This window comes from Thunnus albacares, chromosome 1 (assembly GCF_914725855.1).
Source record: "Thunnus albacares chromosome 1, fThuAlb1.1, whole genome shotgun sequence".
Classification (NCBI taxonomy): domain Eukaryota; kingdom Metazoa; phylum Chordata; class Actinopteri; order Scombriformes; family Scombridae; genus Thunnus; species Thunnus albacares.
Genome location: NC_058106.1, coordinates 24,665,086 through 24,953,443, shown reverse-complemented (window position 1 = coordinate 24,953,443; position 288,358 = coordinate 24,665,086). Strand labels below are relative to the sequence as shown.

At 40.4% G+C, this 288,358-nt stretch overlaps 6 protein-coding genes across 14 annotated transcripts; 4 read left to right on the top strand and 2 right to left on the bottom strand.

The window, feature by feature from the left end:
- The first annotated feature begins 55,678 nt into the window (after nt 1-55,678).
- acsf3 (acyl-CoA synthetase family member 3) lies at nt 55,679-92,278 on the top strand. 4 transcript variants are annotated; one of them, XM_044351497.1, is made up of 10 exons: nt 55,679-56,722; nt 58,600-59,414; nt 63,241-63,396; nt 67,266-67,420; nt 68,586-68,731; nt 73,762-73,859; nt 74,222-74,348; nt 87,162-87,296; nt 87,774-87,885; nt 90,638-92,278. In XM_044351497.1, the coding sequence occupies exons 2-10, from the start codon at nt 58,698-58,700 to the stop codon at nt 90,750-90,752; spliced, it is 1,761 nt and encodes a 586-aa protein (XP_044207432.1). In that variant the 5' UTR covers nt 55,679-56,722; nt 58,600-58,697; the 3' UTR covers nt 90,753-92,278. The 4 variants fall into 4 exon arrangements, with proteins under 4 accessions (XP_044207432.1, XP_044207440.1, XP_044207426.1 ...); XM_044351505.1 differs by having other exon boundaries at nt 55,679-56,770; XM_044351491.1 differs by lacking the exon at nt 55,679-56,722 and adding an exon at nt 57,175-57,233.
- Nucleotides 92,279-112,333: 20,055 nt separating this feature from the next.
- cdh15 (cadherin 15, type 1, M-cadherin (myotubule)) lies at nt 112,334-132,250 on the top strand. Its single transcript, XM_044351475.1, has 14 exons — nt 112,334-112,603; nt 122,400-122,567; nt 124,091-124,246; nt 124,736-124,880; nt 125,513-125,694; nt 126,259-126,387; nt 126,570-126,752; nt 127,763-128,007; nt 128,124-128,260; nt 128,817-129,047; nt 129,131-129,370; nt 129,662-129,810; nt 130,034-130,225; nt 131,357-132,250. Exons 1-14 carry the CDS (start codon nt 112,553-112,555, stop codon nt 131,555-131,557), a joined length of 2,409 nt encoding a protein of 802 aa, XP_044207410.1. The 5' UTR covers nt 112,334-112,552; the 3' UTR covers nt 131,558-132,250.
- Nucleotides 132,251-132,377: 127 nt separating this feature from the next.
- On the bottom strand, nt 132,378-141,595 carry spg7 (SPG7 matrix AAA peptidase subunit, paraplegin). The gene is made up of 17 exons (XM_044351464.1): nt 141,022-141,595; nt 140,156-140,258; nt 139,982-140,071; nt 139,633-139,874; nt 139,393-139,532; nt 139,093-139,195; nt 138,883-139,008; nt 138,533-138,695; nt 138,155-138,328; nt 137,937-138,061; nt 137,561-137,663; nt 137,261-137,371; nt 137,047-137,162; nt 136,725-136,881; nt 136,020-136,183; nt 134,206-134,283; nt 132,378-134,047 (listed from the first exon to the last, which is right to left on the bottom strand). The coding sequence occupies exons 1-17, from the start codon at nt 141,238-141,240 to the stop codon at nt 133,841-133,843; spliced, it is 2,421 nt and encodes an 806-aa protein (XP_044207399.1). The 5' UTR covers nt 141,241-141,595; the 3' UTR covers nt 132,378-133,840.
- Nucleotides 141,596-143,709: 2,114 nt separating this feature from the next.
- ankrd11 (ankyrin repeat domain 11) lies at nt 143,710-254,568 on the top strand. Of its 6 annotated transcripts, XM_044351440.1 has the most exons (17): nt 143,712-144,176; nt 172,825-172,905; nt 190,945-191,144; nt 192,726-192,823; nt 206,441-206,509; nt 226,865-227,010; nt 231,953-232,085; nt 239,122-239,295; nt 240,405-240,605; nt 240,712-240,854; nt 241,134-241,281; nt 241,431-245,880; nt 245,980-248,671; nt 248,980-249,078; nt 249,501-249,644; nt 249,758-249,850; nt 249,970-254,568. In XM_044351440.1, the coding sequence occupies exons 6-17, from the start codon at nt 226,924-226,926 to the stop codon at nt 250,153-250,155; spliced, it is 8,550 nt and encodes a 2,849-aa protein (XP_044207375.1). In that variant the 5' UTR covers nt 143,712-144,176; nt 172,825-172,905; nt 190,945-191,144; nt 192,726-192,823; nt 206,441-206,509; nt 226,865-226,923; the 3' UTR covers nt 250,156-254,568. The 6 variants fall into 6 exon arrangements, with proteins under 6 accessions (XP_044207389.1, XP_044207375.1, XP_044207370.1 ...); XM_044351435.1 differs by lacking the exon at nt 190,945-191,144; XM_044351425.1 differs by lacking the exons at nt 190,945-191,144; nt 192,726-192,823.
- Nucleotides 254,569-258,564: 3,996 nt separating this feature from the next.
- Nucleotides 258,565-279,334, top strand: slc22a31 (solute carrier family 22 member 31). The gene is made up of 9 exons (XM_044351407.1): nt 258,565-259,238; nt 265,096-265,199; nt 265,298-265,452; nt 270,444-270,612; nt 271,474-271,619; nt 273,910-274,018; nt 274,293-274,507; nt 276,028-276,139; nt 276,913-279,334. The coding sequence occupies exons 1-9, from the start codon at nt 258,798-258,800 to the stop codon at nt 277,355-277,357; spliced, it is 1,896 nt and encodes a 631-aa protein (XP_044207342.1). The 5' UTR covers nt 258,565-258,797; the 3' UTR covers nt 277,358-279,334.
- Nucleotides 279,335-279,705: 371 nt separating this feature from the next.
- dpep1 (dipeptidase 1) lies at nt 279,706-287,297 on the bottom strand. Its single transcript, XM_044351395.1, has 10 exons — nt 286,890-287,297; nt 286,515-286,641; nt 285,210-285,342; nt 284,970-285,120; nt 284,099-284,168; nt 283,005-283,181; nt 282,381-282,465; nt 282,182-282,257; nt 281,274-281,409; nt 279,706-279,957 (listed from the first exon to the last, which is right to left on the bottom strand). Exons 1-10 carry the CDS (start codon nt 287,015-287,017, stop codon nt 279,775-279,777), a joined length of 1,266 nt encoding a protein of 421 aa, XP_044207330.1. The 5' UTR covers nt 287,018-287,297; the 3' UTR covers nt 279,706-279,774.
- Nucleotides 287,298-288,358: the final 1,061 nt, after the last annotated feature.

Genomic DNA, 288,358 nt, shown 5'->3' with positions numbered 1-288,358 from the left:
GGAAACTGGCCAACAGGCCTGGCTCTCTGCTCCACACTCTGCCCATTCACACTCCTGGTAGCTAGCCCTCCGACTTCCTGCTCTTGCATTTCTCTCTCTCTCTCTCTTTGCTCCATTTCTCTTGCTCTTTTCCTGATGGGGGAAATAGTCTCAGCCTTTACTTAAGTGAAAGTACCAATGCATCCATGTAAACTTAAGCAGGTAAAAGTAAAGAAGTTATTATATTATTATAATCCTGCATTTAAAATTTTACTAACTTTATTAAACTTGGATCTTATTTTTGGGATCACAGCAACATCAGTGTGAACAGTGAGTGCACCTAAAATTTTGGTCATTATTTCTCATTGCACAGAAAAACTATGTTTGCACACCACTTCAATAGATAGTAGATGAAAGCTGAATCATTAAAGTTGATTACAACAGACATTCTGGGTTGTAACTGTCAGCAGGAAAAGGAATATAAACCTTTCCCTCTTTTTATGAATGAGAATACAGGAGATTTACAGAATACATTCACAGCCTTTGAAATGAGAGCATTACAGTCATCCTGTCATGATGAGCGATCATGACAGGATGACTGTAATAACACCTGAAATGAAACTAGGTACAGTAGTTCTAGTAGTGTGGTCACCTTAGCAGATCAAAATATTATTTAATTGCAAATAAGTATCATTAATGACTATTAAACCAAATAGCACTACTACTTGTTTGCTCTACATAACACTCGCTAAGCTGGAGGTTTGTTTGAGGCTTGTCTTAAACTGTTAATGTTTCTTGCTCTGGTGGACTTCTTCTTAGCAATGACCTTGTTTCCAAATGTCAGCACTTAACTCAGTGAGTGATGTCATTACAGCTGATAGAAATGGTGGCAAAAATAGGACCCAAGTTGTAATAAATTGGAATTATTCTCGATGCACGTGTTGTTGGCAAAATGTGAGTATCAATAGTATAATATTCATAGCAGAGTGTCAGAGTGTTAAAATATCACATTGTTGGAGTGTTATTACTGATACATTAATGTGTAAACAGCTTTTTAATGTTATCATGGTGCATCTGTTCATATGTTTTGTATGTAAAATATAAATCTGCAAAGCAATTAGCAACTATAGCTGCTGAATAAATTTAGTGGGGTAAAAAGTACTAAGAAAAGATTAATTCACTGCGATGATGTTTCTATTATTTATATTTATACATGCTATGGCACTATTGCATTGGCTAGACATATGCCCTTAACCTGTTTATGATATGCAGATATTACTCTAATAAGGACATAACATTAGATGCTGCACCCTATTAAATGATTGAACTATTTTAACGCATTGCTACGTTGAGCTTATGCGCTTAGATTCCCTCATCCTTTTCCATTTTTCTGAAATGTGAGGTAGTAGAAGTATAAATAACCATTAAATGGAAACACTTATACTACGCTTATACCACAATACAAGAGCCACAAATCTCGACCCATACACAGTACTTGAGTAAATATATTTTACCGTCTCTACCACCTTGGAAGACTTTTCTCTTAATTCCAATCACTTTCTCCCTCTCTCCCCTCCTTTATAACATTTCTTCTTCTCTCCGCACCACACATGCGCCAATTCACACATTCCCACACACAAACGCACACTCTTTATCTCTTGGCCCCCATTTTTAGAGAGCAGGGGAGAGAAAGGTGGGGACTGAGGGTTATTGAAAGGTGTCACATGTGCAGATGTGATAAGGGCGCCAGGTAGAGATAACCAAGCGCCCTTCATCACTATGTAACAACACATGGGCTGTCCTCTTGAGTTAAAACAGAACAGACACACACACACACAGACACACACACACACACACACACACACACACACACTCACACATGTATATAATGTACCAGGATGGGACAAGTTCATTATCCCTGTGTGTGGTGGCATGATAAGGCCTAGATCTCCTGAAATAGCTATGCTATTGAGCTAAGACCTTCCACTGCTAAATAAGAAATACAACCTGGGATAGAATATATATCACTATCCTCTCTGCTTTGTTATCTGTCACCTTCCATTACAGGAGAATAAGGCGCTTTCTTCCCAGAGGTAAACAGCTATCAGGAAATATGTTTTTTTTTTATAAAGTGAGGACACACTGTTATACCTCATGTCATAATGATGCTGTTGTCCCTGTTTACATGCACAAATGCTGTAATTCCTTAGGCGGCTGAGCTATCCCTTTGCCACTGTTGGCACTTTCTACATGTGGACCAGCCGTGGGGAATGTGTCAGGAGCACCAAAGCTGGGAACAGCACTGTCAACACAGCAGTCTCACTGCTGAGGATAGTAATGTGATATGAAAATTGCTCCTCTATCTTTAGATATGCATGATTCTCTCCTGTTTGTTTCAGTGTATTCTATATCACAGAATGGCCTTAGCGGGCTGAAAGAAAATGTGCAGAAACTTTTCTCCCCAGCCTTCTGCCGGACCACCTGCTGAGCACTGAGATGATTACAGTGCGAGATTGCTGTGCCAGATTACTGTGACCCCAAGGACCCCTCCAGATGGACACACACACACACACACACACACACACACACAAGCATACACTACACACACACACACAAACACCTGGCATCTCATTTTAGGACACTATCTTGCAACCATAGATGCTTGTATTGATTATACACACACATTGCAAACAATTCATACTTACAAGTTCTCAATCATCTGTCATAGCTGCATGAGCAGAGAGCAATGCAGGAAGTGGCCCTCACAGGAACTAATGCTGGTAGAACAACGAGGTAAAGGGAGGGATGAGGGAAGAATGTTTGTATCTGTGTGTGGGAGAAACTATTTCTAATAGGAGGAATAAGAGAAAGGAGAAAAAAGGTTTATTTTTGTAGTTTTGGACATGATTTCAATTAGTTATGATAACATTGTACTCAACAAGAAAAACAAGCAGTTGAACATTTTAGCCAAATTATTTAAAACTCAATATCTGGGTGTAAAAAAAACAGTTGTAATGTTGGTAATAATCCTTCTTTTCATTGGAAAAGGAAAACAGCTTGGTAACTAAAGAAAGTTTAATTAACATTTATGACATCTTCAGCTCTGTAGCTTCCCTCGGAGTCAGAGATGACTTTTCACCCCACTATTTATAGAATGAGCTAATTAGCACAGGTGAGATAATGCACACAGGTGCTCTCATTAACATGACCATAACAAAACCACTGGTCAATGAGGACAAGGTCTATAATCCTCATGTCACAGTACATAAGGAATATAGACCTTGTGTTGTGTATTTGTAGCTGTATTCACAACAAAATGATTGAATCCCACACATTTCATGGTATCTGCACTGCTTGTGTGTACCACTGGCACACATACTGTATAGATGATGGGCAGAGAACATCCACAGAATAATATCAAAATGGCCAAAGCCTGTAAAATGAAGAGAGGAAGAAGAAGAGTGAAACAGAGGAAGAGGTCTATGTTAACTGACATGACATGACATCACTTTGCATCATATGTGATGGACTGTCATTACACTTCACATCCAACTGCACATCTCTCTTTACCAGACTGTGAACGTCACATGATATCAGTGAAACTGAGAAGTTAACTTGAGGCTCTGTCCCCTTCCCTCCTCTTCATATATGCTGCCCCCTCCAACCAGTGCCTCCCCCAACCCCCACCCTCACCCAAACACCCTCACCCCCTCCTCTCTCCTCTCCTGCCATGTTTGCAAGAGCGAGGGCTTTGGAGGGTGGCACTCTGATGGCGTGAAGCCAGATGGCAGCCACAAGGCAGGCGACGTGGCGCAGAGCAACGAAGGGTGCACACATACACACACACACACACACACACACCCACACCCGTACACAATCACTCACTCACACTTTCTCTCCTTAATGAACAGCCATGAATTATTCATCACACACACTTGCACACACACAGACACACGCCTCTCGCAGGGCACATACACAGCTCCTGTCAGCAACAGAAGGCTCAGCGACTTCTCTCTATTTTATTATCATTTCTCTAGGCATTTTCCTTGGTTGTAAAGGAATACCAGGTGGTGCTCGACCCCTCAAACTATCAACTCCTCCTCCTTCCTCCCTCCCATTTCCTCCTCTGTGCACCCTCTCCCTCACTCTCCCTCTCTGTCTGAGTCCTTGTCATCCTTTCTGCAGCCTGTTTTTCACTTTCTCTCATTGCATCTTCCCTCCCTCTCTCTCTCTTGCACTTGCCTCCCCTTTCTTCAGCTCATCATGAGTAGGGTGCATTACAGGTCTATACACAGGAAGAAAGAAGGAAGGAAAGAAATCTTGGAGGACAGTCTTTCAAGAGGTTACAGTCTGAGGAGAATCCACATGAGGAAATGCCTGCCAGGATTTAGCCCACCTCTTCCCGCCCAGCCTCGGCAGCTCCCAGGTGGATCAATTGTCCCAGGTGACTCAGTTGACTATCTATGGGAATAAATTCAAGAGAATCAAGGTTGAAGATTGAGAAGTTTACTGTCAAATTGTTTGTTTAGTCTCAGTGTGAACAGCATAGACAAGTTTGACCTGATACACAAATGCATACAACACCACAACCACTACTTAAAGCTGCAATATGCAAGTTCCGGAAACAGCAACATATTCAATTTGTCAATATCTCAGTCTCTAATCACCACCTCTGTATGTTTGATATACCTTGCTCCAGGAGAGAAAAAAGCATAAATGAGAATCTCTTTTTGTACATTACTTATATCTTTTGTCCTGGTATAAATCTATTTTCACTAACAAAGACCACGGCAATAAAAAACTATGGATTTGGAATAGTTTATTGGATTATATGGAAGGAGGAGAGCCAGGATGATGTAGGAGGGATGGATTGAGGGTCTGGAGGGAGGGATGAGAGATGAAGGGATGAAGGGATGGGGGGTGAGGGTCAAGGGATGAAGGGATGAGGCTTGAGGGATGATGGGATGAGAATCGAGGGATGAAGTGATGGGGGATGAAGGGTGAGGGATGAAGGGATGAGGGAAAGAATCAGGGTCGAGGACGGATGAATGGAGGAGTATGTCGATGGACCAGCTGGTGGCGGGAAGATAGGAGGGGAACCAGGGGAGTCGAGACTCTGAGTGGGGGAACCGTCTCCTCATGCAATCTGATTAGATTGAGCCTCCAGTGGTTCCTGTAGTCAAACAATGGAAGGTAAAAAAGGGGGTTTAGGGGTGAGGGATGTTAAAGGGGAAAGGAACGGATAAGGTGTGCCTAAATACTTTTTGTGTAGAAATAGGATGTGTTCAAGGCGTGGTCTTTGTTCTTGAACTTAGATATAAAACTTTACATTAAATATATGCCAGAAGAAGTATATGTGAGAAGTAGGAACAGCGTTTTTCATAGAAATATTTGGTCATCCTTTTTTTGTTTGGTATTATTCAGAAGCTTATGAGGATAAACTATATATATCCTCCACTGAAATCATTTTGCTTTTCTTGGGAGACCAAAACTGTTTCAACCTTTACATAATTACTTAAAGGATAGGTTCACAAATTTCCAAGTCTTTCCTGATCTTAAAAACAATTATCAGGTGCCCAAATGAACATTGAAACAGGTTTTGCTTGAAAAAAATCATTTCTACAGTTCATACTGATTATTAAAAGATCCCTTCTTCATGCACTAATGGACAAAATCCATAGTCCTTTCTGTGCAAAAATGCATTTAAAAGTTTTTTAAAGCTAATATGAAGCTTCAGCAATCTGGTCAAATCAACTAGATGCCTTTCAAAGTTAATGTCTTTGTGCAAAATTCCCTCTTTTTGTTGTTATCCTTCCATAGCAGCTCACCATGGAAACACAAAGATTGATTTTTTTTACTAAAAAGACGGAAGATATCTACTTGCTTTGACTAATTAGGACAAGTGAAGCCTCATATTAGCTTCTGATAAACCTTTGAACACATTTTTGCACAAAACAAGGAGTGTGGATTTTGCAACATTATGAAGGGATCTCTTAATGTAACGAACAAGGGGAATGCTTATGGCAAGCAAAATCTGCTTCAATATTCATTCAATGAATATATTTTTCTTACCTCGCATGGCCGTCATTGGTTTCCCCTCATTTCAGTCTAAAAGTCATCTTGCATAGATTTCCTTGAACCAGGTAATTCATTAGCCTGTATACTGTATATCTTGTTTTATTTTTGTCCAAGTTGCATTAAATTATAAGTGCAAACTCATTTGAAAAGTCTACCACTGAGTTATGGTGTTTTCTGTGCACCTGCACACCAAAGATTTCATCCAATCACAAACATATACAGGCACACACAATATGAGCGAGATGGGGGTGTTCTACTACTGTAAGTACTACTGGACAGCATCCTGTTCTGCATGATGTTTTATCAACCAAAATTGCTCAAATCCACCACTGAACCTTTCCCATGTTACTATATTTTCTGCTCCAGAATTTGGTTTCCATCGGAAAAGACATTTTCAAAAGCTTTTTCCCTGTTGTCTTTGGTGGCTGTGCTATAGCTGCTTGAAATATACTATAGTACATAACACGCAAGATGGTTATTTGTTGTTCAGCTTCACCTTTTCTCAACACGGGGGGTAGTGGGTGTGAAGTGACTGTGACAGATATGACGGATGGATAGAAGAAAACTTGCCCTTGCTGTCAGAAGGGTTCGAGGTATAAAAAGGAGATGTGAAGGGGAAGGGGCGGGTTTGGTGGAACAGAGGAGGGAGCAGAAATCTCTGGGGAGAGAGAAGGATGAGGAAGTCTGATAAGGTGCGCGTGGATGAGAGGAGTGATGGAGGAAAAAGTGAAAAGGGGAGGGGGGAATGAGGGAAAGAGCTATAGAGTGACGGGAGGAGAGGGACAGGCTGTGCTGCTGTAGTAAAGGTCACCAGCCTCCCCTGTGAGGTTGAGTGGTATTTGAACCTCACTTCTGTGGTTACAATGTCTATTCACTGTCCTGTGTACGTATGAGTGTGTGTAGGAGGATCGCGCACTTCTGTGCAAGTGTGTGTGTTTGTCTGGCAGGGGACACAGACCAGAGCTGAGTTTAATTGTCTGTAACAAAAAGCTGACTCCTTTAGGATCCATTGCTGTGCTGAGCATCATCTGGGAGACCACAAAATAGATTGTACACACACACACAAACACACACACATGCACACACACATTCACACATACAGTGAAGCACAAAGGACACACACAAAGACACGGTTAAGGACAAAATGACAGTGGGGACGAGTGGGAGTGAAAAGGCTAAAGGATTCAGCTCCATGAATTCAAGAAAGGAGTTGCTGTGGAGTTGATGATCCAGGTTTGGTCAATAATGGCAGCACAGTAAGAAGAGTATCTTATGTGTCCTTATTCTCCAGCTTCTCCTGTGGGATCTTATGCACCTCAAGGCTGGAAATAATGTGGAATGCCTCTAGTGTGAACCGGGTCTGCCTTTAGGTCTCCTTCAAGTTAGACAAAGGAGACCCAGAAGCAGACTCTTGTTTATTCACCATAAAATCTTGTCATTCATTCAATCATAAAACTTTATTCAAAAGTTTTTACGTCATCATCAGCCTGAAGAGGTTATTCTTGCTCACATCAAAATTTAAATATTTTTCAATTAAAAGAGGAAGGAGAGTCCAGAGAGAGAACAAAGAGAACACATCAGTTCAACTTGTCTCTTGTCTCTTGCATGCAGTGACAGATACAAGCAAATGCTTTTCCCAGCAAAAGAAGGGTAACATAGGTGATGTCTGATGTAATGAACAATAGCCAAGGTGTTAATATTGATACTGTCTCTGGATGTGGGTTAATGTTTAAAGTAACTACAAGGAGTTTTTAACTGGTCATGAAACAGTCTGAATTTAATACAGATGCCTCTATATGACCCACATAAGTAAACGAGACCATCAGCAAGAAGACTGGCTATTTCTATATAGTTATTCTAAATTCTAAATCGAAATGATTTATGGCACACAGACCGGAAGAGCCCATGTTTACATTTCATGTAGCATTGAGGGAGTACAAAGTCATTACTAGGACGAGGGGAGGACATTTCTCTTTGTTTGATAACATTAAAAGTTAAATTTGTTATCAGCTTCCTCATTTTAAAAAAGACAAGAGAGAGAGACAGAGAGCATGAGCGAGGTGACGCACGAGTGAGAGAAAGAGAGAGCAGCGGTGGTCGAGTGAGTGAAGAGAGGGAGCAGCGGTAGCCACCAGTGAATCAGAGAAATAAAACATTATTTTCTGATTGTTTCATGGTGGTTATATTCTAAAACACAAATAAACATGCCCACACCTCTGCACAACCCTGCAGGAAGGTGCCACATTGGTCAATTCTTTATGTAACATTTGAAAGACATGAAAGCCAGTGTTATTTTAGTCTGTGGCTGTTAATTTGCACCTTTATTTCCTGTTTGAGATCATGATGTGATCAGAAAACACAGAGATCTGATTATAGAGCAGTAGAATGCTATTGTTCTTGGTGCTTTATTTCTGTGAAAATAAGTGTGACTAATTTTGAGAGACATGAAGAGTGTGGCTTATGCGTGCATGCATGTATGTGTATGAGAGTGCGTTTATTTTAAACCAAGAGAGGCAGAGTGGGAAAGCTGCAGGAGGCCTTGAGAAGATGTTTCAGGCCAGCGTGATCTTGAGGAAGTGAGACAAGGAGGGAGGGCAGAGGAGACCACAGTCATTATCACCTGGGCTTTGCTCCTGTGAGGCGTCCTTCTATACACGACTCACCACCAGTGACTCATTTTCTTACCTCGCTAATCAATAGATCCTTGGTCTGATTGGTTACGATTGAGTCTTCAAGAGGAGCGGGCAGCTGTGAAGAAGCTGATGACCGGCTCGTTTCATCAACTGACCTCACATCGATGCACTCACACACCCATGCACATGTATAAAGAACAAAAAGGGTTGAGTGAAAGATAAACATGAAGCAGATAGTTTGAGATGACAAATGCAATCTGTTCAACTTTAAATCTTCGTTCTTTTGATTATGTTGTGATCAATGATAACATGTTATTGTCAATGGTAACAGATCTCATAACACCTCATGAGTCACAACTACGATTAAGAGTCAGACATAATACTGGTTAACCAAGGCTAACAGTGATTTAACACCTCTGACCCGATGATTAATAATTGTCAGATATCTGACAACAGATATGGAAAAACATGTGCATGACTATACCTGAACTGTACAATATGTTATATTTAAGCACAAAATAAGCAAGTCTCTAAGTAGTCTTGAGGTGTAATAGGTGATGTTTGTAATATGTTAATCACATGACAGTCATACAGTCCGTCTGCACGATAATGTATAACATAAGAGAACTGGACACTTTATGGTGAGTTGACCCATTAACCAATTGTGGTAATATAACAAAAAAAATGCCCAAAAAGAATTTTCCCCATGGTTGGTCAGTCTGTTCCGCCTCATAGAAAACAAATTAAATTCTTACTTCTTGTTCAACCTTACTGCCAGACAAGAAAGTCAATATTGGAAAATTACATGCAGTGATAATGTTTGTGTTTTTTTTTACATCTAATGCCAATGTTTTTAAAATTCTACAGACTCTGTGCATGGTAACTACAGTCTGGTTAAGGTTAGGGAAAGACTGTGATTATGGCAAATAAATAAAAAGTAAAGTATGGTTAGGGTTAGGCAACCAAAACACTTGGTTAAGGTTAGGGAAATATCATAGTTACAGTTGATAAAAAGGGGGAACATTGATTGCAGGTCTGAAACAGACAAGACCAGGAAGACAAAAAGTGTATGAGCTAGAAGAGCAACTTTTATTGGAAAGAGCACACACTATCGCTATCCATTTACATTTGGCACTTGAAATTCTTTACAATTTTAAAGGTCACCTAACTCCTCCTCCTGCTTTCACAAGCTGCCCGGCAAACAGCTACAGTACAGACGACCCCTTCCTCGACGAAGGACAAATAAGTAGAGCCCGTACAGACCTGGGACGTGCCCTCTTTCTTGTCAAGTCAGCCAGCTCCACCTACTTAATTTGATGTTGAGAACTGATCACAGCACAGGGACAATTGAGATAACGAGGTTTAAATGCAAAGGCCCGTGATCAGATGTCATTTTCCAGATTACAAAGCTAGATACAGACCGCATGCTAATACCAGTATATAGTTCTAATAATACGTCCATGGTCTTGGTCTATGTCTCCTGTAAAATGTATGTATTTTTCAGAGAGCTTTAAAAAATCTCTGTTTTTCTGTGGTAGAAATGTGTGCTTTAGTTTTGCTCAAGCTTTCAGTTTGAAGGCTGAAACCAAAATCAAATGTATTTCAATTTATCAGCAATAGTTTGAACATGATCCAAGTAATCTATGTTCAACTAATGTGTTCTCAACAGAGCTTGGTTTAAGCTGTACGCTGTGCAGCTGAAGGCCCTGGTTTGAGAGCTTTAAGGGGGTTGGTGTCTCCCTCCCTCTGTGTCTGTTGTAAATGGCTATGTAATTGCAGGGCTGCTGGTCGTGGGGCCCTGCTGTGTGGAGATGAGAGCTTGACTGCTTCAATTCTGACCCCTTGAACCCATCTCTCATTCTGTCCTTTTTCACCCTCTCTCTCTTTCTTTTTCTGTCCATTCCCTCTTAACTTCTGTCCCTTTCTCTCTCCCCACTCTCTCTCTCATTCTCACACAAACAAAGTGAAACATGCAGACCGACTGCACAGATACATTTCCTTCTGTGGTAAATAGTCAAATGTCCGGCCCAGCAGGGAGGTGGACACATGCAGGGTTGCGGCTGGTCAGGCCAGGTTTGTTAATGCACAGGAGTGTGGGGGCCTAGCAGGTGCCATCTTTAAAGCCTTAACAATGACATGGAGATAAAGAGAGAACACTGAATCCTTTGTCACTGCATGGTGCTCCTCCATGATCTAATACAAGACTGCAGGCATTGTGAGTGATTCAATAGCTCTCACTGTAGAGACCATAAAAACAGCTAGGAATGGTTTTGATTTATTAAAGAGAAGATGATTTTGATTCATATATTTCTGTGTTCTCCTTTACCCTCCTTATCAACCATGGATATGACTTAGAGCTTATAAATCCTGTTATAAATACAAATATGGAATATGGAGCAAGAAAAAAGTCTGATAACATTGTAACATGGTATAATGTCTTAAACAAAATTCTTGTCTTTGTCCATTAGAAATTTAGTATTAAAGACACAAAGGCATCCGAAAAATGAAAATTATACTCTTAAGTTTCAATGTTCACCGTTTGACTGACAGATGGATGAACAGATGGATCAAGGGACCATTCTGTGGTTTTGTGAGACTGAAGCAGGGGATACTTAATGATCAATTTCTCCCTCCCATCCCCCAACACTAAATCCTTGCAAGCTTATAACAGAAATATTGCCATAATGTTGTGTTTTTCCCTCCAAAGTTCAGAGGGATTTAAAAGAAACTGCTATTAAAATTCATGTGTGCAGCTTGGTTTCACAGCAGCTGTTGACATAATTACAGAGAGAAAAAAGTGTGAAATTAATTTCAAATTTAATGTAAATTATAGTGATTGGCAGAGCCACGCTAATCGCCATTCATGTACAAAGAAAATATGCATGCCTCGAGCTTGTGCGAGTGCACAGGGAGCAGCACAGATAAATAGACCATCAGAAAATGGACTGATACAGACACGCACAAAGATGAATGTAAAATGCATGAACAAGCAAAGTCCTCAAGCAACAGAAAAAAGTGATGCTACATTAAAAATACTGTGGCAACAATGATAATTCTAATAATAAAATAGTAATAACATAAAGTTAATCACAACATGGCTCATTGTACCATGCAACTCATGCAATAGACATAGTGGCCTTAATTTTGTCATGTATTTTCACAGTTTAAATTCATTTTGATCATTTAGGGGTCCTCGATTTTTATATATTTTAAATGCCATGTGGTACTTAGATAAAAATATAACCAAATGATGGTACAGCACACTTTTCTGTGATAAAGATAGTATTTACCTCAGTTCCAGCACAAATTATATGGATCACATCAACATTTTTCATTAACCAACTAATTAATTATTAACTATTTTACAAAGCAAACCTGACACAGCAGATTTCTTGCTAGTGAATTGCATAAAGTTGACTTTTACTGACTTCTTGTTTCAGCCTATTTGTGTGCAATTTAAATGATAACTCAACATCGAAAACATTTTCAATGCCAATAACTTGACTAATGAACAAAGGCCTTTGAAATAGTTTCAAAATATCCGCAGTTACATTTTATGTTAACATCTGCTGCAACAGCAGTGAAACACCCACCAATTCACAGATTCCACCTTCTTGAGTAGGTCTGACTCATTGCACACAGCAAACAAAATCATCATGTTTAGATGATACCATTAAAAAGCATTTTTCACAACTGTTAATACAACTGTTGATCATATTCTGTTGTGAAAACATTCACAAAACGCTCTTGAAATACCATAGAAACTGACAAATGTAAATGCAGTCAGACAGCAATCAAGGCAACTTGATTCAGTCACGCTACTGGATCAAGTTCAAAAGGTCATGACAAAGGGGAATCACCTATGCCATATTCATGTACCTGTTTATTTCCAAGCCATTTCACTACCACACATTTGTTTGTCTAGTTTCATAACCTGTTATGTTAACCATGAATTCCACCTGATAGCACCAATACGCATTACTGTAGCATTATATTTAGTTGAGATTTCTATTGTCCTTAAACTTATGTTAACATAGTAATCACAGACAAATGCTGTTGTTATTGCAGTTTATTGCCGTTTTCATTACACAGCTTTCCTAAGTTATTGAGTTAAGAAAATTTCCTTTGTCTAAGTGTCTTACCAGTTGCAGGAAATCATTGCGTGCTGCCCGCAATTTCTGGCATGTTAAGTTTTCAGTGACGTCAGCGACGCTGTCAAGGGTGCTACCATGTCTGGGGGGGAAACTGCTGATATTATTAATATTAATATGATGTATTCAAGTATAGTGGGAAATTTGAGTTCCTGTAAGAAACGATTCTGTGTTTGTTATTTTCTGGGTCTGAGATATTCAGGGTTCCCCACCCTGTAGTGAGGATGGTGAGGGCCTAATACAGCACACTGGAAAGTATGTCAGTATATACTCAGTTGTCTTGGGGAAGGCACAGCAGATGCCAGGGTTTGTGCCATTATTTTGATTTTGTGCTGTTATAAGATGATTTATCCTCAGTTTCTTCAGTCAATATTTTTTTTTCGAGTTGTTTTGCTTTTGTATGTTTTCCAGTAACAACTGTAAATAAATGTCCACCTTTGAGACCTTCAACGAAACCTTTTGAATCTGCCTCCAACTTCACAATAGACCCTGTCATCATCAATAGTGACAACTATCTTACAAGTGGTGGCAGTGGTGACTCCAGGCCAGTAGGGGGCAGTGAAGATCATGACCAGAGGCAAAATGCCTCGATGATCCTGACCTGGCGGGGGCCCCAGGTGGTCAATCCAAAGATCCACAAAATAGCAGAGCTCTCCAGCCTTTAGCGTAGTCAGATGCACATCAAATGGGAGCAGGACCAGAAATGTCAAGAGGAGGACTGGAAGAGGGGCCAGCACCAGTTCTCTCAGCTCCAGCAACACGTTCGACAGGAACATCAGGACCGCCATCAGCTGACAGAGAGTGTAGCAGCGGACTCTGTACTGCTCTCTGCATCACCATCAGTGCAGTCTGAGGCTCAAATAGTGCAGATCAGGATCCTGATCCTGATACTGTTGAGGTGTCCTGGTGGGAGGCCATCCAACCTGGGGGCGTGATTTCCTGGGTTGAAAGGTCCAAAAATGCAACCGTACCATGAAGATGAGGACATTGAACAGTGCCTCTTAACATTTGAAAGAATTGCACATGCTTGTCAGTGGCCTAGAGAGGAGTGGGCACTGTACCTCGCACCACTCTTCACCAGCAAAGTTTGAGGCTCACAGTTCTTCAGCTAAACCATTCAATTCATTGGGCAAGGTCAACTGAAAACTTTTTCAAGAACGTTGTCCTGCTTTTATTGGCCACAACAAATTGCAAAGACAGTCCAGTATTGTAAAGCATGCCCACAGTGCAAGTTGACAGCTCCAGGCAGAAAGGGAGATAGAGCCCTGCTAGTCACTATGCCTATCATTGACATTCCCTTTTCCAGTATTGCCATGGACATCATTGGCCCATTGGAGATAAGTAGTGTTGGACACAAATACATACTGGTAGTGTATGATCATGCTACATGGTACCCAGAGGCGTTCCCACTCAAGGCACAGCATGTACGCAACTGTCTGATCCAGCTTTTTTCAAGGGTATGGATCCCAACAGAAATCATCACAGACTAGGGCATCAACTTTTTGATTTGAGGGGTAAAGACAAGCCTATAGACTGATGGCCTTGTTGAAAGATTTAATAAGACTCTACAATCCATGCTCAGGAAGTTTGTAGCGAACACAGAATCAGATTGGGATTAGTGGCTCCCCTTCCTTTTGTTTGCCAACAGAGAGGTACCACAAGCATCCACTGGCTTCTCTCCTTTTCAGCTCCTTCATAGCCATCCAGTACGGGATCTGTTGGATGTTCTCAGGGAGGCATGGGAGGAGCAACAACAGCAGCAGCAGCTCATACCATAATGTTTGAGATATCATTATTAAATGAATACAAGAAGAGATTGTGTACAAAGTGAGACCATAGAGGCTTGTCAGGGTGCAAATGTTTATGTGGAATCTGAGGATCAAAGTTTATTACAGACCGAAAGCATTTTTTGTCTAGATTCTTTTACAGCAGCCCTGTTTCACCCCTCTGGTCGACAAGCACCATGAGCAAGATCGTGAACTCATTTCTCCCTTTTCACTGTTCACACAGTGTTTGTGCCATAAACACTTGAGCTGAGTGTTTACTGTCTGTAAGTGATGATCAGGTCAAAGAGTAAGTGGCCAGAGGCAGTGTGTGTGTGTGTGTGTGTGTGTGTGTGTGTGTGTGTGTGTTCTTAAAGATGTGTAGGGACGAAGATAGAAAGAAGATGGGAAGAGAAAGAGAGAGAGGGTGAGGAGGTGGTTTTCTGTCTTTCTCAGTTGCGACTGTTTATGTGGATGGGCAGATGACAGAAACACCGCCCCAGAGTTTTAACTTGATTCACTTAATCCTGCTTCTGTCTGCTTTATGATGGACGTTATGCTCAGCAGCGACACAAACACACTCACACGTAGCCTGCAGATTTAAAATACATAACACTCTTCAACATTGAAATATGTTCATCCTGCTATAATGTGTAGCCAAATGCATATCAACTGTCACATGCATTTTTGAAGTATATACAATGCATTCACTTATAAAATTGCACATTTGTACAGTCAAACACACACACACACACACACACACACACACACACACAAATGCACACAGATATACTCCTCTGCTTTCCTCAAGGCCTGTCACTCAGCATGTCTCCCTGGCATCTGGAGTATACCCACCTCCACCCAAATTAAAACAAGGAGGGCAAAAAGATATTTTCCAATTCAGCAGATGTGAGTCATTTCATCTTGTGATTCAAATGAGTTTGGTGTTTTGTGTGAACAGATGTCCGTACCCCGCCTCCTTTATCAACATTGGCTGATTGGGTTTTAGCATGCAGCTTGCCGTGCCTCTGCCTCACAGGTACTAACACACTAATCTGCCTCTGCACAGCTGTGCAGCCCAGTGGAGGAGGGAGGAGTGGAAAAAGCAAGAGAGCAAGGGCAGAATGGAAAGATGGAGAAGGGCTGGGAGGGATGAAGAAAGAGATGGAGAGGGGAGATGGAGGGAAAGGAGGGTGAGAGGGAGAGCCAGAGGGTGGCCTGGAGACAGGATGTTGGTGAGACAAAGAGAAGATTGGAGAAAAAACAGATGCCAGCAGAGAGAAGAGAGGACAAAATGGGGAGTGAGAGGGAAACAAAGGAGAGGTGGAGAAAAAAAGTTAAATAAAAAAAATGAATGAAAGAGTTATAAAACCTTTCAGCCAGGGCATAAAGTTAGCATATGTGTGTGTGTGTGTGTGTGTGTGTGTGTGTGTGTGTGTGGTGAGGGCAGTGACTCTCAGATAATCCCTCAGCGGCTTCTTGGCCTGTAGCGGTTCAAACAGGGAGCACCTGCAGCACAGCAAGGGTCACACTGTGGTGACACACTTTCTGCTCTAATAGTGTATGTGCGGGCAGGTGTGTGTGTGTGTGTATAGTATATTTCTGTCACTTCATCATTGTAATACAGCTTTGTGTGCCCCCACAGCCATCTTAAACTCCATTCTGCACTGCCTACTCCTCTGAACTGAGATGTTAGATATCTGTGAGTGTGCATCTGATTAGTGAATCTGTATGTGTGTGTGTGTGTGTGTGTGTGTGTGTGTGCGCGTGCGACAATGTGGCATGGACCTCTGGTGCGTTTGTTTACCCAGCCGTCGTGCCACAACAACGGGGCTCTTTCTGTCTGCGCACCTGTTCAGCAGCCCTGACATCAGCAGCACTCGGTGCACAAAGACCACCTCTGCACCCCAGAGGGGAGCAGCAGGAGGGGAGAATGAATTAGGGCTTTGGGAGGAGCAGACTAGAGGGAGGGAAAGTGCATGCAATGATAAGAGAGGGATGTAAGAATGAGTGAGAGATGTTGAAAAGCAGGATGAGAGAGGAGAGTCATGTGGAGGATGGGAGAGGTGAGGAAGGAAAGAGAGATCGGTTGAGACATTAAGTTTTGTAAGGGTGGGGTGTAAAACAAAAATTTGGTTTTAAACAGAGTTAGAGTGGGGGGTTGTTAAATAGGGGAAAGACATTTGAAGGGTGGGTGGTGATGGCGAGGTAAGGTGGTTGGGTGCTGTGTCCCTTGCGTCATTCTCCTCCACCCCGGGAGTTGATCGGGTGCACTCAGCTTGTGAGCTCATTAAAAAGCACCCATTATCCCGACATTTGCACGCATCGCATGCAAAACTAATTTACTTGTAAGAAATTAAAAGTTCATTTTAATTGAGCTCGCGCTGCAGTATGCAAATTAGGAGTACATAATGTACATCGATGCGGAGCAGACAACACTGAAAATGGACTTAACCCTTTCGTAACAATATGTGTAATCCTTTAAAATTATAAACAAAGGAAACTCACTCTTGAGATAACGTGTGTATTTGTTTGTTAGGACACATGAAAGCAGGACTAAAAATTTGGTTGCATTAGATACACAAACACAGTAGTGACACCCCAGATATTATACTGTATTTATTTGTGTTAATGATATTGAATACATCTCCAATCTTGAGTGTGTGTTTGATTAAAACACCAAAACGTTATTACAGTCCATTCATATTGAATGTCACCAACATGGTCAAAAGTATGCTGTACTTTTATGTGTTGGAGCAAGACGCTAATATTTTAAAACATTTCTGATACACTTTTTCAAGCCTGACCCACTGTTTCTTTAAGCACAAGTCTGTATCATAGACCCGTGTGTGTGTGTGTGTGTGTGTGTGTGTGTGTGTGTGTGTGTGTGTGTGTGTGAATTATGCACACATAGGTGTGTGTGGGGGTTTATGGATATGTTAGTGTCCAGAATTTGGCAGTGTTCAATGTGCTCAATAAGTCAGTGAAGCAGTGAAGATCCATATGCATATTCCCCAAGTAGAGGTCAGGGGTGAGAGACAAAGATTGGGGTCAGGCAGTAAATAAGATGGAACTGAGCAATCATCTCCTGTATGTATGTGTTTGTCTCTCAAGAGTGCGTCAGCCCAATCTGAACCTTGTGCTCCAACCTTCCTGACCCAGCCCCCGGCCTGTCAATAGCCAATAACATGGCAATAAAACAATACAGTCACCTGGAGCGTTCCATTAGTGGATGGGGTTGGTGGATGGGTTGTTATGTGTGTGAGACTAAGAGCAAGTGTAAAAAAATTACGTTCTGAAACGTATATTTTCTCTTTGAAAGAGAAGCCTTTTAAAAACAGTCACCAGTGTGGGTAAATCGAGGGCCTCACATTTCAGTTTGGAAGACGAAAATGGAGCATTGGGAGACAATAACGTTTGCTTGCTCTGTCATGGTAAAGTTAAGAAAACAACTGTCTGTCACCTCTAACTTTCTCAGTGATCACTCGTTTATGCACAGTGTCATTGTTTGCCATCGGAAAAAAGAGCTAGACATTTAGGTGTTGGATGTTTAAGTGTGTTCATCAATCTTTATAAAATCTTAATGACCTCAAAGCACTAGTGTGGATGTAATGTTTGCATGTGAACAATGTTTTTAAATTTAGCCAGCTTTGGATTAAGTCATAAATCTGCACATAGTTGCACAAGAGTGTGGTTGCAAAAGGGATGAGCCATGATGGAAGTGGTTCAGTGAGGTTTGGGATGGGTGGGACTATGGTTGGTTAAGGATGGTTTGATGTGAAGGTTTTAAGGCTGTGTCTTGCATCACTTTCCTACAGTTTTCTTAGAATGCAGGAGTTAACGGCATCATTCATCATGTTCATAATAGCACCCACTGTAGTTGCCCTTCTGCATTTTTCCTACTATATTTTCCAACCTTCACACTTGCTTGTATTCATTTATACATTTTGTACATAATGGAAAAACAAACATCCTAGAGTAGATGATCCATTTTTGTGTAATTTTGTCTAATTATTTGTTTTATATTTATGTGTCATAATTTATACATTTTGTCCAAGTCTTTTGTGACACTGTTACTGTACGTTACTCTCTTGCAACTTTCAATTAACCAACACACACAGAAAGAAACCAATGTTGCCTTCCAAACAAACCACGTCTTTTTTACGTTTACAGTTAAGGTACTATTATACATCATAAAATAAAAAAAAGTACATCAGCAAATGGTCTGTAACTATTAATGACATCAGCCTTTTCTGGTAAAATTGATTTGCTGCATAAAACATAGAAACTTGTAGATAAATTGTATGATTTAAAGACTGTTGAGTCAGCGCTGACTCTGCAAAGTGTTTCCTCCGAACTGCTGTGTTCACCCAGTGACGACAGGTGAGTCTGGCACTCACAGGGCATGGCTGGTTGGCACAGAGGGTCGGCTACAGAGCGGCATGGAAGGCGGGCGCATTGTTAGCTGGCGTGTGCAGGCCCTTAATGAGCAAAGTGTTGATTTGGCGCTGATCCTAATAGGATCAAAGCTGTCATTTGGCTCCCCCAATCGCTGACAGGAGGCCAGGCCTGGCACACCACCAAGAAGGAAGAGAAACAACATCACTTTCACACACACACGTAAGTACACATAGTCAAACACGGCCTCCTTTCTTTTCGCTGTGTTTTTCTGTCTCGCTTTTTCTCTCTCTGGTGCTGCCTCTCCCTGCTTTGTTGCTTTTGATCTCCATTCTTCCTTTTCTGTCTCTCAGTCGATCCCTGTCTTTTTACAGACATATATACTCATGCAAGATAACTAATGGAGCTCCAGTTCATTATGGGAATGTAAGGAATATGATATAGGCCTGATGCATGTTCACTTATGTTTGTGTGTCTTCAGTCCATTGGAAAAGCCTCAAGGCCGTTATTTCTAGCAAACAGAAATCACCCACAGTGGGGGCAACAGGAGCGATGTTTATTGAATGTAGATGATTTTGTAATGCACTAAGGAGCGTCTCAGCTGGCTTCAGCTCATTGAGAAGAATGATTTATTGTGCAGGAGTAAGCAGGGTTTATTTTGGCTTGGGAGCGCTGCATGCCCTGAGGGCTGGTGATGGATTCACTCACACACGTATGCATTGTCATTTACACACACACACACACACACGAAGAACAACTTAAAGGCAAATGTAGTCATGTTAAAATACTGTGAAACAGCATAAAGAACAAAATGAACTTTAAAATCCTAAACACAGATATGATGGAGAGAGCAAGGGCAAAAGAAAGGAGACAAAGACACTGAAAAAAAATTCTGATTGAAAAAAAGTCCCCCCTCTGCTTCCAAATTAAAATGCAAATGTTTTTTTTTCTTTTTTGTTATCATTATTTGCCTCATCCTCTTCATCCCACATGCCACCCCCACCCTTTCACCCTCCACCCCCACCACCCACCCCTCTCGTCTCCTCCATCCTTTTGTCTCAAAATTAGTGAAGCAGAGTGCTCGGGCGGCTAATTATGTATTCAAATGAAAGAGGCTCGTTAATGTTGCACTGGGGAGAGGCAAGATGATTGGGAGAGGGTGATGGAATTGAAATGAGTGCTGGGGTGTCGTTCGCTCGCTCACTCGCTCGGGTGGCGGTGGCGGCGGCGGCAGCGGCAGTGGTGGAAGAAGCGGTGGTGCATCTGGAACCAGCCGAGCGCATCCCGGCAGATGTCACCTCCCGGGGGGTGATTGGAAGGCAGGATGGGAGAGAGAGTGTTGGTGTGTGCTTGGGGAGGAAGGGGGTTGGGTGGGGATGAGGTGGGGAGGCGATGGTTGGTGGTGGTGGTGGTGGTGGTGGTGGGGATTGCAGAGGGAGGTGTGAGGTGGGGGTAAGGACGGGAGGGGGGGGCATACGGTCAGACAGGAGACGCAACGCACACTTTACAATGACAGGATGGGTGGGGAGTAGGGAGGGGAAGCGAGGCAGCCAGGGAGGAAGGGGTGATGTGGAGGAGGGGTGTTGGGGGGCACATGGCTTTGTTTCTGCAGAGGACACACAAAGAAGAGAAATGGGATGGTTAATTTAGCTCAGCAGAGAAAGAGAGAAACAAGACTAGGTCAAAACCTAGTATATGGCTGGACTGTGTATGAAACGTCAGAGGACTTTTAATTTGAAATGATGGATACAGGAAGTGGCGACACACAGCCGATGCGAGTGATTTGGCTAACCAATGGTGTAACTTCATCACTCAGTCAGTGACAGACATTCATGTTTATAGGGCTGGTCCCTGCGATCCAGCAACAAAAAAAAAAGCAGAAATGAGCTAATGAGCATGTTGTTGTTGTTCTTGTTGTTGCTCTCACTCTGCTACGTGACCTGCTGCAGTTCATGTCTGTGAGGAAACATGAGAAGAAGATGACAATGATGCTAATTCTGTCTAATAGAGTTCTGACTATACACTTGCATTCAAACAGTAGAGAAAGTTGTTAACCAGGCTGCATCTGTGCTTTTTTTCAGGGCTATGTTGCTGCATTTTAAAGTGTAAATATTGAACTTAAAAGTCAACCTCGGGGTCCTGGAATTGTTATTGTTGTATAACAAAAAAATGCTCCATGTGAGCCTTTCCTGCAGGTTTCAAGGTTGTGTTGAACTGAGCAAGCAGTGAGGTATATTTAGTCATGCTGCAGAGGAAAAAGTCCAGGCTGAACGATGCACAGAGGCAGGGAGAGACGAGGTGAGGTGTTCATACAGCTCCGACCAGCCATCTGCTCTCTGTGTCCTTCATCTGACATACTTCTCACCCATATTGGCCTATACAGGCGCACACACATGCACAGACACACACTCGACCTGTACGTAACACACACACACACACACACACACACACATACTTTCCTCCACTCTTATCCTGTATTCATGAGGGCTGTCCTGCCAGCTCGGTACCCTGAGGCCCCTGGCCCTGTGGCCTGCAGCTATCATTAGAGAGAGCCTGTACTCTCATTATTGATCCCCTGCCTGATAATGCTATGCATGCTATGTCCCTAGGGGGCACCACTGGGACCGGTGGCCCCCGCCAGCCCTTCACTGCTGCTGTAAGGGTGTTCCATCAACGACACATCAGTACGCACATGCACACTCACACACACACACACACACACACACACACACGCACACACACATACATATACTCATTCCTACGGGCCAGCCAGGACAGAGGCATGTGATGAGCATACCTAAACAACACATAAGTGTGACTGTGGCATGATGGATATTATGCAGGTACAGTGTTACTTTGTGGGTAGACAAAGTGATGAAAGAGGATTAAAGGTTGCTTATGAGACCTATCAATCTTTGTATTGTATGCATGCATGCACAATATCTATCTATCTATCTGTCTATCTGTCTATCTATCTATCTATCTATCTATCTATCTATCTATCTATCTATCTATCTATCTATCTATCTTTCTATCTTTTATTCTATCTATCCTTTATGTTTATGTGTCTGTCTGTCTCTTTCTTTTCTTTCTCTTTCCCTCCATCCCCTCCCTATTTTCTGCGAATCTCTGACGGAGATGCATGGTGTTTCTAATTTGGCATGCAGACATTAATTCCAGCACAGCTGCTGCCTCCTCCTCCTTCTCCCTCCATCCTCTCCCCATCCTCCCTCCCCCACCCCCACCCACCCACCCCCTCAACCCCACGTCTCCTCCTCCCTGCCTCTCTCCCTGAAGGCTTCTCTCTAATGTGCAGCTTCAGAGAGGCGCGGCAAATTAACACCATTTGTTCTGCGGAGCATGCCTTCTTCTCAACACTACAAGCATATCTTATGAGGTTTGTCTAAATGTGAGAGAGAGCAGGAAAGCGAAATCCACAGAATTTCTTTTTCTGTTTAAATCCACAACAGATACAAGCCCAAAACACATCTCAGAGTGATTTTTTTTTCAATTTTTACACAAGAGATTGCAAACCTTGTTACTTTTTTTTTTTATCTCTGCAAAGTTGTGCCTTCAGCAACAGACAGTTTTTTGCCTCTACTCACCAGAACTGACAGAGATCAAAATGTGTAAATTGTCTCTGTTACAACAGCCAACATCTGTGCAACTGCTGAGATCTGTGTCGCCTTAGACAAAATGCTACGGTATACTATCTATCTATTAGCATACAGTGATTTCTCAAAACAAATGTTTTATTCAAACTTAAACCCCCATTAGAAACAAATATCTGTTTTGTCAGAGGACTAGCGGCTGAGACGGTGGGCCATATGTGTGAGGAGAATGGAGGGAGAAAACAGAGCAGAGGAGGTGGAGGAGGGAAAGGTGAGGGGAGGAAGGTGTGAAAAGGCAGGAGCATCTGTATACTCCCAGACAGGTTGTTTTGGTATTCTAAGTCCAGGCTGACAGGAGTATTGAATATGGCAGACCTTGCCTTAGCATACAGCACACAAAGAAACACACAGGCACACACACGGATACACACACAAACACATAAACACCCCCCCACCCCACCCTGCATAGACCCAGCAGGGTTCTCTCTCTGTGGGCACATCTCCTTTTGAACCATCAGCTAATTCCCTCTTGTTCCTCTTGTCCTCCCTCCGCTGTACCTCCCTCCCTCTCACCCCTTCTTCTTCTTCTTTTATTTACTTTTATTTTCTCTCTGCACCCTTCCCTCCCTCTATATCTTACCCCATATCTCCACTCTCCTTCCCTCCCTCCTTCCTCCACCTCCTTGCCTCCAAGATAACAGCATTATTAACTGGCCTAGTTGACCTACACTCCTGATAAACTCAACTCACCGAGGATCCCTGCTTTTCTTTCCCTGCTGCTGCGTAGGGGTTACTATCTTCTGGACCAGAGCAGAGGAGACCATAAACATCGAGTGATTGGAATAAAGTCTACCTGGAAAAAGATGGTAGATTCAGATACGCACACTTGCAGAGACAGAAAGAAATTGAAAGTAAGAAATGAGAGAAAGAGAGTATCCACATCAGCATGGAGCCAAATTTTTAAAATGAAATGTTTAGAGAAGCTAATAATTGAAGAATTATATTAGTTGCTAATTAGCTGGTGATGTAAAAGCAATTTGATTAGCTTGAGTGGAAATAGTGCCGGATGTGGGCCAGAGAGTAGTCAGCTGTGCCTCAGCTGGGAGAGAGCTGAATAACCTCTTTACCACAGGTGCATGCTGGGAGACAGCAGGGGGATCAGTCTCTGAAACTAAACAAGTGCTTGGCATCAGAAGAGTTTCTTTTTTAAACACGTGCCTTTTTCCAATCCAAAGGAAAGATTGCTAATCAGTCAAGAAGCAAACTGTTGAGTGAGACAGACAAGTGAGAGAGTAAGACAAAGACAAGCAGAGAGAGACAGGTAGAGAGATACATTGACAAAATAGACAGGCAGGCAGAACATCTACTTGGACGTAGAAAAGGGGAAGAAGAAGAAGAAGAAGAAGAAGAAGAAGAAGAAGAAGAAGAAGAAGAAGAAGAAGAGAGGAATAGAGAGAGAGAGAGGAGGGATGAAGTGTTGCTGCACTTGGAAAGCTGCCGCCACATCTGCTCGTCCATGATGTCTGTGCGGCAGCCGTCAGCTGTCATTTTGGACCGCAGTCAAGTGGAGCAGAGGTACCGCCTGGCTCCCTGCCTCCCTGCCTCCTTTTGTATCCAGAAAGCTGGTTCGTCTTTCCAGTGCTCTGCAAATATATTCTTCTCCTTCTCTCAGGCCTCCTTTCACTTTTTGCTCTTGACCCTGACTTCCTCAAGCATAGATTGTTTGGGTGTTTCGGGTTTAGAAGCACAATATGTCCACAAATTCTCCAGGTTCCTTCTTCCAGGGTTTCAAGTGTCATTACTTGGCCAGCAAAGCAAATCATAAATGTTACTTGGGCATCTGCTGGAAAGTAACAGCCTCCAAATCTCTGTCCAAACAACAAGCCAATCCATCAAGGAAAACATGCCACTAACAGCCCAACAGGATGCATTACTGTAGAGCATTTAGCCCAATTATCACCACCAAACAAAGAATTTAAGTGTCCCAATGCATTAGGCAGGGTTGTAAATGATGGCATTGTATTTAAGCACTACCATTAGGCTTCACAGACAAACATCAGTTATTCAACACTCCATTCACTTCCCACCCATCTGCCTAATAAAAGTGAGGGGAAGAGAGAAAGAAAGAGTGCAACAGAAAGATAGAGAGAAAAATCAAGAGTAGGGTGAAAGAAATTTAAAAAGGAGAAGCAGAACAGGGAAGGATCCATCAAAAATACCAACAGATATGGAAAAAGGCATGTTTATTTATTGAGGGGAACTGTGCCAATGAAAAGAAGCACTGGAAGGAAAAGGGATGTGGTGAGTGTTTCTGAGAGAAACAGGAAGGTGAGAAGATGCTTTTGTATGTTGAACTGTTGTTGTGCATTAGACAGCCAGGCAGCAGGGTGATGAAATAAATAAATAAGTGGTCTCTGGTCTGTGTGGCGCGGTGCTGTGCTGAGCTGCGGTGCCTGGTTGCCCATGAATATTCCATGAGGCAGAGAGTGGGGAAGTGTGCTGCCTGGAACATCTGGTCCGGTCCACAGGGACCCTCGTGGCGAGAAAGCTGCAAATTCAGGAGGAAAGGAGGGAAGGAGGAAAAAGATGCCAATAAAATGAAGGGGGGGAAAAAACAGCAGCAATCAGCAAGCCTGCGCATCATATGGTTGATTTGTTTTGCTAATTTGATTTTAAGACCAGCGGCCCCTGCCAGTGCAAAACAAACTGAATGAATGAATTCAGTGGGTAAAATAAATCCTGCACAACATCATAAGGGTCATCTTTTTTCAAGTTCGGCTTTGTGTGTGATCGAATATGTATTTCACACTGCATTGTATATGAGGCACTTGTTTGCATGCTGATAAATTGGCATTGAAATTAGCAAGGTTTCATGTAGTTCTATTGTAAAAGAGTTGTTGAAGTTGTATGACTATGTTGGTGCTCTCTGAGTTGTGGTCCATCTCTATTTTATATTACTATGTATGTGAAGGGAGAGTCCAACTGTATTGCTTGAGAGATGCAAAAACTCTGAGATATTGTCCTCACCAGAAATATTAACTCTATCTCCAGACAGGAATGTTGATATTGGACAATTCTGCAAAACCCAGAATGGCTTCAATGTGACTAATGGCAGCATTTTTATAAATCTTGCTTTCTACGCTATCTGTGGATGACAACTAGAAGTATGGTTATGTTGAGGGGAAGATTGTAGATATGGCAAATACACTATGCGTAAAGTATGGTTAGTATTTGGCCTCTGTGACACTTGGTTAAGCTCAGGGGGAAAAAATGTGGCAAATGTTTACCCAAAGGTACTGTGAGAAGTTTTAGGGAGGAGACTGGGTTGTCTTTATCAGAATCAACAGTAGATAGATGACAAGAAATGAGGGGAGAAAGAGTTGGGCAGTGACATGCAACAAAGATTCCCAGGCAGACTTTGGATGGCAATGACAAACAACCTATTTTGTTGTTTGAACTTGTTGGGAAGTGAATAATCAATATCAGTCATATACACACAGAGATACGGATTCATAGGCTCATATACACACGTGCACAAAGATATACACACACAGCCATTCACATTGTATGCACACACGTTATGCATGATAAAAAAGTTCCTGTTTTCTGCAGTAATTTCGATCTTTTCTGATTCAAAGAGAATATCCTGAAATGAATAAATACCAACTTTCTGAGTGGAAGAGAATGCTCAGAATGGTATAATGACTTTCCCTGCACTGAAAACACCTCAAGGTTGTCGGCTTTAGAAAGACATTTTTATTTAAGAACCAGAATAACAGGACTTTTTGCAATATAATAGTTGCAAGGTTAGTTATAAAACCTTGCACAAAATGTCTATGTGTTGAAAGCAACTGATAAAAAAGATAAGAGAAAAGAAATTCATTAATTTGCCTGACTCATTGTGACTCCTCCTGAGACTTTTAATGGAAGTAAAGAATATGTTTGTTTTCAGGTCTTGTAAATCTGCAGAGTTCATGTATGAGAACGTTTTCTGGTTTTGTTTTTTAATCACTCTTTTGTTACTTTAGTTTACCAGATAGGCTTTATGAGAGAAAAAAAACATTCATACAGAAACCTGAAGGACTTGATTTAAGGGAGGGTACAGAACACATACACATTCATTTACACATTTAACATGCTGTTCAGATGATCAATGCTTTAGAGTTATTGCATATTCGCTGTTGTTAAAATTATGAATTAGTTCATTATTTTTTACTGCGTGCTGGATGTAGGCTATTTATTAAGTTTGTGACCTGCATTTTTCATTATTTCTAAAACAACAACAATATGACATTGTCATTGTGAGAATGTTAGCATGCTGATGTTAGCATTTAGCTCACAGCCTCACAGAGCATGGCTGTAGACTCTTACACTGAGACTCTTTGTCTTGATTTAACATCAGTGAATGCATTTATCAGAAAACTCATCTGGACACCAAGAAATCATTTAAAACAGAAACTTTTACAAAATCGAACAATGGACATATGTGTCCTGAGATGGATGATATAGGTCGAGGTAGTTTAAAACTCAACTAAACAAGAAGGAATTGTTTTATTTTCTAGAAGTAAGAAAACAAGGCCTCATATAGCCAGCTACTTCGAATGAAAAAAACAACAACAAAGTAATAGTGTTTAAATCAATATAAAAATATATTTTCTCACTCTTAAGAGATTAGTTGAGGTAAGGTCAATATGATGTGACTTGCCATTTCATACATGAGAAACTGAGTGTGTGTCCTCCTTAATTCAGCCTGTACCAGTAAATCGTAATAGCAGCTGGAGCCCATATCTGGGAAGACTGGTGGATGAGGGTCAGGGTACCCTGTTCTGGATACTGGATCATGGAGATCCCCTCATTAGGCAGAGCCAACCCTGTGATGATTGGCCTTCACCACTGAGCACCTGAGCACTGCTCACCGGTCAGGCTCGCTCCTAACGACACTGCTGCAGCCTGCCATGCTCTCTCTCAGAAGGCTTCATTATCTTGGCAGTTGTACTCGCATGCTTGCTTGTTGCAGGTGGGCCCCACATGGGTATTACTAACAAAGACTCTGAAACTAAATTATAATGTATATACAGTGTCAAAACTAAAATCTAACTAAATAATGATCCCTATTAAAGTCTGCAGGGAATAATTATTACAGAACAATATTCAAAGTATCTTAGTTTATCATCTGTGATTTTAAGATATTTATTGTTCAAAAGGATAGAAAAGCTTTTGAAGGTTTTTTTTAAAATTCATTTATCTTGTTGTCTCGAAAGTGTGTTGCTGGAGATGCAATATCTTGTTTACTAGAGCGACCTGCCCAAGAATGGTACATAAAATCATTAAAAATAGACGTCTCACGCATGCACACGTACACACAGTTATGTGTCAGTGGAATGAAGTCTTGATCCCGAGAGTTACGCTGGTTTAACTCCGGAGGTGGTGCGTCATGTAACAATACCAACGTGCTTTTAGTCACGCTCTCTTTCACTTGTACTCAAATGCCTCATATTTTACCCATCTCACTGTCATGTTAAATCATAGCTTGGCCCATTCCTTTAAACCTCCCAGGATCTCCTTGTTAACAGAGGAGGCTGTGTGCATGTAAATTCCTGGGGCTAAATTCACAAAGTTTTTTTTTTTTATTTTACCACTTAGAGTTCTTCAAAATGCGAAAAGCGGCTGAGAGCAACTTTAACTAAGGATTTCAGAGAACCCAAAAGGATAGGATTGACCCCATTAATGTGAATGAATTTGTAATTTATGAATGTGTTTATGTACTGTGGCCACAGAGATCGACTGATGTTGGATCCAGTCCATGTTTGTGAAGTCATCCAATACTTTTGGTGTATTCGTAATTAAGGTGTTTGACTGACTACAACTTTAAAAAGGAAAGCAAATTGAATGTAATGATAACAACCAAACAGACAACATGCTGTAATCATACCACTGAGGTTTTTGTTATGGATGGATATTATGAGTGACAATCCACAGACTGCAAGGTTCAGCCAGTTTATGGCCAATGCAAGGTGTTAATGGGAGTCTCGTTGTAGACATCTACAGCATCTACAGATGGGTGTATCGTATGTGATCTGGTCGTATCATGCTTTAATTATATTCCACACATTAACTGTGTTTACATTCTTTCATTGACTCTGTGATATGAGCTACAGTGTGAAGGTCAGCTTTATTTCATTACTAAACATGAGGCTATTCCGTGCTGTTGGTGTATTTACATTCATTCATTTGCTGTCAACGAACGCTGATCGTGGTGAGCAGGTTTGTCGCGTGTGTCTTTGCTTGATGAGTGTAACTATGAGAAAATAACTGAGCATATTATCACCTTTATGTTATTGTCATTATTTATAATCTCTGCTGGCATCAGAAAATTGTAGGATAAAAAATCAGCCCATGCTGAGCAATTACAGTCTTGTGGTCCCCACGTATAATCCCTGTAGCTGCCGTAGTTTCAGAGCCTTTGGCTTAACTCCTTAGAAGTATAAATGAAACTTAAGCCATTGTCCACCATGATGACACTCCCACATGGTTGATAGCTTGTCCGCTGTGAAATAAATGAAAATAAATGATTAAATATTATGTGTTTGTGTCTGTTTGCTTACAAAAGCAAAGAGGAGTTCTTTTTTTGGTCTGACTTGATCTGACAGCTTTAAAATGTTGTTCAGGTGTTAAATACCCTTTACATACCATGATAATGATATGTTCCATTTCTCTCTAAGACATGATGATTCAAGGCTCACAAAGATATTTTGTTGCATCCTTTATTGAGGTTTTTGTCTTTGATCCTAGTAAAAGTCATTGTGTCTTAGATTTAACCTTGTTCTATGATGTTGTAACTTACTGCAACATTACTATAAGAACATCAGCTACGTAGCTATGGACATTTAAGCTAAATTATATGGGGTGTGTGTCTTGTAAAAGCATTTTACAACAGATTACAGTTTTTATCATTTTTAGAGTGTCTGGAGAGTGCACTACACATCTGCTCTGCACTGCACAGGACTGATGGGAGTGGTGGAATCCTCTGGTCCAATATGCACTGATGGATCGTCTGTTTGACCATAATATCTGTGGTGAGAGACCACATGAGCACACCTCATCCATCACCCACAGACACACCACGCCTCACACACACACACGCACGTACACTCAAATTCACCTTACCATCACTCCAACCCACATATTTCCTTTTCCACCTGAGACCTTCACATCCCACAAAAAAAAACACACACACTTACATACACATACATCTGTCCTTAACCCCTCCTCCACAACAGAGATGACCTCTCCATCTTCATCTCTAACCCTTTTAGATCCACACACAGCAGGGCAGAGAGAATAGATCTGCTCCCTGCCCCCATGGCTTTGCCAGTGTTTCATGAAATGTCTAAGCAGTATATGGCACTCCAGTGCAATTGGAGGTATGTAACCTTGAGCTATTCTAGCTGCACTAATTATTATGAGCTCACATAGTGAGGAAGACTGAATTTGAACAGAAAGGTGACAAAGCCAATTTCATTGAGCAGGGAAATTTGTAAGAAATGCTTCTGCTTTTAACATTGATGTTCATCTTGAATGTTACAGTACTTTTATTTGTAGAAGCTAAAATCTTTCAAACACACTCAGCATTTGGTGATTACATACTTTTCTGCTTACAGGAAATGTGGATGAATATTTATTCAGAGATGGATGCAGAGATACTCTCTGCACACCAAGCCCTCAGGAACAACATCGGGCTGTGTGGTGATTTTGGCCGCATTTAGCTACCAACCAATTGCATTACTACAGATGGAGAACCCGAAGAGTCACTGTGGGAATTTTTTTAAAACTGCTTTTGCATTCCCTCACAATATTTTTGTGTTACCTCAATACATTCCCTCTGATCCAAAGAGAAAGGCTGAGCTGTATTATGATATTGTGTTATGTATTATGTATCAGCAGCTGGTTGTAACCACAGCATGAGTTGGTGACCCTCAGCTGTGGCTCAGTCAGCTGAAAGTCTGTATCATTACATCCAATGTTAAGATAACTAGTGGAGGCTGGTTAAACAAGTTCTGTACACTGTGTTATGAATGGCTGCTGCCATGGCTGTGTTTCTGGCCAGCTGTGTTTATGACTATAAATATAAGATGGCTATGGCTTTGGCTGTTGCTGTGATTGTGGCTGTATCTATGGCCGTGGCTTTGATTATTATGATGACCAAGGCAGTAACATATTAGGTTTTAATGGGTGTAACTACATGTAGAGGTTGTGTGTGTGCAGTGGCAGCTTCCTGAACTCCTGTGGTGTATGATAACACCTCTGTCATATCTGATAGAAGCACCGGGTTCAAATCCTAAGTGCCTGTGTTTACGATGCTTTCTCGGCTAATGTTAATAGGAGCAGTAAAGAGTAGTTAATAATACAGCTACCATTTCCATACAACCACAACTGCGGCCATAGCCCTGGTAATGACCATGTCCAATGCCATAGCCACAGCCAGCTTCAACCATAGCTCAACCCACAACCAGGCAGAGCAACTACAGCTGTGACCAGTGGCTGTATGCTGTTGGAGTAAAGCAATAATTTTGAGAGTAATAAATGTATATAGTAATGTAAAGTGTCACATCAGTTCTCCTATCTGTAGCATCTGCAGAGCATTAGAGTTTTTGTGGTCTGCGGTATGTATAACTCTCCCAAGGACTAGCCCAACACACTAGCTAACTGTTCCTTTAGGAAAAAAGTATTGCAAGGAAACACAAAAGTAGTTCAGAAAAAATAATTCCCAATAATTCCCATGATCTTTCAGAGGCTCCATACATAACAGTCATGCAGTCCAATATGCTTTTGGTTGCAAAAGATAAATGATAAATTTGCCTTATTTCCTAATAAATGTCAGAATTTTCTTTCCTCTAAGTTTGTCTGTACAGTATGAGCATCTGTGCACTGGTGATTTAATGTGTGCAAACTCACACTTTCTCTTTACATGGCTTGCTGCATGCACTACATGTATTATAGATATCGTGTGTACAGTGCAGTGCTCTCCTCCATGTCTCTCTATATTCCCTCCATCAAATCAAGCAATTTAGATAGGATGTTGGTCTGTTTTCACAGCAGACGCAAGGAGTAAATTAAAAGCAGTGGCTGACAGAGAACCATATGGTACCACTCTCTGCAAGAGAAAAAACACAGCAAAGATTAATTGATAATAGCTTGCACTTCCACCACCTCCAACAGGGATATTTGTGTGTGTGTGTGTGTGTGTGTGTGTGTGTGTGTGTGTGTGTGTGTGTGTGTGTGTGTGTGTGTGTGTGAGCGTGCCTGTGTATTCGCATGCAATACATGTGTGTATGCAGGCAGATTTCAAACAGCATGCTTATATTGAAAGGCCCAGGAGGGGGACCTGTCAGACAAGATGGTTTGCATTGTCGCATCAACATGCCTACATTTTTAAACTTGCCATCTTGTAAGGGATGCTGAAGACTTAAACAAGCAACACATTACTCATGCATGAGAGCTCTCAGGGCACTGTTGGATTCTATTGTTAAATGTGGGTTTCTTTGACTGTGGCTGTTTTTCCATGTTTGTGTCTGTGTGTAGTCTACAATCCATTCATTGCACAACCTAGTGCTTTCTCTCACAGTTGCTGCTGCAGGAGGGAAAAGATGACATTAACATGACTAGTGAGCATGATTAAAGGGATTCAGCTGACAGGGTTGTGCAAACAACTCCCCACACTCTAAACATTATTATAAGAAAATCATGATCTCAATTGTATCTGCGTGTCTCTTTGTACAGTCCAATGGTCAGTGACCCCTCTCGTTCAAGATTGGCTGGAACTAAATCCTGATGTCAGATGGGTGAAGCACCCTGCAGGGATGGAAAGGGTTGGGGGGTTGTCTTTGATTGGATGGACTGATGCAGAGAAACAGGGAGAAAGAAAAAAGAGTTAGAGAGAGAGAAAGACCACTCAGGGGAAATCAGCTCTCTCCTCTCATAAACAAATTCATCATCAGCTCTGACAAACCACACGCCGCATAACGATGAGCTTAAGTGCACAGAGCAGGAGAAAGGGAGGGTGAGAGGAAGAAAGAGACAAGAACAGATATCAGGAAAAACAGGAGGTATATATATGTTTATATATATATATATATAAAGAGCAGAGGTCAATTCTGAGTACCATTGCAAAAAAGAGTTCAGGCATGTTGTCATGCAAAACGTTTATGCATGAATAAACTGGTTTGCAGATAATCTGTTCAGCTATGAATGGCTGGAACAGAAATTCTAATTAGTTATCTACTGTTCCATGTATTATAAGCAGGTGTGTAGGGTAATAGGGGCCAGATAGACAGCACTATTTGAATAAAAGTGTTGTAGCAGTTATCTACATTTATTTCTTGATTGCTCTAAAATTAGTCCCACTGACAAAGATTTTTTTGATTAGTCTAGCAGTGGAATAGGGATTGTGTTGGGGTAGGTAACTCAGATATATGTGATAAGTGATGATGGTAAGTGATGGCAGTCTGGGTGTGGTGCAGCAGTGGTGCAGCAGAGGGGAGGACATGGACCCTTGAGATGGAGGAGCAGAGGGGGCGCCAGGGGCTGGACTGACAGCCCATAATTACGGCTCATTTTCAGTCATTAAGCCATGGAGTGTGAGCAGCTCTCACACTAAGGGAAGGGCCCTGATTAATAATGAAGCCCCCCTCTCCTTCCCCTAATACACACACACACACATACACACAAATATGCAAATGTAGTACATGTGCGCACAAGTACACACCACGATGTACACGTGTGCTCATCTAACTCTAATGACTGGCATGAAGAATATTAAATGTTACTGCATTGTATTTCTCACTCCCTCAATTTGATAATTATTCATATGTATGAATAAAAATACATTTTGTCTCCGTTTAGAAGTTGGTTTTCAAATGTGTCAACAAAAACTACTTCTGGTTTTCAAATGTGCTGAAGACAGAGGGAGCTGTCCAGGAAATTGGTGGTGCTGAATTTAAACTGAGCACACAGCAGTGCCTCCCTCCCACCCTTACTCCCCTGCCCACCTCCTTTTTTTTCTCTTCCCCCACCTCCTGTCTTACCCAGTCTCTCCTCCTCCACTCTGTTCTGGCTGTCTGTCAGAGGACCCACTGTCTCCTTTGAACTCCAACACCGGCACCCTGCAACGATCAAACTTTGAGCTGCTCCCCGCTATGAAATATTTAGGGGACATATTCATTCAGTGTCGGTCGAGAGCCTGGTACAAAGGTGCAACATGAAAGAGAGAGAGAATATGAAAGGACTGAAGCCTAGGCTCTGTCTTTTCTACCGCGAAACTGCAAAGAAATATGACTACTCAGTTAGCATTTTATTGAATGATGTAATCATTTGGCAAAGGAGGATAAAAAATACATCTTATTCTCGAGGAGGAGGAGAATAAAGAAGACGAAATGAAACACAAAAGCATTCTCACTGTTATCTAAACAAGATCTGTACAGTCTTTCACACACACTGCCACTTCAATACACAATTTATACTACGCAAAGCTATAATATTTATTTAGTCCAACAACACAAAAAATGCCTTTGGTGCTGTGAATTTCCGCTGTTGTTGAATTCAAGCATCAAATATGGATGTAAAACTAATATATGATTCTTGATCTGGAGACTCCAACCCTGGATCTGTCAAAGTCGTGTCTCAGAAATAGAAATAAGAACAAAGTAACATCCGCTCACAAATCAGTTCTTTCCTATTCTCAGCTGAACTTTTTCAAAAGACTGAACAAAAACAGAAGATGTTGTGAAACAATGTTGAGTTTAGCAGTGAATCTCCACCTCTGCCATCTCATCACTGTTATTTGCAGGTGTCACCAGCTCCCTAGTGCCACCACCACAGACACACACACACGCCAACACCAGCAGCACCAGTACAGAGAGGGCCGGGACAGAGCCGGCTGGTCCCAGCTGGTCCCTGCTAACACATTCCACTGCACCCTAATGACAGCGGGCCCCCCAGCCTCTGTGACCCTGGCCCTAACACCCCTTCATGGGCCCCTAGGGATCCCGCAGGGCCAGGAGAGGTGAGGAGGAGGAAGGATGGGGGAGGAGGAGGGGGGAGGAGTGACACAGATGAGGGAGGACACTCCAGGTGGTGGGACAGCTCTGAGGGAATTGGAAGTCATGAATATATTAACTGACAGGAGGGGGAGTAATGAATTCAAATTAAATTATATGTGCTGAGCACCACACGAACACGAGCAAACACGCCAGGGATATTTCAAGGGGGCCGACATAATTACACCTTTCAGGAAATTTGATAAAAAGGAAATATGTGTAAGACAATCAAAGATGCAAAACACAGCTGCCAGGCTGGTGTTCACTCTTGGAAAGTTAGATACTATCAGAAAGAGAAGTTTTATGTTGTTTTGATTGTGTTCTTTTTTTTCTTTGCTCCCTCTTTCCCGGAAGTCTTTTGTCTTCTTTTTATAATCTCTCTGAACATTTAACACCTTATCTTGATAATGGCATGAAAATAATAACATTACTTTAATTATTTCATAATATATTTTTTCTGTTAATTAAGATATTTAATATTGTTTGCCTTTTTCACAACATTGTAAACAATAATATATTAATCTTTGTAGATAAACTACCTACAGGGCTTTTGTCCCAGGCTGTTTTCTGATCCACATTAATTGGGCTGTGGTTGTGGGGCTCTGTCCTGGCCAAATCCCAAAGACGCTGGTCATGTTGCAGGCCAAGGATTTGGTCCTTATGGCTGTGGTAACAGAACTGACCCCCACAAGCCAGGAGGTGAGAGGGAGTCCAGCTGGCTCCCATGGCTGGGACTGACTGAGGCGACCATACAAACCCCTCCTCCCCTTCTCCTCCTATCCCATCACCCACTTTGTCCCTCAGTCTGTCTTCGCCAGGGGCAACTGTCAGCCCAAAATCCCCTCTGCTGTGGTGTGGGACCAGGTGACCAGAGGGCAAACTGCACCGGAGGATTGGTCTACAACGACAACCAGGACAGCGGCCCATGAAATTGTCCCTGACTGCAGAGGAGAAGGGGACAGGTTGGAACGATGCAAGAGGACAGGGAAAGAGGGTGAAAGGCAAGAGGGAAGAGGTCAAGATGAGGAGAAGTGTTGGTTTTTATAGAAGGAAAGGGGGAGAAGTGGTTAGGGCAGTCTTCTACACTGCCTGAGGCAAATCAGAGATAGAGGGAGGAGAGGAAAGCTCCCCTGCCTATTGTTCAGCTGATCCTATAAACAATATCCCAATCCCTGTGATCTGCTGAGTATTAGCTTGTCCATACGGGCCTCCCCGCTTATAACAGCAAGACAAACCAGCCAAAGTAAACAGATCAGATTTATAAACCCTCTTTATTTCCTCATAACAGGGTCATCATTGATATTCTACCTCCAAACCTTTTTTGTTTTTGTGCCATCTATTAGGGTTCATGTCCTGACGCCACTACATTCATTTTTTTTTAATACTTCCTTTACTTTTATTTCTTCTCCATTTGGAAGAGGGGTACTGAGCCATTTATCTAATCAGACAAAGTGCAGAATGAATCATGCTTAAATCTTATGGGGAGTGGAATAAATCCAATATTTATAATTTCCGTCAATGTGAAGTGTTATGTGCGAAATGCGAGAGCAATCTGCGAGTAATGGCAGGCAGCGTGTTGTCTGCACGTTAAGACGCTGTGTTAATTACGGATTGTGAAGACCAATTAAAAACTACAGTCACACTGGGCTTTGTTTCAAGGTTTCTATTATTTTTGTGAGACTGAGAGATGGGGAAAGATACGATGGAAGGCAGACGAAGATAAACGTAGACTGAGATGATGCAGGGATAACCAGTTATCTCAGCTTTCACATGCCTTCATCTTTGTCCTTCCCTTACCTCCCTTCCTGCTCTCTCTATCTCTGCCTTTCTATCGCTTTAGATCTCTCACAAGTAGCCTAATCTATTTTTCCTGAAGCCCATGTCCTCTTGGTCGTCTTTCAATATAACATGCTTATTTTGGTATGTTGCATCTAATACCCATATCTCACCATCTCCTCACACCGCCTTTCTGTGCACTGTATGCATTCTGTAGCTTTCTTTTCTTCCTCCCCCTTGTCTTCCTCCATGCCTTCTGCATTTTCTCGTTATCTTGCTGAGCACAACCGTGGCCCTGCCTCTCACCTGGAAGAATTACAAGGATTTGGGCCATTAAGACTGCTCCTCCATGCACATGAATAAAAACGAAGACAAATCTCACACGCTTTTTATTCATCTTTATTGTCTACCTATACTTGACTGGTTATACACAAGGTAACAGCTGAAAAGGATATTGCTGGAGTAAATATATGTAGGACAGAATGGTGGCACCAGTAATGTCTTTGTGTGCGTGTGCGTGTGTGTGCGAGCGCACTATGTTGCAGATTAGGAGGTGCGAGACAGCAGATGGGTATGTCTAAAAAAGCCCCAAGCTCCCAACACCAATCAACGATTGCGGGCTGGGATTGACGTTGAGGTGGCAAATTATTTCATTAGTGCAGATGAAAACTGATTACAGGATATCAAAATCACGCCACAGTAGTGTCCATTTTAGATAAGTGAAAAAAATGATGAACTAAAAAACTGAAAACTGATTTAACTGCTCATGAAATTTTTTGAAAAAGAGGCTCATAATCAAGCAAATGATCTGAATCCCGTGACACGTTCGGTGCAGTGTGTGTATATGAAAATTAAGTGTTTGAGAAGAACATTTATATACGCTTCAACAAGACAGCTGCTCATCCAACCTCATCTTTCCCTCATAAATAAGTATACAGCCATATCTTGCTGTGTCAATCCTGTGTGTGTGTGTGTGTGTGTGACAGATGAGCATAGACTAGTGCATGAGCAGAGTGGCTGATGACAATGACAGGACTTGATGAGCAGATATAGCCCACTGCTGATGCCCTGACCATATGGACGGGTATTGTTGTGCCTCCCCCTCACTACCACAGATGGTGCCCGCAGCAACACAACACAACAAAACCTAAGCCATTGTTTTACCAGTAGCAATCATATTAAGGGGAAGGAGGGAGAAAGACAGGAAAAATAATTACTTCTGCAGCCAGGAAAAATCTGTCCTTCTTCGGAGCTGGTGTCCAGAAGGGCAGATTCCTGAGAGAAAGCAGCCAGAATGGTTGTTGGTAATTGACTGATATGGTAATGAGTGCCTAATTATACCCGGTACACGGGCGCAGAGGGCCGCCTACACAGTGACTGCCCCATGACCCGCTTTCTGACAAACTGTCACTTCATCTTGCCATATCACTCAAGGGCTTATCAAATATGACCCCAAAATAGACAGGCGATAATATACACACATAAAGGCAGAGTTGGACATATGCACGCACACACATACACACACAAATATGTACACTACACTTGCAGGCATAGTACACAGAGAGAAACATATGCTTGCACACTCTAACACTTAGATGCATGTGTGAGTGAATATTATGACAGACAGGCGTCCTCAGAAGCAGTGGGTACAGTGATAAACCTAAGAGTCATGGTAAAACTCAGCAGTGCCATTACAGGAATCCGTAATTGTTACCACTCATCCTGAGGGAGATCTAGTGCATGATAGTATTGTCTAACCAAAAAGACAAAGCAATTTTTCAACAATATTTTGTAACAGCAGGCCTGTCTTTCCTCGATCAGAATCTTTATTATAACTTTTACACATTGAATGTCCTACTATCATGCATCCAATGGGGGTGTGAGTTACTGGCTGTGGATAAATAGGGCATAAGATGATAACATTGTGCTTGTCACTTCTCCTATAATAAATCAAAATGTATGTGTATGTATTCCACATAATTACAAGCCTATCACATGATAAAGCCCTCTTTACATGTGTTTAATGGTCCACTCTTTAGCACCACTTCACGACTTTATAAAACATTCGCTGTTAAAAAAAAACAAAAAAAAAACAGAGTTACAGCAATTTTCTGGCACATTCATTCAAATCGCTTGCCATTGTTCATGTAGGTTAACATCTGGTTTTATTTTTGACAGTGATTGGAATGGTATTCAAACTTACTCTGCAGGGATGACAAATTAAAATCTCTCTTGACCAAATGGGATTTTAACTCAGTGGAGTCCTCAACAGTCTGGCTATGTTAGCTGACTTGATAAGTAAAACATTTCAGTGATCTCCACGAGGAAGTACTCCAAGGGGGAATACTATAAACATAAAAATATGATAGAAGAACAAATGTATTCATAACAATTTATTATAAAACAGAATGTATGAAATTGAGTATGTGCAGTTACTGGCATGTATGGTACTTATGAATCAAAAATATGGGGACAAATCTTTGAATTACAGCATCATTAGGGTTGGAAAAAGCATTATGGGATACAGAGATAAGTGAGAGGAGAGATACAGAAGTACATACAGTCACATTAAATATCAGTATGAGTAATAAATATAAATATGTTCCTAATCAAAATACTGTGTCTAAAAGCACTATACAAATACCATTATAGTGTGAATATGGGTGTCTGAGGAAAATGACATATAAGCCAACAAGGATGGGAAGTCCTAAATTGTTCAGACAAAAAAAGAAAATTTAAACATCAATTCCATGACAAACAGGTGCAGCTCCACCTCCTGATGAAGATCATATGATATGATCAAAAGCTCCAGAAGACCTACTAAAAAGACCTCATATATGTATATATATTGTATATATCCAAATAAATTCGTGGCTAAATTAAATGTACATGATGTTAATGTAAATGTGAAGGTATTGTTTTTAATTTGGACTACAACACTCAAATGAAACAAGGATTATCAAAAAATTAAATTATTAAATTATTAAATTCAATTTCTCTCTGTACAAAAAGTGTGAACAACAATGTTCAAAATATGTCACTTCAACAAATAGAGAGTACACTAGAAAAGTGCTGTTGTTGTACAAACTGTACTTTAGGAGCAATTTGGGGATGACTTCCTCAAGGACACTTTGACATGTGGAGCTCAGGGATTGAAACTTGCAGTTAAGAGCCATCCTGCTCTGCCACAGCATGTAATATTTAGGCAGTGCTGTGTTTCAGGAGTTCTTCATGAGGGAAATGGTGTGATCTCATACAGGAAGGCTGTAAGGTAAATGTAAAAGCATCAACCAGCTTAAGATTGATGATCTCTAAATTGAATACCAGGAAGACACTTTGTGATTTTGTCTTGGCTGAGTCAGTGCATAAATTCAGTATTTTGTTCAGTGTTATCATGCACCTCCCCACACATACACTGCTCTCGCATTTCCACCTGAGCACCTATAAAGTGCTAGCACAAACTTTCGGAATATACATAGCTCCTGTTTTATCACTTCTCTTTCACTCATTAAGGCAGGCTGTTGCACAGTAGATCCTTCTGTTTGTGTGATGTCTCAGTAATCTCCACAGCCTGTCAACAGAAGTGGATGAATACTGTAGAAACAATAGTTCAACAGTTCATTTTGTTCAAGAAAAACTGTTGAGTTTCTGCACATGATATTTTTAAAGTAAGCATAAGCTGTGAAACACAAATAATGTTTTTCAGCCAGGACCCTATTTTCCCATCTTTTTGTCTAATTGACTAATGGGGACAACAACTTTTGAAATTGGTCCAGTATTGTGAGAGAGAGCGTTGCGGCCAATCATTTGGGGCAATTGCATCCTGTCAGTGTACGTCCACTAAAAGTGCTTGTTTTTGCCACTGACAAGCTCAGATTGTTATTATAAGTGTCTGACAACTTTATGGAAAGGACCCTACAGAGAAATAAAATGTTTTTCTTTACCTTTTGCTTGATCCAGTCTGTTTGTTATTGGTTCTAACCAAGTCTCGCTCAAAGAGAAGTCTCGTTCTGAAATCTTGCAAGAATTGAGTTGTTGTCGAAATCAGCTAAATAGCCATGACTTTGAAAATCTTTTAGATAACACTAAGCTACGCTTTCTGTACTCCAACACAACAAACTCCTCCCGGCACTCCTCTCTCCAACTCTGTCATGGCTGAATATTTATCTGATTTCGACAACAACTCAACTCTCACAAGATTTCAGAAGGAGACTTCTCCTTGAGCAAGACTTGGTTAGACACAATAACAAACAGATCGGATCAAGCGAAAGGTAAAGAAAAATGTTTCATTTCTCTCTATGGTCCTTTACATAATATTGTTGGATTGCATTGCAGCCCGTTTCACTGCTGCCGGCTGCAGCGCTCTCGCTCAATACTGAACCAATTTCAAAAATTGTTGTCCCCATTAGTCACTTAGACACAAAATGATGGGAAAATAGGGTCCAGGTTGAAAAATACTGAAGTTTCCCTTTAAGGATGAGGTTAAGGTCAGTGATGATCATCACTGAGGAAAAACATTATAAAATATATATAACATTTGGTAAAAAAAAAATCTCACAATGGAGACTCTAACTGCAAACTCCATTGACCACATAGGACTCAGACAGTAGAGCTTTTTCACAGCTGACATTTTGACTTGCCACAGTGGGAAATGTAAATGTGTTACTAATAACATTAATGATGGCTCCGTTATATTCAAGTTTCCCAGTAAGCCATGACAGTGTGACAGTGAGCCAGCATGTACAATACCAGGAACTCTAAACAGAAAAGGATTGACCATTCGCTAAGCCCTGCCTACCTTTATTAAGTTTTTATGCATGCCAAGCTTTCCGTTCTGACACAGCACAAATGCAGTTTACAATTATAACAGTGGCAAATTTACCTCGAGAAATTCTTGGTAATTTTTGAAGCAATTAATGGGTCCTTGATTTGAGACAGAAGTAAGGATTCAATAGCAGGATTCTTATTTCTAGTTGGCCACTGTCGCTAGCAGATTTTATAAACTGTAGCTAGCTAGGAAATTAAGGCAATATTAGCTCCCTGAGTTGGTTGAAAAAGTAGTCTCCAGCTGACTTTTTAATGTTTCCATCTGACTGTTTTTAAACAAAAATCTTGTAAAAGAGTTAATGAAATATGCACTTGATGGTTACATGCATGATAGTATTAAGACTTAGGGTGTTTTCAAACCTGTATTTAGTTTGCTGTGGTCTGAATCAGTGGATGACCTGGTAAACTTGTTGCGTTTTTCTGTTGGTTTCTGTTGGCTTTTCACACAGAAAGAATTCAAGCAAACCAAACTGATTCACTAAAAGTCATTAAAGAATATTCACTGTGCTCTTTGGTTAGTTGTATCTGGGGCGGGCGCAAGAACATAAACACAGGAAGAAGGTCCTGCAGAAGCTCCTCTGGCCAAATGCAACATACAGTACTTTGTTGCGCTAGTCCAGGTAGGATCTTGATTTATTCTCCGGCTAGCAGCTAGAAACTGTTGATTTCACTCATGTGTATCCCAGTATGCAAAGTGTACCTGGCTACAGGAGCCATTTAGCTCAGACTTGCATAGTGTGCCTAAGTAGTTGGGTCGGATCAAGTTCAGATGAAATTTCCACTGCAAATGACGCACTCCAAAGAACACTTCTTCAAAGGATCTCAGTATGATCTCTCTGTTCAGGTATGCGTAACAAATCGCACCAAGGGGGAAAACAAACTAAAGTCTGATTCAACTGGCCTAATTTTTGGTTTGAAAACATTCTTAAAAATAGGTTATATTTATATAGCAAGGGATGATGGCACTATTTGTATTTTTGTTGATATTCATTTCGGTTTTAATGCTGCCAATACCTGATTCAGCTGAAAGAAAGAGGGGGGAAAATGAAACAGAAAAAGAAAGACATAGATGGAGAGAAAGAGACAGACACACAGGACATATCCTGTCATGTGGTGTGATCATGTATCATTGGTCAGCATGCTGGGTCAAACCCTCGCAGTATCAGTCCGGGATGAAGGCTCACCCTCCAGATGGCCTTGGTCCAACAGGTGGTCCCTTGGTGGGGGTGGGGCTGAGAGATCTGACATCTGCCATCCACAGCTAACTCCTCACACAGAGTAGTTTGCAGCAACACCTTTTCCTCGCTGTTCTACATATCTGCTGCACTAACATCTCAGGGCCCTGGGGCTCCGTCTCCTACTGTCTGCCTGTTTCCTCTATCAGATTTCACACTCATCTCACACATCGCAGCTCAGTGTGCACTCATTTCCATGGCTCAGGCTTCAAACAATGACAACTAATTAGCATGTATTGTATGGCCTTGGATTGTCATGAACTGGCAAAGAATGAATATGGATTCTATGCGCAGGCCTTTTGTTTTATTTTATTTTCATTTTGCCCATAATCCGAGTTTGTTGTATCTGTTTGTGCTCTACCACAGAGCTATATTGTGTGCAGCCTTGCTCTTGTTAGTTTACTGATGTTTGTTTAATTGCTTATATAAGAGTGTTGCTACACAGGAGACATGACTCACTGGCAAAAACCTAATCACTATGGGAAGTGGGGTTTTAGGGCCTGTACAGAAAATCCAGTAACTTACTGGCTATAGATTTCAACTTTTGGACAAAATAAATCATCAGAAAGAACAGAAAAAAAACAAAACAAAGAACGTTAATTATTTTTGGCATACTGACAACAATCTGGTGGAAAAGCTTTGTGATTTGCATGTTTCATTATTGCTAATAGTCTATAATTGAATTAATTATGGCAATGATCACCTGGCTAACCGACACTTGCCTGAATGTCCTTTGTAATGTGTAATGCTACCTATTAAAACTACCTTATATGCTAAAATAACTTAAACTAACATCAATTTTCTCATCCAACTTCTTGTTGTAGTGGAGTTGACTAATTTAAAACTTCAAATCACTCCAGTAATCATGGATTGCCAGAAAAGTAATGCCATTTTTGTGCATAGAGCACTGCGCACAATTATTTTTCCTAAACATTATTACATAATGTTTGTCTTTGCTTCCAGCGTTTTTACTTTGGCTGAAGAAAACCAAAGCTTTGTTTCATTTTCAGGACACCTCTGGAAATAACACAATGTTCAAATGTATTAATGTGAACATATTGAATATGACAGAATGGTTTGTACACTAAAAAAATACTTGAATTACTTGTATCATGATATTTGTGAAGATAAAATGTTGACTTTTACCACTTTACACCAATTACTATACAATTAATTATTGATTAAAGCTTCAGTATAAACTGTTTTTTGTCATTTGTTTGTGAGAGGTGCATCACTCAATCAACAATTAAATTACTTTCAAACTTGAAAAGAAAACATTATCGATGACACCAGGTCTACAGACAGATCATTTTCTATCATCAGAAATATTTGCTATGTTGTATAAAACTAGAGTGACAGAAGTGAAAGATGCAGTGATCTCATTGTGAAGGTTCAGGAGAACTTGCTGCCAAAGTTGAATAATTCATCAGATGTCATTGCCATTCTAGTCTACCTTCAATTGACAGGTGTCTAGGTGAGTCCATATGGCACGTGTGCCTGGATTACACACTCACATACACACATACAGGAAGGGTGGGAGGTGCTTGGGGTTGAGAACAGATGATTGGTACTATGTCATTGTGTGTGTGTGTGTGTGTGTGTGTGTGTGTGTGTGTGTGTGTGCGTGTGCGTGTGCGTGTGCGTGCGTGCACAATATAGAGGTCTCGTTAGCACTACAAGTGTATGGCTAAATTAGTCTCCTCTATCCCTCCATCACACCTGCTCTCAGGCCCTGCAGCTGTCACTAAGCTCATGTCTGTCTCTCTATTTATTTATTAGAGGTTTTACAATTCATTTCATATATCGGTGCATCAACTGCAAACTGTGTCAATTCAGTGCGTTCATTGGCACTGAATTCAGCTTAAATCAAATAATGATATTTAATTCAATTTAATTCAATTTAAACCGGTTTCAATAATCAGTATGAAATACTTCAAATTCAATAATCAAACTGAATCAAAACTTTTCCTCTACCACAACTGAAAAGGTAAAGTTACTGTCTGTTATTCTGCTACTATAATAATATTACATCTACTACTGCTAATACCACTAAACTACAACAATTATAGATAACATTACTGCATATTCAATTTATTTTGTATTCGCTGCTTCACCTATATAACATATACGTATAACTATAGTTACATCTACCAGAAGCATTACTTACATTACAACCATTACATTAAGTCAGGTCATGTATATAGCCTAATTATTGTAATGTTTATAATGTATATAGATTTAGATTAGATTTAGATTTAGATTACTTGACTTTTGATGTATTTATTACTCTATCTTCTTCTTCTTCTTATCTGTTTCCTGCCTCACAAGACTGATTCCTGCACTGCTGTTACATGCATCCCTCTGGAGATCAATAAACTCTTATCTTATCTTATCTTATCTTATCTTATCTTATCTTATCTTATCTTATCTTATCTTATCTTATCTTATCTTATCTTATCTTATCTATCTTACTACTGCTGAGAGTGAAATACTGTATATGGTCAACATGATTCAAATTAACATCAGCTTTTTAAACAATCTAGGAAACAATTTAATGCATTTAATACAAGATCTACAGTACATACACATACATGAAATAGAATATAGAAACAATCTAAACGATATTACATCTATAGATATGAGTTTAAAGGACCGGTGTGTAGGATTTAGTGGCATCTAGCAGTGAGGTTGCAGATTGCACCCAACTGAGTAGCCCCCTCCCCGTTCCCTTCCAAGCATGTAGGAGAACCTGGGGTGGCTGCAAAACTGACAAAAAAATGCAAAAGGCCCTCTCTAGAGCCAGTGTTTGGTCTGTCCGTTCTGAGCTACCGTAGAAACATGGTGGTGCAACATGGCGGGGTCCATGGAAGAGGACACGCTCCCTATGTAGATATAAAGGGCTCATTCTAGGGTAACGAAAACACAACAATTATTATTTTCAGGTAATTATACATTAAATTAAAACACACTCACGAATATTATGTTCTATTTCTGCCAAGTCAATTCCACTAGATGCCACTAAATTCTACACACTGCACCTTTAAATGCAATCTCCCTGTTTGACTCTATCAATCAATCTATCTATCTATCTATCTATCTTGCTATGTTCTTTTTTTGTAGACACAATGACAAATAAGGACTTAATGAATATTTTATTTTCCTGTGTTTTTACAGTGTGTCAAAACATTATTATTTCTATAGTTCCTTCCTGGAAAGCCATGATTCTTTAATGATTCATTGCAGTTCCAGGAAGCATACATACAAATTCCAGGCAAGAATGTCATGTTTTGATCAAAAATCAACATCTTTTACCAACATTATGTTTTTATCAAAATACACAACCAAATCACGTTGCTATATTTTAAACATCTGTCCTGCTGCTTCTGCCCTAACTACCCCTGTTTGCCTTGACTCATTAAATTGCTGTATCTCTTTGCTCAGGTCATTCATGCCCACCCCCCAAAATATTGTGCAAGAGTCAGAACAAAAGAGGAGCAAGGAAGAACAAATGGACTAGAATGAAAGTGGACAATGGACCACAGAAGTAAAAGGTTAAAAGGTCATTTTGGTCATGACCCCTGTGGTCAGCTAGTATCAATGTGGTCTGTGCTGCCACCACCTTGGCAGCTTGTTATTGCTGGTCAGGTCATCTCTATGTGCCCCCTCATTCAGCCAAACACAACAGGCTAACAAATGATGTGAAATACATGGAAAATTTACAAAAATAATACATGTTAAAATATGTTTGAATGATATAAAATGTGTATTTTGGTTTTCTTAGTTCAGTTTTGTGTGTGTGTGTGTGTGCGTGTGCATGTGTTGCCACTTTCTATGCTAACTGACATGGTGTGACCTTCCTCCAGTATATGAGCTGGCTCCCATAGCCTGCAGAGACCTTCACAATATTGCTTTTGAACAGGGTCCAATAAACAAACAATTACAAGAGAGGAAGACATATCAGGCTGAATTGCTTCACGATGGTGAAGCGTTTAATTTCTGATTTCACAGTCCTTTGGATGAGGGGACAGGGGGCCAAGCCAAACAGCAGTCACTTTCCCAGGGACACACACTCCCTCTTTGCTTGTCTCACACACACACACTCAATTATTTTCATGCCCTACTGTTTTTGAACGACCTGTAATTACATCTCACAGCCTAATGTCATGGCTCCCATTTTCAATTTAATGTATAGATGTAATGCATTGTTGCCCGAGGAAACATCCATCTCTATTTGGGTTTTTACATGCTGCTCATAACTGAATTGCATATTGAATAATTCAATTTGCAGCCATATATAATAACTACATATTGTGGAGAGTGACCACAGTTTCAATACTCACCTAATGGATTGATTCAGTTATAACAGTGGGCTGGAGTAAGTAGTTTTCCTACTGGCTTGTCTAACCACAGTGTAGCCATAAAGACCAACATTAAGCTACACACAGATCAATACGTACCACTGGAGGAGGGGAGGAGGGGGGATTCTTGAATACGACCATGACGAAGCTGTTCCTTAGCGAAAGTTAAATGCTCTTGCCATATAAAAATCCTTAAACCAACCTTTTTAACCTTCTTCATTGAGTTGCATTCATGTTGTTTTATAATAATTACATTAACCCTGAATCTATAGCAGTGGTTCCCAACTGGGGGGCCAGGACCCCCCAATGGGTCATAAGATAAATCTGAGGGGTCATTAGATTATTGTCAAGACAAGATATAAGATAGTTTTTATAATCTTTCCATTTTTAGTGTGAAGTACTGTAGTCTTTCTTTTATACAACATCTATTGTCTATCCATCTTGAGAGAAGGATTTCTCATCTGTTGCTCCTCTGGAGACGTTCTCTCTTTTTTTTCTCCTGCAGAGGGTTTGAGGTTTATATTTTAATTTTTCTTCTGGAGGGGGCGGCTTCTTATCTGAACTAGGGGTCTGAGGATTGAGGTTGTCTAACTAGTTGTAAAGTCTCTTGAAGCAAATTTTATTAGTTTTACAATCTGAGAAGGGAGCATCACTTTGGTTTAACTGCTTGCAACTCAGAGACATATGCGACCTGTGACGAGGGGTCACACGAAGACTCATGCTTCAAAGCATTGTTGCATTGCTTTGAAGGGTCACAAGTCAAAAAGGTTTGAAACCACTGATATACAGTATCTTCATATTATCATAGCCTTAATATTATACATGCGGCAATCAGTCATAGAACAAAAGTAATTACAACCTTCACGCTACATAAAAAAAGCATGCAAGCAAGCAGCATGCATTCAATACTTTACGTAAGGAAATATTCACTGTAAAATGAACCAGTGTCTTACAAGGATTCATAAGATAATGGTTCCCACCAAATAGTTAAATTATTAATGTTTTACTGTAATGAGTTAGCAGCATTATAACACTGTAGCTGGTCCAGGTTGTGCTATAGGTCTACTATAATGCTCAGTTTTACCAGGACTTAAGTAGTGATACTACTTTACTTTTTTGCAGTAATTCTTATTCAAACAATATTAGATGAATCTCCTCTCTATCTTTTTTGCTTCACTCTGGACACACACACACACACACACACACACACACACAGATACACACACGTGCGCTTGCCTGCTCTCATTGTTTCCATGGTATTGTTCTCAGTGGCTTTGTGTGTATCATTCGCCCCCCTGATACATCTGCCAACTCGGATCCATTGTCCAGCAGCGTGCCACACAAACAGGCATCAATTAGGCAGCCTGTCGCTTCCTGTAGCAACGTGATTGTTTTGGCCTGGTCTCCGTCGCAGCACCTGTCTCGCACATGTTGGAGTCCTTTGATGGGCTGTAACTTAACCCCTGTTCAAATTACCCAGGGGTAAAAATAGCATGTGCCACACAGGTCATGTTCAGCTAATGATTAGTTCAGTTAAGACCGCTTTACTGTACAACTTATTACAACAAACCGAGTGTGTATGACACAATTGACATTTTTCAGGGGCCCAGTTAAGGGGCATCATGGGTATTTACACATATAAAGTGCATGCTATTAAATTTTCTTTATATTTCATTCACAGTGATCACGGTGGTTTGATGAGTGCTGTTCTAAAAGGGATGTCAGATAAGTAAAGTCAGTCTGTGTGGGGCTCACTTGACTTGAGAGTGAGGAGATGCCCGTCTAAAAAAGTGAGATAATCACTTTTTTAAATGGGCAAAGTCGTAGGAAAAATTCAGCTCCTGACACCACACAAACCCATTTTTTTTACAGTAATATCAGATAGATCGGTGGCAAACACTTCAAAAAAGAGTCTGTAAATACTTAAATTTTATTCCCTTGTCACACATCATCAATTTGGTTTTAGGTAGTTTTTTTTCTTTTTTTTAAGTAATATTGATACTGAACTTGTTTTGTGCTTCTAATTTATAACTAATTTCCATTAAACCTTTTGCTGTGATTTTACTGTGTGAGAGTTTTGTGCATATTTGTGTGTGACTGTGTTTTAAACCAAAAAGTCAATAATTTTACAATAACGATTAGTGCTATTTACTAGCTAACTAGAGCAGTCACACAGCAAAGAAGAAGCTGGCCTTAATTTTTTCAATTGAATTGTGATTTAACGATCTAGTTTACAATGTGTTGTCTTAACAATGTTCTCCTTCCTAGGATTATGGTGTCTTAGATAGACAGAGATAGATAGATAGATAGATAGATAGATAGATAGAGAGAGAGAGAGAGAGAGAGAGAGAGAGAGAGAGAGAGAGAGAGATAGATAGATAGATAGATAGATAGATAGATAGATAGATAGATAGATAGATAGATATATAGATAGATAGATAGATGGGAATGACATGCAACAATATCTCAGTCAGGTTCGATCCAGTTCACAGTCAGCACCTTTAACACTTAGGCTATAAAGGGACCCCGCATTTGAATAGATTTGAACAGACCTTAGTTTATAGTTCAATTTTACTCAGTAGACTTTGTTTGAATATTGAATGTATTGAAGTATAATATCAGATATCAGTCATTTTACTTGAGTAGAGCATTGTAGTACTTTCTCAATAACTGTCTAAAAGAACAACGTTTTAATGTTCCACTGTCTGAATGTTGTTTCAGAGCATTTTCTATCCTGCCAAGAACAGATTTTGCTGACTGCTATCTTGTTTTTGTTGACAAGGCAAAGATCAAATTTAAAGAAACTGAATATTGGCACAAATGTCAGCATCAGCCTCCAAAAACAAAAATTTGTCAAACTTTATTTAGTGCACTCTTGCTTTCCTGATAAAACTTCAGCAGCTTGAGAAGTTGTCCTGGATATGGATCTCTATCTCATAATCAGTCTTAAAGATGCATACTTTGCAGATTGTTTCTTTCAATATTCTCCAGAAATGCTCTGAAAATATAATATGCTGGATCTGTAACCAGGCCTGGAAAGCACTGATATGTAACTGTGAACTTGGGCTCATCTAGGTTAGGTTTGGTCAGGAACTTTGACATATTAGACTCTCCAAATCCAGACTGCAGGAAGTGGAGAGATGTGATTGGATAATGAAAGCCAGAGCAGAGCGCTGCAAGGAGCCAGTGTTCCCAAAGAGGAACCAGACAGCACTGATATCACATATTATACTCATGTGTACACATGAAACAATCAGAAATACACAACACCTGACAAATACACCGGTCTCTGACCTCAGCTGTAATAAAGGGTCACAGTGATCGAACAAAGCTTCAAAAAGGACCCTTACTTTGGCTACATGCAGTTGGCTGAAATCACACCCACTAACCCATAAACCTCAACCAATCAAAGGTCAGTACTGAAAAGATCAATGTACCCTGTCATAAAAACACAGTGTCAAGCTGTAATACTGTCAACATAATCACTTTATTTGTATTTTTGTATATTACATACCAAAGTGCTGAACCTATACCTGAGTTTGGTCATCTTATCTACATTTTTAAAAACCTTTACTTGAATATAAAAATGTATAGAAAATGAAAACAACTGCATTCTCCAAGTAGTAGACTGAGTAGTAAACTTATGGGAAACATGATTTCACCATTTCATTACGGAGGATGAACCAAACGCCACTTTGTAAACATTTCATGCAAATTTAATGCAAATCCACAGTGAATTATACAAATGTAAAAATATACAAAGTATAGCTGTGTTGACAAAATCACATTGTGTATGTGAAACAGAGGTCAGTGCATATTTCACAAATCATTATTTGGTACTCTTTTGTAAAATATTGAAGAAGCAACAGTATGATACAAAATCATTGTTGTCTTTTGTTTCCATATGTCAACATCCATTGATATGTATTTCATCTATGTTCGAACAGATGGAGCAGAAGTAAATATTATCTTGTGTACAAAAAGATACTGTTAATCTGTTCTCAAACTTCATGGTTTAAAAGAACCGCAGCTAATTAACCGCACACCAAAACAGGAATACATTTTAATATTGATCCCCTTATGTCCCTGGTGCATTGTCTGTGTGCATATGCGTGTGTGTGTGTGTGTGTGAGTGCATGTGTATATGTGCGTGTGTGCAGGCAAGAGTATGATTATGAATATTTTAAGAGCACATTTAACATGGCGAAGCCGGAGCAGGCTCGGTGAAGGATTTGCGCCTACTCTTCAGCTAATGACCCCAGGCGCTTCCAGCAAAGCTTCTTCATATTTTAAAGAAAGTCGATAGAGCTGCAGCCCAGTCAGCAGCATTAAGATTCATACAGACGCCACAGGGACCCTGAAGAAATTAATAACACGCGTGTCTAACAATCCTTCCTGCGATTTAGTGGAGCACCCAAGCTCTCTGCCTGAAATGCAAAGTAGTAATGAACGCACAGATAAGATAAATTCTGAACATGCATCCCCTACCCCTCAAGTCAATGCGCAAACACACTCTTAACTCCCACTCTGTCCTTCATCCCCTTCTCAACAAACATGCCCGTCACCTCCCTACAATCCTGACCAAACACCCTCTTTTCATCGCTCTGCACTCTGAGATTTTGCAATGTATTTTTTTTTTTCTTTTTCTCTTTTTCTTTGTCTCTTCATCTCTTAAAAAGAGAGAAGAAAGCACAAGTCCAAGGGCTCTAAAAGACCCAAATTGTTACAACTGAACAAAGCCCTTTTTTTTACTTTGCCTGGCTATAGTGAAATTTTCAAGACTTCTCATCCGCAAATGTGCAGAGGCAGACATGGGAGTTAAGTGCACATATCCATGTAGTTATGTATTCTGTCTTTCTCTGAAAAACAACAAGCATTTAATTAGCCAATTTTATGCATTTGTTTGAGTGTTTTTTTTTTGTGGTTGTTTTGTTTGTGTAAGTGTAAAATCAGCAGAGACTCAGAGAGTACTTGTTCTTCAGTGAGTGTAAAATAAAGGTTAAATGTATGAGCGAATGGGGGGAAAACTGCATTTATTCAAGGTATCAAGATGCACATGTATCCAATATGGCACTGAGTATATGAACTGCAAACACATCTAGATATTAGAAAGTTGGAAAGTCAAATACATAAAATGCACTGTGCTGCCCAGGAGTAGGCTGAGTTTCAGGACTACAGTACTTTAGGTGAGGTGTTGTTCTGCATAGGGCTTCCCTCAGATACAGGACAACAGTACACTAGTAGGCTCTGCCCTCCCTGGGAGGCTAGACAGCATATGGCACTGTCTCCCAGAGAACACACCACCCAAGCAGCCTGGCAGCCTCAGAGAGTATGAGCATGTGTGTACGGACGAGTGTGTGTGCCTGCCTGTATGTGCATGTTTGCAGGAGATGTACCAAGAAAGATGGCTGCCAAGTTTCTTTCCATGGCAGAAGAAATACATCAAAGGAAGTTGTGTATAGAGGATGTATGGGAAATGTAACTTTTCTTCTTCCATAGCCACATAAGTTAAACAGACATCAAACTTGACAAACAGTTGCATGGCTTTCAGGGGCATTATAAATAACCATCTCCTGATGTGAACTCTGAGATCATGAAACTATTTTTATCCAAATTGTATCATAAACATATTTAAAAAAAAAAAAAAAAAAAAAGGGGATGGAGGATGGAAAGACTAAATATTACATCTGGATGTAATATAGTGCAACCTTGCGCAACTTTAGCATGCTTTTCTGAATGAGATGCTAGAAGCTTTTCAATGTTCAGAGGCAGCAGATTGTTGAACATTCAGGACAAAGTTAGCGAGCTGAATTAGACTCAAGGAGCGGAAGTTGTCTGCTTTGGCAGAATAGTTTCCATTTCCATGTGTGGGAGTTGAAAGGGAAAATCAATATAAATCAATAAAGCATTAGTGGAAAGCCATCAAAAAATTCCAGAGTGATTTAAAGCTTTTTACAGCCCTGTAGGTCAGGAAGTTGGATATAATTTATTTAGGGTGAGTTACCTTAAGACTACAGTTAAATCAGCTTTATTACGTCCATCTGACCATGCTGTCTGCCTCAGTTTTTCAGAGAACATGTAAATTACAATGACAAGTTGCAGGCATACTGCATTCAAATAACCTTTACTGTTATGATGTTTATCCCCAGGAACTTTGGATGATATTTTATTTTAAAAAACTGAAGGGAAAACTTTTCTGCGGACAAACATATCTGCTCTCTAAGCAGCTTGAATCCAATATCCTGTGCCAACCCAAACAATGCAGACTCACAGCATACAGCCGCTTCAAATCCTCTGGTGGAGACATCTCTCTCTAAGGCCACGATGAGAGGCTCATATAAGCAGCTCATCAGCAGCCTGGTTGCCCATATGTGCCTCACACCCCACAGTCCCCAGTGGGTCCCAGCTCTGTGCAGTGATACCATCTCATCTGCCAACATGGACCACTTGGAAAAGCCCCAATCCCTCTTCTGGTTGGCCTATTCTGCCCTCACTGGCTAATGTTATGATCTGCACAGACAGTGCAGACAGTCTGTCCACCAAATCAAGTGTCCAATCATGGTTAGCCGTTAGAAACAGAAGAAATACATGCACATGCTGAGCAAGAGAGGTTAAGCAATGAATGAGATGCAGAGTTGTGATGGCAAGTGGAAATCAAGTGGGGTCAAATGAGGGCAGTAAACACACACATAAAAAGAAATAAAACACAGGTAATCCAACATTTTTACATACTCACTTTATAAGATTTATATATTTATATATTTATAACACAGACAGACATCCTTAACACACAGCATGACAAGGACTCAATAGCAGTGGTGTTTTGTCAAATCACTAAGGTGTGAATCCTCTGGGCCAGTATTGATGATGACATATGCTGTGGGAAGCAGACAGACAGGAAAGCAGGGTCCAGTGTCATATCTGCAGTGTGTGTCTGCAGGTCCCGCGCGGCGACGGTTCGCTTATCCCCCTGCCACCGCACATATGTTTGGGACATGGAACAGTTGGACGTGGCCGAGGGCTAAAATGGGTCAGACCGACACAGATGGAGGAAAAACTCCCACTGGGTCACTGTCAGATGACTAACACCCATAGAAAAAAGTGAGAGAATATGCGCTTGTGTGTATGTGTCTGTCTGAGTAACGGAGAGATGTAGTTGAATTTTGACAGATTTTAACAGCTTGCCAACAACATTTCTCTCTCTCAAAAACTGTAACACAAGTTTTGAGTTTTAAAATTGTGTCAGGAAGTGCTCAAGTGGCTGTGAGCAAACCACAAACTCTCGAGAAAGCCAGTGAATTTCAAGAATTGCTTCACATTCATATATGAAGAGATCCCAAAATATGAGCTAGAGTCATTCCTCATATTGTCATTTAATGCTGTAACTGTGATTACAAAAAAACAAACCAACATTTTTACAAAGTGCTGCTGCCAAACTTGGACAACATAACAGCTGACATTTGGGATAAATTGAAAGCTTTGGCTTTGCCCTGGGAACACTCCATGTGAAGGCTTCTCTACAAGAAAAATCAATTGAAAGTGCAAGAGAACCCAAACACATTTCTGGACAGACGGAGAGGAGCTGGCATTAAATGCAGCTCATTGATGAATCATCCAGTGTAGTATATGGTATATTCCATGACAAAGGGTAAAAAAAAGATAATGCAAAGTATAAAACAAAGCAACATTACATCACGCTGCCTATTATCGCTTAACTGTAGTCTTCCCAAATCAAGACATCACAAATTAAATCTTTATGAGCACATCCCACCAAGGTGTCGCTGGAAATTCTCCTTCATAAGTGGAGTGGAGTAATCTTCAGACAAAGCTGTCCTTATTCTTTCTCAGCAATCCGTAGTGTCACAGCTAAAATTTATTCAGAGCGCTTCAGGCAAATGTCCTTGGTTGTCAAAACCTCCATTAGAAATGGAATGTGAGGCAATAATTGTAGAGTTTAAAGGTCAGCCGTCCATTTGTTCATCATAAAATGGGAAAAAAATTCCTTTCAGTGTAATCCTTGGCTTCCTTTTGATTTGATCTTTCAACACTATTTCCCAACACAAAGAGACGGGCCGAAGCTAGCTAATGAAGAGCACTGAGGTCAAAATGCATCACCAATCTGAATGTTATGTTCCATTCAGTTATGTTTGTCTTTTGCCCTCTTAGTGCTTTTGTTGATTTGTGCACATCAAGAGGCTCTAATGAATATTTTTGCTTTTTGCAAGAGCTTCCAGTCGTCTGTGTGCTGTTCCTCTTCTTTGATGTGGATACAACACGTACAGAATCATTACAGTGCATCCTTCATCTTTCACCTCAAATGAACCATGCCATCACATGACACACGAGTCCCACTGCACCAGGATGCAAGCTATGTTGTCAACAATGCATTAGTATGTGGGTGGCATGTGCTCTGTGAGGCAGTCATATGTTTACAGTGAATCTCTTGGATGAAAGTCAAGTTTGCAGCTGCAGCCTCGGAATAATTCATCGCTCGCCTTTTTATCCGGGAGGAGCCACAGGTAGTTGATGAAGTGGCAGTGCCAAGACTCCCAACTGGCGAAGACGAAGCGCAGCTGCCGGGAGTCAGCGCGGCCAGATGCCGCTGCTGATGTACCATGTGTTCCAAGCAGGGCAACAGTGTGTTTGTGTGTGAGCTGGGGTGGGAGGGGAGAGAACGGAGCGCTTGCCAAGACATTCTCACATTGATGCCAACCTGACACATGCTTGGGTACTCCCCACGGTTTGTGTTACCATCTCAGCCTCTCTCACAGATCTGTGGGGGGTCCCCTCTTCCCCTTTTCCTCTTTTCCTCAGATGCAGCCCTTTGCCAAGATGGGAGTTGGCGCCTGCTTGCGGCCATCCAGCCCATCAGTGGCAAGATCCTTTCAGGTGGTCTTTGCTGAATGATGTGTTGGCAGCAGGCCATTGCAGCAGAATGCCAGCTTCTACTTACTATAGGTAGTCTGTCTTATCATGTTTTCGCCATAACCATTTCCATAACTCCTTACGGTAGCCATGTCTTCTCCACTAACCCTTGACAAATATATACAGTATATATGATGCCCTTTATTATCCTCCACTCTTCATCCATCCCTGCATGTCTCCAGTAGCTGTAAATAAGCCTCTGAATGGCTCAGATTCCAGTCCCCACATGTCAAAAATATGGCCAACTTCCAGGAAACAAATCCAAAAAACATCGGTCGCCTGTGTCTGATTTGATTTCATCGGAGACGACATTCGGTCATTTTTAGGTTGTATCCTTAGAAAATTCGGTAGTGCCATCTGTATTAAAAAGACTAAAGACTGTGCAAATGGCTACAAATAAAAGATTCTCTGTAAATTACATTGCTGCTGGGGTAGCATAGCATCCCCTTGAATAGCGCTTTCCCCATGAATGGGAATGAGTGGTCTTTGACGATACTATTCCTGAGAGTGGAGGGGAGTTCTCTGAAACAAAGGCTCCAATTTCGTTAGGAACATGCCATCCTCGTTTGCAGTGTAGGGGGTTTGGGGAGGGAAGTGAAAACTTTTTGAACGTGTGCCATGTCTGTACCATTCTCTTATCTGAGGCCCACGACTGCCAGCTGGCGGCTGAATGTGCCCACTTGCACTGTGATGATGAAGCCAGCCAAGCTAGTTGGCAAGCTGAATGGTAGGACTGGCATGTGATCTAGAGCCAAACACAGCTCTGTGTGGGGTGGCTGCATATATGCTACACCCTCCCTTCACATGACTCCTCTTTGGTGAGCAGCCTCTCCACTGGATCTGCAGGTCTTCAAGAATGGGAATGAATGCCTTTCTAACAACCACCAAGCTGAGTTAAGAACAACAAGATGACAGACAACAAAAGTCATGCTAGTCGCCCTGTAAGCAATTTTTTAAAAAAAACAAAAAAACAACTAGCAGGCTGTAAGGAGATTTGAAATTCCTGTGTTGCCTTAGGCATATAGTAATGTACAAAATGCTACATCAGACCACGTGTCATAAAGTAGCATTTAAACTTTAAAAAATATCAAAAAGGCCTAAAAAGACTAATTTTATTCGTCTAAACGCAACAGTTTAATGATTCTCATATCTCATAGCACTGTGTGCATTTAAATCATTTCATGCAGTGAAATGCCTTAAGTAATTAAGTACAATGTCATTAAAGAAAAGCTTTAGACGATTAAAACCTTTATTTTTACTGAATTGTTATTTACCACCGTGGTCGCCACACAGGGGCTGCGAGTTAGCTGTGGTAGGAACCAGTTAAGCTATATTCGTTTCATTCCGGAAAGATAATGCCGCTGCACCGTCCCTCACTACATAACGTACCGGCTTTTGTTTTCGGTAAGGTGAGTGTGAATTAAAGGTGACATATGTACAGCAAAACAATGGTGTTACGCAACTAATATGAATGTATCATTTATGGTAGAAACGAGATTAAAATACGGTAGCCTGTCGTTGCTTTGGCTTATGTCCGGTCAGCGTTTATACAACTTCAAACTGTCAGTAACCGAAATATTGTCAAATGTCATGGTAATAGTCAGCAGGTTGTTAAATTACTGGTGACGTTTTTTTGTACCGAATTTGTCAAAGTTACTGGCAAAAACAAATGAATTTTTTTTGGAGAGACACCACCGTCAAGCTCGTACAGTTTGGCTGTTACATGTCATGATTTACAGGCTGTGACAGAAAAGTTTACACATACTAAATTAATGTAACTGTCGCTGTACAATCAGGTTTACACAAGTCATAAAACAGGATAGACCAATGTTTGATCTTGTATGTTCGTTTTACGTGCTTGTCTTTGCCTTTTTGAACAGAATAAAAAGACATCTTAGGCTTAGACAGCAGCACCAGACTTTGTTGATCTGGCCTTTGTCATCTGGTTGTCATGTTTAAAAGTTGAATGAATGAATAAATGAATGTAAATTTTAAAAAATAAAATTAGATTTTAAAAGACCAATTAGTCCTGTTGATTATAGCCTAGGGAAAGTTGTCCTTAGACGTTTTGATTCTACAGTGCCCCTTTTTATTTATTCATTTTTGGATTTTTTTTTAAAGACATCACCCTCCTTTACAGTATGTTTTACAGTGTTACAATATTTTAGCAGATTTTACAAAGTTAGTTTCAAGAATGGAAAGAGTAATACATAAATAAAAAATAATATTTATAATAGTTAATATAATAGTTAAGTACAGTAAGAGTTTTCCACATACACAAATGCACTGGTTGTTCCATGAAGTCTAAAAGATGACCCCAGACTATAAAATTCATTCATTATTTTATACCTTACTTTGATAGACATAAAAACGTTTTTCTACAAAAACCTTTTTTCATTTAATTAAATAAGCCAAACCTTTCAAATATTAATAATATTGTTCTCTCAATACAAAGACCAGTACAAAAACTACAATTTTAAAGAAATCTTAAATTGGCAAAAATGTATGATTTTCATCAGAAATTGTCCGATTAAAGAAAAAAATTAAAGAGGGATGCAGCTTGTGGTACTTGACGGACACTTAGTATTACAGATACTTGGTGCTATGTACACCTTTTGGTCAGAACAAAAAGAATTTGGATTTGATCCCCAGTTGAAATTACAAAAAAAGCTAGAATGGGTTTCATGCATTATTCATGAAGTGGTTGTCAGTTTCTGTATGTTGTGAGAGAAAACTAAACTCACATACTTTTTTCCTTGTGAACTAACAGATTATGTCACTCTGATATGAACAAATGTGAGAGATTGGATGGAGCCATCATGACGTGAGGTTCAAACTCTGGATGGTCTGAACAGCTGTATCTCAAACATGCTCTTAGGACTTGTTGCTGCTCGCCACTCTCTGAAGTGGACCATCCCTTGCTGGAAAACCACTCTTGACAGAACTTATTGGCCCTCAGAGTCAGGGCAGTGGCTGCTGGGAACTGTAGTCCGGAGGAAAGCTCATAGATGGACTACCGTACCATCATCAAGGTTAAACCAGAAGCCCGTCTTTGCCAGAGCTCCAGCTTTTGGAGATAAGCTAGCTATCATAGACAGTAGCGGCAGCCACAGCTACAAGCAGCTGTATGGCAGCAGCTTAGGCCTTGCCAGAAGAATCGCCACTGCTCTCAACTCTGACTTTGGGGGTCTGGAAGGAAAACGAATCACCTTCCTGTGTGCTAATGATGCTTCCTATACAGTGGCACAGTGGGCAGCTTGGATGAGTGGCGGGACGGCGGTGCCGCTGTACCGAAAACACCCACCATCTGAACTGGAGTACATCATTTCTGACTCCCAGAGTTCACTGCTGGTGGCAGGGCATCCCTACGCTGAAACCGTGGAGCCCCTGGCACAGAAGCTTGGGCTGCCATACCTCACACTGCCCCCTACCTCTAACCTGGGCACTTTAAATGGGGCAGAGACAGAAGAGAAGGAGGCCACCATCACAGACTGGGCTGAGCGACCAGCTATGATCATCTACACCAGTGGTACCACAGGGAGACCAAAGGGAGTCCTGCATACGCACAGCAGCATCCAAGCCATGGTAAATGATGTCTTTTAAAGTACAATTACATGAGAGGCAAAGCAAATTACCTTCCACCTCCTTTTGGTCATAGACTTACAGGCTTCTAGTTTAGTGAAAAAGGTTGGTTCACAAGTTTGACATAGCAGAGGTGGCTACAGCTGGTGGACTAAAACAGCTGTAGCTAATCAAAGATAACCATCATGGGCTGTCTGTGTACCGACCATAGGCTCTGTTTAAAGATATCCTGTGGAATTTTCTTGTTAACAAACAAAGCTATGTTTACATTTACATTTTGTGCACCCTTGATGCCTAAAAACATAATGAGTGCATTTCTTTACCTCATAATACATTTGCAAAGTATTTTTTTTTTTAAAATAACCTCCATTGTTTACATACATGTTTGTTCTCTGCCTTTCCTGGCATGTTGATGCGTTTCTTGGTGCGTGACTAATCATCAATCGGTGGAATAGGATGAATCTGGCAGTTGGCATGTACATCATGTCACCTGTGACGCCCTCATGCCCCTGCAGAAGATACAAACAAAATGGGACCCACTCATGAAAACATTGCTTCATAGCTCTACTAGTGACCAAAACTCCATAGGGTACCTTTAACTGTAACAGGTTATGCTAAACAAAACATTGTTTCATAGCAATAAAGAAAAAGGAAGAAAAGTTTTCAATTTACTATTTTCGAGCTCATGTTTTAAATAATTTATAACAGCCCTTTAACATTTATAGTATTCGTTATGTTCTTGTTTTGACCTTATATCTCGGCACTTCAAACATTATCTTCCTTTTTTCAGTCATATTTAATACTAGAGGTATTGTGATTTACTTTACAGTGAGTTCACAATATCACTACTGTATAATACCAGTGTACGGACTGTTTGATACGGTATAATCCACCTTCCTGGTTTTTATAGCATTTATTAAACCCTAACTTCAGTCTGTGTGTTCTGTACAGAGATTCTCCAAATAGAGCGGAAATGATTTGTTTGCCACTTGACTGTGGCTGTGACTGGAGGTAACACATTAGTCAAAACTGCACACTGTCATCCCATCACAATATATGGACCTGGGTGTCTTTAAACTTCTCCTTGTTGATGTGTTCAGGTGCTTGTGAGAAGCTCAGACATTGGGGACTTGAAAGTTGGCCGCCAAATATCTACTTTTTAATGCGAGCAACTGTAAAATTTTTAATAACTTATTATTAGCATATATTATTTTGAAAAAAATGAAAACCAATGATGTCAAATAAACTGGGTAGCAAATCAGTATCAAAACGTAGGGTATTTGGTAAATGGCCAGGATTATGTAAAGAATACATGATTTGTTTTTCATGGGCTAAATTATTCAGTATTTAGATATGTTAAATAAGTGACAGCTAATTAATATTCCAGTCAAGTCAGATTATTTTATATTGCCCAAAATCACAAGTCCCTATATCTGAGAATTTAGTTTAGTCTTTCAACAGAATATGCAGTGATTATCCAGAGCTCCTCAAAATGATCAAATATAGACACATGAAATTATACACACGTTTGCAAGTGCAAGAAGTGTGTAGACATCCCCACATCACCCCTCCCCTCACTCCCATATCTGACTCTCTGATTAGTATCATTCCTCTTTTGTTCTAGTCTAGCTTTCTAAATAATCACTAATTTATGCCATTAAAGATCTCTTGAAGATTCCTCTGTATATTTTTAAAGCAAAATCGACATTTATGTCCAATAGTGAGGAAAATAAAATCACTCTCAACAAAGGCAGAGCTTCATTTGTCTATGGGTGACTGAGGGATGTGAGTGAGTGAATGATTAAGTGAGTCTGTCTGTTTTCCTGAAAGGCAACAACATCAGGTTGTCAGAGTTCCTGGAAAGCTCGAAGGCTCGAGACCAGTTTGAGGAAGGAAAATAAATTTCATGAATCACTTCCAAAATAAAGCTTAGATTTAAGATGAGACCATATAATCCCCATCTTCCGTTTACATCTTACATGTCTTTATCACTGTCTCCATTTACACTGAATGTTTTTCGTATAATTTTGGGAATTAAAATGCGTGCGATTTCTTCCGAGTGATTGGAAAAAATAAAAAAACATACACACAAAACCTTATTGTTAAGGTGCACTGTGTACGCAGTGTGTTTTGTGCATGATGTCAAAGGTGCTGACATCATGACCGATGTCAGATGAGTGCTGAATGCCATTTGATTGATCGTAAAAACTGCAATAACATCTGTAACCAAAGACTGCTCCACACTGACCTAGATGGCCTTGTTGTTAGTGGTGTGACCTCATATACCGACTCCCAGAGCAAACATTAACATGAGCTCCGCTCTCTGCACGCGTGCATGTTTCTGCAAGTGCGTCAGTGATTACCAGCTGTGATCTGCTCAGTGATTTTTGTATTTACATTCAGAGGCACGCAGTGGAAGTTTCACTGTTTCTAAACAAGAAAATATTACTCACAATAACACAATCAGATGAACACCTGTTCAAAACAATGCAATTCAATACTGGACAACTCTAAGGTACAAATTATCTTTGAGGTGCGTTAACTACTTTTCTCACACAGCCTCAACAAAATGTAAACAATATAAGCTTCTAATATCTCCACATTCACGGTAGTTTCGACACAGTACACTGCTAAACAATGTCAGAAGTGGTTTCAGGAACACAAGGATGATGTCAGATACTTTCCATGTCCTCCTTTATCACCAAATCGAATTCTAATTAAATCTTGATAGTTTTTCCTATTCAGAATTGAGGGTCTAAGGATCGTGGGTGTCATATGTTTACAGATGTAAAGCCTAATAAGACAAAGTAGTGATTTTGGTCTAAACTGACTTGACTAGAAGAAATTAACTTCCATCTCCTTCATTCCTGAAACAAATGGCTTATTTTCTGAGAGAAAAAGTCCAGTAATGCACTACACACAATTCAGGACTTGTACGACACCATATAACACTTATAATTTGGTATTACCTAGTAACAGTTGACTTTTTAAAAGCTGTTATCAAACATCAGACATCAAACATCATGCCGAGATACATGTTCAGAGAAGTTATGATCATGTTAATCATAGCTGCAGTGATTCAAAACATGAAGGGTAAAGAGCAGATTTTGGTGCTCTTTTTATACAGAATGTTTTCATCATGCAGGGAAAAATCCATTGTTGAAGAGACATATCTGTAAGTTGATTTCTACACTGGCGCAAGCCTCAGTTGACCCTTTTAGAAAGGTGCGCTCTCACATTCTTGGGCCTGAAAGTTTTAGTTCAATGCTTTTAGTATGCTCTGTCTATCATTGTTATTACGTTCTCCAACTGCAACCAAATTCATTGTTCACAAGAGTCTCTGGTCATTGTCAAAAGTCATCGTTGCAAATGGAGTAAATTACTAATTGAGGTATGAATGCAGTGGATTAAGGGGAAATAGGAACAAAAATTAAACAAGTAAATTACTTCACAACATTGCAGTACATCCGATACGTACATTTTGCAGAATTCTGTCTGTCACATGATCCTTGGAGTTACTTCACCAATATCCACCCCTCTTAAGGTCAAGGTTCAGGGTCAAAGTTTATTTTACTCATCCATAAAAACATGAAAATTATAGCGTTCCCATTACAAAACATAAGATATCCTCTCTTTCACTTTCAAAGCATACTAGTGCGGTGGTGAAAAATTCAAATAACTCTCAAAAATCAATTCTATAATTGTGGTAGTGAACCAAACAACAGCATGAAGGAGATTATCGTTACAAATATCTGCAGGAGTGGAATCTGATTGAGGTGACTTATTATGGAGATGCTGACCCCTTCTTTCCCTGTCACCCCCCTCCCAGGTCCAGTGTCTGGTTTCAGAGTGGGCGTGGTCCAGAGATGACGTCATCCTCCACACTTTACCGCTCCACCACGTGCACGGCATCGTCAACAAGCTGCTGTGCCCGCTCTGGGTGGGCGCCACCTGCATTATGCTGCCCGAATTCCAGCCTCAAAAGGTCAAGACTGCACTCTTTCTCCTTCTCACTCTTTCTCATGCATACCTTTCATTAACTTCTCTCTCGGTTGTGTAGCTGTGATGCTCGGGAGGCAACTATGAGAGCCAAATTGGCCTAAGAAGTACTTCAGATTTAGAAGTACTACATGGACAAAGTGTAGCAAGGTTGAAAAAGACTTTCAACTCTTTCCACATCAGTCCCTCTATCTGTAAGCCCATGCCTTTATCAGTGTTTCCCTCTCCCCTTCCCCTTTTCTTCTCCCTCCTTTCTCTTCACTTCATCTCCTCTCCCTCTCTCTTTCTATCACTCTCCCCTTCTCCTCCTCCTCCTCCTCCTCCTCCTCCCTCTCTGACTGTCAAACTAAGTGTTTGGGGCTCAGTGATGAATTGCCCTGTGTGGCTTTGTATCTGACCAATGCCGACTCACAGCGGGGGCTTAAGCAGCGGATCAATCGATGAGCTGACATTGAAGAATGATAGTGCTTCTTCGGCCAAGAGAAGGGAGGGGAAGATGGGGTGCTGTGTGTGTGTGTGTGTGTGTGTGTGTGTGTGTGTGTGTGTGTATAGGTGTGTGAAGGTGTGGCTTTGGAACATATAGGAGTGTAAATGCATGTGTTCTCCGATGTATGTGTGTTTTTGTTTTTTACGGAGGGACCTCCACAGCTTAATGGCAGCGAAACGGTCTTTGAAGGACATATGCGTCTGTCAGCAGGGGTATTGCTACACGATCATAGCTATCAGTATTCGACTGTTATCCCTGACCTTGTGTACCAAACCACAAACCCCTTCTCTCACCCTTAGAAAAAAGCCTTTATTCTCCTTCTCCTGAAGTTACAGTACATTGATGACGTGATCAATAGTCTGTCTCTTCTATCTCCTAAGATCTCTGAAGGGTAGCCTAGGCAGCAGAGGCCGGCATTGATTTTTTTTTTTTTTTTTCCTTCTGATTTCGCCTGGAGATAGTGACAAAAATTTTCAGTGCAGGAATTGTGATCGGCTAAATCGTAGATATGTCTATTTCTAGTGTGCTATTGTAGACTGACTGAGGTAGGTACCCTCACAGCACTGGGTAGATTTTATTTCTTAATTTGAATCCTCATCGGATACTTCATCATGCAGCTAGAAACACAGGAAAATGATTCACCAAAGCATTTACACATTGTGAACTCAGACGTCATATCAAATACAAAAAAAACAAAACAATAGTTGTGATATTTACTAAGAGGGTGAGATAACACATCTAGGGCTGCAGCTAATGATTAATTTCATTATCAGTTCAACTGAGGATTATGTTCTCAATTAATCAATTAATTGATTGGTCTGTAAAATGTCAGAAAATTCATCACAATTAGAAAAAAAACACAATTTCCTGAAGCCTAAGGTGATGTCTTCAAATAACATTTTTTTTTGTCTGACTAACATTCAAAACCCAAATATGTTCAGATTACTATAATATAAGACAAAGAAAAGCAGCAAATCTTCACATTTATGAAGCTGGAACCATCAAATATTTGATGTTTTTGCTTTAAATAATTAATTAAATGATTAACCAGTTATCAAAATAATTTCTGATTTATATTCTGTTAATCAATGCATCAATTCAGGTAAAAAAACACTTTACTTATTAGGAGTTATAATTGTAGGTAAAACTTAGATCTAACATCTACACACAGTACAAAGATACTAGCCAGAAGAATTTTCAGAAATCTATCTACCCTTTGCTCCTATGATTCAAAGTCAGCATGTGGAGGAATAAAGCATCTTGACTCTGTTTCGCATTGTTTAAAAAACTAAAATTCTTTGGCTTGGGGTAAAGGTCAACTTCTCAAAGGTTTAGAGGCCTTAACTAAAACAGCTCCAGTCTGATTTTGATCAAATTTGGAGGGATTCTGTGTCTTGGTACATTTATGTAACATGGGTATAAGGCTGGATATGGTTTGAAATGTTTGCACATGGTCTTCTACCAAACTCAATTTTCTTTTAACAAATCATCATAAAACTTCTCAAATGCATCAGTGTTTAATTTTGTCCTTAAGCAAAACAGCTGCACAAGCTTTCCTGTGTAAAATACAGACCAAAACTTTCAAAATAATGATGTAAATCAGGAAATATCAAATCAAAGAATATTTTAAATCTAAACATACCAGCTTTCAATACTTGACAGTTTTTGATACTCAGCACTACCGCCACATATTGGTCCGTATCCAAAAAGTATTGAGGTTCAGTTTCCTGTCCTTCTCAGGAAGAACCAGCAGTTGTATTGTACAGTAATCCCATGTTGAGTGCAGGGCTCAGCAGCTCACAGAGTTGTTTAGGATGCAGGCCGTGGCTCTGGGTTCTCACCACATCCTGTCCCCATAGGTGGAAGCCAGCTCTTTGACAGACATAAATTGCCTTCCTCTCCCCTCCATGCTGGTCTTGGTGGAAGCGCTCCACTGCACTTGACAGACACCACCCAGAATGGTCAGGGCATGCTCGGTTAATAATCCTTCCCTCTGAACTAAGTTTTATTCTCCATGTGCACAGGTACCAGACACACCCACCTTTTTAGGATCAACTTGTAATGATATTGTGAGAAATGGGATAGAGATCTGATTAGACTGTCAACAAGTCTTAATTTTATCATCTTTATTGGTCGATATATTTCAGTATGTTTGTTTATTAGATGCAGAGTAGATGAGAGGAACAGAGGTTAGCAGTGAATAAATTAGGTGAGTCTACAATGAGGTGACTCAAAGGAGAAGTGGAAGGAAGAGTTTAGAAATTTGCCAGCACATTAAGAAGGATGCGGTGGTAGGTGAGAGGGATGATGGGATAGTCTGCATCTTTCTATATGTGAGTATGTGTCTAGGTGTGTGTGTGAGCGAGAGAGAGAGAGAGAGACTGCAGAGGCAGTGAAGCAAGAAATTATGAAATGGAGAAAGACGGTAAGTGAATGTGAGATAGGGAGGGAAGAGGAGAGGAGAAGGGAGAAAGAAAGATGAAGGGAAGATGTGGGGGTCAGAGAAGAAAGTAGAGAATGAAAAAGAAGCACTCAGGAAATTGAGGTAGAATGAAAGAAGAAGAAGAAGTGAGAAGTGAGGATAAGTAGACTGAGAGGGGAGGGGAGACAGCTGGGGAGGAGCGTTTGTCTCCCAGGGGGGAGACGGGACTTAGAGAAGCTGTCGTTCACCTTCACTTAATTCATGCTGTCGTCCCATCCTCCCATCGTCTACTGTGATACAGCCAGACTGTGTGTGTGTGTGTGTGTGAGAGGGATGAGGTGGAATGGGTGGGGCGTAGTGTGTAAAATGACTTTGTCCTTGAACAAGGGAGTTTATGTGTTATTTGAACAGTATTTTTATATGCGCATGTAGTTCATGATTCATGTTTATGTCCATTAACGCCTGTGTGTGTGTGTGTGTGTGTGTGTGTTTAACAGCAGCATGCTTGATGCAGTGGGGGGCATGAGTATCTCCTTCTACCGAGTCAAGAAGCACATTTGTCAAAAGTAGCTGTACAGAAGCCCTTTTAACTGGCCGATGTGCCAGTTCTGCCCCACAGCAGTCTGCTGTTTTCCTCCCCCTGACCTTTCTAAATCTTGACTTTTTTTTCTTTTCTTGTTTTGGCGTTGTGTTGACAGGTTTAATATGAGGCTGCTGCCTGGACCTTACTCTGCCATTTACATCAAATAAAAGAAACAAAATGGCACTTTTTGATATCACAAATACTCTAATGGAATGAATGTGGATGTAATCATTTCTATTGCATGGTCCCGTCCATCAGCCTGTCCTTATCTCCCTCTTCCTTCTGCCCTCATCAGTCATATTTTGTGCTCATCTCTCTCTCTCTGTCTCTCTTTCTCTCTGTCTCTGTCTCTCCGCCTCTCAGGTGTGGGAGATGCTGTTGAGCTCCAAGGCCCCCCTGGTTAATGTGTTCATGGCCGTGCCAACTATCTACTCTAAGCTGATCCAGCACTATGATCAGCACTTCACACAGCCTCATGTCAAGGACTTTGTCAAAGCGGTCTGCAAAGAGAGGATCAGGTAGTAGCTGTAAGATCTAACAGAGACAGCTTATTTGTGGGTAGATATACTGTATTTGTAGATACACAAATGTGTGCACATACAGAAATATGTGGGGAAAAATATGACAAGTTTCTTCCATACAGGGTAAAAAGGCTCACTGAAGAGTGTAATGATTATGAAAATGATGTGAGTCATATGTGTCATATCGCCCTCGCAGTCGCCAGATCTGATAGACAGATAGTGCTCTCCACCACCACCATCAAAACCAACAAATGAGGGAATATCTTTTGGAGGAGCATTGAGGTTCCTGGTGGCTCAACACGTTACTAAGATGCCTCATGTTTCCTTGAATTTGTCACCAGTCTGTACATATATACATATTAGAGTAGCTATTAGCTACTGGGGGCATTTTATTGCCCTGCAATATATTTAGGCATCTGTTTTTCAGCGACAGTATACTGAATCATGTAGCATAGGGCTGCAACTATTAAATTAAAAATGAATAAATTAATTTATTTTCATTGTCAATTCATCTGCTGATTATTTTCAGTTAATCAGTGTTAAAAAAATGGTATTCACTATTTCTCAGAGGCGACGGTCATGTCTTCAGTTTGTTTGTTTTGTCTGCCTAAAAGCCTAAAATGTTAAGATGTTCTATGTACTGTCATATATGACAAGGAAAGACAGGAACATTTGAGATGCTACAGCCATTAAATATTTGCCATTTTTGCTTGAATATCAGAATAGTTGCAAATTAATTTGTCAATTGACTAATCAATTTTTTGACTAATCATTGCAGCTCTAATGTAGTAACACATCTGCAGCTTATTTTGATTCCTTGATTTTGTCATCAGTGTGGTGTGTGGTGTCTGCAGTATTCTATTTGGTTGACTCTGTGATGCCAGTATTTTCTACTTCTTCATTCTTCATACTGTACATGTTTGATTATTCATCAAAAAACGGAATTATTCTCACCTGGAGCACTACAGACATTCAACTCATTGACTCCCACCAATCACCTATACATCACATGTGAATGTCTGACAATGCAATAAATAATATGCCTGGAGGATATTAAAGAACGCCTCCATGATTATCTGAGATGCGTTTTGCCCAAACTTTCAAGTGCATCATTACTCTGAGTCCCTGAGTGGTTTTCTGACATCCAGCCTTCTCTCTTCAGGCTCATGGTTTCAGGCTCAGCTGCTCTCCCTCTGCCCACTCTCCAACGCTGGGAGGAGATTACAGGACACACACTGCTGGAACGCTATGGCATGACTGAGATCGGCATGGCGCTGTCCAACCCTCTGAAGGGCCCACGCATCCCAGGTACTTAGGTTTGACTGACTGAATACACACATACACATGCGCACACTCACTTTGATATGGAAAAGGATATTTTTAGGGTGAGGCGAGTAAAAGTAAGATAAAAACCAAAATATAAGGGCACACTCACACCAATTCTGTTTCAGAGTTGTTCATTCTGAGTTCTTCACTCTGGTGGATAACGATAATGCTATTCAACCTCAGGTGCCATACCAATAAAAAGCACTAAGACAGCTGAAAACACAGGTCTTCTTCCTTTTCCAAGCAACTTGTGGTGATGTTTGGAGGCAAGTGATTGATCAAGAGGCAGGAAATGAAACCAGAACACAAGGTTTGACATCTAACAATCAGCAGTTACTAATTAATTAAATAAATTACAGTGGAGAATGCAGGTGGAGTGCATAACCATAGCACTTTACCAGGTTACCAAAACTCAGTCAGGGGCAAAAAGGCCTTACAGGTGTCTGTCTGTCTGTTATTTGCAAACTTTGAGCGAGGGCCATCAAGTACCAAAATCAATAAGTCTTTCAGCTGAGCTAGGTGTTGTGCTTTCTAGTCACACCTCCATTGCTGTGATAGTATAATAAGACTGAACACAGTTTCACCGACTGTAATACTAAAGATGCTTGGATTGATCACAGTCAGCAGTCAACCTCTCCTACAAATGGAGGTAGCCTATGTGAATGTGGGTGTTGAAATTTGTCATGATAGGTTTTTGGAGAAAGAATTACCATCAACATTAACACTTTTGTCCGTTGTTGCTTGTGTAAGGATAGGTTCACAGTTCTCCAGGTCTGTCTTAAAACTGAACAGTTAGGTTGCTCGTATGAAAATATATAAAGACTGTAACTTTGTAAAATATCCACTTGATTTGACTGACTTGAAGTGGATTTTGTCCCTCAATGAAAAGTGCATTAAAGGGATCTTTTAATGGCCAATATGAACAGAAGAAAAGATTACAGCAAGCTAAATCTGTTTAAGTGTTCATATGGGCACCCTTATTGTTTCAAGACAGACTTTAAAAATAGTGAACCTATCCTTTAAGTCCTACAAATTTGTCAGCTTATGATTGTCATCCGACAAAGACAGAGCATGAGGCTTTCATTGAGATGAATTCAAATGAAAATGACGTGATGGAGCAGACGCTTGTGGATTTTACTCTCTGTTTTTTCCAAAGTTGAAGTTTAAGGTTGGAGCATTTGATGAAAGCACATCCCCCAGTGTGGTCTTGGTGAGGTGTAAGGTATCTATTAAAACAGGGCTAAGTTTGAATTTGATTTTAGTTCAAGCTAGAGCTTTTGTTTCAAAGGTATTTTGATTAGTGTATTTCAATATGTTGCTGAGACAGGATAAGATACCAGAACTTCATGCTACACTATGTCCTGGAAATTATTTTTGGCAAAATCTGAAAAACAGTGAAATCCTTTTACACACACTACAGCATTACTGGCCGTGTTTTCAAAAGTAGTTTTGACCAACTGTAACATGACCACAGACCCGGTAACTTTTCTCTTTTTAATCTCTCAAATATCTGATGTTTTTCAGCACTACCCGACAGTTCGATTCAGTGCTTCGGCTTCACATATTGTGTTTTGATCATAGACGGTTTTCTCTGGTGTGATGTCAGGTAAAACCCCATGATCCCAACTACACCTCCCTCACACATGCGGAAACAAAAGCAAGGTCTGGAAATTAGGTCAGACTAGTGTTGGTTGCTTTCTTCTCCTTTCTCTTCCTCTCTGAGCTCCTTTATTCTCCCGTCTTCTTCCGTCCTCCCCCTCTATTTTTTTTTTTTTTTCCTTCCTGTTCCCCAGCCAACTCTCCCTCTTACAGGTAAGGCTAATTGGCTTGCAAGTGGATTGGGTAATCCTCTGTCTGCTGTTTTGTTGTGGTATTGTTTTGTTTGTTTGACAGGTAATGTTTGGCATAAACTGAACAGGCTGGGTTTGATTCCTCTCAGGTGATTATTAAGAACGGCTTCAAGAGGTCTGTGGTTTTATTGATGTTTCCACGGCAGTACATTTGTCAGAGATGTGTGTATGTAGGTGTGAGTGTATGTGGGCATGAGTTTGTGCCTGTTTGAGTCAGTGTGCTCCTGTCTTGTCTTTAAGTAGGTTAAAATGGATCAATAACAACCGCAAGAAACACTCTCAGAAGAGTAGAGGAGTGGAGTCACCCTCTCTCTTTCCCACTCTTACTTTCTTTTCTTTCTGTCCCCTGCCAGCTAAGTGGCAGACAACACAGCTCTTCTTAATACACCGTATTGGCAGCAATTTTATTAATAATATTCTACTTTATGTAGGGCGTCTATCTGGCCTGATTTTTATTGTGTAGCTTACAGTTTTGGAACATTCCAGATTAACAGCAGTGTTGCTTTCTGGGTCATATTGCCCTCGTTGAGATGTAAATATGTGAGATGAGTTCATCCTTGTTCTTTCCATCTCATTATTATCTCACCCTTTTATCATCTTTTTTACTCTTTTTCTTCATACTTCCTTTGCGTCTTTTTTTTTTTGTCCTCTCACTTACATTAAGGAAAGAGACCTTTTCATATTTCACCACAGCATCACACCTTCCCGCCTTCAGTCTGTCTTCCTTGTGATGTCCGGTCACATTACTGTCCAGCCTTTTCCTCTTTTTTGTATTTTCTGTTAAAAATATGGCGATGTTTTATGCAATTTAGGCCTGAAAAGTAGTATTTCATCAATTTCTTGGGAGAATATCTCCTATTGACCTTTGTCATGTTTCCTCTGCTCCACACATACCTTTTCCCCGTCTAGGTTGTAGCATTTATAATTTTCCTGTACTCTTTGAATAGGCAATCACTCTCGACAGGTTGAAGAACTCAAGGAAGACTACATCTACATCTACATCTACATCACTTCACCCCATTAGAGGAAACCAGGACAAGGAGCTGAGAGATTGACCCTTTTTGGGTTTTGTAATCTCTTTTTTTACCAGCCTTGTTTGAAGTTTAAAGAAAAATTATTTTTATTAGAACTCGAGTCTTATTTTTATAGTTATGGCCATCTTTATCATTAACAAGCTTGTCATTATAAGTCCAAGGGGGCAAAAACATGAGCAGTCAAACAGTCAGACAGGTTTTAAACAAATCGCCACATTAGTCAAACAAATCTGGAAAAGAAAAGAAAGACAAATGGTGAAGGTAAACAAGTAAAATTATTACCCTAGTGCTCACACGTTTGGTTTAAGCTCTAAATAAAGTGGTTTAGATAATCTGGCTCAACTTTTGGCTTGTTTAAAACCTTTCTTATTGTCTGACCTTGTTTTGTTTTTTTTTTCTTTTTTGGACTTTGTTGTAGCAATATCACAGTATTCCCAGATCTCAGCAGTTACTGTAGTGAATACAATGTTATCATAACTGATCGAAAATGTGGACAAAATCGTGAAAATAATTGGTTTTAATAAACCATAATTATCCTTTAAAGACATATCCTTTTGCAATACTTCACACGTTGCCTGATCATTGACATTGATTAGCACAACTCTGACAACCTTGATCTTAAAGAGGGCATCTTTGATTCAGATGACCCATATTGACAGGCATTCACCCTGCTGAAGTGTCCTTGAGGAAGACATTAAATGTCTACTTACCAGCTGCAGCTGGCCCTGCACTCTATCCTCCATACTCTGACTCAGTATATTAATGAAAATAAGATACCAGAGCCACCTTGTGCTTTAGGTGTCAATTAACCTTGTTCACACTGTCCACAGCAGATCAGGTTGCAGCGATCATTATAAGTTGGCAAGATTCAGCTTGTCTAACCTTCCGACTCACGCGTGTTTGTTATCCTGCTTGTCCACCGAGGAGCAATCTAGTTACTTTTGCAGTCAGTTGGTTTTCCTTGCTGGATCGCATGCAAGTGATGGAGGGTGTGTGATAGACATTGCCAATCAGGACCAGAGTGGATTAGATCAATATGAAGTGAGAGAATCACTCTTTAATCAGGACCTGACCTGCTCTTTATTGGGAGAGAAATGGTCTGTAAAATGGCATAATAGCCTTAAGGTACAGGCACACACACTCACACACATAAACACAGAGAGAAAAGAACACTAAAACCTTCTTTGTGTATCCCCTGTTCACTCTTGGCTTCGATTACTTAAATCATACTTGCACACATACAATGATGGAGACTGCAGGTGATGTCAGCACATGTGAGAATTTTACATTTTATATGCATGTTTTACACATTTCTCATTATTTGATCCACTTAAACATTGCTGCAGCTCCACAATTACTTCATTTTTGACACCCAGACCAAAATTTGTCAGCTCAGTTTTAACATTTTTATGCTAACTGCGCTAGAATAAAAAGCCTTGTCAAGGACTCAGCAGTAGTTAGGACTGAGGGACTGAATACTATTGTCAGTGCTTTTTTTCAGAAACAGCATGAAAATAAAGAGCAAGAGTAGAGACTGGTTTTTAAGTGAATGGTTATGGAGGTCTAAGGAGTATTATTGGCGTTGTGTCAGAGGAGGAGTGATGTTGTTTTTTGGGTTAATTTCCAGGTTATAGATACTGTAAGTAAGTGTTAAACTCTTAAAATTGACAAAACGGTAAACCCTGGAGTGTGTTCTCTCAGACAAGTGCAACACTATCATCCCAAAAACCTGTGCTCCTATGTGTAAGTTTACTTGATGTTGGTGAAAACAGCTGCATCAGGCATTGCTCCTGAAATCCCTAACTGTCCAACTAAGCTGACTTGCGGTGACTGAGACGAATGGCTTTCGGTTTACAGTGTTTTACAGGCTCAGCAAGCCATTTAGTGACCAGTTATGCCCTGTAGATAGAGGTTAATGTCATTCTGGAGGAAAGCGCTCCCACTGTGGTAGAAATCCTTCACGAAGGGGTGATGACAATCACTCCACTGGTTATTGCTATTGTAAGTGTTAACCTTCTGTAAGAGGATGAAAAATCATCCTGCCCTGCTTCCAATAAACTTTTCCCTTTCTATTTATATGTTTTTTTTGCGTTTGTGCTTATGCTTGTGTGTGTTGATGTTTTCCCAGGGGCTGTAGGGTTGCCACTCCCTGGTGTGGACGTTCGGATTGCCATGAATAACACGACCAACACCACTATTGTGGAGGGAAACCACAGAGAGACTCAGGTGATTACAGAATAAATAAATAAACAAATAAATAAATAAAAGTGCAAAACTAAGCAAATTAATTTATAGTCACTGGATTAAAAACTAAAAACATAAATACATGGAACAAATTGATGTAATGCCTCTCATATTATTGTGCAACCTAAAATATGGATGATGTTGGCATATTTAGTAAATTCATATAATTTATGGGGTATATTAGCTGTATTTATTACCCAAAAACAGCATTTTGCTTCCTAACTAAGGAATCAACTCAATGGTAATTTAAACTTTTTCTTCCCTGTTTTATACTGCACTCAACTCTATTAAACTGTCTACTCCATCTATCTTTGTCTTCTTCTCTTTCTGTCAATATACCACAGGTACGTCCAGGTCTGGAGGGGAAGGAAGGGGAGCTCCTGGTTCGAGGTCATTCTGTCTTTAAGGAGTACTGGAATAAACCTCAGGAGACCAGAGAGTCTTTCACTGATGACGGCTGGTTCAAAACAGGTACCAAACACTTCTACCTTCTCCCCCTTCCTCCCTCCCTCATTGCTTTTCACTCTTTAAGTCACTCTTGAGCACTGTACATGCTCACACACATTCCCTTGGAGAGAGTGCATTCTGACACTAATTGCATCTACATGAGTCGTAACATCAGAGGGATTCACAGGAGGAGCAAAGATGTCAAAAGACTTTTCGTCTGTGCAGCCGACTGCATTTTCAAGGCTCGATTTTAAACACTTAAAAACCAAGAGTCCAGTCCAGGAAGCACTCACACTCACATACTGAGTGTGTGTGTGTGTACTGTATGTTTGTGTGTGCACATTTTGGGCGACTATGAGGGAGTGATAAATGGACTGTGTGTTTTTGGTGCTCCAGGGCATTTTTCCTCCTAAGTGGTTGTGACTGCTCAGGGTCTTGAGGAACCAAGTATTGCTCTCTCTCTCCCTCTCTTTAGAGTGTGTGGGGTAGCACAGAGGGGAGCTGTCATCAGAGGCTCTCTCTCCCTGCAGCCGCACACTTCTCTCTCTGCCCCCCAAAGGAGCTGTGCTTTACTGCAAAGCCACAGGGAGACAGGTGTTAGTTTGGTGTGGGGGCAGTGGGGGAGAGGGAAGCGATTGGAGCTTTGAATTATCATGTAGGCGACAGGAAATAAGAGCCAGAAGCAAAGAGTGGGGGGAAAAAGCTGGAAGTTGAGCTCGGAGATGTGGTGGAAAGGTTAGAAAGAGTCAAGCTACAAAGAGTGGCATGTAAGGCCCCAGAGAGAACCGGGAATGGACGAGGTAGGGATGGGGATCTGGTGGTGGTGCAGGGGGAGGAAGAGGAGGAGGAGGGTGAAAAACAGCAAGCAAGGAGCAAGAGATGGAGAGTGAGGCAGTGGGAGAGCAGGGCAGAGTGTGTTTAATTGGCTTTGCAGGCTGGAAGGACAGAGATCCAGAGCACAGCACGCTGCTGTCACACTCCATTACAGCCACTGGCCACATAATGAGAGCCCGCGCAATCAGCTCCCCACAGACCAGTCCCTCCAGCCACATACACACACAAACACACACACACACACACACAACATGGAGTACTTTATAGGAAACTATCAAGCATGTTCCTTGCTCACCCACCTGCCTGTGTTCCCTGACTCCCACTCAAACCCTCACACATAAAGAGTTGTGAAGTGGGAAGAGTTATTTCCTGTTTATTTTCTACATAGACAATGTTAGGTGAGGGGCAATTGAAAGCACTGACTCTCACGGTTAAATCATCAGGTGAAAAAGAAGAGCAAATATTCGAAATATGTGCAGAAGTTTTTCAAGTTCTGTTTTCATCCTTCACACAAATATTTTGTGTGTGTACAACCTAATGCAACACCATGAATGCCTTTGAGGAGAGACTATCCAAAAGTGTTGCGATTCGACATGTCTCACTCCTCTCTATGACAGAGGTGTGGCCATGGTATTAACAGGTATTAACACTTTTGATTTAGGTGTATAGTCAGATGACACTTCCTACAGACTAGTTCATTTCAAGCATACTACAGCCTTTAAAATTCTATTTGTGCTCTGGTAACGATGAGCAAAACCTAAAGATTTTGCTTTGTAGACACCCTATAAAGTATTCAACAGTTTAAATTACCTCGCTTTGGCATTTCTGGTCAATGTTGGATGAATTTGGCAGTTATAGTGAGTGGTTCTGTTCCTAGTTTCAATAGTTTCAAACCATTCACCATACCAAACTCACAAAAAAAACATAATTTCTCAGAAATGCAGTTGCAATAATTAAAGATCCTCTCCAACATGTATTAAGACCAAGCAGCAAGCTCCAGTTCTGAAAGGTGAAGCCAATGCGGAAGCAATTTAAACCCGCATTCTTTCTAATGGCCAGCAGGGGGGTTACATTGGTTACAAAAAGAAGTCCAATTGTATAGAAGTCAATGGGAAAATGACCCTACTTCTCACTTGATTTATCATCTCAGTGAACACTTTCCTAATGAGTTTATGGTCTCAATCGCTAGTATCAAGTCTTCTTCAATGCAGCATGATGTTCATTTTGTAAATTATGGTCCCATTTAGAGTAAAATAGACAATAGAGCAGGGCATGCTTTAGGGCACAGCTACCTTTTAATTGACAAGTCACTACCACAGTGACAGTGCTGGTTAGGTAACATAACCGTGTTGTAACTCCAGATTAGAATAGGAGTATAGGCATAGCTGTCGTAATTTTAGTGTGTTTTCATTTCATGAAAGTTCATCATTTGGTTATACTAAAAGACCCTCTAAGGAGTCAGCTGTTTAGTTTTTCCAGTAAGTACATTTTGTTTTAAGCCTGTTATTTGCTAGCCAAGATTAGCAATTGCATTACCATTATCACAGTTAACCATAGACTGTAAATGCACCGAGCTAACTAGGCTTGCAGCTAGTAGCTAGCGTTAGGGTGAGCTCCATCCTCTCATCCATGTATGGTCATTTCTGGCTCCAAAAATCCAAGATGGATGCCGAACTCAAGGTTTCAAAACAGGAGTCCACAAACCAATGGGTGACGTCACAGTGGCTATGTCCATTATTTTTTTTACAGTCTATGATTAAGACATAAAAATACTCATTATTGTGTCTTATATGTCTTATAAAGTATAATTACCTCTTTAAAATACCTAAAATTACATCTCCTTCTTCTCCCTCATTAAAAATTCCACAATCTATGAATATGCAAATATGTTTCATTTCAAAGGTTTAACTGCTGGACATGAGATGCCTTCTCCTTCACCATCAAGTTCATTCTCTATATATGTGCACTGGGGGCTTTCCACATCACATCACACATGTGAAAGCTGAATATTGGACCAGGATTAGCTTCCGAAGTAGTTGTAATGTCACAAATCCTGCTCATAGGCCCACCCCTGAAAATCAGATTTTCAATGAACACAGAGAAAATTCTTTGAAACTAATGACCATAACATAAACCTATATTTTCATTACATTGTTATTATAATTATTATATAAAAATTATATTAAATTCTACAGTACGTTGAACATTTTAAATATTTCAATAAAAGAAAACTTTGAATTGGGATTTTACAGTGGGGAAAAATACTTCAGAAACCAGCAGCTCTCCCACTCAACTCAGACATAATGAGACACATAGTCCACACTTACACACTTGATTTACAGAAAGACACATATTTACGTGGAGAGTTAACTCCCACACAAGTTACTCTTGTCCACACACACTAGTGTGCCGTGTCCACACAAACCCCCTCAGTGTGGATATGTGGACATCTAAGTGTTAGATGGGGACCCCTTGCACTTAACCCTCTCCTTAGCTTCCTACCTCCCCTCTCACACCTGTACCCTTTTTACCCTTACACCTGCTCCCTGTTTCACACCCCACCTTTCTCCCTAACACTCTGTCTCATCCTCACACTTCCATCTCTGACTTGCTAACTCTTAGCTGATCTCTCGTCACCTTCCCATGGAGCTTTTTGTTTCTCATTTTATCTGCATCCTCCCGGATTTGACCTTCAGGTCAGGGAGTGAAAATGACAGGTATTCAGCACTACGCTGCTTTTCAGACATATGACTAAGATGTACTTGATGTACTACAGAATCTAAAACTCGTGGGATTTTTTTTTTTGGATAAACCAGCAGAAGTGCTTTGAGTTTAAAGAAAAAATCTATTGCAGTTGAATATGTCTGTAAAATCATCCTGTTTGCGCTGCACGGCAGACACAGAGTAGAAGATGAGGTCTGACAAGAAAAGAAAGCTAACGGAGGATCCTGACAGGCAAAGGACATGGCCAAAGAAAAGTGGAGTGTAAAAAGCAGAGAAAGGAGTGTGAGTTTAGATCAATAAGCGCGCAGCTGGCCAGAGGTGTCTACTCTTGTGCGAGCGGGTGCTGCGTAGCATGACTGGCAGCTCTATAGGGAAGCTGTCACCTTCTCTTGAGTGCTCTCTCTTTCCACTCATCTTCACAAACATCTCTGTGCACATTGATCCCTTCTAGCTTTTTTTTGTCGCTGTTTTTTTTTTGCTGTATACAATTCAGTCTGTCTGCTATCCAGAGTTACAATATCAATGCAAGATGACAAATCTGGTAGGGCTTTTGTTGTTGGAGATGATGCACACATGTGAATACAGTGAGTCTGAGACAGTGTTGCAGTAGACTCAGGTTTAGCTGGTGCTTACCAACCAAGACAGCCCAGCACTCCTCCCAGAATGGATTACGATGTTCTGAATCAATTCATAAATAAATTTGGAAATACATAAATAAGTAAGGACTAGTGGGAAGGGAGGGAGGCTTAAGAATTAGCAATTTTCCAAATTTTGCATTTTGTTGGTGAGGGCGTGGTTGTAGCCGGCAGTGTAGAGGAAGCTGTGTTTGGGGGCTTGCTGTTAGCCCTTTAATTATTTATTTAATTAATTAGGGGAGGCTCAGGCTCTGGGGCAAAAATGTTAACAGTGGGGTTAAATCTTTGTTTTGCACTCTTAATGATTTATTCCCACAGAACCTTCCTATGTGAGCCGACGTAATATAAAATATTTTTCAGTTTCAGGGCAGTTTTTTGTTGCAAGTAAAGCTATTTCCACTGCATCTGAAGCCACAAAGTATTTTAGGATGTATCTGTAAGTATATTTTATATTATGAACATATGTTGCTGCAGAGGTTGTTTTCACAAATATCATTTTTAAACAGACGGTATCCCCACAGAGTGTCAAAGCTCCTCAAAGCTTCAAGTGTTAAAACACATGCGTCTAAGAATGTGTGAGAGCAAACGGGTGCGCTCTTGTTCGTTTGTTTCTGTCGGCGTGTGTGCTTATGTGTGACTGAGAGAGATGTAACCCCAGCTGTAAAGGTGAGTTTCAGGTCTGCAGGGTAAATTCTCCGCTGATAGACAGACAGAAGTGTGGCTCATATCCTGCAGAGCCATCACTAGTCATTTGTGCATCGCTCTTTCGCTCCCAGCTGTGCTCTCCTCTTCCCTGCCACCATCCCTCTCTGCATTCTCAATGTCAAATCTCACCCCCAGTCACATCGTGTCCTTCTAAACTCCAATGTCAGAGCTTCCAGTGGGATTCACCAACACCCCACCCGCCCAGCACAAAAACCAGCCGTCCCTCTTATCGCTGTAACATTTACAGCCAAGGTGTCAATGCACGGTGGTCCCGGTTTTATTAACACCAGTTGCAGGTAAAACTTGTCAAACACACTTCATGTGAGCCACTAAACTCCAGGAGTTTTCAGTAAACTGTTGTAGCAGCTGCCACTTGGTCTTCTGTTCTTTTTCCTGCAGTAAACACTGAATAAGACAGACTTGTAGGAGAAGAATTTCATTAATTCATTATTTCATGTTCTGGTTCAAATCAAAGAGAGAAGAGTTCTGTGATTTCTGAAGTACCAAAAGCAGAAAAGACCAGTTTTGAAATCGGGTATGCTCAGTGTTCAGGCGTCATCGTCAGCTTCAGATCTGTGTGTTTTACCGTAGAGCAGGAGCATGTAAACAGCAGTTAAGTAGTTTGCTTGATGAACATGGCAGATCTGAGACAGACATCAATCCTCAAGTTCAGCTTGTTATCTGCTGGTGGAGAGGCAACCCAGCAAGGAATATAATCAGTAACATTAACATAAAGCAATTCAAGCTCCTTTAATTGCATTATATTAAACAAATTAGATCACTCATCCAAGTGCAAAGTGCTTTCTTGTACGATATTAATTACTAAAAAAGGAGCTGTGACAAAAGTTAAGGATGATAAATAATGTCAGAGCTGAGATTTCACTGCTTGGCTGTCTGTTATTTGTCCTCATTAACTCTTCCATCGAGGCTTTGGGGCTTTAATGTGGAACATTAATATTCATATATGCTAAGTGTTTACAGTCACTTTGAGAAGAGGCATGACTCACATTTAGACCTCACTCATCTCTGTGCAGATAAGGCTCTCCTCTCCACAGCGATGGAGGGCACTCAGCTTTAACCCCTAGTGTGAAAGTTTAGGTTCTGCTGAAAGACTGTGACTCCACTTGTACCTTCTCACAGAGGAAAAGCATCTCCTCATCCAGCTCGCTTTAAACACTTGATTGATAACTAGTGCGGAGACGTATATAAACACAACATTCACTGTCAAATAGTACCTCTAAAAAGTCAACTTTTCTGAAGGAATTTTTTGAGGGGGTTTGGTTGATGATAGGTAATGTCTGAAACTATTTAGAGGGTTTTAAAAGGGTTGTGTCGCCATGCCTGTCTCAGAGGTGTTTGCAAAGTTGGTATTCAGAGGACTACACTGTAGCTGCAGGGCGCTCCTTCAAAAAAGAAATACATCTACACAGCTACACAACAACTATGACGGGTCAGCTCAAAGCACTTTTGTGTCTTTCTGTATTAAGTGGTTTTTGTTGATAGTAAAGACAACATATAACAGGTATAAGAAAGGCTAGCTAAAAATGTGCAGATGTCACTTTTACAACATGTCGACTACACATTATGAGGACAGTCAGGTGACTATTTATGGTTTAGGATCACTGTAAACATCAGATTGTAAACACTCTATTAACTTGTCATAGACAGATGGTCTAAAGAGACTATAAATCATTCAGTACGCTGTAGGTTTATGTTTTTGAGCAGTTTTGTTTCTTTTCAGAGCTTGGGCTGCATTGGGAACTGTTGCTTATACAACCCTGTAAAGACCACTGAGACATTGAGACATTGCATGTGATTGTAGGTTATAAAAAAAAAATCTTGACTTGACTAGAGTGACACGTGCACAGGCACACAGGCTTTAAACACCAGGGTTTTTTTTTCTCAGTCAATAAAGAATTTATTAACACTCTGAAGAAGGCAAGTGTGCCAATATGTGTATTAGCTCATGTTTATTAATGGCTTCCATCTACATATTTGTCCATCTTTCACATCATCATTTCCTTTTTATTTGTTGATGAAAAAAATGTTTTTATCAACACATTCATTATGGATTTGGCAATATCTTGATATAGAAGTGTACAGACTTAAAAGATTTGAGGTTTTTTCAGTCAGTAAAGAATTTCATAAGCCTTCAAATGTTGTGAAAAGAAAACACATCACAACAGCATATGAGATTAGAATTATAAGGTAAGATTTATTCATCCCAAAGGAAATTTATGTGCCAAAGATGCACAGATACTGTAGTATATAGTACCGGTTACAATGCTATACCCGTAAAACGGGGAAGAGGGAAAGGACATATCTTTTTTTAGTTCAGGAGAGATTTAAATAGCTTATAGTTGAATTTTCAAGTAATTTGTGACTGAACAGTTTAGATCTTTTTGATGTACATGTACTTTAACATTTACTGATTATGCAGATTTCTTATTTCACAATTAATGATGGGAGTTGTAGACATGTTGCAGCCGGAGCGAGACACCTCGAGGGAGACAATTGTGCCGATATGTGTTTGTGTATTTTGATCATGTGTTAGTCAATATTTTATTAAAGCCTTTTTATTTTTATCCATCTACTTTAGTGCCTGGAATTGGATTTTTTATGCCACACTCTACCCATGGATGAAGGCATGTTTTCGTTTAATAATGGAAGTCAGCAAGTCAAAGAATGCAGAGATGGAAATGTGAATGCAGACACGCTGTCATTTTATCATTCAAAGTATGCGCTTTACAGAGGGCTGCATGCCATCTCCAGGGTTGAGTGTGCGCACAACAACAAGTACACTGTGCTTAGATCAAGGTCATTCAATTACAAATACTCATACAACACTTATTTTAGTCTATTTCAGTGAGAGCAAGAATCTTTTGTGTGGCTTGAAGGAACTGACAGGCTAACAGATGACTTCTGTCACCTCCACAAAAACTGATTTTTTTCAGTCGCCTCTCTCCTTTCTCGACACCTCCAGTAGTGACGCCAGGCGGAAGTATTTTTCTGAATAGCTGTGGCCTTTTTCATATGTCACACTCACACACTTTAGCTTAAGAAAAGCAACATGCCCAGACTATATGTGTGTCTGTGTAACGCTGAATAGTTCTGTGGGCAGTTGATTTTTTTCCCAAGGCATAGTGTGCTCCCAATCAGAAAAAAAAAATTTAACACAGGGCCTCCATGTAAGTAATGATTTGGTGAAAGCACTGAACATACCCCATTGCTCCTTTTTGAACCTCAGAATCATGGTTCACATTTTCTGAGGTAGCATGCATGCTGTCAGCACTATTGAGCCCCTGTGCTGCTTCCCTGCCAGCCCTGAGTGTTTGTTGAGTGGGTACTCAGGGAGAGAGGCAAACAGTTTGTTTGATGGGTAAAGAGCCAACAGCTCGGTGCTCCACAGTACCTGCCTCAGCTAAAATTTTTTGCTCCACCCAGAATACATGGCATGTAATCTTGTAGGTAAATATTAAATGGACTTTGCATGGGGAAAGTTGTGTAACATATATTTGCATAAACTGACATGTTTGTTTTTGATTTTGGTATTTAGCAGTTTTTAAAAGGTACCTTTCATTCACAGTCACTCATTTTTATTTTGCTTTTTCGACTTTTACTTACTTTACCTTCCCTTCGCGACTTGCCCGTCTTCTGTCATGGCGGATTCACCTCTTGCATTTGACTTCAATAAGGAAAGAAACAATTCTCAGTACAGTATTGTCACACTTTCTTTAATGCTCAGAGCAACTCACACTCAATACAGACAAGATGCTGTATTGAAGAGGAGTGAGCCTCAAAGAGTGGGGCGAATACTCCTTTATCTCTGTCTCACCAACCTCTTGGAGTTGTTGTGACAAATCTATGCACAGTTATACCCAAGCAGACATGGCAGGTTATGCTTCAGCATGAACAGATGTTCTTTATTTCTCTCTCAACACAGGAACATTGTTCAGATGCACAAACACAGTTTCTATGACTGTCACTAAGCATTTTAACCTTTCAGAAGTTCACACAAGCATTTTTCATATTCGTACAATAATTTCCCTCATGCAGCCGATTCATATTTCTCATCTCTCTTCCCTCCGGTTTGTTCAGTGTAATGTGCTTGGTTTTACTCGGAAAATGTCAACAGTGACACAAATGCAGACCTTGATGAAGAAATAAATTACAGCAGGAATGGTTATCAATCATCAGTGTTCATTTTGAAATTTCATTCTCAGAAATTCATTCCACAGAAATTCCTCTAAAGATAATTTTGCATCTCACTGACAAATTGCTGTAGCTGGAATTTTAAAAACCGTTGATATGTACAGTGTTGGTATTCTGAAATTTTAATTATGCTGTAACAGAGTGAAGTTTTCTTCGTTCTGCAGAGCCAACTAATGTCATTTTCTTGCTTTCTGAAAGACATTATGGAAGTTTCTCTGCCCTCCATCCTCAGTTAAATTCTTGATCTGTTTTTATTTCTTTTTTTTTTCCACACTGTGTGCCTTCACTTTCTTTAATGCCTCAGAATGAGATGAAAGCCCAGTGCAATTAGGCTTCTTATCGTTTTAATTAAGAAAGCCATTCGGCCATATCTGCCTCCGACGCCATAACACATAATGGCAGAGTCTCTGATGCCTGAAGTAGTGTTTGTGTGTGCATGTGTGTGTATGTATGTATGTACTGTGTGTGTACATACAGTATATATGTGTGTATGTGTACAAGCCTCTGCGTGTGTGTGTGTGCGCGTCCTAGTAACACAGTTCGCAACAATCTCTCTCCCGCCCTTCTTCCCTCTTTTTATCAGTCTGTGTTCTCCAATCACTATTCCCACTTGTGCCTCTCTCCAAACATGCTGTACTATCCCTCGTTATTTCATCCTCCTCAAAGAGACAAGGTCAAAGAGTCCTGTGTAAGTACTTCAAACTCAATACAAGTATGTTGTCTGAGTGTTAGTTTTCAACCCTTTTGTCAAACATTGCCTCATTAATGCCGTTTCCTTCCTCTGCGCTTAAACATTTGCAGCCAGATGGATGGATTTATGGCAATTTTATCTGTCTCAGCTTTTGCATACACACACACACACAGATACACACACACACGGTCAAACAGGGGGCACAGTGAGAGCTTATAAATGTGCATGTAAACTGCTCTTTTTTCCCATATCTATTTGCATAAGAAGAGAGAGCTCCATCGCTCTAACCAGATTATTTCTGCACTTTCTTTTCTTTTTCCCTCTCATCCTAAAGAGGAGGAGAAAAGGAGAAACTGTAACTACCCTGTTACTGTTGTTAACACCCAACCAAGCTCCTCTTCTCCCCCCTCTGCCCCCTCCCTTTCTCTCTCCATCCTCCCTCTCCTCCCCTGTTACCCCGGCCTATCAGTGCGGAGCAGTGGTCTGTGAAGAAATTCCCAATATCTAAATTTACACAGTGTATCAATCTTGTTTAATAGACTGGAAAGCTTATAGCCGCCGTGGCAAGCCGGCAGAGAGGGCAGCGGTGATAAATTGTCGGTGTGCAGGCGACAGCCGCCCGTGATGTATAATGAAATATTTATGATTTATCCCAGCTAATAAACTGAAATGAAGTGCGTGATGTATGGGAACAGATGGGCCCTCTATTGATGCTGAGGCGTAGAGGCAAAGGGGGAAGAGGAGACGGGAAGATAGGTGGAGAGAAGGAAACAGGAGATGTGATGAGAGATGCTCCAGAGAGGTGGAAGGAACGGGTGAATGAATGAGGTAGTGAGAAAAAAAAAGCAGAGGGCAAGGATGGAGTTGTGTGTGTTTGGTTGGCATAGGAACAGAAGAGGCTGAAAAAGTGGGCAAAAAATGTAAGATTGATAGAAGAACACAGGGTTAGAGAGAAGGGATTAAATTAGATAAAATGATGGAGTAGAAGACAGGGAGGAGATGGCAGTAAAAGTAGACCACCGTCAAAATATAATACTTCACCTACAATCGTGTTGATTCCAAGAAAGACATGGCGAGTTGTTTTCTTCAATTGATTCCATATTTCAGGTTTAGACCAAACTTGTGTCCTGCTGCAGTGTCTGCAAACACAGTTTAACCTGGTGGATCTGTCCTTAGCAGGAATTTTAGAAATGGTATTCATCCAGATTCCCTCAATACAACTCTTCCCCTCCTAACAAATTAAACAAAGAGTTTTGCCATTTTGGGACAAATGTTTATTCAATCTCTGAGATTTGTTAGATGAGGAGCTTGATGCCACTCTTGTTTCTGAGAGTGGGATCAATTTTCTCATCTAAATCTCGACAGGCAAGCGAATGACCGTAGTTCCAAAAATATTAAAGAAAGAAAAAAGTTTTTTTCATTAGATTTTATATATTCATTTAACTATTAAATTAGAATTTTTGTAAACAGTATCTCCCTTCACAGTCTTAATGCCGTTTCAGCGTCTTCTCCACAACGCCAGGAATATAATCCTGGTGTAAAAACATCAGCCTTGTATGTGTGAAGAAGGTTTATGACCTTTTTGTTTTCAATGAAATTGAATTTGCAGATTCTAGTTTTTGTATCAGAGCCGCTTACCTTGAGAGGCAGCTGGATTCTCGAGATCATGACATCACAAGATCACGCTTGTGTCTGAATCACCGGTGGTTCGCACCAATCAGCATCCTATGAAGATTCTCACGTGATCTTGCCAATCCAGCTGCCTCGCAAAGTAAGATGTTGATAGACAGATGGTTCATCCAATCACCTGCCAAGTATAGTTTGAAAGTGCCTGCCCTTTTCCAAACAGTTTCCAAGGACGACTTCTCTTCTTCTGTGTAACAATTCATCTGACGTGTCAGGTTACTCGGCCTCAGCCCCTATTCCTGACCTTTGCAGACCTCTCAGTCCACCACCTTTGTTCAACCCTCCAACCTTAAATACAGCACCCACTTAACCTCATCACAGTGTCTCCCACACACACGTACACACACTTGACCATCCATCGCCTCCTCGGTCCCAGCTGTGAACACACCACCTGTAATAATCCAAAAGGACACCTTCCTGTTCCTTGTTTTATTCCCTCTGCTCCTTCCTGCCTCTGTCCATTTTTCTCTCCCTCCATCTCTCTCCACTCATCCATACTGACCCATTTCCTCCGCTCGTCATCCCCAGGCCCAGCTGAGCCCCCTCGCACCACATACTGTACTCATCCTCCCCCACACCTGTCTCCCTAGACACCTATGTGTGTGCGGAGGGGGTGGGAGAATCTTAAACACTCATCTATTCACTGCACCCTGACTTTCTCTGTCTCAAACACACACAAACAGTCTTTGTACTGAGCCAAGTTTACTCGGTCTAGATGTGAGGTGTCTTTGTCTTCTCCATTCCACTTTTGTCACCCTACATTCCTTGCATCTAGAAATAAAGGCCATAATAGTGTTATTTACAGATGCTGTTTTTTTAAGGAGCAGATCAGTATTAAATTAATTTTCAACCAGATGTTTTTCCCCACAAAATCATGTTAATTTCTGCTGTAAGAAACCATTCATAGCAGTTTACAGCAAATAAAGCTTGTCTTGTAGTGAGCACAGCTCAGAATAATGTTTCATGTAGTAAAGAGAAATACAATAATTAGGAAAAAATGTTAATAAGCTGCTGATTATGCATCATCAATGTGACTAAATGTTTGGTAGGCAAATTGTATTTTTTTAGAATTTCACCCGTTTCTAAAATAGAAAATTAAAACCAGGACTGCAGTCTTTTTAATATTTGAAATTCAGTCTAACCACTACCTGGCCAGCTTTTAGTGCTCTGCAGAGACATTTGAAAAAAAAAGAAAAGAAACACCAATAAATTCCCAGATTTAAAAAAAAAAAAAATCTAACTGGTCATAAACAAAAATTGTTAGAATTACAGTTATGGACATAGATAACTTGTTCTTTTCATTTTCAACTTACTTACTTAATCACAACAACTTACTTGTTTGTCTTTTAGGAGACACAGCAACCTTCAAAGATGGTGTGTATTGGATCTTGGGCCGCACCAGTGTTGACATCATCAAGAGTGGTGGCTACAAGATCAGCGCGCTCGAGGTGGAGCGTCACCTACTGACTCATCCAGACATCATAGGTAAAAACGCTTAACAGGTTCACTCTAAGTTGTACGACAGTGACGCATTTTTCATTGTTTTGGCTGTCCTGTTCGCAAATTGGGAGTGAAATGAAATGACTATGATGATGCTGTGTGAGTATTTGAGGGCTTTGACATCATATTAAGTCAAGAGTATAGAAATCATAAAAATATCCCTTTTTGTATGATGTCCCCTAATTTTAGGACAATGCAGCAGCACAGTAATTCTTAATGTACAGGCACATTTATGGACTATGTAGAAAAAGGGCTACAACTCATCCACAGTTGGATGTAGACACCCACCCTCAAATTAAAGCTAAGAGTCAACCCCTTTAATCTCATTATTGTTTCATGTCAAATCCAGTGTGCTGATGTAGAAGGCCAAAATAACAAAAAAAAATTGTTAATTTCTTAATATTTGTGGACTGCACTGTATGATGCGAGGACATGTCAGCAGTGTGATGTTTAACCTTGCAGATGTTGCTGTGATCGGGTCCCCAGATGCCACATGGGGCCAAAAGGTCACTGCAGTGGTGCAGCTGAAGAAGGGGCAGAGTTTGACCTTGCCTGAGTTGAAGACCTGGGCTAGGTACTATGACTTTCAATTACATAATCTCTCCTTTAAATACATTGCAAGTATTTTAGTTGTCCAAATCCCTCTATATTACACTATGTAACACAATTTTTGTTCCTGGGTAGTAAGTGTTATTTCCTTATTGCTTATGCCTGAACAGTATAGAAAATGGCTGTTATTCCCTTCAGACTTTGCTTTTGTGACCTGGACAATGATATTTTGAAATGTATCTATTTCCAATGGGAAAACGGGCAAATTCACACATTTTCATTCACATAAAGTCAGAAAAAACAGCATATGAATCAAAATTAACATATATTTATACTAAAGTTATACAAAAGTGACCACAAAAGATTTAGAAGCAAGCAGTTTTTGGGGATTTACAAATATACTGTAAATCATTTTTAGCCTTTTTCTATACTTTTTAGGCACAGGCAATTAGGAAATAACTACTAAATAACTACCCAGGTACAAAAAACAAGTAAAAATGTGTTGCACAGTGCTATCTATAAATGCCATCACAAGTGAGGTAAAAAAAAAACCAGCACTCACTATGGAACCTGCTGCAGGAATAATGCTACACTTAAGCTGAAGTATGGTTAAGTTACAGTTAGGGTTATGGTTAAAAAAGGATTCTTAACTTATTAAAAGAAGGATATTTTTTACTTATTACAACTGATTTGATTATTAAATTAGATCTTAACTAACAATAACAGAATGTATTATTTTTTTCCTACATGCACATGAGAACTTGTTGATAGGGATCTATTGTTTTGCTCAGAGGCACTGTGGTAGGGTAGATGCTTGCTAAGACATCAACCTACTGTCCTGTAGTTTAAAGATAAAGTCATAACTACTGGGCCACCTGCTACCTGCAAAAGTGCTTTCCAGCAGCAGGTGGACTCCAACCAGTACCACCAGTGGAGACTGTGACCTGAATAACTTCCAACCAATCCATCATCCTGAATCGCACAAAAACAAAACAAAAAAGAGGCCAATGTCCCTTTGTTGCAAAATAACGCTGACCCTCTCTCAGTTAAATCTTATTACGCTTATTCAAGAACACTTTTTTTTTCTGCTCGTTGTCGGTCTTGTGGTAAACAAATGAAGAAGCCTGATGCAGACTCTGCAGCTTTGCGAGCACTTCTGCACACAGATCCCCAGTGACTAGCCCCGAAGTCTTCAGATCAATAGGAAAGGATGTGAGAGAAAGAGAGGCCAGAGATGGACTAATGAGGGGAGCTGAAGGAAAGACAAGAGATGAAAAAGAGGAGGATATGGAGGAAGCGAACAAATGATTGTTACGGAGGGCTTTGTCTTACGGGCTAACAGTTTTTTTTTTTCCTCTTTCTCTAAATGTCAATGGAGTTTATTTTGTCTATCGCAGACAGTTGGTGGTGACACACTGCCCTCCTCTTTGGAGTGACTGAAGGCGCAAACACTCCTTTTCCTCATTTTTTCCTTTTTTTTTACTTACCCACTTTTGTAGTAGCTCACTCATTTGTCCACCTTTTTTCTATTTTCGTCCTCTACAAGAACCCTTTTACTACCCACCGCTATCGTTTATCCATCTCTGAATTCTGTATGAGTGCATTATGTGTATGTGTGTGTGTGTGTGTGCATGTGTGCGTGCGTGTGTGTCAGGGATGTGGGCTCCATATGGTGTGGGGGTGTTACATCCTACTGCTGTGGCCTGCTGGTCCAGCATGGTGGATTACTACTGCTGCCTGTGGCCCAGGTTAACACACACATGCGCGCACACACACAAACACACACACACACACACACACACACACACACACACACACACACACACACACACACACTTACACACAGTGTTTTCAGCCATGGGTGCTGCCAGCGGACAGGCAGTGCCAGCACACCGCCCACTGCTGAGGCCAGGGTGTGTGGGGGGGGGGGGATAAAATGAGACATAAACAAGTAGATGGATGCTCACTCTTCAGTGCCCTGGCTTCAGCTGTCAGTCCAAATCTCTATCACACCCTCTGTGCCCTACGCTGCCTTGAACACACACACGCTCGTGCACACACAAACACACTGCCCCGGAGAAATTGGTGACACGAGCAAAGCACCATTACAGACGTGTACGCATGCACTCACTCACACTTTACTCACTGAGTCAGAGAGATGGAGAGACGGAGACATCTGCTGAAAGGAGTGTTTGATGGCAGCAGTATGAGTCATTATGCTCACTTGCACCAAAAGCATACACACAACAACCCTCACACACACACACACACACACACACACATACAAACAAACAAACTAGGTTAGAAGATAATAAAAAAAGCTCCAGGCTTCAAGACTTGACGTAACAACCATGCACTCAGAATGGAAAAAATAAAACACTTTTAATTATCCCAGCCTTCTGTTTATCCTTTTATTATTTGTTTTTTTTAATTTCATCTCACTGTGATTGTATTGTTTTGTACGAAGGGAATTGTCTGTGTCTGGAAGGCGAATTGGGGATATTAGGGAGGAGAGCTGCAGAGTGTATGAAGGACATTTCTTTCCTTATCTCGACTACTCTGCCACAGGGCTAGCCTTTGTTTTGCAATTGTTCTCTGTTTTTGTTTTCTTATTTTGTTGTTGCATATGCATGCGCATGCATATTGCCGTCCATGTGTGCACATCCATCTGTGTATTGTGTGTGTGTCCTTGTGCATGCCTGTTTGAGCTGAGTCTGTGCGTATCTCCCTTCTGCAGTAAACAGTCTTCAGTGTTTTAACGTCTGTGTTTTTTGCAGGGAGCACATGGCGCCTTACACCATCCCTACAGGCCTGATACTGGTGGAGGGGATGCCAAGGAATCAGATGGGCAAGGTCAACAAGAAGGACCTCCTGCGACACTTCTTCCCATGACTGGACCACTTCTTAGTGTATGACTCTATTCAGGTTCCTGGTTGAAGAAAAACAGATGTACGTCACCTTCTGACTGTCCCCATCTGGTCCTTAGATCAGACAATACATCACAAGTGTAGAAAGGGAACACAAAGTAATGAATTAACACCTCATGGAAAATGACTTCCCCTCTGAGGTAACTTAATCACAACTACAAACGCTGCTACAAAGGTAATTCCATTACTTTGAATACCAATTATGCTGAGCATTGTTTATTAGCTCTGAGAGGTCTGGAAATCATCACTTTGATATATAATTTACCATGTAACCATGGTCTTGAGCCAGTAAAATCTGAATGTTAAACAGAATAGGACAAATAATGTGTGCCTAAAAAAGTAAGGCAATAAAATTATGTAAAATAGTGCATTGAAAGAAACACAAACTGCATCAAAAACAAGGACCAGTCGTATTCAATTTAAATTCACTTAACATGCATGTGACAGAAAAGTTATTATTAAGTGGTGACCCACATTTTTAGAGTTTGCTATTGTCTCAATTCCACACCATATATTAATTCTATGCAGGTTTTGAGTATCTAGTTTATTCACACTGAAAAAGTCAAATTAACTGTACTCAGAACAGTCAGTATGCATACAAAATATTCTTGATTTTTGAGTGTACTGTCAATGAACACTGTTGTCCAACATTGTAATGCACAACAGCAATGCATTATTCACAGCTGCACGAAATTCTAAATGATTGTAGATTATAGTGGGACAGCACAGGAATACAAAAGCATTAAATCTTCTAAAAAATCTGGAAAAACAATGCTGTTTATTTGACAGCAGCATTCTAATTGCAGTTTGATTGACGTCCAACAAGATACATATTGTATCATTTCCTGTCAGTATAAATTGGTAAAGTATTTGATTCCTTTATCATAAATGCAAAAAGAGTATACTGTATAGATTAGTTGTGGTACCAACTGCATACAGTTAGTTTGTATTGTGAAATTGGGACACAAGATGTGATTTAGTTACTTCAAAAGTCAAATACTTTTTTATTAAGTGTTAATGTCATTTTGTCTGCACTCAGCAAAACTGTGACAGACTATTCAATCTGCCTTAATGAGATGGGAACAGCTAGCTTCATTCTCTTTGGCTACTGATAAATAATTGGACATACCAAAGCAAAATGTTTAGTGTATTCATAATAATAGAGTATTAATAATGGTATGTTTGCATGATTTATTGGTTAAAAGTGTTTTGTTTGATCAAAGATGTTTGAATGACAGTTTTGCAGTTGTAGGTTGTGACCCAATTTGTTGTTAATTATACCAGCACCAAACACAATAAAAGACTATGACGTGATAGAAAAGGAGATATAATGAGCTTTGAAATGTACTTACAGGAGATCAGTGAGAATACACAGTTAATATTAGCTCTTCAGCGCTGTATACACACTGATGCACTTGAAATAGCAGATAATGTTTATCTGAAAATTACAAAGTTTTATAAAATTCTAAATAAATTAAAAAGTGTTTTTGAGTTACTTTTGTTTGCTACTTTTTCGCGAACCATAGTGTTGTTATGCTTGTTTTCTCTGTGTGAGTGTGTGTGTGTGTGTGTGTGTGTGTGTGTGTGTGTGTGTGTGCATGCATGCAGCTGTGGTTACACAGGTGTGATGAGAGCCTGAAGACGGATTCTCTGGCAAGGCACAACACCACAGCTGGATGCCCCGCACTCCATCTGACTAACCCTCTCGCTCTGCTCGCTCTTCGCACCTCTCATCCTTTCTCATCTCCATTTCTCCAATACTTCGCCTCTTCTGTCTTCATCACAAGTCAAAACAGATTGCAGTAGCACCGGGTCCAACTTGACTGTGAGACTCCTTTTGAATGAGCCCTGGTGTGCTGCCAGAATAGCAAGAGAGTGCGTGAAGAGATGAAAGAAAAGGCACAGGGAGAAGAGAAAAAATATAAAGCAGGACTGTCAGAAAGATTGGAGCCTTAACAAGAGCCGGCTAGAGTAAGTGGATAGAAGAGAGGGGGATGAAAGAAATGAGGATGCAAAAGAAGTCAGTGTAGGGTTTTGAACAGGGGATGTGCAAAGGATTTGGAGATAAAGAAGAAAGAGAGAAGGGGGCCACTAAAATACAGTTGAGATAAACAGTCGTGGTGAACAGCCAGAGAATTGAATTGATGGAAAGAAACACAAGTGTAACCTCCAGCCGATACAACCTCCTGTCCACACACACACATACACACACTTGTCCGCCCACAGTCACCAGAGACCTGATTAAGAGAGCAGAGCTATCGATCTGTGGGCTGGCAAGCTAGGATGGATGAGCAGGCAGGGCTGCAGGAGCACCAGAGGACAGCTTCAGTGCCCCCAAATCTCCCCCGCCACCCCACCCAACCACCCACGCCAGAGCTGGGAGTCGGCCAGGGCCAGGGGCAGTACGGCTGGGGCCGCCACGCTGAGGCCGCAGCCAGCAGCTGAGGATCAAAATCAAAAGTGAAGAGTGTAGAGACGGTGTGCAGTAATAGGTGCACTGTACTCTAGGTGTGTGTGGTTAGGGGGGCACTCAGGATGGGTTCCTGGTGCACGCGGGGGGGGGGGGGTGCTGGTGTTTATTCCCTGGACTCCTGGCTTGATGGAGTACTTGTGCCCTTGAACTACCTCCACCTCCTCTTTCTCTCTCTCTCACACACATTCAAACACTCCCTGCCTGTGTTTGCTGGAGTGTGTTGGAAGAGGTTGTCTTCAGATGGCTGCTTATTGGGCCCCAGGGTCCTGGAGGGTGGGTTATGGGGGACACCGGTGAGGTTGTTTATGTGTTTGAGACACATACAGAGTTTGGGTAGAATGGTCAAAGGTTTCAAAAAAGCTTGTGATGTTACAAACTGATAGGGATAGCTCACATCATGTTGTTTTGGTGTCATTTGCCTTTGTCACAGCCTGCCTGCAAGATGATATTTATTTTTCTAGATTAATCTTGCTCCCTATTCAAATGATGGACACATTAGGCTGTAAGAGGAACCAGCTGGCATCACAGGCTAACAAAGAAATGAAACAGAATCACATTTCAAAGAGAGATATGTTTATTGTGTGGAGCACAGTAATTGAATGCCAGTACATTCAATCATTCATTCATTTTTCTCGACTCGTTTTCCAGAATCATATTTCAGCGAACCTGTCTGTCTGTTTGAAGGCAGACAGAAATGCTAGACGGTTTGCAAGTTTGTCACAGGGCTGACAGACCTTTGGGCAGTCAATTAATGTTCTAACAAAGAAAACAACGAACACAAACCTCAAGCACAGAATGTTTCTTATGTAGCACTTTTTAAAACAAAAGTTGCAAAGTGCTTATAAATAAAAGCAATTAAAGAGCAACTTACAATAACACCAGCTGACAGTGTTTAGTGGTTAACTGGCCACTAAGGTAAGTAACTGGCCGGGCATTTGGTTTTTATGGGCGGGCAAGCCCCCCACCCCCCCAGCACCATCACAACTATTACTCCGTCCAACCTGCACAAACATCAGCCACGCTTAATTTGCATACAATAATGTTAATTTGCATACAATAATGCATCAACAATCACTCATGACTGCAGTTTAATTTTATGACCAAATATGACTCATATAATCCAGCCCATAGTGAAGCATACATATACAATACAGAAATTGCATCACCAAAATGCACGCATATGCACGCTTACACAAACACACACACACACTCTAACAGATGAAAGCGAGCCCTTTGCCTAATAAGTTCAAGTGCCATTAAGTCTAAATGACCAAAACTCATACAACACTGGCAAGTGAAGCCTGCATCCATCCTTCAGTCCACTCACAAGTGGTGCAAGCATAACAATATTACACGAGTCAATCAATAACCACAGCTATTAAAGTCGGTTCCTACCTGTAAAACGTTTTCCTCCTGGTTTTACGTGTGGCAAAGTCCTTGATTAGAGCAGTAAAGTTCAGGGCTCTAACAATATCACTTTCTAATGACATGTTAAGTCAAGCATGATTCCGTTTTAATTTAACTGTTTTCATCATTAGTCCCAGTATGCTAACCTCTGCTAGCCGCTTTAAACCTCCCGCTCTGGCGTCACACGCCGACCAACAGCTGCTGGACATTTAAAAACTCTGAATAAAAGTTAGTTACAACTGAGAACTGAAGCTCAGAGGGTTAAACAAGCTTCTTAGAATCAGAAAGATACGACATAAAGATTAAAAAGTCATAAATATCCATAACATATGGAAGCACAGCGACAACATACACCACACTTCCGGTTTCCATTTCGGAGCAGAGGTACTAAACATGAGGACAGATGACACTTCGCTCTAAATCCAGACACCACAAATGGACAGAAAAATATACAAACGAGGCAGGATGTTTTTTTTCCTCCCTGTGAATCTTTGTTTTTGGGTTTTTTTCTTTCCCCAAGCCTTGTGGGTTCTGTCACATCATTGGGCCCAGAGCTTGAGCCCCGGTAAGCATGTGCATTAAAACAGCGTCGATGCTGATTTCTCCTTGCAGGGCCAACTTCCTTGATGGGCAGGCCTGGCCCCCCAGGATCCATCCATAACGCCGGGTGTGTAGAAATGTACTCCAGGATGTGCCAGTGTGGTGGGTGTGGTTACAAATGCAACAGGCTGCACTTTGCCATGCCAGCATGCTGTTTGTGACGTGATAGCGAGGGCAAGAAAAACATTTAAATGGAGGGCAGGCAGCAGATATGACGTTAAATCAGTAGGTAGTACTCTAGTAAACTTTAATTTCATTTTTTCACTGCTTTAAAGTGCTGACAGAGATCGTACAGTTTCTTTCTTTATTTGGATTCACCTACTACAAGATGTGAAGCATGTTTATTAGACAGTATTGTTTACAATGCTGTTGGTACACATTTTGTTTGCTTGCCTCAGGCACATTTAAGTCAGAACACACTTTTTACTACACCCAACCACCCATTAGTGATACTATACGATACTTGGACTTTCAACCAGAGAGAGCAGTGGTGTTAAGTTCATGTTTGAGCATGAAAAATCAAACAGGCAGGATAGAAAATGACACCAGATCAACCACATTTAATTTACACAGAACAGAAGACAAAAAACATTAGTAAAGAAAAGTGAGGGGGAAAAAGTTTGTCCTGAGAAGCTTTTTAAGATAAAGTGGAATAATGAAACAGTTTCAAAGGCAATAAAAACACAGTGTAGCTTAAGCTAGGCTCTGGGAACATCTGTTGTTTTTTTTCTTTTTTTATAACTTCATTTGGTGTTTCACTATGGGAATCACCTCAGCGTGACCAACCTCATACTGTTATCAAAAAACTGGGGATTACATCAAGTAACCCAAACTTGATGTAATCCCCAGTTTTAGCAGTTAGCAGACCTGAGAGACTTTAGGTTACAATCTGGAGAGTCATATAGTTCATCATGTTCATCATGTAGTTTCTTATAGGTAATACCTAAAATTTTATATTTACAGCCAATAGAAAGAGGCTAAATCTATAGTAAAGTCCTACAGTGCACCCTGTGCTCTGAGGGTTTGTCTTTGGCAACTACCACGGCTTGAGGTCAAAGCCAATGCAGAAGTACCTTAAAGTGCAACGCCACCGACAGCCGCTAGATGTTGGCTCCGCAAAATCCCTGATTCCTGTAGACACCCATTCAAAAAGTGTCTGTTTCTCTCTAGAAACAGTCTAATAAGTGCACTAGTGGTCCTTTTGGAAATCATTGCTCCGTTAGTAAGATTTGAGGACTTACAGTAGCTTTGTCTGCCGTGTCAGCGTTTTTCTAACAGCTGTGATTGACAGTTGGCTCTCCAGCTGCTCTCCCCGGCTCCGGCTATTGTGGCAATATTTCATTAAGTTTTAGTAAGCCGACCATAAGCAGCAACTCTGGGCTTCAAACCAGCTCCAGTGCAAAGTAACGGCTCACATCACACCTTGCTACATTCATCTTTATATACAGTTTATGATTTAGAATACAGTATGTTACTTTAAAACTCATCCTCTGTGACACTGACTTTCCATAGAAGTCTCTGTCAGCCTGACATTCTGCTGTGAACATGAAAGCCGTCCATCATGAATGGTTTTGGAGGAGAAAGAAGTTTCTCTTTCTTCTCTTTGAACACTGACTGCATAATAAACAGGTCAGACTGAAGCCACAGAAACACAACAGCCTCTCAATTCATGGCAGAGTGCTTTACACACTGCTGGCCTCTTGTACATTCCAGACACAAACAGAAAATCAGGCTGCAATTATACAGTCAAACATTCACATGTGCACACTTTTGACAATCACAAAAGGTTTCGGGCCTGCGGGTACTTGATCAACATGACAGGCTTTATGGATGTAAGTGTGTAGAGAGAGGAATGATGGGAGGATGACAGGCGAGGCTCTTCAGCCCCAGGGACACCCAGAGTGTACAATACACACATTTGTGAATCCAGATGCCCACCAGGCCTGTGTGCGTAACCTATGCTTGTAGTGGCAGGTTGTTGTTTACATGGAGCTCATGTTTATTCTAAAGCTGCTTACACCTCACTGGTTCAGCCTCGGGCTTCTTTCCTGTGAAACTCCTGCTGACTCTCTTTGCCTCTTTCTCAGTTGACCTTTTTCCTCTCTTTCTGTCACTCTCTCTTCCTTTCTTTTCCTCTCTGTCTCTCATTGCTATCTGTTAATTATGTTTGTCTCGTTTCCTCTGATGTTCCGCAGCATGTTTTGTTTTTTTTTTTAAAGTGGAGAGATAGCTCGATGCACCACTTCTGTGTGTTTGCAGTTGAAACACAGCTAAAAAAAACTTTTCTTCTTTCTTTTTTTTTTGGGTGGGAGGGGGGCAGATCAATAGTGAATTATCATGTTCTAGCTCTCATAACTCGGCCCACTCAACAATGGAGGGAGACAAGGTCATGAGAGAATAAATAGCAGGCAGACTAGCTAATGATCTATCATTCTGGACAAGCGGCTGCACCCAGGAGCGGGCTGGCTGACAAGATCATTAATAAAAGCTGCTGGGAGAGTGATCGATCGGCTTGATGGATGATCAGAGCCACAAATACTATAAAACACCTGGATGTCAAGCCTCGTCTCTTTGAAGAGAAGGAAGAAGGGGAGAGAGCCTTAAAAAAAAAAAAAAAAAAAAAATCCAGATCCCAACAGGGAACCATCAAACCCTGACACTCAACCTCTGTACTGTGCTGGAAAATGAATTCATCGCTGCAGCCGTATGTGTGATTTTATGCATGTATCTGTCCATAGCCACGCTGTATAGCTGCCTGTGTTTGATGCAGTCAGTGTGCTGTATTCCACAGAAGCTCAGTGTGAGAGCATCAGTGTAATTTGAGGTAGATCAGGGAGTCAGCAGGGGTCGTGCTGTACAGGCTGCTGCAGCAGTCCAGCGTGGTGTAATGGGAGGTATTTATTATTGACGTGCTCCCCTCGCACCATTACTGGGCTCTGTGGTGGTAATCTGTGTCTCTACTACGCATCTCCACACCCTCCTTTCTCTCCTCCCCCTCCCTGCTCTATCTGTAGTATCTGCCAGTGTGTTACAGTGTCTCTTTTGTCATCTACACACACACACACACCTTACTCAGCAGTTCATCTAGATTCCTAATCTTTTCAGCGAGAGAGAGAATGAGTTCAGAAGGACTGTAGTCTCCTTGCATGGCTGCGTGTATCAATATCTGTACATTGATCTGGCCTTGCCTCTCCTCCTCCATTCATCCAGATATAGATTGGTTTTCCCAGCAGGTATGCCTAGAATCTGACTGATGGGCGGAGTGCGTATGGGAGGGTGTATTGAACCAGGGTGTCCCACATGCCACTAGAATGTGTTAGACCGCTGAGCAAAAAGCTGTGGGAGGGGGAAAGACGGGGCGAGGTTACACTGAAGAGGATTGACACTGAATCGATGCAATCGTAAAGATAAAGGTGTGCAGGGCTGCAACGATTATTTTCATTATTGATTAAACTGTTGATTACTTTGAGATGAATCGATTAATCATCTACTCTGTGAAATTACAGAAAATAGTTCACCGACACTCCAAAACCTAAAGGTAATGATTCTACAGGAGAAAAACGGCAACATCTCACATTTGAGAAGTTTGAACCATATTTCTACCATTTAAATCCCTATCGTCATGATGAAAGATAAAATAATTGCAGCCTTGATGACTTTCCAGCGTTGTAAAATCCTGTCTGTGAGTATTATAAACTGTTCTGTGCAGTGTTTTGGCGTCTGATGGTTACTCCAACTGGACTTCCTGGATCTCACTGTTTCATCAGCCCCTTAAAGCAGCTATTTTCAGTCTGACATTTGGGATTTTAAAAAAACTTCTCAACAATACATTGGATGGATTACCATGAAATTTGGTACATTCATGTCCTGCTCAGGATGAATTGTAATAAGTGTGATGATCCCCTGACTTTTTATCTAGTGCCACCATTGAGTCAAAATTTTAATTTGTCCTAAGCCTCAGCTATTCTCTGTACTTAGTGCTAATTAGCAATCTGTAGTGTGCTAATATGCTAAACTAGGATGGGAACATGGTAAGCATTATACCTGCTACACATCAGCATGTTAGCATTGTCATTGGGAGCATATTAGCATGTTGATGATAGCATTTAGCTCAAAGCACCACTGTGCCCAAGTACAGCCTCACAGAGCCACTAGCATGGCTGTACTCCCTTAGTGTTGTTACTTAATAAACCCACTACAATTAATGGGTTAATATTAATTAATGAGCAAAATGTTATAAAATAATATTAAACTAATTATTTAACCACTAAAGGTGTGTAAACAATATGTGTGTACATTTTTGTAAGGGATTGTATTTATTTGCCCTCTCAGCAATAAGTACTAACAATACTGTACCGGTTATTTTGTTTACTGTCAATACACAAAAGCATAAACATAATGGATAAACTCTATACAGCAAATAAAAAGGTGTGTAATCTGAGTTTAGGTTGTGTGAGCGGGAAAGGATGTTTTATGTGTGAATGCATTTTGTCTGTATGTGTCTGTGTTGTTGCCATCAGTGCCTGATCATAAATCAGAGGCCCTCAGGCTGTGGGATTGCCCAGCTCGTGGCTCCATGTGTAATTACAAAGCTGACATTTAAACAGCAGCAGCCATATTTCACACTCACCAGTGCTGGACGCAGAGTGGATGGAGTAAAAGTTTTCAAAAAAAAAAAAAGACAGGAAAAAAATCAATAAGAGATAGAATGCATTCTAATGCCTTGTTAATGGACCCGCATATTAATTATTCAATGGTGGCCATTTTGTCTGCTCATTAAAGTGGCAGCTGAGAGGAGAAATGTGCAGCATTACTCTGCACTGCTCTGCTCGGGCCGCGTTAATACCACATTTTCCTCTTCTCACAACACTGGATACACAATGTGAGACACTGTTTGTGCTGCTTATCCTGTCATAACACTGATTTGGATCTGTTGGTTCTGTGTTGCACACAGATCCATACTATATCTGTATCACTCTGCCTGGTATGCTGCTGCTGTAGAATCCCTATCACAATTTTTTTTAGGGAACATATGTTTTTTTTGATGTTCTGTTATTTATATACTGTTATGATGTTGGATGTCTATCCAACATCATAATCCGACATAAGAGTTAAAATTCCAAAACTTGAGGTGAACATATGAAGAAATGTTCCCTGCAAGTCAAAAGCCTGGGCTTCAACCTGCTCTGAATGATTCATTTGCAACATTTTTTCTACTTTACTGACGAGCTGACGTCAGCTCGTCACACATGCCTATAAACAGTCGTCCCATCCGTAGCCTTTGTTGCTACGGTTTTTCCATGTGTGTGTACGTTTGGATAAAAGGACAGTTTATTCCATTTTAATTGTGAGAGAATTGTGTCAACTGCAATCATTGCAATTTTGGCTTTTTCCCAAATGGAGAAATTTTCCTCAGTTGTTTTCTCCAACACATTGGCGTATTATATTTTTATATCATCTTGTAAACATGTCACAATTGAACAGAGCATATTCACTTTGTCAGAAACATTTTTGGAATGTTGGAAATTATTTAGCAAACTAAAGTAGAGGTAAATGAGGCAGGCTGAGGCACAGCGAGAATATAAAAACTGTGAATTACACCATTTATTCACCAAATAAAGCCCTTACAGGCTAGTTGTTCTGAGTTAGAAATATAATGTTATAAATCTAGTTGCTAACTGATGTAGAATTTAAGCACAACACTTGATATTTGTGGAACGAAAAGAAGAGAGATTTATTTCTATTCCAAATCACCTGATTTAAAAAAAAGCATCTTTCATTACCATTATATTAGGTGATGTGTGTTATTCAGTATATTGGCAATTATTGATCCAGAGGCTGTACTGAAAACATAATGAATTATCTTATTCTTCCTAGATTTTTCACTTTTGATAAAATTATGCAAAAGTTTTAGACTAAGTATTTAACAATATTTTCTCAGCAAAGGAGTATTATTATGAGGTTGCAAATGTGTTTAATGCAGGGAGGGGCAGTAGGGTGGTGGGTGGTGGATGAGTTTGGAGGTTGTTATCAGCAGCGTGGGCTTGTACTGTAGTAAGGAAATAGAGCTGAGGTGGAAGCTGTGAGACAGGGGAAAAAATTAAAATTCCTCTTTGGCCTGCTGTCAACCTGCGTCTGCTGACTGCTCAGAGGAGCTGCTGCGTGACGGGATTCCTAATGACACTGCAGCAGCCATTGCCACAAATTGCTTTGACTTGATTTATTTCTCCTTTTACAACCCCACCACCACCCACCCCTACTCCTCCTTCTTCCTCCCAACATTGCCATTCAAGCATTCAGTTTCTCTCTTTGTCTCCCTCTTTTTTTTTTTTCATAGACACATATACTGTGTGCGCACGGGATAGCAACTCCTCTTCAGCACCATGCCAGTGGCAGGGAACATCTGTCTCTAGGTCCCCCTGCCACACAGTGTTAGAGTCAGGGTAGGTCGCTCACTCGACTGGCCAGTCTGGAAAGGCCTGTGGGCAGAGCAGGGCAGGACTGGCTCGGATATGAGGGCGTCCAGGCGGAAACTTGTCCCCAGGTCCATCCTGCTTGCCTGCCTCATGCCATTTGTATCTGTGTGTGTTTGTGCGCGTAGATTTTGCAAGCACAGACAGTGATTTTGTAGGTCAGAGGGCACCAAGGCATCAAAAACAACTAAAGGCTGCTTCTATCTGTCCTCTCGCTCTGTGTGTCTTTTTGCTGAGTGTCTGTGATGCTCGTGTCTTTCTGTTTGACTTTGTGGAATACGTGCGCGCCGTGCACAGTCCTGCGTGTGTGTCTCTGATTCTTGCAGCAGTGCATAACTACAGCAGTGCATCCCTGTGCTCAGCCACTGTTTGGCCAGTTTTAATCTCCTTACATTTAGACTGTTTAAATTGTCTCAGTTCAGTTAAGTTCCTATTTACCTAACCAAAGTGGAATGCTATCAGGGGCAGCAGGCAGTAGTCTGCCAGTCACACAGCAGATAGCTCCTTCATGCAGCGACAGCCCAGATAAGGGGGGAATGGGGGGAAAGTACTGTTTAATCAAACAGTGGAGGGGATGGGGGAAGAGCGAAGGGAGCCAGGTGCGCTTAAAGGACATTTTAGTTTGACTTTCTGTCTTCTTATTTCTGTTTTTTTTTTCAGCTTCTTTCATCTTGAATTTCTCTTCATTTCTCTCCTTCAGTTTTGCTTTTTCTCCCTCAATCACTCCATTTCAATATCTGTAACTGTCTCTCTCTTTCCATATCCATCCATCTCTCTGCTTGCCCTTTTCAGGAGGTGGGGTATTTATCATCTTTATACCTGGAGGTTTGAGGGCCATGCAATGGTCTGATAGATGGGCTAGCCACTGATGTGCAACCACCTCAGGAGACACAAACCAGACAGCTATTTAGTAGCTGCACAAGACACATTGCTTTTCTTTTATTGTTTTCAAACTGCAAGGATGTGTGTTTGTGGGTGGGGAGAGAGGGAGGTTTTAGGAAGGAGGAGGAAGGGAAGAGAGAAAAAAAAATAACAGCAATAACAGATGCTCCTTCGCTGTCCAGAAAAATGCAGCAACTGTGCACAAGATGGGCCATTATCCATCTACAGTGTATCACTATGTTGTTGACAAATCAATGGCTCTGACAGTGATGGCTCTGTGTTACAGCAAACATAAAACACTCAGACAGTCTCCCTGCCTGCTATGGAGACTGCAGCAAGGGAGCACTCGGGGCAAGGGTACTCATAGCCAGGAGGCGTGTGTGTGAGTGTGTGTGAGTGTGTGTGTGCGTTTGTGTCGTGTGTGACAGAGAGGGAGTTTTTATTGAGCGCGTTTATGTTTTCTGTGCGTGTGTGCAGGTGTGGGTGTGAAAATTTAATGTAAGTGCACAGAAGATGCTCATAAAAGCTTCATGTCATTGATCACATTTTATGAATCATACATATTATTGCCAGGGCTGAATATTATCATTAATTAAAAATACCTCCAAGTCCTGATCCTGGCATTTTCCTAGTTTCTGAACACAGCACTGAAAATTGCACAAATCATTTAACTCTATAACACAAATTGTTCTTTTCACAAGCAGCCTGCTGAGGCTTTAATGTGAGATTTGACCTGTTCCTGGTTAAAGCCACCCTGTATTAATACACTACAGACTAGAAATAATGAACCACAACTGCAGCCTGTAGCTGAATGAGCTACAGAACAGTCATGCATTCATGCAGACATATGGTACAGTGCATGGGATTCATGGTTAACATGCAACATGCATGCTGAGACAGGGAGCCGGTCCGCTCTGTTGAGCACGTATAGAGATATCATCTTTGTGTGGAAAGGGAGTTGGAGATAGGGGGATGGGATGTAATGAGTTACCCAAGACTTGCATTGGGAGTCCTAAGACGGGAGTTGTGGTGGTGGTGGTGGTGGGGAGGGGGTCATCTCAGTTTGATTGACAGGTAGACTCAAAGCCCCCTGTGGCAGGTGCCAGGGGCAGGTCACTGGGGCGAGAGCGCTGTTACCCATATAGATATAAACGCTTGACTGCTGTCTTTGGCGTATGGACCTCTCATTGCTCAGGACACATGAGCCCACTGGTTTTTCATTTGGAGAAGAAGAAAGATGAGAGACTTTCACAGAGAAGAAAGGTGAAGTGGAGCTGTTTTATTAGTTTATTCTCCTTTTTTGTCAGAGACAGTGCAAATTTTATCTTTTCATCTGCAGTCAGTGTTCAGATTTTAAAAGGCTCCATAGAAATAAAATCTATTATGCAAAGCTACAGTAACACAGTTACATTAAAAAAAATAAAATGGCACAAAAAGGCAGAAAAATTAACAATTCATAGAAGACAATGCAGACTTGATTATACCACATAACCACATCAGACTAAGGTTCTCAAAGGGTTGGTTCAACAAAATCATAAAAAACATCTCAAATCCCCTGAGTGGTATCTAGCAAAGCAGATACCAGAATTTTGTTTGTGATGTTCAAAACACTGAAAATGTTATATAAATATTCAACAGTAGCACCTTTTTCATGATGTGAGGACAGCTGTATTTATATCAGGTAGCTAAAAATTATATACATGTACAGTATGTTCTAGTCTTTTTTATGAATGAATGAAATTGTAAAATATTGGGGAAAAAGGATTATATTTACTAATATAACTGGTAGTAAAATAAAAAGAAAACTTTGGTTCATGGTGTACAAACTGAGAAGAGATATGTGATTTCTGGCTACCATCTTTGTTTGGATTTGGAAAAAAAAGATGTGTTTTCGAAGTGCAAACGGGTTAGAAATCTTTTCTATGATGGAGTATACTGGATATCTTTTATCCAGATGGTTAGAGGAGGCTTTAAAGGATTCTGGAAAAACCTTCGGGACAGTGAAAAGTGACTTTCTAGTATTTACTTTTCAGAAAATACGATGCTTAGCTCTGTGACTCAAACGGTAACACAAACTCGGGCTATGTGAGATTTTTTTTAATGTTTTTTTTGTTGTTTGTTTTGTTCTGTTTTTCCTGTGAGCACCATGGCCTACCACAAACCATTGCTAAACCAGTGCTGAAAAATGAAATGCTCACCTTTCAGCACAGGGAGGTCAGGGCTCAGGGTCAGCTGAAGAACAGACCCTCTGAAGGACAGTTTACTTATTCCATACATCACCCTGCTGCCCAAATTAAATCATTTGTGATAAGTGAGCAGAGAGGAGCAGGGAGGCGAACTCATGCTATAAGTAAAAGCCCTGTGAGCGTCATTCTCGATTCAGTCAAATGTTATCTATGCAGGGAGAGAGAGAGAGAGAAAAGCAGCGTGGAGAGAGGACAGAGGGAGCTGAAGGGGTTAAAGGGGAACAACGTCAGCATCACACAGGCAAGAAGACAAGTGTCGACAGCGACAGGAAAAAGACGGAGGCTGCCCGTGTGCCTATGTCTCCTCCACCCGTCCAACCCCTTCCCCTCCCCCTCCCCCATCCCCTACCCCCCTCCACTGCAGACGAGCATATGTGGGCTGACAACATGACATTGCCAGCGAAGAGAGAGAAAGAGAAGAAGAGAGGACCAGGAGCCTATAGCCCTGACATCCCCGACTCTGACAGCTGATGGAGGCAGATTAAGCTCACGCACGCACACAACTGTCAACTACCCCCCCCCACCCCCCCACCCCCAATCCAACCCCCAAACCCACCCCTCTCTGCAATTCTAAACCCCTCCATCCAAAAAGCCATGCAGAGGCCTTCCTCTGCTCTTCCCATCCCTCAACTGCTCCTCCTCTCTCCATCCCTCCTCCACCCCCTCCTCTTCTCCCTCCTCCCACAGCCATGCAAAGAGCAGCACTGACTCCCAAACTCTCTTCCCTGCACGCACACACACACACACACACACACACACACACACACCCACACACACACACACACACACACAAAACCGCACAGACAAACAGAAACATTTTTCTAGAGAAACTGAAGCTCAGAGCTGAAGGGTATGATATTACACGGGTGGGTTTGCATCACACAGAGCTTTGCAAATTTGCGTTGATGCAATGTTTATGCTTTTGCTTAACCAGCTATGACCCAGCTGTATTGATAGCTGAGGTCTAACAACTGTATCAAGATGCAAGTCAGGAACAACAATGTCGAGACCTGACTACTGAGAGCAAGTTCATGCAAGCCATCTGCCTATTACTGTACACAGCAGATATCCATTACCGTAATGTCTGTAATCCCCATGACTTAGGTGCCCTCACACAACCCAGACGCCTCCTGTGGGGTTAGCCAGATATATGAACCCACTCAGCTGATAGATATACACATATACACATAATTTCACTGTGCATCAAGGTTTTTTGCAATAGTTTTGTATCTCACCATGGATAATAGGGTGTATTTTCTAGTTGGAAGTTGTGTATTGTTTGAAAAATAGGGATAAAGAAAGAGAGCAGAAAGCCATTTGTGTGAGTGTGTGTGTGTGCTGCTTGTATATTTGTGCGCAAGAAACAGAAATCTGACATTTTACTCTCTGACAGATAAGCGGTAGAGAAAGAAAGAAAGAGTGTGTGCATGTATGTTGCGTGTGTTTGTGTGTGTATGTGTATGTGTGTGTGTGTGTGTGTGTGTACTGAGGCAGACATCCACCCTGGGACAGTATGTCATCGATTGAGCTGCAGGAAGAGGCCTATTATCTCCAGCCATGGTTCAAGCGGGGGAGTCAAGTGTGTCATATGTGTTGGCTCTAATTGGCAACCCACCCTGGTGGAGGCTGACTGGGGCGAAGGCTGAGCCGCAGCAACCCAACCACCTCCCATTCTCACACACTCACCCCTCCGCCGTTGCCTACGGAAATGTTACATTGTGCTGTTGGAGGCTTTTGAGTCACTGTTGTCTGTCTGCACTGACAAACAAAGAAATTGCAGATTTCATAGGATTAAAGCAAGAACGCGAAACAAAGCAAAAGCAAAAACATATCTGCTTTAAAGACAGACATTATGGGAAACAAGGCGACAAGCTGACTTTAATGCATACATATTATATTTGTACAATATAGTATTTGTTCAATGTTGTGGAGGTGGAGCGAGTTGCTGCATTTCCATTTCAATTGTGTCTTTGGTATTCTGTTATTTTTATTATCATCCTGCACTTTACTGTCTGACTTTTGCATTGTGAGTCTATGTCTGCTGTCTGCCTGCTTAGTATTTTTCCCCTACACCCCCAGGGTCATTTGTTCTTTTCTTCACCAGGATCTCTTCTTAGACAAACCCTCAAATCTCACAAGTTTCCTACAGTATTTCCTCTCCTCGCCTTTAGAGCTTTATGCTAAGATGGTCTAACACTGCCCTCTGCAGGAGCACAAAATCACAACATTTCTTATAAAAATGGAACAAAAAATGGAACATAGTGCCATCAAAACAAAAACAAGACATTACATGATTAAATCAATTGCTTTGTTTCTGATGAGTCACAATACAATCTTAAGGTGGTTTGCTAGGGGAAAAAAACAAAGCAGAGAGAGACAGATTCTGACTGCACAGATAAAAATGTCCCATTTTAGTCTCTCACAAACATGAACTGCTTAACATTTGAGTTTGTTTTTGTGCCTCGGAAACAGCAATTCAGCATTTAATGTACTGTAAGTGATCTAATTTGAGTGAAGAATGACATAATGTGATAAGGCACAGGCCTATTATAACATTTTCTAGCATTTTATGTTTTATATTTGTTGAAAAGTGATTTTTTTTAAACAAACTTTTTGCAAAACTGCAGCTTTGGCAAATGTTTTAACATCACATCAGTAACTCCCATTGATGGCAGTATAACAGAGGATAATTTCTACATTATTCTGTAGTATGCAGAAATCATATTAGTGCTTTGCAACGCACTTCAAGCTTTGGCCCAATTAGTTGCTTGTTATAGAGCCTGTAATACTTTGTTGGTCTAAGAATTGACTTCCTGTTAAAGAGGCAAGCAGGCAAAAATAACCCTTATAATAACCCTAACCCTGTAAAGAAAGGAATAGGTCAAGTCGCATCATCTGACTCGAGGAAGGGGTTTTCCCATTTATGTATTTATTGAACATAAAGAAGACTAGCCTAACAAATCTAACCTAATGAATTATCAAAGCAAAGATATAGTGGTGTTAGTTTGCTTATTCCTGGACAGAGATCAAGAGACATGAGCTGAAGCAGCCACAGAGTTAATGAAAAAAGGACCTTTGAAAAAAAGGATCCACCGGATAAATGACTTATTAGCTGAAGATGACTGAAGATATGGACCAAATTTCATCCTGTGAATTGTGAAAGTGTGATCAGTCCTAAAACAGATGATTTGTCTGTTAAAGGAGACAAAGCAAAACAGTTCAGTTACATTTTCCACATTGAGTGTAGTTAATGAAAAATGTAAAAAAAAAAAAAAAAAAAGCATTTTTCCTCTTCGGTTGCATCATATTATTCCTTACGATGATTAAAGTGTTTATTGATGAGCATATGACATTTAGATGGAAAATAGCGCAAAAATCATCAACTTCACCCCGTATCTGTCACTGCCGTTGGTGATAGTGAAAACCAAGAGGCTTCCTCTGCCTCCTTCCAATATTCATCATTAATAGTGTTACTGTCTGCCTGGTGAGCCAGACAGCTAGCAGTTTTGGTTCCTTATTTCCTGATCAGTGGGGCTCCAAGCCACCTGTGTGTTCAGAAGAATATTGTGTAGTGAGCTGACTAAGGCTTCAAGAGCACCACAAGTCCTCTTTGCTATTATCACCTCAGTGGGACCCTGCTCGAACACGCTTTTGAGACTCATGATCTCATTTCACCGTGTTCTGCTGGGTCTGATTACTGATTGGGTCTTCAGTGATTCAAAATTGGTATAAGTTATAGTGCAGTGCAAAAATTCTCCCTTTTCACGTCATCCTCAAAGTCTTTAGTCTCTACGCTGGCTAGCTGCAATTCCTTTGAACTGTTAACTGACAGATAAAATCATTACTAGCTTAATTTATAATAAGGTAAATCCTCATTTTTGTTTTTTTGCTATGAAGTATCCAAGTCAAAGTTATTTAAAATGTTTATACGAGAAGTGTTTTTTTACAATCTTCCCTATAGATCAGCAAGGGATACAAATATACAAATACAGTCATTGAGATGAGGTTCCTAAAGAAAACAAAAGTGTTCTTAAAGCTGCAGTAATAAATATCTTTGTATTAATAATGGATCAGATTATATTTAATGTGAAAGGGATTGCTCGTATGACAAACCCTGAGAGTGTTATCATTCAAGTCTGCAGCTCCTCTCAGGTCTACAGAGCCTTTAACCTCTTTTAGCTCATAGTTTTAATGTTACGTCCTGCACCTTTACTGTTTTGGTTCACTCTCACTGCTCTCGTCTCTCTGCTAAAAGGAGAGTAAATATTGGATTATTCGTTAGGCAGCTAGAAACACAACTCCAAATAAATGGAGTTAAATAAGTGCAATTTTGCAATGCGCTGGATGTGTAAATAGGCAACTGCTTGACAACATGTTACCCATGTCAATTTATGAGGTGATAATACGGTTTGTTCTGCTGCCCTTAAAAGGCCAAAAATCCATTTGCAGGTTTAAATAATAAGAGGACCCTCCAAAATGCAAAAGAAAGGTGTAAAGGGAAATATTATAAAATTCATTCAGTGATAAAGCAATTGTTTTAAATAGGGTACATTTTGCTGTGTAATTTAGCAAAAGTTGCAAGCTACAGCCAGTCTTTCTGAGTTGATGTGGGCTGTTATCACTGCCTAAAGTGGGCAGCAGAGCGCTGTCTCTGAATCTGTAGAAATAGTTTTGGGTAGGGTTTCAGTAATTGGTTCAACTTTCAAACTTTCAAGCATCAAGTCTTGTAGTCAAGACTTGGTCCTGTTCAAAAAAACAACTGCTCTTGAGATTTGACAGGTCAACAGAAACACACACACACTAACCCCTTTTACACAAAACATTGATCTAGACTACCTGATGGGCAAGCTATACACCTCCAGCACCACATGAAACGTCTGCATGCACTGTGGTATGAGAGCCTGTTGTTAGAGCCGGGTGTTGGGGGGGGGGGGTTTGAAACATCAGGACGGCTCCTGCCAACTGCCTCTGCCTGACATGACAGAGACAGGTGCTGTAAAATCACCCCTTTATACCAGAACTGTCTCTCTCACACACACACGAACACATGCAGACACCCACTCTGCACGCACAGTCAGCCTGCCAACACACTCAATTATTTCACCGTTCTGCTTTCTAACGTGAGAGTTTCTGTACTGTAGTATCGACATTATCTCTATTTCCTGTGTAACTGCGGATTCATAATTCATAGAGCTTCAATTGTGTGCTTGATTCCTTGTTTATGTCTGTGGTACTTTAATGTAGTTGGATTTTCAACATGAATAGATGTCTGTTCTGCAAGTAAACGTGTGTCTCTGTGGGGGGAAAGGGAAGCCACTGTGGTCCGAAGTTGTTTACTTTCTAAAGATCCGTATCAACCTCTGACCTGTGAGCTGACTTGCTGAGAGGGTGTTGAAAGTAGCATTGAGGAGATCTGGACTCCATACTCTCCCCCTCTAACCGTCCCTTAATGCCAAACACATCTTTCCTGTCTCCCTTGAAAACACGTAAACAACAAAACAGCATCTTCACTCTGTTTTTGCCCTCTAAGGTGTCGCAGCAGAGGTGGCTGCCCTAAAACACTTCATCAGTCATGGCAGCATCTCAGCAAATTCTGTGCATGACAGACATGGCAATCTCTTTTTGACATAACCCATAGAGCACCATAGATCTTCATCATATGCTTTGACAGAGTATTCAAAATAGCAGGAGATCAAAGGGTTCGGGCTGAATGTTCTGCATGTGCGAAGGCACAACAGGAATCGCACTGGACAGGGAGGTTACGTATGTGACCTCATGACATGAAGGTTGATTCAGACAAGCAGAAGAGGATTCAAGAAGAAAGACAGTTATTAACTATTTTTGATTTTAAAGAGAAGAGTGTGTGATGCTATCAGGTGGGGCCTGTGTAAACTGTGTAACCTGTGTAACTTTACTTTAACCTTCCCTATTTAGCCTTTATAAGCAGTATATAAGCAGTTTATATGGTTTCTAACACACTACTGTAGCAGCTAGTTAGCATATTCTCCAAGTAGGCAAGTTTAAAGTAACGTGATACTGTTTTAACTAAAAACTGAAAATAACCCATCATTTTATAAGTTATTACTATAGGCTGATGGAAAATGAATGTGTGCTTCCGAAATGTCAATTGGTCCAGAAAGCAATTTAAAGGAATAGTTTGACATTTTGAGAAACATGTTTCTTTTTTCTTGCAAGAGAGATAGATGAGAAGATTGATACTCACCCAGCTGGTTAGCTTAGATTAGCTTATCTTAGCTTAGTTTAGCTTAGTTTAAAGACTGGCCAAGAAATAAGTTAATTAGTGAACTTAAGAGGTGCTGGTAGGCTGATTTCATGACTATTGGACAAGAGCCAAGCTGTTTCCTCCTGTTTCCAGTCTTTATGCTAAGCTAAGCTAACTGGCTACGAGCTGAAGCTTTACATTGAACAGATAAATTTGAAAGTTATTATAATAGGTTTATTTATATAGCACCTTTCAAGAGCAGACATCACAATTCATAATAAAAACACATCAGCAACAGACATTATATGCAGACATCCAACTAAAAACACAAGGAACAAAACAAAATTAAACAAAAGCAAATCTAGACAAATGGGTCTTGAACTGCTTTTTAAAGGCGTCCACAGTGTCCACAGATGTTAAGTCCAATGGGAGAGAGTTCTAAAGTTTAGGAGCAACAACCTCAAAAGCACAGTCTCCTTTTGTCTTGAGTCTGAAGCGAGGGACAACCAACAAACCCCGATACGAGGACTTCAGATTCCTACTGGTGTTATATGGCTGTTGTAGCTGGTAGAGTGATTATGTCTTTTGGTATATTAGCAAGGTGGAAAATAGCTCTGTGTTGGTAGAGACAGGAGCCACATATAAGATTCAGCTGCTGAATTGTATTGTGATAGGACTGATAGTTTTATTGCCACAAAATCATATGACTTCATGAGCTGATTTTGGTGAAGGTGACTGCACCTTGTGTCGGTGCAGTGCGGTCATAGCTCCTTGAATTTGGAATCACTTCCATCAGAGCCTTGGAGAAGACACATTTGTAAAAGGTACTTTTAAATACACTTTTTCACATTTCAGCGGCATTTTGCTGGAAAATAGTTTCACATTTCCTAGATTGTTTCAGATATTGCCTTCGGTTTCTCTCTTTTTTTGTCTTCCCTTGTTTTGTCTCTTTCTGTAAGGCATTATTGTTTTGAAAAAAGCCAGATGAATAAAGTTCACTTACTTACTGGTGAAGACAGTGTTTCTGTCTACACCACCAGCAGCTGCCCCACTTCTCTATTCATCTCTCTCTCTCTCTCTCTTTCTCTCTCTCTCTCTCATCGGACTTGTGAGTGACAGCACATGTGCTGGGGTACATGGGAGGGCCGCTGCTGAAATTCTAACCCCTACCCCACGACTGTGAGACATACCCCAGCTATGGACAGGGAGGAGCTGTGAGAGACAGACTCTGGGAGAGGGAGAGAGGGAGAAACAGAAAGAGAGAGAGAGAGAGAGAGACTGTGAGAGTTAAGGCTATCAGAGGAGAGAGAGAGCGTGAAGGAAAGAGGGGGACAGGTTTCAGGGTTGCAGAGTTTGGCCCAGTGGCGCCTCTCAGGAGCCCAGTTCTTAGTGGAGGAACCTCAGATCTCTTAGTCATCAGAGGTCTGTTAACACTGAGTTTCTGAGTGCAGGTTCTGGAGGATGGCAGCGCGGATGTTGATGGCGTGTGTGCTGGGTACTCTGCTTTGTCAGGTAAGAAAAACCACTGTCTCTTAATTTTAATGTTGACTAAAATTAGCGAAAGGTGTTGATTGATTTTTATGTCTGTTAAATGTAGAACAGAGACTCAAAATATTTCATCTCAAAATATTGGCATGTTTATTGATTGTAGTATCTGGTGGCAGTTTTGTGGACAAGATTCACTTTGGATGTTTATATATTTTAACTTTTAAGCCTACAAAAGTACTTGAACGCATGATGACTGATCAGTGGAGCTTCATCCCTCTCCGCTTTCTGATTGCAATAAAAATGTCAATAACAAGTAATTGAACCCATGGATCAGATAAGCTGTTGTTTAGGTACTCCAGTTGCACTGAGATGTGCGATAGCGTGTGATACTGCCCCCCTCTCTCTCCCCCTGTTGTCTGAATCTACGTAGATTCAGCCCACCTCCAAGTTTTAGCTCAGGACTTTTTTTTGTCTTTCTGCCCCATCAGAGTGTGATCTTGCTCCGAGAATGGCCTTTAGCTGCCCTGCTCCTCAAATATACAGTTTATGTTTTTACCTGAGTGATGTCTTCAGCCAAACATCAACTGATTTTCATCGACAGAGGCACTACACTTGCTCTGCAATCAGAGGTTGAGGCCGATCTAAACATTTCATCCTGGTTGGAAAGAGAATGATGAAGTGTTTTGAGAAGGACAAGACTCCAGATGTGTACAGAGGGCTCAGGGCATCATTAGTAGCCCCTGTCAGCAGACGCCATTATGAGATGTAAAATGGATGACAATGTAAACTGAAATATTACCAACAGCACTTCCAACTAACATCAGTCTTTCTCTCTGTTTGGAGAAGTAATGGAGTCCAGGTTGGGAGGGTGAGAGAGATGGCCTCTAGTGATTATTCAGAAAAGTGTTGTGTTTATTCGCTTTATGATTCATTGTAAATGTTTCAGATGTTAAATAGCTAATGAATAATTGATATTATATGGTAATCTTTTCAATCAGTAGTGTGTCTCTGATCTTATTATTATTGTCAAAAGTTCCTGCACTTTGTGGTTGAAAGTCTTTATGGTGAATTTATGCTCCTTTTGAGTTTCAGTTTCATATTCCATGACAAATTGATTGTCAAGAAAATCACTGAAAATATATGTTGTCTCGTTTGAACATGGGGATGATAGAAAACTGACACAGCCACAGGGAAAACCAGTTTGTCACAGTGAGGCCTAACCCCTCCATCAAATCCTCAGTACTTCAGTCATATTTCTATCTATGACCTTCCATATAAAAATGTTGTAAATGATTTGAAAGACTTGTAAACCCTGAAGCATGACCTTTAAGGTGCAGGATCCACTGACACCCCAGATAGCATACGGAAGTGGGCCACTTCAGGCGATGATGCAGCACTGCTGGCCTTCTTCTGGCCTGGACAAAATGGATGTGAGTCTGAAATGGCCCACATGTAAAATAGCAAATATGGCTGAAATATCCCAAATCAAATGTTGGCCTTTTTTGGTAAAGATGCAGTGCTCCCAGGTATGTGTATTCTGGATGTGGGACAGTTCTGGTTTATCTGGTTTGTTCTTGGTTGACATATGGCTTGCTTTTGGCCCAGATCTGGGAAACAGGAGTGGACCGCCCAAGTGCCATCATTCCACGTTGTATGTGGGCCAGATGAAAGTGCCGAACATGTCGGGTGTGGGCCGGATCTGGGCCACAGCAATTTTGCTATCTAGGGCAGGATCCTAGTCCTCAGGCTTGGTGCAGATATTGGAAAGCTACTTGAACCTGAAATGTGGAACTTTTGTTTCCCCCTCCTGGCAGTGAGAATAATTACAAAAACACTATCGATATATGCTTTATGACCATGGATATATTATAAGATCCGGATACCAGATGGCACCTATTCAGTACAGCCTGGCGCATAATCCAAAAAAAATGTCTAGCTTCCGGGTTTACTTGCGGGGGTATGCAGCCCACTGAATATGTACAGCAGTGTTTCTCCCACTGGCCGCGCTCTTGAGTTCCTGCTCAGGCCATAGACTTTACATTGTGATCACATCACATATTTTTTGAATTGTTTTTCTCTGCTCGAGGAAAGTTTTACAAATATAACACCTCCATGGATAAAGATTTCATAATAGAAAGAGTCATAATTGACCTTGTTTGCAGTCCAAGGTGTCCTGTCAACAGTTTGCAGACGTCTCTTTTATAATGGAGGTCTAGGGGGAAAATGCTTTTTTCACCCAAAGGGGAATTTTTCACTGCAATACCGCGAGTGGCCACTGGGAAAAATTGGAAGCAAGACTGAGTGGCGGCGCCATATCCAGGTATTATTATACATCCATGTTTATGCTCCGCAAATGTCGGAGCAAATTTCCAAATGGGCATTATTTGGATAAACTGACCACATACTGGGAATCTAAATAGATTCTTAGTGACATATTAACAGTCCTACAGTGAAAATTACAACAGCTTTTAGCCATGCATACTCAGTATGCCTTGCAGTCCGACGAAGAAACCCGTTGGGATGGGTCGGGATGCCGAACATGCAATTTCCCTGGCAAATCTGAGGGGGAATCAATCATTGCTGGTTGACATAAAATGCAACACTAGTGTGCCAGCGTGGGAATGTCATACCAGACACCAGATTTAAAAACTCTGTATACTGTGAAATGCAGAAAGATTTGCCTGGCGGAGGCTTAATCAGCATTGTGTGAACTTGTTTGGCGAGCGCTTGAACGTAACGGATGTTCGTTTATATGTAAAAGTCCCGCTCTCCAGCTTTAAGCTCTGTGTAGTGAGGTCGATATGGGGTTAAATTGCACCTTCAAGTCCAAGAGAACAAGAGAAGTGGCTCTTTCAGTTTGTTTACTTGGTTTGACGAAATAGAAACAATCTCCATTTAAAAGAATACTCAACTGAAAATCTGTCTTTTGAGTATGAAATGCTCATCAACTGGAGGCTCTGAAAAGTTTATAGCTTGCTCATTTGCATCAAATGGCAGCTGAAGGTTTTTTGGATTCACAGCAGTTAGTGGGGAGTCAGACAGAAAACAGCCCTGCATTAAAACAACTCAGGGGACTGTGTTTGGTGTGAATATGCTTTATGTACCAGCGAGACATGTAACAGATCCATGAATTTAAAGGCTTATCAGATGCTAAAACACAAAGTTTTTTAATACTCAGAGACAGGATTTTACAAGTCTCGAAAGATATAACAGCTTCAATTATTTTATCTTTTGTTAACCACAAGGTAAACTGTAGAAATACTAATGTTCATGTTACCAATTAATCCACCAGGAATGTGCGGTTGCATGCATGTGATTGGCCAACACAGCGCCTTGCTGGATGACATCACATCGTGTCGCAGCAAAAGTTGAGCCTGGTTCAATTTTTTTGACGGATGATCCTTCGTTTTTTTGGGGGGGGGGGTTGCCTATGCATTGGCACCCCCGCTGTGCTCCAATGATTTCCCATAGTCACGGAAAAAAAGCATCAAAATGGCTGTAAAAACCTTTCAAATCACTTGTGCAGTTTAATCCACTCCTCCGCAGTTGATTCTTATCTTCAGTATTTTCCAAACAATTGATTCACCAATAATTTGCTACATATGCTAACTTCCAGCAAAGATTGAGAGCACTTAGGACACAATCACACATCACTGAAGTAGTGCTTTTAGCTAGTTTGGAGAAACAATGAGTGTTTGGAGCATACTGAACATACAGATCAACAACAGAGAAGTGGATTATGCTGCAAGAATGGTTTAAGAGGTATTTGTTTTTTGTTGTATCTCAAAGGATACTTTTATGTTGGTGTAGTCCTTTAATGATAATTTTATAGAATGTTTTGAGTGCCTATCTTTCCTCTATGGTGTAAAAGGACAAGTTACTATATGCTAAAGTTGTGTTCACATGTGAGAAATACATTTTTCGAATTTTCCTCAGTATATCAAGCTTCTCCTTTGGTTTACGTGCATTTTTGGGCAAGGCGTCTATTCTAATACTTGCTTCATGAATAAAACAAGTAGAAATTTGTCATGAATTCTACAAAATCATCAGAATGAAAGTATTTCAACAATCAACAGCTGCCAGTCTGATCAAAAGGCTTTTATCAGTGTCACCTGATAGCTTTCAGTTGTGCTTCAACCCACTCTTTTAATTGTCAGAGGACTGGTGTTGTTTTGAACCAGGCGGTGTTCAGGCCCATTGGTGTATGTTGTGGTGAGGAGTGGGCAGCAGTCACAGCTGTTCCCAGATGCATACGTGATGCCATTTGTCCCGCTCTGTAATCCCCCTTGCGGAAAGAGGAGTGGGCCGCTTCTGGACCATGAAATCGGGTACAAATCAAGTCTGTAGCAGCAGCCAGCTGGTGCGGAGATCTCACTCATCGGAAACAATCAGTCAGAGGATTTAGAGTCTGAATCACAGGTCCTGCTGGGTGGGGATACCTGCAGGCTGTTTTACTCTGACTAGGGTTTCAGAGGGAGCAAAGGGTAGAGAGAGAACTACCAGATCATAAAATCTAGTCGACTGAATAGTGAAGTCAATTTTCTTTCCTTTTTCTTTCGGTTTTTTCTGCCTCATTATTTTTTACAGACTGAGACAGGGATGACCAAGTGGTGACAGTTGTTTTTACAATTGAAAAGTTTTAGCAGCTATGCTATAATGGGTTTTTGTACCACTTTATACCTCTAAAGAATGAATGAATTACCCCGTGTATAGGTGTAAAAAAGGATGCTCAGCAATGACCACAAAAATGATCTTTCAGTCAAAGCTTTTTTATGGCTTAGGATAATTTTTATTTCAATTTTCAATTGTTTTGTGAATTAATGTTTAGATTGATTGTGTTTTTGTTCTATTCTAATGAAAGGAATGTGTCTGATGTAGTTTTTTTGCCATAAATAATAGGGCTTCTATACGATTGTAGTTGGACATCAGGTCATTGTATCACTTTATTTATGCCTTCTGAAAGAATCAAGAAGATTAATCCCCATGCCCTATTGAATAAAATTTAAAAAATAAATTCTCCACTTTAGTTGTCAGTAACTTTGTGTTTTATGCTGATATATAGTCCTACTTTTAGTCTTAGTTTAATGTTATAACCTTGGTCAGCATTCTTGAAGCTCAGACATCTGCTCCACGGGAGACACACACTTGTAGTGGCACCAAAAATAGGGTGTCCATGCCCATGCCAGGCAGTCATGACTTAGCAAAGAGTAGGATTGTGGGACCAACAATGTAACTGAGTGACTGGTCTGAGGACCAGTAACAGAAGTGACCAGAAGGACACCTGTGTGACCTCTAGCCCTGTGGCCAAAGAGGCTGTCAGGCATGCTGCAGGCATAATGTCTCAGCTGCACAGACTTTTCTTGAAGGATTCCTCCACTCACACACTTCTGGAGAGGAGACACTCTGGGCCTCTAGACATTTAGCACAGAGTTGAACAGACACATACTCATTTAAACAAATACAGTGGATTCTCTCTTAGGGGGGGTGATATATATTACACTTTTTGTAAAAAGTACCACTTATCATGGTAAATCATGGTTTGTCACAGTTATATTTCTCCATGTGTGCAGCCTAGTGTAAACATAATCCATAGCATTCCTGTAAGCTTGTAACAACAACCAACATATCAATTCATGTTGATGGTTTGTAACATGTGACAGGCATTTGCACTGGCATATTAAAATGCACTAAAACTAGAGTAGTTTATAGGGATGGCGGGATGGACAGCCCCAGTGGCTCGTGAATGTGCATCCAATAAATAATGCATTTGTAACAGTAGCAATACTTGGAAGGTGGACCACTTCGATGGCTTTGTGAATGAATGTCCAAGATGTAATGCATTTGCAGCAGTGGCAAAAGTTGGAAACCTATTTCATGGTTATCAACACATGGTGAATGCTAATGTGTGTGTGTTTACTACACTCTGAAACTATTTGATATGTGACCCCCACACATCTTGTCTCTTCTCTGATTTTCTTTGCCTGCATATTTAGCCTCTCTTAACAATCCACATGTGACTGCATTAACATTTTTCATTCCTTTATATCTTTATATCTTGTTATTATTTCAAGTTATGATTAGACAATGAATTTAAACCTGAATTTGCTCATTTAATTTTAAATTTCAGGTTATATTACCCATAAAATCAAAGTTAATTATCTATGATACAGTAGGTGAATTAGTACATTACCTCTTGATTAAAAGTTCAAATGAACCATACTAATTACAATGTGACAATATAATTTTGGTCACTAATGCCAAGATCAGGGAGGTAAAATCAAGCTTTCTAGAACTCATTTAACACTCCTCAGCAACTGACTGTTCAACAGTTCTTGCTGTGAGGGCATATCAACCCCAAACAAGCTGTCCATACTTCTGTGAGGGCCTAAGGTGAAAGGCCAAGCCGTAAACGTATCTGGGAAAAGCTTCTAAAACAGTTAATCTGTGTGTGGTGTCATCACTCAGTCTACCAGGAAGGGCACTCATTGGTCTAATTGGTAATGTGACACTTTGGTGTTACCGCAACTTGGTCTGGTAAAAACATTATAAAAGTGGCAGATACTTGGTGGAGACGCCATACAAAACACAGTGTCATCTAAAGTTTGGACTGCAGGGACAGAACAAGACAATTATGTTGTGTAAAAAGGAACTGAAATGACATATCACTTGTTATCTGAAGGTTTTTTGACCATCTAATGTTTTATATTCTCGAACAGCTGGAGGTGTCAGACTTGTTATTGTTGTTTTTCTTCAGTGTTACCACAGACCAGTTCATCAATCAAACTTAAAAACACATTGCACCACTCTTCTCCAGTACACCATGTTTTATTCATTTAATGTTTTCAGCCCTCTTCTCTTGATCAGGGTGTTTTCAGAGGGTCTGTCTGCTTTTGTTAAACAGTCATGCGACATTATAATTGTCTTTTTTTAAAATAGTTTTTACAAAATACCAGATTTACTTCTAGTGGATATAGACATTTACAAGAGAAATATAAATGATCATAAATACAAAACGTTCAGTGTTACACCTAACTTTTCAAAATATTCTTTAGCAAATACAGTCTTTCTTAACCAAGCAGCAACTACCTCAGTTTGAGGCTGAAGCCAATGGTAAATGATAAATGGAGTACACTTATATAGTGCTTTTCTACCTTATTGGTCAAAGCACTTTACAATTTTAGCCAAATTGCCAACAGCAATTTTATCATTTACCCATTCACACACCGATGGCAGTGGAGCTGCCGTGCAAGACCTGACCCTGACCATTGGGAGGAATTTGGGGTCCAGTGTCTTGCTCAAGGACACTTCGACACATGGACAGGAAGAGCCAGGGAATCAAACCGCCAACCTTGCAGATAGTGGATGACCTGCTCTACCTTCTGAGCTGCAGCCACCCTGAAATACAGAAGTACCTTAAAGTGCAATGCCACAGTTGGCCACTAGAAAAAAAAGAAGAAATCCAAAAAATCCCTTGCTCTAATTGACTCCCATTCAAAAAGCGCCAACTTCTCTTAAGAAATTAAGTCAGCAATTTGTTCAACGAGTCATTATGGTCTCAATTGCTCAATTTTGGCTCTCTAATAAGTGTGCCGGTGGTCATTTTGGAAATATTTGCTCTGACTTGAAGACTTACAATAGGCTTTGATGTCTGCTGTGTGGCCATTGATTGACAGCTGTGATTGACAGTTTGCTCCCTGGGCCAGGGACTCGCACCGAGTTGCATCGACTATTGTTGCAACATTTTGTTAACTTTAATGTTATTTGATTACAATACCTGCCCTGTTAGCACAATTTACCTAAAGTAGCTAATGTTGCCCAAGTGTGCATTGCTTGATGTTTACAGTAAGCAAACGTTTCCTCCAGGCACTCCTTGTTTGGAAGGTCCTGGCTCCAAATGGAAAAAGATGGTGCTGACCATAAGCTGCGACTCAGGGCTTCAAACAACCCCTAATGCAAACCAATAGGTGATGTCACACCTCACTACATCTATGATCTTAACTGATCAGTTAGTAAAAAGGCTGGATCTTTCAATACAAAGCAGCAAATTCTGTATTCCTTTAAACAATTTTGTTCCATCTCAAGTCCCTTCCATCTCTTCATATTTATTGATTGCATCAACTACTTTTAAAGTCAGTCTGCAGTTAACCATAACACATTCATCGTCTAATTAAATTTACTTATTCTTTGCTTGGTAAATAAATCATGGTGTGCTGGAAAAGAGCTGTTTAATATGTCTTTAAGTTTGATGGACTTTCACTGAAGCTCACACTGGTTCACACCATTTTCAGAAGACGGTAGTCATGTGAGCTGAAGTGTCCACGAATCAGGCAAACTTCAGAAGCGCTATGTTTGGAAATGCAACTGTGATGCAGCTGTTATTGATTTTGAGGTTAAGAAACAATGCAGAATGTGTGCTATGCCGTTGGAAGTTTGAGGGCTCATACAGTTATTTGCAGAAGTCTTAAGTATTAAAGTACTGTAGAAGGCTATCGAGATGAATTTGTTTGGTTGACATACACTCCTGGAATGTGAGTGTAAACATCTCCAAGTGTGTGGATGACGACGGCTACAAAAGTTAAATAGGTAAGAGTCGAGAATATAGAAGAGTCTAAGATTAGCCTGCCCCCTGACTCGGCCTGCAGATGCCCGCCATGGTTGCCATTCCTCCCTTCACTGTCCAGCAGCATGCCAAAGGATCAGTGTATCAGATCACCCGCCCTAGAGGCAGGGCAGGGATCACAGGCCATTCACAAAATAAGGAATTTGTCCAATGATCCATAATTCTGCTTATTTATTTATTGTTCTCTTTGTTAATAAAAATCTGCATTATTTTCCATGTGATAAAACAGCTCATGCATCAGTATCCAGTCAGATTTAAGTGAAAAGATAAATATAGTACGCAGAGCTCTTTGGCAAATGAATACATCCACTTTCATTTGAGGTTTTGTGGATTAGTTTTGAGCTTTAAAACATATGGGAGGTAATGCTGAATCCAGTGAATTCCCACAGAAAGAAAAGAAGGAAGCAACTTGCGGAAATGTGTACATATGAGAATGTGTGGGTGGATGTTTTGTGTATGTACATTCATGTATGTCAGCCTGTGTGTGTGAGAAATCATGTATAAGAGTGTGTCAGAGGAATTCCTACAGCAGAGCAGATCCGTAAGGTGACCCCAAACTCCCAGTCAGGTGCAGAGCTGAGTATAAAGGGGAATTTGTGTGTGTGAGTGGGAATGAGGGTGGGAAAGCACAGGATCTAAATCCATAGTCGACAGCTGTTGTGCGAGTGTATCTCTAACATGTGTTGTGTGTGTGTGTGTGTGTGTGTGTGTGTGTGTGTGTGTGGGTGTGGGTGTGTGGGTGTATTTGTGTGAACGCGGTCAAGACAGCAATGTGGTGAATGACGGCTTGTGAAATGAACATGAGTGTTTGTGTTTCCTCGTCCTGAGATGAATTTGCACTTAGATCAAAGGAAACTGACAAAGACGTGTGTTAGTGAGTGAAACCTGAAGCCTCGGCACTGCATCCCCTCTGCCCCGCACAATCCCATGGATTTCACATTAGGGACACAGCCTCAGCATTACAGCTAGCACTCAGCCATTCCATCAGGCCGGCGGGAACGTTATACAGTAGCACCAAGGGAGACATGGTTTTACACAGCTGCAGATATCTATAATGACATAATGTGTCCATGAACGAGAATTGCTGGAATCAAATATATACTTCATGTGATCTGACTTACTGACATATATCTCCATGTTAGTGGTAAGCGTTGTCTACATGTTTCTTTTGATTCATGCTGCGTTTGTTGTTTTGTTCAGGTGTGGAGCTCTGCAGAAACCCAGCGCAAGGAGGACGAGCTACGTCCTCAGGCCCTTTACCTGTGGAGAAATCAAGGCAAGGGAATGGTCAGGGTGAAGAGGGACTGGATCATCCCTCCAATCAGAGTGCTGGAGAATAGCAAGCAGGTTCCAGAAGACCTTGTCCAGGTAAAACTGTTTACCTACAGCTATTAAGTGGTAACTGCTGTGTCAGGTCTGATGTAAATGGCACTTAATGGTGAAGGATAGGAGTGGATGTGAGCAGTAGTGGCACATAACTGCAGCTGTAGAGAAGTGAAGGGCATGCTTTAGTAGACACAGTTCTTTTTCCACCTTACAAAATAAATAAGTAAACATATTATCAGTAATAACAGTACTTATATGGCTGCTATAAAATGTCATGTTGAGTCACAGATAGATTAAATGCTATTCTGACTGATATAGTATGTACTGTAGTTTATGGCAAGATTATAATACCTGTCTATTTGTAGACTGGTATTACATTTGATTGCAGTGTGTGCTGCAGCAGTACTGCTGATTATATTACAAACTAGTACTGTACCTTGTTTTACTTTATTTTATCCCCAGTTTTTATATTTTAGTAATGTATTATAGGCTATATGTGTGTGTATATATATATATGCAATTTTACTTTAACTTACTTTTGATTTACATAACCATATGAAATTGTTGTTGTTTTTTTTGCTATGAACCCCAAGAAGAATAGCTGTTGCACTGGTAACAGCTAATAGGGATCCAGATAAATAAATAAGTGACTAAAATGTCTTTCCTCTGCAGCCTAAATCCTCAACATTATTCATTTCCCATTTTCAATCCAATCTAATTTCACACTGGCTAACAATGAACAATTATTTTCATAATCAAGCAATCTCCTTTCGTTTATTTTCCTGATTAATCGTTTATCTACAAAATGTCTATAAAAATAGTAAAAGATCACATCACAGTTTCCAAGAGAGCAAGGTGATGTCTTCATATTTATTTATTATCAGACCAAAAAAGATAATTAGTTAATAATAATATCAAACAGTAAAAAACAGCAAATCCTCACAATCAAGAGACTGGAACCAAAATTATTTAAGTGATTCATCAAAATATAATTGTTAAAATTAAACAAACAAATAAATAAATGAAATCAACATTGTTGTGGATTCATTATTTTTCTGATGATCGACTAATTGATTAATTGACTAATTATTTTAGCTCCAGTATTTGTGCTTCACCTTTAGCCTGTATAAAGATACACAATACTGAATCCACTACGTAGCCATGCACTGTCGATTGTAATTCTTCTTCACAGATGATTAAACACAGCACAGAGCAGTGTTTAAAGGACATGAGAAATGTAAATGTTGTCTTAAGGCTGTTATAGGTGACCCATAAGTTTTTAAATAAATCCTACCATACAAGGAGAAATATCAAGCCACGTTTATATAGGCAATATATCACAGTCTATACAAAATACATAAAATATAGACTACTCGCTATTATTAGTTCAGATTTCCGCTTCCTGCTTTAGGTTAAAGGCCTCTCTCAATTTAAACATTCTTGTCTCAAGGTCCCTAACTGTCAGCACACTAACATCTGGTGTTACGACATATGGTTTACAATCCTCCCTCCACCTTCCCATGAGGTTGTGGTGATCACCGACTTTATGTTCTCTCTCTGTCCAGATCAAATCGGACAAAATCTTTACAGGTGAGGTGATCTACAAGTTAGAAGGACCAGGGGTGGACCAGGAGCCCAAGAACTTGTTTGAGATCGATGATAAAACAGGAATAATCAGGAGCAAGCGGCCACTGGACAGAGAGAAATACAACAGCTTCACGGTAAGAGACTTCTTATGGGAGTAACATGCTAAATCAGCCAGAGACTTTACAGCACAATCAAACAGAAGTACTTAACACAAGCCAGAATGCACTTAATGAGATCTTACATGTGTTTCAAAGCATCGGTTCATGTTTTTGGCTCACAGCATATATCAGTGGCTCAGACACAGTACAAACAGCCAGAGGTCAATTTCCAAGGGCCTTTATGGGCGTCTTGGGAGAGACTTCAGAATGTTTCAGACCAGATGACTTGTGATGTAATCCCATGATGTTGAACCAAACATCCTGCACATTTCTTTCTGCCATTCCCAGCATCTGTTTTGTACAGATACTACAAATACCTACAGTCACCTTGAGTGGCCTGTTGGATATGTTCTTCATAGAATGCATGAGATATATGGTGATTAATAGTAAAAGACAACAATCTCATGATTTCAGTTTTAAAGAACATTTGTCTGTGTGTGTGTGTGTGTGTGTGTGTGTGTGTAGCTGAAAGCCTTTGCGCTGTCCCCAAGCGGAGAAAGACTAGAGAATCCGACCACCATAGAGATAGTAGTGCTGGATCAGAATGACAACAGACCTGCCTTCACCCAGAAGCAGTTCACTGGTACCGTCTCTGAGTTCTCAGTTCCAGGTAAATCCACATATTACACACTACCTTCCAAACCTTTTATTTTTGATCTGCTTCAACCATAGCGTTCCCATCATTAATCTTCTATTCCCTTCTGAAGTTAAGTATATCATTTTTCCCATACTGTTTGTTTGTTTCAGTGTATCATTGAAACTACAGCACACAGTTTAACAGTTGAAAAGCTGTTAAATCTGCTAAACAATATTTTTATATGAATAATGGATCAAATGACTAGTAGTGACGAACCCACTGTTAACTATCATCTGACTCTTCAGTTCCCCTCACCTCTACTGAGCAGAGGGGAGAGTCTCTCAGCTCATTTGTTTTGGTTTTCTGGTTCTCGCATCGCCCTCATTAGCCTTGTTAGCATAAAGAGCTAGCTGGCATTTATTATGAGCAAAAAAGCTCTAATAATTGACTGTACGCTACCTGCCCAGCACCAAATGGCAGATGGACAGACTTAGTGACTAGCTGGTGAACATATTAGAACACTAACACCAAATGAATGATTTTTAAAAAAGCTAAATGTTTTGTTAAGATTGACAGGCCTGCAGCCTCAACACAAATGTCACATATCAGTGTTTGACACCGACTGATCTTTCCACCTGACCGGAGCTTTCAATTGTTTTTGACAGGCACATCAGTGATGTCAGTGTCAGCCACTGATGCAGATGACCCGATGACAGAAAACGCTCATCTGAGCTACTCTATCATCGGCCAGGAGAGCATTCCTGCCAACGCTGTTACCAAGACTATGTTTGGTATCAACAACCAGACAGGAGCCATCTATACAAGAGATGTAGGCCTGGACCGAGAGGTAGGGAGCACCACAAACACAATGTGGATCTCAAATTAATATCCCAACCCTTTTCCTTCAGCAGGTTTCATAAATCATCTAAAAAACCTATATCTACAATTTAAAACATGTTGTGTTAAAAAAAAGTAGTGTTATACTGTGTCTTCTCACAATTGAACACTTGTGAGAATGTCTTGAAAGAAAGCAAATTAACTCCACATGTAAAATTCAGGATAATTCGTGCTGATTGATTGTTTCAATATGAGAATATATTTCACCATATTGGCAGATTTTTAAAAGCCTTTGCTTGGCTTTCTGTTGCAAACATGCTGATGGAAATATTCTCATTGTCTGTTGAGTTATCAGAAAAAGAAACTTCTGAAAACTTTTCATTCATTTACATCAGAAGAACTGCAAAGCAATCCAACAGATTTTTTAGCTGGAATAATTTTGAAATAGCACATATAGGACTCAAGACTCAATCAGTGAAATTTCTATGTCAAGGTTAAGATGCACATTTTTTTTGCAGTGTTAGATGATCACAGTGTGGTTAATGCCATTAAAACTTACTGTACTCTTTCCTAGGTGGTGAAAAGTTTCCGATTAAAACTACAGATTGCTGATATGGGGGGCATGGGGCTAACAAGTGAAGGTGTGGCTATCATACATGTATCTGACATCAACAATCACGCCCCACAGTTCAGCCCTGCCTCGGTGAGTCTCCAAAAATAATATATGAAACAAGATCATTTAAAAAATTGATTCAAAACACTTCAATCACAAGGAATTAAATACTTACATATTAATCGTTAATTCAACTAATCATATATTATGATGTTTATTGTGTCACAGTGGTTTAAATCTTTTGATCTGTTTTGTGTGTGTGGTGCATGTAGTACAGTATGACAGCGGTGGAGAACAGGAAGGACTATGAGATTGGTCGGGTGAATGTGACAGACAGAGATGATCGTGGAACAGGAAACTGGGAGGCCAAATACTCAATTTCTAATGACCCCCATGGAAACTTCGCCATCACTACGGATCCTGCCACCAACCAGGGTGTTGTGATGGTGGTGAAGGTACAGTTGGCTGATCTGCCGTTAGACGTTTGCTGCTCTAAAGTCACACTGATAAACCTATGTGGATGAGGAGACAAATGAATGCCATTAGCATGGTTCCTCACCTCAGCTTTATGATTTATTTGATTTATTTTATCTTTGTTTTGTCTTTTTCACTTCAGACAAGTGAAAATTCAAGGCAAACTTTTCAGGAGTTAAAAAAAAGGATTCTGTGACCAATATGATTTTTGTGGTTTGTCTCATGAGTTTTGTGGTTGTGGTTGTTTTTTTCTCTCAGTTATTTCCTAATAATTGTTTGTTTGTGCAATGCAAATGCAATTTGGTACTAATTACAGCAAAAATTGAGACAAAATTGTGAGACATATTTTCATCAGAGTTTAGTTAGTTGTGTTGAGTTTCTGATGAATTTCCTTGAAAGAGTTGTTCTGTTTAAATAAAATTGAATGCAATGTCATTATTCTTGGACACATTACTCTATATGTGTTGAACTGTATGTTTGTTAATGTCAATTCTGGCATTTTTTGCATTTTAAAGGAACCTGTTAAGAAATTATTAGGAATTTACAGATCCATAAAGTAGAGCGATAGTGTAGTAAGTAAAATCTTCTCAACCCACAAAGGAGAGAATATGATCCTCTATCAAAATGAAAACACTGAAGCTGTAAGTTTTTAGAAGACAACAAGAATATGTTTTTCTTTGCTCCAGGACTGTTCAGTGTGCACCATTCACAAGAAATCAGATACACCAATGACATCCCAAATGAAATGAGGCCCTGAAAAACAACTCAACAACACTCTCTAGTGGTTGAGTTTTAAACTACAAGTTACTCCAACAAAGATGCTTATTTGTCTTTTTTCATTTTCATTTGATGTGGGCTGTTAAAATTAAAATTAAAGTTTGAACTACCGTTTTGCATACAGGTTTATTATTAATTCTTCATTCTTCAGCCACAGTGCAGAGCAGAGTTTTCCTTCCACAAACAGGCTGTTCTGTCCTGTTTTGTCTTGCAGCCCCTGGATTATGAAGCACAGAGTGAGCACATCCTGACTCTGGAGGTGGAAAATATCAATCGTCTGAGCAACAAGGCCCCAAACCTGCCCATGAGCACCGCTACAGTGGTGGTCACTGTTGTGAACGAGAATGAAGCTCCACATTTCAGGGAGGACCCCATACAGATCGTGGTCCCTGAGTCTGTGGTTCCTGGAACAATACTGAAAAGCAATATTGCCTATGACCCTGATAATTCTGTCCTGAGGTATGAAGCAACAACAACACAAGAAGGGTATTTTTTACGCTTTTGAGAATGCAAATAAGATAGTTTATGTGTGTGTGTGTGTGGCTGTAACTGTTCCTCCACTCTCCGTGCTGCAGGTATGATATTAGCAGAGATCCTGAGAGGTGGCTCGACATCAACAAAGATACTGGAGAAATTATCGCCAAGAGAACCTTTAACATGCGATCTCCACATGTTAAAAACAATATCTACAATGCTGTTGTCAAGGTTACAGGTCAGTGTATTTAAATTAAATGAAATACTATAATGTATTTCAACTTATGTGTCACAGAACAGATATTTCTGGTAAAATAATTTGTTTTCATCAAGGAGAAGTAAAGATCTGGGCCTGGCATCCCCTCACTTGCAATATACTTTATGGGAATCATTCATTGTCCATCAGCAGCACACACTTCTCTAACTCTCTAACTCTCAAACTGTCTTGTGTTCAAGTTTCCTTAGATAAGATCCAACTAATGACAACCTTTGACTGTTACATAAATAGATGTAAACTCCAAGAATTTCAACAGAGGCACAAGTTTAGATATACTATAATGAAGCAATTTACAAAGAAGAGATGAGAATATAACCAAAGCCACCTTAAAACTTAATTTTTCTTGTTTCCAATGCGGTTTCCTTTTTTTAAAAAAAGTTTGTGTTCAAAAACATTCTTGCAAGTTTTATTAAAATTGTGAAATAGTCGGACAGTCACACATTCGTTGTTGTGGTATAATTTACAGGCTGTTGTAAACTCATGCAGCATTGCTGTGTATTAACGTTCACCCGTGTAGATGCTGATGGTGCGTCAACTACTGCCACAGTGGCCATCACACTGAAGGAGACCAATGACTTCCCACCTCAGCTCTTCCCTCTGAGTGGCTCTGTATGCAGGGATGCAGGCCGGAAGAGTTCTGGTCTGGTTCTGACTGCTGTGGACGAAGACCTTCCGCCGCACGCTGCACCTTTCATCTTTGAAATGCCCGAAGACGTGTCAATCAATTGGACTGTTATTCAAGTCAATGGTAAGGAAAGAGCATCAGGGGTTTGTTTTCCAGTAACTCTCCTGACCTCACACTATTCTAATTACTACCCTTTCTCACTTCAGATACTCATTCACTGCTTCAGCCCCTTGTAGAGCTGGAGGCAGGAGAGTACGCGGTCACAGTGATGGTGTCAGACTCTGGGAGTCCTATTCTCAGTGCTTATGCTCAGGTCAATGTCACTGTGTGTCTCTGTGACTCCTTCGGAGACTGTAAGTCTGAGGCAGGGGCGGTCTTTGGCTCCAGTGTGGGGATCAGCTTCTTTGCTCTCATTATCATCATGGCCAGTATTGCACTCCTACTGTGTAAGTTACATCTTGAACACATCATTCAGTCTTAAAATCTTGTTTTTTAATTTAACAACCATGACGCTAGCTTGAAACACTTTCAGTTGTTTCCAGTGAAAATCAACTACAATTATAATGTGTGTGAACTACATTTTAAACAAGTTGAATGAAATGACTAGAGGTAATGTCCATTTTGGAATTCAGTGTACAAATAATCACACTTTTTCAAATATGGTTAATTATAATAAGTTACAAATTATCTCAAAAGTCTTGTCTATATGATGTATGTATTAACCTGTTTGATTGCAGTGCTGCTCCTCCTCGCTGTGGCGGTGACCACTTGTGGGAGACACCACCATATCAAGAAGGGAACAGGTCTGCTTGTTGGGGATTCAGAGGATGACATACGTGACAATGTCCTCAACTATGATGAGCAAGGAGGAGGTGAAGAAGATGAGGTAAGGCTACATGATTTGCATGAGAGAGGCTAAGAGAAAAGTTTTAATTAATTTTTTGGTTGATTGTCTTTTGTCTCAACATGGTCTAGGGTTTAGGTCTGAGAGATTGATCGTGAACATACATGACACAAGATCGTCTAGCTATAGTAATCGATGGCATTCATTTCTAAGTGATGATGGAGCAGGCAGTGTTAATCTGCAGCTTGTGCCAATCTGTCTGCAGAATGCCTTCAACATCGACCTGCTGTGGAATCCCCTCGATGCTCCTTCGACCCCCGGGTCCTACTGTCCAGTGTCTGGTGTTCCTCGAGGCAAGCAGCCCCTCAGGAGGGATGCCCCCCACAACCTGCCTTCCCCCACCTACCCACGGAGGCCTCCTGCAGATCCCACTGACATTGAGGACTACATCAATGATGTGAGAGGCTTCCACCATGGCCCTGACTTACCTAAAGTTTATAATGAAAATGCATTTTAAAGGTCTAAACCAGAATCTAAAGCTAAGCTGTTTAGATCTGTAATATTTGTACACAAAGGAACAATGACAGGCCTATATTTTCATTGTGATCAGTTTAGAAAGACATGACATTGTTGATTTTGTATCTATAAATCAAACATTTCTGCTATGTTTGAACTTATGTTGTGGACAAATTACTGAGTAAGCCTTTAAGAGCATCTTACTTCCTATTTTTGATATCTTTCCTATTGAAACAGGATATTGGGATGGGACATGACATAGGGAGATTTCATTCCAAAGTGTAAAGAAACAGGATGGCTCAGGAGAGAGAGGGGCAGTTTTTATTGATAGGAGTGAGAAATGGGCAGCATTTCTTAAAAATCTATAATGGCTTTATTTGACTTTTTATGCATGCCATTGTTGCAGCATGGGGTCAAAACTATATACAGTATATATTAAACATAAATAGATTAAGATACTATAGATATTTTCAAAGAATTACATCATGACTTATAAGTCACACAAATTCATTTTCTTATAAGAAGCATCTTCCTCATAATAAATAGTAAACTCCCCTTAGGGATGAGATAATATCCTCCAAACTGTAATGTAGTTTCACTTGTTTTAAATATTTTTTGCCATGGTAGCAGCATTACTCTAGGAATGGCAATGTTGGTCTGATAAAAATACCTCAACAACTTTTAGATCGCCAGTTTTGTACAATCATGGTCCCCAGAGGATTAAACCTACAGACTTTTTCTCTCCTGCGCCAACAGCAGGTCTCTGAGTTTTCACTTATCCTCTGAAATATCTCAAAATCTACTAGATGGATTGGCACAAAATTTTATTTAGACATTCATGGCTTCCAGGCTTGTCGAGGTTAGGAGACGTCAAATAGTTAAGACCATGTCACTTGTATCAAGGTAATTCTATTTAATTAAAAATCTTTGACATCTTTTGTATATATCCCAACCCCAAAAATGTTTACTCTGACTTTTCAACAGGAACTTGTGTCATAAATTAAAGCAGCCTTCCCAGGCCATCTGCTTTAACCTTATCATATGAAACATCTTGTTATATTTCTCCCCTCAGGGCCTGGAGGCTGCAGACAATGATCCTAATGTGCCTCCATATGACACAGCCCTGATCTATGACTATGAGGGAGAGGGCTCACTGGCAGGCAGTCTCAGCTCCATTGCTTCAGGCAGCTCCGATGGAGACCAGGACTACGACTACCTCAACGACTGGGGACCACGCTTTAAGAAACTGGCCAACATGTATGACCCACGTTAAGATGGAGAGCAACCTACAGAAAGAAGATCTGTGTGACTCAACACCAGTTAGGGGACATGCCTTGGGGTGTTTCTCTGGACACATTTGACAAGTTTTTAGTCTATGACTGGATTTGACATGTGCCAAGGAAAAATAAACCAATGCTATGCAGAACAATTCGTCTTTAACCTAAAGTGCCTAAGGTGAGGATCATTTGGACAGAAAATGACTTGTTTAAATGTTTAGTGGAGAGCTCAGGAGAAGTAAACAAGAAAGAAATATCAATTGTTGATAGGATCGGCTGCAAAGAGAGGAGCTGTGCATGCTGCAAGGCAAACAGAACGTGTGTTGAAGTGTGTGTCCATGTCTGGTTTTGTTTCTCCTCAGACTTGGATTGTTCAGTAATGATGTATACAACAAACCGGAGACATTAGAAAATCTTTTAAATGTATTTCTTTTTATATATTATTTTATAAGATGAATTTGCTTTGATATTGATTTTGTTTGTCTTTTTATTTTATCACAAATCCTCCATTCCAGCATCTGTTAGCAATCTTTTTTGGAAGCCACAAAATATGACTCAACAAAACATGCTGTACCACATGATTTTCTGGAATCAATGTATCTGGAGGTGAAGACTTTGAATGATGTTTTTTAATATGTTCATTGAATTTCAATTATACTGGTGTTTACAGAATAAATGTAAATATTTTATTTAGTGTGTGTATTGCTCATTATGAAGTAAGATACTCTGCACGGGTTTTAACAGGTTAATTCCTAATTCATGCATCAATTCATATATGGCATTAAAATAGAATATTCCATAAAAGTGCAACACACAGAAGTTTAAATAAAACTTTATTTAAATATTAAGCAAGACTATCCAGGGACTTCATATTCACTTTGTCAATCAAACCAATACACAGCCCCTAATACAAAGATCTTGTTCCAGACAAAACACTGCCACAAACTGACCCATCTCATCCTCAATATGTATGTTTCACAGTGAGAAGACGACCAAAGGATTAGGAGTGTTATCTGCTGCTTAATCGTCAATTTGCATGACAGACACTTTTAAATGTCCGCCTTGAAATGATTTTCCTAAATCTGCATGAAACACGATTCTCAAGGGACAATTCAGTCTATTACAATAAATTCCAATGCCAGTTTTTACAGCAGAATAGCAGCTTAAAAACATCCTAAGAAACTTAAGAAAACAACTCCTGCAGCATAATCCAGTTCTTCACTATCCAACTAGCATCTTTCAGATTTCATGTCGTGTCATCAGTTTCAAGATCAAGTGGAAATTTTGCCATTTTTTGGCAAAACTATGACTGTGTAAACAGAACCGCAGCAGGGTGGAATTACTAATCATAAGAACTGTCCAGTCAAATTAACAAATCAAACAGAAGCTGTCAAACAGAAGTTTTCCTAGAAAAGGATATGTTTTAATTTTAACCACTACTGTTCCAACTCAGTCAATAGATGACTCTTGTTCACACTCTTATATATAAATGTCAAACAAACAGTTGTGATTCTTCTTTGTGAAAAACTGAGTATAGTTTAATGCTGGTCATTCGGATATCAAACACAACAATGCAGACTTCAACGCGTTTGTGTACACAGGAGTTACCTGAATTAATGCAAATATATTTGGTGCATATGTACTCTCTGCCAAGGTAGAAAAATCACCCCTAAAGACGCTTTTTTATGCATAGAATAACTGGAGTAACAGATGTCCAGAAGCTTCCTTGCAATATCATCTGCACACGTGAAATAATGTGCATTGTCAAGTGCAATACAAACCTGTACTTGCTCTGTTTGCGGAAAAATAATCCCACTTTCACCTAACACCACACTGTGTTGGACACATTCTGTCATTGTTGACTGCACAAACAGTAAATGTTGATTAAAGGGCTTTTCTACACTATTTGCACTTTAGGCTAGTTAGATACATCCTGTTTAAATAGACTTGTTATTGCTGCTTGCATGGCATAGTAATGTGGCTGTGCAACAAGCGCATGAGGAAAATGATGGAATTCTTCCCAAAATCATCTGCACTGGCTTGTTTAGGCCTGCTTCAGATTATTGAAATGATCTAACTGGAAAAAAGTGCAAATAATTATTTGCAGAGAGGCTACAAGGATTGCAGTGTTTTATGAAACTTTTATGAAACATAGTTTAACTTTCAGACTTTATTATTTATAGCTTTAACGTGAGGAATCAACGCCAGGTTTCATAAAAGTCACTCACTCCACCAAACACAGCAGATGGGAAATAATTCTGAGACAATACATTTTAAGATCAAACCAGCTGTGGGTTCATGTCCTCCTCATTGTGTTTGCGGGGAGGTGGCGGAGGTTCGTCCTCTCCTGTGTCTTGTTTGTCCCTCTCAGCCTCCAGCCAGCTCTGTGGAAGGATCATCTTCTTAGGCCCGTGGGGTGGAGGTCCCAGCAAAGCTTCGATGTCATCGTAGTTCACCACCTCACGCTCTAACAGCGCATTGGCCAACTGGAAACACAGACCCCCGACAAGTTGTGACTTACTGTAACTTGACACTAAACCAAAGATAATACAGTGTTGTGCTCGATGAAAGCAAAAGGCTCACAGCTACCAAAATGCAAATGATGTTGCCTCTACATGTAGAGTGAAAGAAGGGAAGAACTTACTATTGTCAGCTTGTCTCTGTTGTCCATTAGCAGCTTCTCTGTGTGCCTGTAGGCACGGGCGATCAACATCTTAGCCTCCTGAAAGAACAAACATGCTGTGATATTTATTCTTCATGACAACAATAAACAACATTCAGAGTTCTAGGGAGGGTTAGCAGAGGGATTATATGTAGTCCTATTTCAGAACACATAAGGCCCTGTTTACACCTGGCATTAACATGCTTGGGTTATCCGATCACAAGTGAATAGCTCTAAGTATATGTGTGAACGCACCAAAGATGCATTAAACATGCATTAAGATCCCATCAATCAGACCACATGTGGAAGTGGTCTGAGCCGCACGTGGCCACATTCTTTTAGCAAAGTCAACACAGTGGGCACATCTCAAGTCTCTTATTTTATGGCTCCTCGCTCCTCGACCTGAGCCAGAAGTTGTTCCTGATGCGCCATTTTGACGAGCGTCCCAAGTCTCTTATTTTGCTCGGAGGAGCGAGGAGCGAGGAAACATGAGAGCAGCCTTCACGGAAGTCTTTCACTGGCCGACACGCCCCCTTATTGGATATCAGTTATTGATTGGACGCTGCAGCTGATCTGACTGATCTGATACATCACGGCAGTTTCATACCGAAGTGGAGACAGATTACAGATTCAATTTAAGTGTATCATTATCAAGTTCTATGCTTTACTTGTTTTCTGATTCATTATGTAGTTAAAATCTATTAATTGTCAGTCTGATCAACAAAAGAACCATAAAAACTTTCTTCATTTATTAGAAAGATTTTTCTTTTCATTATCTTTTCACTATCTGCTGTGATCATTATCGCCGTCATCAGAAACGGACATCGCTTCACATGACGCTTCAGAGGAGAGGACGTCTCATGTCTCGTTTCCTCTCTCCTCGCTTGGTTCCCTTGCGTCTCTCCTTGCATCCACGGTGGGAGGGACTAAGACGCAAGGAAAAGACACAAGTGAGGGAAACGTGGATGCAATTCAAGAGACTTGGGATGCACCCAATGTGTCCTGGGCCACACTGAAGGACCGCCTACTCAACTGACTTCCTCTATTTTCTGGCAGACTAGGCACAGGAATTGCATTGCTGCCTCTCGTTCCGTGAACCCTCCATCCAAAACTGTGTTCAACTTGTTTGATAACAGGATAAAGAAATGCATTTGAATTAAAACACGAAATCCACGTCCCGTTTTTTCCCTGTTTTCCCGTTCGTCTAACCTGTTTTCATCTTCAAATCCGCAACTGGAATAGAAATTAAACCAAAACCAGAAAACAACTTGTTTTTCGCTTGTCTGTCTAAAAAAGTATTTCAGAAGATAAATGTTTAATTCTGTTTCCCCTGAATACTTTCCTCTGTCCTGTCTAGTTGATAACTGTAGTTTTTAAGTTTTGCTGCACTGCTTGACATAATGGAGCTCAGGATTCATCAGGAGGACGGCTGCTTTACTCCAAAATATTTCACTGTATGAACCTGGACTGTGTGTATTTAACAGCTGACTTTTGTATGTGAGGACATTAACATTAGATCCTGACCGATCCTGTCAGTGTGTCTGGAGATTTAAATAATCAGTGAAGTTACACTGCTGTGCCTCTAAATGCACAGCTGTGGGGAGATCGCTGCATATAACTCTATATATGTTCAGATGCAGTGTTAGAGCAAATCAATAGGATGGGTATTCTCCCAAGACACATGTTAATAGGAGGTGTAAACAGGGCCATATTGACATTATGGCTTACTGAAATAATAATAATAGTGTGCTAATGTGGGCTAACAAATAGAAAACTAATCCAATTTTAGAACCCACGTGGTCCATCTGCTGCTGCAGACCCTGGCTGAAAGGCCGACGTCCAACAGCACCTTGCTCCTCCGTTTCTGGGAATGAGACCTGGCCGACACTGTCACACATGCCGTACTGCTTCACCATCGAGTAGGCCACACGTGTCACCTTACGCAAGTCATCCTGAGCTCCTGGGGACACAGAGGTAGAACAATGAGTTTAACCCAAGTCAAAATATACAGTGTTTTTGTATTTTACATTTTCTATTTAAATCTTAGATTTTTGGCTGAAATTTCTATCCAGAGTTAAGAGTTAATCAGAATTGATAGTTGATTAGTGGACAAAAAAATTCCAAGTACATTAAAAATATGGGCAACCAATTGTAGTTGTTTTCCTATGACAAGAAAGAAATCTGCTACTGGAGAGACAAAATTAAATTTGCTTTCATCGCGGTTTCCCTAATTTGACATGATTGAAATATCCTGAAACATAATTGCTAAAATACAAATATTCTACAGAACTCTTGAAACATTTTAATCTTATTTGAAATAAGGGAAATAATCTCACTCTATTTCAGGACTTAATAGGGTTTATTTAATCTAATAAACTTTAAATAATAAACAACTGAGATTGAGAAGGGCTAGAAATTTGAGCAGAACAGGATGATGTGCCTCATAGGAAGGAGATGATATGCATGTGAATATGCTGTGGTTATGTATAGATGGCATGTACCTGTTGTAACCTTGTTAAAGGTGATAGCCTCGGCAGTTCTTCCTCCGAGAGCCATGCACATTCGCTCAAACAGTTGCTCCTTGGTGAACAGATACTGGTCACGAGGCAAGATCTGGGCAAATCCCAGAGCCGCATTAGTCCGCGGTGCGATGGACACCTGAAACACACACGGCATGATCTATTGATGATTTCAACTAAAGAGCTATTAAAACAGTGAAATGAGCTAGAAGTGAAGCCTTTCTTCATTTATAAAATTACTGTTTAAGGATTGTTTTAAGGCCTTTTATATGCATCCATTCGTGAAGACCCTCATCTGTGTTACCTTCATGACTGCCTCTGTATGCTCAAGTAGCCATCCCACTAAAGCGTGTCCAGACTCATGGAAGGCAACCACTCTCTGCTCCTCTTTAGATAGGATCTTACTCTTCTTTGCACTTCCTAAAGACACACACAAACAGATATGCACTGAGTAGCAACTCAGACATAACAAAATTCATTGTTTTCCTACAATACAAGTAGTGTTTGCAATGTTGTACCTGCTATTACTCTCTCCACTGCATACTCAAAGTTGAAAGTATCGATGGACTTGTACCCCTCTCTGGCAGCATGCAGAGCAGCCTCGTTACAAATGTTAGCAATGTCTGCACCTGGAGGGACAGAGGTTTCAAAATCATCTTACTGGGATGACATCTCTATAAACATTTTTGTGCTGTGATATCCAAAAGATGTTCATAGTTGTTGAACAAGTGCTCATTGATGTTGACAAGCAATTATTCTGTCAGGACCGAAGATGTGCATACATTTATATGAGGACAAGACAGTAAATATGTATATACCACTGAAGCCTGGGCTGAGCTCAGCCAGACGCAACGAGTAGAAATTAGCTGGTTGGGTCAGCTTTAAGAGCTTCAGATGTTGCTCAAAGATCTCCTTCCTCTCCTAGAAAAACAACAACAAACATGAAACACATTAGATTTAACTGACAAACTCTGTCTGAATCTACTACACAGTTAAAGTGGATCAGTTTTGTTAGTGTTTTCTGTTTGATTGCTTGAGAGTATATAATGGAAATACCAATTTATAGTAAAGGCAAATATAGGGACTACTTGAGAAAGTGCCATAAATTTCCTTTATGAACTTATTGTAACACTGGAATTTATAAAATCATAACTTCAAATGGCACAACTAGGTTTTGTGACTGCTTGAGACTACCTGCAGGGTGGGCAGATCTATGAAGATGTGCCTGTCCAATCGGCCGGGTCTCATCAGAGCATTGTCCAAGATATCTGCTCTGTTAGTGGAGGCGAGGACAATCACATGGTCTGTCGTTCCCATTCCTGCAGAGGTAAAAGAGTTCAAAATGACATCAGTGTCTGCAAAGTTAGCCTGTAATGACTACAAGCTGCTCTGAAATTTCAGGTTTAACTCACCATCCATCTCTACCAGCAGCTGGTTCAGGGTCTGCTCCTCCTCAGTGTTGGAGAAACCTGACATGTTGGTGGAGCGCTTCTTCCCCACAGCGTCGATCTCGTCGATGTAGACGATGCAGGGTGCCCGGGCACGAGCCTCTTTGAACAGACTCCTCACCCTGGCAGCACCCAGGCCTACACACAAAAACATGATATAATTCACATAAAAATATAGGATTAATAGTAACAACTAAACTAAACCTACATCAAATACCAATACTTGACCAATACTTTAATAACCATAGCATGACTGAATTATTCTAAACACAATACATTTTTGAGGAATAATCAGTATGTATGTTGTATGCCATATCAATTGCTAGTGCTATCCCGGCATACCTCCAATAACCTCCACAAACTCAGAGCCAGCCATCGCCAGGAAGGGCACCTGAGCCTCAGTGGCTACAGCCTTGGCCAGCAGAGTCTTCCCACAACCTGGAGGCCCGAGCAATAACGCACCCTTGGGAACCTTGGCTCCCAGCTGGAGGTATCGTTCAGGATTCTGAAAAAGATAACATGAACATGAAGCTAAATTAAAGTTGTAATCATGTGAGATACAGATGGTTTATCTACAAGACTCAGATTTATCAGGTAGATAGTTGATAAATGATAAGCTTGTTTCACATAAAAACACACGTGTTAAGTAATATACGAGACAAACATATTTCACCCTGAGTCTGGACGCTTACCTTGAGGTAGTCGACAAATTCCTTCACTTCCATCTTAGCCTCATGCATGCCCGCTACATCTTTGAAACTCACACCTTTCCCTGACTTGCCATCCACAATGGTGAACTTGGCCATCTTTAGCTGATTCTGTGAAGTACATTGTAATATGCAGATATTACTCTGTTGAGATCAAACACACGCATGTAAATTAGTTTAAGTGCTGTTACTTACAAAAGCACTGAAGCCACCCTCTCTGCCACCCATGCCTGCTAGACGAAAGATGTACCAGAGAATAGCCACGCCGATGGCTGCCATTCCCAGAGCATAGACCGCACTGCAAAGTAAACAGATAAAGAAACATTTCATGAGGTTTTAAAAATGTCTCGCTTATGAAATTACTAATGAGAAGCCCGGCATAATCACAAGTTAATTGAGAATGTTTTTTGTGGTTGACACATTCCTTCAAATTGCTTAGAAATGCCCTGCATGCACCTCATGAATGTATTTCTTCCAGAAAAGTCATGATCTTACTTCCCAAAGAATCCAGTGCGTTTGTAGGAGACCGGTATCCTATCCTTTGTGTCGATATTCAGCTCTTCTTCAGCAGCTCTCAGCTTCTCCTCAAATTTGTCAATGTTGGCAACCTGCATTCTGTACATGAGTGCCAGCCTCTGCCAAAACAGGAAATGAAACGCTAGCATGCACATTGACTGTAATAATTCAGATGCAGGTTAATTGTTATGTGTGTGTATTCAATTCTGCTCAACATACAGGCCTTCCGAAGATAACTGCTCCAGGGTGAAGGTAGATTTCTACAATGTCACTCTCGGGAACGACTTGTACGCGTGACACCTCTCCCTTAGCCAACATCTCATTGACAAAATCATTCCAGGAGATGTTACCGCCACTCGTATTGATGGAGTTCAGCAGGCTCATGATGAGCGCTATAATGAAGAGGGTCCGCAGGCGCTCCCGGTACATCTGGTCCTCCTGCTCACGACGTTTCTTCTCCTCTGAAAGGTGAGGTGGATTACGGAAGAGGAGTATAAAGAGGATCAGGATGGAGATGGAAATCAATGAACTGTCATGTGACATATAGTTAGAGCAATATAACCCTTACCTTCATCTTCCTCTGGAGTTTTTCCCTTTGGTCCATTACTTTTATTTTTCTCTTGTTTAGATTGAGATGTACTGAAGAAGTTTGTTGCTCCTGTAATCAAAGTGTTTTTCATCATGTGTAGCTAGCTAATGAAATAAATAAACATATTCAAGTTGATAAAGAATTTGTGTGTACCTAACAAATTCACCAAACCAACGGGATTTCTCAGCAGGTTGTTCCTAATTAATTCTTTGCTGATTCCCACCATGCCAGGACTCAAAGGTCTGTAGAGAAGACTCTAAAATGGGAACATTGGGACAACATATTTTGTTGTGACAAAATATCAAAAATACATGACAGAGGGGAGATCAAATGATTGCACGTTCATTATGAATACAACATATAAACAAATCCAACAAATATAGAAAATGTCATCACAATACGATTAATTTACAACAACAAGCAACATGAATTATCTCAAAGAACTTCCACAGTAGAATAACATATTAATCACATATATTAAAACCATCCTAAACTACAAACTGAGAAACATATCTAATCTATCCAAGGGAATGTCTTTAGCACGTTTTGAATGGGTACTGATGATTGTCACTGTCAGTAGTCCACTTCCAAAAAACAGTCACCCGAATATACTCTCAATTTAAAGGAAGGTTAAGGACATTTGAAGGGGATCTTTTAATAGCCAGTATGAACAGAAGAAATTATTACAGCCAGTAAAACCTCTTTCAGTGTTCATATGGGCACCTGACTGTTGTTTTAAGACAGACTTGAAAAATTGTGAACCTGTCCTTTAAGTTAACTCTCACAGCCACAACTGATATTACTGGTGGAAATCGCTGTGTGAATAGTGAAGCTCGTTGTTTAGGCTAGTGGTATAACTTTACACATCACACTTCACAGACTCGTTGCAGATTTTTCTCACAACTCACATCACTAACAGTCACAAAGTTACCCAAATCTGGGATTGCACAAAAAAAAAAAAAAATCATTCGTCCAACTACGATATTTAGTCAATCTATTATGTGTTTGACTTAACTTACCTGTATAAGTTTCTCTGGCTGACCTGTAAGTGTCCGCTGTGATTTTGAAATGGGCATCTTTCTGACATTGGCGCACCTGAATAGCACATTTTTAACACTATCGCTATATATCGGCTTGTTTGCTAATATGTGAGAGTTTTGCCTCGACAACGTCCACGTTAAACCTCTACTGTATTTCCTACAAAGGTTAACACGGCCCTGCAACAACAAAGCTGCCATACCGTCGGTAATTACTGAATACTAGACAGATGCAATGGCATAGCATAAGATTTCTATGTAACTAAAAGGTGAGGTTTGTATGTTTTAGCGCGTTTGTTTACCTCTACCTTTAGCTAGCTTGCTATGTTATTCAACTGTGCTGCAGCGCAAAGATGTCAGCACGAAAACCACCACTGCATCTAGCTACTCCCGTACGTCCTCCGCACGGAAATTAAAACACAAATACAATACTTATTTACTCTAAATTTAATTTTATCGCCATTATTTGATTGCCATTATTGTAAAGGCTGTGTTTAGGCTGTGCTGAATGTTGAATAATAAAGTTTAACGCATCTCGTATCCTTTTAAAACATCTTTACCTCGAACTTTGAACTTCAACCCTCCTTATTGTTCTTCAAGGACCTGCTAGCTGCGCATACTTTTGCGCAGGAATTATATATTTTTTTTTTGGAAACTGGGAATGTTAAATTAAATATGAAAAAGTTAACAAATTAAAATGAATATAAAAAATAAACATAATTAACAATAACATCAATAAAAGTCAATATACCTTAATTAGGGTCTACAGAAAATATTTATTCGAAATATAACAGTGTGCATTCACTTTTTTTTCGTCATAAGGGTTAATGTATCTATGCACAAATTGAATTCAACCATAAAAAATATTAAGGCTTGAGAAGGAATTAGAGAGGCTTGCACAGGAATTTAAGTTTAATAGCTCTTTATAGACGCTATTCTGCCCACTTTTTTTTTTTTTAAAAGAAAACTCACACTGGATATGTACAATATGCAAAGACGTAAAGGATATTAGGGCTACAACTAACGATTATTTTCATTATCTATTATATCAATTATTTTCGATTAGTTGTTTGGTCCTTAAAATGGTGAAAAATGTCGATAACTTTTTCCCAGAGCCCAAGGTGACGTTTTAAAATGTTTTGTCTTGTCCCGACCAACAGTCCAAAACCCAAATATATTCAGTTTATTATCATAGAAGGAATAAAGAACCCAGAAAATATTCATATTTGAGAAGCCTGAATCAGAGAATTTGGAAATTTTCTTCTTAAGAATGACTCAAAACGATTAATTGATTGTAAAAAATATTTGGTGACTAATATAGCTAATAGTTGGCAACTAATTGATTAATTGTTGCAGCTCTAAAGGATATACATTATGATTTACCTGTGACATTTTTGAAACAGCAATGTATTGTTGTGTGTATTGATTTAAAATAAATGTAAAAAGAGAAAAATAAAACGCTTAATTGACTTGCTTTCAAGCACCAATGAAGCATATACCTGCTCCAATGATACTTATGAAACAATATCATCATCAATATCATCAAGTGATTCTGTGGTCAGAAGTTCAGAGGTGGACCTATTGAAAGTAGTACTAAATTGTAAGTATTTTTTTCCAAGAGTGTTGACGCCTCAGCAGTACTCCAGCAGAGAGCGCTATTAGTCAAGTTGAATGAGAAGAGCTCTGGATTCAGTAGACTTCAGTCCAGTTTAAAAATAATGAATACACATGGACACATTTTGCTGTCTGTTGTAAGATCACTTGTTTTGATGTGCCATGCGGTGTCAACAGTATACATGTTTTTATTCCAAATGATCACCTGAGCAGGTAATTTCACTGATGACCTCCTCTTCTTTACTTGGAGGAGAAATTTGCTGGTGGAGTCGTTTGGTTGGAATGAAAACCTGCAGATATTTGGCTCTCATCTCCGCTTTAAATAATCGTCGGCAATACTGTCATTAATAGCGACGTGTACAGGTCAGTTTGAGTGACATATAAAGTAACCCAATGAGATTAGAGGACTTTTCTTTCAGCCAATAGGAGCCTTCGTTCCATCCCCGTCGCGTTTCAGTTTGACCATAGGTGCGTCAGGTTTGAACACCGGCACGCTCCGCTTTCTCTGTCTCATCTGACCCACACCGTGTTTTTGAGGTATGACCCGTCCATCGAAAACAAAAATTAAATTTTGATGAGCGCTACAATGTATGGTAAATATTAATACCGCATACATTTATGATATGTGTGTTAACTATTATCAGTATTTAATGTATAATTTCTGAGGTTGCCTTATTTGGCAGCTTTATAAAATGATTAAAAACATACTACTACTTTCCACAGTATACACCAACGTTCGCATTTTAATTAACATACCATAATTCCAAAGATGTCCAAATAAACAAAGTGTAAGATATCTACAAATGTAGAAAACGAGTGCACCAACTGCATGTACTCCATTTCCTTCGCTTGGTCCTCCAACTATATAATGGAGTGTGGTCTCCTGCGTGTGAAACTGTGAATTATGGTCAGCCATGTTGGAGTCTTGCTTGCGTCCGTTTTAAAGTGAAAACGGGATGCTGTGTGGATCCAAAATGGCGTCAGTTTCATTTTGCATTAAACAGTATCCGCCCACAGCGGCAGCACCAATCACGGCGCTCGTTTCATTCCCGAAGTGTTTCCGTCCCGAGCGTCCACACACTGGAGTCAAAGGCCGCTCGAAAACCGCTCGAATGGGTTGGCGGAGAGGATTAAACCGAAACAAAATATGATCTTTTGATGGTTTACCTTCACCCAAGCAAGTCTAACGTTGTACAAATGGACTGTTGAAGGTTTGTACTTGGTGGTGAAGATGAAATTGCCACGCTGTATTCGAGTTTTCGTGGATATTTGAGTCTTTTTTTTCTTCAGTCGTCTTGTTTGTTGGTCTACACGGTTTTAACAAGCTAGCACTAGCCTCGATTCTAGTGAGCTGCTTTTTAGCTGCGATGGTCTTTGCAAGTATATGCGGATGTCTTTGGGCCAGTCTACTCTGAACCGACGGCAACAAATGGGAACATCCAGCATCGGCCGAAAACATCGTGGCAAAGAATAAACATTAAAGATTCAGAAAACTATTTGATTCTGTGGAAATTCAGACAGAGGTAAGTCATTTTTTTTCTGGTCTTGCATAGCTAACGCGGTAACAACAAACCGACTATTGCTAACGTTACCCCAGTGTTTAACTTGGGATTGTTGTGTTTTACGACAGAGGTCAACTGGCAATATATGTATTTACTTATGTATTCAAGCATGAGGATAATAAAAACTGCTTTATTGGCATATGAAATGTAATTTGCCGTTTTCTTGACTGGCAATACGCAACATTTTTAGCTCGTGGCTCTGATGCAGCCCCAGTATGGTTATGCTTGATTGTGGGTTTTTTTCTTTGAATGCTGATAATTTGATCAGAAACGTGAGGTATGATAGTTTATGTTGTTTGATCAAATAGAGTACAGATGTGGTAAAAGGTTTTCCATGTGTTGTGGAACTGGCACTGGCGGCGTGTTGACATTTTAAAAATCATAATGAAATGTTTTGAGTGAGTAACTAGTGCTGTGTTATGTTGATGTATACATCCACATATTGGTTACGTATATGCATCATTACAAGATTAACAGATGAATTAACTTACATGGTCCCTTTACAGCAAGTTGCATACTCTTAGGATTAGCATTGAGTGGCACTCATAATATCCTGCAACAGTGATCATTTATTTGCTTTCAAGGGAGCGCAGTTCTAACCTCAAAATGTAGATCATTTTGATTGTCAGAGTGACATCAGTAATTGGCATTTGGCCTAAGCAGCACTAGTCTACCTGCTTTTCGAGTAACGTATGCACAGCCTCATAAATTCTTGTCATGAAGCACTATGTCATGTCCATTTGCTGGTTTGTTCCAGCACTAAAGCAAAATGGATGTGCTACAAGCCTGTCTTTAAGGAAAGCAGTGAATTAAACAGTCATAACTAAGAACCTATGAAGAAAATGTGTGTGCTCTATAGGATTATTTAAGAACGGTGCAAAATGCCCACAGGCTATCTGGATTCATCAGAGAGTGTCTGTAAATAGTTAGTAGATGAACAGTGTGTTATATGGATGAATGACTGTCAAATTACTTGCGTTAGTTCAGTGGCGTGCTTGTTTTTTCTGTGTTGAATAACATATAAAGGAGGGGTACAACATGGTGGGATTGGAGATGAGCTGTAGAGTAAACCGAGTATGGAAGAGAGGCTCTCCTCTTTGGTGCAGTACCAATGCTGAGGAAAACACTGCAGTGCCGCTGGTGGTGTTTTCCACCAAGATATTGAGAGTGTTTTAGCTTGTTGGGGCGTTCATGTTGACTACACTGCAGAGGCAGTGATGCATATCTCAGCCCCCCTTGAGCCTGTGTAGGTCCTATATCTCTGTGCTATAGTTAAAGCTCCAATTCAGTGCTATCACATGTCCTATTCTGTTACACATGAAGATTTTAATGTGTGGGATTAAAAGATAAACCAACTTTTTTTTTCTTAACACAATTTATCCCTGGTACATTACCATATCTCACTGATTTGTTTACATCGTGAATGTAGGCTAACTTGTTTACAGAATGAAAATCCAATTGAAACTCTTTCACATGTTAAAAATAGTCAGTGTGTCTGTGAATCAGTTTGATAGTTGATTTTTTTTTTTTTGTTCTTTGACATTCTTTGGTGTACATATATTTTTCTTGTTTGTTATTTAGTGGATATTTGTTTGCCTTTATTTGTTTGTTTTCTCTTGGATTTATTTCTATGTCTTGAAATACCAATGTAGTAGTGAGGAGCTTTGTTGGTTGAGATGTCTTGGAAAACTAGGACTCTTGTTGAGATATCATACAGTTTTAAAGATTTTACCTCTGTTTCTAAGTGGTTCCAGAGAATTAAGGCATACCCTCTGTCTGCAACAGGAAATGGAGTTCTGCCGGGGTCAGAAAGGTCACGAGCTGTGTTTGTAGTTCTGGGACACGAATTTCGTGTAATACGAAGACAGACAACAATTCTGTTGTTTCTGCTCTTCCGCTGCCTAACAGTGGGCCGTGTGTCTCACGACTCTTGAGACCCTCACATTAATGGCCGTTTCAGCCAGGCTGCAAACAAACACAACTGAGAACATGCAGCGAGAGAACACAACAGTCTTGATTGCTGTGTTTGGAGGGCTCAGCCATAACAGTTGCACACGTTAACTAGACGATGAATACGATCAAATCCGATGATAACCAGCCAGAATCGTTGGAATAACACACTGGATGAGTTCTGATATTGAGACAGTTCAACCCAAATAAAAGAAGTAGAAATGTCATCAAATATTTATACTTATTCTGTTTACTGATGCTGTCAGACTGTGGATGGTCTTGCAGGACATTTTATGCCTTTTGAAATTTACAGTTTTATTTTGTCTTTTTAGTAAAGCTGAGCCACATGTTCTTGTGAAATCAGTTGTATATGTGCCTGTGTAACTTTGTTAACATTTGTCATTGAAATGTGACACAGAACCATTAACTCTCCAGTTAAAAGTGTCAAAAGCTCATTTCTGGTAGCCAGCCTTGCAATAATTCAAGAATTACTGTTCACCCCACAGTGTGTATGGATTTGTCCCACTGCTTCCTTTCTTTGTTTTAAAAGGGCAGATGTCCATGTATGAATGGAGCTCAGCTGTCTTACCTGAGCCTCCTGCAATTATCTGTAAAGCAAAGAGGGAAACCGAGGCCTGCTGCATGCCTCTTGCACCAGGCTCTGCAAAACCAAAGCGTGCCTCTCAAAATTTTCATCACTGCGGGCTGTGGCCATGCTGACGTGACCATTGTGTTTATAAAGAATTCAAAAGCAAGCAAAAAAGAGTGCATGCACTGTCAAGTGTTACAATTAGTTGGCAGAAATTTTTTCTCACAGTTTTGGTAAACAGTAATTTAAGTAATTCATCCAAAAAAAAAAAAACAAAAACAAAACTTCTGCTGGTTTGAGAACGTCTTTGCTTTCTCTTTGTCATGTATTTTTGACAGTTAGACAAACTAAGCAAACTAATTCTGGGCTTTAATACAGATGCAGGTGATAGACATATGTTATTATTTCGAGCTATGATCTAAGCGTTTCAGTAGAGGATGTTGGGTTCGGTATGTGACTTTCCTCAGTTTGGTATGCTCCCTGACCCAAACAGTTACTGTCAAAATAGTTGAATAATCCACTTACTCAGACGATTGTAGCAATAATTCTAGAGCACAAGTTTCACTCGGAATGCTTTGGCAGTGCACCACTTAGCTGTAGCATGCTCATGGATGTATGCTAGCTAGCTTAGCCAAGTTAGCATGGTTACCTGTTTCCCTGGTTACCCATGCTCATTTAGGGTCACTGCTGTCAGAATGACAAACGAGAGACCTGAGCTGGACAATCTTCCCATGACACTGACCGAGTGCAACACTACTATTAAAATATTCGCCGTTATACCTCCTTTTTTTAAGCAAAGTCACGTGTCCCCGACCCCCTCCCCTCTCTATGATGGTCAGCTTTTCACTCGGCCTTACATTGAAGCCGTTAACAACAACTAAACACATTTGATTTCCGACGTGGTTGGAAAACACATCGTAGGAACCAGTTCTAAGCAACCATTAATCATTATAAAACAGCTGTCAGCAGATGCCCTGACTCCGTGCAAGAAACAGAAAAGTTGTATTCCTTTTCCACTGCAGCACAACTAAACTGTTTCAGTAATAGTTTCCACTGCAACACAACTAAACTATTTCAGTAATAGTTTTGGCCAATGAGCCATTGTTGGATGTTTACATTTTTCAGAATAAAAGGACCAAAACATTATTTTCCACCTTCCTTTTTTTTCTGCTATACCGAAAACGTATCAAACCGTGACTTTTGTGTACCGTTACACCCCTAATACTCAGCTAGGCTTGGCTGTTATGTATTTTTGTTTGAACACCATGTCTCCTTCTGTCCATAACACTTCTCCTTCCAATGTCATGATTGGATTTCTCTTGGTCTTGCATGTATTTAGATTTTTTTTTAATGTGCTTTAAAAGCACATATGTTTTTTTATCTGTTAACTGACGAAATATGTTAGCTAGTTGCCTAAAATATTGCTTGTGTGTGCAGAAAAGATGTTACATACTACACTGACTCAAAACTTTGCAATGGTGTGTATTTATTAGTGGTCCTTAAGGGGGAAAATTGTGGCTCTTTTTCCGCTCTTGTGCCTCCTTATAGGATGTATTATATAATAATAATATGTGTAGGTGGCTGACACTTCAGCAGTGCATTGTGTAATCTCTTCCTTGAATATAGCTGAGAAGACCTTCTTAGGGTTAAAATGAGAGAATAACACGTGTTAGTAAGAGGGAGAGGAAGCCTTAAGCTGCAACTCCAGCACCCACTCTGCCTGCCTTCTGTCTATGCAGGCTCTCCCCTCCCCCTCTTGTGCTGTGAGTGTGGTCCTTTTAGGTAAACAAGCATGGCTACTCCTGTTTCTTGCCCCGCTCTGTCTGTCTCTGCCTTTCTTTTTCTTTCTATGTCTCGGTTTCTGTCTCACTCCCCTCTCTTCCTCCTTGTTCAAGTTTTCTAAATCTTTTATAGCCGCTGTTCCACCAGCACAATCTCGGCAGATACTCAAATGGCATCTGAAGCCCTTTGAAATTCAGCCTAGTCCTTTCCCCCCCTCCTCTAAGAGAAATGGAACAAAATGGCGGGCCACAATCCTGCTGTTTCCCTGAGGGACTGTACAGCCTCATTTCGGGGTTTAGGAGGTCCTGATGGTTGATGGTGTCTTTTAATTTGTGTTAGATTCTGCTTCCTTGCTAGCCCGTCACTGCACCACTCTTGATAATATTTTCTCTTCCCCAAGTGTCTTGGACATCAAAGGGAAAGGTTCGCTATTCTGGCAGTGCTGCTGCTTCTCCAGAAAGTTCCACAGACTTGGCTTTTGATCCTTCCGATCGAAGCTCAGAAAAGGAATATTTTTGCGTTGTTACTGATATGCTTAATCACAGTTTCAGGTATGCAGAAAACTTTGAAACACATATGACACAGAAGTCGGCTTCCAGAGTTTGATATGTCTTGCCATCCTTGCATTAATGTGTCATAACATGGACTGACCAGTAAGTTAGCTAGTTTGCCATATTTATTTAATGGATTACAGGATTTATAAGGAGAACAATTAAACATTTGGTATAGAGTTTGGATTTGTTGAGCCTATTTTGAATTTGCCATCTGACTGAGATATCTTTGTAGGCCTAAAGGATACTAGTTAAATACACTCTTAGTTTCATTCAAGAACTTCAGCTCTTTTTAAAAGTTAGAGTCACAGTTGTCTCACATTGTGAACTCAACAACTTAATTTATTAATTGCTGATTCAGCTTATTCTCTTACACCAAGACATCTTCTTAGTAGCTTTATTAGTTCACATATTTGTCATAGACATGCTACTATTGCACTTCTTCAGGAAGACTGATTCTGATCTTGTCCCCAAGATCACCTAAATGTTCGTGTGTGTGTTTTCCACACTGAGAGAACCTGAGTATGTAACGCCATTAGGCAAATGGCAATGTCCCTTTGTCTGGGCAGGCATGAATTAGGGGTGGTGCAAATCTGGAGACAACAGTTGGTGTTTTGATTGGATGTGCTGCTGAGCAGGAGGCTACATTGGATGTGTATTATCCATACGTGGCATTGGAAATGTCCTGAGGTTAGTTGGCCAGATCTGAAAGCTGATGGCAGAGACTGTCTGTCTGTGCGATGTGTCCCTCTGGACTCGGCTGTTCTGGTCTGTTTAGCCTGCCACTGACACGCAGGGACTGGACTCACCGATACTGCTTTCATCCAGCAGTCGTGTGTATTCAACGTACTTAACAAATGTTCCACCCACTTTAGGTCCATTCACATGGACAGCTGTCACCCTGGTTCTCACTGTTAACAGAGAGTCCAGTCTGCTGTGTAGTTCACCTAACTGATAAACCCCATAATTACACTAAATTAAACTGGATAATTACCAGCTAAAAGTGAAGTTTCTCTTTCTCTTTCTTTTTGGTGAGTCAGTTAAATGGCATTTAAACATTGATATGAATTATTTTTTGTTCCTGTTAGCAATGCTAGTACACCAAAGCCAGGAAGTCTCATATCCATGTCCAACCCTGGTTGGGAGGAAGATTGTGAAAGACGGTTTTGAACCGTACACATAGACTTGAGACCCACCACTGTGTTGGTCTGGGTATTAGCCTACTTTCTGTTTCTTCTTCTCAATCTTAAGGCCCTCTCTAAAGGTTTTCCCTTTGAACATGAAGAAGCCATTGCAATTCTTGTTGAATTGTAGGATTTGTAGAGCCCATTTAGAGTTTGCCATCTCAGAGTGGGGAAACTCCTTCTTAGATTAAAAAAATTTTTGTATATTTTGACATTATTATCAATTATTTTTGTCTCATCAGTCTAAGCACAGTAAAGTGGTTGGGGGAAGAGCTGCAGGTGCTCAATGCAGTTTTGGCAATAATTATCTGCAGTGTCTGGTTGTTGGGTGTTCTAATGGTGGAACAAAACAAAATCAGTACTGATGAAGTTGCATTAATGGGAAATAGTATGTCTAAGTGCCCTAGCATTGTAAATGCATGTATTAATGTGAGACTGATGTTCACACTGTATTTATACTGTACTTACGTTGTTAGAGAACCAAGGCAATAATGTTTCATGCTGAGCCATCCATGCCATTTGCCATTGCAGTTTCAGCTTTGTCCTCCCTCAACTTAGCAGAAGAATGACTTGAAATTGATGTTGATATTGATATATTGTGGCAAGCACAATATATGAAAACACAGATAAGTCTTTTCTGTTCTTCATCATCCATCCATCCATAGGGACAGATATATACCAGGACTTTGTGTCTTGCCCTTAAAGGGGAACTACACCAAATTTACACATCAGAGTCTGTTTGGAGTGCTGCTGCATAAACAAAAAAGTTTTTGTGGCTCTAGAAGGAAGTTTGTAAAATCTGATAACTTGAGGTTATCGAACTCTGTAGCCCACTCCTCATCTCTGCTGACGGCTAGATGCTTGGGGCTATATTAGGAATGAATTTCTGGTCAAATTGCATTGTGGGTAATGTAGGTGCCAGGTTTTGATAAGGAGAGTGCATAGAACAAAAAGTTTTCTTTAATCAACCTTCGACAATCTGAGATAAACAAAATATCAGGGATTTATTGCCACTTTGAGAAAGTGCTTCATGCTCACTAATGTTGTGGTAGGAGGCGAACATCTATCTCAGCTTTGTAGAAGCCCTCTTGTGACCAGACGTCCTCTTCATGTTAGGCATAAGCTCCAAACTGAGGCAGGGGGTAAGGGTGTTAGGACAAAGTGTTGGGTGGGGGAGGGAAGAGGTGGTGTGGCCTGGCTGAATCTCAATCACCAAGGCCCTTCAGCAGGGATGGCCTTTTGATGGGCCAGCTGCAGCCATTCATCTACCCATTTACATTGAAATGCTACAACAGGAAGGGGGAGGAGAGGACTGTGGGGAGATGGGCCTCTGCGCCTGTGCAGGTGGGATGTGAATGAAAAGCAAAGGCATACTGAAATACCAAAGAGAGGAGGTCCGTCAGTAGGTTTGGGTAGCGGTCATATTTGAACCGATACTGGTACCTGGAATTCGGTACTGGTACCCAAGGGTACCTTTTTTTGGTACTTTACTTTTCCTGTAATAACAAAAATGTAAAAAGGCTACCAACATAATTCATTCAGTACCCTTAAAAGTACCGAGTTCGGTATCCAGTCCTATCCGTCAGTATGGGCCCATGCCCCTGTTCACCAATACGTCCAGCCATACTTTGTTTTCCCCCAGCCTGCTGTGGGGCAGTATACTTGGCACAAAGGATCTAAGCACCCTTTTTGACCAGTACAAGCATTTTCACTACTCAGCTCTTTTCTGTCTTTACAGCCAGGCTAGTGGCTATAAAGAGTTTGTGATTCATCCTACTGTCCGTTTTAACAGCACTCTACTGTTACACCTTTTGTTGATGCTGCTTTTTGTACTTTGCCTTTTTCATATTTTGTGGGTAATTTCCTCCAGACAGATGATTTACTTGGGAGTTCTTTGATCAAGGCTTATTTATGATGCCTGTATGGACTTTGGAATTTCAAGCTCTTGTCCCTAGTTTACTGTAATGGAGGTCATACTGTGCTGTTGGCTGGTAGAAGATGCCTGCACTGTAGCTCATTAAGGGCTTCAGACACAAACTGACAAATGAGGCCAGTGTGTCATTTTTCTGAGTTCATCTGGCTTTCCAGGATATCTTGGATGTCCTCAGAGGTTATAGATGTGACAGCATTTGAGAGGCATTTTGGAGAATGTGTTGTTCAGACCAGCCATGTTCACACCAGCGCTAGCATAAAAAAAAAAAATGCATTTGACTCATTCATTTCAATGAGACCACTGTGTTCAGCCAGCTGTGTGAGAGAGTTTCTGCAAAAAAAAAAAAAAAAACAGACATAAAAACTTGAATCTGGTTGAACTTTTGCCAAAACACAACGTAATCTGGCAAAACACTGAGTTGGCTGGTCAAATGTGTACAAACTCATATGGCAGCTAGAGTTTATAACACAAACAGGGCAGTTCTACTATTTACCCTGTGGTTATTAATATGGAGAATAAAAGGATTGTTGTTATGAGAACTTTCCAGAACTGTAAAATACTGTCGTAGTTTTAAACACAGCTGTGCAGTATTTTGGCATCTGTAAGTTTTTAAACTATTGGATCTATCACTTAAACTGGAATAACTGAATCATGTTTCATCTTTTCACTGATACCTATAGCAAAATGTCCACACCCCTTGCAGATTTTAAAAGCCTGTTAACCTAAATACCAAGCTTGGCACCCACTGAAGGTTGTTTAGCGAAAATGTTGTTTTGACGTTGGCCTGAGTGACACTCTGTTCAACTGCTCATACTATAAGACTACCAGTGAAAATATCAAGCATTAGATAACAACTGGGACAACTCAGAAGGGGCCGGGTGTGGGGAGGACAGTTAAAAGGGGCACACTGACCCTCTAACAGCAGCGGTACCTTGAGGGTCAGTAATAGTTCTGCCACCACTTTGGTTCTGAACATACTTCTGGCATAGCAAAATCAGCAATCCCATTGTCTCCTTGGCCCAAGGAGAGGTCTTTGCTTGGAAGTGTGTTTTTTAATATATTGTTCTCTAAAGGTTTGTGTGAAACCGTGAAACACCAATGAAACCTCTTTTTACTTCCAAGGTTTTATTATGGTTGGCAACTTTAAAAATTTTGGCCATGTTCTGGTAAGAAGTGGAGTTGAATGGATGTATAAAGTTCTGTCTTCTGTCACCTTCAACTCTGTTTCATTTTATATAACATGCTCATGTTATTTTTCAATAGAACAGGTTACACAATGCTGGTGTTTGCATAACTTTCTTTTTATGTTGTCAAACATCTGCGTGAATTTAAAAAAAATGATTTGATTGCTGATATGCTACCTGTCAACCAAGGATAATAATAATTCCTGAGCTTCTACATTGAGACCTGCGATCAAAACACTATTTCATGCTCACAAAGTCTTCTGACAAAGATTTGTCGAGAACAGACTTCTGTACTGTGTGATTATCTTTATTTACATACAAAGTAAGTGATCACATAGAGCCAGAAGTGGCCTCTTAATGTTGATGATGTGATACGGGAAGTACGGTACTTTTATATAAAGTACTTTCCCTTTTCGTGTTCTACTTGTTATGCCTTTGAATCACAGCAGGATATTAAGTATTTTGTAGTGATCAACAGAAAAGGCATCAATGCCAAAGTGAAAACAAATCCCAAATTGATGTTGCATACACATATGGATCCCTGTAAGTAAATACTTTCTATAGACACACTTGGTAGAAATTACAGCCATGTGTGACAGTGTGTACTTCACTTTTTTTTGGTTTTTTGTACCAAACTTTCCCTGTTGTAACTGCACTTTAAACTGCTGATGGGGTTACAGAGGTGGTAACTGCAGCGGATAGTTAAAGAGGCTCCAACAGTTTAGTAGTAGTCTGAATTTAAAATGTCGACTTGCATGTGCTGCAAACTCTATGCTGGCATTCATGTACATTAGCAACAGGACGTGCTCTGTACATTTGACAGGAATAAAAATCAAACTTTATGCAAGAAGCAAGTGAAGAGACATCAGATGTTTTCACTCCCCCAGTGTTGAAATTTTTTTACATTGCTGTAGCTTGTCAAAGCCACTGCACTGTAAATATAATTTGATGCCACCCATTGCTTTTTCTTTAGCAGTAAAGTGAGAGATTCATCACTAGATAATCCCATTTGACTTTTTAACTAATATGCCTGACTAAAAAAGGCTTTTCATATAACTCCTCTCCTGGCTCTGCCTAAGAGTGGTGAAGAACATTTTCTTTTCAGTCAGTGTTGGTGTTAAAACTGAATGTTACTTGAGAATAGGGTTGGGTTGGTTTCTGGTTTTGCCAGTCCGGTGTATGTCCTTAAACCGGTTTGATTTTATGCAAACCAACTGAATCAGCATTTGTCATTATGAGACGTCTACGTGTCTCACTTGGAGGCTCAGACACTGACAGGGCCAGCTGCTGCTGTCCACCCACCTGGACACCAAAGACGAGCTGGAGGAGGTAGACTGACCCGCGCTAACGGCATAGATCTCACCAATAAACCCAATAAACCTGTCCAGGCTGCTCCCAGCTTCCAGCAGTCTGAGAGCAGCTTGTGTTTTGGAAACAACCCATGGATACAAAGGGACACGAGGGATCATTTTACCAGCCTGCACGGTGGCAAACGGCTAGTTAGCATGGCTAACATCGTTAACATAGCATAGCTGTGCTGTAGCCACAGTGTCTTTCAGTTTAACAGCTGGAAACACCGCAGCTACACACAGCACCTTAGCACCAAAAAGAAAAGTTAAGTTGAATGATTGTTGTGAGAAATAAAAGGACTATGTGTCATTCAGTTGGTCTGACTGTGGTACCGCTACTCTCTCATTCATGGGTTCTGATTACGTTTCACTGGAAAGCAGCTGAGTCACATGCAACACCTAGTGGTAATGATCAGTATTACTGGTCCAGTATTAAGCTTAATATCAAACTGGTTTGAACACTTTGACATCCGCCCAACCCTACCTGAGAATCTGTCATCATCTTTCAGACACGCACTTAAATCCTTAAAGGCAATTTGCACTTAAACAACTAGCTAGCAAAAAACACTATTAAACACACTATTAAAATTCATCACTAATGGATAGAAAATCTTAAACCTTGAATATCTTAGGGAGGGTTTGGGATTGTTAGACAAAACTAACAACTTGAAGACACTGCTTTGGGCAACAGGATGTTTTGATGAGCATTTTTCAAATTAGGCATTGTTAATTTTCTGACAAATCAAAAAATGGTTAACAGAATAATCGGTAATAAAAGTAATCATAAGTTGAAGCCCTGCATTATATCTAATTCCATATAGTCCAATAGGAAATTTAGAATAAGTCACAGAGAAGGTGAAAATAAAATTTAACTTAACTCTTTTTGGTGCAGGGACAGGAATTTGCCAATGTGTTTAACCAGAACAGTCAGCAGAGAGTGGAAAATCACATCATCTTCAGTCAGCCTGTACAGGGACTTTCCCTCCTGAATATGTGGCAGCACAGTGAGCAGTTCTTAAAGCTACAGGCCAGTACGTGTTTTGGCTTTTGTATCAAGCCTTGTACATCCACACTGTATCTGTATGTCACACATTGTGAAGATACTTCACTGAGATATTTGTTTTATTCCCAAAAAGGAAGCATTCTAAATGAGAAGTGGAAAATGGGAGCAAAGGAAATATAGAAGACATTTTAAGTTGGCCTGGAGCTACCAATAATCTTTCCAGCATTTTACTGTGTTTGTCTGCCAAGGCTTGAATACTCAGGGATCTGTGATTGGGTGACTAGAGCTAACCAGACACTGATCTTTAAAGTTCTTTTGATACTAGAACCTTCTTCCCTATAAATACACTCTCTTGTTTGTGTGCCCATCTGTGTGTTTGTGAGGGTGTGTGTGTGTGTGTGTGTGTGTGTGTGTGGTTGCGTGTGTGTGCCTGTGTCACTCATACTCCCTGCAGTGAATCTTTTTATAGAAACAGCAGCCAGCAGTGTAATCTCTGGCATGGATGTAGGACAGCCTTTTATTCCTCCTCATTTCTTATGCAAAGCCATTTCTCACCCACAATCACTGCATAGCCTGTTTGAATTTACCGTTTTCTTGGAAAAAGGTGAACATTTAAAGGATCATACCAGTGTTTTTGCTTGTTTAAGCACGTCGACTACAGACTGTATGTTGTTACTGCTAGTCCTCTACCTGAAGAACTTTTTTTTTCTTTTTCTTTGTTTTTTTTGAGAATTTTGAATCAATTCTCTCACTTTGATGTACCATTGGTTTCCATTAAATTTCACAATGGTAGAAAAAGTTCAAATTATAGAGACTTTAACTTGCTTTACATTATAGTTACCATTTAGAGCACAATTTCTTTTGAGAAGTCTTCCGTATTGTTGTGTTTTTGTTCTGGGGGGAAGCCTTGACACAGACAATTGAGAGTCAGCTGACAAAAAGTATTGCATTCTTGATCAATGATGGCAGAAAATCAATCCTGGAAGACAGTTTGCAAACATTGTTGTCATAAAAACAATACAGTGTATTGAATAACTCACTGCATTAAAATGGCCTCCTTTTTGTATAGCCAGCTCTCAATTCTTGGATTTTGGAGCCCCACAATTAAATACTCTAGTCTGGATCATGGAAAAACATCCTCCCTGTAAGCTTTAAAATACTTTGCCATGAGCATTTTATGTAACACCTGGTTTGTCAGGGGCTCTGTTTAGGTTAATACCTCCTGAACTCAATATTATCTCAAGGTTTTGATCAGCCAAGTAGCATCTGTTTTTGTGTGCCATGTGACATCCCTGGTGAACATTTTTAGAAACAATCCTTCGCTTGCAGAAGGGTCCAGAATTGAAATCTATTTAAAGCTCCAGCTGTTCTATTATGAATGTTTTCTATTTAATTATTTAGTAATAAGGGGCTAAATTTGGAATGGTTGGTTGATAGAGCAAAGGGGGGTTCAGGTCCATCAACATGAAAGGAAGTAAGGTGTATTGTGTGCTGCTTGTTTGCTCTGCCAGCCCTGCACACTTTTCCTGCATGTCTGAGTTGACTTATGAAGGTGTGGTTATGATGGGATCTGCACTCCCCACATAGCTGTTGTGCACAGACACACATTCTCATGTGCAGCATATCTGTTAAATTTCATCATATCACCGCCTGGGATTCTTGGATAGATTAGGTCGTCCACTGAACTCAGCCCAGTGGTGCACTGTTATGCTGCTCTCTCACACACTTGGCTGGACTCTTCCCCCCCCTCTTCTCTCTCTTTCCACTTTCTCTCCGCCACCTTTGCTTTTTCTGTCTTTGCATATCAGAGCCTAGCAGTAGACTTTCGTACTGCATCCTCATATTTTTGTCTCCTCACTCTTTGACAGTCTCCTCCCCCCATCTCCACCTCAATGCAGTAGCCCTGGTTCCTCAGGAAGCGCTGCTTGCAGGAAGCTAAGGGCGTTGGACCTGACTGTTTGCCTTGTTTCCTCCTCAGACAAAAATCATAGTAAATTATGTGCACACACTGATAGCCTTGGTGATTTTCTACTTTTAGCCTGCTGCATTTTGTGTAAACTAATGCAGGATACTTTATATGTCAGGTCTTTTTCTGTAGTCCCAAATATGCATACTTACTGTAAGCAAGCCGTTTTTCTCTGGTAGTAGATTGTGATGCCTTATCTTAGGGTGTTGGCCAGCATAGAGTGCTGATATGATGCTCTAGTACTCCTTTCTTTTTCAAATCTGTATATCTGGCTGTGGAACTGATTTTAGACCTCTCTTCTTTGTGTAAGGTAACAAGAGGCTTCCTGCTTATCATTTAAATATAAAGGTGTATTTCTACAATTGTGCCGTGTTTCAGTAGGTGACCAGTGTTGTTTATTAAAGCTGCTGCAAGTGAGAAAGCTCATATTTATGCCTCAGTCTTTCTCTTTTATTTTTTAAGAAAAAGGCTTCTCCTTTGAATCCACAAGGAAGCAAATGGGCTAGCACTTATTTATGTGTCAGTTGAGGTGAGAAACAGAGAGAGATCATGCCAAACTAAAATATACATGATTTTTGAACAGCCCTGTGTACTCGCAAACAAACTGTATCTTGTAAAATGCTACCTTGTATCGTAATAGTACTACTACTGTTCTGGTGTCATAGTGTAAATTACATTCAACAAATGGGACATGGTTTTGGACAAAAAATCTTCTAGTGGGTATTTGCCTTGAATGGTCGTAGACTGGAGTCTCTGTATTGTTCTGCCCTAGAAAACTCAGTCTAATTTGTAAAATGCTGTTTTTGTGTGAAAACTATTTGTGTACACACTAGCCTTTCTACGTCATTTTTGTAGAGACCTCTGCCCACAGAGAAATACCTGAACAATAGAAAAACGGCTGAATCACTTTGTCTTCATACTCTTTTTAGTTGCCAAACAACAAAACTGCACATCACTGCCATTGTTCTCATTTACATAATTTCCTGTTTCTTTCGTCAGACAACGGAATACGTACGACATAGTGTTAGCGATATAATCGCTGCTCATATACACTAACCATACCAGCAGTCATTCTCCAGCTGCTGTGCTGCAGTGATAAAATCATTATTTTGTAATTGAGAAGTCATCTAACAAAATCAGCAGAAATACAGGTTAATGACAACAGCTGCACTGTGTGTTCGGCTGTATCACCAGTTTAAATGATCAATCACAGAGAAAGTTAGAGGCAACAGAAAGCCCCTCTTACCTTCATTGCCCCCCAGCCCCTCAATGGGCAGCTTACGTCATCGTACATACTGAAAACCCCAAAGATATATACACTCTGAAGACCATTTCTTAAGTTAAGTTGCAGTGAAGGGCTGAAACCAAGAGAAAAAAATATGTTTATGAATTTAACCAGCTCATGTTGGAATAACGCTTCTATGAAGACGCACGTTAACATCTTCAAACAAACACAGAGAAAGGTGTTATGGGTAACGTCAACATATTCTACGGAACTGTGCGTCAAGTAAGTCAAGTGGTTGGTTCAATTCCTGTCGAGAGGCAGATAAGAAACATAGACAAAAACATAAAAAAACTACATACAAGTATAAAAGAAACAGCCATGTAAACGTCTCAGAGCGACCCCTGTGCACATTTGTTTAGAAGCTTAATTCCAGCTTAAGTGTGCACGTACTCCTAGCGCGGACATAGCTCGACAGAGCTATGACTGGAGCTATGACTCTTTTCATCTGTGAGATCAAAGCTCTCTGCAGCAGGCCCTTGTGTGATTTGCTTTTCTCCCTCCTCGGAGTGAAAAAAAACAACATACACAACACTCACACGGCGTGGGTGTATGTATGCTCATAGTATACTTAAACATACAGCCTTCAATGGCAGTCAGTGTTGATAGTAGTCTCTCAAGTATACTCCGATAGCCTTAGAAAGTGTTGTCATGAAGCATGCTCACTGTCAGTGACACCTCTTTTAGAGGATTGTATTGTCTTAACATATACTACATGCATAACCACTGACTGCTGTAGCGATTTCCCCCCTTTGTGTCCTTGGCAGTAGTTTCACACTGCTGTAATACATGCACACCCTGCTTTGGCATGCGGGCAGCTTTCCAATGAGGGCGAAATGAGAAATGTCAGAGGAACTTAGGAGCATGTACGTGGTTGTGTGTCATTGGCTGAGTTGTGAAAAGAGGGACACCGACAGTCAAGCCCAGCAGAATACAGTGGAGGTCTGAAATGGCTCCTTGTAAAGAAGACAGTGGCATTGTGCATGATATGCATACACTCGCACATGCAACGAGCTGAATTAGTTGTGCAGAGTTAACAAGATATTCTGTTAACAAGACATAAGCCAGCCCGTGTACCTGCATGTCTCCTAAGTCTCTGTGAAGAAGCACTCTGTATTTTGAGGAACATAGAAAATGTGAATTGATAGAAATCTGTGTTTCACATCCCTACCTGGGATTAGAGAGCTGGCTTTGTAGTTGGATACATGATTTAGTATATGCGTGGAGACAATGTGTGTCAGCTGGAGTTTTATTAAATGCCTACTTTTTAACTGGCTGAGAATTGTGTGGGTGAACAGATAGCCGCAGGCATTCAGAATCAACACAGTCAACTTGTTCTGCGGTGTTAGAGCATGTGCGGGTGTTTATGTCGATAATGTACCATGTGCTGCGGCTCTTCCATTTCCAGTATTCATAGAGCTCTGTCTTTCACTGCAACCATGGCAACAGAAAATGACAAATGGCAGAACTGTGGAAACGCTCAGGTTATGTGTGAGGCTGAATGGCGGAGCAAGCTTCCTTGATAGAAAATCAAATTACAGTGTCTGGCCTTCACTTGTGTATAATGCCATTGTTAAAAACACTGAATATTCAAGTGCAAGGTGATTGAATGAACCTTTTCTACTCAAATATAACATACCATACAATGCATAGTTTTGGCTTTTTTGCTCACATTTGGCATTTAATCACTAGACTGAAGTGCCATATCCCATTACTTGGCTCAATATGCAGTATTGTGATTATGAATAGGAATATACAATCGACTCGTCCACCAGACACTGCTGAGCAGGTATCACTATCATGGAGAGAGTATGCTGTTTTCTTGTTTTTTATTGTATGCACAATGCACATGGTTATAAAGGAGCAAACAAGCAAAGTGTGGAAATACTATGAACAATTAAATAAGGTTAACATGTGTGAGAAACTACTAATGAGACACCATTATGTAATCAAGAAACAAGTACATTTCAGATTAACAGTAAACAAATTGTATTATTCTAATTTTCATAGTACAGGACCTTATTTTCCTGGCTGTGTTCCTTCAATAGAGCAGGACTGAATGATGTGATTGGGATCTGTCTAATACATGGCTCACCTGTAGCCAGATGTAACCTGTGCCCCAAAACACAAAGGCACAAAGAGTCCAGTTATGAATTGAGACTGCTTTCACCATGTTTTATCCATTGTTGGCAAATTATTTTTTTGCTCTTCAAACTCAAGCAGTTATTAAGAGCTTGCTGCAGTCTTGTGTGATTCTCAAGGATCCTTAAGCTCACACTGTAAGCTCACACTGTTCATGATAAAGTCTTTAGTAATAAAAACAAACTATCAGCGACTACGATCAAACTAACTATTCAGCTTGATCGTAAATCTACTGTGGCCTTAAAATTATGCATTTTTCTTATTTCTGTCTCAACTGCTGCTGGACACTAAACATTAACATTAGAGCAGTTAGGACAACATGTATAACAGTGTGGTAAAGCTTTGAGTAGCATTGGTCTAGCAAAGCATTAATCCTTTGTTTTCCAGTGGTGACTGGAGTCATGATCTTTGGCTAACTAATAAGTCTGAGCCTCCGTAGCCTTTTAGCTGTGGATGTTTGAGTGCTTGCACAAGTAATGCAGCTGTTTTTGACTGTCATTGTCTTTGAACCCAGTTTCACACCGCATAATGCACAACTTTCGTACAGTACAAGCACAGCGTTGCTTTCAGAACCGTTGGTGGATACACCATCGTTGGGATTCCCCAACTCCAACACATATTTGTTCCTAAAAAGCTTTTTCTTTCATTTTCACATTTTACTGCACTGTCTCTTACACACTTTATTTTTATTTAAATTGATGTCCTGACCCATCTTCCAGCACACAGTGTTTCACATGCAGTAACACATGTCATTTGTTGATGCAGCTAAAGGAGAAATTAGGTGTTAGTTTTGATGCAACAGATCTCCCCGGCTTATACAAAGACTGCATAATCGTGATCATATTGCAATTAATTGTGCAGCCCAAATGTGTGTGGATGTGTGTGCTTAAGGGAAAGAGGTGCAGAGAAACCAAAAGCCAAAATGTGTGTGTGCTTACCTGAACATATTTAATAGTCATGTACTAAAGCAATGGAAAAGGGTGCTTTGACAACTCACGGGTATTAAGGTCCATCATTTCAGCTGCGAGTGTGAGAATTAAGAAGGCTCTTCTTCCTTGGTATGTTATTTTCCTTATTACCTGACGAGGGAGATCGGTGTAGAATAGTTGGGATGTGCCGTGTGAGAGAGCAGATCTGAAAAGAAATGCTACTTTTTCTGGAGCATCATTGGTGTCTGCTCTGTAAAATAGGACAGTGGCATATTCTGTTGCAGGGCAGCATGTCCACCCACACCAAACCAAGCTTTGTTGACACTAGTGTGTAGGTTTACATAGAAAATGATAGAGACTGTGTTGACCTACATCTAAGTGGTGAGTGTGTTTTTTGACTTTACACACATATTTAAAGCTAGCATTGTTGAAGGTTCATTGAGTGAAGTGGGTTTATGTGACATTGTTAGCTCAGAATTAACTGTTGGTAGCATTATTTTTCAGTAGGTAGAAAAGTGATTGGTGCGTTGTTTGAGTAGTCAGTTGACAGAAAATGTACAAATGATAATTTTAAAAGTAAATTGTTAAATCCACTTGTTAACTTGGAAATAAAAATACATTTGCAGCTTCTAAACTCTGATGCTTTGCTTGCTACTCGTTTTCATATTATTATAAATTGAGTTTGGGTTTTTATAAAATGAAGGATATATTGACTGATTTAAGTATTGAAAAAAAATACAAATAATTGGTGGAACTGATAGCTTATCGTTTGGCTGCTGATGTGGCTTGGCAAGTTTAGACATGATGTGTCATAACATCAAAATTCGTTCTTTCCTCGACATTAATTAGATAATACATTCAATGGCCAAGTCCATACTTGGTCCCTTCTGCATTCTCAGGTTTTGTCTATGCAGCTGCTCTGGACCTCACTACTATGATAGCACTGCTGCAAGTGCTACATGTTTGTAGAAAATGTAGATAATCATATATAATAAGATTCTAAAGAGCAGAAAAGAGGATGTAAAGCCATACATTCAAATAAACAGTGATTTAAACTTATAATAGGAATTGACATAATCAGAGGTCCTTAAAGGAGAAATCTGCAAGAAGACTGTAGTTTACAGTGGTTCCAAATAAGCTACAATTCTGGAAAAACAAAACAAGATGGTGGACTAGTTGGTCACTGTGGTGATGTAGGTACTTTTTCTCCTGATAAGATACCATTTTGTGTAATTTCAGTTGTGAAGAACTGCTGCAGCTAGAGGAAAAACCCATTGTGGTATATATGTGGTATACAGAAACACATTATGTGGTAAACTGTTCGCTATAAACATTAAAACAGTAATGATTATACCATCCCTTTCAGTTAAAATATGGGCCGCTTTGCTTGTTCAGTTGCTTGTGCATGTATATTCAGAATAATCATATTTTACAGGTAGTTTGATACAGTTAGGCTTTCCACCAATTTTCTGTGTACAATGGTGCTATCAAATAAAACTAAATTACACTATTTTCACTTAGACCAACGTGTAATTGGTGGTAATAAATGAGCATGACTTGCATGGTTGTCAGTCAATCCCTGTGAACAATAACGAGGTGCAATGCCATAGATGTTTCACCCAGTTACCCAGTTAGATAAGATGTACTTGGTGGACAAGAGGCTTTTTGGTTGAGCTGTTGTCTTGTTGATGAGGCCTGGGCTTAATAACCAATTTTTATTATATAAAAGGTGTTGTTGGCTTATTCCTTGCTGCTGTAGCAGTGGTAATGAATAATGAGTAATAAATGGATAGGGGGGGTGATTCTGTATGTATCATGTGTTTCACTTCAGCTGCGCTCCTATGAATGATAAGCAGGCATGCAGGAGGACCGGTGACCTCATATGTGTTGCCATCATAAAGAAGCCCACATCCTCTTTATTAAAGAGTTGTGTATCATTATAGTATGCTATAACATTTAACACATCTTTTAGCTTTGGAGCTGTTGATAATAATAAAAAATATTGTCATATTATTTCAAAGAAGCACATCTGAATAGCATCACTATAAATATTCCAGCTACTATGTTGTCATTGATGTCATTCGTTTTCAGTCCAGCTACATCAGAGAAAACACTCATGGTGTTTTATGGTGGAAATGTTTAAAATCCATGGAAAAACATTCTTTGTTGTACAGCCAAGCTGAAGATACCTTCCACTGCACAGGCTGTTTATTAAGAACACATGCAAGTTTCAGGTTGAGGCCATCATTTGAAAAGACATATCTTTTGAATGCTTTTTTTTTTTCCCCCAGTCCAGAGAGCTTGTTACCTTGACAACAGCAGAAGATTCTTAGTAATGGGGGCTGAGCGAGTGAGAATGTGAGCTGAGCTTGCCGCGGCATGGCTGTGCTGAACAAAAAAACGCTGTCGCTAACTGTGTCACGAGGAGTGCTGCTGCTGCCTTCTCATTGAAGCCCTTATCCCCTGCCTTCTCCTCCTCCTCCTCGCCTCTCTTCTCTGCCTTCATTTAGTATCAGACTTTTATTTAGCTGTTTCGTTGTTCAACTGATATTCACCAATTCCGGCCATCTGACAGACTCACCTTGTCATCGTTATTTAAACAGGTTTTTCCCTAACCCCTTACTCCTACCTTCACTGTTTCTCATCCTCTCCCCTGCATTTGCTTTTATTGCCTCTCATTGTCATCTTCTATGCTGGTGCTTCATCCTGCTCTAGAGTGTTTGGTCTTAGGATAAACTGATTCTGATGAAGTTGCCAACGTGCTGTCTGTGTTGGTTGCTCATGCCGGAGATGTGGAGGATCAGTGTGCTGTGGTCCCTCCCTGCAGAAGCCAGGCCTTATCAATAATGTAGATGTTTTTGAAGAGGAGAGGTGTGGTGTGCATCTCTTTTTCTCTTATGTCTCTCTCCTCCCCCCTGGCCCATCTCCACCCTCCCCCCAGCTGTCTCCCCACACCCTCCAGTGTCAGGTTTCCCCTCCAGTGTTTGCACATAGGAGAGCAGATGACTAAATCTAATTAGTGAAGATATTACAATAAGCTCTGATACCTGATGCTTTGACATACTGCAGGCCGAACCCAGGCTGTTATATTGAGCTGCTGTTGCTTCCTATTGTTTATTTGGTTTAGTGCTCAGACTTAATATAGGGGTGGGTTCATCATCAACATCAGTGCAATAACCGTTACTGAGCTCTGTGGTGAAAGCCTGCCTCACAAATACTGTAGCCACCGCACCCTCTATCAGTCCGATGGGTCATTTTTAACACATGGTTTTGCACTCTTACAGTAAGAGGGTTGTCACAATGAAAGAGAAACCGTTTTAACTTTAAAATGCTCATTATATGTATCATGTCATTTGCTCTTTTTCTTTTTCCACTTTTAGACTTTTTAGACTAATCACCATTCTAGCCATATTTTGATGAAGCAAAACAAAATGGCTGTGATGGAAATCCTACATTAATGCAGCTAATTGTATTGTTTTTTGCAGTCCAGTTTTAAGCTGTTAGATCAACAATATGGATAATAAAGGTTTGTGATTCCTTTGATCATTGGCCTCTGTAAGGGCTTAGACTAATTTTGATTGGTGTTATCGTATTTGTCTTTACCACATTGCCACTGGTTGGACAGCAGGCTAATGTAAATGTGATATTACCAAAGTCTTTTTTGTGTGCCATCATTTACAATCCAGTGTTTAATGTGTGCTGCATATGAACTCCACAGAATTCTGCTAGCCTGTGTATTTTGTTAGAGATGATCTACTGTGCTACAAAGACTGCAGTGTGAGCGTGAATGAGTGTCCCTGCATGATATGTACGAGCCCTGTGACACACTTTATGAAATCAGACAGAGGTCAGTGCTGTTGTTCCAGGTGGCCTTTCTGCTGGCTCTGATCTGTTCTCTGATAGGGTAGCCAGACACAGGAGTGACTAGAGAGGTGCTCTGTAGCCCTAGGGGCCACACTTGTGTATTTGTGTTATAAGGGGGTCTGTCTCTCGGTCCAGATTTCCCATATAGAGTGAGCAATGATATACGTTTGTGGAAATGGAAGCTCTCCCTGTAATCAGATGCCAAATGACAGAGAAATAGGACAAAGGATGCCTGTGTCCTGAAGCCAGCATTAGAGCTCCTGTCTCTTCCTTAATCCCATCGTACCCAGGGGTATTCTCCTGCACTTGCTCATGCACACAAACATCTTGTGTCATCACTGATCATCCTCACAGAACCAACTAAGGGTGGGAATCTTTCAAAAACCAGGTCTTGATTCAATAAATAGAAATATTTTAAAAATATTTTTAGGCTCTTACTCCAGTGTCCTTTGTCCACTGAACTGCAATATTAAATGAAACTGTTAAGCTAACTGGTCTTGATATCTGACAAACAGACAGTGACATGGAGTTCGGTGCTCTGCTCTGCTATCATTAGAGTTACGAAGTATTCATTAAATACTTCACCTTTGTATGCAAATCTAATTGTTGAGTTATTATATCCAAAATGTGTCCAAACACTTGCCTTTTTGCGCACTGTACACTGTCCAGATGCTCCACTTACTGTTGAGGTCCGCCTTTTTTGTTCCATTAATATGACATTATTAACTAATGTTATTATACAGAATTGACTTTTGGGCATAGGGATGTCAACAGTTAACCATTAATCTGTTAACCACCACATAGACTGTATAAAAATAAGGTGTAGCTGCAGTGTCTCCGGTTTAACAGCACCATGCTGGGCAGGTGACAGGTGTGTTTATAGTGTTTGTGTGCTCTGAAAGACTTCACGGCTTGGATATAAAGTCACAAGGCTGACGGACTGTTAGCCTAGCATGCTAATCCTTCAGTTTATCTGCAATAACAATGTAGGTGTTACTTTGTTATTAGGCCATCACCCAGTTGGTATGCGGAATGATTGAGACCGATATGCTGGCAATCAGTGTGGGTGGAGCGCGAGAGATTGAAAGAGCTAGTTTGCCACCTCAAGCCCGAGTACATTATGCCATCAAGAGCTACTGTGACTAAATGCATTGAAAACACTTTGAGGTGTAGAAGGATGAGCTAAAAGTCAAACTAACCAAGGCAGACAAGCTAGGTCTGACCACCGACTGCTGCACAGCTCTCACAAACGAAAGCTACATCAACTTTTCTTAAAAATTAACCAGTTAGTTAATGATTAATGGGTGTCAGTCTATCGAAAGCAAAATTAACCAAAACTAACATCCGTGTTTTGGCATTAGCGAATTTAGTCTGAATTGAGGAAAATAATCATCATCCTTATTTGAATTTGTTTTCCCCACACATTCCCTATAACCAACACTCTCCCTGTTCTATTGTTTTTGCCCACCAGACTGTTTTGTTATCTGTCTGCTGTCTTGTTGTGGTTTGTCTTTTACACCTCAACTGCAAAGATACCGTTCCTTTTAATTAATATCCAACTTCTACCTTACCAAATCAACTCAGCTTATAAGCCAGGTGCCGTCATTATAACACATATGGGGCTCTAGTTATGGTAGATTATAATTATTAGACATGTGCAGTGTTGATGCGGCTATTGTAGTATGTTGTAGGTTAGGCGAGTACACTCAACTAGCAATAGGTCCTGCTCTGCTGCAACCAAGTGTTTCAGTCGCTCTAGTACAGTGCCATTCTCAGAGCTCCAGTGAAGAGATTTATCCTTATCTGCAGTCATAGTCCGTCAGCATCAAAGGCAGCCTCTGATTCTTGTTGAAGGTCACTGTTAAACCCAGGGTGGGTCTCACTTACAGCAGTGTTTTGAAGAGCTTGTAGGGCAGCTGCTTTGACAACACACGTGCCGGCTCACTGCCCTGTGACTCACAAATTGTTCTGTTCCTCACCAATATATTGCAACATCTCCTATGATGTGATGGGGGTATTTAAGCACTCTCAAACACACTGCTGATATTTCGGCTGATAGCAAACATGCAGATAAAGAATTAAATATGCAGACACGTTGTCATGGTGATGCAGAACTAGGCGTTTGCTGTGATTTAGCATGGTAATGCTGTATGTTTGGCCTCAGTTCCGTATTTAGGCATTTTGACATAAGGCTTTTTTTTTTTTTGGAGCTGAACTTAAGGAAGTTGTTTGACCTTTTGAACTTTTCATCAGGTCCACTGCATTGACCTTGTACAAAAATATTACATATATTATTTTGAAAGTATATGTGCCAGTGGACACATATGTGTCACCCTCTCTCCTGGTGTAGCTTAGTCAAAGCTAATTAGCTAGGAAGCAACCGTTACTAAGGAGGCTGTCAATGCCACCCAGTGCGCTACTACTCCAGCCCTGTAAACATAGTCAGTTAGTTGGAAATTACTTCCTAAACATTGTTCTGACACGTCCTACCATTTGCAGCTGAAATATGTATGTCCAGAGGCATACAATGGCATATACATTTCTCAATTAATGGTTATGCATGTAAAAGCATTTTGTAGACATGCGGTTTAGTAACTGGCTTTGGCAACTGTGAAAAGAATATGCCAGCACTTTAGTGCTTTATAAAGTCTGGATACTAAGTAGAGTCAGATTTTGAAAAAGAGTGGTCAAAATCCAAGCAGCAGAAACAGACTTTTAGACCCTGGAATGAGCCAATCTCAAGAGAGATTAGACCTCCCCTGCCTGTTAAATGCCCACATTTTTGATACCCCATGTACCCCAGTTTGTAATGCAGGCTTTGTATTAAAAAAATGATGGTTTTCATGTCCAAGACCAGTTAACCCTGGTGCTATCACAAGGTCTAGGCAAAGCCCCCTTTAATGGTACAAATATTTTCACAGACTGAGTAGTAATTCCCATGGCTAGTAAAAATATCTTGATGTGTAAATTGCTTACATTATGTCAACTATTTCTGCTCAAATATTGAAATTTATCAAAAATAACCGAAAGACCCTCAATGTGTTCATCTCAAACTCTATTATACTTAAACGTTTCACGTATTGAATAATGTTCTTTCAACTGTACAGCTGCTATCTATACATTTGCACTTGTTATGGGTCACTAAGGTAACTTGCTTTTGCCATTTGTTTTGATTTTGCAAATTATTTATATCTGACTCCAGATTAACAACGGATTAATGCTTTGTTGGACAAATGCTGCTCAGTGCCCTTCCACAACTTTTATGTTGCGCTACTAACATTAAGTGTCAAGCAGAAGCCAAGACCGAAATGTGAAAACCACAGTAGATTTATGGTCAAGCTGAACTTTGGAATCAAACACGAGCCAGACAGTTCATTATTATAAATTATTTAATCATGAACAGTCAGGACTACTGATTTTCCTTGAGGATCACACAGGACTGAAGCAAGCTCTTAGTGGCTAGAGATTGAAGGTGGAAAAATAGTTTGCATAACAATGGAACAGACTTTGTGGAAGCAGGCTCCCTTTATAACTGGACTAGGCCTCAGTGTTTTAGTTGTTGTTTCAGTGTGTTAGTTACAATTTTTTTATTATCATTTTTAAACACACACAGGAAACTATTTTTCCAAAAGTGTTCTAAAGAGCAGACAAGAGACTTAGTTGATTATTCTTAAATTTTAGTAGGGGTATGGCTCTTTGGGAATCTCACAGTTCAATTTGATTCTGATTCTTTGGTGTTCGATTCAGAATCGATTCTTGATTGAATGAATAGAAAAGGGGGCACAATTGTCAGTCTCTTGCTCCAGTATTCTGTGTACCAAACCATTCACTGGTGTCCTTATTCCACTGAAATACAATATGAAACTGGCAATTAAGATAAATGGTCCGCAGCCTTTTTATTTTTAAAAATTAACTGCGTTAAATAGTGAATTAATTAATTTGAAAGCATTTTACAGTCTCCTGCCTGTATGAGAATAACAAAATGAGGGGGAGGCAGAGTGCTCCTCTGTGTTGTTATTAACGTCATGTCTCCAGCAGTGGAGAGCAGCCTCTCTGCTGCACCCTTAGCTCCGGGGAAAGCCATCGTTGTACAACACGCTGAGCGGGCGCATGGTTTTTGAGGTGAAACAGACTGAGCACAGAGTTATTTTTCTTCACCTCAGAGTTGGTGTATTTTCTGCACCTCAGAGTTGGTATAATGCTGCATTGTGTGTTGTTCAGCCTGTCTTGTTTGTTACTGCTGAAGTTTGTTGCACCATTGTGCTAATATTACTAGTCTCTGAGTGACGGCATAGAAAGTTCACAATATACTTCACATTCGCCTTGCAAAGGTAATTTATTTAGACATTAAATCAGAACTTGCTTGCAACCGCTGCCTTTTGTGAAGATGAATTACAAGATAACTCTAGCGTATGTGTACTGTGGACTGTCCGGGTGCTGCACTGCACTTGCAGCCGTTTTCTTTCTGTCAACCTCACGTCATTAACTAACATCGCATCTGCATCATGATGCATCTAAGAATAATCCCCCCCCCCCCCCCCACTTCTGACAGTTGTCCTCAGTGTGAAATTTTCCACTGTACTGTAGTACCAGGTTTCTATTCTTTCAGCTCAACGGTTTGCTTGCTAGCGTCTCTTTATGTTATGTAACAAACATTTCTGTATTTGCTCTCAGTGCAAATACACAAACACAATTCACATTTCTTGGTTAAAACTGCGCCACTTGTCAGTTTTTGTAGGTGATCATCAAGGAGGATTGTCTTGTATTGCTCTATCCAAAACTCTGTTGGGAGGGTAGTGTTCTGCTTCCTGGGTGGATTATTACAATCCCTCAATCCTGTGCTTCCCGCTGGGAAAGCCCCACAGGTTCCACTACAGTACAAACACAAATACGCATCTAACCATCATCCTCCTTACCACTTAGGCCATCCCAGTGAGGTCTGGCCTTAATCCTGTCCCACGCACCCACCTGCCACTCTGCCTGTACTAGCCTTTGTTTTCTATCCTGTAAAGCCTTCAACACAGGTCCTATTTTATGTTATCCTGTAGTGGAGCACTAAAATGAATACTAAATAACCACTTACACATTTATGTATATATAGATTGTGTGGTAAAATGCAGTTCCCAAGCACTTTAAGATACTGTCTTTTCAAATGGTGTTAAACCTGTCAGCTAGTTACCACTGACTGCTGGTCTTCAATCCTCTTGTGATGCCTTAAAACCAGATTGATGGAACAAATGTGGGTTCAAATGGATAGGGAGTCCCACAATCACTGGAATGTTACCAGTTTAGCCCAACACTGGGCCTCTGTTAAATATCCTCCCATGTCCCGCCTCCTAAATCCTGATAAACCCTTGTCCTCATAGTTGGGAGGGGACAGGGGCGACCAGCCAGGAAGGTCTGGAACATGAGCAGAGCTGGAGTGCTGGGCTAGAGCTAGTTGGGCTCGGTTGTCTTATGCTCCTTTTGGCTACTTGTGGTGGGCCAGATATGGAAACTAAGCTCAATACACTCAGCGGTTTTTCCGCTGCAGTCTTACTTATTTGGGTGCGACTGGTGGCAAATGTTACATAATGCCATCTAACTTAGTTAGACACTGTTGCGTAACCGACATTACTGAGTCACTGACTTCAGGAGTCCTCTCTCTCATGTCATAGATCAATATTTCAATGGTTTTATGAGTGATGTGAAGTGATGTGAGTGAGGTAGATGCATTTTGATGATATTTTTATAAATCTTCTAGACAATATAATTATAAACCGGATGTTGATGTGTGAATTTCTCCACCTATGGTTAAGAAGTTTAAGACTTGTGTTACCACCTTACATATAGAAGAATGAAGAATCAGTTCCACACAGTGAGGTTCACAGATTGTAAATTTGGGCATAAAAGGAAGACCGGTATCAAATTGGTGCTTTGTATTTTGTGGTTCCCTATGTTTGGGTGTCAAAATTGGTGCTGGTTGAGAAAATGTTGGTGCATACCTAGATTTGAACTCCAGAGCAGGAACTCTTGTGTTAAAGCTCAAAACTCTGGAATCTCTTAGTAAATATCTTATTTGTGTTGTGAAAATGTGTTAATTGTTGCTTTATAAACGGCAAACGTTTCCAAGGATGGGTTGATGCTCCCCCTTTTACCTTAATTTAATAGACTTTGGGTGACTTGCTGGCTAATGTGTTGAGTGATCAATTGAACACATTAAGAGAAGCATGATGATTTAGCTCTACTTTTTACGATAAAAGTCTAAGCCACTTGTTCCAAGTGACAGTGAAATCAGATATGTGTGTGCAAGAATCAATACAAAACCAATTGAATAAGCATCTAGTTGTCCAAAGTGTCCATTGTTGACATTTTATGGAAGTTATGGAAGCTTTCCGAATGGTGTGAAGCATACTTTTTTAAGTTAAATTACCCACACAAATAGATCACCACACATATTTTGCATATTGGGGGACTATCAGCAGGTAAATCGATAGGTAAATAACAGAAGATTTAATATCAGTTAATCTAGATGCATAATCCCGTTTGGTTGGGGTGGTATGGGTTTGGGACATAAGCGTCAGGACAAAGCAAAGTACAGGTTTGTGGTATATGGCCACATTCGAGCCCAGGGACTGGGTGCAGAGTTGGGTTGTTTTGGATAAAGGCAAGGTCTGGAGTGCCAAATGTTGGGTCAAGGCAACAAAAGGAGGACAAAATACCTTAGTGAATGCCAATTGCCTCTGTATCCTGACCCTTCACAGGCCTCTCAGCTCGCTAGCAAACTGTGGTAGAAGTGATCCTGGGAGGAGAAACACAACCCTCTGCATCCACTCCAATACCTATATGTCATAAGGAATGTGAAACTGCTTGTGCTGTCTTGGTAATTAATACTTGTTTTTGTTTTCATCTTGTTTTTCAGGATTCTGTGGACTCCAGAGCAGCAGGTTGTTTTTCTAGTTGGATTTTAGCCCACTGACATTCTCCCACAGCCATGGAATCGGTATGTTGACAAATAACATCTTGAACATATAACTATCAAGCTGGTACTTGGTCGGTTTGAAGGCCACTTACACTGAGACACTCTTAAAAAGTCTTTTTTTTTTTTGCTAGCTTTTCATTTTCCTTTTGTGCTGGCGTCATAACATATGGTATGTGATACATTATGGTGTGTGTATATGTTTGGGCAGTCTTGTGAACATGACAACTTGAGAACAAGGATAGTCACATTTGCACCTTCGTTCCCTCTCAAGCATCTTGTTACATAATTTTACCATATTAATGAGGAGTATTGACAGTATTAATTTTTGTAATTTCTTGGGCTTAGTAAATTCAGGCATCATCAGGCATCTTATGTACCTTTTGTTAAACGTAACCACCAGTGAGTGTACTGTTTTTTTCCTTCTTTAAAAAAAAAAAAAAAAAAAATGTAGAGAAAGACTGTTCGTGAGTGTTGTTGTATATATATTTGTGTACTTACTACAAGCATCAGGCACTTAGTCATGCAGTATGTAGTACTGTCAGTCATGCAGGAGACTGTGTGCAGGAGTTGCTTGTACCAACAGGCAGGCTGAAAGCACATCAGCATTGAGCTCTATCCACTGGAATGCATGTATTAAGAACGGAGCTTAGTACATGCCTAACCTCTGCCTTCCTGTCCCATTGTCAGAGGCTGTGTGTGTGTGTATGTGTGGTAGAGACCGAAAAGTAGGTCACAGCTTCTGTAGTGCAGAACGAGCATGTGTCCAACAAAAGCCCTCCGTTACCTCTATCTGTCTATGCCCTGCACACACACAAATACACCTTCCTGTCGGTTAACGTGACTGAAGTTGAAAGTCCTGATCATGTGAAATTTTAGATTATGAGCACAAGGCTACTTTTATAGCACATCTTAATGTCACAAAATCAGTGTTTACCTACCATACAAGCAGAGTTCCACACCGATCAAACTATTGGCGTTGTATATAAGCCGCAGCTTTATGAAGGACATAACTGTTCAAATTTCTGTCAGCAGACGTGCTGCCTTTATAGCAGGGAAAAAAACGGCCTTGCCAATGTTGAAACATGATTTATAGATAAGATAGAAATGAAGCTTCAAGGTTGCAATCATGGATTTCATTCACTGCAGAGAGATTTCAATCCTAGTTGGGTATATAAAAAAAAAAAAAAAAAAAAGCATACACTTGAAATTTAGGGAAGGACTTTGCAAAATTACAACCACTTCACTGAGAGAATAGGTGGTTGTGTAGGGGTGTGTCTCTTGATTGTGTCATTTAAAAACAAAGGCAAAATAACCTTGATGCTTCTGTAGCATATTATTAAAAATATGTCAAGAGACAAATTTTCATAGGAGAGATGTACCGTATTACATTTGGGAACCACAAAACCACAGAATATGTTAATAATAGAAAAATCAGCAGCCTAGTGATCAGCGACTGGACTGCCTATGCCCCTGACACCAACAGCTGCATCACTGGCTCATCCCCCTCTTCCTCTGCACAAATTCATCTGTCTCTGACTCTCTTACACTCCTCCCACCAGCCTCTCTTGTGTCTCTGTGCCTGTGGCAGTGCACCAGCAAGAGCTGCTACTGTTTACCTCCCCGAGCTGCCTATATCTGCTTACTGTCAGTGGAAACCAAGGAAACTGATCACAAAGCTTATTATGGTGCCAGGAGTGTAATACACGCTGTGCCTATGGGCGCCGGGAGCTGGACACACACACACACACACACACACACACACACACACACACACACACACACACACACACACACACACACACACACACACACACACAGACACACACACGGACATACTCTCTACCATTCTCCTCCTCCCTCCCCTCATGTGATGCCAGTCACATGGTTTCCAGGCAAGCAGCTCAGTAAATCAGAATCAGACTTTTATTTTTAACTGCTTTAAATCCTCCACCTGGCCTTCCTGGTTAGCAGAACTGACTGAGGTGCCTGGTGATCACTGTCCTTTTCTTCTCTCTCTGTGTTTCTCTTTCACTCTTAGACTGTCTTGTTGCCACTTCCTCTCAGCTGCATGAAGCTCATGCCATATCTATGTTTGTATCTGCTCCCTCCGTGAGTTTTATGTGGGTTAGACAATGCTCTGCTTTGGTATGACAGGGTGAATTCCACTGACTATAATGTACTACTGTAGGAGACATTAGTGGTGACTAGTAGCCTTCTCACTGATATTTTCCTCTATGCTCTATTGCAGAGAGGCTTGAAAAAGATTTGTAGAAAAAGCTATTGCATAATAAGCATTAAGTTTTCATAACATGACTGAAGAAAGAGGCCCAGCACTAGACCAGAGCGTCTGCAGCAGCTGCTTTAAATATATATAAATACCTGGTATAAATTTATAGTTTAGCAGTGGTGTGTGTGAAACTACAGTTATGGATCTATGGGTTGTGTGAATTATAACTACGTTTTATTTACCATAAAAGGTAGACACGTAAATGGTCTTGTATGAGTAGCCAAATAGTGTTGAATGTTTCATTATCGCATGTCATACACAACTTTTTGTGTGAAAGTGGTGTCTCCTCTATGCTGTAGCCATCCATCAGCGATGCCGATATAATTCTGACTGTTATCTTTCAGCAGAGGAGCTCAGAGGGGAGGTGTCTATGTGTTTGATCTGGTGCAGATGAAAGGCTAAAATTCTTGTAATCACACCTTCTCCACTGGTTTCCTCTCTCTGCTCCCCCTCTATCTCCTCCTCTTCCTCCAAAGCAAGGCTTGTTCCTTAGTTTGGATTAGTGTGCGCGGTAGCTATGAACAGGGAAGTGGGCCCTGCCAGTCACATTACATAACTCGCCCCCAGTAGTGCGGCTCGGCCTGGCCCGGCTGGAGAGACGACTATAGAGGCTTTGTTTTCCCAACCTTCCCTTTTTCCTCCCCTCTGCTGCTTCTCCTCCTCCCCCTCAGGCAGGCTGCATACTGATGCCGTATAGAAGGAGTCTGTTTGCAGGGAACAGGCGAGGCACTGTGGCATGGAGTGCAGAGAAATACGCTAATAGCAAGCTGAATGGCAGGGAGCTTACATCTTAGGCAGAGGAATTCAAGGTCTGCCATAGGTCGTACATTTTCAGGGAGATGGGAAGTGAGGGAATGCAGCACTATGCTTTTCTGCCCGCCCAGGGGTTCCACATCAGCATGCACAGCGGTGACACAGAAGGGTAGAGTTCATTTGAAGAGTGATAGAACTGTTGAATTTCTCAGGTCCGTTAGGTTGTGTAATGGTTTGTAAGTATTCCCTAATTCTGTGTTTTTGTGCCACTGTTCTGTGCAGCTCGACCACACACACATACACACTCTTCCCCACCTGGCAGTCTGCCACTGTTAGTAGGGTGGGAGTGGGAGGCCAGTGTGCTCTGTGTAATGGAGGTTCAGACCAGTTAGCACTCTGAGCGAGCAGAGGTAACTCGTAGGCGTGAGTGAAAAGGATAAATAGCAGTGCATGGCGGCTGTTCTGTGTACATCATCTTGCAACATAGGTTTGCTCTCTTTTTGGATTTTTTCCCCACAGATGGAAATTCACTCGTTAGGGACAGTGAAGGACTCAACACCAGTAGACGCATGCATGTCATTAGGAGTATAAGCAGTTGTAATGTTCCCAAGTTCTATATCAAAGTTCAAATAATGTGTGTAATAGAAGTGTTTATTTCTTCTGATTTTAATTTAGTTTGTAAGATATTTTATTTTAATAGTACGCCTGTAATCATAGTGGAATCATGCAACAAGTTAGCTTAATGCTGATTGCATGTCACATACACAGACGCAGTACTGCAACAGTACAAAAGTTTAGGTTGGACATCTTGTATTGCTTATAAATTCTCATGCCTTTGGTTATTTATATCTTTGTTGATGAAAGCGGATATGTATGATTTTCTAATATTTATCATGCAGTTAACTATTTCATACCAAATAGTTTTAGATCCCAAAAACTGATTTGCCATCGCAAAACTTATTGGCAATGATTTTAAAAAAGAAAAAAAAAAGATTTTTTTATACAGTAAATAACATTTTCAGATTCCTCCTGTTGTCTACATCTAAATACAAATAATGTGGTTAAACAAATATAGATAAAAATATTATCTCTGCACAGCCACGAGCACAGGATGTTGGTTTCCTTTCATCAAGATATATTTTTTTTCTGCTCTCACTGGGAGGTCATAGTTGCTTCCCAGGCACTGTTTTCCACAAGCTTAAGTACATGTTAATACACGCACACACAAACAGGATCTGTACCTGGTGGTTAGACTTATTTAGACTCACCGCTGCTTTATGATGTTGGTGGTCTATGAGTCGCCATGTATTCTACTATCTACTTATTCCATCATCGCCTGAAACCCTGTATTTAAAAAAAAAAAAAAAAAAAAGTAGCCAGTTTCAAATCACAGTCTCCTTGTTGAATTATACCGGCTTCCTTCTCTTCCTGGATTTCTAATTCATCTTAAACTTTGAATCTATATATGTACAGTGGCTCTTTTTTACTTGCTTTATTTCTTGTTGTGGCTTGTCACACGTGTATAATTTATCCACATAAGAATCTTATTAGAGCACTCAGTTTGTTTGTTTTTAAACAGATTAAAATACAGATTCAGTTGAATATTTTTCCATATTCAATCAATTTACAGTACATTAGACTATGGAATAAATAGAATGGATAATAAGACTTTAACAACTAACCAATTGATCAGCTAAACTTTTAATGTCTAGATAGTTTGCAGTAGACATGCAGACAGGAAACATGGGAAGAGACAGAGGGGTGTGACATGCAACAAAGGTACTGTGGTGGACCACCAGTACGTCCCATATTGTAAATTTTTAAGTACAGTTTTCTTGAATCACTCATTTCATAATGATAAACAAGAACACAATACAATAATATTGTTATGACACCATCACAGTGAAATGAAAAAATGTAATTCCACACCCTACTCATAATATCGATGATCTGTAATTTAAAATGTATTATACTGTTGTTTTGGGCTTCATCAAGGTCTTTTTGGATAAGAGCTGCATCCAAAAGCTTCCAGTGTAAATGTAAAAGTGGGGACAGTCAAGGACTAACTCTCTACTTTGCATTTGTATACTATCCTGGCTTCATCTCTGCATTTGGAGAGGGGCTAAAGTGTGCTTTCAGTGCGTCAGCCAGGAGCCAAGTTCCCATCAAAGAGTAGCTTCTACACCAAAGACTGTGTTTAGATGTGACGGCTAATTTTAGAGCTGCTAGGCCCTTGTCCAAGGTGGGGGAGGATAAGATAACATTGAAGTAGCCCTCCCTCCTTACACAGTTTGGTTTTGTTTGTCCATCCAATAACACTCATCCAACCGCATCCAACAGCCGTCATTCAGCCACTGTGGATGATGTGTACAAATAAAAATGTTGGACGTTGTCGATGGTGTGTACAGATATAAATCTTATATATGTTTTCCAGGCTTCAGTGGGTCACTGGGAATCAAACCAGCAAGGACTCATTCTTTCCTAGATTTGTCAACATAGTTTACTTGAATTGTTTGGTATTTGTACCAATGGTATTCGTAATATCATAAGTATATAACTAAAAAAAAGTGACTGTGCAGAAGTATGTCGCAATGTTTAGTTGAGGTTATATGGATTTAACAACTAAGCGTCTCATTATTCTTTCTTTGCCTTGCTAATGCCCCCATCAACCCGTGACTGAAACTCTAGACAGTTGACAGATATAAAAAAAGGGATTCACATTGTCGTATATAGTTTTATGTCACCACATCAATAAGAGTAAGTGCTCAATCTGGATTAGCAGCTAGTTTGAACTGCTATACTTAACCGTACGTTTGACAGTGTCAGGTTTCTACGGGAAACTTTGCTCTAATCTTTTGCTCAGTAGGCTTGTTTTCTAGAAAGGCAAGTCAAAACCATGCAAAGGGCTATTAATGGTTGAATGAGTGCAGAGAGCAGTTACCATCCATGTTCTACAGTTTCTAGCCATAATGGCAGCGATAATGGACTCTGTTCTGATTTGTTTATGTCAGAAAGGCATCTGGTTTCAGGAAATTCTGCCTTGAATGGGTGTGGATATGTTATTCGGTCATTTATTTATTTATTTTCTGACAGTAATCTGAATTCCATCAATTTAAAGGCACGCGCACACACACAAACGCACCTACGAAACACACGGTTACACACTCATTCGGCCCGCGCGACACATCAAACCTTTACACGGAGCCATGTGGCAAACCTGTCCCTGTCTGGCCCCACTCTCCTGTCCCTCTCACAGCCACAGAGCAGTGACCTTGGTTTCAAGTAGCTGTACTCTGTTAGAAAGCCAACACCTCTCCCGGGATGGGCTGACCTTGTTGTCTGACACACTGTAAGTCTGCACACCCGTCTCTCTCTCTCTCTCTCTCTCTCTCTGTCTCTCTCTCTGTCTCTATCTTCTCTCACACACACCTAAACATCAGCAGCCTTAACAAGTCTTCCTATGTTTGCTTTGCCATCCCAAATCCTGCGCAGTATAGTGTATAAGAGTAGGTCTCTTTGTTAGGCCGTGTTGTTTCAATACAAAGGCGAAATAACTTTTGAGGGTTGTGCAGGTTTGGGCCTCTCCCTAACCAGGTGTTCCTTCATCAGACAACCTCTCCTCTCAGTGACAACATTCTCTTTTATGGGGGTGTGTGCTACGCTGCAAACTGTTGTCCCCTCCCTTTATGCTCTAGCCTTTGATTCCTTGCAGCTGTCCGGCTGTGTACGGTTGGATCCGCAATTCCATTTAAGGCTCAGAACTAGTTTTCATACGCATTTTGCACTTACTTTTTTGAATGCTTTAGTGTCACATGTATATGCCAAATATACAACAGTATTGACACAGCATTACAGAAGATGCTTCTGGGCCATTTTTGCTTTCACTACAGTCTAGTGTCAAGAAGGTAGTTGGGAAGGAGCATTAGAAGTGAATGACGTTATATTTTTACATGCATTTTCACTGTGTTTGTAATCAGAGAAACCAAAGAATCCTCCAATTATTCTAACTGTTATGTAAACACTGCAAACAGGTTATTGTATATTATGTAAGCTCATTATCAGAGTATGCACATCTGACTTAAAGGAGCTGGGATAATCTTTTACTTTACCTATGCTATATTACATACTTTCTATATACTTCTGTGGCCCAAAAATGGTTGGAAATCATCCACATCAACCTCCATATAAGCCTTTATTGAACTCTCGAATCCAAAAGAAAGGAGGAAGATGTCTTTGGAGATATATCAGAAATGCTCCTTGTATCCTGGCTTCTGAGTGGGCAGGCCAATGTACATGTTTGACTGACAGCTGAGCTGGCAGGCACACAGACACAATGTAAACAAACTGGCCCTGGTAAATGTAGCTTACCAGCAAAGGACAGGCATTGAAAAATGACCCACACAATTTCACATCTTAGATGAACATTTGAGCTTTGTAGGTAAGTTTTTTAAGCTGTTCAAAATACTACAGCTGACTAGTCAACTAACTCTGATAACGGATGTCATTTCCCTGGAGGATGTTTGTTTGCTAGCTCGTTCAGTGAGCCAAGAGGAAGCACAAGATGTGCGTCCATGCTTGTAGATAAGGAGATATTAGCTAGAAAGAAAATGTGTGCTGCAGTTTGTGGTCTGTGGCTGTTTTTTCTTTTTTTTTTTTTTTTGGTCTGATTTTGTCTGGCTGTCAGTCAGTGTCACCCTCTGGTTACTATTCAATTCTAATGTTGTTTAAATTTTTATGTTGCTTTTTGCGCAGATACATGCACAGAATTATTTGCAGTAGACCATATTGCGATTTCAATAAAATTTCAACTCATTGTTCAGCTCTAGTTCTTATGTTAAAATTGTCTAAGAAGGGAAATAGATGCTAGTGCTAATGCTGTCTTCAGTATGAATGTAATGAAATGCTGAAGACATTCTCAGATGTTTATTTTAATTTATAGCCCAGGTCTGTAGCCCAGGACACGAGTATCTGAAAAACCATCTGAAAAAACTTTCCCTCTTTATAGGAAACAAAAAACAAAGAAACATAGAAAACAAAAGTACTCATTGTGATTTTGATGTGTACAGTGCAGTTGTGTGTATGTGTGTATGCCTTGCTGCAGCCTGTGTAAGAGCTGGGCGGGGGCCAGCAGCCAGTCCGGAGGACAGACGAGGAACCAGATGGGTATGTTTGGACTTAACCCTTCCCACGCCACTTCATCCTACTGGCCCTCCTCCTTCAACCTGCAGGCCTCTCTTTGCGGAGTGGAAGGAAGGCAGAATGGGATTGTGTGTACATGTGTGTGTGTGGGGGGGGTTTGGGGGATTGGGGTACAGTACCAAGCAGAGAAAGCAGGATTACAGACAACAGAGAGCAAGTGAATGATGTGGATCTTTGCATTCAGTCTCTCACTAAACCACAAACCTTTTGTGTGCTGAACTTACGGATACTGCGTTCATGCTAGGACTCCTGGTCTGCTTTGTTCCTCTTTGTCGTTTTCTAACTCTCCTGCCCCTTAGCAACACTCCGCTGCCCCAGCCAAACCAGCACTTTCCTTGTTTGTCCCAGTAACGTTTTGCTTCTACTGGGAGACAGAGCCACCACACCCTGTGAGATCCACTGGCCGTCTGCTGACTTTTTTAGCTACTCAACCTCCCACTTTCTTTGTTTGGCTGTCTCTCAGTTTTGGTTCACCTGCAAACATATAATTGCTTTGGTATCCATGGTAAAATCCTTGAGCCACAGACAAACTCACATCACTATGTGCCTTAAATGTTTGAACTTTAACCGTGAACTTTTTGAACATCATTGTACATGTAGTGCTCATGTGCTCAGAGGTGGTTTGTTTGTGACCATGCTGCATAGGTAATCGCAGAGCCTTGCTACTGTCTTTCTACTAAGCATGCTCAATAGAGGGTTTGTACCTGATGTCACCAGATGTGGACATTCCTCTGAGTGGCAAACATACAACATGTATACACCGGCACTGCTAGAATGTTAAAAAGCTGTTGTCCATTGAACTGCAAAAATGAATATTTTCTAAGGGGCTGTGCAATCATAACCAACCAAGCACATGGTTTTCTAAAGGAAACTTACAATCAAATTAAAAGGATTTTGTATAAATATAATTTAAAGTCCTCATAATTCTGGTTAGATTAACAACATTTCTTGAAAATAGAAGCAGCATCCATACACTCCGTAGTGGCACTTGACTTCCTGGTGTTGGGTAATGTGTCAGGAAACTCCATTTGTGGCAACATTTGGTGTCCAGACCACTGGTTGTCTAGCTAGTTATTGTCCATACTTGCTTTTTGAAGATATTTGCATGTCTTCCTTTAAGTATCGCAGCTTTCTCTCATTATAGCAGTACCCCTTTTTGTTTGGTTTGCCACTCAGTGGTGATGAGGATGGTGGGATCACGTGAAAATGTGATGCGCATGCATGCCCTCTGTTTGAGCCATTTGAGAGTCACAGATTTGGTGGAGGAAAGCAGGGTTTAATTGCAAATCGATGATTGCTGAGTAAAGTTTCTAGAAGACACCCTCCCTGCTCTCTCTGCTCTCCCTTCTAACCAGCAGATTGTAAATAGAAAACCCAGAGGGAAGATCAATACCAACTCTGCCTGTTGATGGGAAGGGAAGCTCACTATGTGAACGAGTATAGGAGATGCACAGCTTGTTTTGTTGAGTAGAAGTGCTCATGTGGTACTCAAAAACTTGCCACCATCTTTTTCTTTCATGTTAGAGTGGCTGGACAGGTTGTTGTTCTTCTTTTTGTCTACAAGGCTATGCTTCCGGCTTTTGAAGATAAAAGAAATATACTTACTTGTACTGCTATTCTCCATAGCATACTGGCTGCTCTCCTCCACCTCTGTTTTGAGCAGCTGTGGGCCAGTGGAATGATGTCATCTATAGCTATATGGTAACAATAGCTTTAGTTCCCCTGTCCACTCCTTCCTACCACCACAACCATCACCTCCCCCCTCCCCCTCCCTTATTTTCCACCAACAGAAGTGAGAGCTGAATGTGTCATTGGGGGTGGGTGGCGGGACAGACATCTGTGTCCCTCTGTGGGCTCCACTGCCTCAGCCTTATTGTTCTGAGAGATGTAGATAACCATAACAGAAGGAGGGCAGGAGAGCCACAGTCATGTAGAAAAAGGGGCGAAGGGGAGGAGAACTGAGAGGCAGCTTTTGTTTAAAAAAAAAAAAAAAAAGTGTCAAGTCTGTAGTGTGGGTGTTTTATGGGGTGGTGGGTGGAGGATGGGAAGATGGGGTTTGTGTGGCGATGACCCTTGATCTGAAAGAAGTATTCAGGATTTTTGTAAGTCAGTTAGTTAAGTTCACACTCCCCTCGTTTCCATCTCTCATCTTCTCATACGTGCATCAGTCGACACTGCAGGATGGACGGTATTCTGCTTTCCTCACATAGTCATCATCAGCATGGTGTTCTGCTCACACTTCTTATTTTGGCCCTTTTTGCTTTCAGGCCACAGCTGGCCTCTTCTGTGACCTTTGGCCAAAACTTAATGGCTCTGCATTCACAGTCTCACAAGCCTCGCCGCCTGCCGCCTTCTCACTACAGTTGGGTGTCAAACTCCAATACTGTTAAAGTACTGATCGAACTGTGCATGTTGTACCAGATATCAGAAACTGTTAAGTATGGAAAGCTGATGCTCACTATTTGGCCGGTTTTTTAGTGCATTTTTTTTCTTTATCAATTGTTGCCTTTTCTATACTTTTTGCTGAATTTTAAGTATTACAGTATCTGACTTTTTAGTGGGGAAAGGAGCCTTCTAGTTAAATGTATATTTATTTTCAATCTTTGTTCTTGCACTGGCAGTGGTATCAAAAATTTCAAATGATAACCCAGAACTCCTTCTCACTAGTTGGCGGGGCAAAAATGAATCAATGACACAGCACTTTGCTAAATGATGTGCACCTCTGGACTTTTTGTTTTGAAGTGAAAAGGTCACTTCAAGACCACTACAGCTATGGATGTGATGACTTATGCCGCAAAGTTGTGCTGTAGAAAAATTAGACGCTCTGCAGTGGGGAGATGGGAAAAAAAAACCCTATACAGTTTCAACTATGTTAATACTTTAGAGGAATCAAATTTTTTGCATAGATGCTTTAGTGTCATCTGGAGTTGAATTACAGTGTACGCCAGAATTTCAACAGGCATTGGAAAAGAATTTATTGCTTGCTGTTCATTTACGTTTCTCTCAAAATATCTAAGCCCCTATACCCCTATATCATGTAGAGCTGTGATTTTGAAGTATTGTCTCTAACAGTAACAGATGATATGGCACAGTTACATCATTTGGCAGCTTGGCTATTCTTCTTGGTGGCTGAGAAAACACAGCCTTCCCACATGTCTCACCAGAGGCTGGTAGATGACCTTTCAGTAGCCTAGATTGAAGAATCAGGGGTGTGTGAGGGTGTAATGTTGCAGGATTTTGAGATGTTGTTTCCACTGTACTGATGCCTGCCAGGCTTCCGTGGACTCTGCATTAAACAGCATTTGCCAGCTCTGTCACCACTTCTCCTGTTTGACTTGGCCCCGCAATAGGCAGAAATAGAAAAATTTTTGGGGGGTTTTTCAAGTGGTGTATGTTGATTTACCAGTAGTTCTATATTCATATGATTCATAGTCTTCAAACCTTTTTTCTCTGATATGTGGTAGATGTGATTAATAGGTCAGTAATTTGACATCATTCCCTGTTTTAATGAGTTCTGGGCTTTACTGACCAGTGTTCATCAGAAGACTGAAGAAATATAAAGCTGGATAAACAAGGAATACACAAAAATTTTGAGGGTGTATCATGGCATATTTAATGTTCCCATTTGCTTGGCAGTGAGCCTTGTAGAAAAAAAAAAAGTGTTTTATTTTTTGTACATTTGCTGGCTAAATTTTCCTTGCGATGTCTTCCTTTTCCAGAGCCTCCCGCGCTTCATTATTCAACATTTGCTCCAATTGTGGAGGGTTATATTTAGAAGTGTTGTTGGGGAAACCAACATACGATGTGTACCAAAAGTAGTCAGTAGCTAAATGCTCCCATTTGAACCACCACAGCTCAGGGCATCTCAAAAATTATGCTTTGGTCTTCATCACTCCTGTCCTGCCACTGTTAATGTCCCACTGTTAATGTCCGTTTTCCCTTGTTTTCTCACTCTTCCTGTCCCCCGCTCTTTCACTCTTAAGTATTTATGACATGCAATTATACTTACACATTCAGTGTTCATTAAAACAACAACTCCAGTCCTCATTATCCAACTCCAGTGTATTATTGTGTCCCTATCTTTGCCTCTGTGGGATGATGTGACCTGTTGCCATTACCACATGGATGCAGGATGACATCCCAGGTCTGTTCCAGGCAAGTGTAGCCTTTTTTTTTTTTTTTTTCAAAACTGCAACCTGGAGAAAAAGATGTCTTTCCAAATTTAGCCCGCTTGGTGTGGACATGGTCTTAGCTGGCAGTCCTGATCATCAACCTTTCATAGTGCGATGTTCCAGTAGATTGCATCAATCAGATTCAGAGCTGGTCTCTCTGTCTTTCTCTCTCTCTACATCTGTTTTTCCTTCCCTCTGCCCTTGCTTGTTGGTGAAATGGAGGGTTTGGGTTTAAACTAGAATGGAAGCGTTGGTTTCATGTCCAGCAGTACAGCCCGATTTTTCATTGAAAGCAGTACTCATCTGGACAGCTGTCATGGCAACTATTGACTATACAGTAAGCTTAGAACATGTTTGTGGTTAAACTGCTTTGCTTTGCAACCAAACAATTCTGGTACGAAATTAGAGCTGATCAATCAATTAATGAGTGCACATACAGTTGAAAAAAAATGCACGTGCTATATATTTCAAGCACATTTGCTAAGTCCTAGTCTCACTGCCACAGATTGCTACAATTTATTTATTTATTTATTTATTTATTTTCCATGGCCAGAAGGGAGAGTGACTCACTCTCATCCGCCCTCACATTGAGAGAGTGTGTGTGTGTGTGTGTGTGTGTGTGTGTATGTGTGTGCGCTTGTGAGGAGCGAGCGGCTTGTTTGTGTGACAGCGATGTGTTTAGATAAGACATCAGAGGTGTGGTGACTGTCTATTTTCTGTCCTGCATCTTTATCTGCTGCTCCTGTCCACATCACAAAGCTCGAAACTCTCGCACTGAACATGTTAGGTTGTACTGTCTCCATTTGTCTGTCAGCAGTAACCTGCAGACACTCCTGGAAAACACCAATGTTATTTGAATTAAATGAGCCAACTGGACGCAGATTGAATTAGCATTCAATCTCTCAATTTTCTTCTGTAATAGATTTTTTTTTTCTCACATTTTGGTACATTATCCACTCACACTTATATTAGGAATATTCATTCCTTCACAAATGATGCAGCGATTAACCGATTGCACAATTAACTATGCTTTAAAATGTCACAGTTTTGTAACCAGGCTCAGCTACACCTAGTGTTTCTGCTCTCACTCTCAAAAAAGAGACATTATGGTATGTTATTTTTCTCTGAACAATGGTTGTAACGTGAGGAAAACAAAACTAGACAGTTGTGTTAGTGTTGTGTTACTGCTTGCATTCACGTCACTTTTCTGCCGCTCGCTCTCTTGCTCAACCACACACTCGCTACACACTGCCCTATTCGTTATCAGAGCTACGCTACCAGGAGTTTCCAAGGCAACGACACAGAGGTTGACTCACGTTTCACAACAGCACTGCACAGAGGCTCCCAAAAGCTATTGATTTCAGAATGAATGGATATTTGTTGTTATTTGTGGCATTAAAAAACTTTTTTTTTTTTTTGGCCTGACACAGGTTCTTGTACAATTATAGGGGAAACACTGGAATAAACAGTTGAATTTGAGCTGTGAGATTTTTTTGTCATCATCTTTGGTACCAAGTGGTCTTTACTGTATTGAACTGTCTTACTGAAAACACCTGGAATACCCTCAAACCAAAAAAGCACACATCATAATAAAGAAAAGGAAGAGCTGTATGTTCAGTGTTTCCCCTATATTCATTCAGCAGCAGCACACCGCCGCTGCAAAATTATGAGCGCCGCTGCTAAAATTTCAGACAATCATTAATATCAACAGGCTAGTAATGATTTTCACTTGCACACTGTGTGAGCACAAAAACCCTGCGTTATAGTGGATTTTTTTTTTGTCATCCTCCCTCTCTTCATTCTTCAAAGGACATCTATGTGAAAGGTACAAGAGTAGCATAACTCCGTTAAGGAGTAAGGCAGTGCGTGTGTGTATGTGTGTGTAAATGTGCACGTGTAGTTGCGTGAGTGCAAAGGGGGAGCGGCAGAAACATGACGTAAACGCGAGCAGAGCAGAGGAAAAGTTTAGCAGTAAGTTGTCAATCTGGCAGTAAATGTACAGTACAGGCTGTTTGTCAGTTAATAAATGCTGCAGCTCCTTAAGACAAAGAAAATACTCATCTATCAAAGGGGGTTAGCCCCGAAGTTAGCAACAATGCATTAGCTTAACTTGATCAGGCTCACTTAAGGTGGACTGGCTTTTAAGGTGGACCAGCAATTCTCATTTTAGTGTCAATGTCAGCTGCTCTGTCTTGAGTCTCTGTCTTGAGTTTTTCATGCCCCCACATATGACAAAACCCCCCACCCCCCCACCCACCCCCTCCAAGGCAGTCAACCTAGGGGAAACACTGATGTTCATTGCAATACTTCATCTTTGAATGTCTTTATTCCTGAAAGGTAAAGCTGATGTTTACTCTGTATTAGGCCTGAAGATGGTTGCAGTGCATTTTAGTGAACATGATGTTATAATATGGATTTTCAGTTGCTTAAGCTTGAGTTTCTGTAAATAGCAGTTTACCATCTGATCGGCTGTGTTTGTGAATCCAGTCTTGAAATCCTCAAAGTTATTTATGTGTGCTTGTGTGTGTCTTCAAGTATGTGAACATAATCTTCAAGGTCCAGATTTTGGTCTGCGTGTTGGCGTTGCAAACAAGTAAAAATGGCAGTTTGCCTGAAGTGCCAGCATGGCAAAGCCCATGACGTACAGCTTTTGTTTAGACTGTATCTCAGAGGTGTTGATTCAGATCTATGGTGAATTTGAAGCTTTTCTCTGTGGTGTTGAACTACTGATTTTCATCTCTCTGAATTGTTGTTAAAACACCATTAAGAGCTCATTGTAAGGCCTCATTTTCTGGCAAGCAAAACTGATATGGCAGCTGTCAGTTTCTTCAACTGAATCCATCTCTTCACTCCTATCTCTTTAAATCGTCTTGAAAACTTTTCCTATTTTTGATATGCGAGGTTCTTCGTACACTTTGGCAAGTCTTTTTAATAATCCAGTTAATTTGACTAATATATCATTTGCCAGGTAGCAGGGCTTATCCAGCCTTACAGTGCCATAATCGTTTCTATCGCTGTAGTTTGCAGGTTACAAGTGCTGACTAAGCTGTTTGTGGTTGTTTGGATGTCTAGACGAAGCCTGTAACATTTCACCTGACTGTCCTGAGCATCTGCCATATGCTTCAATGAGATGAACACCCTGTGCTTGCTAGAGCTACCGCCTACCCAAGACTCAGTCATGGTATTCAGAAAATGTCATAGAATCATGTTGTAAAGTCAGAGGTGACTGTTTTAATTACAACATAACCTTTCACCTGTTATTGAGGTACAGTTCAATTCTTAAACTGTGTGGAATATAACACCGATACAAACAATATGATAGCCACACAAGCCAGTGTGTTTTCAGAGACCTCATTTTACGAAATATTTACAGATGCACCAATCCCATACAGTCAATAACTGTCGGCATCCATACTGAACTTACTAAATCCATTGTGATTCAGCCAGATGTGACCATCCCATTGTAGACTGTTTCTTCATCGGTGTTGTTTGAAAAAAGTATTTTAAGTAACTATTTTATATTTGCAGAAATTTGCACAAACTTAAAGAATGTCGGTGATTCATTTAACTGTGTTCATTTATCCCTGTAGTGCTGAAATAATTAATTGATGTATCGACTACTCGGTAATGAATTAATTGTTCAACTTCATTAAGCAAAATTCACTGGTTCCATCCCATATAATGTCATAATTGTCTGCGTTTCTTTTTTATATCATTGAATATTTTAAGTTTTCTGGCTGTTCCTCTGATGAAACAAGACATTGAAAACGTTGCCTTGAGCTCTTCAAAATTTGGATGGAAAAATCCAGACCCTTTATTTATTGTACTCAAATGTGTTTTTTCACCTGTGCTCGCTAGTGTTGCCGCACTGCTGTCCTTATGACAAAGTGAAAATCGGTGTGTGTGATGTGGAAAAATCATTTGGGCTCACTGATAAGAGTGCTTCAGAATTCTTAGATCCATATTTGCTAAGCTCAGACTCTAACTGACTCTTGGCTGTTGTTGTTGGGTTTATGAGCTCTCTGAGCGGCATCTGTATTCAACCAAAGATTATTTGTGAGGGAACGAAACTCCACTCTGTAATTCGACCATACAATTGCAAGTGGACTTTTTGTTCTAGTAAAACAATCAAGCTAATCACGTCACATCAATTTCAGGAGTTGCATTCTCCCAATTGCATTTTCATTCTTACATCAATATTTTAAGCAGGTCATTTTAAGAGTTTACAACCAGGACCTTTAGTATTTGGATTAAATAGTTTGGGGTAAATAAGATGTACCAAACGCCTTCTGCTGCCTTGTAAATACCAGTTGCGTATCAAGATCAGGGCTGAAAAAAAAAAACAAAAACTGATTGGAACATCTCTATTTTTCACTATTTTCTAAATATTCTATTTATCGTAAGTATATAATCAATAATCAATTATTTTAAAAATTCACATTGGAATGAACAAGAGCAGCCTGATTAGAGGATGATGATTGCAAATGTTTACTCAGCTAGCACACATTATTACATGCTCTGCATTTTTTCCCACATTGTGGTTCATTTCAGTCCAATAGCTGTAAATTCAGATCTCCCCGAATCCAGAAGGCAGTCCAGCACATGAGAATGTGTAATTTTTCTGTGTTGTGAAATGCTTTATTTTTTTAAATATTTGGTGATTTATGAAAGGAGAAGAAACAGTCAAAGGGAGTTTTCTCAGTTTATATTCAGTCAAATCATCACAGCAGGAATGTTGGCAGTTTATCATGAAAAATTCCATTTCAGATTTTCCCGTTTTTCATATTTTATTTCAATGTGACACACAATTCCAACTTACAACGCCACGCTTATCCTCTTTGATATGGAAATATTATTTTGAAGTATGGTCTGCATGAAATCAACCATGATTCCATGAAGACAGAATCCAGTAGATGTTACTGTGGATGCTGCTAAAACTGTCACTCTGATGTGGTTGAATGCCAGAATTGGAACGTTAAATTATCCCGCTTATGCCTGTCACACACAGTAAAAAGCAGGGGAAGGAATTTATGCTCTCACATAAATAAACAAGTGATGTGACAAACATGGAAATGGATTGATCTATGCTTCATTTACAAGATACGATAAAGGCAGAATTTATTTTTTAAAGCGTTACATTTGGGCTTTGCTCTGATAATGGCATATTGTCTAATACTGGGTCCTGCCTATGTTTTTTTTGTTTTGTTTTTTTTTTTTTGGCTTTGCTGATGTGTAGTTCATGAGCCCATTTCAGCTTTGCCGCTAGTATTGCTGTGATGTTGAGCACTTGACCCTGAATAAGATGAAATGAACAATAGGAAATCTAATCTCTTCTGTCTCCCCTCCACCTTCCCACCTCCCTGATTTTCATAGCCCTGTGTTTAGCCCATAGCAGAGTTGAATATTAAATTTTGGCATCACCGACATGACTACCACTGCACCATCATGAATTCAAAGCGAAGCTGCTAGACAGTTTCTTCATCAGTCCTGCAAGCGTTTGTTTATGTATTTCCTCCCACACAAACAGGTCGTTGAGTTCAGCCAAGGTGTTGGTATCAGACAGTTACACCAACTCATTGTTTTTCTTTCAGACCAGTTAAGCTCCAGTTTCATCATTGAGCTGTGCTTTTTTTTTTTTTTTTCCTGCAGAAATGGTGGTGACCTAATGCTTAGTTCACCTTTGCCCCAGTTGGCACTATAGTCTCCAACTTTCCAGTGCTGTGCCTCACGTAGCCAACTGGGCTGAGCTGCAGAGAAATGAGGTCCTGCATAGCATTGGAAAAAAAGCACAGCACCTGTCACAGAGGCCTGAGGGGGACAGAGGTGATAGCGGTATACCAGCAAGCTCCGTACGTTTCTCCCTCTATTTCTGTATCAACTAAAACCCCCTTTACAAGTAGGACTGCACTAGGGTTGAGTGATGTCTACCGAACTGGCAGATGACAACGTCCACAATGAAACATAGCGAAGGGCGATGATATTGTTGTCAGGGTGGTGGTGGTGGTGGTGGTGGTGGTGGTGAGGGTGCAGTGGTGGTTACGAAGTAGAACCGGTTCCATAATTCTGATTCCAAAGGAATCATTAAGAAATTATAAATTCAATTCTACTTATCGGTCCCTAAATGCGATATAACCTTTTATTATTTTAAACAAAGGCTACATATCTGCAAGGACCTGTCTATGTCACGCATCAATGAAACAGTATGTTGATTTGTTTAGATACGAGCTAGCATTTAACATAAAGGCAGCACAGCGTAGATCTGAAAGACTGTACAGTGTTTGATGTCTTGTGGTCTCCGAGCAGTCAGTAGAGCCAGGGACACCTAGCTGCAACACACCATATGTGCATGTAAGTATTCTTGTTGTCATTAAGCCGTCGCTTTTCCTTTTTCGACTTTATCTCGTTGTTAAGCAACATACAGGAGCTACTCAGCTGCATTCAGACTAAAAACAGGCCTGTGTAAAACAATACAGGGGGCTGTGTTGGTGTGATCGTGCTGTTTTTAAAGTGGCAGTGAGACAGCGAAATACGATCCAGCAAGTCTGGTTGGAGTAAGAGATAATTGCGTTTAAAGGCTGATCAGAAAAACACAGCACAGCAGTTTGTAATAATCACAGACTGGATTTTACAACTCTGGAAAGTTATCACGCTACAACCCTGTTTACTAGTGCGCACATGTGGAACGCGTCTGTGTGAATTGGCCTTTACAGTGACAGCACACTATGACATTGAGGGAAAGATGAGGGAGAAAGTACTCAAAACAAAAACAGAATGTTCGTATAAAAAGACTTTGAATTCACTTATTTTAATGAAACAATAAAAGTCAAAGTGCACGCTTAAAAGGATAAAGATATTTTTGTTATGAAAACATTTTTTTTGACCATATTGGAAGCGAAACTGGGAATTGGTAAAACCTTGAATTGATAAGCAGAGTCTGAATCGATATAAAAATTCAAACCTAAACTAGTACTGTACAGTATTGTTTGGATTCTATCAACCAGTATTGATAACCAGTATAGCTTAGCTATAACCCTCCATAATTTTGTAAATTATGTGTTACATTACATTACATGAAAGTTATTTTTCTTATGGCAGATGTCTGGAGGTTTTATTAATACTTAATTACAATTAAACTAAAGTTAAATAAGACCTTAAAGTGCTTCAAGAAAGCTGACAGATAAATAAATAGATAAATAACCTTTACAGTGCATCAGAACATGGCCATTTAGTCCCATTTTTGTGACTATTTTGAGGGACGACAGCAATAAAATTTAAAGCTAGACAGTGGTCTGAAATGTCCCCTTTATTTATAGATTGATTTGCAAAGTGATCATGGTATACTCGTCTTAATTACTGTTCAGTGGGAAGTTTAAAGATATGATGTGTGTTTGTGTGATCTAGACCACTGACTGGCTGTCTATTTGTCGTAGGCTTACAGGAAAACAGCAAGCCTGCTCCCCCAGATGGAGGTTCATATGTTAAGAGCAGTGACTCAATATATGCACAGATGCAGTTGCTTCAAAGACAGGTAACACATCAGATTTAATGACGCATTAAAAAGTACACAGAATACAGTTAAGAACAGAGAGTTGCTTTATTTTTAAGGGTAAGAAGGCCATTGGACTTCCCAGGAGGTTATTAATATTTCGGCTCTGGTGGATCAGTAACATCTGCCAATATGCAGCTGCTTCACAGAAAAACCCTTTCTTTTGAGTCAGACCTGATACTTTCACTTTGTTGCTCTAATGCAAATCTGGAGATGACTCAGATTTAGGGATGCCCCCAGAAATCCAGTTCTGAATTGGAACTGGTTCTAAGATTTTAAGAAGCCAGGATATTTTTATGGTCGGTTCTTTTATCGCTATTTTTATACGTTTTGGTGAAATTTATGGTGGCGCTACAGCCTCCTCTCTCTGTCCTCTCCTCTGCTCTCTGTGCCAGTGTTTGACCACACACACACAGCAGAGCAGAGAGGCCACGGTGGAGACAGTGAACCAGGTGAATTGAAAGAAATACGTTTTACTCGTTAAATCTTCATATGTAAAAACCCAATAAGGGTACTTTATCAAAATACCTGTTCAACAAGCATAAACATGTAGAAAATGTGCTTGGCCCGCAGTCTCCCATCCACCACTGGTATGTTTTATACAAACACAGTGCGCTTGTTAAGATAATAGCAAAGTGTCACGAATAAGTTAAATGAAAGCTGTCTGTATGCAGCCTAACTGTTTAGCTTAGTTTGTAAAGTACATTAACGTTTGACAAATTCATGTAATCTCAGCTCCTCCAAACCAGCCCCTCCTCCCTCTACCAGTGGTACATGCAGGCAGTTTCCCCTTTTCACAGCCTGTTCGAGGTGTGAATGATGTTCTGTATAAAAAGGTATGAACACAGAATGGAGGGGGCATTGTTGTTCCGCCATTAAGCCAGCAGTGGAACAAGTCACATTGCTGGATCGACTTCTATGTAAAGGGTACAGCCGGCATGGCAGGATCACACACACTAGATACCGAAGTTGTTGTGTTACACATCACGACTCTGTTTCCAGAACGCCAGCATGCTATCTAAAATCACTTATAAGGGCGACATTATGCCGGCTTTGTTTGGTTCAGTGTAAAAAAGAACAGTGGGCATAATGAGGGGTCTTCTTTACGGCAATATTGCAACATCTCTGTATAAAAAGGGCTACAAATCAGCAGCAGCCAGAGGAAGGACAGAGGACAGGAGGAATTAGTCAGTGATTGATGTCTGTGTTCTTCATTCTTTCTAAACTTCACTCAGTATTTGATATTTATTTTATTGACATTTTAGATTTGTTTCCAGTGAAATATTATTGAGTTTATATAGTGACATTGCTGTTGTAAACATTATTCTTGCTGCTCTAGAAACAATATTTAGTTAAATTTAAAATATCAATCATAATCATTTCTAATCCGGTTCTGAATTTTTTCTTTTTAAAAATAATATATTTTTTAAAAAAGCAATTCTTAAGTAGTGAACCGATAAGAATATCGATATAGAACCAGACTTATAAGGAGCATCGATAAGATTAATAGTCAATAAAATAAATAATACCCAACCCATCTCAGATTTTAGTGGTGAGTGGTGGGAAAGTCCACCACAGTCAAAGCCACAGGTTTTTGTGTCACTGACTGTGCACTTTCTGTGTTTTTGATGAGGAAATAATGTGCAGGCAACCCATGTGTATGCACATATGTGTATATATAATGTGTGCGTATGTAACAAAGAGTCTGGAAGTTAACAAACAGCACAGTGGCTCAGAGGTTAACACTGTTGCCTCACAGCAAGAAGGTCCTGGGTTCGAACCCCAGCCATTCCAGTCCCTGTCCCTGTGTGAAGTTTGTATGTTCTCTATGTGTGTGTGTGTGGGTTTCTGCCATGTACTCCAGTTTCCTCCCACCATCAAAGACATGTATGTTAGGAGTTAATACTCTTGTCAGTGCCCCTGACCAAGGCACTGGCAAAAGAACTGGAGTTGGTCCCCGCACTGCACTGCACTGCACTGCAGCTGCCCACTGCTCCTACTGTGTGTGTGTGTGTGTGTGTGTGTGTATAGGATGGGTCAAATGCAGAGGATCAATTTCCCCATGGGGATCAATAAAGTACTTCTTCTTCTTCAAAACATTGCAGCAGAGCGTCTCCTTTTTGCTGGGAAACATAAGGTGGATAGCAACTCCCTTGCGTTCGGCCCACTTTCATAGTTTGAGAAGGGGAGGGTGGTGTGTTTATGTGTGTAAGTGAGTGGGTGGATGGGGGAGCTGGGGGTGGCGTGTCCTAATGGAGCTAGATCCGTACGTGATCAGGAATGAGATGAGGCAGATCTGCTCCTCACCTGTCCTGTAGAGAGGGGTAATATACACACAGACACACACACATACAGTGCATCAAGGCATCAAGGCAAGCCTGCCCTGGTGCTGGCAGGATAATCTGATGAATCTCCCTAGCAGCATGTGTGCCCACCTGTTAGTACAGCCCCTAGTTCCCACTTCAATCACTACTACATTACTGAGGGGGGTAATAGTGTGTGTATGTGTGGAAGAGCATGCTAGTGTGGCTCTTGGACTGTAAAGCCAGTTAACTATTATAAAAATGGTTCGTTTGAGTGGGGTGTGTGTTGAACAATATAGATGTAAAGTGACGTGTGAGCATCACTGATTTAAACCTTTCAGATTTAGAGATTTGAGGTTGCATTCTCAAATGCCACACATGGGTTGTTTTTGCGTGGGGTAAAGACGGATATGTGGTTATGAACAAGGAGGTTGAGTGTTCTGAAGACCAAGGAACCCTCCAGAGCTTTGCTAGTTTGCTAGTTAGTAGTTCATATGCTAACTAGACCAGTCAAACCTCTGAGCTATGCCCCACTTGCTGCCTTTCTGGAATGCTCCTGCACCATACACTATTTTACTCCAAACTAGAATTCTCCAAACCCCAAAAAGCAGGTCTTACTCTTGTCAGCATGCTTTTAAATATCAACAGCTGAGCTGTATGAATTAACCATCATGGTAGCTGGTAAGAATGACTGACAGCTGTTGAGTCTTGACCAGCTGCTTTTCCTCCATGTCTGCATGAATGCCATTGTGTTCTGTTCAGGAGAACCCTTTCTACTGTTGCCACAACCAAGCTCAAAAAAGATGAAACAGGTTTTAATGTCAAGCGTTTATTTTTACCCCAAATAGAAGAGTAACTACAAAAGCAACACCAAAATAACATAGCAGTATGGGATGGTTACAAATTTGCCATCTGCATGGAAGGTATACTGTGGGAATGAATCCGAGACTTGTTAACACCAGCTTAAATAGCTTAGTAGCAAGACAGGCCAGGTGAGAAGAGTTGATGGTGATCCAGATGACCCTGATGACTCTTCTCTTCCACCCTCCAGGCTTCTGCAAGCAGCAACTATAGGAAGCAGAGAAAGCTTGTAGACATATGGCCATCAAATGATACATTCTTGCTCACTCATCCAAAACACCATAAACCCTTTTTTCTACATCACACCATAGCTCAGTCTACATGAGTGCCAGCCTCCCTTGTGTTTTACTGAGCAGCCCCAACAGCAGCACGAGGGATGGGTAGATTGAGTAGTGGGCAGTGATGTGGATAACAAAAAAGCATTTGGTAGAAAAATTAAGAAGCACTAAAGCTATTGAGAGAGGTGGTGAATGTAGAAGAGCAAATGAGATGAAGCGGTGTGTTTTCTTTCTGTGTGGCTGCTGAAGCTGTTAGCTGGGTGTCTCTAGGCAGAAGTAACCAGCACACACTCATTGGTCTCCTGCACTTCCCCTCTACCGCTCAGTGGCTTTCACACTCTGCAGAAACGTGAGCCTGAATAAATTGTCACACGCTCACAGATTATCTTCCCAGGATGTTATTTTGTGCAGGGAGGATGTTTGAAATGCCAGTCACAGACACACTGCACCCTCCCCCATCCTCTCTCCCACACACACAGTCTTTTATAATGTAATGTTGAGCAGCATTGGAAGAGTGCAGTGTAGTATTGCAGAGCTCTGCTTATACTTATTTTTTGGGTTTTTGAAGTGTGTGTGTGTGTGTGTGTGTGTGTGTTCCTGCGCACATTGTGACAATGTGGCGTAACAAGGCAACACGTGAGCTGTTCTCACAGGGAGACTTTATGGAGAGGCTGATTTACAGCACAGCTATTCACACCATCCTGCTTCTTCCTCCAAACCCTCCCCTCTGTCTTTCTCAATGAGCATCTTCCTCTTTATCTCCTTTCAGTCCTTTTCTTTCCAGCTATGTCTCTTTCCCCTCATTCCCCTTTTTAAAAAAAAACACCCAACCTCCCCACTTCCCCAGGTAACAGGGAGAGATGAGCCATCTGAGGCAGGGAGGAAAGGAGATTGAGCTCGGTCTAGGCATTGACAGAGTAGTGAGACCCAGCAGGGGTGTGAGCAGCTAAATATAGAGCGCCGCTTTGGAGCGGTGATGATGTCACAGGCCAGAGAAGAGAAGAGAGGCAAACAGGGGGGAAAGAAGAACTGCAAAGCTCAGAGGCAGCAGTCACTTCACAGGTCGATAGTTAGTCACGGTCTGGCTCTCTCACTTTTTCACCTAAAGACATACACAAAGAGCTGTGTTTTAGATATTATTGCAGCACCAGAAAATGTAGCAGTCTGCATTTTGAGGTTATTATGTTGTTATGGAGGAGAAAATGTTTCTTTTGAAATGCTTTTAGAGGCTTTCCTGTGACATTTAATTTTGAGTAGTTGCCTGATCTGTTATGTTGTAGAGCTGCAGTAGTTAAGTCTCATGATTGATGAAGATAGGTACCACGTATTATCCTCTGATGTGTGGGGAAATATAGTTTTCTGTAAAATATAGTCATCATTATTTTTTACTCACAGTACGCATCCTAAATGAAATATTGTTTTATTACTTTAAATGCTGATATTCTTTAATTATAGAAACAGAAATGCAAAACAAATTAGGACTGCGCTGTCCTCGCCCCATTTCAGATATATAGTGACACCCACCACACCATTTGTATGGGGAATGCTACCTTTGTTGCACAGCACCTGTATGTAATCTCTGGATATGTCAAAGCATCTGTAATGGGTTGCATTAAGAGGAAATATGGAGGACAGCTCAGTGTACTGCAGCAAGATAGATGCGCATTTATGCACATATACGCCTCTACTCTAGTTCTCTTCCTCTGGTAGGACTGTAGCATACCACAGTACAGATACATGACTTCTACAGAGAGAAGTGTATAATGCAGTGAGCAGCATGTGACTGAAATTTACAGTGGAGGTGTGTGTGTGTGTGTGTGTTACAGTGGAAGACTTGGAGGGCAGGGTTCGTTGGTAATCCAACACAGCCTTTTATCAATGTTCGCTTTTGCCGGGTCAGGCCCAGTGAGGCTTTTATTGCAATGCGGCAGCTGCAGCACAAAGCTTGGGCCTATTCCTATTGATCGCTAAGCCTGATGGATTCTTAAGTACAGAAGGTTGGCTAGTCTGGTTGGAGCTGTCTTACATCATCTGCATTGACTCAACCTGCTCAGGCTAATAAGATGACTGCTTTTAGAGAATCCCTATAGCAAGTCTTCCAGCAGCATGTGACAAAAAGTCTCAGCAGCCAAAGGGTTAACGTTTAAACGTTTGAGGCTGAAATAACTCAAAATAAATGACATGTGGCTGAGCTGAGCAACGCTGAACTGGACTATGCACTCAACCTTTTGTGTTGGTAAACATGGCAGCTATAAAAGTGTAAAGCTGGCCCTCTTTATGACCCGTCTTCAAACTGGGGAGTGTCTGCTTCACAGTGCTTTCCTTTCTGTTGTTTTCACCATCTCTCTCTCTGTTGTTGCTCCTGTTTTTCAACACATTAGTTGAAACCCTTCCCATAGTTGTTACCCTTCATCTAGCAACATTTCGTCTATGCCAAACAAAATTAAAGTTTTCCAAAGACTTGCAACAGCTTGGCCTTGAAAATTGCAGTTGTCACTCATAATAAGACATCGTTAAGAAATACAGTTGTAACTTGTTCAAAATGAATGTGTTGTTCTTGCCTTTGACCTTGATTTAATGGATTTATCGTTCTTACTCTGTTTTGGAAATGGAGGTTATTGAGCTTGTATGAAGTGATTCTATTTTTCAGTCATTCCGGATTTGGCTTTGGAGGAGTATAAACCCCATATTTGTGTGTGTTGGTGTGCATAGGCCTGCACATGTCCCTCAAGTCTTGATGTAGTGTGGCTTTCTTGTGTAGGTTGCTAGGCAACATGCTGTAGAATTCTCAGTCATAATCTTTGATTTTAGCTCAGAGAGACGGAGAGGAGCAAGCGGAGGAGGAGGAAGCAAGAATGAGCAAGTGTTTCAGACTGCATGACTTAGCCCTCCTTTAAAACACATTCAGTGCCTTTTTAAACCTGGAGTTTCTCTCTGTGATCACCAGGGGCGTTGGCTGGACTGTTAACCATCAGGGGCTGAGCTCAGATTCTTCGGCATCGAAAAACTTTTAAAAACGTACCTCTAAATAGACTGTTTCCATGCATTTTTTTTTCTTGCATGTGAGGGCTACACATTGCTTAAAAATGTGAAAATTGGAGAAAGAAGGAAGGGTTTGGATTTGATATACCACATAATCTGCACATGAATGCCTCAGGTGTTATCAGTGTTTGTAGGACTACCAGACAGATAAAATATATAACTTTTTTGGCAATCTAACACAAGACTGGGCTAGTTTGTTGTCACTAGCCAAGGGCAGGTACAATTAAGTTGTTATTGCTAACAGTTAAGCTGGCTACAGTGCAATGTAAAGTACGTTAGTTGTATATAATGCTCTGTTCAAATCATGTTCACGTAACTCGGAACTCATACAGGCATTTACACACCTTGTTTTCCTGGCTCAGCATGAGAGGATGTTTGTGCCACTGCTTCAGCTTCAACCCGTTTACCGGTAAAAAAATCTTCGTATATCCATTTTTTTTCCTCACACTCACTGACTGTGTGAGCTAGCCTTTTGCATAATAACCCCATCAATTGAAGAATTTCGCTACGCTGCCTGTGTGGACACTGTGTTGGTCACAGGGGACATGAAATAAAGGTGATTATTCTCAGTGGGAAGGGAATTTCAGTTGTGTACCTCAATAGATAGAGCATGACGAGAGTAGTAATTTGACTTATCCTGTAGTAATCCCTGCTAAGAATAAATGCACTCATGCAGAACAGTAACAATCTCTTCCGCCATCTCATATCAAGTTGGTCCCAGTCACACATTTTGATTGGCTCAGAAATTCCACAGAGCGTCTACTCACAGTCCTTATCATCGTGGTATTAGGCTGCTTTGTTTACACTGGTTTCATTTGTAGCTTGAGACTCCATATGCTTAAAGCATTGTGGTCAGACCACATTCAATACTTGTGCTATTCAAATCCACTTTCCCTGTGTTTAGACCTATTATCTGTCATAGTTACTGTGTATGACTATACTAATAGTATCACAATCTCTCATGTTTACAGTTGGATAGTGTTTTCACGGGCTTATCAAAAATTAGCAGGAAAGAAAGTAAGAGGCAGTAAGAGCCTGCTTCAATACGTTTTGAAGCAGGCTGAACAGAAATGAAAGAGACGGAGGAGGTGGAGACGGGTTTGTTGTTGAAACCGAACATTTCTTAGTAAAGAGCAAGTTGGTGAGCAATAGAAGAGGGAGAGAGAGAGAATAAGGATGGAGGAAAGCAGCCGTGTGACAGCACAGGGGTAGTGTGTGTAGGCTGATGAGCTAGCTAGCACCCTAGCTGGAATGAAAAGCCTTTGTGTGCTTAATAAGAGTGCTGGCAGCGGTCCAGCAGCTCTGGCTAGTGTAGGATTAGGCTTGGACAATCAGGACTGCAGGATCAAAACAAGGGGCAGGAACACCAGGGTCATTCTGCTTGCTAGGATACCATCTGCCCTGCTTGCCTGCCTGCCGCAGTCAGGGGGAGGGGAAAGAAAGAGAGAGAGAGAGAGAGAGGAGAGAGAGAGATGGGGGAAGGGCAGACCAGAGCTCTACAGGCAACAACAATGTTGAGGCAGAGCTAGGCAGCTCTGTATGCAGCTCAGCTTTGCTCTGCTCAGTTCAGCATGCAGTGCTCTGCATGCACACGCACATACGGAAACCCAAAATATATGCTTGTGTACCAGTATCATCTGAGAATGTTTACCCATAGTAAAGACCATCTGTCTTTGCAGGACCAGAAAATATAGATGTTTCAATTCAAGTGGCTTATCCTGACATTTAATTAAATATTCTTATATGATAATAATGTTTAATTGACCAATAAAATTAGGGGGAAACATTATTGATATCCACATCTTTGGAAAAATGTGTTGTATACAAATTGTCTTTTTTGTTTGATCTCTGGAAATACCAATCTGACCATTATGAGAACTGACACAAGCTGTTTCTTTTAAGCTCTGTAGTCTCATTGACTCGTATGTTCACAGTTAAATTTAATATTCTTCACACAGAATAATTGCACACACAGATTTTGTAAGAAATATTACCACCGTATGTGCTAGTTTGTTTTTTTTTCTTTTCTCCTTCCTCCTGTATCTTGTTCTGACTTGGCAAAGACATGCTGCACAAGAAAAATGGCCCATGTCTAGGGAAAGGTAGTATAACAGGAAATTGCATGAATAAATATGGATAAATGTGTTTTACGTCTCACTGGCTGTGGTGGAGGGGCCTCTTGGACGAGCTGATTGCTAAGGCTCTTATGGGATCTTAGTATTCGAACAACATCATGCTATCAAAAAATAAGCTGCTGCCTTCATTTTATGATGAACACACTAAAACAGAGCAGACTAAACACTATTCCCCAATTATCCTTCTTACTCCTTAAATTTTTCTTATTTGTCACATTTCTACTAACCTCTTCGTCCTGCTTCAGTCTTATGCTTTCTCTTGCTCTCCAGTCTCAGACACAACATTTCCTGCAGGCCCCATGACACACTCTTTCTCTCCTCACATACACGTAGAGCTCAGAGTAGGGGTGGCAGTCAGATTGGTTCAGTCCCCCCTTTGTGTTTGTGTGGAATGGATGTGTCCACCAGCATTGTGCCGTGCTTGGCCTGCACACAGTGTTGTTAGGGGGTGGAGGGCTGGAGGGGGGGTCAGCATGGCTCCTAGCCTCTACGTGAACTCAGATCTTGTGGTTAGCACGTTACAAAGTATGTACCTTAGCTCTCAAAATAATTATTTGGTTTTTTTATGATAATTTGATACCTCTTACCTGGTTTGTTTGTTTTTTTTTAGACAGAATTGAGAAGAAGTGGGCAGGGTGAAAGATGTAATGGGGACGGTGTGCCAGAGGAGACAGGAGACAGGTTGAAGTAAAGAGACAGGAGGACAGACAGTCTAAATCGAGGCTGAGGTTGTGGGTGGTGGCTGAGGAACAAGAGGAGAGGGGAGGAGGCATGGCTGATGTAATGTGTAACAATATCCATGCTCTGTGTAAATGCCTGTGTGCACCTTTAGAGAGTGTGTGTGTGTGTGTGTGTGCGTGCATTAGTACTGAGGGCCAGCCTGCTGGCTCTCATCAATAATTCACTAGTCCTTTTAGTGCATCGCCCTCCTCCTTACATCCCCTCCTCCAGCTGCCTCCTCTGTCCTCCCTCTTCCCCCTAACCTCATCCCCCCCCTTTGCCCATCTCCTAAACACCACACCCCTCATTACTCGCCATACTCCTGTTACCCCCAACCCCCGTGCGATCAAGTCCCTAGCCAGTACCAACCAACATCCATCCTCATGCACCTCCCCCCTCTACTTACAGACAATTGTTGGCAAAGGCTTCTGAAGCATATGTCAAGCATACATCCCTTCCTAATATCTGTGCTTTATATCATCAACTTTATGGTCCAAGTTCCATAACAGGGACATATCCCAAGATAATCTCTAGTTTGTGTGTGTGTGTGTGTGTTTGTGTGTGTGTGTGTGTGTGTGAGAGAGAGAGAGAAAGTGCATGGAAATGTATTCAAAGAGATGACGTAGTTGGTTGTTTTGGTTGCAGCAGTCCTCTTGTGGATGGCAGTCTTACAGCTCTTTGGCAGAGCTCCCATGGCCGCATTAAATGGTGATGCAGCACAAAACAGAAAGAAAGAAAGGAGACCGCGGGGGGAGAGGAGTTCTGCCTCTCTAGTCATTTCAATATTGAATTTTTCAGTAATTTTGTTATTGTAATTTTATTTGCCCTTTGCATTCTGTCGTATGAATTGCTTTCAGTGTAATTTCGTAAAAGCTAGTTACTGTGGTGGCCCAAACCAATGCACTGTGAAACTACTAAACATACAACTATAACATATTTCATAATATAAATTCACTTATTACTAACTCATTAGAGTACTGCGTTTCTCTATTTTTGAATAGTTTGAGATCTACTGCATATTATAATATTTTTTAGGGAAGATTATTCTATAAAATGTGTATATCACCATATACCATTGGCTTAGCGTTAGTCAATATGGCCATTACTGTGAAGATCTCTTTCAAAAGATCATTTCTCTTCACACAGTGCTGCTTTGATTCCACACTAAAATCTCCAAAGGTTTATTCCAACCAGTATAAAGCAAGCAGCCTCGACACAGAACACCGTTGAAAGCCCATACCACCCAATCTGCAAACTGACTTTGAATCGCTATGCTCGTATGTTTTTCAGAATGATAGCTTTCCCCCCTCTACCACTTCTCCTTGTTCTCCTTTGCTTTGCCTCAGTGCCTCTCACTGAAGGCACTACTCCTCCTTTCTTCTTCTCCCAAACAGGCTGACCCAGCTCAGGCCCACATATAGTGTGAAAACCGCTCCATTGTATTGGAAAATCTGTGGGAGGGACAAAAGGAGGAGGAGGAACAGGGTGCAGTGGTGGAGGTGATTAGGAAACCAGATCCACGGCCGGGCTTCAAAGGGAACTGGATCTCTCTGCAGTGCTTATTGATCAGCCAGGAATGTTGCCGGTCTCCTTGGTATTGGAGTGAATTCTAGCTGAGATACTGTATCAGGGAGACACTGCAATGCCCCCACATATATTTAAATCACAGTGCTTATCAGTTCCTTGTAAGACGATGCTTGTGTCTTAGCAGGCAGGAGATCCGCGCTGGTTGAATATTGGCATTTGCTGTGTGCCTGTGTTTCAGACACAAATGATCACCTACTCTCCAGGTGTGCAATCAGACAGATACCTTGGACTGTTTCCCAGCATGAGCCTTGTGTGTCACTGCTACTCCAGGTTTCTGTGCATCAGGCTTTAAAGGTAGATTTTAAGAATATGTTGGCAGAGCTTTTTGTATGCCATAAAGTGCAGAGATCAAGGGAGGCAACAATAGTGACAGCCATTGTATTATTTAACTCCCTCTTTCCTGTCCTCTCATTTTCTTTTCCATCCTAATGTTATCTACCCCCTTCTTGCTTTCCTTTTTTTTTTTTTTTTTCCCTTTCCCTCCCTCCCCTCCCGGAGAGAAGATGCATGCAGAGCCAAGTAAACACTTTGATATGCGGAAGGAATCTCTCCCACCCCCCCCACCCCCTTCTCCTTCTCTCTCTCTCACTCTCTCCTCACAGCCTATGTAGGTCATCATGACTCACTCCTTTATGCTTCAAAAGCCGGATCCCTGCTCACTTGCTCTATCTTGAGCCCTCTCACGTTCAGCGTTGTGTAAGAGAAGTGTGTTTGACAGAGTGTGCCGGGAAGGGAGCTACAGACGACCATTTTATGTTTGAAACTGGTTTTCTGTGTAATTTGTACTTCAGAATGTTTCAAGTGTTAATGCTGTTGTTGTGTTGTTTTGTTTCTGTCGTAGCGGAAGTGAACATAGATTTCACCTGCATTACCCCTCTTTTTAGGGGAAAAACTCAATTTTTTTTTTATAATGTATAAAAACAATTGTGTATTACAGGAAGCAACCCTGCCTGCCTCTCTTCTTGCCTGTACACTGCATTCACTCTGACCTAGATGCTGAATCCATCAGCTGCAGCAAGCAGATTTAGTATTGCGTCAGAAATAAAATGCTTAGGCCTATTTCCAGATTTGTGGCGAAGATTTAATTTTGCTATCAGAATGATATTGTTTTGTCTTGTAACTTTCTTTTTCTAATTTATGTTAAAGGCAGGTTTTCCCCTTTTGAAATAACTTTATTTAGGTCCTTATTCATCTATGCACCTTGAAAGTGTGCTATTTGAGATAAAAATTGCATATCTGATCATGTTTACAATATAGTAGGCTCAAATCCAGGCCAGCGTACGCTAGGTTGGGTGATATATCAAAATTTTTCTACCGGCCACAGTCAACCCAACAATCAGCAATCGCCAATATATTCACACCAGTGGGTGTACAGTGCGGGTGGGGGGGAGGGAGGGTGCACTGCTATGTTCATAGCTATACTGCTAACTTCATATTCGCTGCTCTAGTCGCCAGCCTCACCGTCACACACACGCTCTCTCTCTCTCTCTTTCTCTCGACTGTACACTCACTAAGCACACAACCTACGCACTGAGCTGTCCCTTAAAGGACCTACACTACTTGTATAACACTGTAGCAACTTAGTTAAAATCGTACAAAAAATTGCTCAGAAAAAACAACCCGTGATGGACTCAGCCAATCCCCCCAATTGCCAATATATCTGTCTAATTGCTCAAGCCTAGCGTACGTTTGTTAGTGGTGCTTACTATTACTAGTCCTCCAGCCTACCTGTTGACTGGTTAGCTCACTATTGAATGTGTGTAGTCCTTGTGATGGATTGTTTAGCCATGTTCTAGTGTGCAGGGAAGCCCTTTCTTCTCTGGGCCATCCACACATGACAAAGGATCTGCATATGAATGCTGCCTTCTGCTTCTCAACTCTGATACTGAAGAACACCCCCCCCCCCCCCCAATCTCTGTTAAACACCGGGGCCTCTTCACATGCGTGTGCACATCGATGTGCATGTGTCTGTGAAAGAGGATGTATTATTCCCCTGAATTCAAAACATTTAATTTGACATTTTTAATTGGAAGATGAAGAGTGTGTGATTTTTTTTAAAGGGTATGGTGAAACTGCCAGGGGCTGCAGTCTGTCAGAGGCGTTTACAAGTTAAACCCAGGCTTCAAGGACCAGCTCACTATCCTGACCCAGATCCCAAAAGGCCTTAGCGTGTCACATGCGTGTCCTTTTGTCCTCCTCTCTCCGGGGCTGCTTTCATATTGGCCAGACCTTGGATGGGGAGAAAAGAGTGCACAGGGACTTTTTCTGACGAGTCACTCAACCGAACAAAAACAGAAGGAGGGGTGAAGAAAAAAATACAATGCCCTGCAACCCTTTCCCCCCCCCCTCCAGTGCTCCCTGAAAACACTCCAATATTACATCACATACATAGAGGGCTGACAGTTAAGAGTGTATCTAGTAGTCCTAATGGTTGGTCAACCGTTACATGCAACATTATGCCATAACATAAAAGGACATGTTGAGAGCAAATTTAAATAGCCAGGCAAGCACAATAGGGTGAGAAGCTGAGGAGGGATGTGCATCTGTGTGCAAGATGAGGAGGGGGGTTGGGTGTGCCATGGTAAAATGGAAGCTTTGTGGAGGAAACCTGAGTAGGCTGGGTTTTTGGGGCTGTACATTCACACGCCTGTATCATCTATCCCTTTTCCCTAGCCTCAATGCACCCCTTGTCCTCTGAACTGCCCCACCACAGTGGACCCCTTTGCCGCTACTCCTCTGCTGGTAAGAACAGAAACCAGACGTTGACTTGGTTAACAAGTGGCTCTCCTTCAAAAATCTCTGTTCATGCAAAAGTCCAGGTTGAGTTCTATGTAATCCTATCCAGTGTAGTGAACTGCAGTGCAACTTTGTCTTCCTGTCCCATATTCTGTCATTAGCGTGCTCAATTTTTTTTTTACCGCTTGGTCAACAACTCCTATTCCCTCCAGTTACATTTGTGTGTTTTCCAGTGGTGTGTGTGTGTGTGTCTTAGGCTGTCTCCCTCGCATGGGTAAATAGAAATGTGTGCCAGCAGTGTAAACTTTCCAGATTTTGCCAGAAGGCACCATCATGACATGCATTTAGTTTTCTTCTATTCTGTCTCTCTTGCTCATCTTCAAAGTAAGTTTTCCGTAAGAGAGTGGGCGTTTGCAGTGGGCCATCAACAGGAAATTCCAGCCTCGGAGTGTGGGGGTAGGGGATGGCTGAGAGAAAAATGAGGAAGATCAGGAGTTTGTTTGGCAGCTTTACGAGAGCACCCAAAGGTCTCTGACTGATTTGGTCTGCATGAGAGCTCCTTCTGGATAGTTGAATGGACTGCTATATGGCTAGAGAAACAAAAAATATCTGCAATACTATTAGCTTATTAGCTATTACTTTGTTTTGCATGTGGTATTTTTTTACTATTTTAACTTTAGCTCTTTCCTTAACCTTGCTTTGCATGTTGTTTTTCCACTATAATTGCCCCTCCATCATGCTTAATTTATGTACCTCCTTTCATTTTCCACAGAACATGTTTGTTATTTTTGCTCAAATTCTTTGTTCAGCTTCATCATTGTTGCAGAGATGACTCAGCTGCTTTACCCACCACTGCTCTTACTTAGGACTGTATGTTTACAGACATTCTCCTTAACCAAAGTTTTTAGCCTTATTAGGAATTTAAATTTTCAGGGCAATGTGTCCTCATATTTAGAATAATTCCCTCCAAAGTCCATCTAAAACTGAAACCACCACAATATAGCCTGTACAAGTCGAAGTTAAGTCTGTTTCCACCTCTTAACATTTGTTAAATTCAGACACAGGAAAGAGCTGTGCTCTGTCTGTCTGCCTGCCGTCTCACTGCGTCATCAGTCTGCTTCAGCAGTCACAAAGCAACAAAAACAAAAAAGTCAAGACTGACACATGTGCCCACTTTCCCAAGTTGTAGGTAGTGCAGTCGGTAAAACCAGCTGCTCAGGTTGAACCCGGGATACACAAATGCTGTTGTTCATATTATGCCACCCAAGGGAACTTATGATATTTTAATTCCAGTAGTAGACAGGATGTGCATCGAGAGAAGGGAGGATGTCGCTTAGAAAATTTTTAACTTCTGTTTTGAAAGCATCTGAAGCTTGTGTACAGCACTGCTTGTCCCCAAAGAGTAACATTGTTATCATAGCTGCGGCAGTGCAGCTACGATACCCGTAATGTCTTTTTTGCTGCGTTCTTGGCTGCACCGGGAGCTGCTCTGAGACATTGGAACTGGTTGTACAGCATAAGAATGAGACTTTGGATAGCTAGCTAACTTGGAGAGCCAACAGATTGCAATTCAGTGGGGATTTCTATAGTATTACATAGTTGTGCAGCACTCATCGACCATACAGTGCCAGGCCCAAATAGCACTACATTATCCATTCATACACAAGGTTTAGAATAAAGATATCATGCAGAGCAAGGTAGCACACACGTATAACACCATCTCACCCCTTACTTGAACAACTACACAAAACCATGTGATGTTTTCTGAATGTTATTCTGCACATCTTGTCTCCTACAGTACTGATTGATAGTGATTGACAAAATCGTAAATGTAAATAAACATCTATTAATCACTAACAGCCCTAATCTGTATTGGCAGACTTATGGTGTCAGCCCTCTGCAGGAAAATAGGCAATGTTTTTCTCATATAGATGTTAAAATTCCCAGATACATGTACATAATATATGGTACATTTACTTTAAAAGTTGGAATATCATATATGCTTTTGGACACAACAGAGCTTGACACCAAGCAAACAGTTGATGGTAACTGTGTATGACATTATTATTACAGGACTGCATTTACTGCATAAATTCCTATCAAAGTTGTGTATTGGGTATTTGTCTGCAGACATGAATCAGGATTTCCCTTTTTTTCACAAAAAAACACTCCTGTTTTCCTTTCATACATGATTCACCCTTTTTCTACTTTCTTTTTGTAATATATCATTTTTTTATCCCTATTTTTTTATCTTCTTTCCTCTCACATGAAAATGGTTTGTGTTGTCTCTGCGGTAGGGCTGTGCTGGGTTATGGGTTAAAGCTTTAATTGGCTAAATTGCATTCATATGTTGATAGCTGTTGTCTGGAAGTGTGTGTGTATATGTGTTTGTGCACATCTGTGTGCAGGCTCAGATGCTAAGGAGTGATACCTCGTGAACACCGGAAGAACAATTCCCTCAGGATAGTGCCTCTTTCAATTATTGCAGTTTCCATTCCGGACGGAGATGGGGAGCCAGTATGCATGCACACACACACACACTTAGACACACACACATACACTTATACTAAGAGATAAACAGATGCTTTAGTGTTAGATCTAGTGGCCTTGTAGATTGGAGCTGTAGTTTCCTAGTCATCATTTATTTGTTGGTCAAGTTGCTGGTTTTGTAGTCCAGGTCAAGGGTTAAAGCTTGGCCAACACAGACATCATTTCATCCCTATCAGGTAAAAGAGTACTTTTAGAAGAATGTAATACTAGTCATAATGACTAAAGTACCTTTGTTTTTACAAATTTGAAGGTTAGATCCAAACTTTGGTATTCCTTTTTGAACTCTAAATCTACCATGAAAAATTCTTGTTTTTTTTATTACTATTTTACAAAGTAGCCAAATGGTGTTTAGTATTTCCTCCATTCACTGCCATATGGGCATTCAGTTAAGGGTAGTAAAGAGCGATAAGTCGGCACCAGTGCAGACTCAGTGTTGTTGAAGGATTATGCATATTGTTCACTACCCCCTTGTTGGTTTGCGATATAGCAACCCTTGCACGCAACTGTGTAGCGGCTTATAGGATTGAACCTTTATCCCTATTTTGACAGGTGGTAGAGTTTGTGTCCCTTCAAACCATGTTGTTCTTTTAATGGACAGAGTGCATTTGGGGATGATGCCCCATTTTAGCCACACACAACTTTGACTTAAATGGAATCATAGTTGTTGTTTTTTTTGGGGGGGGGGTTGCCTGGAATCAAGATACTAACATCAAAAGCGGGAATGATACTGAATTTGTTGGAACAACCAGCAAGGAGACTGAACATTTTCAACACAGTATAACATCACACAACTTATGAACATGGCTCTCTAGAGCAGCCATGCTAGGTGGCTAACATTAGGCTACTGACATGTTTCAGATGATAAGCCATGTTTGAGGTTGGCAAATGACAGGTAAATCTTTGCATCCAGAGTTTGCATGTCACCCTCTTGGGGTCGTCCTTTACATGCTCAAATTATCCCACACTTTGGATGATTTCCTGACCAACATAGTCTAATGACTTTTTTGGCTGGACATCAGGGACCAGCCCTATAAACACGAATGTCTGTCCCTGACTGACTGAGATACCACATTTTGTATCTGTTGTTGTTAAAACCCTCTAGTGTTTCATACAAAGTCCAGCCATTAATTAGGTTTTGACCTATTCTATGTAACAACAACTCGCAGCTCCCGAATGGAGTTTGAGTTTGTTGGGGGGTTTTTTCTGCAAATAACTGACCAATGAAAACTTGACTCGACTTAGACTCTTCTCATCGACAAGGTCTTCAACGGTTTGGTCAACTATTCTGTCCTCCTGATGAGCAGGTTGGCACCCTGCATGGCAGCCTCTGTCATCAGCGTATGAATGTGTGTGTGAATGGGTGAATGTGGTATGTAGTGTGAAGCGCTTTGAGTGGTCAGAAGACTAGAAAGGCACTAGATAAATGCAGTCCACTTACCACTATTAGGGAGCAGCCCTATTAATGACCGTTTGAGATGTCCTGAACAGCACTTCCTCAAACCACTAATTAGAGCCTTTCTGTCCAATCTGATAGGTTTATTGATTGTTCTATTATGGGTACATGTCGCCCGCCACAGACCCTACATGGTCAGTTGTTTGTTTGTCTGACTACCTGTTAGGTTTGTTTGTCTGTATTAGTATTCATTCTAGTGAGGTTAAGGTTAGGGTTTGGCTTAAGCAAGCTGAAGTACTGAAGACTTTATGAAGAATGCATGTTAAATGCATGCATAAGGGAGCAATGGTTATGAGTAACAGTGAGTTGCACACACCCACAACAACTTCAAAACTTAACTTTGGCTTCGGTTAAATTTGTGTCATATCTCGACCTGAGGGCAAGTTCATCAACATGTCTGACTTATATGATACCTGTGACTCATACAACTCCTTACATAGTTTTAGGTTGCTGATATTGTGTTGAGACGACCCACACAAGTCGGACTAATGAATAGCTACAAAAGCAATTGTAATTGTAATTTTTGCATTGGCTGATTTGAGAGAGAGAGAGTGATAAAATAAAAAACAATACATACTCAACCCTTGAAATGTTCATCTAGGGCCTTACTGGGATGTTGTAAGAAAGTTTTGTTTCATTCTTGCATTGTATTAATGACTAAACAAAAAAATAATATTTGTGAAATTTCACTTACCTTTTTCTTGGTCTTACTTGATGCAAGTGTTAAAAGTTTGTTGAGAGAGTATTTTATAGTTGCGTTCTCCAGGTTTTAAAACCACAGGGGCAAGTAACACATGACCATTATTATTATAATTATTTTTTTAATTCAAAATTATTCCTACCAAAAGGATGTTGAGGAAAAAAAGACTGCTGCCACCTCTGAGTGAATGTGATGGAAACGGTGCATCTGAGTTTACATGGAGTTATTAGCGTACACTGTAGTGTACAAATAGCAGCTTCAGTTAAATTTTTTATTTTCTTCCTGGCATCAGGAACTTAACAGGAACTTATAGGAACAGGTCAGCTTGATGAAGATATGCTCTCAAGGAGAATGATTTCTGATCTTGCCCAAGACTTTCAAGTGACAGCTACACACTTTTACCTTGTCCCTCTGCTCTTTGGCAAGTGTGTACACACACAAATACACCCTGAAAAAACAGATAGTCTTATTAGAAAATATTCACATGCCCTCACCACTGCCTCAGTCTGGCATCAGTTCCCTGCCCCCTCTTTAAGAAGGCACCGCCCCAACCCTCAGCTGGTTGTGCTCTGCAGTAGCAGGCCTTTCATCCCTCCATCCTTCCATCCCTCCATCCGGCCCTGCCCAGTGATTTATAATTCATCTGGGATCCTGCCTCCCTCCACCCCTCTGCACCAGGACAGCATTAATATTCTGTTTGGTCCCCAGCTACGCTGCACCCACGTGTGTGTGTGTGTGTGTGTGTGTGTGAGTGTGTATCTGTGTGTCTGTGTGTCTGTGTCTGTGTCTGAGGAATGATTCCTAAGTCTAACAGCCTAGCCAGTGAGGCTCCATTTGGAATGGCTGTTATTGTAGCTGTATGTGTTCGTTCTGTTCTGGCTATGCCTGTGTCCCTCTGTCACTGTGGGGATCAGGTTGCTTGTCTGGCTGTCTGTCTGCTGCTGGTTCTTCTTATCCTTTTGTCTTTATATGTGCCAACTCAGCTCCCTGTCCCACCTTCTCATCCCGTGTAATAACATAAAGCAGTGCAGCAGATAACAGTTATGATGTATTGGATGTTCTGTTTCAGAGAGCTCATCACTAGTACTTTCACGTTTCTTCATAACTTGTGACACCTTTCCTCACTAAACTAGGGTTGGTTACCAAACTGGGTACTTTTAAGGATACCAACCAAATTACGTGAGTACTATCTATTCACGTTAGATCAGGGGTTGTGTTGTGGATTCAAATAGATATTAATAAGATTCTTTATGAGCCTTACAAGAAATCCCTCCTAGTTTAGCTTCCTCCTGTTTGTACGTTCAGACATCAGCCTTATTTTACTGTATCCTGATTGCTTTCAGCCGTATCAGAGCCGTGTTAAGTTACTGCTGATGAAAACTTTCCTGCTGCTGTTGCTTCATATTAAAAGCTTTCCGCTGACAAACTAACGAAAGGCTTTTATTGCGTAGAACTTATAGGAAATGAAATGTGTTTATCGCTGAGTTCGCAGAGCTTTGTTGGCGGTGCTATTCCTCAATGAAAACAAGTTGACACAACAAGATCTGGAGATATTTGGAGCTACTGTATGTGCTCAGGAGATCAGTTAGAAATACTGCAAAGAGGAACAGTACAGCCACAGTGAAATGTGTGATGAAGAGCTGCAGACAGCAATATCCAACCCTACACTAGGCTTAGGCAGACCAGACCTGTTACGAATTTCAGACAATACACATCACCAGATTAATTTATTCCACTAGCAGCACTGGTGCACCTTTCCTGATTTAGGGACAGCAAATTAGTTGTAGTTTCCAGAAATAATGTAAATTAATAATTTCCATGAATGATGAATATGAAGGCTTTGTGGCCTTTAATTTTATAAGGACAATTATCGCAATACTGTTAGATGTGATGTGAAAACTTTTTTGTTGTTGTCATCATCCTGTTGTTCATGAGCGGGATGCACTTACAGTATTTGATGACATTTAGCTGTTGTTCCCTTGGAGAATTAATGCAATTATTGTAAGTGACTTTGGACAAAAATGTCTGCCAAATTAATGTAATGAGATATAGTTCCAGTGATTATTATCACATACTTTGTGGCAAGAAAATGAGCATCAGTGAAATGCTGAAAGTAGCCGGAAGCGGAGAAACCCAAACAAATCCAAAAAGAGGAACAAAGTGGGGTAATGCACAGGTTTGTAACAAAGCAGGGCAAAGTAGGTGTGTGGAAGAAAGAATAGGTGAAGATGTCCTCATTGAACAAAAAAAAAAGAAGTCTTCTGGGCCTGTTCATTATCCTTTTAAGCAGATCTACTTAAACCATAATGTACAAGAACAAATAATATGCGGTGCAAGAGATATAGAATGTGTGATGGGACTGTTGTTAGCCCTGTGACGATGTACAACTGACAGATGCATTGAAATTCTTGAATATCTGTCAAAAACGTTGAAGGTTTTAATCTGAGGAATCTGTCCTTCTGTATGAAAATGGGTCTGTTTTTAAACCAAAAAAAAAAAAAATCAAAATTACGATCTAATTACTTTTACATAGGCCTCATGATGAGGGTTTCATAATTAGACATCTGACTTCTTATTGTCTCTGCCAGGCGTAATCCTGGAGGGGATCATGCATTTAGTCGTGTGTGTGTGTGTGTGTGTGTGTGTGTGTGTGTGTGTGTGTGTGTGTGTGTGTGTGTGTGTGTGTGTGTGTGTGTGTGTGTGTGTGTGTGTGAACGTGTGTCTGTGTTTCCATGTGTGTATCTGTCTGCAACTAATCTCGAATACTACTAAACCCATCAGCCTGATATTTTTTTGTGCACATTTATGGCTGTATGGTCAAGGACCTCTTGTGGTTGCAGTGATTCACAATTTTTGAAAAACCTATTTAATACTACCACTGACTGCTGACTCCTCACTCCTTTTGACGGGCCAGTAGGGACCACAAACGATCAACAACTGCTTCAGTTTGGAATCTTGTTTACGCTAAGGACAACCAATCATACTTTGTTGCCACGTTCAATCAGTGCCAAATTTCGGTGCCTTGAAAGTGAGTTGTGTTGTCAATTCAGATAAATATTGATAAGATTCCTTATGAGCCTATCATAAAGCTTAGACTTTCATCTTTTCAGCAATCCTCGCCATTTTATGATACGCATTATGACATGGAAAGGGCATTTCCGGCAATCGGCTTGGCTAAAAACAAGGCTTACCTAGTCTGTTGCAGGCCACATTTTGGCCTTTGTCATGGCTCAAAAAACTGATATCCATAGAAAAGTTTGGTATCATCTTGAACTGGAGCATCTGCAGATTAATTATTACCAATTTTGATCCACTAAAATTAGGCACGAGATGAATAAATCCCTGTTTTTTGTTATCTTTGCCACAATCTCGACTGTACACACCTGGAGGAGATCTGCACGTCACTGAGTGCACTCTTCTCGTTTAATAATTTAATGATGTTAAATATTACATGATAGAATATGTTTTGAGTGTAATCAAAGCACATGATATTTATTTCCTTAAAAATATTGTTGTCCATATGTTGACAATATTTTGTCTGTAGCTCAAGCTTGTATTCTTTAATACACACAGTCTCTAACATGTGCTCACATAGCTTCTCAACAACAGCTACCATCATGGCATACAGTCTGCTTCAAAAGTGGGACACTTTTTGGATGATGGGCGCTTTTTTTTTTTTTTTACATCTGTGTGTGTGTGTGTATGTGTGTGTGCGTGCATGCATGTGTATGCATGAACGTGTGTTTGTGAGATATTATGATGCTCATCTGTGGAAAGGTCATATCCACCCTCTGTGCCTCTTCTCCCTTGCCTATCTCTCGCTCTGTTCATTATCCATCCAGGCTTTCTCCCTCTGCTCTGCATTTATTTTTACCTCCTCACGTAATCCTTAATTAATGTAGATCCAGTCACTGTGCCTCACATTCTACTACCATACACACATACTTGTACACACACACACACACACACACACACACACTCACTCATTCATGTTCTTTCAAGCGGGCGCGCAGCACACACACTTTCAATCATTTATCTTCTCTGTCATTCTCTTGCAGGAGCATAATGATCTAGATCACACACACATCTTAACATGTTGCACACTTTACAATAATAGGCAGATGTGTTGGCTTTATTGCTCAGTTAAATATAAACCACATACCACAATAACCATCATGTCCTGGGTTCAAATTTGGACTGGGACCCCTGACGTATGTCATCTCCCTTATTCTCCAGCTGTTCTGAATTGTCCAAAGAAATCTGAGTCAACAGCGATGATTTCTCTATATATTAGATCGTAACACTCTTTGTGGACTAGATATTTTAAAGAAAAGCAGAATAAGTATGCCTTTCACTTATTGGTGCAAATATAAAATTGTGATTTTAAAAAAAGTCCTTCATTGTGACCCACACAGTCTTCTACATTTCAGAAAGCATGCTGGTACTGGAAATTATTTTCGTATTGATCGACAATTTATTTTTAGTAAGACTAAATCCTGGTTGAATAAATATTTGTTCCTCGAGTGTTTTTTTTTTTCTAATGTGAAAGCTTCGTGTAGATCATGAAACTTTGTCCCTTTTTAGTCCAAAGACTAAATGATTTCCTCTGTTTCCTCTGTTATTCATTAATACATCAACTTTGATTTAAAGTGGATTAATTAATCTTTTTTGACTTTGATCAACTGAAAAACACTCACTATGGCACACCTAAATCTATCACTGATATACTTTTTAGAAGTTGCATAATAAGTTGAATAGAGATCGCTTGTGTCAAGTGATTTTAGGATAGTTAAGGTTAGCTGTCAGCACCGTGCCAAAAAGAAGGCCACTGTTGAAAACACATCTGGGAACGAAGGCATGTGGGAGACTCTTAGACGAGTTGGAAGAAAGTTCTATGGTCCGATGAGACCTTCATGCTAATTGCAATGTTTGGTCTTATCCAACCACTGCACATGACCAGAAACACACCATCCTCACCATGAAGCATGATGACATTTCAAAGCTGACTCTCACTTCTGATGTCCATCCTAAGCGCTAATCACTCACAGTCTTTAATTGACGTCACCAGTATGATCAGAGGCTCATGTGGTATGAGGAACGGGATGGCACTTCCAACGTATGTTGTTAACCACTGGTCCTGGCACTCATGCTTTTAAGTAGGTCTAGACTCAGTAAGCTCATGTTGTTTATCTAGGTATATAACTGGGAGACACGGTTGTCTTTTCTTGTTTCATTTAATGTGTATCTTATGTTGTTTATCTCCAGTGTATATGCGTGTTGTTCTTCTAGCTCTGTGAAGCACATTGTGTTTCCATTTGTGTTGGAATGTGTAACACAGCAGTTTCACTTCAACCACTCATCCGCAGATGGCTCTAATTGGCTATTTGCAGAGCAGCGTATTGTTTTAATTATTTCTGCGCAATTCTGCTCATCAAATCTAGTTTCTATTAAATCATATTTACAATACTATTATTGTAGTTTGGGAATCTTGGTAACCTTCCCTGATGTTTCAATTTCAGGAATAAGAAGATGGTTTGATCTTTATTCAAGGCATATATTATATCTACACACTGTTTATTGTTCCCATAATGACTATCTTTTTACAATCCGTCAAGTTTTTTTGTCAGGCACAGAAAGGTTCCAAACATTCTTCATCGAAGAATCATTTTCAGCTTTTATAAGTAGGAGATATATTGACTAGTTAGTTTAGTTAGTCTTTGATGTAGAAATGGTCACCCTCGGCCAGAGATGTATTCTTTATTCTGCTACTCACATCCTTCTATTCTCTCCATCAACTGCTGGGTTAAACGTATGCATTGTCAGATATGCCACACTTCTTAAATGTGTGTAAGGGATTATGTAATTGTCAAGTTCATATTTGTTGGAAATGTAAGGCTTGCTTTAATGTTTTCTGTGCTAGCAGTGTCAGTAAACACATACTGTACTGTTTCAGCACATGGGGCTGCAATGATGTTGTGGTTTCCATGCGAATTGGCTCTCGCCTCTCAGCTTGAAATATTTTCGATAATTTCATGGAAAGTCATGAAAGTAATTTATTCATCAGCTATGTTTTTCCTTCAAATTCTTTGTTCTAATTTTATTTTGACAGAAGTTTGAAAGCTATTCAGCACGAGTCGTTGCGGTAGTTTGACCTTGTTTTGGACTGTTGTTTAGGTCAGAAGTAGATTTGCATCTAAGTCTGGCAGAAATGTTAAAATTGATGTGAGCTGTTAGGATTAGGCTGTTAGGAGGAGAATAAATGCTCCACACTTTGTTATTGTTAAGTGTTCCTGAAGATTGGAGTTATTATTTGTTAATTTAATTAAGAGATACACAGTGTTTGGCGTTTTTTGATTATGTACATAAACTCAACAGATGAACTTGATTAATGTAAATAAACTGCGAACCATTCAATAAGAAATGCATCTATACTGTTTTGTTTTTGTCCTCAGATCTAAATTCACTAAGCTGCTCAGTGTGGGTGTAGCTGAAAGGCCAGGTTATAATAGAAAATAACGGGTCGGTACGATGTGTTGTCCACCCACGTCAAAAATCCAATTTGTTTATAGCTGTTTGAAACGGTCACTCTTTAGGGCCTCATGGAAAGTTGACTGTGATATCATTAACGTAGGGGGGGAAATCGGTGCACATTTTCAGACATTCTCCCCTGGAAGACAGTCACAGTGTTGCACTCAGTTGTACACGTGAAAAGTGACAGAAATAGGTGTGTGAAGAATAAAGAAAGAGGGCCAGAGAAGAGAGAGAAAGAGACATTCAAACCATGCCTCTGCATAGCTGGCCAAACACTACGTGAAGTGGGTGTTAATGTATGATTGTCTGTTTTGGAAAGTTACAGAAATTGTCAGGCACAGCCCCCCTTAATCCGATATGATGGAGTATACTGGCAGCTTAAGGCAATGGCTAGAAATGGCTAGTCGTCTAGGTTGACACACACACATACACACAGAGATAACAGATTTAGCTTGTGCCAAACGATTTCTAAGTGTAATCATTACAGTATTAGGCAAAAACAGTGATGTTAAATTCAAAGTATTCCTTCAAACCACTCCTTAAAAAACACAGTCTGGTAACTAGGACACCTTTAAGATGAATTCTTGTTATTGTGCTGCATTTTGTGCGTTGCTCTGTGAACCTAATCAGCCTGGGTACATTCCCTGCATGGGAAGATGGGTTTACCAAACACAATGTTGTTCTTTCCATCAGTCCTGCTTGACAACCACTCAGTCAGGGGGGGTTGGGCATGTGAAAATAAGGACAAGCTATTCAGAGAATTGGAGCAGATAATGTGGCTTCAGCTAATGTTTGTTGTTGTTGTCTTGACGGTAGTAGTGCTGTAAACTTATACTGGTTATATTTCTAAATACTGTGTTCACAATAACCGGTTTTTACACATATGAGTTTCACTGCACATTTTACATCATGTCATCGTCTAGGCTATTTTTTCTGTGTACAAACATGAATGCAAAGTGACAACAGACAACTAACTGTGTGCCCCAGTGTAGTTGCTCTGTTAGAAATGACGTTTGTCAGCACATAGGAGTGTGTGAATTAAGGAAACAGCCCTGTTTGGTCAGACAGTGATCCAAAGGTCAGAAAGTGATTGAATCCTCATTGCTTGAGGTTGATATGCAGAGGCACTCTTCTATCAATAGATTCCCTCTCTCCGTTCACGGCTCTTTCACCGGCTTCTCTGATAGGCCTGCATCTGTCTCATCCCTGAGTTGCTAGGCAACAGGCTTTCCGTGTGTGTGCGCTCACACGTTGCTGTGGCAATGTCAGGCTTTTGCCTATGAGAGAGGAGAGAGAGAGCGAGATGTTGAGAATAGAGAAAAAGGCAGATGAGAGAGAAGTACTCAGAGAGGAGAGGGGGAAGAAATAAGAATGAGTCAGAGCCGTGATGAGGAATTGGAGAGGAGAAAAGCACTAGAAAAAAAGCACTAGATTGTCTCTGGCCTTCCTGCAGCCTAGCTGCATATATATACAGGCCTGCCGCTATCTTAGCGAGGTCACTGGCAAAGACAGCATGATTTACCAGACTGGCAGGCAGGCAGGCAGCAAGCACTGAGCTGTTATTGGATGGAACAGAGAGGTGTAAGGGAGAGTGAACGTGCTCAGAATAGAAAATCAGACCAAGTGATTGGATTCCTCCCCACATCTCACTCTTTTGCTCTCTCTACTCCTAGAGCCTTATGGATAATAGGACCACTCCCACTCACTCACATTTCAGATATATCTAGTCATTTCCAGTCGCTCTTGTGTATCACCTGCTGCTCATATAGACATTTAGGCACGAGGATCTTATTTAGTGGAAGAAGAAATGACAGATTGAGCTCTAATACTGTTCTAACCCAAGAACTTTGTTGGTTGCTGAAAATACAAACTAGTTCTAGGGACATAGTGTATCAAGTATTCCTAAAGCAAACTGTAAAAACTCATGTAGAAGCTTGGTCTCCACCCTCAAGAAGGACAGATAATCAGGGTTATTTGGTAAAACACTCTGCACACAGTAATGCTGCTCATTTTGTAGTTCATTTTGTAAGCACACAGTCCTGTTCTAGCATAATACATAATTCCTCTCAATGCTCGTGTATGTGTTAGCCTGTGTTTGTGTGTGTGCGTTCGTATGTCGGCCTCTTCTTTCTCTACACAGGTTTATAATGAAGTGAATGGGCCCAGGTCAGGGACTGAGCAGCCAAGCTGGGCTCTGGTTGCCAGGATACTGCAGCCGATCCCGGCTGGCTTTATTTGCACACCAAACAGGCTAGCTAGCTGCTGCTGCTGCTGCTGTCCCTCTATAGTCCATTCTCCTGCATGGCATGTCAATAGACTGCCACAGGCGCCGCAGGGCACAAACATGCACAAACTAGGGCTGGGTGATATGGTAAAATTTCAATTTCACAATAACCAGAAGACTTTCTTCTAACACAAATTGCAGTACTTGTTTAGATATGTGAAATTACCTGTTAAATTGTCTTTTAATTGATCAGACTGCATGGTAATCGGAGGTCAAACTGGACATTGTTAGCTGGCATTCTCTAATGTTTCAAATGTCAGTGTAGGAGAAATGACTCTGTAATGACTTTGTTGTTAAATTCAACAACAAAGTACGGCATCACAGTTCACAATTAATTAAAAAAAAAGATTGATTGAGAATGAGGAATACTGATCTATTTTGCCTAGCCATATGACAAACACACAAGCTTTGTCCCAATACGCACCATTAACCCTTCCCTATGTTTGTTTTGCTCAAAAGTTTGTGAGATGGTGAAGAATCTCTGTTTGGGAGAGAGACAGAGAGACAGAGAGAGAGAGATGGGCTGAAAAGCCATTTTACACCTCTGCGTTTTACTGTATGTGAATGTTAATTATTAACTTCAGACTTGACCCTAATTAGTAAATAATGACAAATGAACAAGTCTTTCAAAGAATGGCAAGGCACTGAGTAATCTCTGCAGAAGCAAAGCTGTGATTTTTATAACCTTCCTTAAACCTCTAACTTATATCAGAGTGTGTGCAGGTAGGTGACGCAGAAACAAAACACAACGAGCTGTGTCAGTTGAATTGAACTGAATTCCCCATAAAACACATTTGGCAGGTGTAGAATTGCACGATTAATTAATAAGTTGTCAACTATTTTGATAATTGATTAATCGGTTTCAGTTATTTTTTAAGAGAAAAAAAGTCAAAATTCTTTGATTCCAGCTTCTTAAATGTGAATATTTTCTGGTTTCTTTAGTGGTCTATGACAGTAAACTAAATATCTTTGGAGAAAGATATTTATTTTGGACAAAATTAGACATTTGAGGATGTCATCTTGGGCTTTGGGAAACAGTGATATACATTTTTCACCATTTTCTGACATTTTATAGACCCAACAACCAATCAATTAATCGAGAAAATAATCGACAGATTAATCACTAAGGAAAATAATTGTTAGTTGCAGCACTAGGCAGGTGTGTGTTTTTAAGCTAGCTTTAGCACTAGCCTTAAACTTGTGCCAGTAAATCTTGCTGCAATACCGGATGTGTTGGGTTCTCTGACTCAGACCATGCAATGTTTCAGCACAAGTTTGATTTTGCCATTCCTCTGCCATGTACATATTTGTTCAGTTGAGTCAGGTGCACTTGGATTTTTGTCAAAAGCCGTTTTCTAGTATCTGCCTTTGTAAACCTCTAGAAAATACATTTAAAATTTGCATACTTAAAAAGACAGGTGTATGAATATCTGTTTAGATCTGGCACCTATGCTCCTAATTAACTTCCACTGTGTTGCTGCAGCAGCTGTGATGACTTTCCTTAGAAAAGTATAAACTTAGCCTGCATCTCTGGTATGAGGACACTGTGACCTGTGCAACATTTGCTTCATCATTTATGTTACTATATGTAAGCTTGACCAACACAGGGATATCAGTTGACTGACTGCCAGGGAGTGTGCTGTTGATTTGTATCTGATTGTGCAATAGGCAATAGGGTTTGTGCACACAACACACACACCAGAGCACAGACAGACAGAGAAGCAACATGCCCATCCCTGTATGCAGCTGCTGTGTAGTTCAGCTGTCAGTGTGAAAAATTTGAGGTGTGTTTCTGTGTGTACATTGAGAGTCATGAGTTAGGAGTGGCATAGGGTTGGAGCAAACAACTGCGTTTCATCTGCATCTGCACTTTCACTTCTCAGCAGTGTGTGTGTTTACATCTTTGTGTTTCCTATCTCTGTATGTTGTTTCCCCATGTATAATCACAAGTGCATGTAGTAGCAGCTTGCAAAGCTAAAAACTGGTATGTTAGAGATTGGTCAATAAGCCAATAAGGTTTGAGATCACAGTTGCGTACATTTTAGTGTACCTGCATTCTGGCACAAAATCAGCATTTTTATTCTTAAAACCACTTTCCTTCAGGGCACAAGGCAGGATGTAAAGGAATAACTTCCCATGCTTTAAAGTAGACACATCCACAGCCACATGTACTACTTTTAAATATGGCTGCATTTACTCCTATTTAGAGATTCATGAAGGCTGAGATGGCATTTTTGATTCTGTATGATCCTGGAGGAGGCCTCTGCTAGTTAGCTTAGCTATTAGCTTTAGAGCTGACTGGATACGTGACGTACTGTACCGAAATTATTTTAACCGGAGAAATAATATTTTAAGTTGTGAATCAAACTGCCTTTGATCATTTTGCATGACAGTATCACTTTCATTGCGTATTTGTGCAGACACAGACAAGTGGTGATATAGTTTTCTGTCCTGAAGGTCTTAAAAATTGCTTAATATGGCCAAGCATCACATTATGAATTTCCCAAGTCAAGTATGCTGGTACTATAACATTCTGGTGTAAGCGTGCTTGTGGTGTGTGTCTGAGTGTGCACACAGCATGCTGCAATATGCTGAAGTGTTGGCCTCTATCTGACCGCAGAGGGAGTGGCTCAGAGGATAGAGAGGATGCTACAGGAAAGATGAGAGAAAGGAACAAGGGAGGTTGGGAGAAAGGTGTGTGTTTATGCAAGGGAGAGAGAAAGGATGGAGAGTAGTACTGGCAGGTCCTGTCCTTCATTTGGAAGAGATTGCTTCTCTGGCTCACCTCTCACCACTCCTTTCTGCAGTTATCATCTCCATGGCCAAGTCGAACTCGGCTGACGTCATGCATAAAACATTAAAAATATTTTTAAAATGCTCCTATCTTTAGCCGGACTACCCCGTTTGAATATTTAACTGGAGCTGATTTAACTTCTCTCTGAAATGAATTCTTTTATTGATATGATATTATATCTTCTAGTTAATATTAATGGTTTTATGTATTAATTCAAATCTCCCCACAAGTGCATAAAGATCCTTTCCAGCAATAAGTCTCTATTGTTTTTTCATATAGTGGTTGTTTAACCTATTCCACTCCACCCTTATTTTGGAGCAATTAAAATGGCTGTAGCTCCTGAACCACAGTGACTATATGCATACATTAGATTTTGCCAGAAAGAAACCCTCCCAAAGTTTCTGGTGAAAGTGTCAGAAACACTCCAGGTGATACAGAGACAGATCAGAAGGTCTTTGAAGCCAAAATTTAAACATTTTGTCTCCCTAAATTTATTTATTTATTTATTTATTTATTTTTTCAGTGTAAATAGCTGCCAGTGGTTTTGTCTGTAGAGGTCAAGGGCAGCATGGGGCTGTAAACTAAATACCAGTGAATACCTGCCTAAAGTCTGAAGAAGATGGCACACAGCGTTGATAATTATTTATAAAATTGTCGCAGTCAGATTTCTAAAAAGGACATTTGGAGAGGCCATATTTTTGTAAACGCAAGGTCTTCCTTATTACGACACTACCACATGAAAGGGAGAGAGGGACAACTAGTGGACGCTGGTGTCCAAGCGGAGTTAATGAGGTTAAAGTCCAACTGAAATTAAATCTTTGGTTACATGATGGCTCCCGCTAGTTTTGCATTAATTCAATGAAATACCATTTTGTTATCCGCTTACGTAGCTGGAGTCTTTGTTTCAATACAGCAAATCAAATCTTGAATAAAGCAATAACGTGGCGTTCAATCATAGGCAGAGCAGACGTCACACTGAGCCTGATAGCAGCCGACTGCACAGTACAAAGACCTTTTGTCTTCATTTTAACAATACAAAACTATTACCAATATATTTAAAAACATGTTGACATTATGTTTGACTGCAAAGAGGAATGATTCAATTATATCAGTTGGACTTTAAAAAAACAAGATGCTAACCACAGTTTGTAACCTCATGATGTATCACTGATATTGCCAAGCTAGTAACATTAAAGGTGCAAATGAATTAGAGTAGACTAATGGCAATCAAACATTATCAATCTTATTTTGAATTATTAGTGCAGCTCAGCCACTTCCTCTTGGTCAAAACATGTTTAGGTGAAGGTGTGTACAGTCGTGACGTTCAAATACTAAAGTTGTATCACGTAAAACATTTGGAACATTGTTTGTTTTCATTAAAGTTATATAGGGTACTCAAAGGGATCATCATCACTCCAAAAAAAGAAAATGTGGCAAACATTTTGGCAATACTGGCAATAGCAGAATAAATTATAGTTGGCAGACATTCTTTGTCTTTTATGTAATTCATGATTTTTCCAGCCTGGTTCACTAAATTCATAATCCAAAGCATGGTATCCACACAGTTCCTACTTTAGAGCATTCAGTCCAAGATTTTTTTTTTTTATAGCCACCCACTGCTGTTTTAGTCTAACTACACTGAGCAAACTGGTTTACAATGGTTTAAATTTAGATGCCAAGGGCAGCTAGACGACCTTTACAGTCGAGCCCACAATCCTGCTTGACATCATTACAAAAGAAATGAGTAGTTTTGTTATACTTGGTGTTATTTTTGTAGAAAAACAGTTAAAAACACTTGCGCATTCATGTAAACACAAATACACACATGGAATTAATCAACTGTTTAGTGGCAACAACATTTCACTGATTGAAACACAGACACACACTGTTAGCAGATGTTATGTATCTTTTGATTGGGATGGAATTACAAAGGAAATGAGGCCTGTGGTTTTGAACAGGGTTTCCTCTCCTTGTGTGTGCCTTTTTGTGTGACTGCTAGCTTGCAAACATCATTTTCCTGTATTTTGCATGTCAGCGAAATGCTCTGTTGCTATAACCGCCCATCATAGTAGTCCCAAAATAGTGCAGAGATTATTGTTCTATAAGCCCAGCTGACCCAGTTTGAGGTGTGTGTGTGTGTGTGTGTGTGTGTGTGTGTGTGTGTGTGTGTGTGTGTGTGTGTGTGTGTGTGTGTGTGTGTGTGTGTGTGTGTGTGTGTGTGTGTGTGTGTGTGTGTGTGTGTGTGTGTGTGTGTGTGTGTGTGTGTGTGTGTCGCTGCATGGTTTGTTTATTTCTGAGAGTAGTCGACCTTCCTGCTACGTTGTTTGGTGTGGTGAGAGGTGGGAGTTTAAGGATGGTTGAAGCGAGTGGCTAGCAGAAGGGGTAACAATAAGCCAGAGGAGAGAGGAAAGGGGGCTGTGGTTTGCTATGTCTCCCTTTCTATACACCAGTAAAAGGAGGAGCAGTACATCCTCTGTAGTTGTGTGCCTCTCTGGTTGGTTGGCTGGCTGTCTTGACTTGACTGACTTGACTGGAGGGATATAAATAGCAGTCTTTGAATAGGATAACTGCAGAAGGAAGGGAAGGAGGGTGGGGGTAGGAGAGATGGAAGTGGCGCCAGGGAAGATAGGAGTGCCAATGTCTCGGCATAGAGAAGAAAATGATGCACCCATGGTCTCATCTGTTCACTCACTCGGTCAGTCACAAGGATGATTATACTTGGACGCACTCAGAAGAGAAAGTGCATTATGGAGGAAAGAATTGAGGGATGGAATGTATGATTAATTCATGGCCCTGTGAAGCAGAAGGCCTCTCTTCATGAAGGAGGGCACAGGATAGTAAAACACATGTTGTTGTGTACCAGCACAGGTGACAACATAGACAATGGGAACACAGAGTGCATTAAACTGTACAGAAACTTCTATGAGTTCTTAATAAAACCAATCATAGCAGGTAACTTTGTTGTTGTTGTTATAAGAAGGCTACTTGGCTAAGATAGGGATGCCATGAATTAGAATAGAGCTAAGGGAAAAATTCAGCGCTGTGAGTACGGTGATTTCTTAAAACTAGGTCACCTATGTAGTAGAAATGTGTGTTTTTGAAATTGGTGCCCTATGACCATAGAAAATTGAGAAAAAGGCTGTAGATTCCCCATACCGCTCTTAAGTGGGAATCCTACAACAACAAGAATGCATTGCGCACGTCTCGTCCAATGAGCTTCCAGTAAGCTACTCACATGTGCATTTTAAGACCAGCCGGTTAGCAAAGACAAAGTGAGCAGCGTTATATATCTTTATTGAGGCTTATTTACAAAATGTTTTTCCTCATTGAGCCTGGATATATCATACCGGTGTTTCTAACCCTTACTGCTGTTTCTTTTACTTATTTTGGACGATGATTGTGCTTAAAGCTGGATGCAGCTACAAGTTACAGGTAACACAGTCGCTGATCTGCTGTTCTGTATTCAGAGTTGACAAAGTCCAATATAATATTCTGTCAGAAAACAAGGTCGGGTTTACCAAAGCACTACGTAGAGTTTTTAGTCTGTTTTGTGTCTGAAACCATGACACAAAAGTCTATTTTGGCGAACTATGTCTGTCATTTTTCAATTTTTCATACATACAACCAAATGCAACACTGAATGACTTCCAGGAGAGAAAATGTGTGCACAGTTATCACCATATTTAACGATGATCGTATCCCCCCCCCCCTCTCTGTGACAGCCAGCTTTTCACTCCACCTTCTAGTGTGGCTGTTTGGAACAGCTATAAACACGTTTGATAAACCAACCTGGTCGGACAATACGTCATATGAACCCATACTTTTCTGTCATAACCAGGCCCTTAGCCTGCCACAGCTGCAACCCAGACTGCTGTCCTCCCTCACAACTGCTCTTCCTCCAGAGCAGGGGTGTAATGGTTGAAAATAGAGTGCTTGATGTACCGCTAATGGCTGCATTGTCTGGCAGTGTGTAAATGTGTTTTCAAAGAACCATAGTGGCCAGGTGCTAACCTCCCCCGCTCTCTTTTTTCCCTTTCTCTTTGTTCTAGACGGTTGATGACGATGCAATGGCAGCGTGAATGAAGCTTGGCGTGGGGAGAGCTGAACGATGCCCAAAGGTGGGGGTTCTAAAACCCCCCAGCTGGACCACTTCCCACTCAACACCGACATGGTGGAAAAGCAGGGTGGGAAGAAGGTAAGACTGATAAACAAACACACTCACTCAGTGCCCAATAACCAAATGTTTGTATAAGCGCATAATCCCAAAATGAATTACTGTTTATCCTTGAAACCTGACTTTAAACCACTACATGTGATCAACAATTTTAAGATAGTAAGGGAACGTGAGCTTTAGAAATACCAAAGTTGGTTTTGAAATGGTAGCCAGACCATCCTTCAACCTGAAAGCCTGGGTTACATGCACTGTGACAGAAAGTATCCCCCCCCCCTTTAAGTGTCCTTGAGCATGATATTTGCATGTCTACCAGCTTCTGTTCGGTGATGCTGTTCTGTGGTTTATGCTGCTCCCTGACTCCTCTTCGTAGGAGGCAAGCAGGCAAGTTTCTCAGTGTCTGTGATGCCATCTGTGTCAATGAGGTAATGTTTCAAAGTTTGGCTTGGATTTGCCACACTGTGCAATATTTCTCAGTTACTAGAGCTACAAAGTTCACATATCAGTAACAAGGTGGAACGTCTGAGAACCCTGCCAGTTAAGCAAACATGTCGTCAACCGTGCCTCCTTTTTTAAAAATAAGCAATTCAAACCTAAATCTGTGTCGGGCCTGGCATCTACTGATGAAGATGATATCACCTAGGACTGGCTAATAGCAGATGAACACTTCAGTAGATATATAGCATATTATGTACATTTATAAAACATAAGAAAACAGCTAGAATTATAAAACAACTGGTTGATGTTTGAATTCGTCTTCACTAGCTTCGCTGGAATATATGACCAATGCAGAAGCCCAGCTTAGAGCTATATCCCCTTTTAATATACACAACAGATGAGGAAATCATTTATGTGATTAATTAATAGTGAACATGCCTAGACAAGAGCCTTCTATTATTTACACATCGCAGGAACCAGATGAATGCAAAAATCCTGGTTAATATAAAATGGTTATTTGATATTTCCCAACTTCACCGGGTTCATCTTAATGCACAATTACACAATTGACTATTGCATAATGGATGTTGGATACTGATGCCTACAAAGAAGGATGCATCTCTCAGCCACATTCAGAGGCTCCTCTGGAATGGGATAGGCTCGCTGGCCGGTTAAGACATATTCTGTCTTGAATTGTAGGCTATGAAGGAAATGTCCCCTTAATTTTACACAGTCGCAGTCATGTTGTTTGCTGTGGAACAAAGTGTCGGGCGCAGCTTGATGATGTCATAGTGTGTGCCAACTGTTAAGCTACAAGCAGCAGCACCAAGAGGCGAAGAGAGGAGAGGTTGTGCTTATGCAGGCATAGATTTACAGCCCTCTGCAAAGGATTGCATCAGACTCTGGCATGGCGGAAGGGAGGGAGGGAATGAAGTGCACAGGGGTGGGTGGAAAACGGAGTGAAACGAAAAGATCAGGCATTGCTAGGAGACCACCAAACAGGGTGTCTTATGAAGGCAGATCTGAGGGAAGTTTCCAGTTGTCACAGCTTTTTAAAAATTCAATTCATCAAAAAAAACTAACCATGGGGATAAGCGTTGCCTTTTTGACCATTCTCTACCAACACAATCTAGCTCTGCATTTACCGTTATCTGTTTTTGTGTTTTTTTCTCTCTTAAAGAAATCACTCCCTTGCTTTTCACTTTCCCCTCTTAGATGTACTGTATGTTTTGCACATGCCCAGATGTACGCATCATGGTTTTAGCATTAATTGTCTCCTCTCTTGTAAAAGCCTTGATGTAGCCGAGCGGAGACACAGACAGAGAGAGGAAGGGAGAGCGAAAGGAGAGATCAGCTAACTGTAGCTGACACTGTTTGTCTCTACTGTACCATGACATCATAGTCTTATGACTGGGGCAGGGCAGGGGGAGGAGTTCAAAGAGTCGACACATAATGGAAAACCTGCCCCGAGGACAGAGAGAGATGAGTTGGGGACAGAAGATAGGGCTGAGAAATTAAGTGAAAGAAAGTGAGCATGTGTACATTACATCTGAGCTGCATCTCCACTATAAGACCTCAAAGATCCCCTCCAGACATGTTTTAAGATGATATAAAATACTCTACCTTGAATAATAATTTGTGTCTGATATGGTTTTTCCACACAAAAAAAGGTTATCTTGTTAAAATCCTTAAAATTACACCTACTCCTTCGCCTTCATTAAAAAATAAATTTAATGAGGGAGAAGAATATATTTCATTTCAGAAGCTTAACTGCTGGACACAGGATGTTTCATCCTTCATTGTAAAGTCTGTTCTCACTGTATGTGCGCTGGAGGCTTCAAGTTTCCACATCACACTTGTGTAAGTTGAGTATTGGACAAGGATTGGCTTCCAAACTATTTATTTTTCAAATCATGCTCATAGGCCCGCCCCTTAAAATTTCCCACGTTCAGTAAATGAATATGAAAACAGCCTTCTAGTGTCAAACTCTGCAAATACATCATTCTGCAACAAGGAACAAGAAGAAAATTATATTTTTGAGTGGAGGGAGACGTTAAACCTTCTGTACTTGAAGCATAGTGGTTAAAACATATTGACCTTGCACCAAAACACACACTTTGCCTGCATGCTTATGTGTTTTTTGTGAAGTTAGGATTGAGAGATTTGACAAAAACATCAGGGATTTACTGGCGGAATTTCCCTTCTCATTGAGTGCTTAATCCAGTAATGTTTATTTTCCGTAGAGCGTGTCACCGATACTGACAACTGTACCTGAGATATTTCTGAATTTAAGGAGGATGTGTTTAGTATGCATACCTTGGACCGGACACTCACTACAACTTATGGTGTGATAAAAGGCACAAACCTCTTTTTTACATAACAATAGTTTTCTAATCGTAATAGATAACAAATTTAGATAGGTCTGTTTCTTTATCTTATTCTACTTTGCAGATTATATAGTTCATAAAGAGTGCATCAAGTATAGTGGAAACCACTTATAATGATAACTGCTACAGTGATCAACCACTTGTATGAATCAAAAAGCTTGAGACAGAATCATTCCTATACAAATGCTGTTTAAATAATTCGCTTACAGTAATCAAGTAGTCCACTTACAGTGTTGATTTTGGGTCTTGTCCAGCAGTCTCAGCTTGACCAGGCGAGAGTGCAGTTTAGCTTGCTGGTTAAGTAGTTGGCTGATCAGGCTCTCAATGATTAGGAGCTCTGACATGAGCCCGGACAGCTCAGGATCCGTCACCTTATCTGCGAAAAACGCAGTCTCTCAAGTGGATAACCCACGACTGCGTTTCAGACACTGCCTTGGATATCAGACAATCAGCAGCTGTAATCCAGCAATTACAGGAGGTAAGCCGTTGGCTCCGTTTAGCTGTTGGCTCCATTTAGCCGCTAGCTCCACTAGCTGTCAGCTCCACCAGCCGTGCCGTGGCGTCCACACAGCTGTCAGCGGCTCAAACTGCAGGGATCAGGCCTAGCAAGTAATGCCGAACTGTAGATCAGTTAAAAGACTTAAAAAGTCATCAAAAACCAGCATTCACTGCCTATATTCAGTGAGGAAACTTTTAAAATATCAAGAATTATAATCAGAGTTTGGCAAGAAACCGGACCACTGTCCGATTTGGCGCAACGGAAGTCGGAGACCTGGACTGTAGGGTTCATTACTTTATATCCATGCAATAAATATGTTAATTAGATGGTAATCTGCATGAGAAATAAAGGAAAAGAAAAAAATTGGGGTATAATAATCATCCACTTATAGTGACCAATTTGAGAACAACACACACAATCACTATAAGCAACTTCCACTGTATATCCCTCCTGTGGTGGAGGGAGGAAATACAAAGCCACTGTGTGTGTAGGTGATTAGGACCCTTACACCCCTGGGTCACCAATGTTACAATTTTAACCACCATATCTTTACGCACTGAAATGTATGTGAAGTTTTTTTGTTGTTGTTGTTTTTGGTTGTTGAATGAACCAGTCCTAGTCCTAGTCCTTTTTAATATTGAGTATCTGCCAAGACTCTACTATTTTTAATAATTGTGTATTCCTTATTAATACAACTGTACACAGCATCAAAATTAGTAAAGAATGTAAAATATTTGATGAAGACAATATCGTCTGCATTACAGCTTTCCTTTGACGGTTTTCTACATATTATAAAGATGTAATAGTGTCCTACCGTGTTTTTGTGTATCTGTATATCTTTTTTTTTTTTTTTTCACTTACTTCTTACTCATCCAAATGTACGTAGTAAAAATAATGGACAGTTGCTACTTAAAGCCTCTAAGTAAGGATTTGCTATTTTTTCTCTTTTCAAAGCAATTGTAAAGCAATGACAAGAAGGAAATCCGTTAATCCAGAAATATATATATAGATTAATATAATAAAAATAATTCAATTAAAATAATTATTAATCGTATCCTCTACAAGAAACCATTATAATTTTGTCACATTTTATCATGTGTGTTGACAAAAGGCACAACTCAAGACATAGTTATTTTTGTCACATCTTTTCTGTTCTGTTAAAAAGCTGCTACTTGGGATAAGAGAGTCACTATCACCAACAGATTCCAAAACAACAAAGAAACAAGTTCAACAAACATAAGTATTTACATCTGCTGATAGCAGATACACTCAGACATGTGATTGTTTCCAGCAGCTGTAGACCACAGAGCCGAGCCGGCGTCAGCTTAGCCTCCTCTGCCTGCGCCTGGCTCTTTGTGCTGTGGAATCTAAGAGGAAACTCCATGGAAAAAGTTTTCCTCTGCAGAGCCCATAATAGCTAAAAGAGTCAGGGCAGAGAACGGTACCAACTAAACGAGGAGACTAGAGGATCCACAGCTAGCTTATACACGTCTGTCTTTGTTGGCCTGTGTCTCTTTTTAAATTCTCATATTTTCTGTTCTTAAAAAATAGACATTGTGTGAATTGCAGTGCTATTTTTACATTGTTACCACTCAACCATGTTACTCAAAGTGTTTCATGCCCTGATTTGTCTCTTTCACAGGATAAAGTGTTGTCAAACAAGACTCCCAAATTGGATCGCAGTGATGGGGTCAAAGAGATGAAAGAAAAGGCCCCTAAAAGGAAGCTGCCCTTCACTGCTGGAGCTAATGGAGACCAGAAAGATTCTGATTCAGGTAAGAGCATATCGGGATGCATTTACTCATCTGCCTTGACATCTCCACCTCCATGTGACTGTGAAGTGAGAATGGGAACTATTACATCACATCCTCTCGGGCTGGCAGGAAGTAGTTAGGCATGCTGTGTGATAGGGGGTTGGGCTTTGTGAAGTAAATGGGCTCCCAGCTCTAGCTTCAAAGTTAGCTGTGTGTCTGTGGCAGAACCGAGGAGTTTGTTCCCGCAATCGCAATCTGAAAGGAGAGGAAGACCACACAAAATCATGATCCAATTAAGTGAGGATTTGTATAACATACAGGCCTGACCAGGTCTGGCTTTGGTAAGGCTCTGGCTTTGTGTTTTCTTTAATTAGGGAGAGAAGGACTACTGCTCATGCTTGTTTGGCTTTGGGCTTTAAGGGGTTCAGGATTTAGTTTGTTGATAATGGTCCAACTCAGAGGCTTTGGTAACAGCCTTCATCGTCAGCTCTGGCTGAGTAGCTACATTGGTTTATATTCTGTGATTACACTTGAAAAAGGCTTTCCACTCCAGACAGGAGTGGAAAGCAGAACGTGCGTGCGTGTGTATGTGCGTGTGTGTGTGTGTTGCAACAGATGACTATTATGGTTTGCGGTCAAGTTTAGTAAGATCGGACACTCGCTTTGTAGACACGTGGACTTGTGTGTAATTACTGTGTAGCTCAAGGGAATTATGAATTAGCGGAAGCATTGATTGAGAAACTCTAACTTATCTCATTACTTTCCTCATTACTCCTTTGATTGGCTCTCTTGAATCCCTGTAGTTTCTGTGCATGTCATGGCCTTTTGCACGCTCATGTTGCAAGATTGTTGAGCGTTCTGTATCTTCGAGATGCTCATCTGTTTATTTTATTCTCATTAGCTGGTTTAATGTTATTTACCTGTTGGCTTTCCTCAGCTGCTTCTTGTAGCTTCTCCAGAAAAGAGGTTTAACACCCCCCTCGGTAAGAGGAGGTGTGAACTCTCATCTCAGGAACAATAGCTGGACAGTCTGTCTATTAATATGCTAATAGTTTGCGGGTTGGGCTATATGGTCATTTAGTCCTTGACTCTCAACTTAACCTCTCTGCAACATATACTGAAAAGAACTGACTTTTAGTAGTTTCTTGTGTTTATAAACTGAAGAAGCCTAGAAGACTTCAGGGTTGATGCTATTACACAATTCCCACAGTTGATATAAAGAAATAGCTAGCATCTGTCTGTCATTTTAATATGCCATGTTTATTCAGATGTATTGCATCACTCTGGCAATATTATTTTGTCTTAGTGGTGGTTAGCCTGGTAGTTTAATCGGATGGCTTCGCTCTGTATCTATGTCTGTGCATGTTGTTTTAGTCCCATACTGCTTGTTGGTCAAGACTTTTGTGTCTACGTACCTTTTTCAACTGTATATTGAGAAGTTTCTGCATATCTGTGTTTTATAGTCTGACTTTGTTGCCTGGCCTTTGAAGTCCTGACCCTGCTGAGTCAGTGTCTAGCCCCTCTGCAAAATTTTACACCTCTGACACGTCACTGCCCCCCCCCCCCCCCCCCACCACCCACTATCCACCCTATCACACTATCAACCCCTCTTTCCGCTGTGGCTTGACCTGATAGGCATTAACTATGCATGGGGGGGTATGGTGAATCATATACCAAAATGCTCTGCAACCTTGTCCTGTTTGTGTACAATGTTTGTGTGGTGACTGTGGAATAAGAAAGTGTATTAAAATTAGCATGATTTGCATAATTTATGTGCTTATATTTTAAATCGGTGATTGCTTCATAATAACAGCCAGGCAAAAAGAGATAAAGATCAAATAACCTGGTTAAAAGTGCAAATAATCACAACTGAGGTGCAAGAGCTGACGTGTTATTTGTAAGAAACCACAGACAGATTTTCTACTGTAGTTCTTAAATCCTCTCTAATCAGTTTTCATAATACAGACGTCTCAGCTGTATTCTTTAGAAGTGTGTTAAAATCTAGTGCTGGAAATTGTCTTCTGATGAATATCAAATTAATTTGAATGATTTGCTCAAAGCAAGAGCTTGGACTGTCTTTAAATGCATTTCACAGCATTGTCCATTTATATAATGGCAGCAGAGGCCTTTGCAGTAATGCTGATGTTTATATGCATTGCTATCAACTCTAAAGCCTCTAAATAGCATGCCCAAGCAAGTTGCCTGCTTAGTTTTAACAAATATTACAAGAGCGAGGTTGAAAGAGGACAGGAATATATACTCGCTGTATGCTGGAGGACACCACACTGCAGATCATTAAGTTAAGAGATTAAGTTGATCAAAGCATTCCAAACTTCGATTCTCACCCCTACGCAGAATCGCCAAGCCTCCCTTGACCTCCTCCTGAGGACCGCTAGACAGCAGCATTCCTCCTTCCTGAGGTCATCCTCCTTCCGCTCCTCTCTCCCCTTTTCCTCCTCACACACACCACTGTCCGTAGCAGCAGTCAGACTTCAGGGATAGTTGGTAGAATTATCTTGTCAGATTAAGACTACGCCCACACTAAGGAGGATAAATCTGAATCTGCTGTTTACATGTGAAAACTGTGCCCACACCAGGGCTTTCACGTTGATTTTTGTGAGTATCTCCATCTACACTGAAACACAAAACAAAACGAAAGGAAAACAACATCATTTCCTGTGCTCCCTCATCTTCTTTTAGTTGACAAACAACAAAATTTTGAATCTCTGCCATCATCGTACAAAGAGCGAGACAGACGCAGCTCGGTTACTTCATTCTGTCGCCTCCTGCTCTCTGTGATCTTTTATCTTGTGTCTGACTAAAGCAAACATACAACTTTGTTGTTCTTGTTGACATATTTTACAGTGCTGAAATGAGATAACTAATCATGGTTAATTTTAATGATTAATTCCTTTATAAATTCATTAATTAACAAAAAAAAATCAAAACATTTGCTGGACCCAGCTTCTTAAATGTGAAGATGTGCTGGTCTTCTTTGTTTGATATGATTCAATTATGTTGGGGTTTTGGACTGTTGGTTGGACGAAACAAGTAATTTGATTATATTATTTTGGGCTTTGGATAATTTAGATTTTTTTGTTTTTTATTCCCAAGATTTTGTAGACTAAATAATAAACTCATTACTCAATAATGAAAGTAATTATTAGTGGCAGCTGCATATATTTATGTTTGTGTATGACAATAACTGTTTGTTGTGAGCGGCACTATTGGCATTCAAAATGATGAGCGATCAAGAGAGAGTTGGAGGTGATAGAGCGTTGTCTTCATAACGTTACTGCCACACAGCACCTTACTGTGAATGAACAGGCAAATGTCATACTATTGGGAATGGTCGCCCCCCTGCGCTCGCAGTAAAAGACTGGCATTTGAAGTTGTTTCCACTCTGAAAGGCATTTTTTTATGTTTAAGTTCCTCCTTAGGATGTACAGTTGGCCAAAACTCCTTTTTTCTATTTAGTTGGCTTGGTGTTGATGTAGTCCTATGTCAGTTGTTATTTCCTGTCTCTTTTGACCTAAATACTGTACATTCAAACTGAGTCACTTAGTCTTTTTTTTTGCAACCTTTTAGGATATTACTTGTAATTGCAGCCTTGCCTTTATCATTGGGTTAGTTGTGCAGCATAGTAATAATGGTCAGGTTTGTGGACATTGAGGGAAGGTGTGAGCTGAGCCATGTAGAGTGGGTTGAAAAAGGAGACAGTGGTTTGCACAGATCTGCAGCCCACACACCTTTTTTTTTCCCTGGCAGGTTACAACGCAGAGATTTGTCTTTCTGTCTGTCTTCCAGACAAACTGGCTCTGAATGTAACCAATAGACAGAAGGAGTATACTCACTGCATAACTGATTAAAGCAATATGAAACAAATGTGCCAGCTGGACAGAGACAGAGGATAGAAAGAGCATTGTACACCCCACTATGTTCATACTGTATATTTATGAGTCTCTCTTGCTCAATACAAAGCATTGACAAAACATCCTGTTGGCTACTTCCTGTCTCTTCTGCCTTAACTTCCTGTTTATGCAATTTTCATGAGTCCCCAAACAGAACATTGTTTCACTCTAACGTGCTACGGTCAAACGTACCTGGTCGAGCTGGTTAGAGTGGTTCTTCTTGTCATGAACCGGCTAACTGAACCAGACAGTCTCTTTGTTTTGGCGTTGGCTTACACTGTAGTATTGTCTGCCTGCCGTATCAAAAGCTACCTCTATTATAACCTGACATTTATGTTTGATGTGGTCCACTCCCCTGGCTCAGGTAGGCAGTCTATTCATGGGCTGACTATTCCTAGCTAGCTTTCTCTTTTTTTTTTATTCTCCTTTCCTCTTATCTTGTTAGTCCAGTTTCAAGCGGTGAGGAGAGTAAGGTTTCAACCCTGTCTGTTAGCTAAGTAATATCATTTTACTGAGACACATGAAAAGCCCTAGCTGTCTTCCCTAAATAGACATCCAACAGAAAGACATGCTATGGGAGCAGGCATACTGTGTCATGTAATTGTCCATTTGTGTAAGTTAATGATCCAAATGTGACCTGTATTTTTGACTCCTGTGATGATGAATCACCTAAAGGATCAGTATCAGGACCGCTCAGGACACATCATAATGGATTGGTATCATAAAATGTTGATCCTTTCTTTACTGTGTTGTGTCTACCTCAGTCTGCTACTGTCGCAGCGCAGCTCTCCTTTATGACAGCCTACAGTGAAAGCTTCTTGGTCCACAAGCAAGTGTGTGAATGTGAAAAATTACTTGGACGCATCGGTACGAGTGTTTCTGAGTTCTCACATTGAGGTTGGAAAAATGCACTGATCCAGTAAGCTCTAATGCTAGCCACTGGTAGGTCATATCAACTGTTGCACAATTAAATTGATGATGGTTTCAAATTTATCTGGACCGTTGTCAGGTTAAAGTGATCTCTGCAAGCTGGTGTCTGTGTGTGACCGAAGACGAGGGGAAAAAGTCCACTCCTTAATACCACTATATAATTGCAAGTGTTTTTGTAGTTCCCACAACACCAACACAGTGATACATCTTTTCCAGTAAAACCTAATAGTTTTAAACAAGGACCATATTTGGTAGGCTACATCTGTTACTTCAATGTGCCAGATAGCCTACGTATTTACTCAACAGTTAGACAAATAAGATAATTATTAAGTATTGGATTCTAAAGGATTGGGAACATCCCTGCTTCTTTACTATTTTGATTTGTATCTTTCCTCAAATTATCAAGATGATTAACAAATAAACACATCACATCCCTTCCTTTATAAACATGTGGAGTGAATTTTATATGTCACCACTTTCCCGCAACATCCCATTAAACAAAAATAAAAACATAATATCATTTTCATATTTGCTTAGCTAGTGTCGCTAGTTGCTATTTTGGCTCAATAGCTTTTAATGTGAATTACACTTTTCCTCCAATCGTTTGTTTAGTTCTAAACAAAACTACTGTCCCATCTGCATTTAGATTTGTGCTACCTTGAGTCTAATTCATGTCAGAGTACCAGTAGCTGCCACTGATGATAAATCTTGTAACTGAGTCACAAGGCTGAGGCCTTTTATGTTGTTTAGTAGCAGTCCCCTGTATCTGTGCATCAGGGTAATAACTGCCTTTCTGGTTCCCAATCTTGTAAACATACCCTGGAAAAGCTAGCGTAGCACTTTCTCTGTTCTGCTGCTCAAAAAACATGTTTGGGCTCCTTCTGTGGTTCCCACTGTTAAAGTCTTAGCAGAAGGAATGTGTCTAAATGGCAAATGCTTTGGAGAACGTGAGAGTGAATCAAAGAGGGGTGGGGGCACATTAGCTGTAAGTATTCACAGATGTTAGTGAAAGTTCATCAGCTCTGTACTTGTGACTGGAAAAATGTTTTTCTGGAAAGCCTTTAGCCACCGGAAGTGCAATCCACCATGTTTCCTTCTCGCCTTATGTACTTATGTGTTTGTGGCCTTGAGCAATGCAGCCAGTCTTGGAATGAGAAAAGTCCCACAGAAATCAGGCTCAGACACATCCACTGCTCTTCTGATGTCTCCGCACATGCACATTTGATTCTGCTGTTTCTATTTTCTCTTTGCAGCAGGAGTGTGTATTGTCGCTAGTGTTTTCTTATTGGGCCGTAGAAGCTGTTGCCCTCAGTGATGAAGTGTTAGAGTCATCATGTGTAGCATTACTCTCTCCAAAGGGTCATCACATGGTATGTTGCCACTGAAAATAATTGCTGGGTGTGTCTCTGTGGAGCAGCTGCTTTTGTCCAGTAGCACCATGTTTCCAGTCAGCCTGGCAGGCAAGCAGGCAGGCATGTGGTGACCTTGGCAAGGCCATGTTGAATTGAAATGTACACCAACTATTTCATAATAACTGTGGTTCTGCCAAGCCACACCCTCTTCCTTCTCTTCCCGATTCAGACTGATTGGCTTGGAGACAGACAGACATAAACACACTGCCTGCTGGCCCCTCCCTTCCTCAGGGGCAGCTGGGTAATAAACATAGAAGTCACCCCCTTCTAGCACCAAATCTCTATACACTGGGCTACGTATACAGTACGAGTGTATAAATGTGTTTTACAGAGAATCATTTAGAAGACAGGCATGGAAACTAGCTGACTTTTTGCAGTGGAAATGGAAAGACGAATTTTTAAGTGCAGAATTTGTTGAGTCATTGAGTACGTGGTGTGTTATTGGACTTAATGTCAGACGAAGTGAGCAACAGTGTATTTGGCATTATTTTTGTTATCCTATATAGACTAAATGATTCATTAAAAAAAGAAATAATTTAAATTAAAGTAAAAATAATCAGTTGTCACAGCCCTATTGTTGCAGTATATTTAATTAGTTTTTCATACCAACACAGAAGTAGACATCTGGAGGATGATTTCATAATAATATTGAAATTCTTCAACGGTGAAACACTAATAACACACCTATTACTGTCCCCTTCCACAAGCAAATTAGATTTATATGTGCGTATATATGTATTTTCATGTGTGTCCTTGCAGCGCAACAAAATTAACTTTGCTTCTCTCCTCTCACTTTCATTACAGAGAAACCAGGTCCAGAGCGGAAGCGCATTAAAAAGGAGCCCACCAACACCCGGAAGGCGGGCTTGCCGTTTGGAATGGGGATGCCAGGGATCCGGGCCGGGTACCCCCTCTCTGAGCGGCAGCAGGTGGCCTTGCTCATGCAAATGACAGCTGAGGAGTCCGTCAACAGTCCAGGTGCGTGCTTATCATGGGGGCCACGTCTTCTGTGGAAGACAAGGAAAGAGGGATGGGATGAAACTTTAAATGTAGACTGTGGAAGTGTGCGTGGAAGAGTAATGAAGGTGAATAATAAGAGGCAGGGGGGATGAGGCACGGGGTTGATTGTTTTTGTTTTATTTCTGGAGTGTCCCTGCTGTATTTCTGCCACATCTCAGTCATTCACTGTCTCTGGACAGAACAGAATCTAGATATACAAGCTAATCCATATTAATTTTCATTACAGCTGCAATGTAAACATATGCTGTCAGCGAAGGTGGTTGTTTTGTCGTTCCAGCCAGTCACGTAACAGTCACATATTTGTTCATCTACAATGGTGGAATTGTTTTTCGGAATTGTAGCATAGGACCGTCAAGGAAATGAAAGTAACCTCCCTGTTGGTGTTGCGTTAGTCTGGAACCAATGGTGCAATCTCAGCATCTTAGACAAATCACACACTCAAAAGTGAAAAAACCGTCCAAGCATTTAGCTATTGTTTATTTGTTATCTGATGTCTTCTCTGCTGTTTGATGATCATTCATTAAATTACTCTCTCCGTATGTCCCCTCAAATGGAACATTTATTGCTGATAGACGAAGGCATTTGGCCCTACATGTATTACATTCCTAAAATAACGTTGTTGCAGCATTGTACTTTTTCTCTTATTGTTGACATTTCAGATAGAATTAGGTTGGTGAGGACTAACGCATAGCCATTTTTATTTATATGTTAATTCCTTTGTTGCATGCCTGAAGGCATGGACATAGATTAAGTGAGTGAGTTTCAAATATCATTTGGGACAATAGCTGTGCAAACTCAATAATGTAAATGTGATTAAGGCTTGGGTTTAATCTTGTAAATGTGATGAAATGAGCTCAAGTTAAGTGGGTCCAACCAATCTGCTACGGATTGTTAGAGTAAGGTTGCCCCCTTCTGGCTGTCAGCAATTCCAACAAGCTGTTTTTAAATAGCAGCAGTAAACAAAATGGAAAGAATGATTAAAGCTTTTTTTTTTAAAAAAGCTGTAAAAAATGTGAATCCTTTCTAGTGTTGAAGTGGAGTTTGTCTCCTTTATCTCCTACCGACAGACACAACACCAAAGCACCAGTCACAGTCCAGTCTGGGTCAGAAGGGAACGCCAAACTCTGCATCTAAAACCAAAGACAAAGTGAATAAACGAAATGAGAGAGGAGAGACTCGGCTGCACAGAGCAGCAATCCGTGGAGAGGTACGCCGCATCAAGGAGCTCATCAGCGAGGGAGCTGATGTGAATGTAAAAGACTTTGCAGGTGAGAGGCTTTGTATACAGATTGTCCTTTATTCTGTGCATGTAGCGATGTAAAGTCATTTTTATGCTGCATATACCTCTCACACGGCAATTATTCTTATGATTAGGCTGGACTGCATTGCATGAGGCGTGCAACAGGGGGTACTATGATGTGGCCAAGCAGCTGCTGGCAGCCGGAGCAGAGGTCAACACCAAGGGTCTGGATGATGACACTCCTCTACATGATGCATCCAACAATGGACATTTCAAGGTAAATAAAAAATGCAAAGTCACTAAAGCTAGGTCATGTTTGAACACCCTCAACATTATATATCAAAGTTGTAAGGAAAGTAGGAAGTTAATTACTCTGACTCTGTATCATGCTTATTCATGGCTCATGTATATGACCTAATAATATCTGTGAAACTAGAGACACATTGACCTTTGTGTTTGACCTCTAAATTCTAAACCACAGGGTTTTACTAGAACTTGGTAAAATACCTCTTAAACTGCAATTTATATTAACTTTTTTTTTAATTATTTGTTTCAGGTGGTTAAGCTACTTTTACGGTATGGAGGGGACCCACGTCAAAGCAACAGAAGAGGTGAAACACCTTTGAAGGTTGCCAACTCTCCAACTATGCTGAATCTGTTGCTGGGGAAAGGCACTTACACCTCAAGTGAAGAAAGTTCATCAGGTATGTAATATCACATCTTTGTGTCACCTAATTGCATGACTGTTATCAGCCATGTACTGTTGATATGCAGTTGTTACATACAGTTTGGATGGGGCTGTAAGTGTTCACTTACATTGTGTATTGATTTTGCCTCTTTTTACTGTCCACAGAATCTTCAGAAGAGGAAGATGCCCCTTCATTTGCCCCATCCAGCTCTGTCGATGGCAATAACACAGACTCAGAGTTTGAGAAGGGCCTGAAGTTGAAAGGGAAAACAGCAGACCCTCCTAAATCTGCAGTCACACCCGTCAAAGATGAATACGAATTTGATGAGGATGATGAGGAGGAACGTGTCCCCCCTGTGGACGACAAGCACCTCTTGAAAAAAGACTTCCGCAAGGACTCGATCAGCAAGCCCAACAGCTTCATCTCCATACCCAAGATGGAGGTCAAAACCTATTCCAAAAGCAACTCGCTCACACCAAAGAAAACTGTCAGGCGGATCATCTCTGACAGTAACAGTTCAGACGAGGATGATAGGACGTTGTGTTTCACGCCAGCGCCTACGCCACGGCAACAGGCCCAGCAAACAAATACCAAGACTAGAGACTCTGGCAGCCTGAGCCTTAAACAACAGAAAGACAAGAATAAAGTCAAAAAGAAGCGGAAGAAGGAGAGTAAAAACAACGTCAGTAAAGAAGTCAGATTTGGTAAAGTAAATGACAAATTTTGTACATCTGACTCTGATTGTGCAGATTTGGAGAGTGAGGATGATAAGGGCTCAAATAGTATAAAGGACTCTTCTGCAACGAGCCTGAAAGAATCCCCTGGCTTTAACGCATCCTCCTCCTCCTCCTCCTCCCATGGAAACTTGAACTGTCAGAAACAAACACCATCATTAGCAGAACAGCACCCAAAGCAGTGGAGGACAGATGGCTGGAAGACAGTGTCATCTCCGACATGGTCAGATGTCAGTTCTCTCTCAGATTCCGTCAGAACAAGACTGTCCAGTGAGTCTGACTACTCCTCTGCTGATTCCAGTGTAGAGTCAATAAAACAAGTGAAGAGGAAAGCGCAGGAGAACAAAAAGAAGAATAACAATGTGCACAGTAACACAGTAGACAAGAAAAACTCTGAGCTCTACAAAAACTCCAATGCAGACAGTACGGCCTCTAAAACCGATGTAGATGGCAAAGTGCTGAAAAAGCATAAAGTGAAGCACAAGCACAAAAATAAGGAAAAGGACAAAGCTCCAAGTCTAGTGCTTAATCAAGACATGAACGAGAAATTTGTCAAGAGCTATTCTTTTGATTTTGACGATTCAAGGCAAAAGTCCTTAATTGTTGAATCAGAATCCCCATCTGAGAGCAAAGTCAAGTTATCTAAACACGAAAAAGACCATTCAAAAAAGGAGGATAGGCTGTCAAAAAGCAAGTCTGAAGATAAGGAGTGGTCATCTAGCAAAGACTTGCATAGAACAGTGAAAGAGGAGAAAAATAAGAAAACAAAGGACTCCACCAAGGACAAGACAAATAAGGAAGAGAGGGAAAAGCCTGTAAAATCTGACAAGGATAGAAATGTCAAGGAGAAGGAGAAGCCCAAGGAGGATAAACAAAAAGCTCACAAAGAGGAGAAGAAGAAAAAGTCCAAGGAAAAGTCCTCCTCAAAGGCAGACAGGAAAAGTGAGCAGAAAGAGGAAAAACATCTAAAGGTGGACAAGGAGAAAAACACCAAGGAGGAAAAGGAGAAATGTAAAAAGGACAAAGCACAGAAGGAAGAGTCAGAGTATGAAAGCTATGACGTTAACAACCGTTTCCTCAACCTGGAGGACACAAAGCTCAGTGCCTCAGATGACCATCATGACAGGTGGGGCTCAGAGATGTCCTCTGACTCCTCCCTCTATGGAGATGACAGCTGGGACGCACCTGTCAAAGAGTACAAGGAATACAAAGCCAACAACGCTGTTAAACTAATTGTTGAGACTGTTAAGGAAGAGACGAGGAGGAAAGAAAACAAAGTCAAGGACAAGAAATCAGACCATAACGAGAAAAGATCAGAGAAAGAAGCCACATCTAAGAAGAAAGACAAAGACTCCTCGGAAAAGACAAATGAAAAGAAAAAAGACTGGTCAGAAAAACAAAAATTAAACTCCAGTCACTCAGTTGAAAAAGAGAAGAAGCGGAAGGAGTCCACAGATGTAGTCAAAGACAAAAAGGAGAAGGATTCTCTGGACATTAGTCGAGACCGCAAAGACTCATATGAGTTCATGAAGGAAAGAAAGGACATAAAAATCAAGCAAGAATCTATAAGAGATGACAATGATACTTTCTTCAAAGACATTGATGCTGTCAGTAAATCATGTGATATCAGAGAAAGAAACCACTCTGGAAAGGAGAAAGAAAAGAAGGGTGAGGGAGTGGAAAAGCGAGAAAAGACAAAAGCTGATAAGCACAAGGAGAAAACAAAAGACAGAGGAGCTGATCAGGAGAAGGAGAAGAGTGAGAAAAGCTCCATAGAAAAAGCTGTCAAGGAAAAGGATGCAGACCGTAGCACCAAAGACAAGAAGGAGGGGGCCAAAGACAAACATAAAGAGTCTCATGGCAAAGACAAAGATCGAAAGATGTCATCGGAACAGACCAAGGACAAGAAAGAAAAGGCTTCTCAAGACAAACATGCTGAGAGGGAGAAGGATTTCATCGAGGTAAAGAAAGAGGAAAGAAAACCTGAGAAAATTCGAGAGAAAACGTGGTACAAGATAGCTGACATTTTCACTGATGAAAGTGATGATGATGAGGACAGCTACAATGGTGGGGTTGTGTCTGACTCCATCAGAAAAGACTCAACACCTGATCAGGATGAGCTGGATCACTTCCCTTCAGAAAAAGTTCGGAAATCTTCTGCGGAGGCTAAACATAATATCGAAAAGGCGAAAGAAAAAGAACACAAAGAGAAGAAGAAAGAAAAGGCCACATTTGACACAGGTAAAGAAAGGAAAGGCTCCCTAGAGAAACACAACAAAGACAAGAAAGACTCTGTGGATGCAAAACATAAGGAAAGAAAAGACAGAATGTCAGTGGACTCAAACCAAGAGAAGAAAAATAAGCAGAAGCTGTTGGATAAAAGGGATACCAGTGAGGAAAAGACAAAGAGCAAATATAAAGACAAGCTGGACCATTCTAAGGAAAGGAAACCTTCAAAAGGCAGCGGTGAGAATGAAAAGTCCCTCTTAGAAAAATTGGAGGAGGAAGCTATGAATGACTACAAGGATGACTCTAATGACAAGAACAGTGAAATCTCTTCGGACAGCTTTACTGACCGAGGTCATGACCCAGTCCTCACTAGTTACTATGACTCCATCAGCCTGACAGATGTGTCTGAGGACAGGAGAGACTCCCTGTCTATATCTACACCCCAGGATAAGTTCAGAGAGAAAGAGAGGCATCGACATTCCTCCTCTTCTTCGTCCAAGAAAAGTCACGACAAGGAGAAAGAAAAGGTCAAGAAGGACAAAGGAGAGAAACGTGACAAGACCGAGGAGATCAGAGAATCTTACAGTCGCAGAGAGAGTTTACCTTTTGAGAAAGAGCCCATGCCTCTAGAGGCAGACCCTTACACATTCCCATATGGAGGTAAGGGAGATGGTGAAGACGACTTTGATAAAACATTGGAATTTGAAAAAGAGATGTCCAAAAAGGACAAAGCAACTGGTGTCATCAGTGACAGGATGAAGGACAAAAAGAAAAAAGAGAAACACAAGGAAAAAATTAAGGAGGAGAAGAATAAATACATGGATGGCTTTGGGTCATTTAAACACTCCAAAGAGGATGTGAAGTCAGGGTTGAAAGATGGGCCCCAGGTAACTGTTCTGAAAGACAGATCAAAAGAAGAAAGTCCCAAATTTGATATGAAAAAAGACCGAAATCGGGATACGCTGGACAAAGACAACAGAATGGACCACAGTAAATCAAAGGCTAAGGATGAAAATGAAAAGCTCACTCAGTCCAAAGACACGGTGCGGAAAGATAATCGTCCACGTGAAAAACTGTTGGTGGATGGTGATTATCAAATTACAAGTTTTGGTCAGATGCTGAGTCTAAAAGATCAGGAGATTGAAGAGCGCCACAAGAGACATAAAGAAAGGATGAAGCAGATGGAAAAGCTGAGACCCAAGTCAGGGGATCCTAAACTCAAGGACAAAACTAAGTCCACAGAGGAAGTCCGGAAAAATCGCAGTGAGCTTTCATCAAAGAAATCCAACAGCCTGGAGTCTGGTCTTAAAGAGAAGAAGCTGAAGGATGTGGGTCTCCCGGCCCAAATGATGTCCCCTAGCAGGAAGTTCCAACCTACTGACAGTCAAAACTCAAAGGACTGGCTGGCTGGACACCAAATGAAGGAGAACCTTCCTGCTTCTCCTAGACCAGATCAGAACAGGCCAACTGGTGTCCCCACACCAACATCTGTCATCTCCTGCCCAAGCTATGAAGAAGTAATGCAGACTCCACGGACCCCATCTTGTAGTGCAGAAGATTACCCTGACATCATGCTGGATGGTCTGGACTGCCAGAATTCATCAGCTATGACTATGTCTATGAACGCTTGCTCCCCATCCTTCTTTGAAAGGTATTACATTTTACTGTGGGTTTACTGTTTGGATTATTCAAAGGGAGTTTTACTCTGTTGACTATTTTCTAATTTCTTTTGTTTCTGTTCTCCACCCAGCAGGTACTCTAACTCCCAGGGTTTCCAGGAGGGCACCTGCCCTACCCCTGCAAAGAACCTCCAGCTGCCACTTGTCAGCCGTTCTGCATCCTCTGATGTCCGCAGGCCTCTGGAGGATGAGTTCAAAGCTGAAGCTGACAAGTTCCTTCGACAGCAGAGTGATCCAGCTGCTGAATTTGATCCAGCTTCCTCCCAAACTCTAGAAGAGAAATCAGCATCTGTGGATAGGCTGGAGTGCCTGCCATCACCCTATTTCTCCCCGATAAGAATGTTGTCCCCTCGGCGGGAACCAACTCATCCAACGCCAGATGTGGCAGCACCAACTCTTGCTGGCACAGAGAGTAATGAGCACCTTCCTGACAGTGTGTACAACAGTTTCTTGCCCAAACCTTCTACACCAGTTCACAGGCCAGACCCCCAAGAACCCTGCTTCGACATTGCTGCACCACCAACCCCAGCTCCTGCTGCTTTGCCACCGCTGGATATCGATGACATCTCTGAGCCTCACCACAGTGAGCCTAACCTGGTCCTGTCAGATCTACCTTCTGTCACAGAGGAACAGGAACAGGAACAGGAAGAAGAGGATGAAGAAGACGAGGATGATGAGGAGGACGGTGATTTGGATGAAAGAGCTGATGGAGATCACTGTGCAGCAGAGGAGGCGGAGCAAACAGCGGAGCCCTGTTCCTTCTCCCCTCAAGTTGAGGACCCTCTAAGGAAGAGCTGGCCTGCAGAGTCTCCAGAACGGCAAGATCCAGAGGTCCACCAGCTCTCTCCAGCACACTCTGCACCCAACCATGGAGACAATTGCTTTGATCATAGTATGGGTTGGAATCCTGATATGGACCTCAAATCTCCCCACAGGACGTATGGAGAGATAGAGGCTGCTGTCTCCAAAATAACCAGTCCTTATTCGCATTCAGACAGTGACATGCAGCACATGTCTGGACACCCCTCTGTCACTCCCCCTTACGCCACCTGGAATAGGTGGCATAAGGAGGACCCTGAGGACTTCGATGAGCAGAAGGAGGCTGTGGCCGATATCCCCTCTCCAGAGAGGCCTGACACTGCTATGGATGGGGAACCCAACTATTTAAACACCTCATCATCCTCCACTAGGCTGGAGTCTTTCTTCCAGGACTGCAACAAGCCTAACATAGAGGATAGTCACCAGATGGATACAGAGTCAGCATGTATAGAGCCAGACAGCAGACAGAGCACACACAGCTTCGGTGCTACCACTGATGGCGACATGGCTCCAGCTGTGGGCCCTGAACCAGTGGTGCCATGGGCAGACCCATTCTCTGCTGATACAGATGAACTGGATGACTTGGGACCATTCTCCTTGCCTGACTTACCACTCCCAGACAAGTCAGAAGAAGCTGAGTCTCGAGACCCAGAACTAGCTGACCACAACAAGACTGTACCGACCCACATTAGACATACCATCACAGATGTAGATGACCCAGACATAATGGAGGTGGACCTACCAAGCCTAGCTAAGACTTCATGCTCTGCTGTAGACCTAGGGCTAGGCGAACCTACCGGACAAGACCTGGTTGTACCATCACCACATACCAACTTCCAGCAAGAGTTGGACCCTGAGCCTCAGAGTGTGCCAGTCAACAGCTCTCTGTCTCTCACACAACAACAGAGCAGCATGTTGGAAAGAAAGGGACCTTACGGAGGACCTGATGAGTCGGATCCTAGTGTGTTGTATTCGTCTGTGAAATCAGATGCCACTCAGCAACATCACATACAGATCCACTCCCTCACTGAGTCTTTGCAGTTACCCCTGGAATCAGTGTCTGCTGTCAAGTCAGAGGTGAGACCAGAGGAGATGTCTGAGCCTGTAGCAGAATCCATATCATGCAGTCCTCTTCCTCAGCTCCCAGTGGCAGTCTCCCTCTCCAGCACAGTGGAACAATCCGACACCCAGGAGGCCACTTCCAAGCAGACGCCGGTAACCCTGACCACAGTGTCCCCCACATTAGATATCCCCAAGAAGGTGGAGGAAATCCCTCAAAGGATGACCCGTAATCGCGCCAAGAACAATCCTTCTGCTGCTGCTGTCCCTCCTACCTCCAGCATAACTTCTTCTGCAACTGCCACCCCTGTAACGACCAGTCCAGCAGTGAGCATTAACCCTATTCCTACGAGAACTCAGACCCCCACCTCTGCCTCTACCTTCTCAGCTCTGAAGAAAGACAAAGAATCTGTGCTTAGTGTCTCTTCTGCTGCATCTAATTCAACCCCAGCAGTGGCTGTATCTACTTCTGTGACCACCTCCGCATCAGTGGTTCTCAGTAAGACGACTAAAGGTCGTCCTCTTCCTATGGACGAAGAGGAATCTCAGACCCAGCACCCACGGAAGAGGAAATTTCCACGTTCGGCTGGGCAGCAAGTCCAGGTCCAACTGGTGAACACAGCCATGCAGCAGACCAGAGAAATGATTCAGCAGACTTTGGCTGTAGTAGTCAATGCCATCAAGCTGGATGATATTGAGCCTTACCACAGTGACCGTTCCAACCCTTACTTTGAGTACCTGCAGATCAGGAAGAAGATTGAGGAAAAGAGGAAGATTCTGTGCTACATCACCCCACAGGCCCCACAGTGTTATGCCGAGTATGTGACCTACACCGGCTCCTACCTGCTAGATGGCAAGCCCCTCAGCAAGCTTCATATCCCTGTGGTAAGTTATGGTGATTGTACTTTTTTCCTAATGATACAGCCAAAATAATACCTCAGTCAATTCTATAAGCACTGAAACAAGCTGAAGAATGTAGGTCTGATTCTGATAAATTATCTAACATTTGACAGTATTGAAGCAATTTTTATTGATATTTTTTTACTATTGCATGGCAAGAGTTTTTTTTAAGTATTATGTCTTACTGTGGAAATGTAAACAAAAGCTCTAGAATGTATACTGTCTGTTCTGGTGTAATAAAAATTGAGAGGTGTTAGAGGATATAAATGGTCTATGTTGTGTTTGTTCATCAGATTGCCCCACCTCCATCGCTGTCAGAACCTCTGAAGGAGCTCTTCAGACAACAGGAGGCTGTGAGAGGGAAGCTCAGGTTGCAGCACAGCATAGAACGGGTAAGGAATATATTGCATGACATGACATGTTCACATTTTTAACATTTCTTATTTTCCGGCCTTATTCCTTATCTATTAATTCAGTCGTTGCTCACTCCCTGTTTCTGCTTTCATACATACAGCCACACACATGTACACTGAACGCCATAAGCACTTCTTTGATGAAAGATCAAAGCCTGTTTTTAATAGAAATTAAGTGAAATCTGCATACCTCCTACTCCTAGGTTCTGCCAGAGTGGATTGCAGGCACAAATCTAATTCATCTCTCTCTAATAAAGTGAAGACTAATTTAATGAAACACACAGAGCAGCTTTATGATCAAGACCCACTTCTATTGACCCCACCAACCAGCATGTTATTCAGCTTATTGTCCAACTGTATATCTTAATATTTATTTTCTTTCTTTATTTTATTGTTCACAGGAGAAGCTGATTGTCTCATGTGAGCAGGAAGTGTTAAGGGTCCACTGCAGAGCTGCCAGGACAATAGCCAATCAGGCTGTGCCGTTCAGCGCCTGCACCATGCTTTTGGACTCTGAAGTATACAACATGCCATCAGAGAGCCAGGTAGGAAATATACAAAGACACATTAAGTGTCATGTCAGTTGTAACTGATTTCAGTAGAGAATATGGCAGCCATTTTTACATAATCTGCATTGTAATTTATTCTGTTTTCTCAGGGTGATGAGAACAAATCTGTGAGAGATCGCTTCAACGCTCGTCAGTTCATTTCCTGGATCCAGGATGTGGATGATAAATATGACCGCATGAAGGTAAATATCGGCACCCTGTAGTCTGCTAATATGTGCTGTTATGTCTTGAGTTAAAGGCATTGATATCATACTCTGAGTGCTTGGCAGGTGGATTTATGCTCACCTTCTCCTTTCCACAGACATGTTTATTGATGCGGCAACAGCACGAGGCAGCAGCCCTCAACGCAGTGCAAAGGATGGAGTGGCAGTTGAAGGTCCAGGAGCTGGACCCAGCGGGGCATAAGTCCCTCTGTGTCAACGAAGTGCCGTCCTTCTACGTGCCAATGGTTGATGTCAACGACGACTTTGTCCTGCTGCCTGCGTGACACACCTGTGCTCACAGATAGAGAGCGAACTTCGTCTGAATTACTTCTTCTCAAAGAGACTTCGTTGAACAGAACGAATGGAAAGGGCTAGCAAGTTTGAAAGAGGACTTTAGACAGGAAAAAATATTATATAGAAAAAGAGTACAGATGGAAAAACTTGCTCTTGATTCCCTTCCGTGAAGAAGGAAACCTGTTTTTACTGGGGAAAAAGAAAATACACAACTTGCACTTTCATCCTCAAAGTTTTTACTCTTTTGTTTGATCAGAGCGCGAAAAGCAGAAACAGTTTTTGCTTTGAGGCTCTGACATTGGGACACAACTCCTCAGTGCTCAGTTACAGTGAGACAGGGGACAGAGATATATTTTCTGCGTTCGTTTTTGGTCCCTGCTTCAATAGACCCACCACCACCACCACTGGGAGGAGGTTTCGGAGAGGAGCTCACCCAAAAGCGTGGTGCCTGTCCTGAGGGAGGACTTAGGAGAAGCCTCCCCTGTTGACCCAGGGCTCCTGGTGGGCCAGGAGAACTAGGCAGAGTGCAGCGCTGACCCAGAAGATGTCAACGGAGCTGTGGTGCATCATTTGGATCTTCAGTGTGTATCTAAAGCGAGACGGCTGGGACGGACAGACCGGGAAGCTAGAACCAGCCGCTGATGGATTTGGGGCTATAAGACCATATACCCAGAGGACACCCTCTCTGTTCACACTGCACCAGGCCGAGCTAAACAATTGTGCGACAGAGCCTGCAGCAGGTTGGAATACAGCAGAGGGATATCGATGTGTGTGTGCACGTCTGAGAGGAAGAGACTGATCCTGCAGCCTCTCAGCCTTGCTAAACAGAAGAGGACAGGCACGGATCCCTGAGGACAGACCGGAATGTTCCTCAGCCACCCTGCTTGCTCCAACACAAACACATCAGACCGCCATGGACTGCAAAAACACCACAGGACAACCAGAAGAAACAAACATAACGAATGTTGAGATTCAAAGAGACTATTGAGAAATTGTGGTTTTGGCAGGTGGAGAGAAATATTGTTTTTGTCTATTTCTTTACTTGGGCATTTCATTGTTTCTGAGGAAGTGACTTGAAACACTACAGAGCCAATATTAGTTTAATGGAAAAAAACAAAAGAAAACTGAAAAAAAGTTGTATTCCGTAAATTATGTACAGTTTTTATATTCGTTAACCAATGTATTCTTGCTGCCTTCTAGATAATTTATTTTGCCACACATTACTGCACAGTTGTAAATAACCTATGTACTGTAATATCACTCAGTTAAGTGTAAAGAAAAAACATAAAAGAAATAAAAATTATCTTTTTATGTACAGTTCACTTTTGGGCAGCACTTTCCCCCCTCATATCCATGGGCCAAAATGTGTACACGATTCTGTCAGTATTTGAAAGACTCCAGTGCACAGTTGTATGATCCCATCACTAGATTCAGTCCAGGGTAAGGTAAAGCAACTCACCTGGATGTGGATCACCACAACAAACACAGAAATAGCTGACAGAGACCACTTCTGGATTTAACCGGCCTCCCACAGGCCAACCACCATTTAGTCCCTCAGATGTAGCAGAATAGTTGTTGAGGATTTATTTAAAGTATAGACAGAGGATTATTATTCATTGCTTTACTACACAATTATATCTGAAAAATCTCGAACCAAGAAAATGCCTTTTTCAGTGAAAAAAAAAAAAAATGTACTCATTGTTGGGCAAAGTCGCATAGATATATATGGGTGGGATGAAAGTAAGAGAGATGTCATTCATGAGCAAAAGCATCACGTTAATGTGTAATAGTTTCAAATTAATTTTCCTTATTTTTTTAATTTACAAAAATTGGACTGAAATCATTTCTAATCATCACAAAACATCATTGTGTAAAATGTACAGGACACGGGTCTTTCAGCACCTCATTTGTTTTTGCATTAGTCAAACTGAAGAGTTGTAACTTTCATGGACATGTTTCATTCCATTCGGACTTTTTAACATTGGTGTGTCGAGTCTGTCTGCTTCTCCGTTACTGGAGAGCAGCTTATATTTTCTAGGTGCTGTTCCAGCTTTACTCACTGGATGGTGCCAGTGGTGTCAGAAAAAACTCAAGAACCTTATTTGGCTTTGCACAAGACGCGTGGCCTTTCAATTGAATGGGTGTTTTTAAATATATTTAAATTTTATTACAGCCCATAGGGAGGTCAGATCCCTCACAGGATTCCAACATAATAACATCGGAAACATTTAGCTCCAGTCACATCAGCCTTTCTAAGTTTTATCAATGTTTAATCTGCAAGGGGTTTGGCTAGTGTCGTCAGGGATTTTAAATGTTTAGGTTACTTCCTCATATTACTGTTGTGTGCTGGCATTTGCCACAATCATGTTCTTGTGTCAGGCCCCAAGCAGACAGTTACAAGACTTAAATCTTCTCAGAATGAACTAAAAAGTGGACACGCATTAACACAAACAGCAGAGGGGATAGAAACGGCCTTTGCTGAGTCAAATTTTATTGTCCTCAGTTTAAAAAAAAAAAAAAATCTCATCAAAATGGTGATTTGTGATGACTGGTAGTGATTCTCAATTTTCAGTGGGTCTTTTGAAAAGCTTTCCTGACCTACCACATAGGCTGCCTGTCTGTGTGTGAGAGCTGCTCATGTATCCTGATGGCAATATTATCTGAAACATTTAAGTGATTTACACACTGTCAGTCAGCATAGCTGTGTATGGTATGTCTAGTCAAGTGCAATGGTTGTTGCTATTACACTGTGCAGACAAGGTGGCTAGATGTATAGTTACACACACATCCTGGTTGGTATACATACATATACATACATATTTGGATACAAATAGCCAGAAATTTTGTTTTTTTTAAACCCCCTGTTCGCCATGTTTTTGTTTTTACTTTGTTGTTGGTTTCTTACACAGTTTTTGGGGAAGAGGTTTAGGGTGTCTTTTGTTCACAGAATCCTTGTGTGTTTTTTAACTCGGTGTATGTAGTTTTGAATGTTGTTGTGTTTATCTTTGGGGTTTTTGTTCCTGTATAAAGCATAAACACCAGTGGCATGTCAATCACGTTGCTTATCGAGCAGAATGTATACCGTTACTATGCCCTGACCGACCACACCCTCACTATTGTTTACAAGACATCAAATGTGTTTCCGTTTCATGTGTCACCTTTTTTTAAAAACAAAAAACAAACAAAAAAAGAAAAAAAAAACGGTTTAAGCCCTTGCCTTTGTTTTTACTCCCGTAATCAGTCATTTATTTGAACCACAAAGGCTTGAAATGGTGATGGTTGACACAAGACAGTCACGCATTGAACAACTGACAGGCGATTTCTCCCCCCCAGTCTGCAATACACCGCTGCGCAGAGCAATAGACTAAACACATCCATCCACATTGATTCTCCAGTGTGAATATTCAACAAGCAAAGAGTGATTTCTGGATAAATTCAGTACAGACGACACACACATCAGTCCTCAGATGCACAGTAGAGCACTTGGCCGTGGTGATACAGATGCTAGCCTGACACCACCTCAGTCAGCAACATATTACCTCTACTCTCCTCACATTCACTCATAATGTTTATTTTAGATTTGTTATTTGTTGTTTTTTTTTTTTTCTTACTGGACATAAATATACATAATTGCTATTTTTTCATTATATAGAATCACGATTTCAAGCCTTTTTTTCTAGTTTTCTTTTGTTTTATTTTTTAATTAAAACCCAGACTGTAGCTGTTTCTTTGTTCCTTTTTTGTTTTAGAATGGAAAATGACTAATAAAAAGCATGGAGAACTACTCTTTAAATGGTGAGAAATAACCTATTTATTATCTTTTTGTTTTTTCTGACACCTGTGGTATGTTTTGAGTTGAAGTTGGTCTCCGCTGTGTAAATTTTCCTCCGTGTAATGCGTGAAAGAGACATACTGTACATAGCTCTGTAAATAAAACCTCCCAGGACGTTTTGCACCCTCCTCTTTGTACTAGTCTGAAAAATTGCGTAGAATGTGGGGTTCTAACAGCAACGAGCTGCGTGCGCTCGCTGCAGGTGATTATGATGTAACAATGTAACATTTTTTTATTTGTACAATGTAGTTTATTTGTGTACATATTGTTGGAGCAGCTAAGGGGGGGGGAGGGGATATATGGGGGGTTGTTGATGCTATCGTCAGTGCTGTAACAGAAATCCAGTACTTTCACCTTTAGCTGTTGTTGATTTCCTGCAAAAAAAGAAAAGGAAAAAAAATCACAAAAAAATAAAAATGCGAGAAACTGAAAAATGAGGATGGATGGGAAAAAAAAGACTAAAACTGAAAAAATTCTAAATTGTTATTTTCTACAGTTGCATGTACAGAGAGCGCGAGAACTGCTGTTGTTCCTCAGAGATTATGTTCGTTAATAAAATTTTGAAATATTACCAGCTCCCCCCTCTGGTTCTTCGTTTTCTGTTTGCATTGCCTGTGTCGTTATGGAAAAAGCTGAATGGTACACAACCGCATCATCAAAGATATCACCAATTATTTCAGATACATCCCAAATATATCTACTCACAAGAATATGCACTTAAATGATAACATTTATCTTAATATAATTACCATCAAAGTCATTATTGTTTTCTTGTGATGTTCCAGTGACATGTTTCCACATTTGGTGTCACCACATAAATCTTCACTGTGAGCAAAAGCTGTTTCACAATCCAAATGTTTGAAATGCCTTCTCTGACACAGCTGCCAGGTTTGGTACATGTGGTAATCTCATAGCCTGAAAGAGTTCAGTCAGAGTGTCACCAGCCAAAATCAATCTATCATGTCATAAAGAAAAGCCTGGACTCATCAGTAAATAGGTTATTTATTTCAACATCCTGATTATTTTCAATTGTCTTTGCCATTTTTGTTATTCATGCACATTGGAGTCATGTCACCTGACGCATTGTTTAATTTTACCAAACCAATTTATGTCTTTCTCTGCAGTTAACAAACAGCTCTGTCACAAGGTAGAAAAACCTGTTGATGTTACGAGTCATCATGTGGATATGCTGTGTCATTTGGTAATTTCCTTGTAACTTGTTACACTTAACTGACTGTGAGCGCAGTATGTTTTCATGTTTCATGTCAGAGCCAGATGAGATGAACTCGAGTCACTGAGTCAGAGGCATTCCTGGATCCTGAGTCCACCAAGTCCAACTGATCCCACGCTGACAGTGTCAAATACCAACACGTAACTATGGTTATGTTATGTTACGTTACTATGGATCACTCTAAGAATAAGTCATAGTTTGTTGTTGACCTGATGACGATCAGTGACTAATGGTAACGGTGGATTTAGCTTTTAGACTTTTCGTTTGATGTTAAATGTACTTTTTGTGATATCAGAAATTAATCATTCCTATTTCCTAATATCAGATATCAGGATCAAGTCTTTGATATCAAAATGCTGATTTTCAGTCATGTCATTTATTATTTAAATAGGAAAATATTTAAAGGGGCACTTCACCAATTTAACATATGAAGTTAAGTTTACCCATCTCAAGGAGTACTACTCAGTCTGTGGCTCTGGAGGAGCTTTCTAAAGTGTGAAAGACAAAAAAAAACCTGATGATGTCATCAGGGTTATCTTCGTTTGGGCTAGAGACCAAAAACTTAACAGAAGACCTGCATTTTAAAAAGGCAATGTAGGGTTTGAAAGACCTGACAAAAAGCGGCGGCCTACAGGAAGATGCTGTTTAATTGCATTGTGGGAAATGTGAGATCCAGTGTTCTTAGAGTTTAATAATACTAGGGACTAAAAGTCAGGATATCTCAGCCTCTGGTGCATTGATTTTGACCATTCAAGTCCCTCAGTTTTAGGGTTAGGTCGGAAGTGCAATTCTAAACTGCCGAAACACCTGATGAGCACATGCTGAAACTGGGTTTTTGGCTTGAATTAAAAGCAGTAAAGATTGACAGTAGGCTACTTTCTGATGTCAAAAGTTCATATTTTTATCATTGAAAAGTGAATTGGTGACATGTTCAAAGGACCAGTGTGTAGGTGGCATCTAGCCGTGAGGTTGCAGATTGCAACAAACTGAATACCTGACCCCCTCTTCCTCTCCCCTTCCAAGCATATTATATTCAAAGTCTGTTTCGCTAGATGCCACTAAATTCTACACACTGGACCTTCAAGATGTACATAAAACACTAGTATGAATAATAGTTTGTGTGTCAAACATCCAACTGAAGAAACAATATGCAAAACACATTTTAGAGTTTAGGGGGACTTTAAAATTATTTATAAAATGTGCCTCATCTTTTATTCCTTCGAAAAATCAGAAACTGGAATTTTAAATCTTTTTGGAGCTCTCCCAATTGGATCACACAAATTACTGAAGATCTCATGACTCCCTATTTTATTAACCTATTTAGTCCATATGACTGGTTGTTTTCATTATACTCTTATCACCCAAGTAGACCAGGGGTTAGGAATAATCAATCAGTGCCAACACAAAACTCTTTGAAAAGAAAATGTTTTATTGTTCTCTTGCTTCTTCTATCAGGAAATGTTCAACCTAACGCTGACCCAGATTTGAATTGTTTGAGTACCCATTGTGATTTCAACGCTAGATCTGGGCTTGCTATTATTCACTTAAATGTCAGAACTCTACTTCCTAAATTGGATCTAGTGAAAATCTGGACAAAATCATCTGATATTGATATTCTTGTTTAGTCTGAAACTTGGCTAAACAATCTATTACAGACAAAGACACTGCAATTAAGAATTACAATGTTTTTTGTTGTGACCGTCCCAGAAAAGGTGGTGGCATTGCCATTTATATAAAAAACAAATTTCATGCTACCATCCTATCATTAGAATCTTCTTAAGGGCCATTTTATCACTTTTGTAGGTTGTTATAGACCCCCCTCAGCAAGCAGTGAGGCTTTATCATCATTGAGTAAACAACTATCAATCTTAGATGTTAATGAGATTCTCCTTGCTGGAGATTTTAACTGGGACTGGTTCTCCTCTGTCTCTGACAGTTTTAAATCTACCTGTGACTCATTTCATCTTACACAACTAATTAATTGCTCAACTCGTCCAAATCTTAAATGCCAAGAGAGAGCCTCTCTTTTTGATTTATTTCTAACAAATGCTCCATATAAATATGCAAATATTGGTATTTCTGTAAATGATATGAGATCCAAAACAGCCCAATGAGCAGAGGGTTCACTCTTCACCACCCCCTATTATTTCTTTGATTCAACCATTCATTCTTCCTCTTCTTGATGTGGTAAAGCCTCAAAGCAACTGGATCCTAACAAATCCACAGGTCCTGACAAGCTTGATCCTTACTTTCTCAAGTTAGCTGTAGACTTTATAGCAGAACCTCTGACTCATATTTTAAATATTACCCTTTCCGATACTGAGATTCCTAACATATGGAAATCTGCCTATGTTGTCTATTTGCTCAAAGTAGGGGATCCCTCAGTTGTTAATAACTACAGGCCAATCTTTAAATTATGTTTTAGCTAAAGTCCTTGAAATGTTTGTTAATGAACAACTTAAAGAAGGGTTTAAGGGTATTCCATCACATCAGTCAGGTTTTAGAAAACAATACAGCGCAATAACCGCTGCTATTAAAGTGGTGAATGACATTATTGAGGCTCTGGACTGCAAAAAATATGGTGCAGTTCTTTTAATTGATTTGTCAAAGGCTTTTGACACAGTTGACCATGTCACCTTGGCCGATAGACTCTAAATATTGGCTTATCTTGGCATGCTGAAAGTTGGTTTCAAACTACTTGTCAGTTTGAACACAATGTGTCCAGTTTGTTGGGTCTTTCTCTTCCTTCCTCCCTGTATCAAAAGGTGTGCCCCAGGGTTCCATACTAGGACCACTGCTGTTCTCCATATATGTAGATGATCTTTGTGATCATTTCTTATTTGATTTCGTTCAGTCCAACTTGACTCAACTTAAGTTAAATGCAGATAAATCCAAATCCATCCATCTTGCTGGAACAATGTACAGAAGGACCTGAAACTGTCAGAGCTGATTACTATGAGGGAATTTAAGTCAGTTTTAAAAGATCAAGAAAATAGTACTCTTGCTAAATGTGATAGCTCCTAGCTCCTCCTCTTTTCATTGAAATAGTTTTAGAAAATTGTACCTGTTTATGCATTTTTGTCCTCGACCTTGTATTGCATATTAACTGGATATTGTGTTCACTCCTTTTAGTGTGTGAAAGTTGTATTTGCCTGTATTGTTTGTGTTTATTGTTGTAACAGTTTATGCATGCTGCTCTCTTGGAAAAGAGATTTTAATCTCAATAAGACTTTCACCTGGTTAAATAAAGGATATATTTATATATTATATCAGCATTGAACCACAAGTGTCATATCGAGCTATTCAAAGATCCAGCGAGTCAATAAAACTCTGTAACTTTAGCTGCATCTCACCGGCAGTCTGCTCTGTGTTGTTGTTGGTAACATAAAAACTGTGACTCAGGGGCTATCCAGAGATCAGTCACAGTAGCAGCCAATCAGGTGTGTCATAGGTCGATCCCAAAACCCCTCGTGGTGTCTGATCCACACAGCCTCCTCCTCCTCCTCCCCCTCCCCGCGCGCTTTACCTGCTGCAGCGGCGCGCGACCGAGTGTGTGTACTCAGTACGCAATGGCCAGCCGCGGTGGCGAACCATCCGTAACAGCAAACATTCCTCTTCAAATGGATTATGAGACGAAGGTTTTCCCTCACACCGGCGGCTATGGACGCTACAACCGAATCGTGGTCGTCTTCAGCTGGTTCCCCAACTTCGCGGTCATGCTGAATCTGTTCAGCGACGTTTTTTACACTCTTATCCCGGACTCGTACCACTGCAAGCCGGATCCACAGCTTCTGCCTTCTGCCTTCCTCCTCAGCAACTTCTCCAGGCAGGGATACCTCAACCTCACCATCCCCTGGGTGAACGGCACCGGGCTGAGCCACTGTGAACTTTTTAAGTACCCACCCAACACTTCGGATTTCTCCGAAAATGTGCCCAGGGAGAGGGTCTCCTGCACCAACGGGTGGGAGTACGCCCATGTAGCGGGGCTCCAGAGCAACTTTGTCACTGAGGTAAGAGTCTGTTTAGTACTCAGGTCATCATGTAGGTATGTGTATGTGCGTGTTTGGACCTTTTTTAAAGAAGTTAGAGAAAATGTTAAGTGAGTTTACGCAACCTTTTGGGCCGAAATATACACCTAAAAATACAGCTTTTCTGATCGACTTACACTGTAAGTTGTAGGTTATATGCACTTCTATTTTACCTGACCTCCAGAGTTGAGTTACATATTTTTAAGACAAGATACCGAAAATACCTGTAATTTTAAACATTTTCCTTGGTCACTTTGACAACTAATTATATTTTTTGGCCTTGCTCCAAGATGGTGGTGCTGCTGAACTGGATTTGGTCCAGTTTCCGTTGAGTAAGTGTGTGGACATGAAGACAGGCGACTGTTCGCAGTGTTCAGTCAATATTTGCTCCGGTTGAACAGTTAAAACTTTGTTGTTGTCCCGGGCCCGTTTTCACTCTCACTTATCTACTGTCTGGCACTCTGTTATTTACCCATAGTCATAGATAACAGCTCAGAAAGCCAAATGACTGCTGTCAAACCACATGATACATACAGACGTTGTATTTGCATTAGGTTTACAAAGTGAGGTGAGATTGTGTGACAAAGACAGATGTTTTTTTTTTTTTTTGTGAGAAATTTCCAAGCTGAATATGGATCCTCAATAACCAGACAGTAAGATTTACTTTGGGTGTGATGGTGTCTTGTTGTGCAACATATGTAAACAAGCAACAGAAACTTGTTTATCCTCTTCTCAGTCTGTTTTATTGGACTTGTGTTACTTAAGGATCCATCCCAGTCTGCAAATATTGATAAGACTTCTAACGAAAATGTTTCTCAATGTGACCCAGTAGGAACACCTCACACATGCATGCTGTTACATGTTAAACCAACATCAGTATTTGATACAGTCTGTAAACCACATTAGTGAGTGTTATGACCTGCAGTCGGAAAGGAGGCTGACAAGCATCAGGGCAAAGTCATTATGGGTAATTATGCCCCAGCTTTTCCTTTTAGATTATTGTCTGTGTATCATGGAAACAGGCAACGAGGAGACCGCTTCTCCTTTTCCCTCTTGACAAACTGTGACGCAAGGAAGTCTGAGGCCTCCGTGTTCCTTCCTGAGACCCTCGTTCACCAGCAGCAGCTTCCTCTGCTCCGACATCAACATGGGACAGAGGAAAAGTTAAAGAAAGGACAGAATGAATAGATACTATAAAATAGTGTTAACCACTTGTGAATACAAAATACAAGGATGGTGGACAAAATATCAGAAACACCATACAGTATATTAGTGCTGCACAATCAACTGGTGAAGCTCATTATGTTTTTGTTGACACAGTCAGAGATTCAGGTGGATTCAAGCCATTTCTGAGGCCATTGTTTGTATTGTTGATGTTGGTGAGGCTCTGCTTGTGACCGCTTGTCACAGATGACAGGGAAACAGGAGATGAGGAAGGTAAAGACAACATCGGTCCCCAGTTGGACTTGATCCAAGCCCCCAAAATCTAGCTTTCAAAACTTTCAATATTAGGCTACAGGTGATTTAAGCTGCAACGATTAGTCAATGAATCGATTCATCAATAGACAGAAAATTAATCAGCAACAATTTTGATAATCAGACTATTGTTTAAGCTAGAATTTTAATTAGAATGACAAAAAAAAAAATCCCAAACTTAAATTTTTTCTGGTTTTCATACTCCTCTATGACAATAAATTGATTATCTTTGGATTTTGAACTGTGACTGGACAAAACAAGACATTTTGAAGGGTAATCATGGCCTCTGGGAACTTAGGGTAGACATTTTTCACAATTTGCTGACATTTTACAAATCACACGAATAATCAGTTAATTGAGAAAATAATCAGGTAGATTAATCAGTAATGAAAATAATCGATAGATGCAGCCCTGCAGTTGATGTTAATGTGTTTACATCGTGCATATTCCTAATTTAATTTGTGTTTATTCAAATAACCACACAGCAAATGTGGGACATGTAATATTCCTGCAAAGGAATACTGTATACAGTGCACAGGAGGGGGGAGGAATGGGTAGGAGCCAAGTAGCATGTTAATCTAGTACTAAACCCACTTTCAAAAATGTTAATTATTAGACCTCTGTTCAAGTTGACCATGTCCAGCTTGATGACTCACTTGTATAACTGTATGGTTTTGTAATAGTGATACAGTTACAGTTTAGTAGTCACAGCCTGAATTTCTGGATGCAAACACTGTAAAATTACTGTGTATAATGTGACAAAGGGAAAGTCTCAGAAATCACGATGATTTGCCAAGCAAGGGAGAGATGCATTAGCAAAGGGGAAGTAACGGTCACAAGTAAACCCTCAACACCTGACAGATATTTAAAATTTTCTTTTTTTCACCCTTTTTTCCTGAGGAAGTTGTGTGTTGGGTAGAAACATTGCTGATAAAACTTAAAAGACCTTCATATAACCACATCAATATATATATAGTGATATAGTACATTTTCTGGAAAATCAATTGAGAACATTTCTTTTAATCTGGCAAATTCAATACCTGACAGATCAAGTTATGTCATCATATTGATGCAAAAAATCAAATATTGCCACAAAGAACTCCTGCTTATTGATTTGCAACATTGTTTACAATGATCCAGTATAACCGGAGATATTTAAAGTTTACCAAAATCTCAGACAGTTGAAAAACCTGTATCATCTCTTGATGTACAGTATATAATCCTATTGCCTAACTTCAGTTTCTATTGTATTAGTGTTTCTTAACAATTTTAGCTCAACAACACAATTAACTGAACCCTCAGAGTTTACCATCATATTCAGAAAACAACTCTGACAGTTAGTTAGAGAAAACACTGAGGGCAACAACTAACAATTATTTTCTTTATCAATTAATCTGCTGATTATTTCCTCGATTAATCAATTAGCCTAATCATTTTATCTATAACATCAGTTAATACAGACACATGCTGTTATATTTCTTGTTTTGTTTGATCAACAGTCCAAATCCCAAAGATATTCAGTTAACTAGTATGAGACAGAAAAGCTCATAATCTTCACATTATAGAAGATTTGAGAAGCTGCAACTAGCTAGTTTTTGTCTTTTTTTTTTTGTTGTTGCCAATTAATTTTCTTCCTTTTTTCCCCACAATATAAAAATATACATAATTTTCAAGTGCAGACTATAATACAAAACACAAATGACAGCAGAGAAAGATTATAACAGATCACAAATCTTAAGAGATGGAAAGGAAAAAAGCATAGCATGTGGACACACACATTACAAGGATCAGGGAGTACACAATTATTGCAAAGCAGTAAAATACCCAGGAAGGAGAGCATTTACCATTCATGGGGTTGCTGGAAGGATGCCAAGCCACTATGCAATGCCTACTACGTACTTGGTCTGCTGTGCTATTTGGGAAGTAGTTGAGAAGAGGCTCCCACAGTTGATCAAAAAAACCCATGTTCCCCTTCAGGATTGAGCTCAATCACTCCATGAGATTTCCCCATACCACTGGTTAACAGCTGATTAATTCGCTGCCTCATATTTCCTGCAGACCTGTTGTATTCACTGCGTTTTGATATTTTGTCAACATCTGTATATGAAGACGTGACATCCACAGCGTTCTTATCCTTGATTCAATCCTGCTTAATTGTGGTGCTTTGATCTGAAACTTTGCAGCCACGTGTATCTATAAAACACACTCTGTCATGAAAAACCATGACTACACACACAGAGAGAGCAGAGAAGAGGAGATGGAGGGAAAATGAAGAGGGAGAGAAGAGAAGAGTGGAAAAGAATTTCCTTACAGGCAGCGACTGGTACTAACCAGGAGCAGAGCTGCTGGCACGCTCTACTTTGAGCACGACTTTGTTCTAATGTAATAACACCGTCAGCAGACATCTAAATTCAATTAGGAACGACATGATCTACATTCCTGTTTGCCCACAGAAATCTCTCTGTGTTTGTGATTTGACTGGTAGCCTGCTATTCACAGCATCTTACGTAGTTAAATGAATGCAGCATGTTGGTGACAATTTGTTCATGTACTTTTTTCTTTGATCATACTAATTATGTGTTTAAATCCCTGCCTCTGCCTCTGAGTTATTTTAATCCCATTGGGGACAAAAATTTACCCCTCTCATAGTGATTTATGCTGCTCCCCCCATAGGCCATATAAAATATGTAAAATAAGAATAGACTATTAAAAATATCTAAGTAAAGCGCTGCAACATGACAACAGTCTATAGTGCAAACAACACGTTCTCACTCCCAACTCATCACATATGGACGCTTGGTCAGGACCCATTTGGTGTTACCTTTTAATGCACCATGTACCCTTTAGCATCATTTTTCAACGTGCAGTATCACGACAGTTTGTTTATCTTTCATGGCTGAACCAAATGTTACAAATCACTGTTAAAAAATAATGATGTTTTATGGTGTGACAGCACTGTGGTTAAGGTCTGGTTAGGTTTAGGCACAAAAACCACTCGGTTAGTGACCTAATAAGCTTCATAGTCTATGTAGTCCCACTGTGGTTCTGATTTATTTTCATGAATAAAAACGTTTCAAAACCTCTGATGTTTTCACAAACCGCACCCTGATTATATTTCATATTAAAACTGAGTTGACATGTTTAGGATTTATACACTACACTTAAAATGTATTTGGTACGTGCTTTATATACTACAAATCTACAAATCATTTGTACTTTACTGACTGTTTTCCAAAGCATACTACATATTCTGGATTGATTTCCTGTTTTCAGTTGATGCCAGTTTACCTTCTGGCACTTGGTAAAAAAGGTCATCCAGCTGGAATACAATGAAAATTAAAAACTATTGTTGCTTTCAAGGACTCTGGTATCAGATTTTGAGCGTCCGCTGTTGGAAAGGAGTTCATTGTCAAGCTAAGTCTGGAATATCAGTTGTTGGAGGTTCCCACAAACACCTTGAAGAACCATTTTTTTTTTATTTTCAATGCTTAAAGTCTATGCAGCAAAAACATAACTTTGACACAAAACAAGTGCCACTAAATATTCTTCTTGGTAAATCAGGTTTCAAATTCTTGAAAATCGATTGATACCATAATAAAATCCACTGAAACCAATGACTGTCATGTCATTCTGTCTGAAACACAGGAAGTCTAAAATGTTACTGTGTGCTTTATGAAATGGTTGAAAGTATTTTGAAGAATGCTGAGTTATAGTTAAAGAATAAGGATGGTGATATTCTGTTTTTTCTTTTTGTCAGCAAATTCCATGAAAAGACCAAAACCAACAATGAGCTGGTCTCACTCACAAGTTTTACCTAAAGCCTGATATAGCTTGTTTCTCTGTGCCATAGACTTCATTGTTGCCAAAAGAACACACCAATGAGTGACATATTCCTTCATTATGATGAACATGGGCGTTGTAGTTTATTTTATAGTTTACAACTGTAACTACAACATCCTTTCTGCTCTCAGGTCACTTTGATAAAAACCACAGTACTCAGCTGTTTTAGGAAATTACTTAACCTATTTTGAATATGAAACTATACATATGTGAGCTGTTTTTAAAGATTTACATCTTTAGCAGGAACCAGTGAGCTTGCAACTGTGTGCCACAGACCAAGTATGGAAGTCTGGAAGTACTGAGAGACTGACTAACACACTGTTGATTTTGTTTTTTTGGAGGCATAAGTTGTTGTTATTAAAAAATAACAAAACTAGTGTCATAATCTAACCTTTTTAAGTTTTCTTTCTTTTTAAACTTAATCGAATGGTGATGCTCTGTATTTTTAGGAACCTTCTCCATCACATACCGCACATCAAACACTCAGTAGCTGTTTTCAGTTTGTCTTTCTCTTCCTCCTCAGTGGAACCTGGTTTGCAGCGACTACTGGAAAATCCCTGTGCAACACATCTGCTTCATGACAGGATGGATTCTGGGATACATCTTCCTCGGTTCCTTGTGCGACTGGTAAGTAGTAATTAGATTTCACTTTTGTATGTTTTGTGAAAGTGTGACTAAGAATCAGTAGCAGTGTGATTTTTTTTTTTTTTTGTGTGTGTTTTCAGGTTGGGTCGTCGGCGGGGTTTCCTCCTCTCCATCAGTCTGTCCAGTCTGTTAGGAGTGGCGGTGTGTTTGTCCAACAGTGCCGTGGCGTTTCTCCTGCTGCGTCTCTCTCAAGGCACCATGCTTGCTGGGGTGTTTGTATCATCATACATTGCCAGTGAGTATCCATTTAAGTGTCACTATTCTGTGGTTAAACCTCATGCAGCCTTATTAAGTAATAAACTTCTCTGGGGGAATGAAAAAAAACAACCTCACCTTCTCCACACTCAGCACTGTGTTTATGTTAGACAGCACTTTTACATTCCTGCATCCTCACTCTGAGTCATTCGATTCACTGTGTTTATGCAAATGTCATGTTTTTGTTCTTTTTCTTTTTTTTAAGTCATCTTGTTACTTGGACTTTAATGTAGACAATCCAATAAATAATATAAAGTAGCAGAACAGACACAAATATGACAAATAATTTGCAAGATGAGAAGCGGATAGGTGAAGTCCAGGAAGATGGTGACACATGAACATTACTGTACATCCAGTCATCCACAATCCAAGACATGCTGCAGTTTATTATTATGTTAACGTGTCATTAGGGGGAAAACTCCCTCAACCAATGATGTGTAACAATACTCTGATTTAAGATTTCTTACATTTATGAGTTTTCTGCAGCCATTGTATGTTTTGCCCAAAGGTTGAGATAATAAAAAATATTTTGTCTTGCAGGAAATCTAATGTAAATATATTATGATGTTAGTATATTACAGCTCAGCCTCGTGATTCCCAGTATACTGGGAGTAGGAGTAAAATACTGTCACGTTGTTTGCATACTGCAGGTTCCTGAGTTTGTGTTGAAGCAGACTGGCAGAAGCTGCCAATACTAAGTGCAGTTTGTTCAATTATTTTTCCAGTCCAAACAAACACAAAAAACATTCAGACTGTGAGATAAATACTGAATACAAATGTCCCCCACACATCCTTCTACCTACAGTAGCTAACTGGTGAAATATCTTATCAGTCAAAGATAAGAAAAACCCCATTTTGTCCTCACAGAAGCAAATCAGAAATGCTGCTTGTTATCTTATCGTAGTGTTTCCATGTTTTTTATCTCTATTTAAGGAAACACAAACAACTGTAATCAGGTTTGACATTCTTATTTATGATGTTTGTGAGTCAGAGGACAGTCTGAAGTCTGTTTAATGTATGGACTACAATTATTATTAAATTTAACAGTATTTTAGTATGAACATTTTCTGGTGACCTCCGATTAGTTTCAAAACCAGACATGATCTTTTAGAGGAACATCAGTGAAAAATATCTTACATGCTCTGTAACTTAAGCATTTCACATTCAGCAAATTTGTCATCACTTTTAATTAAAGAGTATATTGTATAAGGAGAGGATGTAGATAAATCACATAATGTTCTGGACGTTATCTCTAATCACTTCCCCAGCTCCTCCTCATGTGTTGTCTCCCTTTTTTTCTGTGACCTTGTAACAAAGATGTATATGTTATCTGCTCAGCTTTTACTATCTAGTCTTTGATAACATATAGAATAATTTAATTACTTCCATCAGATCATACCGACAAGTCAGACAAATCGGCTGTTATATAAGACACTAAAAACACGCAGTGGGTGCACAGAACAAATTTTTTGTCGGCAGGAAACTTAACTTAAAATTTGGTTATTTTGTTTTTACTTAAATTGAAATGACATGTAACTTTTCTTGCATTGATTAATTCTACACCTTTTTAAAGTGCAGTCCAGTTTAAAAAAGGGCACAACAACAGCAACTATGACTGCAGCCGATTCCGGTAGTTTCTCTCTGTTACTCAGTTGTTCCTAAATGCATAAAGCCTGAGAGTTTGCAGCCTTCATTTCAGGTAAAATATTTTCCTTTCGGAGTTTATACTAGAGGCCCAAACACACCGACCTGGGGCCAAAAATATATCAACGAAGGCAGTGGTTCACAGCCTTTTTGGCTTGTGACCCTTAAAATTGAAACCATATCTACTCACGAAGGTCTCATATGTCAATGAGCTACAAACACAGCGATGAGTGATGTGTTCTTTTTAAATGTTTGTAATATTTTAAGAGGCCTGAAGAGGTGTAACCATTCAGATCACTGAAAAGTCAGAAAAAAGTTGCTGATGCATCTTTTTTTCTTATTCTGTATCATTTTAATCATTTCATGACCCCTCACTAGGGCTATGTTAGATCATTCATTTTACAAAAAAATGAACATTTTGTGATTGCACAGTGAGATTAGACTATAACATAACACTTGAAAGCATTCTTAGTACAAATTGCTTTGATGACAGTAAAGAAAATATACCTGAATCTACTGTAAATCTGACCAATCAAAGAATGCAGAAGACTAATTATAGATTAATTAGGTTGAAAAAGATGGTTTCCCATTATTGCTTTGCCTATACAAGTATATGACAGTGGATTTCTGGGTTGCCATTATTGTATCTGATGATAAACTGCAGCATGTTGTGCTGAGCTCTGACTGACAGCAGGCAGCTGGTTGGGGGGTTTACTCCTATCACCCAGCTGGCCTCTTTCAGGGGCTCTCCAGTGTACAACCCCTTTTTCTGTATGACTTAGTCTATGATGAGATGTCTCTGGCTGGTAGGGACACACAGTGTATCAAATACAATGTGTTTTCTCCCTAGAACTGTCAAAAACCAGAGTGTAGCGGCATGGGAATGTAGTTACGTGAGTGTTTATGGGAACAGTACACATTCCTGCGTAGGAGGAGGTGGCATTAGGTAGTGGAGTGTTAAAGTGGTCCCATCTCAAATACGCACACCCACTTTTTTTTTTTTTTTTTTTTTTGACATGCATACGTACATACTCCCACATTCCTGTAAGGTCAGGGCTAGATTAAGTCCACGCTTTGTCTTTTTTTAGGTCAGGCAGATGTTGGGTTGGGCAGGGGCCTGAGAGAAATGTTTCTCAGTGATGTCCTGCCAGTGCAGCTCCTCTGCAGAGATGGGAAAACAATAACAGGACAGAACTGAAGGCAAGGAAATAAGCAGGAAGTGGGCTCCTCGTTTTCTTTTTTCCCCCCGCTCCAAACAGGGAGGAGGGGGAAAGTGAATCATAACTCTGGGGTAACAAGGTTAAAGTTCAGCAAAAACTCACACAGTTTGACAGGCTCACAAACAAGTTTACATCAGTACCTGAGGTTAACAGAACGTTATCTTCTAGCAGCTTTATCTAGCTTCTTGAACCCTGTATCTGTTCGTTTCCTGATGGTTTGCAGCATTTTTGCTTTGCTGTAAACCTACAAAGTGCAAAGAGGTTGTACCAAAAGGAAAGAGTAGGTAGATGCCACAGTATAAGACATCTGATTGTCCTGTACTGTGGATCAAAGGGGTTTGGGTTGATATTTAAAATAAATATACATAAGATTTTACTAAGATTTTAAAGTGAAGCTATGTAGTTTTTACTGAACAGGAACCACTGTGGCCAGAAGTGACAGTTAAGGGATAATGGTAAAAGTCATAAAGTCTGCTAACAGACACAGTAATATCTGGCTAAACTTCGCTAACATTAGCCATTATGTTTAAGTTACCAGACCAAGGGAGGCTCTAAGTAACACAGCCACTATATGTATTGAATTGAGCAAGGATGTCTTATTGCTTATAAATTCAACTTAAAGCCCCCATCCAGTCAAAAATGTGTTTTTCATCTTGTTCCTTCAGTTGGCTGTTTAAACTCTACAGTGCCAAATTATGTATGTGCAGAGTTTGACACTAGAAGGCCTGTTTCACATTGATCTGCTGCAAGTGGACAGTTTTGGTGAAACTTTTGAAAAAAAAATCTTGAGTTTAAGGCACTTACGTTTACCTACCATCATGATTTGTGACATTACAACTAGTTAAGAGCCAATCATGGTCTAGTATGCAACTTCCACATGTGTGATGTGGAAACTTGAAGCTTCCAGTCAGTGCACATACACTGAGAATCGACTTTTCAGTAAAGCAGGAGACATCTTGTATTCAGCAGTTAAACTTTTAAAATAAAAAATAATTGCATATTCACAGATTCTGGATTTTTCAGTGAGGGAGGAGGAGATGTTATTTTAAGGATTTTTAACAAGGTAATTTAACTTTCTTGTGTAAAAACATATCAAATAGATTTTATTATTCCAAGCAGAAGAATTTTATGTCTTAAACATGACTGGAGACGATCTTTAACATTTGTAGGAGGAATTATTATTTATTTATTATTTTAAAAGTCACATAGTCGTACTTTATTAAATCGGAGCTGACAATTCATCTTGTCTGGTTCTGTCATGTTGTTTGTGTCTTTTGGAGGAAGGTTCAAAAGATGTGCTTTAAAATGAAACTGTGCTTTGAGCTAAACATTGTCTCTGTTAGACTGGGTGAGTTTCTCAAACATTACTTTATTTGGAAGTATATACTGCAAACAGGAATAATGAATCTAAAGAAGCTCTTGAAACAGTTTATAAACAAAAGTTTATTTTAGGTGAGGTTTGGTAAGAAGCATTAATTAGTCTTTGTTATGGGAAATTTGTGCAAAATTCATCAATTTATTCACCTACTGTAATTATCCTGAAAGGTAGCAGTTTTCTACATAATGTCATTTTTTTGTATATGAAAATTATGATCTAGTGTTCCTTTTTTATGAATTTTATTTCTTATGATCTAATTATGTTGATAGGCCTAGTGATATATGATATATGTTTGTTGTGATGATGCTTTATAGGTTAGATTTTGTTTTGTCTTGGTCTTCTTGGTTTTGTGTGATTTTTGTCATTTCTGTTTGTATTTGTTATATGTTTTTATCTCTTAATAAAAAAAGAGTGGGCAGATTCTTGTGCAGTTTGGTGGGAAGTAATATCAAACACATATATATAATATATATGAAACAAATGTCGATGCCTGCATCAGTGTCAAGCCATACACATGACTTGTGTTGACATGAAGTTTGAAGCAACAGATAAAAACACAGATTACGCACTACTACAGCCAGTAGTAGTCGTGTGTGAAGTCATGGGTTTGAGGTTCATGACCTGCCAGGCAATCGATTGGTTTTGGACAAATGTATTCGTTTTCCTTCAGCTATGTTTTGATGTTATCTGTCTTTCTTCCCTCTCTGTTCCCATCACTCTCTCTCTCAGGGTTGGAGCTGTGTGACCCTCCCCATCGCCTCATGGTTGCCATGGTCAGCGGCTTCTTCACAGTGTTCGCAGAGCTGCTGTTGCCGGGCATCGCCGTTCTGTGCCATGATTGGCCCGTTCTCCAGGCAGTTGCCACTTTACCTCTGCTCCTGCTGCTTTCGTATTGGTGGTGAGTCAGGCAGACAGTTATGTTTGGGGTGCGTAGGTGGGCACATCATGTGCGTATTTATTATTTTACAGTGGTGCTCACTGTATCAGTCTCACATTGTGACACAATTTGATATGTTTCACCTGTAGGCACTTTGGAGTTGATCCTGGTTCAAGCTCACACCCTCAAACAGCCACACCTGCATTCACATGTAACCACAGGTTTAAAAAGATAAAATCCTACTTAGGAAATTCTTGTGAACACCATTCAAAGTTAGTTTAGTTTAGTTAAGCTTTATTTATTCAGGAAATCTCATAGGGATAGGTATCTCTTTTACGTGACAGACCTGAAAAAACATTTACAACATCACGACAAGACACACAATCATCAAATATCATTGAAAATATCAGAAAGTACAATTTTAAGTCCTTTAAAGGAATGAGTGACTCTGGTTCAGTTTGTTTTGCAGTTCATTCCAGTATGAAGGTGTATAGTACCAGAAACCAGACCTCTCCAATTCAGAGTCAGTATGAGGAACTATCCTGTGATATGATTCATGATTATTGACTCTGAGCTCAAATAAAAATGTTAAATATCTCAGCAACCTAGATAGCAAAGCCTTATAAATGAAAACACATGTATGCTGATGTCAGTGATGAAGTGATATGATTCATTTGGAGTCTTTTCTACCCCAGTAAAATAATGTTTTCTTTATTCTTGCAAAGAAATCATACTGGTGCAAAAAAGTTCCTTTAAAATCTAATATACAGAAAAAGCACAATTGAAGGATCTGTTCACCTTTTGAACCTCTGTGAAAATGTTATAAACAATGTTTGAGCTTTGTATCTCTTTGAGATATGATATCACGGTTGTTTTCCTCAGCTGTGCGTCAGTGTTTCCCGAGTCTCCTCGTTGGCTGCTGGCCACAGCACAGATCCCTCAGGTGAAGAGGAGCCTCCAGGAATTCACCATCAGGAACGGTGTGTGTCTGCGGGATGAAATCTACCCCGGTGAAACCCTGCTGTCAGGTACAAAACTCACACTCACAAGCTTGTGTATGCACATAAAGACACGGAATTCAGTGGTTCTCAATCTTGAGAAAAAATCATGAGAAAAGTTTAAGTTAACAATTCATTTACATATATATATATATATATATATATATATATATATATATATATATATATATATATATCCAGTTTCTGTTGAATTCCAACACAAGCACACCTCATTCTACTTAATGAGGTACAGATGAGGTGATCACCTGAACCAAATCTTATTTAACAAGGAAAAGTATAAAAGCCACTACTGTGGTCATCACCATCCTCTTGCAGTAGGACCAGCTTGATGGCAAAAACAGTGCTAGTAGTATCTCAAAAATAATTGGAATCAAAAATAAAAGAGGTGAAAAGAAAAGTTTTGAGTGAGGAAAAGAAGAGTTCAGTTCTTGTCTTACTGACAGAGGGATACAGTGAGGGTCAGGTTGCTTCCATCCTTAAAATTTCAAAGACGGCAGTTCATAAGAACAAGGTCAAACAGCAGACACTGGGGACAACAAAGCTACAGACCGGCAGTAGGCGAAAACGACTCTCCACTGACCGGGATGACCGCCAACTCATTCAAATGTCACTCAACATCTGTAGGATGACATCAAGTGATCTACAAAAAGAATGGCAAACAGCTGGGTTGAAGTGCATGGCAAGGACAGAAATGGACTCCAAGGGGCAGGGCTGAAGTCATGAAAAGCTTGAAAAAATCCCTTCATTCAGCAAGGCTGGAATCAGACAGATTTGTTTTTGTGAAGGACGCATGAATCAACCCATGTACAAGGTTATTCCGAAGAAAACTTGCTTCCTTCTCCTCTGACAATGTTCCCCAACTCTGAGGATTGTTTTTACCAGCAGGAAAATGCTCCATGCCACACAGCCTGGTCAATCAAGGTGTAGATGGAGGATCACAAGATCAATACCCTGTCATGGCCAGCACAATCTCCAGACCTGAACCTCATTAAAAAGTTTTGTGCCAGCAGGGGCATAAAGTCACCCAACAACAACGTGAAAGACTGGTGGAGAGCATGCCAAGACGCATGAAAACTGTGATCTCCCTAAGTTAAAACATTAGTATTGCGTTGTTTAAAAATGAATATAAACTTGTTTTCTTTGCATTATTCAACATCTGAAAACATTGCATCTTTTTGTTATTTTGATCAATTGTCATTTCTGCAAATAAATGCTCTAAATGACAATATTTTTATTTGGAATTTGGGAGAAATGTTTTCAGTAGTTAATGAAACAAAAATGTTCATTTTACTCAAACACATACCTATAAGTAGTAAAACCAGAGAAACTGATCATTTTGCATTGTGAATACTTACTTTTACTACTTTTGATACTTTAAGTACATTTTGCTGCCAATACTTACGCACTTTATTTTAAATGCAGGGCTTTTAATGGAGTATTTTTCCATTGTAGTATTGCTAATTTTATTTAACTTCCTCCACCACTGTTTTTTTTTCTCACAATGTCATAACTCAATCCATCTTGTATTTAAAATATCATTTTATCTAAATAAATCTTGCCAACCTAATTTTGATTGAGCCTGCTATCAGAGCACTTTTGTTTGTTTAATGTTCCAATATGAATCTATCATTAAAGTTTAGGTTCCCGCCACATTTTTCCCCTGTGCAAATTTTCTATGCCTCTCAAACGAGGGGCGAATCATTGCCCTGCATTTTACCTGGAATAACCTCTTAACTTGACTGGTATCACAATTTATCACACGTCATGTTTGGTAATTCATCAAATCCATCTGTTGAGGAGATTATAACATTTCTGCTCGTCTGGCTGTTCTGAATGCAACAATAATGTAACCATTAAGGCATGGTAGTTCTGCTGAATGCATTTCTCGTCAGGTTTAAGAGCAAGAAATCAGTTCTCATGAATTCTTTATGTAAGCACTGGAGAAAAAGATGGGGTTGATTAGCATGTATTGTGGTGTAAACATGTGTTTTTCTGTTATTGTTGTTTTTTTCGCAGCATCCTGCGAACAATTTAAATACATTTTCACATTTTTACATGTCTGTGATAAGGAGGAGTGAGATAAGTGTCAGTTATTTAAAAACATAGCTTAATAGAGTGTAAGATGAGTTGAATGATGAGTTACTGTATTGAAAGGATCATTACATTAATTGTAATGTGCTTAATGGCAGCAAATAGCAGGATTTGTAACCTTTCCCTCAAAACCTGGAATTACACCTAGACGATGACCTTTGGATCTTTGGGAAAATAATTATTCTTAGTCCTCTTTTTCTGTTTATAGAGATCAATTCAGCATATGGAGATGACTGCCAGCCAAGGTATTATTCAGTTTTGGAGCTACGTCGTACTCGTGTTATCTGGAAGAACTGCCTCATCCTCAGCTTCACTCTGTGAGTTTTATTTTCTGTGTACTGACTGGTCCATGAAAGAGGCTAGGTCAATCAATTTCATATCAGTCACTAATTTCCCCTCTTCATTTCTATTTAATGATAAATGTGAGATGCAGAGGAAAGCAAGCAGATTAGAAGATTAAAGAAATTATTTTTAAACCTTGAGAGAGTTGATACTTATTCTCATTGTGTGTAAAATGTCTGAGCACATACAGCTGCTTGTTTCTTGGGTTTCATAGATGTCTATTGTCCAACACTGTCCTCTCCCCTCCAGGTTTATTGGAACAGGCATCCAGTACTGTTTCACCAGAAACCTGCACAGTTATTCCACCAACTTCTACTTCAGCTACTTTCTCAGAGTGATAACTGGCGCATTGGCCTGCATCTTCATCTGCCTGTCTGTCAATCGCTTTGGTCGGCGTGGTATGCTTCTGCTCTGTGCCATCATCACTGGACTGTCATCACTGCTGCTGCTGGCCCTCACTCAGTGTACGTTACATCCCCATCTTTTGTTTATAAGTATTTTACTTTCAGACCATTTGTGCTACAAAATGAATTATCTGTCAACCATTACCATTTTCTGTTGTGGCTTTTAGCAATGATAAGCTTTTTTGCAAACATTAATTTTTACTGCCTCTAAAATAGCCAATACTACTTCTTAAAAAAGGATCAAAACACTAACAAAATGTTTAATCAATCTGCAACTAACAATTACTTTCAGAACTGATTATTCTGCCGATTTATTTGATTGATTAATTAATCAATCGTTTTGTCTATAAAACCTCAATGAAAAAGCCAAAAATACCCAAAAATAATTCAATTAACTATAATGTAGACCAAGAAAAGCAGCAACTTCTCATATTTAAGAACCTGGAACCACCAACATTTTTGCTTAAAAAATGACTCAAACAATTATTCAATTTTCAGAATAGTTGCCAATTAATTTTCTTTCAGTCCACTTATTGATTAATCGTTGTAGCTGTAATCGTAATTTAGAAATAAATTAAAGACGTGAAGGACATTTTCAACTGTATGTTAGTCAGTTTTTATTTATCAAGCCAAATATCACGAATCACAAATTGTTTCAGGAGGCTTTACAATCTGTGCAACAATACAACATCCTCTATCCTTAGACCCTCAATTTAGATGAAGAAAAGCTCCCATCACCCCCATCTCCAAAAACACCCCTTTAACAGGGAAAAAATAGAAGAAACCTGAGGAAGAGCAACAGAGGAGGGTTCCCTTTTCCAGGACGGACAGACATGCAATAGATATTGTGTGTACAGAAGAGACCAAGAAAGCACATTATAGAAATACAGCATGGAAAAACAGGATGACAGAAAAATAGATGGATTGATAACACAAGATGTTAATTGGAAAGTGTGCTTAAGTTTTTAAACAAATAAAAATGATTCTTTTGTTTCTGATAGAGTGCAGATTACTAGTTAATGAGGCACCATTGGGACCATTTCTAGTATTTTGTTTCACCAGAAATAAGTGGAATGACAATCTGCTCATTGCACAATCCACTCAACTCATTTCTCAACACATTTTGTATTTGACTTTTGACATTTATATGACCATATAGTTGCGTGAGTGACATAATCATATATGACTCAACAACGTTGACAGCTCATTAACTCAGAGTTTTGATGTATGAAATAACATGTTGTATTGTTAAAATTAAATTTTGCCTTGAATTTGGATTTTCAGAAATGAAGGAAATACAAATCAGTCATGCAGGGTTAGAAATGAAGGAAATACAGCGGATCAGTTTCTCAGCCTCAGGGACAGAACCCAGCATGGGGTCTCTTTGATATGCATAAAATCCATTTGAAGCTTCCTCCACACTGCCATACTGATATTCACATGACAAGTCTAAAAGTTTTGATCATGCCAGTTTTGGGTCACATGCAAGAAAATTTTGATTATTTCAGATATAAAAGATGCTGCAGATACAGTTTTTGCAAAGAAATGTAATCATTTATTCTGTTCTTCCTGTGTGTCAGACCTGCGTGGAGGCCTGGTTTTGGTGCTTTCTGTCGTGGGTCTGCTGTTCTCTCAGGCTCTCGCCATGCTCAGTGCATTCTTTGCCTGTGAGGTGATGCCCACCGTAGTGCGGTAAGTTTCTATCTTCTGGACTGAAATTGTTGATACATTATATTTTTCTTATTGTCCACAAATCCCATTAAAAGACGAAAACATTTTGTTCTTTGTTTTCATTCTAAATTGTGCTAATTTGTGCTTCCTGTCTTTGCCAGGACACTCGTGAAAAAGAGATTTTTAATATTAATGAGTCTTTTACTCCTGGTTAAATGAAGGTTAAATAAAAAATCAAATAAAACCAACAATGAATTGATCCTAATTTAAAAATATTGTCTGTTTAGCCACAGCCTGATGTAGCTTATTCCAAATGTGTATTAATCCGCAGCTCAAAGTAGTCCCCATCAAATGCATCATTTACTCCCGTTTGAGTAATGTTTGCTTAAGTGCACATCTGGTTTAGGAGATTATTTAGCCTTTTTTTGTTAATGAAATTATGTATTTGGGACCCATTCTTTTAAAGATTTACAGATAATGTTTTCAGTAGAAACTGCTAGACCATTGTTGGTTTTGGGCTTTTCACAATATTTGTTGACAATTAAAAAATTATTTAGAAAAACACCATCTTATCCTTTAACACACAAGGTATGAAGAATTACGTGCGATCATTACATCTTTATCTTCCCCCCTGATGAATTTTGTGCCATTTCCTGCTTCTCTCTCTCTCTCTCTCTATCTCTCTCTCTCTCTCTCTCTCTCTCTCTCTCTCTCTCTCTCTCTCTCTCTCTCTCTCTCTCTCTCTCTCTCTCTCTCTCTCTCTCTCTCCATCTCTATCTCTATCTCTCTCTCAGAGGTGGATGCCTGGGCTTGGTGCTGGCAGCAGGATGTGTCGGCATGGCCGCCTCCTCCCTGATGGAGCTCCAAAACAACGGGGGATACTTCCTCCACCACGTCATCTTCGCCTCTTTCGCCGTCCTCTCTGTGCTCTGCATCATGCTCCTGCCTGAAAGTAAACGCAAGCCGCTTCCAGACTCACTGAAGGAGGGCGAGAGCCAGCGCCGGCCGCCTCTCTTCCTCTCCCAGCCCGGCAGGGACAACCTGCCTCTACTCTGCACTCGGCCCCCTTTGTCAGAGTACAACCCGGACAACTATTCCCGATTGGTCTCTGCCACCAGGAGGATGTTGACTAAAGATAATTTGCCCTATAGGATCGCTGTGCCAACTCACTCTGCTCTGCTGTCAGATAGTGAATCACAGGGGCAAGACAATGAGACACTGAGAGACGTTTTGTCTTAACTCTCATCCTCCACTGTACAGACTTGGATTATCCTTCCTCCATATACCTCTGACAGACCATCTACCATCATCCTTCAATGAATTATTGTCTGAGCCACTGGCTGGTCATAACGTACCCGATGAACCATCCTAGGCTTGGATGCAGTGCACTTTAGAGCGACGGCTCCAAGTCTGTCAGTATATCTGTCTCTGGGTGTTGTATTTAAGATTTTTGCTTTTTATTTTTTTTGTCATGTGTTTTCAGAAAATGCTCTGAAAAACTGTGGCCTTCTCCTTTTGTTACGTTTTCTTTGTTGTCCAAAAGATTCTGGGCCCCCAAAAAAATCCTTTTGAACTGTAATATTGTATATTACGTCTGTTTTGTCTATTTGACAATGACCACGCCCTTGATTAACTTTTCAGATGTGGTCAAACTGTTTGTCTGTGTGGAGGCATTCAAACCGAATTGTCAGACACTAGTTTTTGACAGAGAAGCCTGCTGTTGATCATGTGAGCAGCAGCACTTTGTCCATTTGTTAGTAACTCATGCACTTTTCATTAAGTCTGTTCATCTGATTCACCAGTGTCTCAGAGCCGAGAGGAGCCCAGGGAACACAAGGACAGACCAGGGTGCCGTTTCCCAAAAGAATCTTAAGGCGAAGATGATCTTATTGTAGACCTACAATGGGACTCAGATAATCTCAGCTCTAAGATGCTTTGGGGAAACAGGGCCCAGTTCAAACTGTTGTTGTGGAGTCTTGCGATACTTGTGGAGCACACAAGAGGGAGCTGAATGATGCACTGATCACTATGAGGATATTCCTCTGACATTTAATTCCTTCTTGAACCACTAATAAGCCTGTCAAATATTTCAAGGACTTGGCAATGATCTGTGTGAGAGACACCAGTGAACAAGTTTATCCACTCTATTAACCACTTTGTTCGGCTCCCAACTGTTATTTAAAAAGGTGCTACTTTTTTAGTTTCTTGTTCAGACGCTGAAAGTAGTTGATGAATTTGCAAATGTACTCTTGTCTTGCAATGATAATGAATCGTTACCTCGGGGGAGATTCTTGAATAACAAGAAGTCATTAGTAAAACATGCCGTAAAGCTGGAATTTCAATGCCTCACAATTGAATAGGACCAACCTTAACTGAAGGGCATGAGATATTTTCACAATGACTGCTTTAAACCTCTGATATAACCCACATTTATTGTTAAACACTACAGTGAGCACATTCTGCCTTTTAATGCCTCTACATCTTGTTAGGTCCATGTAATTATTATAACACTGAAAGGATGTTGTACTTTTCAAGGTTGTCTTTTGTGTTTGTGTGTGTATAATATGAGAAAAACACACCATTTGACCGCTCTTCAGGAGATGTCGTTATGTAATACTTCACTGTGTAATACTATGTAATACTTTTCATTGGCAGTCAGAATTGATTATTTTACTTTAAGTGAGCAAACGAAGGTGCTTTTGTATGAATTAAAGGTTACCTTACCATTTAAATTTTTTAAATGTTAAACGGTTTATACGTTTGCCTAACAAGGTCATCAAGTGAAAACCATAGTGACTGAGAAATATATATAATACCAAATCAAGTCATAGTTTCTTACCTCCAAAATCCTAAGTGATCTGTAAATTTAATTTAAAAGACGAAAATCTCCTGATTGGAGATTTGGAGCTGCAGTGATGTTGTATTTCTCAGGTGTTACCCTGTCAGAACACTAGATGGAGCTCTTCTCTTAAAAATACTGCTGAATGTATTGACTTCCTGTGGCACTTGTGAGTGTGTGATATTGAGGAATATTTTCTTTGTGTGTGTATTTGGTTTCAGATTACACTTGCCTACACTCCTGTTCATCACACATTAATGTTTGTCTGCAGCAGCCTCTTTCTGACAGTCTTGTGATGGGATTAAACAGCCAGATAAGTTGAAGCTTTGACTAAGGTTTCAATAAACTCGGTCAATAGACTTGGTTTGATATGATAATTATTGTTCGTTCTCCTTTTTTTAATCATAGTTGTAACACTGTCATATGTCACTACATTTCTGAGTATTTACAGTGAAGTTAACCTGCAATTCATGACAATAACAAAAAAACACAAAGATCCAACATAAAACAACCGTTAAACACCACTGTTCATAACGGCTACTTTTTCCTTCTGAATTTCTGCCTTTTTCTTGTAAAACTAATAAAATTATATATTAACTTTTCACATCATAATTTCCATGGTGTGTAAACTATAAATCTAGTTAAAATTTCAACCTGCAAGTTGCTGTTTAACAAACTGCAGCTATTTTGTGTTGTCAGCACAGAGAACATATAAACTCTGAAATTTAAAACACAAGCGTAGAGTGACTTACTTTTTTCAGATTTTATTTAGATTTGTGGAAAGTTTAAGATACAATCAGCTATCTTGATAAGCAGCCTACAAAGCTGTTAATGTGATAAGAGTCTGGAGAGCCAGTGTGAGCAGAAGGGCCAGTGTGCTGAGTGAATGGACGGCACCGGCATCAGTGGAGTAACCGTAGCTCGTCCTACAGGAGTTCTCCACCTCATTATGTGGAATAGGAACATCATCTGGACTCTTGCTTCTCAGATTGTCACGGACCTGACATGCAAAGATAAAACTGTCAGGCACCAGACAGGAAGGCACTGTGACGGTTGTGTGTTCACACACAGGATGCACCTGCTTCCAAAGCATGAGCCCCCCTCCTTTATATCATTTTGATTTTATGACTCTATTATAGAAATCTAAATCTTTCCTTTACAGCTTTACACTGTTTCTTAGTATTTTAATTTTTTTCCCTCTGGTTTTCAACACATCACAAATATCCACACATGAATGGACAGAGGAGAACATATAAGAACAACAATATAAGAACTATGTTAATACGACATTTTTCCTTACATTTTCACCATGCTGCTTTTCATGCTGCATTTGTCATTATTTGTTCCAATTGGCACTGTAATCAAGGATGTAGACTTTCCAGTGATTGTCAGAAAACAATCACTGGATAACCTTTTATACTTTGATAACCTTTGATAAGAAAACATCTGATCATCATGATTACTCAGCAAGATCTTTAATTATAGGGTTATAAAGGTTATAAGGAGTGTCTGATGGACATTTATGCAATGGGCATAAATGGATTATGTAATGAACACCACTATCACTGAAAAGAGAAGCTTGGTGACACTGATTGCTGGAGTGTTGCGTTATGAGTGTTTCTGTTTAACCAAAGATGGTATGATTTTTATGCAAATTTTATGTGTCAGTGGGGTTCAAAGAGTTTTTTAAAACCAGTATGGTCACAATCTGTGCAGCAGATACTAAGGTATCCTAAGTTTTAGTCCCTGATAAGGTGAACCCCATAAAGCACAAACACACCCACACACACCTCCGCTCAACCCTGCAGCTGTACGCTGCACCGCCTGATTTGGTCTGAATATGGGCTAATGCAACTTGATAATGTCTCTTTGTTATGCTGCATTTTGTCATATCAGAGTTATTGTAATTATCAGTTTCCCACTAAATAGAGTTCACTTTAACATCTACATGGTAATTACAACCGGGAAACTTTTCTTTTTTCTTCTCTAATATATCCAACTCGGCACTTAATAGGACTATGCTTGAAAATCAAATAAATATGTGTGCCAAAATAATCATGATGTCTTCAAGGACTTGACAAAGCTCCTTAAGTTCCACTGAGGACATTATATAACTGTTTAGAGAGTCTTGCTTCCTGTAACTGGTAAACAGATCCTCATGTGTAAAATACCTGGAGTTCCCCTCCAAGGACAAGTCAGGACATAAAGTGCACGGTGCGGCACGCACATGCAAACAGAAAAGCTGGATGTTTCATATCAGAAACACACACACACAGGAATCAAGGTTGTCTGTGTTTGTGTGTGTTCATCCCTCACCTTTTCAGCCTCACTCAGTACACGGAGCAAGTTGTCTCCCAGAGCAGCTTTGACCTCCTCATCAGTCCATCCTCTTCTCAGTAGTTCAGCCACCAGTTTAGGCACCTTGGACACATCCTCCAGGCCCTCTGGTACTCTGAGAGGATGACATGCAGGAAGAACCATTTTACTTTCCAGCAGTTATGCTTAACTATCATGTCAAGCTTCTTATTGTCAATTTATTTTTCTCTCTTACTTTTTCACCCCCACTCTCCAGTGTTGTGACTTTCCCAGCAGTTTATGTTCATAAAGAATTTCTATATTATATTAAGTATTTATGCAATGATCAATGTTATTGTAAAGTTGGAGGAAAACATTGTTATTAAGAGTTTAACACTCAAAAACGTATGTATGTGTGTGAGTTATCAGCGCTGAGGGAGTGTGGTGCTGATATTATAAACATCCCTGAAGCTGTAAAGTCAAGAAAATATATTTGATTCAAATATTCAAATATTTTGATCATCAAATAATCGTTTTTTGTTGTTTTTTTTTTTTTAAGGAAAACGGCAAACATTTGCTGATTGTGGCTTCTCAAATGTGAGGCTCTCATGTGTCATGCATGATAGTAAACTTTATATCTTTGGGTTATGGACTGTTGAACTGACAAAACAAAGATACTTGAAGACATCACATTGGGCTCTAAGAAATTAGAACAGGAAAACTTGAAAATACTTGAAAATAATCATTAGTTGCAGCTCTAAATAACCCAACTACTGTCATCACATTTTAAATGTTGCTAAAATCTTATTGGTGCAAAGATAAGGAAGGACAAAAACACAAATGAATGAATGAAATGACCAAAACCTCATTCCTCATAGTAAAATGCTTATTGAGAAAATAGGTTTTAGTGCCTTTAGTTTTACACTTACCTTGTAACCCCATCATAGTCTCCACCAAAGCCGATGATGTCCGCCCCAGCTACTTTCTTTATATGGTCGAAGTGATCTAGAATAAAAGTAGCAAACATGAGGATAAAGTTGATGGACACTTGGGAGTTTTAGAGAGAATGATAAATTCTAATATTTAACCAGGTTTACAGTTGTGTTCATGGTCAGAACAGTAATTTACCAGCAACATCTGAGAGTTTAGCGGTCTCGCTGCAGGTCACGTAGTCATTGTAGAAGTTGACCATCACAATGCCTTTAGTTTCTTTCTGGAGAGACAGACAGGATGTTATGTAACAGTGAAATGCTTACTGGCCTGGAAACTCTGATCTATAGGATGGAACGTGATGCATGACATGAACTGGGTCAAGAGATGCACAAGAGTACGGTAGGTCACTGACCTTCCTGTCACCTGTTACACCTGAGCTGCTTTATCTGTTATTTTACAACTGTCTTCTTGTTTACGGTTTTATTGCCTGTAACTGGGAAACTTCTATTATGGGTGCTTAATTGGACACAAGGTACTGATTTGCAACCACTTTCAACCTTTTGATGCTGTAAAGACCATTTATGGGTGTGCTATCTGAAGTAACAAGCAGCAAAGACAGGATGTGTTTTCAAAGTTCTTCAGTGCTTCAGTAGGTCGGCCACTTTACTGAAGTCAGTCCATCTATTGTTTGTTGATACTTTCTGCTTTTTTATTTTCAAATGACATTCAATATTCCTCTTTCATCAGCCTTGTTATCTCCCTGCTGTTTCTTTCAACTTTTTCCCCAATTGCCTACAGAGCACAAACAGACTCACTCACCACTCTCCTGAGAACCTCATCAGGAACATTCCTCTTGTTTGGACAGACACTGTAAGCAGAGGAGTGGCTGAAGATGACCGGAGCTTTGGACATGTCCAGCGCCTGGTTCATCACTTCTACAGTCACATGAGCCAGGTCGATCAGCATCCCCAGACGGTTCATTTCCAGAATTAGTTGCTGTAGTTGCAAAAGTTAGCTGCACTATGATTGTTGTTATGATCAATTTAAATTTCTTTATGATACCAAATACAACAGTTTATCCCCTTTATGTAATTATAGCAAGTAAAAGGGAGAGATCTGTGTGCCAGACTGAGATGTGGTATCTTATCATCACATTTGAGATGTTATGTTGGTATTGAAGAACAAGACTGACTTTGTCAATTATGTGAGTTAAATGAAGAAGAAGATGAAATGCATTATTGCCCTTTGTATTATAATTATAGAAGGAGATCAAAACTAAAACTAAATACTATTACTTTCTTATGGAAGAGGTTGAAATTATTATTATAACACTTTTTTGCTCTGTGTGAGTATTTGTAAAAAAATTTAAAAAAAAGTTTTGCTTTTATGCTTTATTGCAGTTTATCTGTGAAAAAATAAGTTTTCCTCAAACTACATACAGTATGTGGTTTAAAGCAATGATTAATTTTTTTTTGGAACATGAATGTCAATCGCTTGAAGTTGTCATTTAAACTGTATGTTGTATTATTGTGTGTCATGTACTGTAATCCTACATGGGATTAGACACTATTCATTGATCTACTATATCTTTCTATCTTTTGTAAGCCGTATTTACATATACGTATGTATTTCCCATATTTACAAATCATTTAAAGAAATATGTCATTATTTTAAAGTCTTGTTTGGGAAAAGGCCACATTTTAATAGTGACAGTAAAGACATTTTCATTTGAACACATCTTGGAAATAATGTTAGCCAATGCCTGTAATAAACAACACTGTGTGAAGGTGAATAAAATGTCCTCTTACATGGACATTGGAACGACCAGCATATAAGTATAAATTTTAAGACACTTATCTTTCACTTATTACCCTTTGAAATTATAATGTGCCCATTCCTGCCTGTAGACTGACCTTGCCAAATGGGGATAGGCCGTTGTGTTCAGATGGCTCTGATCCAGTGTCCACAAGCCAGTTATCTGCCCTGACAAGACAAATCACTGATACCATGTAAAAGCCAAACCGACCAGTAGAGCAAGAAATAGCCAGGGATCACATTTCTAGCCAGGAAACGATATTTCAGTGTCTTTTTGAGATTATTTTCCAGTAAATTTAAAAAGTCACATACTGTAAAAGTGAAATTATTACATAATATGCATTAGGTACATAAGATGTATTCATTAGGAAGGCAAAACAATACATAAACACATGATCAGAGGTTTCAGTGAGAAGTTTTTCAGTTTTTTAGGTGTAGGACACAAAGTTTCTTACTTCAGCAACTTAAAGTTACAATAAATCTAGCCAGCAACGGTTCTACTGCCCAGTAACTGTGTGAACCAGGGCTTGAGCAATTTCAGCTGCAAACTGGCTCTTCTATAAAACCTGATACTTCCATTAGGAGAGCCCAACAGACCTGCAGAAATCCCCCTTACTTTCCACAGCCCAACTTAAACTGACCGTGAAGTCCAGTGGTGTTACACAATACATATGTGGCTGGGCTTACAGAAGGCTGAGGTAATTAACAGACAAAGTAAAGCTTCTTGTTTATTCTTCCTCTTTTTGTCTCCAGATCCTTTCTGAGACTGTCTTCAGTGTGTTGTAGCTCTCCCATTTGTTGTAACTTTAACCCTATGCTCTCACTCATATAACATATGAGAAAAGTAAAAATACTTTTATTCATTCTTACACTTCACATTTGTGAGGCTTGTATGACTGATGATCCCATGTGTGTGTATTTTTCATTGTGTGTTTGGTGGCGTAAATCTTCTGTGTTTCCAGCTCTTACCAGGGTGTGTTGCAGGAGTGTGTGAGTGTGAGGTAGCGGACCCCCAGCTGGTACATGGTGCGCAGGGTGCCCAGGCTGCTGTCGATGGAGTGACCCCCCTCCACCCCGATCAAACTGGCTGTCTTGTTAAGTCTGAAGGCCGTTGTGATTTCTGTGCAATGCAGAGACATGACAGATTGCAGCTGATGCACTGTACATTTTGATGGTCTTTGAGAATACTAATACAGCTGTAAATCTCACCTTGGCTACTGGTGGCAAACATGAATGTCTCTGGGTATTTGTCACACATCCTGTGGATTACATCTATCTGCTCCAGTGTTTGTCTAACAGCATCTTTGTACTGAGTTGCACACGGAACATAGGCTGACCAGAACTGAAAAAGGAACAAAGTTACTGTTATCAGCACCACCTGTTTATAATGAGTATCACCTCCCTTTTTTAATGATTTGCTGATATTATTTATATGAGCGGGATTAAGAGATACAGTATCTGTTTTACAATAGAGATTTGGCCAAAAGTTCAGAAAGGGCTGTAGTGACATTAAAGATTTTACACCTGAAAGTGTGGTTGCTATTAAAAACAGGGGACAACATTTCATAAGCGGTGGGCAGAAAGTTTACCGAGTTTAACAGTTAATATGTATGAATGACAGTGGTGAGCGTGTGATTCAACACCAAAATAAAACAGAGTTGAATGTTAGACAGTGCTAAGCCTACAGACAAAGTAATGGGACCATAATCTTCATAATGAAGGAACATGTCACCTAGTGCAACAGTGTGGCTCATTAATGTGTTTTTGGACAACAATGGAGGTCTATCGCCCAGATGAGGAGATACATCAGGCTGTGGATACAACCACAATACTTGTAAGTATGATCAATTCATTGTTGGTTTGGCTCTGCACATGAGATTTGATGACAGTAAGATAAATATAGAAAATCACCAGCCATATCCTTTTATACAGATCTCTGATTCTCTGATCTCTATCTGATCCACTTAAGGTCAGTATTGGGGCTGAAGCTGATCTGGCGGTTTGGATGGGTGCTGGGTGATCTGTAACCATAATAATAATAATTTGGGTTTACAAGCTTAGTTGTTGCAGGTCAGTAAAAGCTGGAGACGTGTGTATAGAAAACGATGTCATCTGCATACAAATTAAACTTTGCTCGCTGATTGTTCCTCCCAATTTTGTTTATTAACATGGAGGATAAAGAGGTGCTAATGTAAAACGTTGTGATACACCTTTTTTGTGATCCCTTTCTTTAGCACCTTGGAGCTGTTCAGTACTACACAGCTCTGTAGCTTAGATTTCGAGAAGTCTGCTTCTTCTCTGATAAAAGCAGTTTCATTAAGAGAAATACTTGAAAGGCACAAGTGCTTTTTAAGTGTTTAAATATGTTATAAAAGGAAAATTGTGTACTAGCTTATGTGAAGCAACTTTGAAGATAGGATGTGAGGCCCTTCAGATTATGAATAACCTTTTGATCTTGACGGGATATTTCCCTTTGTTTTTCCAGTTCCCAGTGCATTGTGTTCTGTTATATACCTGTGCTCCCAGCCGCCCCTCCTTCATCTTAGGGATGTTGGTGTGTGTTGTTTCAAGTTTGTTAAGATCCACTTTGTTGAGCTGGTTGTTGAATTGCTCTCGAAGTTGCCAAGGTAGGTCATTATGGCTAAAAGGGCAGAAAGTAAAAGTCACTCACCAGGCCTTCCCCCAAACTTTCATCATGAACTGGGTTTCAGCAGCGTGAAGAAAAACTGCTTGTTTGGCTGGATCAGCGCTTGAAATTGCTTCCAGATGTGAGCTTTTGTTACAGAATGTTGCTGCCACACATAAGACAAACAGCAGATCACTTAAGTAAAACCGTCATTTTTCTCAAAGCAAAAGATGTTTTCACAGAGTGTGTGTAGTGTCACTTACCCATCGATGAGTGGTGTCTCAGACATAAGCCTCAGGGCTCTGGTCAGGTACGGGTCTTCAGCCGAGGTGACGACACAAGACGTGACCCACAGTGTCCAATACACAGTTGAGATAACCTTGGACAGCATTTCTTAATCTTTCACAGGCTGTTGAAGGTGATTCTCTTCTTTCTTTTTGTCTTCCTAAATGTTCTTCCCTGTTGGTCAAATAGCAACTAAAGACTGCACTGCTAGACTTTTTTTTAACTTCTGAGGACTCCTACTTTCACTGCTGGAACAGGTTTCTCTCTGATTTTCCAATCTTTCAGTTTTTAGTTTGTATTTCTGTAATTTCCTTTCAGATTCTCACTCCGGTTTTCTGTCTTCTCTGTTAGATTATGCCTTCGAATACCAACTCAGCCCATTGCTCCTCCTCTGTCTTGGGGCTGTTTCTCATCAATGTCAGCAGCCATAAATCCAGCACTTAAACATTCTTACAATCTCTGTCATTGTTGGTTAATGTTTAATGCATCTTTGATTGCCCTTGTAACAACACAACATATACCTGTACAAGAATATCTCTCAGTTTTACTGTAGGGGAGAACAGGGTAACATGAGCCACTTTTTACATTTGATGATTTTACTGCAAAATAAAAGTGTATTTGTTTCAAATAATAGTTACTATATGCACCTCAGGTTGTTGTGTATCCATGGAAATTAAAACAAGTTAAAATGAACACGGGGATGGGATAAATTAAGCGCTCTAGGCATAAATAGTGCCACCATTAAATACTGACATAAAAATGACACAAAGTCAAACAATTTTGAGGTAATTTGAACTTTATTAATGCCATCAATTTTAAAAAAGAAAAAAACTCTTAAATAAAATGATATATTTGTGTCCTGTTGTTCAACACGTTACCTAAACATTTTCAGTAAAGATTAAACTGTGATCTTTGTGTGTTAGTTACAAAAAGAATGCGTGTATAAATATGCCTCTGTGTATACAGACAGGTGACAAATGAATGGAAAAACTGGTACAGGTCTGAATGCTTGACCCCTACAGTGAGGGGATCCAGTGGCTCTGTTATGCTGGCATGGTTTGGGTCCACTTGTCCCCTTAGAGGGAAGGGTCACTCCAAATCAATAAATTGTTTTGTAGCTTGCACTGACATAATGTAATAATGTCCAAGGCCTATCTATTTTAATTAAGATACAAGACTTTAGTAACATGATGAATTCACTTGGAATGACAAAAATCTTTTTTTTTTCTGCTCTGTTTTTCTTACCACTCCCCCCATGGGCTTGAGTCCAAGATGGATTCAGCAATGTGAACTGTACCTCCTTAGTTTCTATTAAATAAATACTTTTGTTTATAGCTACGTAGATGCAGTGTGGCTCATTTTACTCACTGGCTTGACTTACCCTGTTCTCACCTACATGTGTCATCATGTAATCATGTCCATAGTGACGAAGAAAGACAGGGGGTTT

What these genes read in the sequence shown, in the direction of transcription:
- acsf3 (XM_044351497.1), top strand. Translation starts at nt 58,698, where the DNA reads ATGCTCTTAGGACTTGTTGCTGCTCGCCACTCTCTGAAGTGGACCATC. An exon ending in GAAACCACAGAGAGACTCAG is followed by an intron (nt 73,860 to 74,221) that starts GTGATTACAGAA and finishes AATATACCACAG; the next exon opens with GTACGTCCAGGTCTGGAGGG. An exon ending in TGACGGCTGGTTCAAAACAG is followed by an intron (nt 74,349 to 87,161) that starts GTACCAAACACT and finishes TTTGTCTTTTAG; the next exon opens with GAGACACAGCAACCTTCAAA.
- cdh15 (XM_044351475.1), top strand. Translation starts at nt 112,553, where the DNA reads ATGGCAGCGCGGATGTTGATGGCGTGTGTGCTGGGTACTCTGCTTTGT. An exon ending in CTCTGAGTTCTCAGTTCCAG is followed by an intron (nt 124,881 to 125,512) that starts GTAAATCCACAT and finishes TGTTTTTGACAG; the next exon opens with GCACATCAGTGATGTCAGTG. An exon ending in CAGTATTGCACTCCTACTGT is followed by an intron (nt 129,371 to 129,661) that starts GTAAGTTACATC and finishes GTTTGATTGCAG; the next exon opens with TGCTGCTCCTCCTCGCTGTG.
- spg7 (XM_044351464.1), bottom strand. Translation starts at nt 141,240, where the DNA reads ATGGCAGCTTTGTTGTTGCAGGGCCGTGTTAACCTTTGTAGGAAATAC. An exon ending in GCTGCTGGTAGAGATGGATG is followed by an intron (nt 138,062 to 138,154) that starts GTGAGTTAAACC and finishes TTACCTCTGCAG; the next exon opens with GAATGGGAACGACAGACCAT. An exon ending in ATACAGAGGCAGTCATGAAG is followed by an intron (nt 136,882 to 137,046) that starts GTAACACAGATG and finishes TGTGTGTTTCAG; the next exon opens with GTGTCCATCGCACCGCGGAC.
- ankrd11 (XM_044351417.1), top strand. Translation starts at nt 226,924, where the DNA reads ATGCCCAAAGGTGGGGGTTCTAAAACCCCCCAGCTGGACCACTTCCCA. An exon ending in GAATGTAAAAGACTTTGCAG is followed by an intron (nt 240,606 to 240,711) that starts GTGAGAGGCTTT and finishes TCTTATGATTAG; the next exon opens with GCTGGACTGCATTGCATGAG. An exon ending in ACATGCCATCAGAGAGCCAG is followed by an intron (nt 249,645 to 249,757) that starts GTAGGAAATATA and finishes CTGTTTTCTCAG; the next exon opens with GGTGATGAGAACAAATCTGT.
- slc22a31 (XM_044351407.1), top strand. Translation starts at nt 258,798, where the DNA reads ATGGCCAGCCGCGGTGGCGAACCATCCGTAACAGCAAACATTCCTCTT. An exon ending in CGGTGAAACCCTGCTGTCAG is followed by an intron (nt 271,620 to 273,909) that starts GTACAAAACTCA and finishes TTCTGTTTATAG; the next exon opens with AGATCAATTCAGCATATGGA. An exon ending in GTGATGCCCACCGTAGTGCG is followed by an intron (nt 276,140 to 276,912) that starts GTAAGTTTCTAT and finishes TCTCTCTCTCAG; the next exon opens with AGGTGGATGCCTGGGCTTGG.
- dpep1 (XM_044351395.1), bottom strand. Translation starts at nt 287,017, where the DNA reads ATGCTGTCCAAGGTTATCTCAACTGTGTATTGGACACTGTGGGTCACG. An exon ending in GAGACACCACTCATCGATGG is followed by an intron (nt 286,642 to 286,889) that starts GTAAGTGACACT and finishes CTGCCCTTTTAG; the next exon opens with CCATAATGACCTACCTTGGC. An exon ending in GACTATGATGGGGTTACAAG is followed by an intron (nt 281,410 to 282,181) that starts GTAAGTGTAAAA and finishes TCATCCTCTCAG; the next exon opens with AGTACCAGAGGGCCTGGAGG.